The 262,500-nt window shown below is 27.6% G+C and overlaps 16 protein-coding genes across 44 annotated transcripts; 12 read left to right on the top strand and 4 right to left on the bottom strand.

Moving 5' to 3' along the window:
- Window positions 1–8,621: 8,621 nt before the first annotated feature.
- Window positions 8,622–11,178, bottom strand: LOC105247983 (antichymotrypsin-2-like). Of its 2 annotated transcripts, XM_011252479.3 has the most exons (9): window positions 10,919–11,178; window positions 10,533–10,839; window positions 10,242–10,381; window positions 9,977–10,156; window positions 9,686–9,896; window positions 9,385–9,599; window positions 9,139–9,318; window positions 8,928–9,063; window positions 8,622–8,829 (listed from the first exon to the last, which is right to left on the bottom strand). In XM_011252479.3, exons 2-9 carry the CDS (start codon window positions 10,546–10,548, stop codon window positions 8,675–8,677), a joined length of 1,233 nt encoding a protein of 410 aa, XP_011250781.2. In that variant the 5' UTR covers window positions 10,549–10,839; window positions 10,919–11,178; the 3' UTR covers window positions 8,622–8,674. The 2 variants fall into 2 exon arrangements, with proteins under 2 accessions (XP_011250781.2, XP_025269069.1); XM_025413284.1 differs by lacking the exon at window positions 10,533–10,839 and having other exon boundaries at window positions 10,919–11,177.
- A 4,425-nt stretch (window positions 11,179–15,603) lies between these two features.
- On the top strand, window positions 15,604–21,775 carry LOC105247980 (TPPP family protein CG45057). Of its 3 annotated transcripts, XM_011252476.3 has the most exons (5): window positions 15,604–15,775; window positions 17,716–17,838; window positions 20,165–20,486; window positions 20,645–20,780; window positions 21,260–21,775. In XM_011252476.3, exons 3-5 carry the CDS (start codon window positions 20,173–20,175, stop codon window positions 21,437–21,439), a joined length of 630 nt encoding a protein of 209 aa, XP_011250778.1. In that variant the 5' UTR covers window positions 15,604–15,775; window positions 17,716–17,838; window positions 20,165–20,172; the 3' UTR covers window positions 21,440–21,775. The 3 variants fall into 3 exon arrangements, with proteins under 3 accessions (XP_011250778.1, XP_011250777.1, XP_025269046.1); XM_011252475.3 differs by lacking the exon at window positions 17,716–17,838; XM_025413261.1 differs by lacking the exon at window positions 15,604–15,775 and having other exon boundaries at window positions 17,528–17,838.
- Window positions 21,776–27,722: 5,947 nt separating this feature from the next.
- LOC105247979 (protein TANC2) lies at window positions 27,723–70,832 on the bottom strand. Of its 5 annotated transcripts, none has more exons than XM_011252468.3 (17): window positions 70,551–70,832; window positions 62,806–62,958; window positions 38,004–38,383; window positions 36,634–36,754; window positions 36,404–36,547; window positions 36,129–36,269; window positions 33,906–34,502; window positions 32,653–32,987; window positions 32,295–32,573; window positions 31,737–32,180; window positions 31,401–31,607; window positions 30,776–31,042; window positions 29,841–30,136; window positions 29,326–29,777; window positions 28,920–29,221; window positions 28,420–28,839; window positions 27,808–28,110 (listed from the first exon to the last, which is right to left on the bottom strand). In XM_011252468.3, exons 2-17 carry the CDS (start codon window positions 62,900–62,902, stop codon window positions 27,808–27,810), a joined length of 4,785 nt encoding a protein of 1,594 aa, XP_011250770.1. In that variant the 5' UTR covers window positions 62,903–62,958; window positions 70,551–70,832. The 5 variants fall into 5 exon arrangements, with proteins under 5 accessions (XP_025269044.1, XP_011250770.1, XP_019882014.1 ...); XM_020026455.2 differs by having other exon boundaries at window positions 36,634–36,751; XM_025413259.1 differs by lacking the exon at window positions 70,551–70,832 and having other exon boundaries at window positions 27,723–28,110; window positions 62,806–62,902.
- A 10,366-nt stretch (window positions 70,833–81,198) lies between these two features.
- On the bottom strand, window positions 81,199–83,734 carry LOC105247978 (DDRGK domain-containing protein 1). 2 transcript variants are annotated; one of them, XM_025413285.1, is made up of 3 exons: window positions 83,669–83,734; window positions 82,333–82,735; window positions 81,199–82,036 (listed from the first exon to the last, which is right to left on the bottom strand). In XM_025413285.1, exons 2-3 carry the CDS (start codon window positions 82,418–82,420, stop codon window positions 81,246–81,248), a joined length of 879 nt encoding a protein of 292 aa, XP_025269070.1. In that variant the 5' UTR covers window positions 82,421–82,735; window positions 83,669–83,734; the 3' UTR covers window positions 81,199–81,245. The 2 variants fall into 2 exon arrangements, with proteins under 2 accessions (XP_025269070.1, XP_011250769.1); XM_011252467.3 differs by lacking the exon at window positions 83,669–83,734 and having other exon boundaries at window positions 82,333–82,737.
- A 1,347-nt stretch (window positions 83,735–85,081) lies between these two features.
- LOC105247977 (transmembrane emp24 domain-containing protein eca) lies at window positions 85,082–87,115 on the top strand. The gene is made up of 4 exons (XM_011252466.3): window positions 85,082–85,329; window positions 86,141–86,355; window positions 86,483–86,629; window positions 86,741–87,115. Exons 1-4 carry the CDS (start codon window positions 85,197–85,199, stop codon window positions 86,888–86,890), a joined length of 645 nt encoding a protein of 214 aa, XP_011250768.1. The 5' UTR covers window positions 85,082–85,196; the 3' UTR covers window positions 86,891–87,115.
- A 1,511-nt stretch (window positions 87,116–88,626) lies between these two features.
- On the top strand, window positions 88,627–94,922 carry LOC105247976 (TATA box-binding protein-associated factor RNA polymerase I subunit B). The gene is made up of 10 exons (XM_011252465.3): window positions 88,627–88,997; window positions 89,134–89,224; window positions 89,337–89,541; window positions 89,737–89,878; window positions 89,950–90,092; window positions 90,182–90,397; window positions 90,764–90,993; window positions 91,065–91,254; window positions 93,143–93,586; window positions 93,723–94,922. Exons 1-10 carry the CDS (start codon window positions 88,911–88,913, stop codon window positions 94,825–94,827), a joined length of 2,853 nt encoding a protein of 950 aa, XP_011250767.2. The 5' UTR covers window positions 88,627–88,910; the 3' UTR covers window positions 94,828–94,922.
- A 4,929-nt stretch (window positions 94,923–99,851) lies between these two features.
- On the top strand, window positions 99,852–143,356 carry LOC105247975 (protein phosphatase PP2A 55 kDa regulatory subunit). Of its 4 annotated transcripts, XM_011252461.3 has the most exons (10): window positions 99,852–100,192; window positions 121,129–121,425; window positions 138,796–138,861; window positions 139,117–139,214; window positions 139,833–140,111; window positions 140,460–140,637; window positions 140,743–141,077; window positions 141,153–141,368; window positions 141,440–141,607; window positions 142,748–143,356. In XM_011252461.3, the coding sequence occupies exons 2-9, from the start codon at window positions 121,341–121,343 to the stop codon at window positions 141,590–141,592; spliced, it is 1,410 nt and encodes a 469-aa protein (XP_011250763.1). In that variant the 5' UTR covers window positions 99,852–100,192; window positions 121,129–121,340; the 3' UTR covers window positions 141,593–141,607; window positions 142,748–143,356. The 4 variants fall into 4 exon arrangements, with proteins under 4 accessions (XP_011250763.1, XP_011250762.1, XP_025269055.1 ...); XM_011252460.2 differs by lacking the exons at window positions 99,852–100,192; window positions 121,129–121,425 and adding an exon at window positions 127,443–127,691; XM_025413270.1 differs by lacking the exons at window positions 99,852–100,192; window positions 121,129–121,425 and adding an exon at window positions 136,446–136,959.
- Window positions 143,357–147,378: 4,022 nt separating this feature from the next.
- LOC105247974 (protein TRC8 homolog) lies at window positions 147,379–151,633 on the top strand. Its single transcript, XM_011252459.3, has 4 exons — window positions 147,379–147,600; window positions 148,796–149,190; window positions 149,726–150,093; window positions 150,210–151,633. The coding sequence occupies exons 2-4, from the start codon at window positions 148,905–148,907 to the stop codon at window positions 151,509–151,511; spliced, it is 1,956 nt and encodes a 651-aa protein (XP_011250761.1). The 5' UTR covers window positions 147,379–147,600; window positions 148,796–148,904; the 3' UTR covers window positions 151,512–151,633.
- A 2,618-nt stretch (window positions 151,634–154,251) lies between these two features.
- Window positions 154,252–158,568, top strand: LOC112639430. Its single transcript, XM_025413279.1, has 2 exons — window positions 154,252–154,453; window positions 156,418–158,568. Exon 2 carries the CDS (start codon window positions 156,480–156,482, stop codon window positions 157,599–157,601), a length of 1,122 nt encoding a protein of 373 aa, XP_025269064.1. The 5' UTR covers window positions 154,252–154,453; window positions 156,418–156,479; the 3' UTR covers window positions 157,602–158,568.
- Window positions 158,569–161,087: 2,519 nt separating this feature from the next.
- Window positions 161,088–179,378, top strand: LOC105249356 (homeodomain-only protein-like). Of its 2 annotated transcripts, XM_025413274.1 has the most exons (4): window positions 161,142–161,223; window positions 177,389–177,584; window positions 178,784–178,968; window positions 179,111–179,378. In XM_025413274.1, exons 3-4 carry the CDS (start codon window positions 178,789–178,791, stop codon window positions 179,180–179,182), a joined length of 252 nt encoding a protein of 83 aa, XP_025269059.1. In that variant the 5' UTR covers window positions 161,142–161,223; window positions 177,389–177,584; window positions 178,784–178,788; the 3' UTR covers window positions 179,183–179,378. The 2 variants fall into 2 exon arrangements, with proteins under 2 accessions (XP_011253061.1, XP_025269059.1); XM_011254759.3 differs by lacking the exon at window positions 177,389–177,584 and having other exon boundaries at window positions 161,088–161,223; window positions 179,111–179,376.
- On the top strand, window positions 166,556–176,228 carry LOC105249363 (cilia- and flagella-associated protein 61). The gene is made up of 19 exons (XM_025413276.1): window positions 166,556–166,745; window positions 166,840–166,974; window positions 167,102–167,298; window positions 168,318–168,743; window positions 169,548–169,783; window positions 169,888–170,151; window positions 171,816–172,078; window positions 172,208–172,402; window positions 172,638–172,748; window positions 172,925–173,041; window positions 173,087–173,258; window positions 174,416–174,641; window positions 174,712–174,881; window positions 174,979–175,167; window positions 175,290–175,394; window positions 175,497–175,574; window positions 175,674–175,790; window positions 175,864–175,929; window positions 176,040–176,228. Exons 1-19 carry the CDS (start codon window positions 166,564–166,566, stop codon window positions 176,226–176,228), a joined length of 3,438 nt encoding a protein of 1,145 aa, XP_025269061.1. The 5' UTR covers window positions 166,556–166,563.
- Window positions 179,379–179,770: 392 nt separating the features above from the next.
- LOC105249364 (synaptic functional regulator FMR1) lies at window positions 179,771–201,879 on the bottom strand. Of its 7 annotated transcripts, none has more exons than XM_025413268.1 (16): window positions 201,837–201,879; window positions 193,430–193,641; window positions 192,922–192,974; window positions 191,154–191,304; window positions 190,740–190,903; window positions 190,403–190,568; window positions 190,184–190,254; window positions 188,641–188,712; window positions 187,054–187,201; window positions 186,773–186,910; window positions 185,952–185,990; window positions 184,671–184,814; window positions 184,352–184,562; window positions 183,259–183,474; window positions 182,845–182,946; window positions 179,771–181,485 (listed from the first exon to the last, which is right to left on the bottom strand). In XM_025413268.1, exons 2-16 carry the CDS (start codon window positions 193,523–193,525, stop codon window positions 181,454–181,456), a joined length of 1,803 nt encoding a protein of 600 aa, XP_025269053.1. In that variant the 5' UTR covers window positions 193,526–193,641; window positions 201,837–201,879; the 3' UTR covers window positions 179,771–181,453. The 7 variants fall into 7 exon arrangements, with proteins under 7 accessions (XP_025269053.1, XP_025269048.1, XP_025269054.1 ...); XM_025413263.1 differs by having other exon boundaries at window positions 179,771–181,489; window positions 201,837–201,851; XM_025413269.1 differs by lacking the exon at window positions 182,845–182,946 and having other exon boundaries at window positions 201,837–201,876.
- LOC105249357 (ejaculatory bulb-specific protein 3) lies at window positions 198,010–199,297 on the top strand. The gene is made up of 2 exons (XM_011254761.3): window positions 198,010–198,252; window positions 198,927–199,297. The coding sequence occupies exons 1-2, from the start codon at window positions 198,060–198,062 to the stop codon at window positions 199,091–199,093; spliced, it is 360 nt and encodes a 119-aa protein (XP_011253063.2). The 5' UTR covers window positions 198,010–198,059; the 3' UTR covers window positions 199,094–199,297.
- Window positions 201,880–208,511: 6,632 nt separating the features above from the next.
- Window positions 208,512–230,977, top strand: LOC105249359 (G protein-activated inward rectifier potassium channel 3). 2 transcript variants are annotated; one of them, XM_025413293.1, is made up of 11 exons: window positions 208,512–208,559; window positions 209,574–209,888; window positions 217,403–217,517; window positions 217,890–218,122; window positions 218,972–219,245; window positions 219,355–219,547; window positions 219,635–219,862; window positions 220,637–220,872; window positions 221,147–221,385; window positions 221,490–221,664; window positions 230,801–230,977. In XM_025413293.1, the coding sequence occupies exons 2-10, from the start codon at window positions 209,662–209,664 to the stop codon at window positions 221,662–221,664; spliced, it is 1,920 nt and encodes a 639-aa protein (XP_025269078.1). In that variant the 5' UTR covers window positions 208,512–208,559; window positions 209,574–209,661; the 3' UTR covers window positions 230,801–230,977. The 2 variants fall into 2 exon arrangements, with proteins under 2 accessions (XP_025269078.1, XP_025269079.1); XM_025413294.1 differs by lacking the exon at window positions 230,801–230,977 and adding an exon at window positions 223,493–223,510.
- Window positions 230,978–231,096: 119 nt separating this feature from the next.
- On the top strand, window positions 231,097–248,464 carry LOC105249358. Of its 5 annotated transcripts, none has more exons than XM_020026960.2 (6): window positions 234,195–234,362; window positions 235,066–235,266; window positions 236,111–236,268; window positions 242,081–242,534; window positions 242,621–243,224; window positions 246,508–248,464. In XM_020026960.2, exons 3-6 carry the CDS (start codon window positions 236,120–236,122, stop codon window positions 248,400–248,402), a joined length of 3,102 nt encoding a protein of 1,033 aa, XP_019882519.1. In that variant the 5' UTR covers window positions 234,195–234,362; window positions 235,066–235,266; window positions 236,111–236,119; the 3' UTR covers window positions 248,403–248,464. The 5 variants fall into 5 exon arrangements, with proteins under 5 accessions (XP_011253065.1, XP_011253068.1, XP_019882519.1 ...); XM_025413291.1 differs by having other exon boundaries at window positions 234,361–234,376; XM_011254766.3 differs by lacking the exons at window positions 234,195–234,362; window positions 235,066–235,266 and adding an exon at window positions 231,185–231,365.
- Window positions 248,465–251,326: 2,862 nt separating this feature from the next.
- On the top strand, window positions 251,327–254,247 carry LOC105249360 (flavin-containing monooxygenase FMO GS-OX-like 2). 6 transcript variants are annotated; one of them, XM_011254771.3, is made up of 7 exons: window positions 251,327–251,349; window positions 251,764–252,045; window positions 252,394–252,535; window positions 252,609–252,745; window positions 252,828–253,031; window positions 253,159–253,447; window positions 253,883–254,247. In XM_011254771.3, the coding sequence occupies exons 2-7, from the start codon at window positions 251,834–251,836 to the stop codon at window positions 254,180–254,182; spliced, it is 1,284 nt and encodes a 427-aa protein (XP_011253073.1). In that variant the 5' UTR covers window positions 251,327–251,349; window positions 251,764–251,833; the 3' UTR covers window positions 254,183–254,247. The 6 variants fall into 6 exon arrangements, with proteins under 6 accessions (XP_011253073.1, XP_025269072.1, XP_025269071.1 ...); XM_025413287.1 differs by having other exon boundaries at window positions 251,328–251,349; window positions 251,823–252,045; XM_025413286.1 differs by lacking the exon at window positions 251,327–251,349 and adding an exon at window positions 251,489–251,634 and having other exon boundaries at window positions 251,823–252,045.
- The last annotated feature ends 8,253 nt before the right edge of the window (window positions 254,248–262,500 follow it).

Genomic DNA, 262,500 nt, shown 5'->3' with positions numbered 1-262,500 from the left:
TTGCGAACATATGCGATCTTTTGAATTAATTCTGTTGCTCGGAAATTAAAATAAAAATGCGAGATTTATCGATATTAATTTATTCCCACGCGTTTTCCTCACATTGCATATTAAGAAAATTACTTGAAAGAATATATATAGGCACGTAATATCCGATCGCAGTTCTCTAGGATCGCATTCTTTTTTACTTGCGTTTACTTAGCGGAATATACAGTAGTCGGCGATCTGCTCTGGTGGAATTCTGTTTCCAGATAACTTATGTCCGGAAATGATATCCGAACAAAAACTACACAGCGAATAATATCACTCCAACGAACGATGCGAAATCTCACGATAGATTTCCCATCAAACCCATTCGCGGCGAAGAAAGGTGCCTCGATCGAAATTGAGACGCAGAATCCATAGCGTAGAAAAGCCGCGTGTTTCCTGCCGATGATGCTCGGCAAGAAGAAGAGGTGAATATAAACGAGCGAAGTGCCTGGTGAACGGGCAATCCCCACGCGGATGATGATATATCCCTTCTCGTCGTTTCCTGCGGGCAATCGTTGAAGATCATAAGTTAACACGAAACGATGTAATCGTCTTCCGCTCTTTAGTTCAGGCGCAAATTTATCGACACTTTCTAGTAAAGCGCACGTTCCACCATCACAGGTGCAAATTCCCTTGAAGGGGCCTATTGACACCCTAAGATTCGAACAATTCTCGATTCATAGTAGGGAGAGCGTAATGTAAGAGTCAAGGGCGCATAAAAACAAGAACTAAGGAAAGTTAAAGGAATGATTATCTATCTCGCGTGTGGGAAAAAATTATGGCAAGAGTCTCGTATGAATGAAAATCCCGAAATTTTATATGTTAAGATCTTATGTTTGAGAATATATTCCCGCGCATGTCTAAAGTTGCACTGACACAGTTGCATAGAAATTTCATGTACTCAATATTTTTGCATTTTTATTAAAAAAAAAAAATTAATTCCGCGCCTCTCTATACTGTCTCAAAAATCTCCGCTCGAGTTCTGTCGCCGAATTCTTCATTTTACTCTCATTATTGGTATTTTGTAACATGGCCTTGCGCGGTGACTAAACTCGCACCTTCAGATCGCGGATCAAGTCTTGACGGATTCTGCGTTCTTTTCTTTCACACGCGCCCGCAATCGCAGCCTCGGGTGGCCTCGGACCTTTTTTACGTTACACTTTTGCCACGCCCTGATCGAACGGCTAAGCTCATCGCGAAAGTGAAACGCAATAATGAGGCCGAGATGAGAGTTTCGACAGTCGAGCGAAAAGAAAGAAAAAGAGAAAGAAAAAAGTAGATGAGTTTAAAAAAAAGAAAAAAAGACAGAGAAAGGGAGAGGAGAAAGAAAGAAAGAGAAATGTAAAATCCTATCGATCGGAGAACTGGAAGTCATTTTCTTCGCCACAGAGATGATCTCGCGCAGAGAGAGAGAGAGAGAGAGAGAGAGAGAGAGAGAGAGAGAGATATATGTTCTTAATCTTAATTTTCTTTTCGATTAGATGCATGTTTAATCGACAATACATCGTCATCTTTTCTTTCCATAAAGCGAATCTCTTTAGTTTCATTAATTCTCTTATTCTCTCTACATTTAATTATAGTACAAATATATATATATATATATATATATATATATATATATATTTATCGAAAATATTTATACATTTATGAATTTCTGGAAAATATTATTGTTAATTTTTTAATTTAATAACGAATTAGTTTGACATTAAGAAACGGAGTGTATGTATTTTAATAACGAAGTCCAGGTCAATCTTCTGATGTTTTCGAACTAAATTTTCCCAAATAAATTCTTGTTAAAAAAAATCTCCCTCAGAATGCTCTGCTTAGCATACGCGAGTCCTATGTTACCTTTCGATCGCGAATTATATATTCTGATAATATATATAAATATATATTTTATAACAACGAAACGATAAACAGATAATAAGAATAGCACTGTGCCTATAATATTTGTCGTGTATATATGAACGTATAATTGTTAGTATTCTTGTGCGAGGCTCAATTTTAGTTAAGCAAAGACAAGTAAAAGTAATGCAATCCAAGTGTTTTCGAGTGTCTTGAAATTTCTTGTACAAGATTACACACATATTATTTTGCACCACGTAATCGCGCATACTCTCATATACTGCCGACATCAAGCGCAATCACTCGTGTCGCAGAGATTCATTTATTTCGATTCGAATGTTTCGACAGATATTATTTGGATGAAAGTATACGGTACATAGTTTTATTTAAAGAATCACATTTTTAAACAGATTTTATGATAATTTTATGACAATTTAGAATAAAGGGAGACAAAGAGAACAAATTTCGCGATTTCGTGAACCAACATCAAATAATCACAATTGCATGCCATTTCGAGGAGATGTAACATGTTATATCGTTTAGTTTAAGTTCGATGTAGATTCTTATTCTATAGCTGCGTGTGATTCGAAAATTTGACTTACATGTCGTAATGTCACACTTTAAGCCTTATATTGCGATCTCGATCTTCGTCGAATTTTAATGGGACCGTCGATCCAATTTTATTCAAGTGTTCGTATCCCATTCTCTCCTATAATTATATAGTCAACGCGCACGCGAATGCGTATTAAAGAGAAATTTGTATAAAGAGAATTCTTTAATTTTTATATCAGATATAAATAGAAAGCACGCATGTATATATATATATATATATATATATATATATATATATATATATGTATGTATATGTATATATATATATATACATATATATATATATATACACACATAAATAATATATACAAATATAAATATGTGAATCATAGTACCATGATTGTGATTTGACCGAGGTTACCGTGTTATACGTATATACGAGAAAGCCGTAAAGCATTCGTTACCTTTAGAACTAGTAGTCTTTAAGAGATATATACAATTTTACACACATACATACATACATTACACGTCGGTTTTTACAAAAGCTCAGTTCAATCCCACAGATTCTTTTTATATTTATAGTTAAATATTAAAGAAAGCGAGTGGAAAAAAGCGCCAAGCGCCTCAAAAATCCGAACGAACAATTATAGTATTGTTTGTTATTGTTAAAGAAGAAGAAAAAAACACGTTTTACTTTAATAAGTATATTTTTCAGTGAGTCATTTAAAAATTTCTCATTTTGTGAAAAGCTCAGTTTAGTTTCAAAGTCCTTTAAAACGAACTTAATTATAAACATACACCACATTTCAATTATTCGCATTTTAATTAATATTTTAAGATTTAACGAAAAGTCTTTATAGGAGAAAAAAATTAAGACATTATTTGAATAATAATAGATCAAATATCTCTCTTTAACAGAGAAGTTTAAATTATGTGCATAATTCGAACTATATTCGCATCCTTTTCTCTGATTGCTTTTTGAAATAATTCATTGAATTGTTTGCCATGTCCGAGGACATGATTGGCTCATCGAATGGGACAATCGAGTAAAAATGATGATGTCCATGAACAATTCTATAATTGTTCGTCACTCCTATTCTCCATATGACATTTATAGCTACGTAGTCACGTCTTTGTAGCACGATGATGACTGTATATATGTCAATATGTAATATTTGATGCAAGAAAATATACATATATATGTAATAATGCGATACAATGTCTCCTTTGGTTGGTTTTACTCCACTAAATTTCCTTTCCGCAATTAAAGTTTTCGATGCAGGAATCTTAGATATAACTGTATTTGTCGATCAGACAGATAGTATTATTAACGTAGAGAATACGAGTAATTTGTATGTGAAGAGATTTGTATGTGCGAATGCCACAGCTAATCAATTGTATAATAAATTTACTTTTTTATAATAAATTCACTTTTTATATTTTTTTAGATAGATTACATATTTGTTTTTTCTAAAAGATCGATAATGTATTACTTATCAACTTTTAATATAAAAATCTGTACACAATTTTTTCTTCAATAATATTTCCTCTCCTAATTTCTATTAATTGCGATATATCTCCAGCATTATATATTGCACTTGAGCATAAACATAAAATCAGGATTTAATACAGTTTTTCTTTTATCGAATGTTTAACTGTTCTGCACGAATCGTCTTTTTATTCTTTTCATATGCGGAAAAAGGTCAATGGTGGTGTCAAAGACAATTCTGTTTTCAGAATATTAAGTTGTCTCTTTGCCATAGTAGATAAAGGATCGCAATTAATGTGAGAAAGCAGTGGAAAATGATGATCATAGGTATGTGAGAACCGAAACATTTAAATTACCGATGAATTTGTTAGTTTGATGGACATGACTCGAAGACAAATTCCAAAAATGATGAGACAGATCTGAAATAATGTCTATTTATTCAACTCAATAAACGGAGCTAAAGGTTGTGTTATAATTCGCGACATATCATAACAATAAATTATACAGAATGTCTGGAATTAAGGGGGTATTTCTAGTCTAGAAGCCGAATTTTTATGCTATTTTTGTAAATTAAAAAAAAACTAAAAAAAAATAAGTTATTTTGGAACAAGGATTTCTCTTATATATATATATATATATATATATATATATATATATATATATATATCCATATTTAAAATATGTTTAAAAATTTTTTTATTAAAAAATAATTATTAATAAGCGCGGTATACAAAATTTAATAAAATCATGAAAAAAAGTTGGTCCACGGCTTGCACGATTCCGGTTGTTCTGCTTATCTGAAACAAAAAATCAAAGAGATTCTTAATTAATATGTGTTTAGCTATCGTCAAAATGAAAAAAATATTAAAAATTAAAAAAATGACGTTATTTAGAAAATTAAGTTTCGTTTTTTTCCATTTTTTCATCATTGAAGGGCTGTAAAAATTAAAAAAAACAATATTTCGATTTGATTTTGGTAGAGACTATAGCCACATATATTCTGAAGATGTTTGCATAAGCTTGGCTCAATTGATCAACTGATTTTTGAGATATCATGTGAGCCAATTTGAAAAACATGGTTTCGAGGAAAACGCGTTTAAAGTTTCTTATACTGATAGAGATAATTTTATTTATGATCAATCAGCTAGTCCAGAGCCATATAATGGATCTTCCTCTTGCTCGTAAAAGTTCTGCTGAGCTATTCTCTCTTTCCTGTTTTTATCAACGTCGTTTAACTTTAATCTTAGCTTAACTCACTCTTCGTCTCCTTTTAACTGTTCTTTTTAAAAAAAGACAAAGAATGAGTTAAAGATTAAAGTTAAGCGACGTTGATAGAAACGGCCATTATGCTTTTGTCTCTGGAAAAGTTTTGTGTCTGGGAAAGTTAGTTTAAGACTGTTTCGAATGGATATGAGCTTTGTTCCAAAAATTTATGTACATTTCCGCTTGCTGGCCAATATTCCTTCCCATTACGTTTATAACTTTTAAAATTGCCATAAATCTTTCATTGAAGATAATAATTGTCAAAAGAGTTGCTATTTTAACAACCTTTGTTCTAGAATAAAAATGTTTTGAAGCAAAAGTCCAAATCAATGAATTCAAAAAAATTTTCATCGTTATTTTGTTTCTACTCCTAAATAATGTTCCAGCAATTCACTAACCGAATCTAATCGAAGTATAAATGCCGACACAATGCTATTGTGTGTAATATCGCTCCCTACAAGATGTTATAACCTTGTCAATTTTATGAATGAGGCTAAATCTTCTTACAAATATATTTTCTATATGAAATACTTGCAAAATATGCAAAGAAAAAAATCGATTTTTCCGACTCTCTAGACTAGACTATTCCCTTAATAGCTTTTTCATTAAGCAAATTATAATTAGCTATTTCCAATCCATTTTTAAATCATAATTTCAATTTGTAGCAATCAGTTGTAATCAATTCAATGTGTCAATTAGATGGAAAGAAAGAAATACAGTTTTGGTATCAACATGCATTTAGACAACTAATCTTAAATAAATAATATATGCAAACAGATAAATAATATCAAATATAGATTAGCTGTTTATCAAATAATATCAGATATATTATGGCAAATTATATATATATAATTTTATATAATTTTAACATTTTATACAATTATATACAATTTTGACATTTAAATTATATATATTATATTTTTACATGCACATATAAATATTGGGAATTAAAAAAAAACAATGTTAATTATAAAATAAATTGGAAGTGGAAATTGGGCTACGTTTGTCTACAAATCGTTTGTCAATAACGTCGACATTCCGTTTGCTGACATTCCGTTTGCACACAAAAATTATTGCCAACAGATTGATTACCTATGAGCTCTATTAGCGCACAATAAAAAAATTAAGGGATAAACGCACGTTTGCATACATAATATTATTGCCTACAGTTCAATAGCCTATAAATAAGTTCTACTGTGCACAATAGAAAAAAATTAAGAGACGAACGCACATTTGCACATATAATATTATTGTCAACAGATCGGATTGAACAAAAGAAGGCTGCTCTTCTGAAAATGATCATGCTCCGATTTGATTTAAATTTTGTAAATAGGTTCCACATGGGTTTGCATGGTATTTAAAAAGATTAGATTTAATTCGTGAAAGTTTCTTTTGTTTATAACTTTTTAATTAAGAACGAGCGACGACTAAAATCTTTTGAAGATTATTCAAAGTCGTAACATATGTCTTTAGAAGTTAACATCAAGATCAACTGAAAATCATTTCGAACAGACTGTCTAAAGATAATATTCACTTTTATGAAAAAATACTTAAAATGTGTCTTAATTTTTGAATCGTCAAAAATCCTTTTCGTACTTCTTTTTTATCTAACATGAACTTATTTACAAAATTTGACTTAAATCGGAGCACGGTAATTTTTCGGAAAAATAGCCTTTTTGTGCGCAATAAAACTGGTCGATCTGTAAGCAATATTAATCTAAAAACAATCGATCTGTAAACAATATTATGTGTGTAATGTTATGTGTGCGCAAAGTTGTCGTACGTGCAAACGTACATCTATTTCTTCATTTCTTATTTATACGCAATAAAATTTGTAGACAATCGATGTAGGTAATAATATTATGTGCAAATGTACGTTTATTTCTTAATTTTTTTATTAAAGTTGATAGGCAATCGATCTGTTGGCAATAATTTTTGTGCGCAAACGATGTCGAGAAACGACGCTATTGCCAAATGATTTGCAAAAACAAATGATAAAAATGAGGTCTTTCTAAATAAATTTAGCATTTTCTATACATATTGTGCAAAAAATGTGATTGTTGATTTTTTATATAATATCCTGGTAATGCGATTATCTTCGTTGATGAAAAAGGAATCATTCGTTTTCGAGAACGACATGCGAATCTATAAATAAAACTTTATTCATCTGCGGACCAAACTTAGCCTGGAGACGATCAGATCCAAAGGCATGGACAGAATAGTGCGCCTTCGGATTAAATGTCTTCTTAGACTCGCCAAGGACGTGACTTTGACCCAGATATGAGCGAACTGTGCTAAGTAGTCTGCAGATGCTCATTCATATCGTCTGGATAAAAATTATACCAAAAGAACCTGACAAAAATTAATCTTTTTACTTTCCATTGTGCATCACTCGATTCTACTGATAATAATTAATCTTAATGATAATAAATCTAATAAATGTCCTTTTTTAATTAATTGTATTTAATAAGTTATCCCAAAATTGTGTGCATATTAGATAACTGTTCTTGTGATTATCGTATATAATTATATAGTACACACACGCGCGCGCGCGTACATACGAATATTTGTTTATATGATTCTAAGTTATAAGCGAGCAGATTTTTTTCTCTGCTCGGGAGTGCTTGTAAAATTAATGTGAAAATAAATAACATGATTGCTTTTATTTTTTAAAAACGTAAAACTTCTACAGAATAAAAAAATTAGTAGGAAAAATTAGTAGGAAAAGGTCCATATAATAAAACAATCAAATATAATAATAGAAAAGTCTGAGCGCCATAAAGTTGGGCGTTATTGATATAAAATAAAGTTTAATTATTATTGATTACATAAAATCGCATGGACGTTGGATAATCTACGATATCAATTTAATATTAAATCAATTTGACAAACGTTTCTAAATAATAATACTTATTTAAGAACAAATATTTAAAGATTTGTGGAAATTTTATTTAGTTGAATAATTTTATAATAAAAAAAAAATTATATATATTTCTCGAATTAAAAAATTTCTCTTTTTATATTATTATTATAATATATATTATTATATTATTATATATTATATATTATTTATTTTAAAATAAATGTTTATGTTAAATTATCTAAACATTCTACATCTTTTTCTAAGGAAAAATTAAGAATAAAAAAAAATAAAAATAAAGAAAAATTCGCCTACAAATGTGAATTTATTCAAATGTTGTATGAAATATGAATAATGAAGTGTACTAAGCAACTTGGCATTTTTGTATAATTTTTGAATAATAAGCAAATTGATCAATATTATTCAAGCATATTCTCGAAAAATATAAATTATTTATTAACATAGTTAAACTTTATATATAGAGAAAAAGAATTTAAATTTTTTGAAACTTTATATATTATATATATATATATATATATATATATATATATATATATAATATAGTCTCAAAAAATTTAAATTTTATATATGTATAGTATGATATATATAAATTGTTAACTTAAAAACATAATAGTTTATAATTCATCTTTCACTAAAGAGTCCAATTTTCGCACGCTTCCTAAAAATAGCGGCAGTTTGGTTGGTTTATGTTCAATTGCGAACATAAATGGACGATCTACAATAAACTCCATTGGAGAAATTGCCATTCTTTTTGTCTTCATTTTGGCAGCTGCAATTAATAATTTTTTATATTTAATAGTTTTCTATATTTATTAATATTCGCATAGAGTTTTATTATTCATGAGCAAAACTCAATAGCAAAATTACCTGTTACAATAGCAGCTTCTGTACCTTGTTCATTAACCTCTATAAAAATTTTTTGTAACACATTGCTTACTTTTAGAGGAAATTTTGAGATATGTCTGAAATCACAATCATCCTTGAACATCATATTCAAGCCAATCTGCAAGTAAGAATTTTAGTTTCTATAATTTATGTAAATTTTCCCTTTCGTATCAGTTTAAAACATATTGCTTACCTTTTTTAAAATATCTTTTAAATTAATGGTAATTTCAAATTTAAATTTCGGTAGATATAATTCGAAATCGTCGAAAAATCTGTGTCTATTCACCAATGTTTGCCAATTAAATTTTTTTTCCAGAAACTGCAGTTCCATCTCTCTATCCGGCAATAATATTACCATTACAATGTCTTCATTCTATAATATTGTGTTTTTATTTAATTTTATTCTTGAACATATTCTTTATAAGTAATAATTATTTACCAAGTATGGTATTTCGATGAATTGTGTATTCCAAAGTGGAATTTCACCATAAAAATATGTTGCTTTTGTAAACATTGTTGGAACAAAATATGTTTCTGTTCTTGAAACATAAAATTTACGTTGCTGTGTATTTTCTTCATTAAATGATTTTAGCCATCTACTTTTAAAATGAACAGCATTTAGCAACACAAATTTTGTATCTACACTGATATCATCTATTCACATAAAATATTTGATTATTGAAAATGCTTCATAAAAGCTATCAATTTTTAATAGTTAATCATATACGCGAACAATATACCTGGAGATATTATATTGGATATTTTATTATGTGTCGCTACTTGAACCCATGTATTAATAGTTTCTGCAGCATGTATCTTATCTTCGAAATCTATTTTTGAAATTAAAGATTGAAAAATATTCATGCATGTAGATAAAAAATCTCCCGTTAAATCAACTTCTTTTTGAATATATGCTGCATTTGCTACATGCAATGTGACATTTCTCATATCCTAAAATATATTTCAATATATCATTTCCTAGAAGAATGATGTATTATAATATTTATCATATATAATGTTTTTCACCTTACATTTAACAAAATAATCAGAGCTTTAAATTCATCGTTCAAAAATTCTTTATCACTATAACCAAGAGTAGATCTCAACTCATCCAGTGTAGATCCGCCAGCACCATTAGAAAGTAAGGATAACAACACATGTAAACTCAAAGGAGAAATTATTATATTCTTGTCAGTGTATGCTGATAAAGGCTATAACACAAAATATAAATTATAAATTAGAATTTTCAAAGTATAAACTTGATTGGCATGGAATAAAAAGACATTGATTACATACCATGTATAGTGAATTCGTAAAATCATTACATGCTGTAGATATCTTGTCAAAGGTATTTGACTCATTACTTGATGATGTATTTTCAAAAGACATTGCTAACATATGAAGGACAGCACTATCAATGATAAGCACAAAAAATACTGCAAAGAATATTTTATGAGAAAATAAACAGAGGAAGATATTTCAGATAATGCTAATAATTTATGGCAAAGTAGAACAAATAACTATATATAAAACTATACATAATTGCCATGTTATGAAAACACGTTTTAAGTATTAACATATTATTACCTGTTCTCTTATACATTGTGACAATTGCGATTGTATATATATACGAGTGTAGAAAATAAGAATATTTCAAATAAAATTAAAAAATCATTTATTCAACTTATTATGTACTTGTATAAAGCTCTCTGTGAGCCTTCCTTTATTTTCGGTCGAGTGTTAATGATCAATTATTAAATGACTAGTTATAATATTTCGAGAGAGCTTAACAGTCAAAAAATTGTAAATTAGTATATATATTACTTTAATTAAATTTTAAACCCGAAAATTCTCTTCTTTTAAATTTAGGTTAGATTAGTGCTACTCGCGCCAGCTGTTGAGAGAAAAGACTTTAAAAAAAAAGCACAGAAAGAAATGTATGATTTTAAATTTGAAATTCAAACGATTCTCACGTGATTTTAAAGATAGTTCGAAGATTTGTTTTCAGCAACACATCGGTTTCTAAGTATCTGCAAAAATTTTCAATATATTTCCAGGATTTTCCAAGTGATATTTTGGAATCTTGACATCACCCAACAGCACATTGGATAAATTTGCATAAACACCAGGCTGCGTTCCATTTAATGATCGCGACACTCGTAAACTTAGCGAACAACAAGGATAAGATAATTCTGGGAGCTTTAAGTGGAACGCAGCCAAATGGGCCCGGTGGGCCCGAAGATAATAGAAAAAATGATATTATCGACGGTTAATTATATTGAAGACAATTACAGGAGTTATTCAAATCGTGCGAGTATTTCAGATCATCCAGCTATCGTTTTATCATCGAAAATGTATTAATTTATATACCTGTTTCCAAAAATAACAAAATGAAATTTATTGTATCATATTACTATTTTATTAGAATCGACAATGCAAAGATTTTATTACCTACAGTAGTACACAGCAAGTTTTTTAACAGGTCATATATCACAAGACCGATGGTCTTATGGGACTTAGCGTGATCAGAAAAAAACAAAATGCTACTGTAGGTAACAAAATCTTTACATTGTCGATAATAAAATAACGATTTTATATATAATTTTATATATAATTTATATATAATTTATGTATAATACATAATTTATATATAATATATATTATATATAATTTATATATAATTTATATGTAATTTATATATCATTTATATATAATTTATATATCATTTGTTATTTTTTAAACAGATATATAAAAGATTTATACATTTTCGATAATAAAACAATAGTTGAATGATCTAAAATACTTGTATGATTTAAACAACTCTTATAATTGTCTTCAATATAATCAAAACGGCCGATAATATCATCAATTTTCGATTATCTCCGGGCCCACTGGGCCCACTTGGTGATCATGAAAATTTATTCAGGGCTGTCGATCTTAATCTCATAAGATCATCAATCTTTCACACGGTAGCGTCGCAACGCCAAATACATTAAAAACCTGATTTAAAAAACTGGATCCGAGCATTGAGAATCACTGTTATTGATGCGGCGCTACCAAGTAGCTCTTATCCGGAATTTTACGTCAAATAAACTTTCGATTAAAATATTTCAGAAACTAAAATTGTAATCAAAAATCTAACAGCACTTTTATGATATAATGTGAATACAAGCTTTCGATTGCGACCAATTTGAATAAAATCGGTGCAGTCAATCCCGAGAAATAATAATCGCATGTCAGAATTGTAACATTTTTTTTTTTTCATTTTTCTCCATAATAAAGTTCAGATTCACGTACGTATCTTCGCACGCATACATTCAAAGCGATTTTGTCCCTCAAACGGCGTTCACATTGCATCATATATGATTATCGTTTTGGTGTACGAAAATATTTTAATAGCCAAAATCATTTTTGTACATCCTCACAGCAAGTCGTCTAAAGGCCATCACACATAAAATTCCATAAGGAGTAAGGAAATCGACCAATTGGAAGGGCCAATACTCGACGGTGATTGGTCGATTTCCTTATGCTTACATCTTACACGCTTATGGAATTTTATGTGTAATAGCTATATGATGGCCTTAAAGCCCAACTCACTTTAAGGGTCGACTGGAGATCTCTCACGGAGAGCCGGGAACTATAAATTCGTAAACCCATTATTTTGGCCAAAATATAGAGAATCATATTAAAATTATGATATTCGTAATCAGGAGGATTGTCAAGGATCTGCAAGGTGCCATAGAACGATTTTTTGGATAAAATATCAAAATAAAATTGCTATAAATGTGAGAAATGCGCACCTAGTAGTAGTAGGTGCAGCTAGATACGAGTTCGCGTATTTTATTTATTATAAATTTTTAAGAGCCAAAATTTGGCTCTGTCGCACCAAACATAATTTTATAAGAAATAGAATAAGAATTAGAAAAAAAATTTGTGGAAAAATATCATTTCTTCGAGGAGAAATAATGGGTTCACGAATATTAAATTCGAGAGACGCGCGTCTAATAGCGGGTCAGGTGTAACTAGATACGAGTCTCGCGAATTTTATAAATTTTTAAGAGCCAAAATGCAAAATCTGGATCTGTCGCACCATATATAATTCTATAAGAAATATATTTAAAAAAATTCATGGAAAATATCATTTCTTCCAGGAGAAATAATAGATTTACGAATATTACTAGATTTATATCGAACATACGTCTGGGGAAATTTCCGTGATAACATACTGGCGGTTTGACAAGGAGAGATTATTGCTCTGTCTTTGTCTCTCTCTTGCATTTCATATGTATGTAGTGTCTGTGTTGGTACAAACACTAATATACTGCGTACATAGATAACTATTATTGAAGGATAATGCCAGACAAGAATTGGCTATTATCCTTGTTCCTGCTAGCAACCATAATGATAGTTTTACAAACCAATAATGATATTTTTTTAATTATATCGATATAAACATATACATATATGTATATACTGACACATAAATATTAGTAATATAAAATCATAAATAAGTAACTGTAATGGCATAATGTTCAGTCTATCACCCTATAAACTCAAGTTGAGTCCGTGCACGTCAACAAGTTTTAGTTATATATTTTATTTTAAAAATACATTTTTTTATTATAAATTTAAAAATAATTTTGAAAAATATTGAAAATATTTTTACTTATTTAACATTACATATATATATATATATATATATATATATATATATATATAAGATATAAATAAGACATATATATAAAATATAAATAATAATTATATAATTTTAAATAACAGTTTAATCAGCATATAATTATTTTTAATAATAATATATTTGAATATATAAAATATATAAAAAATATATAAAATATATTAAAAAGTATTCTCTCTGGACAAACCATAAATTTAAAAAGAATATTTAAATTTAAAAATAATATTAATCTTTTTCTTTTTATAGTTGCTATCAATTTATTAAAAAGATACATTAATGTAATTCAAAAAATAAAAAATTTTATCTTTTTTAGATCTTATAGATTTCATGTTACAAATCAAATTATGCATATGCATTTTATGTATTTCGAATGTTTCCGTATAGTTTCCGCTAAGCATTTATAGGTAAAATGAGACATAAATATAAAGCATCTACATAAATATAAAACATCACTAGTAAAAATATTTCATATAAAGAATATTTCTCCTTAGATATAAATAATAAAAAAGTTGTGTTTTTTACATCTATTATATACCTATTTTCTTATTTTTCCTTATTATTTTCCTATATATATATTTTACATTATAACAAGAAAAGAATATTTTTATTTGAAGGTTCAATTTAATTTAACAAAAAATGTTTTACAAAAAGAATATTATATAATTTATTAATAAATACTTAAAAATTAAAAAATTAAAATCAATTTTGAAAAAGATATGTAAATGAGTTTTACATCCCGTAAATGTAAAAAATTTCTTTTTCAAATAAAGATTGTTGTAAAGATAATGATAAAGAGTATATAATTTTAGCTTAAAATTAAGAATATATTATAATATAAAATAAAAGAACTAATCACATAAGATATCAAAAATCACTGTGAGAATTATTATTGTTTTAGTGAATTATTATTGAATTAGAAACATATAAGACTTTGTCTATGCGAATAAAACAGGAATATCCATGCCTTTTTACACAATTTATCTTTATATTAACACATGTTTATTTTTTTTAATTTCTGCTAGAAGAATTAGTTCTAAAAAAAATGCAAATGCAAGAGAAAGTTATCATCAAAAGCTATCTTGTTAAATCTTTTATTGTTCATGAAGAAAGATTATCATTATTTAAATAGGACAGTTTCGTGAAAAATTACAAACAAAAATAATCAAAATTAATCTTAAATAAGTTCCTTATAACTAAATTCTTCATTTAATATTTCAAACGTAAGTTCTTCATTTAATATTTCAAACAATATATTATAGATAATATTAATATTTTGTAAATAAATATTCTTAATTCTCTTCTAGAAATTTAGAATTTCCACTATTAAAATACTTCTCTTAATAAATATTATAAAATATTTATTTCAATAAATATTATAAAATAAAACACAGAAGATGTAGAAATGGTAAAGAATTAAATATATTTAATAAATCGAGTAATTTTCGATAATTATTATTACTAAATAATGACAAATTTACAAGAATTTACGAAATTCAACATTTTTGAAAAATATCTCTTCTATAGGAATGTATATATTACAATTTTTTAGTCTACATTTTGCGCAGCAGCAATTATTTCTCTATTCTTATCACTTTATCACTTATCACTATTCTTATCACTTATCACTATTCTTATTCTTATCACTAAAAAGTAAGAAGAATTTTGAAATTTTTATAAAATAATGAAAAATTGTTAAGTATAATAAATTTTAATTTTTTTCAAGTATTTCAGAGATTACTAACGAGATCTCTTAAAATACATTATGTTTTTAATTTAACAAAGAAATTATAAATAATTATAAAAATTTGCATAAAAATTGAAAATTCGAAGCAATTCTGATGGTGGCAAAATGGTATAAATAGTAATATTTTGGAGCTCTCTTCAAATACTCTGCATGATGAAAAGCTTGAAAGATATATGTATACATATTTGTTATGAGTGGGGGTACCATTCGCAGCAGCGGGCAGTAACGATTCAGTCGTGTTCGCAGTCTTACTCCGGCCAGTTCTAACTGGAGTTACAGAAATGAGAGGAGTTTACGTCGACCGATAAAAGTTTATCACTTAATAAACGCTTAATAAACGCTCCATTTACGAGCAAAGAAAAAAGTGTAAATCTCAACAGGACAATTGAACAGGTAAACAGCTTTAACCAATATTGAATATTCGAGCTCATAGAATTAAAAATTTCTGTCGATTTGTTTCATTATATTTATAAATTTGTAAGTTTTAAATTTTCATTAAAAATTACAAAAGTCGTGATAATATTTTTTAATTTAATTTTTTTAATATTATTCGAAACGTATTTAACAGAAATATAAATAAATATAAATAAGTTCTGGTACTTTGATGAGAATATAAATAGCTGACGTAAAAACAATTGTGTATTTACTCAATCAAAAATCAAAGATAAGAACGACAAATGTAGGAGCAAAATGATATTGAATGACATATTTATAGTGTTGTGTTTATAACGTCATGTTTATATACGAAAGCTATTTTAACGTCCACACACAAGGGCTTTTCTCATAATAACAAATCTTCCATCGTGACACCAAAGTAGAATGACGTCATATACATTATATGTTTGAGAAGAAATTTGAAACGCGGTTACGCCAACGCAATAGTGAATTTTGGAACTCTAGGTATGCAACTTGATTTGAAATCCTTATGCTTAGAGATACAACTTTATTTAAAAGTTGTGTGCAACATCAAGGCTCCATAAATGCGTGTCAACCTACCTAACAATTCAATGCCAACGATAAGTGGCAAAACGTGTAAACGATTTATTTCAATTCATGACGTTATGTACTATGCATCGCGCGTGCATTTAAAGCAGATTTTGCGCTTGTTGATATTTAAGAGCCTAAAAAAACTATTCTAGCAGTATACAAAATTAATAGTTACTTAAAAAAATTTTTTGAAGACTATTATTTTAAGACTATTAGAAATTGAACTTTTTTTTTATATTTAAGATATGTTTTTATTAATGTTTAAATAATATGTATGTGTTGTGTTATTTTTAAATTATATTTTAAATTATATTATATTTTTAAATCTTGGATATTTATTTTTTAATTATATTTTATATCTTGAATATTTACTTTTTTTGTTGAAAACAAACATTTATCATGTATTTAAAAATGCATAGTTTGATTATGTGACATACTGCTTCTCATGTAATTATTTGAAATAAATAAACTCGCTTTTATTAACCAAAATTAAAAAATATAAAATAACAATAATAATAATAAAATAATGTTATTTCAAAATTAGATACTTCAATTTTGATAAAATTTATTTATTTATTCAGAACATTAGAAAAATATTAATTAAAAATATAAATTATTAAGTTTTTAAATTCTATTTAGGTACAATATCTCCAGAAAAAGTTGTTTTTTATTTAAAAAAAAATTAAAGTTATTCTACTAGTCTTATTTTCGAAATAACTATTACATCAACTTTGAAAAAAACGCATTTATAATCCATCATTCCATTCAAAATCTTATAATTCCGTCAATTTTACGACTTTTTTAATAAAATTTGAAAGACAAAAATATTACTTTCACAAAAACTGTGAGAAAAACTTTTAGAAAATACCAAAAAGAAATCGATTTCTTGACTCTAAAGTGAATTGAATTTTCATCGACTTTTTACCTTTGCTTCAAATATAGGGTATCGTTTTTTATTTTTTATAGTAAATAAAAGTTTAGTTCATTTCATTCGTACACCTATATCGGAGGACGTTTAATTCTTCAACTTTGAATCAGCTGGACAATTTTAGATGTGTGCACTTTTCTTTCTGAGTTTCGATAGGAGACAGCTGTCCAGTGATAGAACGCAGTCTCAAAGATGCGGGAGGGTGACTGCGTGCTTCCTGGGGCGAAAAGATCGATAGAATACATGCGCGTCTGGTCGCGTCGCGACGCGCACGAGTTGTCCGAAACGCAATGCAACGCAATCTGCGTTTGCTCTCGAATTTGTGCGCGTAAAAAGGAAGCAAAATCGCTTTCGAAATACATTTTTACGACGAGTGGATGAGATCGCACGAGACGCGTTAATCTTCTTCTTCTTCAAGCTCGACGATATTCCAAAACGTCATAGTCGTCTCTGCGACGGAATTAATATCAACGCGCATACTGACCTAGAATCGCTAAACGGATCGTCATCGTTGCTTCTCCCTCAATAGTCAACAAGCGCGGTGAGTCTTTCTTTCGGTCGAACTGCGGAAATAATATATAGATAGTGATTTGTAATTCAATAATAATCACAAATATATAAAGAAAAAAATATACTCGTCGAACAATGCTATTATGGTGGACGACATTTTCGAGTTTGACTGTGATTCGATTGTGCTGATATTACTTAATCACTATTCCACTTTGACTGACCGATGACGCTAATTACGTTAACACACGATGCTCGTAATACCTATTTATAGGCGTGAAACAACGTTATCCCCACATAATGTTTTCCTGCGCACCGCGATCTGACATTTGACAGACGCTCACGCTTGCATTTACTATATATTTACATCATAAATTTAATAAATTTAATACATCATAAATTTAATAAATTTAATACATAATAAACTTATATTTTATTAATTTATATTTTTTATACTATTAGTAAATTTATTTTTTATTTTAAAACTATATATAAAATAAATTATGAGAGATTAATGAGATATCTGCACAAAGAGAAACATATTGCGAAATTATTATCAAGTATAATTTAAACAAATATCTTAAGGGGAATTTTATTGCATAAATATGCATTTTAATGTTAGATATTTATTATGCGGTAACAGTCTCGCCGTGCATATTTATAACATGCAACCACATGTTAGCCCTGAATTTGTCTATAGTACTCATCTATAGTACTTGTCTATAGTAATGCTATTCTTCTTTCTAATAGTCTGTAGCTATATTTAGGCAGATAAAAGCCAAGCAAATGTTTTATTTTATGAAATCTCGTGTAATACAGATATTCATAAATAAGAATGAATTTACAACAAGCTACATATTTTTTTTTTAATAACTGTATTTTTTTACATCAGTTCCTCTCATTATTTTGTGCATAAAATTATTTAGGCAAAGTAATTAAAAAATAAATATTTTATGAGATATTTCATAGTTTATGTAAAATTATGTCAAAAATTAAAGTGTATAAAATAGTGTACAAAATATTTCGTAAACTATTCATCCTATCCTTATAACTTTTTACGCCAATTATTGCGAGGAATTAATTTCTATAAAAAGTGCGGTTTCATTTAAAAAAACTAAATTGATTTTCATATAACCTTGAAAAATGATCTTAAAAATCAAGATTATATCAACGTTTTCTTTCAAAATCTTATAAATTTTATGTAGAGATCGTTTATTTGTACAACATCAAGTTTCAGAAAAAGCAACTTGCAGCACTTTATAGGAAACATTCCATATATATAACTTTTATAATAAGCGTGAAGCAACATTAATCAATCTTGCAAAGAGATATTCAGATAAATAGCTTCGCTGATGACATTGATAAAATAAATAAATTTATCGTACGCTTAAGATTTTATCATAAAGACTTTTTTGCAAGAAATACAATAAAAATTACTATTAAGACTATTGCTTGATGAAACGAAAGTAACTTTTCTTATAATGTAATGTCGATTAGTAATACGCCAGTAGTAACCCTAGGAAAAAATATGTATAATGAATGAAGACACACAACAGATGAATAAACTCATTTATCGGTTATTCCATATATATAAATCGATTATCTAGCAACAAACGAAAGAAATAGCATATACATTCTTTTAGTAAAAACTAGTTCATCAAGGAAAGTAAAACTATAATTTATAAAAAATCATGAGTAATAAAATATAATTTCAGTTTTATTTTTAATCTTTCTTTTGATTTTATTTTTAATATTTTTCTACAATTTATGTTATTATATAATCGATATTTCTAAGACATCAATTTTAGAGAAAACTTTATCGCACTTTATATAAAACATCCTCTATATATATATATATATATATATATATATATATATATATTTTTTTTTTTTTTTTTTTTTTTTTTAATCAATCTTAATCATACATGGAAGATAATCAACTTCGTTGATGACATTGATAAAGTAAATAAATTGTGTATGTGTTATTTGCCAATTCTTTTTAATTAATAACTGTTACAAAATGGTAATGGACTTTTTTCTTCAATTTTCTGTTCTCTATTCGCTTACGAGTGTTCCAATTTCTAACGAGATTAAACGAGATCAAATCCTGTATTTATATATAAATTATTACTAATCAAGACTATTGTTCGTCGAAATAAAATTATGATTTTTCTTACAATTATCGATTAGTATACCAATAGTAACCCTGAAAAAGAATATGTATAATAAATGTAGAAAATGTATAATGAAAGAATATGTACAATGAATGCAAAATTGCAATCACGATATAAATATTATCTTTGAGCTGTGACAGTTATTGCATATTCGACTAAATGGACGACAAACAACTTTTGTTTTAGCCATCACAATGCAATCGGAGAAGAATGATATCGACACTGAAAAAAATGAGGCTGTCAACAATGAGGTCACGACTTCTGTCGCAAATGAAGTTACGAATTTGAAGATCGAAGACGGTTCAACAAATTCAACGCCAAGTAGTCCCGGTACCGAATCAGGTAGCTTTTTAGCGAACTTCAAAGCATTTTCCAAGTTCGGCGATCCAAAAAGCGATGGTAAATTAATTACATTAAGTCAAAGTGACAAATGGATGAAGCAAGCAAAAGTGATTGATGGAAAAAAAATCACTACTACGGATACGGGAATTTATTTCAAAAAACACAAGTATGTCTTTTAAAAAATTGATGTCATTATGTTTATTATATTTTCATTATATTAGTTAGTTTTATGATTATCTATTGTTCTAAAGTTGTGATTACTATAGCTTAAAATAATGCTTTGCTTATATCATTATACTTTTAATATTTTTGTCATATCAATAGATCCACAAAGCTCGGTATTGAACAGTATAAAACATTTCTGGACGAACTAGCCAAAAATAAGAAAGTGGAATTAACGGAAATAAAAAAAAAGATGGCCAATTGTGGATCACCCGGAGTTACAACTGGCTCCAATTCAGTATGTAAATTTATTTATCTGAAATTAAAATAAAAATGGATAAATAATAACAATAATTTAAAAAGTTAAAAATTAATAGTAAAAAGGTAAAAAAAGGCGCCAAGTTCATGCGAGCAAGTGAAAAACTAAACTATTATAATCTTCACATTTGTTTTAATATATCCTATAAAAATTAATGATATCAAAAAATTGCGCCAACTGAAAATAAAATCTTATATATTATTTTATTGCAAAAATAATATTAAAAAATTGCGTCAACTAAAAATAAAAATCTACAACAATATTTTAACCAGAAAAAGTTATATAAAATAATTGTTTTAATTTTTTATAAAAATAATAATTTTAAAAAGTTGTACTAACTAAATAAAAATTTATATTATAAAATTTATTTTTTTGTTTGCAATATTAAAAGAAAAAATATGTATATCTAATAAATAGCAATATAATATTTATTATAATATATTTAACGTGATTTATAGGCTAGAAAAGCAGCATCGACGGTCGACAGACTAACCGATGTTAGTAAATATACTGGCTCCCATAAGCAACGTTTCGACGAAACCGGGAAAGGTAAAGGCATAGCAGGTCGCAAAGATATATCAGACACATCTGGATATGTTCAAGGCTACCAAAATAAAGATACGTACAAGGCCCACTAGTACTCTTTCGATAATAGATATCTTTAAAGACACACTATTGTTGGTGATTTGGCATATCTCAAAAATTCAGTTGAAATTGAAATATATTAACAATAAGACTATTGCACGGCTTTTGCCAAATCGCTGACAATATGTTTGCAGTAATCGTACTCTTACGATACTTCCACTCTTGATATTTATGTTGCATTTTTTGCGATCGAAATTTTTTGACACATATAACAGGTTTCGATGAGAATATTATTTTTTTTTTAATATAAATGACTTTTTGTTCGATTAACTAAATCTACTTATTCTTTACAATTCATCTATTATTTCAAGATATTTCTTGATTTTTTAGATATTCTGTCTATTCAACTTTGTTGATTACTAAATACGAATAATATTCGTATCTATTTAATATTCGTATATATATTATTTTGTTTGTTTTGAATTTTTTTATTTTTATTTATTTTGTTTGTGGGGTTTTTTTTGGGAGAATCTAGAATATATATAGCTTAATATATATAAAACTACTAATAAGTATTTAGTTTACTTATAAAGTAATACGTAATATATATAATACATTTATAAAATTGTGTCACCTAATTTTGTTTCACAATTAATTAAGAATAAATTCTTTGGAATTTTTGCACAATTTAATAAAGCAAACAAATACAATTAATTTCGATACAAAAATATATTTGCCGTTACAACTATACAACATATATGTATAAGACAAAATTATATGGTATTTATTATATATAAATCTTGCACAAACTTAAATTTTTGTGTTAAGATAATATATATATATGCAATTATGCTATTGTATATAAAAAATATATACATAAATCTCTTTAATTGGAGAACTAGTCATACTTAATTTTCTTAATTATACCTATATATTGATTATCGATTTTATTTATATAAAGAATAATATACTTGTCTTTCGATGAATGTAATAAATATAAGCACGAAAATCGTCTGTTATATAAGATAATATTGATCAAAAATGTTTAAATATATACGCATACATGTAAATGAGGGTAAAACAATATTTAATGTATAATTAGACAAATTATTTTCTACCATATATATGTAAAAAATAATATTTTTCTGCATATTAAATATTAATTAAATGTATTGAAACATCTGTATTGAAGCATCTCGTTTGCTAACGATACATCCACTATACTTATACATATACGAAATGTACGCTGTTAAGTTTGTAGCTCTCCGTTTTAAATAATTCACACACATTAAATGTAATGTCTACATATAACTAAATGAAGTGTACTTACTGTATCTTGAATTACTAATGCATTTGCGCTTATGACACTTACACACATTTGAGACCAAATTTTGTAATCTAAAGGTTTTATACAATTAGATGTTGAAGCATTTAATTGTAGCATGATTGAACTTTGTTTCGCTTATGATTTTCGCATACGAATTACATATATGTATGTAAAAATTACAGTCACAATTTCTTCTCTTTTTTTATCCTTTCTTTATTATAATATTTCCTTTATCCCAATTCATTTGTGTTTTTCTAAACTAGTCTTTCCTGATGCAGCAAACTGCAGGATATTTGCCACATTACACTACTACATGAGAATAAAAAAAATAAAAGATATCATATATTAATACCACAGACAAATATATGTTAAATTACAAATATTAAAAAATTATAAAAATTTTTTTACTTTTGAAATAATAAATAAAAAGGTATTATACCTATATGTTCTTTATTTATTTTACTTTTTTTATTACTTATTATTATATATTTATTATATTGCATATTATTGCATTATATATTATTATTGTACTATATATTTTTATTAATAACAATGTTAATAATAATGTATTATTAATAATGTCTGTAATAAAATAAAAAATAAAAAAACAAATTTTTGATAATTTTGTTTTTTTATTTATATATTATAATATTTATAAGAAAAATTTTTTTTATTTAAGTATATTACTTTACTTTTATCTTTATATAGTTAAGTCCAAAAAGAAGAAGTTAATATTTATTAAGATGATTTTGAGTAATCTTTAAGATGAATTTTGAGTAACCTTTTTTACAAAAAATTTGTCATTGTTCGTCATTGTTTATTAAAAAATTATTAATAAATAAAAATTCACGAAAAACGAAAATTGAAAATGTGAATTAAAAAGTATAATTTTAGATACAATTTATATAGATATTATTATTTAATAATGAATCCCTGGAAAGTCTGTGATATCTAATTTAATGTATTTATTGCATATTATTGCATTATATTATTATTATATATTTATTACATTGCAATAATGTCTATGTAATGAAATAAAAAATAAAAAAACATAAATTTTTGATAATTTTGTTTAATATATATTTATCTTCAAAAAATTAGAAAAATTTTGAAACAATTTAAATTTAAATTTAAACATGTGCCGTTGTTATTAATATTTTCTGTAGCTTATTTAAAGAAAAAATTCCTAAATAGTTTATTTTTATCAATCCTTATAAGAAGATTTGCATTCGCAAAAATTGATGTTAGACATAAAAAGTTATAACCTTTTGAAAAATTTTAAAGGAAAACTCTTTTATGAAATTTTTGCTTTAAATAAAAATTAAAAAATATATATTTTATTAAGTGTTGCTAAAAAAACTTATTTATTTTAGAAGTATTTATTAAAACGAAATTGCGTTATACATGTATTATGAAAATACCACACAGATTTTTGTAATGAAACAGTATTTTTATATAATAATTTATATCTTACTTTAAAATATCTATTAATGAACTTAAAATTATTAATATTCTTTTTTTTTATAAAAAGAACTCGAATCTTTTGACGCAAAATAAGGTCATATTTTATTTTTTGTTCTTAGATTTCCGTCTATTAGACGAAATTTTGTATTATATCAATTTACAATAGCTAGATTGCATCAATTCCACTGTAAAATATTAAAAGATGTTCTTATTTTACCTAATCTTTGTTATTAACTTATCGATATATATAAGTATTAACTATCGATATATATAAGTATTTAATCAATTAATCGAACGATTGCATTCGGCTTCGCTTTTCGTTCGGTATATATAAATATTTAACGAATTAATCGAACGATTGCATTCGGCTTGCCATTTTACTCGCCGCGTTACAGTGAATATCGCGCGAGAGAGGCATGCAACATGCGCGGCGTCGTGCACGATTTCGACCGTCCGCGCGCAGACGAAAAACGGCCAATTTATATCTCGACTTCCGGAGGCGATAGCGATTTCGTTCTTTTTGCATAAAATTCTACACCATTTCGCGGCACTACCGTTTAAATCTCGTCCCGATTGCCCGAGGAGCGGCTGACTTATAGTGAATATCCGAAATGTGCTTCTTGGACAGGGTGTCCGTCAATTATCGACCTTAACGAAATAAAGAAGTAGATTGGCTCAAATTAAGAAGGAATGACTTGTATTGTTTTGGGATTGTCGCAATAATTAATGAAATATTAAATAAAGAAGATCGGTCGATCTGCGTGAGTAGAAGCGCGCGGCGACGAGAGTCGTCTCACTGTAATCCGATACTACGAGCGCGGCGAAGCGGTCGGTGGGTCGCTCCAAGACATGATGGTGGTTTGCGATATATCGCAATACCGCACCGAAAAATGATCCGTCCTTTTAGTGGCGAGAAAATGATGCGCTATCATTTCCACACCACCTTGTAGTAGATAGCATGGTGCGCTTTTTTTATAGTGGTTTCCCCCATAGGCCTATTCCACTCTCAATTTGAAAATTATTCAAAATGCCATTACTATACGCTAAATATATCGTAAATGTAAAAAATTAATGATGACAGTACCTTTACAAAAATTGATCCATGATTTAAAATCCCTCGATAAAATATATTGCACACGTTGATAACTTTCTCTCTCTCTCTCTCTCTCTCTCTCTCTCTCTCTCTCTCTCTCTCTCTCTCTCTCTCTCTCTCTCTCTCTCTCCCCCTCTCCCTCCCCCCCCCCGCTTTTTCGTTCTCTCTTTCTGACAAGACAATTTAATTTTCAATTCTAATATATAAAAGGTCAAAACTTAAAAATTGTATACATTATATATATTTTTTACATATTTAAATTAGTTTATACTGAATGCATATTATTTAGCGACATATAATAAGTCGCGCGATGCAAGCGGCCTTTTATCCTTATTATTCACTGGATATTGAAAAAAAGAAAAAAAAACAAAATGACGTTTGTATCAACTTGTATCATTAAATAAAAATAAGTAATAAGTACCTATTATATTACTCTCTACGTTTTTATTTTATTTTTTCATAAATATATTTTTTATAAATATGTTTATGAAGAGAATCATTTTCAAACATTCTCTGTCATGTAGGTATTTAACCAATAACTTAGATATTTACTATAATATTTAAAATTTCTATATTACTAGTTGTTTCGTCAGGATATGTCAATATAAAAGTAGAAGTATCATTGCAATAGAAAGTTAATTTATTTGACACCATTGTTCATCATAACGGAGTCAATAACATTCGATATAGTTGTTTTTCAAATTAGTCAAGAAACTCGACTTCTGCGACACTCTATGTACGCTAGGGCAAGATGTAAATATTATAAATATTGCTGCGAGGTTAATAATATCATATTTTTCTCATATCCATAGTGAAGATGTCTATGACTACTTTATATCTGAAAAATGTAAAAGTATATATAATTTATAATTATGTAAATATACGTTTCACGTTTAATTCATTAACGAGATGTTGCATTATATATATATATATATATATATATATATATATATATATATTTTATAATTATTATATAAAATACTGATATCAAAAAACAAATTAAATAATTCATTTCAATCAGAATGACACTCTATTAGAATAATTATTTAGTGTATTACTAATATAATACACACATGATTATATACATAAAACCTCGTATGGAGAACGTGATATTTCTAAAACGTGTGAAATTACACTTTATACGATAATTCTTAAATTTTAATTTAAATTCTTAAATTTGTGAAAAATTTTTTGTATTTCTTTTATAATAAACAACGTGTATTTTCAAATTTTATACAAACTATAAACATTGCATAATGTAAGACGTAGCGCGGAATATATGCCTCGCATTATACGAAGGTCTACCGTATATATTTTTATTCGATTTATACAATCGAATAAATATCATGCAATATTTACTTCACAAATCATACAATATATGTATGTCATACAATATTTAAGCTCGTATAATAATAGAACGTGTCGGATGTCTTTCGTATGTTTACAATTAATATTCAAATAAACATTTTAATCAATGTTTTGGCAGCTATATAAATACCAAATATCCTGCGTGATAATAATAATTGACAATAACGTCGATATGTATATCATCGATTGGTATATTACAATTTGTTTCTAATAAATGATTATAATGATAATTTAATCGACGAATTTTGTGCCGGACAATACTACTAAATCGACACGCTTTTACAGCAATTTTCATAAGCTCTAAAAATACTTTTACTTGGCAAGATCCGTAGATACTTTATTAGCGACAAATCGACAAATTACTTTGGAAAAAAGATAGAATGAATTTTTTTGTCCTAAATATAAAAATATGAAAAAACAAATATAACTTATAAAATAACACACCATTTATAATAACATATAACTCAATCGTCTGTCAGAATCTTCATTCAAAACTAGCTTTTAAAATACAATTATATTTTGTGTATTAAATATAATATAAATATATGCATTAAAAGATTGTAAAACATTGATAAAAGCAAGTTGAGAATGATTTAAATCCGCATGCGAATCGTTTAACACATATCTTTGATTATATATTTTCGATAAAAAAAAGAAGTTTTCTTTCTCTCTTTTTTTAACACAGAACATAAATATGATTGAATCAAACTTTCGTGTTGAATTTTCTGAGCAACGCTAAGGATTAAATATCTATATAATAAGTTATTCGAATGTATGTAGTAAAAGTATGTAAAAACCGCGCGTCAAGAGCGCCATCACATCAGAAATGTATTTATGATACAGAGATATTTCAATATTAAAAATATAGTTCCTCTCTTTTCACGATAAGTTGTTGCTACCATTTGATAAGCACAGATGCAGAGTGAAAAACCTCATGTTTAGGTTTTAGGAAAATTTAAATTTAAATAAAGCTTGAGACTGTTTTTTTTTAAATACGATCGTAAATTGCATTATGGATTATAATAAGCGTAAATTATTATTATTATTATTATTATTATTATTATTATTATTATTATTATTATTATTATTATTATTATTATTATTGCGCTTATGAATCAAATCGATTTGTATAGACTTAATTTATTCGAGCATCTTAATCAAGTAACATATTATAATTCTGTAAGAGTATCCACTGACGCTCGAAGGCGAGATCTAGCGATATAATCTTCATGCCCTTTATTAGTTCCAATACCATCGATCCGAGAAAGAATTTCATCTTTCAAGGCTGCAAGTACCTTACGATCTTGTCTATTGTGAGCAGGCACATTTTGAAGAGCTTCCTGAACATCGGACAGGGCATCTTCTAATAAGCCTAAATCCACACGAGCCTTAGCTCTGGCATAGAATGCTTCGTAAGAAATGGAACGGACGCCAAGAGCTTCATCAGCGAGTTCGATAGCTTCGACGCATTCCTGTGAAAAAGAAATGCATTACATCGATGTAAAACTAAGAATAAATTTGAAATTTGAATTCATACAGCACAGCACATTTCAATTACGCTGCAGTAATGTTACAAGTTGCTCTAAGATTGTGTAAATATTGTGTAGGGATTGTGAAAACGTATAACTCAACAACATTTCAAGAAGAAAAAGCAACTTATACAGCATAGAACATTGCAGCAAGATGATAATATTATTGCAATATTGCTGCAATGTTGTTATAATGTTCCATGCTGTGTAGGTAAATCCAAGCAATGTCAAGAAATCTTGTATTATACTAACATTCATCTTGCGTTTACATCGGCTGAGATTTAGAAGAAAATTCAATCGAAGCTGTGTAAAAGTTTGCAGCTGCAGCATCATATGACTTTGCTCTTGTCCTTGGCAATCTTCTTCCGGCGAGGCTGGAAATTTTCTAAGAGCATATGCGTAACGATGCGACGCTTCCTTTAATCTATTCTTCCGATACAAAACGTTGCCGTCTTCTAAAAGCTTATTTAGCAGGATTATTAAAACGTCCGACTTTCCCGCCGCCATAGCCCATGTGGCAGGACCCAGTTTAGCGCCACGACGCAGAAAACATTGGACCACCGGTATATTACGACATCCAATAGCACGGTCCAAAGGTCGCATGCCGTGAAGATCGACGTGTTCTACCGCGGCTCCCTTTTCGAGTAACAACTGTACCAATTTTGGATTACCCTGTATATAATTTTGTGAATATTAGAGATCGCGATACACGTGATAATGATATATTTGCATATAAATAAAATAGACTCTACCTGAAATGCGGCCAAATCCAAAGGAGTCCTACCAGTATTGTCATTCGTACTAACATTGGCGCCACGATCAAGCAACATCTGTACGATGATTACGCGTCCTCTAAGGCAAGCCCAACCGAGAGCAGTAAGTCCTTCCTTGTCTTTTGTTTCTAAAATCGATCCTTTATCGAGGAACAATTCGATAAGATTGGTGTGACCTTCGGAAGCAGCCAGCATTAACGCGGTGCGACCATCAGGATCGCGTTGTTCCAGAAGCGATATAGCTTCGTCCAATATTGCGTCCGTGCTAATGGATAGATCTCCTGAAGAATAATAATTTAACAATTATAAAGCCAATCTCTTTCGGATAGTAAGTACGTTGAATAATTTCAATCACAAGTTATACTATAAAAAGAAAAAAGCAAACCTTGTAAAAGTCGTTCAGCAGTACCCCAATGTCCTTCCTTGGCGGCGAGCATGAGAGGGGAAAGGCCTTTCGCATTTACAGCAGTAGGATTAGCACCGCGGGCCAAAAGTGCGGAAACTGTTGCAGTCGAGCCATTCGCAGCGGCGATCGTTAAAGCGGTTTCACCTATCAATGTATCGGGACGATCTACAATCACTTCAGCCATGTCTAAAAGATATTCCACAACAGCTTCGTGGCCTTGCGAAGCAGCTGCAACAACGGCTTGTTGGGCAGCTTCTTCTCTGCCTATTTCTGACGCCCCGCTTTCCGATTTATTCTCACCGGCTGGTAAGATCCAATCGCAAGCAAGAAGATACCCAACCACGGACAATCTTCCGTGCCTCGCCGCGTGTACTAGAGGACATTGGCCAGCCATATCCGCGTGTCCTAACAAGGCTCCAGCGGCAGCCAATCTATCAAGTACATTACAATAAGCAATTGCACTGCATTGTTCTGAAGACTTATAAAAACTTTACCTTCTCACAACGTCACAGTGTCCTCGGGCAGCTGCCAGCGATAACGCGGTACAGCCTTGACTATTAGTCAGTTCGACATCGGCACCAAATTCGAGAAGAAGGGATACCATCTCGACAAAACCCTCGTGCGCGTACATACATAAAACCGGTGCGTTACCCAAATACTCAGTTATATGATTCGGCGATGCACCTGCCAGCAGGAGCAACCGCGACACCTTCACATTTGGACTGTAGATATTCCGAAGCGTGCATAACGCTGAAGAGATGCATTCGGTCGACAAAGTCAGCCAGATAGCCTGAAGATAGATGAATGGGGCTTGGTTAAGTTTTTACACAGTAAAAAATTTTGTGTTAAATTTCACATGTCCCAATTTATCCACTCTAATTTTAATGTCAATTTAACAGAAGGCAAGTATGTAAATAAATAACACAAGTAATATGTTTAAAAATTAACACAAAGGTATAACTTAAACTTTATCTGGAAATAAAGTTTATGTTAAATTAACATATTTATAATGTTAAATTTAATTAAAAGAAAATGTTATTTTTATATTTTTATGATAAATAACAGAAGAGATATGTCGATTTAACATATGGAAACTTTTATAGAGAGAAAAATAACACAATTTATCTGTTCATTTTAACATATAACATATTTCATCAAAAATTCGTGCATTTACATATTAATTGTGTTGTTTTAACTCTTAGAAACGGTGAATATTAACTCAACGCAGAAATGTCAAAATAACACAACGATAATATGTTACGTTAACATAAGAGTATGTGTAAAATTTAAACACAAAAATTTTTACACGAAAAAATTTTAACAGAAATACAAAATGTTTTTTTACCGTATAGGTACGTTACATCATGTTAATTATATGCCTACTTGTATATATACATATCTACCTGCTTATACATACTTGTATACCTACTTGTAAATCGCGCGAAGGCCAACATGGAGCTACACCTCTATAAACGTGCGCTTTTAATACGTGATGACCTAATTCCAAGGTTTTATCACCATCTAATGGCGCTTGAAGGCGGGATAGTCTGAACGCTATCGCCGCGTGGCCGAGTCTATAGTCACACAGGAACTTTGTCGATTCCCCTTCATCCCTTCTCATCAACCATTCCCTGAACGACGGATGGAAGAACATGTAGGTATCATCTAGACGTTTCACGAGAAAACCAGAGAGCATCTGATAAAAAAAAATATTATTACATTAAATAAGCGGGCGAATACATGTTGCGACTTGCATAAAATTTACATTACTCTATACAATTTAAAAGTATAAATAACTGTTAAACGAATCAACAAGTAATCGTAGAAGAACGTTTTGCAACTGAACAAAATAATTATTTTTTTTATTTATTTCATATATATATATTTAATGATCGATTTTTAAATATTTTTTATTATTAGATTACTGTAAAACCTATATGATTTACATGACATCATTGGAAAAAGACAGAGAGAAAATAGACTTAAATCATATTGATTAAAAAAAAATAAAGTGTATAAATATTATATAATGTATTTAAAATATAAACACTTGCCTTGAATCTCTGTAAAAAGTCTTCCCATGAGATAAAATGATCTATATTTAAAGAATTTACGGAATAGAAAATTTCAAGTAAGGTCAGTGGATACAGAGCTGCCAAACAGACAGCCAGAAGAGGTTGCACTTTATCGAACGAAGCTACCGTAGGAAATCTCAGATTAAAATGCAACTGAAAGATCTGCGCGAGAGAGACCGGTAGTACCTAAGGGATAAAATAGCGTTATTCGTCATTTTTTTTGCTACCTTTTCATGATATAATCAAGAAACAAAACAATTGATATAATTTACGATTATATTCTGATTATAATTAAAAATATCCTCGTATGTTTACCTTATAACTTGCAGATTTAGCGACTAAATGGCCGCTCTCGATAAGATCGAGCGACAGTTTGGCGAAGAGGAAGCTGCCTTTAGCTAGAGCAAGCAGATGCGAAGCAAATCTCGTTTGATTCGCGCTGCACGATGATTCCGTCTTGCCATTCACTGACGCAGTCACGTTCGCCTGTATGGAGGGACTCTGTGCGAGTCTGTAACCGACATAATCGGACAAATCTTTTGCGATACTATTACCAATCGCATCATTCGCAGTCTTATCTAACGAAATTCTCGTGTATGGCAGTTGCTTCGCACAATCCAACAACTGCGTCCTGACTGTGCAAACAATCTTCAACCAACTGGGAATGTTAGGTGCATGTCTCGTCAGAAAAGAAGCTATAGTATCGCCTCTATCTGGCCTGTGGTATTCCGCTTCACAAACGGCGTCAATTAATATTACCTAAAAATAAGATGTATCGATGTTTACGATATAATAAAATGTTTTACTAAGTAATTATCAACGAAGAAACAATTTCAATTTCAAAATGATATGTTGATTCGGCTTTTTACCTACCATATTCGAGACTGGTAGTCTATTGGTTTTCTTCAAGGTGGAAAGCGGTTCGATAATACCCCTCGAGAGTGCGAGATCCGGATCAACGGTACATTCCCTTTGCGATAACGAGCCTTGAAGGTGAGGCTCGGACAATAGATATTCTCTATACGAGATCAATTGAGGAGCCTGGCAAAGTTGCGCCGCTAGTGAATGAATTAAATCCGGCACTAGACAGGTACTATTGTTATCGGCTTGACAAAAATGATATGCCACAACGTGTGAAGCTAATTCGCGAACCTGCAATACGTTGTGATCAATTTGTGCTTTTCTTATAAAGATACAAAATTAAAGAAAACGCCCGTAAAATGCTCCTTACTTTTTCGTTGGTATGTCGAATATTAGCTTGAAGAGTTGTGTTACTACTTTGTCTCTCCTTCTCGTCGCATTCCTCACTCATCTCCGAAGATCTATCCAACTGTTCCCTCCTTCTCCCAAAACAACTGTGTTCCACTAGTTGCAGTACAAGCGCAGTCTTTCCTGTGCCCGGCGATCCAGAGATCAGAATGCCGGGACTAGAGCCATTGATCACAGATTCCAATTCGTGTAACAACCATTGCCGTCCGGCGAAGAGCGGATCCTCCTCTAGTAACGGCACTTCGAAGAACAACGGCTTCAGGGTCAATTGCGCTGCATGATGTTGAATGAAACGTACTAGAATTTTAACGCATACGGATCTTTATTACTTGCCGTTCAAGTATTTACATATAAGGAAAAACGATATAGTACATCCTACATTTGTTTAAATCAATATAAAATTTATGATAAACGGATTTTATTAATTTTTGATTAATTGAAGTATTCTAATTGAGATCAAATTTTGGAAAATATTGAAGAAGAAAAACATTTTCTTTCGGATTTCAGTGAAAAAAATTATATAATAACTATAATTAGCAAAAATATAATTTTCTTTTTAATTATGAAATTCAATAAAACAAAAATTTTAACTCAATAAAAATATTGATCAAATATTTAGGATCTTTCTCTATTTTCAAAAAAAGTATATATTCCAAAAAAAACATTAACACTCATTTGCAGCACCCTGATTTTTATCAAACATTATTTCTAACAATGCTTCTTTATTCTATTCCATCTTTGTAATTTTTCTTTTACACGTTTTGTTAGTCTGCTAGAAAAATAATTTAAAAAATGTTACAATAGAGCTTAAAAGGCATATTATATTCCCATGTGGAACATTTTTACATTTTTAAATGAATACATCCTCATATGTATCAAATAGAAAAAACGATTTTGTTATATTTGATACATTTATACCTTCAAAAATACAGCAAGAACATAATAAATATAATGACAATTACTTTTTTATGAAATAAAAAATAATTTTAAAATATTTAATAAATTTTACAACTCTTTTCATTAAAAATTATTGATTTTGTAATTTTTTTATATGTAAAATCATATTTAGAGCAGTTCTATGCGATTTCTTAATTGATTGTATATTGTCATATATCGATTCCCATTTCAATGATTATTCGTAAGTTCATTATATTTAAGTAGAATATTTGTCGGGACATATTATACTATTATATCCTATAAAGAGTGGTTTATTACATTTAGCATCCGCTGAAGCCTTAATGTTGCTAGCTCTCGCTGATCTCCGAGTGCAAGATCGTCTGTTCCTCAACTGACCAAGCTCATCGGCTTGACCTGTCTGCGCGGCATTGGCAGAGTGCCTTCTAGATGCGAGAGGACTCGAACCACTACCATTTGACAGACCAGAAACAGACACCGACATGGACATAGACATCGATGTGGACGCGGATAATGACGTGGAAATGGATGCCAGGCTACCGGCGCTGTCACAGTCTCTGGACTTGGCCTTTCCCTTGGTTTTGGCCTTTGGTTTGACGGGGCATCGCAGCGCTGCTGCGGCTTCTGCTTCACTTGATGTACCCGTTAATGTTGAGACCGGACTCGTGTTCGTTGAGGCCAGTGTCTGCGTTTCGAAGCTAGTCAGACTACTGAATGAAGCTGCCGAGCTGTCGTGTCCTGGGACTGCCGGAGTTCGCGAGGAGGGACATGCGTTTGATTCTGAACTCACATTCGCACGACCGGATCCTAGCAGCAGACCCAATCTCATGTACAGATCCGACTGCGACGATTTCCTGGTTTTCGAAGATAGCGGTTTCACGCAACCGCCCTCGTCATCTACAAGACAGAAAAGCTAGTTATGACTATTATCAGTATAAAAGACGATTCAATCCAGTTCAGGCAGTGTTGATCTAAATGTTTCAAAAATCAATAGGCAAAACCAAAATCACACTCTACCATTCAAGCACATTCAGGCGAACGCTCGGTTATCGCTCGAAGTTCATTTCGAATTGACGTGAACTACAGTTGTGACTATTGTATGTAAAGTTGCACGGCAATTACATTCGTAAACATTTCGCTATATTGATCCATTTTTATTTTTTGCATCTGCCTAAATATATTATTATGTTTTAATATAATGAGCACGCTGCAAAATCTAAAAAGAACAAATGCTACATCCAAGGATTTCAAATAATACGATAATAACAAAAAAACAAATGCTACATCCAAGGATTTCAAATAATGCGATAATACAAATATTTAGTGCTTTAAATATATTACGCATTCTGTCGAATTATTCAGCAATCTTCAATTTTTTATTCTTTTTGGTTAAGGAAAAATTATATAATTTAACATTTTATACATAATTTAACAAGATGATAGAACTTTGGCAAATTGGGATTTCAAATCAGAGTAAATACGAAAATTTAATTTATGACTTAAAAATTACATTATATGATATTATTGAAAATGTGAAGATACATTTATAAAAGATATTATTATCATCTAGTTCGACAAAAGAACCAAGAATTATATGAATTGGAACAAATCTGACAAAAACAATTATAATTTAAAAAAATACAAAATGTGCATATATCATGCTGCTAAAGTGAGGCACTACAAGAGATGTTATCGCGAAAGAGACATATTCGTGCGAGCGAACACTTGTAAAAAATTCGCGCATAATGATTTTTAAGGGTCCATCTATTCTAATAGTATGAAAAATTGATGATTTTTACTAATCCTTAAAAAAAATCTGAAATTAATCTTTTTGACATTTTACATCTGATATTATATTTTAAATCTTGAATATTCAATTTGTTTTAATTAAATACAGGCTCTATCCGTAGCGTGTGAGAAAATGTACAATTCGACAATGTAAAATGCTGCTTCTCATATAATTATATAAAATAAAAAAAATTGATTTAGATTTACTGCGTAGAATATTTATAATATAATATTGAATCTAATTTTAATATAGTGTCATCTTAAAATTAGATATTTCAATTTTGCTGAAAATTATTTATTTCTTGAATGTCATAAAAATATTAATTATTAATTTTCTAAATTCTAATTAAGTTCAGTATTCTCAAAAAAGTGTTCTCTTATTAAGAAAAAAATTGAAATTATTTAGTCGTATAATTCAGTCTATAAAGTTCTTTCAAGACATTTGCCATATCAATTTTGAAAACAGTATTTTAAGAAAAACGCGTTTCAAGTTTTGCAAACTTCAAGATCCTGCACGCCATCCTATTCAGTCTTAACTCTATTAATTTTGTGAATTTTTCAATAAAGTTTGAAAGACAACACTACTCTTAGAAAATATAAAAAAATCAATTTTTTTGATTTTCTAAATTAGATTGGACCCTTAATGTTTCTTTGCATTATTATAATTCACAAACTACAAGCATCTCGAATATGTTTCAACAGCAATACACATGGAATTTGAAAGGATCTCCCTGCCTGCGACTTTGTCTGACGAGCTGATAAGCTGATTTAGCCCGTCGCTAGCTGTGCCTTGACTGCTACTCCACAGAGACTTGATTTTTCCCAGGACAACGCCGGGCCATCTCGCTTTTCCTTCCAAGGACGAAGTCATCCAAGCTGCATGCGCGCGTGTGGGTTTTTATATGAGATTTATAAAGATATACCACGCGACTTCAATCGTTAAATTTTTCCTTCGAGCAAGTATGACATGGAAATTTATATTTTATTAAAAAAAAAAGAAATAAACATACCTGATAACGCGGAAGGGTTGTCATTCGTGATCGGTTCGGGCGAGGATGTTGTACGTCTAGAGGATCTCTGGGCGGCGAAGGAGCTTCTGAGCACTTTCGGGTTAAGAAAGAATCTTTTTCGTTGATTTGGCGGCGTAGGACAACCTACAACATCGATTTTATGTTCTTAATAATAAATATTTCGGATATATAGACATAAAATAGAATTTAGATTATACATCTCAACGTACTTTGTGTCATTTCAAGTTTTTGTTGACCTTGAAAGATAGAAGAATCTGGAAGCTGTGAAACCTTGCTTCTCAAGTTCTTCCCCATCGCTGCCAACGAGACATTTTCTACTCCAGCTCGCTGCTGAAAAATAATAAAGTAATAAATAATTAACAAGATTGATAATTTATTATTGGCAATTTGATGTAGCATGATCAGCAAAAAAATAATTAAATTCATTTATTCTTTTATAGCATCGCTTCTTTCTAGTCATGAATATTATACAATATTAAACGATATCTTTTTTCAATTATGTGCAAATTAACTAACAAAATATATATGACAAATTTTATATTAAAAATATACGAGATATATTAAAAATAAATTTAGTTTGTCTGATTTAAATATCTGTTTAAAATTTGAGCGAGATTTTTTCTGATTGGTTTAAAGTTTATATAATTTTTATATTTATTTCAATTTTTACAAAAAATAATACATTGCAGTAGCTGTCAATCAATTTGACAAAAAAATATTAAAAGATAGATCAAATTTTTATGTATTTTTATATTATTATATTAAGTATTATATTAAGTATTTTAATGTTATATTATATATTAAGAAATATATTAACATACACATACACGCACGCACGCGCATACGCATACGCACGTACACTTATACACACATTTTTATTTTTTACAAGAAATATTCACATTCAATTCTTCCGTCATTAATTAAAAATTATTAATTACAAACATTTTTTCATATGTGATACTTTGCAATTGAAAATTTTAATCGAAAATATACATTAATTAATAATTATAATTTAAAGAATCCCATCGGTTGATTAGCGAAGTGCGTTCTCGAATTACTAGAATACGAACATCGTAAAGGGGTGCACGTTCCCGATGCACTGTCGCGAATGTACGAAACTATCGACGAAATATACATTGCGAAATATACATTGTTGCAATTATCAGAGATACATGATTCACGTATTCGAGATATCGGCATCGCGTAAACCTCGGTTGGAAAATCGAGAACAAAGCTGTATTTTCGAAAGCCCAAATCGTATCACAAGTTGTCGACGATTTCGAACATTGGATTATATTTTAATTTTAATATTTTTTTGTTATACATTTCATAAATGCTGAAAAGTTATCATAAATATTTAAAATGTATACTTTTGTACGAGCTTTGAAAAAAATAAAAGCATAATTCCATTTGGTCGAAAAAATTATAATATTTACAAATATTACATTTTCTTGAAATAATATTTTAGGAAGCAGAAAAAAATTTTTTAAATATCTTTAATTTATTTTTTAATATAGCAGGTCAAACGGAAGGGAAAATCTATCATGTTATTTTTCCTTATCGTTGATAATAGACTTACGTGCATAATCCGCGACGGCAGATTAGCCCTCGTGGTGATTTTGGTGCGTGGTAGCCTGGGGCTGCCGCAGAGAGAATTCACCGTCGATGACTCATCGAGCCAACCGTCTGTGGGCGCGAAAACAGACAGCGGAGTCGCGGAAACAGTGAACTCGTCCCTGAAAGTTGGTTCCTCCAGTCTATCATCGTTGTTGAGATCGTAGCCGTGCAAGCAAAGCGGACAGGCCTCGTTCCGAAACAGGCAGGAGTAGCAACGCTCGTGACCGCAGGAGTCGATCAGACGACGTTTCTTGCCCTTGTCGAACGGCATCTCGCAAGATGGACACGTGGATCCGCCCAGCATCCCCGTTGACTCGACCAATGCTCGTATCTGCGCCAGGTCTACAAAGGATAATTTCACATTTTCTCATTATTAACTTTTTATTATTAATTCAAAGATTGTACACGATTTAATGTGAATAATTTATCGAAATTTCTTATAAATTTAGTGAAGGAGATAGAAAATAATTTGAGGCCTAGAGAAAAATGAAACACCTATGGATAATTCAAAATTTTATTTATACAAGCTTACGTGTCAATATAGTCAATATTTCCTTTCTCGGTTTTTCTTACAGCTCTTAATTTGAAATAGGATCTTAACAAATTCTGAAATAAATTAGAGTCGACTTCCATATCGTTTCTTGAATTAAGCATGAAAATATTTTAGATTCTGAAAGACAATCAAGATTCCCATGTTTCAAGAAAGAAATGATAACAAATATTCTCGAGCAACTTTGCTTGCACATTTCCAAGAAGTATTAAAAAATGAAATTCGACATTAAAAAAAATTGATTTCAGAATTTGTTACGACTTGAACGTGGAAAACCTACTGATTGTTGTACACATAAATTTATGTTAAATAAAATATACGGTCGAAGAAATATTAGATTTTTACGTGTTGCATTTTTCTTTAGACTTCTAAAATGATTATTTTCCATTCCGTATGAAGAAGTAAGTGCAAGAAAGTTATATGAGAGAAACAAGAATATCCTCTTCCGCGAATCAAATCGAATCGAGTCAGTGTGCCACTTTATGAGACCGCTGGTCTTTTGACAGTAGGCCTATCTGTCATGATGAACAACCCGTTCGCAGCTCGATATCTCGGAGAGACACGGTTCGACCAACGACAATGCTCGTTCATCACGAATGCGCAGATAAATTGAATAGAACGCGAATTGGAGAAGCCATATGAAGCGTTCTAGAAAGTAAGGTCAAGAGGGGATTTCTGTGCGCTCGATCGTGTTTATATAGTTTAGTAAGTTCAATGCATATTCTTCTGGATATCCTTCCGGATTTTTTTTTCGTAATCGCTTTGGCTGGCAGAAATGCACATTTTTGCAAAATTTTTTCCAATTTTTTAACATAAATATACATAACGTATAAACATAAATATTTAAGAATCTCATCTGTGCCTCTCTCCGCGAACACACAAAGATCGCGGATAAAGTGCGGCAAATAGGGAAACGGGAAGAGAAAAGGAAGTCGCACGACCCCTTCAAGCCGGTAACTCCGCGTGAGACAGGTGCAACTACGCAACCCGGGTTACCGTAAGCTGGGTCAACGCACTTGAGTCTGGTGCAGAGACCCCGCTTCCACTTGTAAACTCGCGCATCGGTGTCGTTTTCTCCGGACTGGTGAGCTTCACTGACTCATACATACTCCTCGTTTCCAGTCGTATTTCGTGTTTAGTCCAGTCGTGCGTTGATAGACACCAATTGATATCTATTGGATACGATATCATTGAGTGTTATCTGATCTACTCCGTTTAATCTGGGAAAACATGAGAAACTTGGAACTTTCAGGAATTTTTTTATAAAAAAATCAAGGAATTCTCATGGGATTTTATTGAAATTCAGGAAATGTTTTAAAAAATTTTCTTTTCGATTATTTCGCTCTTATATTGTAAACAGACTACTAATCTACTAATAAGTCAAATTGTAAGAATTGTGCTTTTTAGATATATGTATATAAATGAACAGATCCATATTAAACTGGCCCCCACCAACGCCAAATAAAGTTTCATTTATTAAATAATTTAGTGCTAATTATGTGTTAATTTATTGCCATAGTCCAGATTTTGTTGCTTAAAGCGTTTAGCAGAAAATTACGTATGAAGTGAAGGAGGGACATTAGCATAATGAAAAAAATATATAAAATACTCCAATTAAAAAATCAATTACACTAGAAATTGTTGCTTCAAAATCATGTAAAAACATTTTGGGAAAATTGTGTTATTGAATTAAAATCAACATTCCATAAGTATCGCCGAGCGATGCTATTCATTTGTACAAGAGAAAAGTAACTAAAAGAATTTGTTGCTCGCATGTTTTTGGTGTCAAAACAATCTGTAGACATTATACTATCAAAATATGTAAGAGACTGAATTTGTTGCTCGATTTAAACTATTAAAAATCAACACTTTATTGCCACGAGCTCTATATGGCGCGCATTAATATAACATAAATTAACTAAAAGATGGCATACACAATTTTTCCAAAATGTTTTTACATGATTTTGAAGCAACAAAATAACAATAAATTCTAGTGTAATTGGAGCAATTTATATATTTTTTTTATTATGGGGACTAGCTTAATGTCAAGCTGGCCCTCCCCCACTTCAAACGTAATTTTCTGCTAAACGGTTTGAGCAACAAAATTTGGATTACAACAATAAATTATCACATAATTAGCACTAAATTATTTAATAAATAAGACTTTATTTGGCGTTGGTGGGAGTGGGGGGACAGCTTAATATGGGTACTGAACAAAGTTAAGTCAAAAATTAATAAATCTAATACATTTCGAAATTTATAAATTTGACTGCATTAAACAAAGCATTTTAGTCTTTTAAAATATACGATTAATAATTAATTTATGAGTGAACTGAAGATTTGCCATGTAGAATTAAAATTTTTATTTTCATGAATTTTTGTGTATACTGTTACTATAAAATTTTCGTAGAATATTCATTATAAAAAAATTTTTATTTTCATGAATTTTTGTGTATACTGTTGCTATAAAATTTTCGTAGAATATTCATTATAAAAAAATTAGTACAACATTAAATCCAATATTTACGATTTTGAGAATTGTATTCTACACGGCAAATCTTTACTTTAACTCACACAAATTAAATATAAATTTTATATTTTAAAATGTTACAAGCATTTTGCGCAATATCAAATTCATAAATTTTAAAATATATGAAATTTATTAATTTTTGTCGTATCTAATTCGTTTAAAGTTGCTAATTTAATCTTTAACCTTTTTACACAAAAAATACAGAAACATAATAAAAATTGAAAACAAAAATAAAATTGATTTAAATTTAAATATATAATAATTTAAATCGGTTAAGCGACATACAACACAAATTTTGAGATACATCTTTTTATGAATGAACAATATCTGTTTTCGCGACACTATCATAATTTTTTTGGACATAGACTCGAGGGGAAAAAAATCTATTTAATTGCACGAGATTTTGGCGATTAAATTTTCTATTATTCCTTATTAATTGTTATTAACTTTACTTTTTTAATTGCGCTAATGAATCGATGAGATTAAATCTAGATTAAAAAGTAACAAAGCATCGCATTAAATCTCATTCTTGGAAAAGTCATCTAAAGAAGTGATCTTAAATCGTGTATAGAGAAAGTCGCTTCCTTTCGACATCAGTCATTGTTAAAGTGAATCGATTCTTTATGCTGGCGCCGGTGAAACAAGATATCATGACATCGACGATTTTGTAACGATAATTCCGTGCAAATATTTAGCACAAGCAGAACTCTTTGTGCGAAAAATTTTTTGGAGTAATATTTTGTAAAAAAAAAATGAAAATAAAAAACTATATAAAAACCATATTAGATACATTCGAATTTGTTCGTTCGATTCACTCGTGACGACCGATGATATACGATGTGTCCAGTCGACCGACATCGACTGAAGCGAGAACGGGGGCGATTAAAGCCTGTTCGCCAAGTGAGAGAATCGAGCAGAACGACATCCACACCGTGGCCACCTGCTGGTCGACCAACTTCCCCGTCTCCATTTCCATCCTCCGAGCTCTCCCTTTCTCTCCTCCCTCCCTCCCTCCCTCCCTTCCTCTCTTGTTCTCTCTCTCACTCTCTCTCACATCGTTAAGAAATGAAGTCTGAGAACCTATGTCCTCGTAAATTGGATCCCACAGACGATCTGACCCGAATCAGTGCCCAGATTCACTGCCGGAAGCCACTGTTTCTTTCTCATTTTGCCAACAGAAACGATTATTGGCAATTTCAACGTAACTTGAAATTCGTGTCACGTTTTCCTCTCCGTTCATCTCTGACAATTTAATAAATATTATGACTTTTAAATCATTGATGTATTATATTGTAGGTTTTTTTCACACTTATCATGTTTTCGTTCAATAATGCTTTTAAATCAAAAACACACATGTATATATTTTTTGACGTTTAGTAGAAATAAATAATACAATCAAGGTACATGTTGAGAAATCCAAACACCTTCGATAGATTTTGTACAATGGTAAATAAAAACAATAGGGACGCGAATCGAACGTTATTCGCCTGTCGTTTCGGTTTCAGCAAGTCACAAGTCACGTGTATTAATCGTTATTCGGTGCGTTCAGAAGAGTAAGAGAAAGTTACTCCATCGAAGTACTCGCCTACAGTCCTGTCGTATTTAAAATCGATGTCTTCGATATACCGGGAGGCTACGAAATTTCATACTCGGTCACGACATCATAACATATTTCAAAAATCATAAGTGAACACTATAACACTATAATATATTTAAAAAAAAAAAAAAAGAAAAAAAAAATATATATATATATATGTAGAATGTGTAGAATAAATACAGGGTGGCTTATTTTAATCAACCCACTCCAATATCTCAAAATTTAAGTTTTAAGTTTTAGAAGAAAACTTTTTAAATAAAAGTTGCTTGGCTCGAAGGAGCGGAAAATAGAGAATAATATTAGTTTGATTTGTTGGATGTAGATGCCAATGTTATGTAAATGTTAACCTAGCTTTTGTAAATAGAATTATTTTAATTTTTTTATAGAAACCGATTTTTCGCAATATTTAGCATAAAAATTATAAGAGTGAAAAAATGTGAGTGATCAGAAATTATGTGTGAGTGTGAATATAGTTTACGAAATATTTTATATTTTAATTTGACAAAATTTTGTATAAACCATGAAATATCTCCTAAAATATTTATTTTTACGACACACACACATACAGAGTATTTTAGTAAAGGTAAACAATCTTTCATGAGTATGTGAATATGTGTATATATGTCGAATAAATAAAAGTAATTTCATAAATTCTTATCAATTTTTTTCTATAATACACTTCCACCAATATATTTGTCTTTAAAATTAAATTTTGCGAAAACATTTTTTTTAAATAACTTTTGTATCACATTGTAATAATTTATAAATGATTGATTAAAGGATTGTAATAATTTATAATAATAATTTTTATGTTCAAACATAAAATCTTTCCTAAAATAATTTTAAAATAATGATAGATTTTTTAATATAAAATCGGAGAGTCGACGACCTACAAGTTTTCTAATTTGCAAAACTTGGTAAATTTCTTTTATTTTTAAATATGTTTCGAAATTTTTTCCACATTTTTTCTAAAAAGAGTTCTACTTATTTCATTTCAAAATTATTGAGAAAAATCCATATAATCAATAGAAAATAAACAATGATGATAATAAAATGATAATAAAATGCGTTGTAGAAAAAAATTTAGGAAATCTATAAGATTATTCTTATCTGCTTTACATGCCTACGAGAGATTGCTCATATTTATAAAAAATATATATATATATATTATAAAATGATAAGTCATTTTCTCTTTACACAAATTTTAATCTTATTTTAATATCAATCGAATTAGAATATATTTACAAGTTTCCACGAAATAACGAAGCTAATCGCCAGTGACGCCATCGCTGATAAAGCATATTAGATAACTCAAAAATCCCGTGGATCTCACGCGTCTCATGATTAAACAGTAGGAAAACTCATGCTTATCGCTCAACTACGTTCTTTTACGATCCAAAATGTGGTGCAACGTGTGTGACACTTTGTCCTTACAGTTACTAGTATATTCCACGTGTGTGGAAATTTTTTTACCTGCATTCGCGTGCAAGACTGTAATTATTGTTACATTCGCATGATATAAATTTATTTCCAATAGAATGAGCAGTATCCAGAATTTCGATCTTGTCTGCTGTTTCTACATATGTATGCGTGTAACGTTTACACGTTGCCTTCAAAAGCCCTCCGAGTTATACATTCACACTGCATGTATTCATTTAGATAATACTGTTATGTTATACGAACCTGTTACACATGAAAGCAATGCAATTTCTAGATAAATGCATTTCATAACCAATACAAGAGACTACAAAAAGACCTGTAAATTACAGATTGAAGGAAGTCGTTGTCATAACAATTGCTTTTGATTGGAAAGGAGAGAGAAATATTATATCTTTATTATATTCCGCAAATTTGTTTTTATCAATTTTCTATTCCATAGGATTGATACATATGTACGTGTTGCTATATATTTAAAGTTTAATTTTAAATTCTTCCAATAATAATTATGTGTTTTATTTTATAATATATTTTTTCATATATGTTCATCTGTAAATCAGTAATAAATATTTGACCAATTATAACTACGTGGATCTTTAAGAAGACATTTAATTAATCCATTACAGATAATTAATTTAATCGGTGTTGAAAAATCCTAATTGTCCTTGTGATTTAATATTATTCTCCAAAAACAGAGAAAAAGATTTCAAAATAGATTTCGCACATATGTGTGAAATTATCTTCCTTTAATAGGTGATCATCTATTAAAATCGTTATAGATAATCGTTATTTATTTTGGATTTTTTATCGAATATTTTTTGATTGATTGATCGTTGACAACTATAAGATGACTTTACTGACTTGTAAGATCTTGCTTTATCTCTTTTTTATTCCCAACTGCTGCCAACCTACGGTTGGCAAAAGACGGAGGGAGTATTCGTTTCCTCTATTCAATCATGTTTTTTAGAGCAACAGATTTTTATTCAGATCATTATGAATGAAATGATTTCGAAGCTTTCGCTGTGCGGCGTAACCACAGCAAACATTTCCCGTTTGCGAGCAGGTTGAACATGTTTAACGATTTACATAAAGGTGCGGTTAGCAAACCAGACGATTTCCGATTTTATGACACTATCACGGATTTGTTTTTCGAAAGCGACGATGCTTATCATTTGCTAAATCCTAGCTTGATAATATCATCTTGATAAAGAGCCGACGGCGTCAACTCTATCTGAGTCACTTCAACTGAATAAATAATACTTTTATTTTAATTTATAAATATGACCGCATGCACAATACAGGATGGTTATTACTCTCGTCGCACAAATCAAAAAATATCATTGTGCAGCCGTATCTAATCGTGGCCCACTTTCTCCTTGACTCCTTCATACGGTTTCTGTCAAATGCATGTAAGAGCCAGTCTATTTTAGGTCATACAAATCAATCTATTTTTTATATTTTCTGGAAGTATGGTATCTGAAGAATATTTTTTATATTTCATCGAAAATTTTGCAAAATTGACGATGTTGGACTTTGAATACGATAGCGTGTAGATCATAAAATGAATCTTCAAAACTTTAAAAACGCAGTTTTTTTCAAAAATCTGTCTTCAAAATTGTGACAGATATTTTGAAAAAATTAATAGATAGAATAATTCAATTCTTTTTTAGAGAATACAATTTTTGGGGGGATATTGAACCTTAATGAATTAGAATTTAGAAAATTAATAGTTAATATTTCTCTGACTTTGAAGAAATGAATAAATTTTAGTAAAATTGAAATATATTTAATTTTAAAACGACACTATATTTTATTATTTTTTTAATTTTCCCTAAATTTAATTAGGTTCAGTTCTTTTAGACGTAAGGAGTAATATGTCACATCATCGAACTAAGCATTGTTGAACATGCACAGAAATTCGTATTAAAGGAAAAAACTGAATATGCAAAATTTAAAAACATTGATGTATACTGTTTAAATATCAATAAAAATACAAAATTAATTTCTAATATTCTTTTTAAAAAATCATAAAAATTATCAACTTTTTACACTGCTAAAGTAAATTAAATCTTTAAATAAGAAAGAGTAATAAATATTTCGTGACTAATTTATATAATAATAATTTTTTGTTTCTGTTAATATTAAAGTATAATAAGAAAAAAGTTGCTATGAATATATTGATTATCAAAATTCTTGAACGTGTCAGGGAAATTAGTCATCGCTCTATTTCGCAAAAAATTATGCAAAAATTGATAAAACTCTTTGACAATGAGTAACTTTATGTTAGAAATTATTATTTTTAAATAAATCACACATATTATTCAAATAAATGCCTAAGAATTCAAATTCATGCCTAAGAAGTTTTAAATACTTTGAGGAAGATTTAAAGAGAATGATCGACAGATGATAAATGAAGATTGATAAAAAAAAAGAATTTATTATAGATATATTTTTGAAGAAGGAGAAAAATAATTCATTGAATGCCTTTAAGTATTACGATATAGCTGAAAAGAAATGCACAATAATTGAGTATAGTTTCTTCTAGTGAAAATTTTATCTCTACTTTTCACACATAATTTACTATTTACATACTTATTGCACTTAAATAGCTTGATTTGCAAAAATATTCACGCTATATAAATGATGTAAGAAATGTATGAAAAGAGAAAACACTTTTCTCATCAATGTATAGCTCAAAAAAATAAAATTTTCGATGACGACAAAGTGAGTCATATAGCTAACGTCGCATGAGATCACCGTATGTGTACTTTCTTCAATGCCTATTTCATGTTTGTAAACTCGGGATGCATTAATGAAAAGAAAAATAGAAAAAGAGGAAAAAAGTGGCATCAACCACAAAAAAATATTTCTTACAATTTCTTTGAATATCTTTGTACGACCGAATTTTTTTACGTTTTGTACTGGCACCCGTAATGATAGATTGCAAGACATCATCCATCCTTTTTATTCTTTATTTTTATCCTGCCACACAATACGACTCACGTAAACAAGTGTACTCGCACATTTCGCACACAGAGATGCGTTTGGGTGCACAATTATAAATGGTATAGTTATATTGAGAATGTTAGAGTGAATTCGGATCTCTTTTTTTCGCAGCCGTTTCTTTTCACGAGACCCACCTCTCGAAAGAACCACTTCAATTGACCCACTTATTGACGCCATATTATATTAAAATAAAAAATATACTTCTGAGAAATAGATATACATATATAGTGCTGATCAAAAGTGTTACATCCCTTATAAAAATGGGGAAATTATTATCTATTTCTAATGAACACACAAAAATATATATAAATATTAAAATAAATTATATTTTATTACTATTATCTTATACTTAATATAGTATAATTTTATGAACATAAATAAAATAGGGAAAAAAATAAAAAACTTAAGTCATTTATTTGCGTTTTCTGTTTTCGAAGATAATACATAATGTAATTTTTATCGATACTATTTATATATAAAATAAATAAATATTTTTATGGTACTATTTATATATAAAATAGTAGCGGTCACAAAAATATTGCATTATCTCCAAAACAATACAGAAACGCAAGTAAATGATTAAATTTTTTATTCTCTTCTTTAGCTGTTTTGTTCATAAAATTATTAAAGGATAAAATAACGGTATAAAATATAATTTGGTAATATTTATATATGTTTTTATTTATTCATCTAAGTGATAGTGTGTGTGTATAATTACATGTAAAATTCAAAAACACATTCAATGAGAGATAGATGAACGCATTTTAGGTGCAGACGACAGGGAAAGTTAGACACTGTATCGAGGGCAAGGTGCGTGGTACAGGTGTACACATTTCGCAACGATGCATTACACGTTGTCATGAAATATTAGCGGATATAACCTCCTGCGGTCTTTCATACTCATAATATATTGTATGTTGAATTGCGTGAGAAAAACTTTTTCACATTTTCATAAAAATATATTTATTTTATATACATGATTAATAATTTAATTATAATCTAAGATTTTTCCAGCTTTTGTTATATTTTCATTCATTTTATTATTTATTTACGTATTATTTATAATGTATTTAATGCTGAAATATTATTGATATAATTCTTTGCACTCTAGCTAATTTTGTCATGTGGCCTATCAACAATTTTAAGGCATTTTTGTGATACCTATGGGAAATATAAAAAAATGTTATTATATCGAATAAAAAAAATTCTACTTCATTATCGTCACTGCTGCTCTCGGCATCATAAATAATTTCATTATAAAATGTATGTTGTCGTAACGGCGCCTATGAACTGCAAAGAGTTAATAAAATATTAATATATTTTTTTCAAGCATTAGAAAAGAGTTATTTTAATTATATTTCATTCTTTTTAAGTCGCACAAATGCAGATAATTATATCACAATTATTCAAACAGCAAAAATAATATAATTGACTTATATAATCACTTCTTTTTACAATATTTATATTTGTAATAAGTAATAAGTAATAAGAAATAAAAACTCAATATATTCACATTTGTTTCATTTCATAAATAATATCAAATGTTCATATATATTTGCAATATATAATTATCTACAATATAAGCTGACATTTTCCTGCTTCTTTTATTTGATCATTCTTTAAAAAATTGTTTTATCATTCTTTAAAAAATTGTTTAAATTATATGTAAAGAAAATAAATGTAAAGAAAATAAATAAACATTTATTTGAAAGAAGAATATTGATGATAGACTGAGAGCTTGTTAAATCTCAAAAGGCTTTTCTTGGTTTCGTTTTATAGTTAATTCTGTCTTCTGATAGCGATGATGTCTTATCTATTACTCGACCATCCCGATATATAATTCAATATAACTAACTATAAAATAGATATATCGAGATTAATGCGTTTTTCTTTTCCACAAATCGATTTTTTTCGTTTAATTGCATATTAAACTTGATAAAGCGTAGAATTTATGATACACAATCAATCGCAATGTTTCCAATGTTTAATTACGTATGTGAATAATTTTTTTCACTCTTTGAGTTAGAGTATTGTGTGTTTACCAGAATTTTTTTTATGAAGATATTTTATTTCATACAACATTGATTTTTGGATCCATAATTTCCTAAGTCCCATTAATAATGGATTTTTGATGTAATAACAGATGTTTCTCTTATTTTTAAATTGCATATCTAATTTTGCACATTCTTTGATAGAATCCTTCATTCACCTTTTTCGAAATCAAGCCAAAATATCGATTCGACTGATTCTCATCAATCGCGGTTGCAATAAAGTTCAAATTTTCTTCATCCAACATATGGTCGGTAAATTATGCATTTTCCATGGGAACCAGTTCAGTCATCGCAAATCTACACATGTATGCGTGCAGTTTAACGGAAGTTCGTCGTTCCACTCTGTGGCGTCAACTGCTCAGACAGTGTCTTTAACAAAATAGTATAGCACAACGCTCATCAAGTTCCCACCTTTGATTCACACTTATGCTAACACCGGCGAATCTCTGTGTCGTTCAGTCTAAAGCTGAAGAGTACTGTTATTTCGCTAGAAGACCAACGATGCTGAACTAACGCCGGCAACTGATCATTAGAATGTATGAGACTCGACATTTCCGTATGCACAGTTCTTATCTAAGAAAAAAAAAGGAAAAATAAATATATTCCTTGAAGAGTTTTAAAGGAATAAAAAATTATCAAATTTAAATTAATAACTTAATGTTATCAACATTTTATATTTGTTTGATTAAAGGTATGTCACTATCTAAACAAAGATATTATAACATACTTGTAATATTATCAAACTTTTTCTCAAAGCAAGAAAATGCTATTAATTATATATATATATATATATATATATATATATATATTAATTTTATATATTAAAAATATATATATATAAATTATGAATTATATATATTAAAGTTTTTGATGTGTTTTTTTATATAAAAAGATATTATTTATATTCGATATCTTCTCTTATAATATCGAGCGTGACGCGCTTGAGAAGGCTTCACATAAAATTTAATCACGTCTCTGATAACAAGCGACAACACGCGATTTAAGCGCCAGGCAATCGATGCGCGATTACATTCTCAGTGCGAGTAGATCATAAGCTCGCTCTTTCTCTCTTTTTTACAATTAGCATATTGAGGATGCGCCGCATCTCATTAATTAATTTTAAAATCGCACATCCTAGCAGTTTTTATTTTATCGAAATTATCGCAAAATGCAAAAGGACATACTATGGAAGATTTAAAATAGGAATTCAAAATGCGATTTGAAATTAGAATAGAAGACTCATTGCATGATTCCTCATGGTTTTTAAATAAATCAAATCTGAGTTCGCGCGAATTTAATGCAAGTGATTTTTGAAGTGATGTTGAAGAAACACAAATTGCGTGTAAATCTTGTGAAGAAGAGATAAGAAACGAGCAATCTTTCAATTATAAACTCACCGAGTACGGAGAGACTGAGGCCGGAGCCAGGGCGAGGCGGTCTGTTGGGGGGCGCCATGTCGTTCTTCTCTTTCTCTTATGAGTGCTTTCTCTTTCTCTCTTCTTTTCTATTTCACACTCTTATGTGTGAAAACTTTTTCCTATTCTCCTTCAAATGTAGATACGTATTGTACGTATTGTCCGATAAGATAGAGAGATCCTACATCGCACACTCGGCAATACACTCGGATCCGCATCATACATATTCACACGCGAGCAGAGCGAGTAGAACGAGAACTGCGAGATAAACCGTATATGTACCGTCACTTATTATTTCACCTGTTGATGGCTGAGTAGATTAGATCAACCCCTTTCCCCTGATCAGCGTGAGTCATTTAAATTCGTGGAAGAAGAAGGTTTCGCCGAGACTCTCGACGTATCGTAATTTTTCTCTTTCTTTTTTTTACTATTTTTTTATTATTAATAAAATAATAAAATACGCATAAGCACGCGACGGAGGTTCGCGGCGAACTGACTGACTGACTTGCGACTAAGCCATCGTCGAACCAAGCATGGTTGCCTGATTGGCCGGCAGGTCGGCCGACTGGTTGACTGTTGGCTTGGCTAGCTGGTGGCCGCTCCGACAACTTTGCCGATCCTCACGGTCGTTCTTTTACGACTGGTACTCTTTCTATCTCCGTCTACATCAAAGAGGAAGCTTAATCTCTCTCTTTTTTCCTCGATCTCTCTCCCTCATCGCGTCCTCTTCGTCCTCCGCCGCGCTAAAGCGGCGCATGCGTATCTGCAAGTTGTTCGGGATTGCCGCGAGTCTTCTGTTCTCGCGCCTTATGTATTCAAGTCTATCTAGAACTGCAATATTTTCTAAAGGTGCCATTTTGCCAATCAATATCGTCCAGCTTCATAAATATATATGGAATTTCTTATGCAAAGGATTCTAGAAAAGTAACAAGTGTAAAAGATTGGAGAACTCAAATTCAAGCAGAAAATACTTAACAAATTATTCGCGAGAATTACTCTTTTTCTCGATTCTTCTCGATAATGAAGAATAGTAAGATAAATCACAATCAGCAATGAAAAAGTGGTGCATCATAAAATAAATTATTAAGAATTTTTATATGGTAAATAAGTGCGTGCAATGATAGAAAAGATATTTGATTAGCCATTCACCGTAACAGATGTATCTGTTTCGCGTTTAGCGTTTGTCGATTCGCGAATCATTACTTTCTACTTTCACATCCCAACTTAATATCTGTCTGATCTTCATGTGCGCACTAACGTGCGTTTTTTCCTCCATTGCATCGGAAGGTCATCAAGGAGTCCGTAGGAATCCTAAGATGAACGGTTCCGATGATCGTGGTGAGGAAGAGAAAGAGTACATCAAGAAATGTGCATTCACTGTATAGCTAACTTTGGTCTAGGCGATTCTAAACGGTAATTTCCCACGCGATTTCATGTTGCTTCCAGATCAATCGTCTTTTTTTGCGAATTATTATGCGAAAGCCAATTTTTTATAAACTCCTCTAATTATTACAATTCCTAATACGAAGCTTCATACGAATTAAACAAATCAGTTAAACACATTACTAATTGCTCTTAAATCCTTTACTTCCTATTCATTTATTTTTATCCATTTTTATCAGTTCTATTATTATATAATAGTTCGCAAAACCACGAGTAATTTTTATCTTATTTACGAGACAGCTTCTAGCTTATGCATAAGTCTGATTTTCAATGCTTAATGAAAGAAAGCAAATATATTAAAGTTCACGTTTTAAAGACAAAATAGAAAATTTATAAAATAGATGAAATATGGAAAATTTATAAAATTCATAGATGATTCATTGTAAAATATTTTTCGAGACAAATTTTTGTTTTCAAAAGCCTGTATCAATGGAAAATAGCCGATCAATAACTTAGTGGCGGAATATTTATTACGATCATATGAATAATTTAAATCCAATATTACGTGAATCTTGACAAAACTTGGATCCGTATTAATATTTAAATATTTAAATAGTAACTTTATTTATCACATAAAAGAAAAGTAAAAAATGAAATCTTTCGCTACATTTTATAGAATAAAATTTTCACGATAAAATTTAAGAAAGAACTGAATGGAGCTACGTTAAAAATTAATAATTTAATACATTTCAAGATTTATGAATTTGACACTATGCAAAGTTCTTTTAATGCGTATTAACAGTCAGTGTCTCACGAAAAGATAAGAGTTGGAAAATGCACGGCTAAACTTTTCGTTGCTATGTGATACTCGCCGCTGACATACCTAGAGCATACAGCTATGCAAAATGTGCGCTCATTTGCCAGTCCTTATTAATTAATATTTATTGCGAAAATTGCAAGCAAAATGGTAAAGAACTTTTCTATTCAATTTTCGCTCACGAATCCAATCTTTATTCATTATTAATCCAATTTTTATCGAACACCCTGTGTGTGCATGTGTGTGTGTGTGTGTATGTGTGTGTATCGAGATTAAATTATATTCTAAAGATAAATTTTCACTTTAACTTACACGCAAATTAATTATTTATTTTGTATTTTATAAGATTAAAAATATTTTGTATAATGTTAATTTCATAACTCTCGAAATATGTTAAATTTATTAATTTTTCATGTAGCTGATCCGTTCAAGGAATGATAATTTGCTCTATCATTTCATATAACATAGAAAAGAAAGAGAGAGAAATGCTGAACATATGATATTATTTTTCTTAATATTCGTAAGATACGAATGAAGTTTTATAAAAATTTAATTATAAGGAAGGGTGCAGCTGCGAATTAGCGAATTGGTAGTTAGTCTTCGGTTTATCGACGTACTAAAGTATATATATTTGTATGTACGTACATCGTTGCACCTTTCTACGTGGGCTAGTGCAGCGGATGCGGGTGGGCGGACCGGGATCGGGTCCATGGTGGTGCGACCCAGGCAGGGCCCACATTGAAACGAGCATCGGTAATTAAACGAGCACTTCACTCGACGGACTCGTCATTAAAAACAACGACGACAACTCGACGTCACGCTCTGCTGGTTTTGCTTCTGCTCCAAGACGTGTAGAGATGTTATTGCAATAATATTCCAATATATAAATAGATACATGTTAGTCGAATATTTAGTAAAACTTAAGTAATGTAAATTTAAAAATGATTTGAGACTGAAAATTTTTACAACAGACGCAAGAGCAGGTTGATTAGAACTTTGTTTTTTTGGAATTTCGTTCCTCGATATAGATCAGATTGTCTCAATATCCATCTTTTTCTTTGAATATGTGAATTTCAAATAAAAACTTTTCAACAAATCATTACAACAAATAATAATAATAAAGTTATATACAAAGAGGAAAAGGATTCAGTCAGCTTCAAGACGAACCTTATACGGGCTCTGCCACAGGATTCAGTCTTGAGCAAAAAGAACCGTTGTATATGACACGCATTTCAATAGATCTTATTGACAATCATTGAATCGAAATACATTCGATATTTGACTTAATTCTTGCCTAGCGGATTCTAATTTCATTTTCAATCTTACAAACTCTCTAAATAAATTTAAAGATATCTAATAGATATTTAACATTTGTAATATTTATGCAATGGAAAATACTACTCTGTATTTATGTTTTATATTCTAAATTAATATTTTATATTAATATTTTATATTCTAAATTAATTATTTATAATATTTTTGGTTTAAAAAATATATTGCAAGGCAGAAATATAATTATCAACTTGAGTTATTTCAATTTTCTCAATTTTTTAGATAAATTTCTATTATATAATAAATTTATATAATATATTTATATAATATTTCTATTATATAATAAATTTAAAATTAATATTGAAATATATATAATGCTTTAACATTAAAAATATTATATTATAAAAATGTTATATTCTAATATTAAAATTATTATATTTAATAAAATAATATATAATTGCATATTTTATTTCAATATACATGTATCTTAATATAATTGTAGAACTTATAAGAAATATATAATCTTTATATAAGAAAAATATAATATCAATAAAAATATAACTAATTAAAAATCAAAAGAATTTAATATGAAAATACTTGATGTTGTTCAGAAATAATACACTCACACGCAAAGAAATGAAACACTAAACTTTAGCACAATTTTTTAACATCTTTCAACTGCGATAAATCAGCAATAAAATCATCGTATTGATATAAAATATAGTTTAAATTATAGCTTGAATATTCTTCTTAAAAACCAAATTTGAGTTATCAAAAATGTTTTACAAAATAGCGAATGTTGAAAATAGATTTTGAGAAGTGGGAAACAAATTTTTTTTAAACTGTTGTATTGCTCAGGAGAATCAGAGAATTTTCTTCAAAACAGTATAACTTTATCAAGAAAAATTCATAGAAAATTGATTAAAATATAGATTCGTTAGGAAATAAATAAGCTTAAAAATTCATACATTTTTATATGAAGAAGTCGATGGTGCGTGTGTGCGTGTATGTATTATATTAAAATATAAAGACTCAAAGTGCAAAATTATATTGTACTTCATTAGATACAGCAATTTTTATATTAAAGTATGCTAATAAAATAATTATATTTTATTCCGAAGAATCCGCGGAAATTTCTTTTTTTTCTTTATCAAATGGAATGTAGTACCACTGTAGGACCGAAAATTATTAGTGTTAGTTGAAGCTCCACCGACGTATTAGGTACAATTGGATGCGTGGGCAATGTTAAACGTTAAATCGTTCCGCTAATCGTCACGATAGGATTCGATGCGACAAGATTGTTACTCGCCTACGACCGAATTTCCTGTAAGCCTGATGAAAAGAATACGGTCTTTTGGGTTAAACAATAAATCACGGCATGATTAAATAGTGCGATACGATAAATTTGTCACAAATTACAACAAGTCCTTGGCAATAATTTGTAAGTGTTTTTTGATTATAGATGCTGACAAATTTGTATGTCAATTAAACTTTGGTGTAAACAAACTATTAGTAAGTATCACGGATTATATTACAAATGTGTAAAAATTTTAAGAGAAAGATGTGTCTCGCTCTATGGAAGAAAAAGAAGAAGAAATATAGCTATTTATTTTCACCATAAAAACTTATAAATTGCGGCAATCCAGAAATGAATAGGTACGTTAAATCGGTGTCGCATGTTTATAGCTTACTAATAAACGTCTTAGCTGCAACCACGAGATTTCTCTCTTAAAGAATATCGTCATATTTTTACCGCGATATTTATGTTAATAAATATAAAAATCGAACGCCGTGAATAACCACGGAAAAACCATTATTCGAAAACAAAAGACGATCCTCAATATCCCCTTGTGTCATTTCGCTATCGCATTTTAATCATAATTTGTAATATATATTTCGCGGTTTCGTAATATTAGATACCAAAATATGTTTGTATTGTTCTGATCTATTATGACCAACTTAACTGAAGCAATTGAACACCATATTTGTATTGAAATAACATTTTTACGTTGTTATATGTTTTGTCAAAGCATTTATTCACGCATCTTTTACCACATAGAATTTATTTTGAATTTATTACAGTCTAGATATTATATTATACAGAATGTATCGTAACTAATGATACAACCGGGAATGTAATGTTCTACGATAAAATAAGTTGAAAGTGTAAAATAAATAGTTTTTATATAATTTTATTTATATAACTTTTTATATAACTTTGTTTCCAAGAAAATTTATATATCTATAAATTTGTAATGTGATTTTTTCTATGAAAATTATAGATTGTTCCAATCAATAAGAATTTTATATGCTAGTTTCATGTTTGAGATATTATTATATCAGAAATATTATCAGAGATATTATCTATTATTATCACAAATCAGAATAAATAATATGATAATAATGTTATAAAAATGTTTTAAATTATTAGGATAAAATACAAAAATAATTAATTTACTACAAAAAAATAAATTACTTTGTACATATGTATCTTTTGATTTGGCTATCTAGAAAATACGTCGAATTCTTCGCATTCCCGACCAGTGGTCTCAGATACAATTTCTCTCTCTATCTAAGGGTTAATCACATAAAAGAGGAACGAAAAAATTCCTCGGGTCCTTAGACGTCTCGTAGACTCTCGAAAGTCGTCTTAGAGTTGCTTCCTTATGTTAACCAACCGAATTCATCGAATCCATTCTATGAGCTTAGGATCAGCAGAGATTCGGATTTGTAGAAAAGAAGAGATTGAAGAAAATCATCTCTTAGAGAATTAAAGAAAAAATGCTCGTAAACCTCTGTATTTTTTTGCGAACGAAAATTTAGCATTTTTAAAATCGATACTGAACTTGAGGTTTCAGAATTGTTACATTAACTGATTTGCGAAATTGAAAATCAAAGAACTCCGTGATAAATTCCTGCTCGTGTTTTGCGTCATAAGGTCTCCCGTATATCGATTTAGTTCATTGGTGTGGCGCGAGACAGCTTGAGGACCTTCTGAAACACATACCGCGGAATCGACGGACCAATAACGCGGGGGATACCTAGTCCGCCCACGCGCGAACGTAATTTTACGCGCAAGTGTGCGCGTACAATAAAAATCAAGTGAGCAGCGGGGGGCTCGCACCGGTTCTCCATCAGGTTGCTACATTCATACCGGCCGACCGTGCATGCGAATTAAGCGACCGTCGTCGTCAGAGTGCATCTCCTCCACTCTACACGAGTATTGTCAATAGTCGCTCACGTAGGTGTAGTCGTGCGAATGCCGGTGCGTCGTGCAGAGATCATCGTCATATGTCTAACTGTAGTCTCTATGAATTGAAAAATGAAATTTTAAAATTTTGTATGCAGTTACACAAATACGTACGACAAATGATGAAAGGTCCTAAAATGTAAAGGTTTCCAAAAGATAAAGCCATCTTCACAAACTGATAATAATATAATCGTAAGATGACAATAAACAGCACAGAATATTGCAGTAATATTATTAATATTGTTGTAACATTGCAATATTGCCGCAATATTACTGCAATGTTCTGTGCTGTATGGGTAAGATGACAAAGAAAGATGATAATAAAATAATCATAAGATTATTTTCAAAAAATAAAATTATAAGATTGTCTTTGTAACCACCAGATGCTTGATATTTTGACACATAAAACATTTTGATCAGTTTTAGTTTTCACGGATGATACGCATATCGTTTACGTCCGCCTTAACGAAACTACGCTTCATTTACAACACAATATATGCGGAAGTAGGTACGAGTGCATTTGGTTTTGAATAGACGACCAGTACCGGGCGTCTCAAAAATTGTTCGATCCGACACTGTTAGCTGTTATTCGCATGTATCGTCTTAAAATAATTTGAAAATATTATTGTGCGCTCCTTTCAATAAATAAAAGTCTTTAAATCTCTGAGAGAAGAAAGAAGGCAATTCCCCTTTACGTTATTCTAGAAGCAACACAAATACACGCACAGTCGCCCACGCGCCCACGCGACACTCGCCTGTTCATTCATTCGCTCTCTCATATCCCTCTTTCATTCAAAACCCGATACATGTACTTCGATCGCCCGTATTCGTCGGGCTTCTCTCGTAGATAGTCGTGCGTGCACGTACACGTGCGCGTTATCACGGTACAGAAATACACGCATGATGCGTACATCGAGCATCAGCTCGACGACGTCTTACATTTTAAGATTGCAGTATCTTAAGAGGAGTGTCATCATGTTCTATCTACGCTCTTCTCCCGCTCCCGGCAATTGTTGGCTTATCCGTTGATTTCCTGCCTCGTTTAAATACTCAGCGATCGACGACACATTAAATTCTCAAAGACTACTCGTGAGAATCCAGCAACGTTGGCACAATGTTATTAGAAAATGATAATACAAGAAGAGACGCTGAAATTTTTAAATATTTTAAAGATTTATAACGGGAAACACGATGATCTTATGAAAAATACACTGTAAAAGAATTAAATTAATTTTAATTTTAGGAATTATTTTATCTTGTCGATGGGTAATTATATTTTACTTAATTTTCTTTTCCGTCTGCACATTACAGTAGATTTGAGATGTAAGAGAATAAGCAATTATTTACGAGAAAGAAATTATGCATACTTTATTGAAAAATAATGAAAAATATGAAAAATGTGGAAAATATGAAAGATATAAAAAATAATTTCATCACATTCTGCAATTTCTCTTAAATGAATATTTAATATCCTATCTTGAATTTTATTTCTTATATATAAAACATCGTTGACTCAATCATTCGCATATTTCCATGAAAATATTATAGTGCGAAGAAAGGATTCGAGCTGATGAATGTAGTATTTTGCTTCAGGCTAAATTGACGCATTCACGGAAGATATATTATACATGATATTTCATGCGTATGTTTCGGTAATCAAGGAGTTGAAAGTTTATGATCGAAAAACGGAAAATGCAGAATCATATGTAATTTATTTTTCCCGCCTACATGATTTCTACCTAAAAAAAATCTTGATACGAATGTTCTAACTGAACTATAGGAATGTATATATAGTTACACAATTTACAGCATAAGTCAAATTAAAATTAATATGCTAGTTGAGTCAGTATTGATATAATTAAAGTTTATATTTTATTATAAATAATGATGTATTTGAATAATTTTTACTAGTCTCAGAAATATACATAAACAAGTAAAACGATCTTAAAATTCCTATTCTCACTATTAAATTGTGATATCAGACACAAGAAATTATATGAATTTTATTCTTGCGAAATACATCAAAATAAATCAAGTTTTTTGAATGCGACTAATATAAATTAAAATAAGTCAAAAATTTCGTTTTTTTGTTATCCTACATTAAAAAATGATGATGTGCCTCTACATTTGTTATACATTCTGTGACATTGTCAATGAAAATAGAGCTTATGATTATTAAGAAAGCTATTTATTAACTTACGAATTAAAAAGACATATTTTGACATATTTTACTAATGCAATTTGACATATTTTACTAATCCATATCATTATTTTATTAATTCGTAACTTATGTATTAAAAAAAATACTTATTTATCTGGATATATTTTGAAGGAAAAAAAACTTATATTGACTTTTCTTGCTTCTAACATCATAATTCAGTGTATCTATAAAGGATCACAGAAGCCTTAATCTATTTATTAACATAAAAATATATCTCTTTTTTATCATATATATTTTAAATATATAAATTAAAAAAGAGAAAGAAAATATATTTTAATGGAATATATTTCTAATAAAAATTTTGTAAATTGCCGTGATAAGAAAATAATACCTAAACAAGAGTTTGAGAATACGATATGTAGTTAATTAAATATTTTAATTTAAAAAATCTAAAATTTTTTTATTTACTGCTATATATTTTTTATTTACTTTTATATATACATATATATATATATATATATATATATATATATATTCCAAGAAATATATTTCTCTATTATCTTTGAATAATCCTTCTAAAGTGAACATTTAATAATAGATTAATAGATGTATTTGACAGACAAAAGTATATCAGTACGTGAGTGGACAAATGAGGAATATAATCTCAATATGATAATGTTAAAAAAATTTGAAAAGTGACGTTTCATCAGATTTCTATCAAGGGATTGTAATTGTGTGGTACTTGAAACATCCTGTATACCGATGATCTTTTCTTCACTGAGAGATTATACGTGCCCAGGATCTTATGAGGAAAGATATAACTTCGCCGTTTTATATGCGTGCACTTGGCATGCGTCCGCTACGTGTCCTGCATAAGATCGAAACGCGGAGATTGTCACGAGACGATTCTCTCTCTTCGAAAGCAGCATCTGATGATTAACACCATTAATGTAATACGCGTGATTATATTGAGTTCAGTTACAGTAGAACAGAAGAAAACATTTCATAAATCGGTCAATTCTAAACTCAAAAAAACCGATTAAACATTCATGTTCGAACCCAAGAGTGTTGACCCAGTAAATACTATTTGTTACAGTATAACATGGAAGTAACAAATAAAGCAAGTTATACCTATATGATATAAAACTGTATAATACATCAATCGTATTATTTTGCAATATTATAACAGTAATATAATAAAATATCATTATAATATTGCTGTATATGTAATTTTTCACTTATTGCTATCCATCAAAATCAAACTTATTTCTAACTCATATTCAATTCTTCACCATGAATTTCAATGTAAAGCCTACAAAGGAAAAATATTAACATAAAAAAAATATATCTCTTTTTGTTAGTTTAATTTTTAATACAATTCAAAACAGAGAATTCAAAATAACAGATTATTAAATTGATATAAATGAGAATTTATTTACTCTATTTAAAACAAAAAATCGAAATTTCTATACATATAAATTAAATACCAAACTTTATAAATTAAATAATAATAATATAATTATATAAATAAATTAAATATTAATAATATAGATTTTTTATTTCTTTAATTATCAATTCTATGATCGATTCTATATGAACTAATTCTATATAGAATTATGATGTAACGATATAATATATGTATTATATTATATATTACACATTTATGAATAGAAAATTACAATTAATTTATCTTACCAGTTATATTTACTTATGTATATTACTTGTAACGTTTCATGTTACTACTTTTATAAAATATTAATATTAACATTTGAGAGATTATATTTATTATAATTAAGTTTATTTGCGATATTTGTATCTGCCGGAGAGCAGATATAAATCGACAACAACATATAATATTCACATTGAATGATCGAATAAATATAAAAAATGATAAAATCAGATATAGACCAGTACGCATTGACCTGTACGCATTACGTTTCCAAAAATGGACTCGGACATGACGACGAACTCCGTTCAGAGTTACGTGTATGTCTTACACCCACGTGCATGTTGTACCTACGTGCATTGCGATCTTTTCACGTTCAAATTCGGAAGTTGCGTAGGTGCATCTCAGGTGTGATTCACAGTTTCTCAATTTCCAATCGTATCTTACTTGACTTGGTCAGTAATATTCATATTCGTAAGACAAATCTATCACATTTATGATCGATTCATTGCACCATTCATTCATCAATTAATTGCTTCTTTCTATCGGATTAATACATCAGTTGATTTTCGCAAAGTATATTTTATATCACGAAATTATATCAATGGCAATAATTATGGCAATGTTTGCTTTTTTCAAAGCTACGCGCGAAATAGAAGCTCTGACGGTAATTTAAAGCATCTTACCATTCATCGGTATGCTTGCATCGATGAACAATATAGTTTATATAGTAGATAGGAAATTATGGGACAATGGCAACCAGGATTATGTATAAATTTCAAAATTGTGTTTATGTATTGTCTACATCATATTTATATAGTCCTTTTTCATGTAAACATGTAAACTACGCATTTATATTTGAAAATGCGTAGTTCGACAGTGTGAAATACTGTTTCTCATGTATGTAATATAAAGTATGTAATTATATGTATCTCATGTATGAAATGTAATTATATATTATTTATATCATAATTTAAACGTCAGAATGAAAAAGCAATAATTATAAAATAAAGTAATTATAGAAAAGTGTTAATATAATATAATATAAATATAAATATATATATATATATATATATATATATATATATAATATTATATTATATTAACACTTTTCTATAATTACTTTATTTTATAATTATTGCTTTTTCATTCTGATGTTTAAATTATGATAATATATAAATAATAAATAATTACATACATATACAAATAAAATTTATATTGATAAAACAAACAGAATAAATATTATATATTATTATATAAATAAATATATATATATATATAAATATATATATATATATATATTTATATAATCATATATAATATTTATTCTGTTTGTTTTATCAATATAAATTTTAGTTTGTTGAATCCTCTGTTGATTTTTCGAGGATTTTTTTTAAAATATTAAAATTATATCGTTATATTTAAGTCTCATGTATATGCAATATAAATAAAACATTTTTAATAAGCTATATTTCAGATTACTAATTGCTGTCAGATCATAGATGACATACATAAATAGTTAAATATAGTTTACATTGTTTATATATAGATGTAGACAAATATAATTTATGAGTAATTGCCCCGTTGGCAACTCTCATTGAAAATCTTCCATTTGAATCTAAGACTCACCATTTTTGTAAACTTCCACATTGACCAATGTCTCCTCGTCATCAGTATCAGGTCCGAGGGACACCGGCGTGTATACGATAGAATCTCTCGATCTCATTTCTTGTTTTTTCACGTCAATTGGATGATGCTTGTATTTCGCAGTACATTCGGCAACTGTAAAATGCAAAATAAAATTATATAAGTTTTATTTCTTTTTTAATATATTCTAAATGTAAAGAATTCTAAAAAATTTCCCAATAAGAATTCAAATCTAAAAAATAAAAAAAGCGCTCTAATAATAAGTAATACATATATTGAAATGAAGGAATTTGCTAGTGCAATAAAATTTTGCATTCGGGTATAGAGTGGACAATATAGTAAGTAGTACAATAGAGCTCGCATAACTCTATCAGATGACTCGAAACCCGTTGCCAAATATAGCAACTGTAGAAATTTGCGCTTGAGATTTTTCTCTGAACTTTATGTTTCGCGTGCTTTATAAATATCAAACATGAGCTTGTTTTCATGATTGCATTTTTCCTAAATTTAGAAGCCTGCTTGTTTAACTTTGCCAATCATTCGACTATTTACAATTCATATTTTAATGAATCTGAATGCTCGACAGGTCTTGTAAAGTGAAATTTAAATTAACCATGACATACGTACATGCAATATTCATATGTGCGTATGTGTAACTTCAACTTAAATTACACAAAGTATAAATAGAACAAGTATAAAGAGCAAGCGAACTTGACGATGTCGTTATACGATATGATATCGATATTTTAATCGTCTGGTTTTCACCGTTAATAACCTAGTTTTCAAGGTAATATACTGCGGAATGTTAATCTATATGATTTTATTGCAAACTAAATGCCTAAGGATTAGACAAAAATATCTCAGACGCTAATAGTCTGTTCGGTTTACTTTTATAAATTTGCATTTTTTCATGAAGCATAGATTATATACTCTCTCTCAGAGACCCATTTTGTTACATAAAACAAAATTATTTGGTTAAACTATTTTGTATTTTCGCATGAAGTTCTTTGTTGTATTAATTAAAAGATTTGTTTGTTCAAACAAATTCATATTCAGACAAGAGATTAGTTGATTCAACCAAATTTTATTTTATTCAACAAAATTGGAGCTATCAATGTATGATATACATTTGTTTTATTTGTCCTTGTATTTGAAATGTGTATTTTAGGCAGAATAATTTTAATTTTCTCTCTCGAATATTCATGTTTGTCTACGACTCTTTCACATTCGTCTATTGATTAGATAGAAGATAAAAATTTCGACAACGCGTTCACAAAAGAATTTTAAGTTGGATTGGTATGTCTATTTTATGACTATTAATTGATTCTAGAGAAAGAGATTTGATATATTCTTTTCTGATTTATCCTTACTGTTAAAAAGAATATTTGCATTGATAGAGATAACAATAATTAAGTGATCGGACAAATATACTTATTGTTAGAAGTATTTAAATATTAGCTGACCGCTGCATTTTCTCTTTGATAGCTCCCATCGAAATTTACTACTAATACACAAGACAAAAAAATAATAGTTCTTTTTAAAAAAAAGTGATTATTTCGTATAATTTTTTTATACACTTTTGAAATATTCCAATAATTCAAATAATCGTGTCAAAATTTTAAAAACTTTAAGGTTAAAATTCTAAAAAGAAGACTTTAATAATTTTAATAACATAATAATAGCATATGTTAATAACATATTTTGTCATGTTATCATTATATTTTGCGACAAATTAGAAAAATTTTATTCTATTAAAAATTGAAATTATTAAAACTTTTACTCTTTAAAAAAAAATGTTGTAAAAATTAAGATTTCTGAGGTTTTGGTGATTAAATATTAAATTTATAAAAAAAATGACAGTTTTTAAGCTATTAAAAATAATTTATTAGACATTTTTCAATTGTTTATTAAAACTTAAATTTTTGAAATAGTACTAATTATTTATTTAATATTAATTATTTATAAATTTTTAAGTTTCTGAAATTGAATTAGTGATAACACAATTAATAAGTTCAGAATAATGAAATAAAAAATTAATATGTTATATCAAATTTTAAAAATTTTTAATTTTCTTTTTAAATTTATTATATTTATATAAATATTTTTCTGAGATTATTGAAATTAATACTATTTGATTATTGAAAATCTTGAATACCGAGAATCCAAAATATTAAAATTAATCAATAAAAATAATAAATAAAAGTTTCAATATAGCAACTATACAATAACTAAATAATTAAACATTTTCTTTTAGCTAATAAATCCAATATTTAATCACAAATATTTTATACTTTATTTTATTAACTTTAACTTTACAATAAATTTCTTTTAAGCATTATAAGTTTTACGCTGTGCTTGATTTTAAATAAAATAAAACTTTTGTAGAGAGAGAAAGAGAGAGAGGGAGAGGGAGAGAAAGAGAGAGAGAGAGAGAGAGAGAGAGAGAGAGAGAGAAAGAGACAGAGACAGAGAAAATACATCAACTATGATACTTTTTTGTAATCTACATTTTATATTTCTGAAACCTATAATGTGATAGAGTTCTAAAATCAAAATCACATATTTTGAGTTTGAAAAAAAGCTGCAAGGAATTAAAAAATTCCTTTTCTCAAGTTTTTGTCAAAATTATATTGATATAATATATTGCGAGAAATTCGCATAATACAAGTCGATGTATCGATATAAATTATTTATTTTTTTTATTTTTGATCCCATAGCAACCGGTTCCTCGTGGCTGCGTACGCGTGGTTCCTCCTCAAGTTCTGAACGCGGGAGTTATTTCGGGAGGCGCGACTGCTACCGTCTCGACGTACCGGTAGACGTCGTCATTCTTCTGGGATTTGATCACTGGAGGAAAGATAGTCTCTGGGAATGCATCGTGAGAATGTATACCGTCGGTCGATATTCTCGTTTTAAGCATTTTGTACAAATATCGCACACTTTTTTGAAATAAATATTTAAATAAAAATACATATTTATATCCTTACAAGGAAAAACTTATTTTTGTATTTTATTTTTGAAGAATATTATGTGCAGAATATATTTAAAAATCTAGATTGATCTTTACATGATCTTGAAAAATAAATTAAAATTCAAAAGTATCAACTGTTTTTTGCCTCAAAACTCTATAAATTTTAAAATATTTTCTAAAGTATTTTTGTATAACGTCAAATTTTAGGATAAATATTTTATATGAAACACTCTGTGAAATAAATTATAAATGAGATATAAACGAGATATTTAATTAATAAGAAATAAAGATTAATTAATATTTGTTATATGCAAGTAATCTACATCTGTCTACATACTTTGTCTACATTTCTATCATACAGCGGCGGATGTAAAGTTTCATCCCGGATGACTGTTACGGCCACGCCTTTATGTTTGCAGGGGGTCCCAGATATACTTGGAACAAAGAAGAGCAAAAAGAGATCTTTCGGTAGTCGTTGCTTAAAACATTTCCAAAGAAATGCTGCTGAAGAAAGTTGTTGCCGTATTTTCTCTAGATCACTGTTTGTGAAAGTAAATTTACATTCCCGTATGCATGTGGGAAAACAAGACAACACTATCAGATAAACTGTGTGTCTTAATATAATTATTTATGTAAATTTATGAATATCTAATTATAATTTCTATCTTAAATATTTCGAGATATATTATTTGTTTAAAAGAAAAATAATTTTATTTGCTCAAGAACCTTAAAAATAATATATCTTCATTAACTTTAACGAAAAACTAAACTCGAAAAATTTGACAGCGAAATTTGACAATAATAATATCTCATTAGTAAGTTCAAAAAAATCGGGTTTCTCTAACAATTATATCCGGCGGAAGAACAAAAAAAATTGTTCTATTCTTAGAATACTCTATCTCTCTTTCTTTCGCGACAGTCTCTCTCTCCCTCCCTCTCTCTATCACATTTCTTTCTCCTTTCCACTATTCTCTCTCTTTTCCTTTCTTTTTATCTTATAACAGATCTATCTATTGTACTCTTACGACAAAGCTATTCTAAATCTTTTCAATTTTCAGCGTCAAGTCTTATAGATTTTCATTTTTTTGGATTAAAATTTCATTTCTATCGATTAATATCATGCAAATGAAGTAATTTTAAAAAGTTGTGTTATAAAGCGAATTAAGTAATTGAGTCACGGAACAAAATAATTTGTATGATTACACAGAAACGCTAAAAGTGAGAAGAATAACGTGGGATAGACGGCAGGATATATGTTGGCATCCGTTTTACTCCAAATCCTGCCAATGGCTTCTCACATGTTATATAAAAAATTTATAAATAAAAAGAATAAGCAGTTTCGATATATCAAAGATTTAATAAACTAATTATGCGTGTATCTAATTATGAAAAATTGAATTCTAAAAGGCATATGTAAATTAGATAAGACTTTTAATGTTTCTCTGTAATAGATTAAATCCACATTCAAATGGTGAGATTGTTTCTCGATTTTTTGAATTATTTAAAAGAAAATTATTTAATAAAAAATAAAAAATAAATAAAAGTTCACGTAAAGGAAAAATGGTAGATATATAAAAATGATTGTGTGTGCAATATATAAATATAATGATTGTGTAATATAAAGATAAAATTATTTATATTTATTTTTGCGTAATAAAGCATTAAAATATGACGCCATTGATCATATTCGTTTAATTCTCTCTCGAAAAGTGATCATAAAAATTTATTATGACATGTTTGTAATCATACGAACAATTATCGCGCGAATTTAAACTCTTAGTTTCCATAAATTGATTTTATTTTACTTTCGTGTCACCACACCTATGGGGAGGTTAACGACCTCGCAACTTGCGATACATCTTGTCTCTTAGATACCCTGGATCCGGATTTTTCGGGGAAGTTGTACCTTGACGTACCGTATGTCCCAAGTTGAATGAACTTGACTTTCCCTAATCGGAGACGCTTCCTTCCGATTCTCTTAGCACACGCACGTGCCACCTTACTGCCGATATGAACACAGGGGGATCTTATATAGAGACTAGACCCTATTTACCACGTAGTTTATGCGCCCGATGATCCCAAGAGATGACGTACCTAAATCGTTGCCGAGATTATCCCTTAACTATATTTGGCTTCGAACGAACAACTAAACATTGGCGCCATTGATTTATATTTTTCTGGCTGTAATCTGATTTCTATTGAAATATATGAGTCTTAACATAATTAAAGAATTGTATTGATATCGTATTATTCTGAAATTAAAATCAATTAGCGTTTCTTTCTTGTAATTTTTAAATTAAAATGAAAAATTAACATTCTTGAGTTTAAAAACTTTTTATCTATTCACTTTAGATTAAATTCTCTATCCATCCCTTTCCCTTATTTTTAAATCTGTTCTAATTATTATGTTGCGATAAAAAGTGCAAGACATGATGACGTACTGGTATAATGAAAAAATCAATGTTAGATAATATAAAATTACTATAGATTTAGGACTTGGAGATGTAAATAGAAAAAAAATTAAATGTTTTTTTATAAAATACGTTTTGTATGAAAAAATCTGGTTTTTTCAAACAAAACGTATTTTATAAAAAAACATTTAATTTTTTTTCTATTTACATCTCCAAGTCCTAAATCTATAGTAATTTTATATTATCTAACATTGATTTTTTCAAAATTTTATTTTATTTTATATATATATATATATATATATATATATATATTTTTTTTTTTTTTTTAACATTTTTACTATCGTTAAAGTTTAAGTCTTTTATAATTATTTTATAAGTCTTTTATAATTGGTTTCTTTCATCCATTCACAATTCACGAATATAAATATTTTATAAATTGAAAACGAATTCTTTTATTTCTTATTTTATGTTTGAAAACATATATTTTTAAAACATTTTAATGGATTAATGAAAATTTTATGATTAAAAAGATACCAAACACAATATAATTCAGAGATAATTTTCAATTAGACTCATGATAAAATTTTTTATTATGCATCCTAACTGAAAATTATTTGCATAATATCGTGTTTAATATAATTTACTGCAAAAATCTCCTATGTTAATCTATTAAAATTACTTTTTTAAATTGCTTTTGAAAAAAAATTAATTAAAACACAAAAACTTTAGTCTTATATTATATTAATAGAAAATATAAAAAAATTACTTTAGAAGGAAATAATGAAAGAAGAACAAATTTGTTTTCATTTAAAAAAAGAGATATTTTTACATCTCTTTTAGGATCATTTGATTAAAGATATCATTAATTATAATTTAATACTAAAGCAAGATTTTTTAAATAACAAACGAGGGGACTTGTTATAGATGGCCTTGTATATATAAATTACATAAAAGCTATATACAATGTTGTAACAAGAATGGCCTCTGGAGAATAGCTCTGAAGAACGATCGGGAGGATCGAATAGTATTTGTGCGAGGGTATAAAAGCCGAAAATGAAGTGGCAGCACGCGCGCATAGCTTTTCGGCTGCACGCGAGAGGGTAGCTACACGTCTCGTCTTGATGGGTGACTGTTGAATGCTGACAAAAATAGCGGCGCGACGGCGTTACACACCTATGGATACAACGAACGGCATCAATTAAACGGAAGGACGAGTTCCCGGTCAGAGGAAGCTCTATTTCCGGCCTAAATCCTTCCTTCTCTTTTCCCTTTTTTCTCTCTAAGTACAATCGAAGATTTATCTCCTCTCACACAAATTATTAAGGAATATGACCTGTCACGCTAAATCCCTTGTAATTATATTAAAAATTTCCTTGGAATCCCTTGGAATTCTATTAGAAATTAAACTGACAAAAAGAGATATACTTTGAATTTTATGGTAAGATCTTTGTAGACTTTATATTCAATTTCACGATGAAAAATTGAATATGAATTAAAGTTAAGGCTGATTTCGCCGCAGTGGTAAAGAAGAAATATGTATATAAATAATATATAATCTCATATTGCAATAATATGTTCATGTGTGTTCTTTTATGTTGTAGTGTTGTAAAAAATAATACGTAATATATTACATTTTTATATCATATAATTAACTTGTTATATTATTGCATAAATAGTTTGTTGGAAATATATGCTTAATTATTTATTCACAATGATTTATTATTTACATTAGATTGAACGATTTGTTCTTTTATACAAATATAATTGTACATTTGATTTTTAAACAAATTTGATCTCTTTAAGAATGTAATTTCCTGTGAACTTTGATCCTCCGAGTCACGCCCTAGCATAAATAATTGCGACTTCGAAAGATTGATCGATCGTTCAATATGTCTTAATATACATACATCAACGCATTTTTAACGTTTTCTAATATATTATTTTCTAATTATACAATGCGCCACATATCTTGCACTTTCTTTTATTTATAATGACTTCGACTGATTGTGAATTAAAATCAAGATACTTTATTGCATTCGATTTTCTTTTTCACAACTTTGTCAAAATTACATTTACACTGAAATATAATTAAAACCTTTTACTTATATCTCTTTTCTTCCTTTAAAATTGTGAAAATAAGGATTAAATAATAAAAAATTGTTTCCACTTGAACATTTCTACGTGTATGTGGATGTATGTATTTATAAAAATCAATATATATTTATAAAATTAAAATAAATTTAGAAATAAAATAAACTTATAAACATTCAAAATTAAAAATTTTTTGATTTTTCAATGAAATACACAATTGACTACTAGACATTCTCGCGCCTAACGTGTCTCACCGGTGTGTCTCAGCCTGGAAATAGCAGCGTCGTCGGGCCGTCGACTCCTCTCAAGATTCTCGCGTTCTGCGCGTGCACGATGACACTTTCTTTTCTTTCTTTCCCTTGGATTTCTTTGTCGCGGATGAATATCGTTCAAACAGGACCAAAATTTTCTCGTCGTCTCTCGAATATAAAACGAACGAACAGGACGAATGCACGAAATTCGGAGAGAAAATTTCCCAACTGCTTGTAAATACGTTTCGCGAAAAGATAGGTTTTATTTTTATCTTTTAATGATATAAATAAATAAATAAATATAAATAAAAAATGTCTAGAAAAAAATAAATAAATCGTCCGGTTAGATGCGCGATTAAATTCTGCGAGTAACTTGCTAAGCCCTTTGTTTTCTTCAGGACTTCCGAACGAATCAGCGCGCAGCGACCGACTGCCCCAACTCGCCCCGAGATGTGAGAAAAAGCTCGCTCGGTGCCAGCTTCCCTCGTACTCGTAGCCTCCCGTCGTACTTCACCCCGCTAGATGTTAACTGTCTGCCACTTTACTTTAGAACTGGTTGCAATCATGCCGCTTTATATCGTTTCTTCTAATGCATTATGTGCTGTAAAATAAATAATTCAAATGGCTTAACATTTTTTTAATGCAAGTATGAATATTTTATTACATCAATTAATTTCTGTCTCACTATTATGTATGTAAAAGCATTAATCTAAAATAAAATATTTTTAAAAATATAAGATACTTTATCAGATATAACATGTTTTATGTTATATATACAATATAATTATTAAAATAAATTATGAAAAATATTATTTGTAAATTATTAATTTTTGAAATAATTTAGTCTTAAACTTTTTATGAGCACAGAATGATTAACAAAATTTGTATATATAAGAGAAATCATACCCTATATTATTTTGTTTCAAATTTCTCTTTCTTTTCAAATCGAAAGTGACTTCATACTGAAAACAAAGTTGTGTACTAATTATATAATATCTTTTATTAAATTCTACAGCACTCTTATTAAGACAACTTTTCTGATATCTTTTAAATATTTTTATTTAACTTGTACAAGTTTTCTTCCTTGTACTTCTATTTATCTTGTACAAATTTTTATTCTTAGTTGGCGCAATTTTTTTATATCACTATTTTTGTGGACAGTTGGATACAATTAGTGCATGAACTTGACGCCCCTTTTTTTACTTTTTTTTAAAAAGGTAAGTTTTTGAAGATTATATAATTTACGTAAAAGATAAATAATAACAGATATGTGCGTTGCAACTTATAAATTTATTTACTTGATACTTTATCAGTTTTTTAGATACAGTTTAGATCAATTCAAGTTTTTTCCGATAGAAAATTAATTCGAAATTATGCTGTTAATCAAATGAGAAATAATACCACGAGATTATAATGCTAAATGATATTTTATATTGAATATCGAAAATTCCATCATATAAGGATATAATACCGAAATCGCAGCTTGAGGAGAACAAAAAAAAAAACGTTTTAGAATTCAAATTTTATAAAAATGCAATTTTCACTTGTTTTAGATAATAAGAAATATGAATTATTATAAAAATATTAATGTCTCATTTAATATCTTATTTTTTTTAAATGTATAATATCTTAATATCTTTTAATTAATGTAATTAATTAATATATTATTTTTCAAAAAGAGACATCTTTCTATTATAAAATTCTTGATATTATCATAAGTATTCGAATTGTTTTTACTTCAAATACTTTCGCGGGAAATATTTGAAATAAAAGGAATTCGAATGCTCGTTTCACCAGATTAACACGTGAATTCATGACATCGTATATGAAAGATATATTCTGTTGAAAGATTAACATATATGCATATCGACAATATGTCATTAACATATATGTTAACACATTAACATATATGCATATCGACGAAGTTGTCCTTGTTTTTAAAAATTGGGCCCCATGAACCATATTTGTCATTCTTTTTTGATGTTTGTTGCTGTTGTTGTTGCTGTTCTGCCGACGATGTATGCTTTTCCTTATCTTTCCTATAATGAATAATAATACTGGATAAATATTTTTTTACACAGCCAAAAGACTTCCAGTCGATATCATAGACACATATCGTCGAGACTCGGATTAATTTATAAATCTACAATCATTGCTTATAAAAATAAATAATTATTAATAAATAAAATATTATTAATAAATAAATTTATTAATAACTAAAGAGTGAAAAATTTCACACGCCATGTATTTATTTTTCCTTTCACATTTAGAACTGAAAGCATAATGATGTGAGGTAAATCTGGTTTCTTCCCGAAAAGTTGAAAATTCAATTGACGTATCTTTTTTGCCTATACATTTATTTTTTCTTTTCTAACATTTTTCAACAATACTCTATATAAATAAATAGATATTTATATGAGCACTTATATAAATTGTGTCCAATATTAAATTTTTTCATTAATCTACGTTCAAATCTTGTTTCGCACGAATTTTTACTTATTAATAACTTTCTAATATAAACAATGAACTAAAACCTTTTAAAAATTACTCAAGGTTATAATCTTGACAATATATAAATGTTAATTGGAAGTTTTTAAACCTGATATATAAGGTAAATATTATTTACTTTTAATATATATTGCTATTCAGTGTTCTCATATTTATAAAATTTTTTCAATATTATATAGTAAAAATATATTTTCACAAAATTAATACAAATTAATATAAATTAATACAAATTAATACAAATTAATACAATTAAAATTTTTAATGTTTTTAATTAATAAGTGTGAATATGATACATACTTGATTTCTTGATAAGGTCCTTTAATGGCGGATCCGCTTATGTTCGTGTACACCATTTTTTGTTTTTTACAAATTTTAGCTAATGAACAATTTTATTTTTTAGTTAAAACAACTAAAATTGATATTAAAAGCAGTTTGCACTGACGATAAGCGATTGCTTAGAAGTAGTTTGTTGAGCTTATTCTCGAGTATCACTCGAAAATTCAATTAAAGATTGTTATCGATCGTTATAAAAACTGAAAAAAAAACATTATTTTAAACTTTTATATTTTAAATTTGTCTTTTTATAAAAATATATTTGCAATTATTACATACTCTACGGCACGTGATGTAAATGAACTAGAACTAATAATTCAAGTCGATTTCCAGCGTTGCCTCGTCGACTTCCTTTGCGTGTTCCAAGATTTTTTGCCAATCTGCGAAAAAAATGTAAAAATTATGGAGTAGAAACAATTATTTTTAAAACCACATCATATTTATTAGAGCTATAGAGAGAGATTTTCAAAATATGATAGCAAAATATATAATACAATATGATAAAATATAATTGATGCACAATCGATATATTTTGCTAGATATGGATGCATAATTAAAATGTCTGGTTTTTATATAAGATCGCAGAAATTAAAATCTGCGATATAAACTATTTATCATTAATGATTATTCAGATTTATGCAAGAGGGAAAAGAAAAAATGGGGATACCTGATGACGCAACATTGTTATTGCAATACTTTTCCTCTAAAAAAGAATCTTAGAATCTTAGAATCTTAGATTAATTCTTTAGCTCTTGTCGCATTATACATTTTTTTTAAATTTGCATTTTTTTAGTTTCTGTTATATATTTAAAAAATATATTAACAAATAATATTTGTCAATTGGATGCCTGAACAATGATCATATTAAAATAAGAGCGTGAACATCTTACAATCTCGATTTCTTATGGTGAACAAAAAAAGCAAGCATAAAATAGAAGTTAAAAATTATTAACTATATATTATTGAATAATTAGGAAAAAGATTTGCGCTTTCAGGATAATCTTATCTAATCGATGAACAGGCAAGTAAGAAAATATGCTTTCTTCTAAAAAAACATAAATAAATTAGCCGACTAATCGCTACTGTACAAATCTTGCTTCTTATGATTTTCCACTCACCTGACACTAGGTAGAAATGTTGGGGAATTGCCTTGACAATCTAAGATATTGCACCTCATGGACACATAAGTGTTCACGATCGCTGCGGAATTTATTAGTCTTGATAACGTACAATCGAAACTCCACAATATTTAGTGCTTACACAGGTTAGGTAGATCGACTAAAGAACAATCGGATTTTTATCCGAATCTTAAAATTTAAAAACGAACGTTATAATCTCCAAAAGACTGAGGAAGACTGCTGGTTCTCCATCGATCCTGCTGCTTTTACATAGCTCTATCATATCCCCTTCCTCGCTTATCGGTCGCAATAAAGTGGGGATATTGGATGAACATAACTGTGGACACTCGTGGTTACATTCGTTTATTAAATTCGCTTTGTTGTTCATAAGTACACAAGCTAAAAGTAAACAATAAATTATTGATTTTTCTCGGTATATATGTATATATATTTTCGTGCATTATTTCATTTTCAAGAACATATTAATTGATATATATTTGCAAAAGAATGAATCGATATTAAACGTTTAATATCAATTAACGTTCTTTTTGCTGTATTACAAATAGATGTGAATGAAAAATGTTTCTAATTTTTTTCCAGGAACAATGTCTTCTATTGTGTCATTTTATTAGTTGAGAATTAGACTTTTTCCATCGATTCTCTTCGAGTTCTTTAGAGTTGTTTACATTATGACGCACAGAGGTAGCCTCATTTACATTAATGAGACATTTTATATTTCATTAATAATTCATAAAACATTAAATGATCTTATAATACTTTTAATCGTAATCGTTTAGTTTGTAAACACTTAATCTGCTTGTTTTCTAAATACAATTGCATATTATGATATTAAATTTATATGGATTTTCTATGAAGTTATATGATCGTATAAAATAATTATATTTGTGTGTGTGTGTATATTTTACATATATACACACACACATATATATATATATTTATATTTTTGTTAAAATTTTAATGACAATGATGAGAAAGAAAGAAAATAATTTAGTCTTATTAAAAACTAATTATTGCATATAAATGTAATTAATAAAATTTAAACTAAACTGTGTCATATAAAGAAAAAATGATTTAACTTTTTTCCAAAAAAATCAGTTTTTTAACTATAAGATATACCCAGATATAGATGATACAATTGAACAAATTTTATTTTAAATGATGAATTTTATTATAAATAATAAATAAAACTAGAAAATTTATTTATACACACAAATTTTTATTCAGTGAAAATATTTGTTAGCAAACAAATCTTTGATTTTATTTATATCAAAATTTTCTTAAATAAAATTTCATTTTTTATTTGTTAGAATAGTAAATTTTAAATATTAAAAAATAACCCTTAAAAACGTATTGTTATTTGTAAGCAGCTTCAAGTATAAGGGGGGTCATTTTTGTCTAACGTATTTTACAAGGAATAAAAATGTTAAAAATATATCTTAAAAATTCATGTGCCTTTTTTATTCTTCTAAATCTATACCAGAATAATAAATTTGCAAAATAATTTGCTTCAATACACAACATAAGTAACTGGCTCTTCGTTTTTTATTTCCTCGACTTTACAATTTTTTTAGCGATGAGAACGACAATTTTAGTATCGTTAATTATTGATTAATCAATACCGTTAGAAATGATGGAAAAGGAGGTTATTAAAAATAATCAATATATGGTTTAAATTTTGACTTAAAAAAAAATTACTTCTTAGAAAATCAATTGTCTGAATGTCATATATGGCACAGGTAAAAAATATTTCCTTTTTTTTCGATTTATTAATAATTCATTTAAACAATATTTTTTTGCATAACAAAAATTATTATTGTTATTCATGAAAATTATTTATTTCATTTAAAGTTAAAAATTTTTGTTTCTTAATTAATAAAAATTTGAATATAATTCCCCGCCGACACAAATATAATACTTCTTTAGACACAAATGTAATACTGCGACACCCTGTATATCGACCTTATTCATGATGTAATTCAATTATGAAAAAAATATGTTTCTGCGATACAAAATTGCCATTTTTATTTGCATCTGAGTACTAAATTTTATTTGCAATAATTACAATTCACAAAAACAAATAAATTGTTAACTAAATTATTTGAGCTAAATCAATTGATCATTTTTCACCATTTCTAACAAAATTATTAGAATAAAAAATTATATCCAAAACAAATTTACAAAATTTAACAAATAAATAACAAAATTTAACAAATAAATAATAATGTAATTATACAGCGTATTTAAAAAAACATTCATAGTAATTAATACATATAAATAATTTTTAAATTACTACTATGACTAAGTTACGATTAGTGGCTTTTATGTCACACTTGAAGATTTATTTCGATATTTACAAATTACTTTCTGAATGTCGTCACTTAATTTCCATACATATTTTAATAAGATTCCATTGGCAGTCGTTCAATTGTCATTATACTACTAATGATTGTAAATCTATTTGGTGATTACACAATTATGTAATATCATACTGAAAATGATACAATAATATATTACTCTAATTAAGAAATGGCAGATATGTATTTTATGATTGTGTTAATGGAAATGTTTCAGCAATATAATATAAAATTGTTTATATTGCTGAAGCAATAAAATTTTTGGTCTATGTTTATTAATGTAAGACTTTTTTTACTCACAAGGAATAGAAATATCTCCCTCTGATTTTGATCAACTTTGGACATGTTGTAGTTCAAATCAAAATAAGAGATAGTATAATACGATTTTTTACGTATATATATTTTAGTTTTAAATCAGAAATAGGTTTAGATTAGGTTCCACGCATGTACATTTTTACACCTTGATTCTTAAAACGTACATGATGTCTAAAACTTGCACATAATTCGTAAAACTTTTTTTGTTAATAATTGTTTAATAAGTGACGAGCGATGGCTAAAATCTTTTGAATGTAACTTAGGACAGCGACCTTAACAACATATGTCAACGTCAAAGTCATTAAGACTGGATTCCCTATTCAGCACATTTATTAAAAAAATATATTAATTCATAATTTTTTAATCACGTGATGTCTTTTGACATTGAAAATAAATGTCGAGCAATCCATGAATTTGTGCCTTAAAAGTTTTAATGTATTTTAATATAATAGTGCAATTTTTTTTAAATGTCATATTTTTCGAAATTTCTTCCCGCACCTCCAATTTTATTTTAATCTAGACTACAATATATCCAAAGATCAAAATCGAAGAAGAACATTTTCATATTTTGCCTTGTCAGTACTATATGTACTACCATATAAATATGCTGTATGTATTTTTTAACACCCTGTATAAAATTAAAAATGTAGAAATTGTTAGAAATTATCTTTTAATTCCTTTCCAATTTAAAAATTATTTAATATTCATAAAAAATACTCTTTTTTTCTCTCGATTTATTTATAAATTTAAAAAAAATGCTATTCGACTAGAAAAAATTATTTAAATAAATTTTTATTTGAACAAAAGATTTATTATAATTTATTATTGTATTATATTTTTTAGTTTATTATATTTGTGTCAGAAATATTTATTTTATTTATAATTATAATAATCATTAAATTTTTATTTTCCAATAAAAAATTATTTAATAATTAAAGATTTGGCTCAAGTAATCAAAAAATCAAAAAGAAAATGATATAAGAACCAACGCGCGGTAGTTAGAGCGCAGAGAAGCAACACCACTTCTTTCTTTTTTCAATATCAGTTTATTAAAAAACACATTATAATAACAAAAAATTATTTAAACATATAATGCTTTCCCCTTTCAACTTTACATGAATACATGGACATAAAAATTGCTTGTTCCGCGGAAAAAAATATCAATGGACACGTATTCCTAAAAAATCTTCAACATTCTTTTGCCATAAAGTCGCGATTGGTAGTGATAAAAACAAGAGGCAGTATTCACAGTCAATGATATAAAAACATGGGTGGGCCCACGTGAGTAAGAGACTCACGGCGTTAAAAATACATTTCAATACTCGCAGTCCAACGAAACGACACATTCGCTTCCGTCACTTTTGCAAGAACGATTCATATATCGCACCAATTCTCTTAGAAAATATATTTTCTCTTTTATTCTTTTTCCATCTTCTCTTTTGTAACTCTACGAAATATTTCCAGCATAAAGATTTTTTATCCTATTGAACATATACGTTTGTTTTCAATATTTAAAATAAAAGAAGAAGATTCTTTTTATGTTAAATATGATAATAACCATAAATTTTGATTAAATGAAAAATTAAATGAAAAATAATTTGATTCTATCATATCAAAAATCTTCCGGAATTAATTTCTTTAAATCTAGACAAAATATTTGATTTATATTAATACAGAGAATAGTGAGAAAAGTATTATCATTATTCCAAAAACCAGTTATATCTTTTAAGGAAAGATCGATTTTATAGAAGAGTTATGACAACTTAAAGTATAAAAAATTTTGTAAAATATTCAATCTTTTTGTTTATGCTATTCTATAACTTCCCAGCAATACGTATAATACGTCATTAAGACATTTTTACACGTCATCATGTTTGCTAGATTGTTACATGAAATATTGTGAATAATCGATTTATATAATAAATTAAAATAGTTCTATTAAAAAGAAACTAGATTGATCTTCATGGCTTTAGCACTTACATCCAAACTTAAATAAACTATATTCCCATCTTTTTTCTCTCTCCAAATTCTACAACTTTCAATTTAAAACATTTTTTTCTAAAATGGCATATTTTCAAGATATTTGCCTAAGATGATTAAAATGAAATACCCTGTATATTATATTACCTCTCTGTATGTGTGTGATTAAAACAGAAAAATATTTATTCCTATTCATATAATTTTGTCACTTGGTCATTCTCTCACTTATATCTAATAAATATCTCTCTTGATCTTTCAATTAAATCATGAATCGCAATTATGGATGTTTTTTAGCGGAAGACAGTATACGATATCGAAACACGCTAAAACTGGAAATCTTTATTGCAAAATTCAACGGTTCTCTGCATGTGTAATATATTTTTTATTTTACAAAGTAATCGGTGTGTTAGCGTCGTGCCCACTGAACAGAATCAATTAAATCAAAATAAAAATCAACTTTCATAGCTTAAGGTAAACTAGAATCTGATGCAACATTGATTTCTTGTGTCATCAGGACGCAGATCGCATAACAAAATTTCTCCCTGTATTAGATGTAATGATATAAATAGAAAAAAATTGTTTCGTTTTTTTCAAAATTTTATTTTTTTTCAAATATTTAATTTAATTTTTATGTTTTGACTGTTGAAAGTTGATTTTACATTTTTTTATTTTTGATATTTTACATGATAGATTTGAATTAATCATCATTTAAATGATTGCATTCCATTTGATTATATAGTTTAATAGTTATTATTTATAATTAGATAAATTCTTCAAAAATTAAACAAGACGGAACTTAAATTAAAATTATATTTATTATACAAAAACAGTTTGTAATTTTTAAAAATGTGTGTTTTAGTCACTATTGTGATATAATAAAAAAACTAAAGTTGTCAACATTTAATATAGATATATAATATATAAAAATATATAATATATAAAAATTTTTGTTAAATTTTTCTAATTAAACATTATTCGGATCACATTATCGTATTTAATATAACTTTCAAAACAAGATAAATTAAAAATATAAAAATTTTAAAAATTATTTTTATCATATTTACAAGAAAAATATGAAAAGAAAAATAATATATTAAAAAAGCAATGAAAAAAAATTAAATTTTTTAAAAAAATTTATAATTAGTTTATAATTAATTTTTGAAAAAAAAATTTTATTTTAACATTTGTTTTCTATTAGAAAAAAAAACAGTTTTTTTATATTTTCAATTAGAAATGTGAGAACATTTAACAGAAGAGAGATACGAACATCGAATCTGAAGCATATATTTATTATATTTTTCTTTAACATAACATTTTTTTCTCCTTATATTTTTTATTAATATAAAAAAAACTAATTCTGAAATTTTTATATTTTTAATTTAAACCTTTTTTTGAAAGTTATTTTAATGAATTATTGGGTGTTCAGTAGAATAATAATTGAGTTGTCAACATTGATTTGTTGATTCTAGAAGTAAGAGCCAAACATGTTTGATTGCTACGGATTTATCCTGCTGAATGCCTAATGAGACTGAGAGTATAGTCTGCACAAGACTTAATTCACTGCAGATAGCAAAAAATTAGGCAAAATATTTAAAAATAAAACAAAATAATATATATATAGCTTTTTTTATTTAAAAAATCCTATCCTTTATCATTTTATTTAAATATAAATTTCTTGATCAAAACTTTATTTGCTATAATTAAAAATTGACAAATATATAGTTCAATTTTTTATACTTTAAAATCTTATAATTTAATTTCCTATAAAATTTCTTATGGAAAGATGTTAAAGAACTACTATTAAAATTATAAAGTGACATAGTGTAATATTAATAAATGGAAATATTGTATAAGTAAGATAAAATCCACATAAAAAATAACTTTACTCACAATATTAAAAATTTTATATAAATATAACTCGAGATGGATATATATATATATATATATATATATATATATATATATATATATCTATCATATCTTTTAAAATATATTGTATTCATTTAATAATATAATTTACACTATATAATACAATACTATATAATAAGAGACCTTAGCATAAGATTTATCTAACTAGCTGAAACACTACAACTTTTTACAGGAGCCAAATTAATCAAATTATTCGAATTTTCAGCTAATTCTGTGATACTAATTCTACCACGTTGTCGTACAAACTTGGCAATAGATTGAAGTTCACCCTCCGAAATATAAATAAACTTCCCTCTATCGTCAATTACTCCAGTCAAATTACCATTTGCTTGCAATTCTTGAATTCTTTCTACAACACTAGCTGTTTTTAAACCAAAATGTGCAGCTAGATCTTCTAGGACCAGTACTTTATTCTGTTTTATATATACTAAGAATTCTTGCAATAAATTTTCTTCACACTCTTTGTTTTCCTGTTCGTAACCTTCCTCTTCAATATTAAAAGCTTCTTTCATCTTTAAATATTCTTCATATTCTTTCTTCTCTTTCTCCTCTCTAGCTTTTTTCTCTGCTTCCTCTACTCGCAATTCCTCTGCACGTTCCTTCTCAATCTGTTTGTCTCTTTCTTCTTGTAAAAGATGCTCTCGCTTTTTACGCTCTTCTCTCTCTCGTTCAACCGCCTCTCTCTGAAGCTTTTTTTCAGCTTTAGCTGCTAGCTTTGCTCGTTTTTTCGTCCCTATCTTATGATCTGGTAATTCTATTTTATCATCTGGACCATCATTATCTTCATCAACTTGTCTGTTTTCTTCTTCAAACGATTGATAATTAGTATGTCCTTGCATACGATGCCTGACATTTCTCACACCAGCTGCTCTTCTTATCGGCCGACCTTGTATTACAGCATCTTGAGCATTAACATGTGTTTCTTGGATACCTGAAGGATAAAACTGGTTTATTTGTTGGTAAGATATGGTTGACATATATATAATTAATTTTTCTTTAATAAATAAAAAATTAAATTCTCTTCAAGTTGGTGACTTAAGTTAATTTGATTCGATATAATTTTTTATGAACATAAATCATTTTGACTTGATATATAAATTGACAATCACTTGACAACAATATTGACAAAAAAAAATTGTTCCAAAATCGATATAAAAAAGTTATATGATTGAAGTATATATATCACAAGAATTTTTTTTTTTTAAAGAAAATTAAATGAAAATGTACCTTCAGATCTACGTTGTAGAAAAATAATACATATAATAATTAATATAACGATCGTCGATGCGATAAATATCAACAGATTTACATCCATTTCGATAGATTACAACTTCAATTACAATTCAATTACAATTCAATTACGATTGGAGATTGAAATGTGATCAATCGAAAAAAGGGAATCTAGATGCTTCTTATTTTGATTAAACAAATTCCAATTCAATTTTTTCGATGCGTAATCGTAATCTCTCCAAACCCTCCAAACGAACTTGACAGAGTGCCAGCTGACTGTCGGAAGTGTCGAATTGAAGTTTAAGAAGGTGGCGCCACCATCGACGTCCACTAATGTTCGCCTGCATTGCATTTACTTTCTGACCAAAGGATATACAGTTGTCGGCATCTTTGATGTTAGCTGTAAAAATAAACTAAATTATGATATAAATTAATAGTGACAATGAAATATATATTACATATATTACATATATATTATATATATTACATATGTCAATAAATAATATAAAATCGTTCAAAATTTATAATAAATAATTATTAACATTGGAGTTAATCTTAAATTAAATATTAAATTTATTAACGAAAAAAAAATAACTAAGATTATTGATATAATTAAAAATATTAACAATTCTTTTGTAGGGCTATTCTTTAACTTTTAACGCATTCGTTATGATATGCTTGTCTTTTTTTTTACTTATTAAGAAAGAAAAAGATAGCCATATTGTAACGCATGCGTTAAAAGTTACAGAATAGTCCTGCTGGGAGTGTCTCGTTTGATCATGTTGCGATTGACCACAATTATATTGACCTGTGCCTAGGGTAACCAGCAACGATTGACCAATCAGAAAGATTGGATTTCAACCAGTTGATCCTAGTTACTTCTGCTTACGGCCAACTTTAGCATCATTTCTATCGTCTTCTAGGATACATAAAGGTGCAATTTCATTGACGCTAGAAACCAGCGGCAAATTAAAATCACTAGACTTTCTCTAGATATGGCGTCAATAAAATAAAGTTCAAACAGTTTCAACTTTTTCAGTGTGTAAAGCGGCCTTTTCATTGACGCTACTTTTTAGCGTCAATGAAATTGCACCTTAACAATTGGCAGCCCTACGAGATAGGCTGTGCAGCACTGCGCGTATATAAAATAAATTTGAAATCGCTTCTAGCCTAACCATCTTCACGCGATCGACTTTATTTGAATTGCACGGCATCGCATCGAATTATGATGCGGTGCCGATTTATTCGAACGTAATTCGGGACATCGCGATGCTGTATAAGCGTCGAATGAGCACGAATTGTCACGCAAATATGATAAATCACATCTACTCACCGTTCACCGGCTGTTCCACAGGCCGCTCCACTCGCTCGCCTCGGGACGTCCCATTCCGATCTTGATGCACACAATATCATCAACGCGAACGCGCGACACTTTATTCGGCACTCCCGATATTTGCTCGCATCCGATAATCATCATCAAGGGCGCAAATAACGCGACGCGACTTCGCTCCATCTTCGCGATCACGCTATCACTGAACTGTGAAAAATAGCTGTCGCGCACTTTCACCGACATATTATGAAAGTCGCGCGATCATCCTTGGACACTTTCGACGCTCTTTCACTCGCGATATTCGTTTAAAAACGGTTAAAAGACGCGAAAATGCGGACGTACGACGATCCGTGTAACTGCGTATGACTCCGATTCACGTATGACGCGTATGACGTAGCAGTGACGCGTATGACGTAGCAGTCACGCGCTAACATGGCAGCCGAACCAGTGCGCAGAAACGAATGCGCACTGGTTCGGCCGCCATGTTAACGCGTGACTGCTACGTCATACGCGTCATACGTGAATCGGAGTCATACGCAGTTACACGGATCGTCGTACGTCCGCATTTTCGCGTCTTTTAACCGTTTTTAAACGAATATCGCGAGTGAAAGAGCATCGAAAGTGTCCAAGGATGATCGCGCGACTTTCATAATATGTCGGTGAAAGTGCGCGACAGCTATTTTTCACAGTTCAGTGATAGCGCGATCGCGAAGATGGAGCGAAGTCGCGTCGCGTTATTTGCGCCCTTGATGATGATTATCGGATGCGAGCGAATATCGGGAGTGCCGAATAAAGTGTCGCGCGTTCGCGTTGATGATATTGTGTGCATCAAGATCGGAATGGGACGTCCCGAGGCGAGCGAGTGGAGCGGCCTGTGGAACAGCCGGTGAACGGTGAGTAGATGTGATTTATCATATTTGCGTGACAATTCGTGTTCATTCGACGCTTATACAGCATCGCGATGTCCCGAATTACGTTCGAACAAATCGGCGCTGCATCATAATTCGATGCGATGCCGTGCAATTCAAATAAAGTCGATCGCGTGTAGATGGTTAGGCTAGAAGCGATTTCAAATTTATTTTATATACGCGCAGTGCTGCACAGCCTATCTCGTAGGGCTGCCAACTGTTAAGGTGCAATTTCATTGACGCTAAAAAGTAGCGTCAATGAAAAGGCCGCTTAAAGCTAAAGCAATATTCTGATTGGTTCTTCAGCTTACGTTTATCTTTTATGTTTATGGTTATGGCAATTCATGTACGAAAGCCTTTAAATTATCTATTGCAGATCGGGACTAATAGTTTAAAAAGAGAAAGAAAGAGAGAGCAAGCGAGACGGAAAGTCACTGCCGTGATTGGTTAGTTACCGCGCATGTGCAGTTCATTTTGACCCATGCTGAAATTGCCAGAGTTGCACTACTGTATATACTGTGCCAAAGGTGACGTGTATATTCCGTCTGGCATGGATACGACTGTTTATTCGTGATTCGATATTTTGTCGTTCTATTATCTGTATTGTACCTATTGTACGAAATATGTTAAAACACGGGAGTATCTTCGTTATTTTTTTGTGCGTCCTTAAATTTGGGACCGGTTTGTATTTCCACATTGGCGAGACAGAACGAAAATGTTTCATCGAGGAGATTCCCGATGATACTACAGTCATAGGTAAAGTTCAGTGCTAAAATATTTAGCTATATATTTCAATTTAGGGCCGCCAGAAAATTATACTTTGCTATAATATTTGTTATATTTCAAGATTAATTTTTCTGACATTTATATTTAAGAATAAAATTTGAATAGGTATAGTTTGATATTGGTTATGGTTTTTATTCACTTCAGTTTAAGATTAATTTATGAATTTTAGATTAATATTCATAGTTATTCAATTGAATAAAAATAAATGTAGAGATAATTATGTTAAAAAATTGTTAATATTTTTAGTTATATCAATAATCTTAGTTTTTTTTTCGTTAATAAATTTAATATTTTATTTAATATTTAATTTAAGATTAACTCCAATGTTAATAATTATTTATTATAAATTTTGAACAATTTTATTATTTATTGACATATGTAATATATATTTTATTGTCACTATTAATTTATATCATAATTTACTTAAATCCATCATTTGATTTAAATGTATTAAGCCCATTTGCACCAACGTTATTTTAGCTTTAAGCGAGACTTAAATATATGTCTATCTTTATTTTTCTTTCTAAATAAATAAATAAAGACAGATATATTTAAGTTTTGCTTAAAGCTAAAATAATGTTGGTGCAACCAGGCCTTAGTAATAAAGTAAAGTGCCATAGATTCCTTTGACGAGACTCCCATTTCATCTTGTTATCACATAGATATAAATATATGTGAATTGTATTGTATAAAATGTAGTTTCTTTTAATTTCTTAATCATTTTTATCTAAATATCGAAAGATGTTAAAAATTTTATTTTGTTTTATTTTATTTTTTGTAGTCAATTATAAAGTGGAACTTTATGATCCAAAAAGTGGAGGTTTCATGACAAGTGGTATTGGTATGCACGTTGAAGTCAAAGATCCTGACGACAAGCCTATTCTCTCGAGAGTTTACAGTTCTGAAGGTCGAATTTCCTTTACTTCACACACACCGGGAGAACATGTTATCTGTTTATATTCAAATAGTACCGCATGGTTCAGTGGTACTCAATTGGTAAAGCATATACATACTGTATAATTGATTATTATATTGAATTGACATAAAAGAATATGGAAAAATAAGATAAATAAGATAAAAAATAAATCACAAATTAGATGATGTAATTAAACTATTTTTACAGAGAGTACATTTGGATATTCAAGTAGGAGAACACGCAATTGATTATGCCAATGTTGCACAAAAGGAGAAATTATCAGAACTTCAGTTAAGAATACGCCAATTATTAGATCAAGTCGGACAAATAACCAAAGAACAAAATTACCAGAGGGTATGAGACAAATTGCCAACTTACTATATAAAGCAAAGTCTTATGTAATATAAAAGAAAGTAATTAGAATTATCATAAATACATTTATATGCGTTTATATATATTTTCTAGTACCGGGAGGAGCGCTTTAGGCAAACATCAGAAAGCACTCATCGTCGTGTATTTTGGTGGTCTTTGACTCAAACTGTTGTTGTTCTAATTATGGGTGCATGGCAAATGAAGCATTTGAAGAGCTTTTTTGAAGCAAAGAAATTAGTTTAATTGTTGCAGTAAAATATTAATCTTAGACAACAATATCTGTTTAATTATTTGTAGCTTCAGACAATTTTCATCAACATTTTTTCAATGCATCAGTTGCTGACATTACATTTATATGAAATTGTTAATTATCCTATAACTAATAATTGTGTAATATGTAATGTAACAATTATTCGTAAGAAAAATGATTGTAGTATATATAGGAACATTTTAAATAATATATAATTCTATATAACTATAATACTTAAATAACATTTATCATTGCATTGTTTTTTTTTCTAATAATTATTTACATCAAGGGATACTTTGATCATCGCTTACGTTGTAACGATGAGATTGCCGATTAATTTCATTTTACTTTATTTGACGGTTTCGTGTAGTTTTTGATACATTTAACGAAAAGGGTTTACTAAATAATTTTCTGATATTTAATAGAGAATATTATATAAATATCTATTTAATAAACATATTTCGAGTGTCCATATCAGGATTGGTAAAAAATTTGTTTTTTTTATTTTAAACAAAAAAAATTGTTTTTTTGTTTAGAATAATATTTTTGTTTTGTGTTTCTAAGTAAAACAAAAAAAAACATGTTTTAAACAAGCAAAAAATACTTAATAGCTTTGATCTGTGTAAATATTTAAATTTTTCGCTAGCGTTAAACTGTAAATAACGTTGCCAAAATTGACAACGCTATTGAAAATATGAATAATAAAATAAAAATGATAAGATGAATATTATTTTAGCAGAATATTTATTTTTGGATATAAAATAACAATCAATACAATAAAGATTATTTAGAAGATATTGACTGACTTTACATTTTAGCATTTTAAATTAATAGTACATAACTCATAGCAGGTCAGTAGTTCTAGAAAAAAGTTCTAGTTAATAATATTTAATATATAATACTTTGATTCCTTTTCTATTTTTATTAAGTAATCTCATGCTTAACTCTCAACATAAATTGTAAATAAAAGAAAAAACCTCAATTCTTTTTTTTAAAAGAACTTTTTTTAGAACTACTGACCTGCTATGAGTTATGTACTATTATATAATTTAAAATGCTAAAATGTTAAGTCAGTCAATATCTTCTAAGTAATCTTTATTGTATTAATTGTTATTTAATATCCAAAAATAAATATTCTGCTAAAATAATACCCATCTTATCTTTTATTTCATTATTTATATTTTTATATGTTACATAAATATAGATAAAAAACTAAAAACACTAAAAAACAAAAACTTTTTTGCAACATACACATCTATAAGTTTTTGTTTGTTTTTTTTTTTTTTTTTTTACAATTTTGTTTCCAAATAATCATATATTTTATTTGCGATATTTTAAACGATTCTAAACAGTAGTTTAAAACAGTTTAAAACAAAAATGTTTAAAACAGTGTCCGCTGTTTTAAACAAGTTTTAATTAAACAGTTTTAAACACATTGTTTAAAACATGCCAACCCTGATCCATATTAAAACATGCCAACCCTGATCCATATTATTCAATAAGATCATTTAGTTTATAGTCATTTGTAATATGTCACTCATGTATTTGTGACACTTTTTTATATTTTATAAATTAATATATTCGTGACTCGCAAATAATTCCTCATCAATTGACCCATGATTCAATCGCTCCAGGGTAGTTTACTAGACGTTATTGACCAATCACAGTCATTCTTCTGAAAAATATATGGTTACATTCTTCAAAAGAATGGTGATTGGTCAATAATGTCTAGTAAACTACCCCGAAGCAACAATCGAATGTGATTGGTGAATTCAAACATAGGAACCAATCACATTCAATTGCTACTTACCGCTCAGTCAGTGGTTGTGCTTCTGAATGCACCCATTGTTTTCAGTCTAAAATTTCAAATTGTTTGATGATAACCATAACCCTAATTTTGATGGTCAATCGCACATTCTGACGATTCTCCAAAGTAGAGTGTTGATCAAATAAAAACCTGAAGAAAAAAAAAAGAGTTATTTATTCGGATGTGTTTTCAATAAATTTTCGAAGATGCCCCAGTGCGAAGTTTGCGGTTGCACCGATTTTTATAAAGCATCCGGTTACTCTTTTTGCTCGACATGTCAAACGCAGAATCAGGTAAGCGAAAGAAATGTATTTAGAAAAAAAGAAATGTATTTAGAAAAAAAAGAAATGTATTTAGGAAAAAAAAGAAATATATTTAGAAAAAAAAGGAAATGTATTTAGAAAAAAAATTAATATAGAAAATTTCTAGGATGTTGGAGAGGAGCTAGAACTAGAATTGCCCATGGAAAATAATGTGAAGTTGCGAAAAACAAAAATTCGTCGTATAAGAAGTGACAAAGGTTTGCTTTTCTCATTCTAAATGAATAATTCACTAATATACTATAATATACAAAATTAAGCAAATTTTGATTATATATATCATCAATGAAAATCTGATATTTTTGTATGCAGATGAGGAAGTTGGATGGACATCATGGGAATTGTATAATTTTGTCTTAATTGGTTTGACAAATGAGCTTATTGAGCTCGGTGTATCAGCTGATATAAAAATAACAGTGTTACAACTATGGGCACGATATCTAGGGAAACTGGAAATAGCTTTTATATCTAAAAATAAGAAACTGCTACCTAAATTAGCCAGGAGATATAAGAGAAGGTTATTTTAAAATTTATTCTATTTATATAAGTTATTTTTTTTTTAGATTAACATAAAAGAATTTATTGGAATTTTTATGTTATTCTATGTATATTTTGTGTTTAAACACATTTAAGATTTCTAGAAAAAGATAATTTCAAGAGTTTGCAAATTTTATATTCATTCAGAATAATGCATTATATGATTTTTTTACAGAGATGCTGAAATTATATATGGCAAGATCTTGTCACAAAAAAAAAGTAAGAAACGAAGAAAAGTTGAAAGTAATGCAACAGATTCTGCAATTTCTATTCCTTTAAGTGAAGAGACTTCTTTAAGAGAATTAAATAGGAATAAAGTATGATTTGACAAATATATTTGATTTGTGAAATGTAAGAATAAGTTGTAAATATAATATATTTTTTACAGCAACTTATGATTACTGCAGATTATGATAAATTTATGGAGTCACAAATGAATTCAGAAGGAGATACATTGAGTACATTTAATCAAAGTGTACATAGCATGCAGTCTAGTACATACACGCAACACGCAAAACAACCTTTTGAAAGGTAAAAAGAAATCCAAATAGCCTATATACCTAACAATTGAAATATACAATATTGCACTCTGCTATTTTTTATGTTTCCGTTTATTACAGAATATGTTTTAATTCTTTTGCTAAGGAGGAAACAAGAAAGATAAAAGAAATGGCAAAGAAAATACCAAGATACAAACGCACAAAATACAAACAAAATCATATAACAACTCAGTACAAAACAGGACCGGAATTAATTACACCCATGAAATTGTGGGCAATCTTGTATTTGGCTTTAAGAATTCATAATCAAGATATACATTTAAGTGATATGCTAAGGTACAGTTTGTATTTTATTTGTACTCGAACACTTTCTAAAATAATATGTACAATGTTGCATTTACATTGTAGTAAAAGAAAATATTTTTTTATAATAATATGTATTATTTTATAGGTATTTTATAATGTGTTTTTATATTAAAATTAAACATTTTTCTATATTAATATTATGATCTTTAGATTTTAGCTTATATATATATATATATATATATATATATATATATATATATATATAATAGGATATATATAAGCTAAAATCTAAAGATCATAATATTAATATAGAAAAATATATATATATATATATATATATATATACGTGCTTGTTATTATTTTCTATATTTTTCATATTAACGCATTTTTTTGTAGATATGGGAGAGAAGGGCATTTATCTTATTACAAATTGGATCGGTTGATACCTCCTGAAGTGGCTTTAACAAGAAATGATATAAATTTCTTATCACGAGCTATGGATATAACGCATAAGGGAATGAGAAGAATAATTGGAAGAATGGCGAAATTTCTTGGCGTTACGAAAATAATTTGTCCCGATTTTTTACCGCTTATCAACCGATATTGCAGTGAATTGAATTTACCAAGTATGTATGAATCAAATTATCTTAATTTGATGTACATATAGAAAATACAAAAGAAAAAAAACTATTTTTAGGAGGGATATTATTATACACAGAAAGATTTGTAGCTTTATCTCCACCAAAAATGAAGTTTGATAAAAAGTCCTGTATTCCCAATTATGAAGGTCGTGCTATGGCATTTATTATTGTAGTATTGAAAACGTTATTGAGTTTGGATGGCATTACAGAATATGAAATCAGTAATGTTGCTGATAAAATTAATAGGTATGTATCAAATAGAATTTCACAATGATGACATTTGAGACACATAATTTAAATATATATTATTCTTCAATAAATTTATAATAATTTATATGAAATTGCTATGATAGCAGTTGATTTTAACCTTTAGAGAGTTGTGATATCTTAGTAAAATCTTGTAAATTTCACACTAGAAAGTTATATATATGCATTATACAAAGTTATTGTGCAGATTTGAACCATTATGATTTCCAGCCCTCTAAAGCTTAAGAAATAGTCTAAATGGAGAAAATATTTTCAGGTTTTTTATATTATATAATACAATATAATATTATAATTAAGATTATTGTAATATTTTTATTCTAATATTATTTAATGCATTAAAATATGCATAAAAATTGTCATTATATATACAAATAAATGATGCATATATATATATATAGAAGATATATTTATAGAATGGATAAGAGGGGATGAATGATTATAACAATTGAATATATGTACATGCATTCAATTTAGTTGATCATAATTATTTTGTGAAATATGTTTAATTTTTAAAAATCTCATGTAGACTTAAAAATCATTTTATGGACATGTCTATCTATGAAATATTCTGACAATTCTTTTAAATTTAAAATAATAATGCAGTATCAGTGTAAAGATTTTAATCCTCCATGTATACTAGTACATGGTGGTATTATAAATTTTGATGATGGGTTAATTATTGAAAAAATAACAAGTTGTAAAAAAGCAGCATTCACGGGTTATCAAAGTCTATTAAATGGTGCAAATTCTATAGAGGCTGTAGAGAGTACGTTGTGGTGGTTAGAATGTGACGAATTCTTCAATTGTGGTTACGGATCAGTTTTAAATAATATAGGTATAGAAATGTAAATGATTGTGTCTAATATAATCAAATTATGACATGTTATATTATACTAAATGCTTGTTAGGAAATATACAAATGGATGCATGCATAGTAGATGGTTCTAAGTTGGAATGTGGATCTGTGGCAGCAGTGTCAGATATAGAGCATCCGATATCACTGGCTAGATATGTTCTTGATAATTTTCCCAACTCTATTGTAGTAGGGGAAGGTGCAAAAAAATTAGCAGAAAATGCAAAATTAAATTTGTTATCTAAGGGAAATATGATCGCACCTGTAGCATATTTAGCTCATATTAATAAAAAAACAGGCAATTGCAATATTAATCGGGATATTGGAGATAATTATACGAATAGAGAAAGTAAAATGCGCATGCGATATCTGGAGAAAAAAATTGTTTTGATAAGAAACTAATCTGATAAAATTTTTTTCACACACACACACACACACAGATTATGGAAGCTCCGTTGGCTGCATAGCTTACGATGGATGTACTATTGCTGCAGGAATTACAAGCGGTGGTTCTAATGCAAAATTAATGGGCAGTGTAGGCGATTCTATGCTAGGTTGCAGTATATATGCTAACAGAAATGTAGGATGTTTATTAACAGGTCATGGAGAATCTATTGCAAAACTTGGTTTATCAAGAATCATTGCAAACGATATTGAAAAAGGATATTCTTCATGGAAAGCTTTGAAAAGAAATCTCGATTATATATTAAATAAATATAATTATATTGTCGGTGGTATCGTATTTGAAAAATCTGCTGAATTGAGCGTATACTTTACCTCTCATAGAATGCCCTATGCTGTAATTATGAACGATTGCATGACATTTGGTTCGACTTTAGATGACAAGAAGGTGGAAAGATATACCGAGATATACCAGAGACACTTTCCGTGCGATTGTAGATTGCCTTTTGTAAATAATTTGACATCGCAATATATCATACTCTTTTTCCTAAAATCTGCTATGTCATCTTCTATTTTGATCTAATGTTCTAATCATAATTTTTTTTATTTCAGTGCAATTAACAATGAAGGTATAAGTGATACAAAACTATTTAGTTTTCGAGAATGGCAGAAGTACATTGAATGTAGAAAAGCTGTTTTAGCTAATGCACACTATCCCACCAAGTTAAAATACAATTCGCACATACCAGACGTAAATAGCTTGTATGTCAAATTTTTGGAGGCCATTGATTCCAAAGTGGACAGAGAAGAAGAGCCTGAAATAATTGCAAACAAGCATCTAATATCGCGTAAACTTGTTCACGCAATGAAGCAGTGTATTACTAATATAAGTTACATGGATTTACCGATAAATGAGACGAACGAGTTCTTTCCTTCATTAACAGCACATCACTCGTATCTTCAACAATTATTGGAACACCCATTATATGATCTTCCAAATGTGCTTCGAAATGGCTTTTTTCCTACAAAAATTGGATATATGACAAAACCAGAATTGTAAGTATTACTATACTAAAAGTTATAGCCTCTTAGTTATAGCCTCTTAGTTATAAATAAATTAATATATAATATATTTATAATATATAATATATTTATTTTATTATATATTAATTTATATATTAATTTATTTTAGCCTCTACAAATTGGCCTCACATTACAATATGCAAATACGTTTCATTGATTCAAATTTGCATTTTGTTGAAAAGACTGTAAGACCTTTTGAGCAAACAAAAATGGCTAGTATAAAAGATTTGAAGGATAATATAGCAATACAGGATTCTTTGAAGGAAGAAATCGAGAGAAAAGAAGATTTCATGGAATATTTACATAGCAAAATGTTTTGTTGTCTTAAAATTGATATAAAGAAAAGACAGTATTATGACAATATTTGTAATCCAATTATAAAGGTCCTTCCATTAGCATCGTCAGATGAATTTATATTCAATGAGATTTTGCCAAATGGTAAATTGTCCATCCCAACGTCAGGCAACGCCAACGACGATGAAAATGATTATGATGATGAAAATGATACATGTTTAAAAGATATTGTTTCCAAAGAAACGGCATTATCGTTATCCAAATTTTGTAAAGAATACGATATGGATCTTTCAAGTACAGAAAAAAGAGCTATATTTAAAAATTTAAATCAAATAAAGAAACAAAAGCGCAAAATTTTTAGAAATGCACGCGGTAAATTCATAAAGCAAAATAATATCGAAAACCTAGAAAAAGATGAATCTTATACAGAAGACTCTGAAATTATTTCAAGAGAAAGTTTTGAAATTAAAAATATATTACCAAACATTTCCGATATTTTGAATTTAAGTACTAATGCATCTATTTTTGATGACTTCATGAAAAATGAAATTGAATATGATCAGTTGGAAAATAGTAAAGAACCAGTAATTAATGATACTGCTTTTATATTAGACGAAAATTTGGATGACCACACTCTCAAATTGCTCAGACCTTTTAAAGATTATTGGATGTATCATTGCAATTTTAGTCGTGTGAAGACCAAAAATTTTGAATTATTCGAGAAAATGTTGCCAAGGAGTTTTCGATGGTTACTAAATGAATGCGCGGGTATCATTGAAATGTCAACGGAAGATCTTTATGAAGAAGTATGTCTCATTGAAGCTTATTATGCTTATTTTTCGGAGCAATCCACTGCATCAAATTCAAGTACCGAAAATAGCAATAAAGCGTATATTAATGCAATTTTGAGGAAATGGTAAAGTAAAACGAAAAATACTATCGATTCAACTAATACAAGTCCAAATCTGTGATATTGTAATTATATTTTAATAAGTGAAGAATTGATAATATTTTTCGAAATACTTATAAGGTAATTAAAAATACAAATTTTGAGAATGAATTTTATATCAGAAAATTAACAAAAAAGATTATATATGAGAATCCTTAAAGACTTTGTTACAAAATATAGGTCTTCAAAGGCCCATTAGAGAACAATTCCTACTCTTATTATATTTAAATTCACTAAATTTTTACATGATGTCGCCTAAAACAATTAGTTTATTCATGCCCATTAATAATATAATCTGCAATAACGACAGTTGCGAATTTTAATATATAATATCTCTGATACCTTTTTTCATGTATGAGAAAGATAATTAATCCGTAGATATGAATAAAAACTTGTGTTAATTCAAGATCATTTTGAAAATTTTATTTAAAATATGTAGTTATTATTATGTTTGAGTTAATAATAAAAAAATTTGCCATTTTTAAATGATTGTTATCTTTTAATAAAGCCCCATCATATAATTTTTCTTTTATTGTTCCAAAGTAGAAATACTCTTAAAGTATGTAATCTTAAAGTATTATATCTAAGTATTATGTAGAAATACTTTTAAAGTTTATATAGATTCTTCACTTACACCCTTACATATATATGTACAATTTTATATTAATATAATTATATATATTAAAATTATATGATGATTGAAAACTGAAAAAATATTCTTGTCTCAAAAATAAAAAGAATGATAATTTAAAATAATTTTATGAATTTATAATCTTGTATATCTTTTTTATATATTCGATATGAACAATGATCGTCAATCATTTTTTTAATATATAAATTTTGTTTTAAAATAATGGAAGAATTTCATTACATGATGACTTTAAAAAAAGAGAGATATTTATTATATATATTTATTCTCTAAATAACGAGATTAATATGTTGATGGAAATAAATATTAATCTATACACGCACAAGCATATATATATATATATATATATATATATATATATATATATATGTATATATATACCGCTACAAGATAAGCTTCTGTACTTTTATATGTCACAGTGTATTGTGACGATCCTATCGACGTAACTATACGAACGCTTGAGATTGGCGAATTGCCGTGCTTAAAGCGCCTTTTATGCGAATTTTTAAATATTTATAACTAAAAAAGGAAGTCTCTATTGAAATTTTCTTACTCTTGATTTTCATATTATTTTATCATGAAGAATCACCCCTTAAATTTTGACCCCCCTTTTGCCGAACATCCTGTATATATAGGGTGATCCATTATTATTTAAGTAAGACTACTTAAATATATCTCTTCGAATTATGATGATGCAAAAAATATTTTTTTAAATGTGTTTATAATGCGAATGGTAACAAAGGACCAATATCCGGCAAGAATATATTTTTTTCAAAGTCATTTTTTTAAGAGTTTTCAAGATCATTGATGTTTTTTGCATATCTATATAATTTTTTTATTTTTTACATCGTGTAGCTGATGAAAAAATACGTTCAGACATGTATATTTTGAATCTTATATTAGTACCAATCTTTTATATCTATTTCATGATGAAAAATTGAGTATGAGTGTTAGTTAAGTTTATTAGTGTTGCCGCTTAACGGCAAGCGAAAAAACATGAATATTGTAGTAAAATAATGTCTTTGCAATATCTTTATTATATTACACTGCAATATGCAATGTTGTTGCTTCTGTGCTATATGGATGCATACATATACAGGGTATAACTCTAAAAGGCTCCCACTAAGCAAATATTGTTATTCCTGATTAAAAATCGAGTCGAAAAGTCCTAAATCGTTTTTTTCTATAAAGGTGCAATTTCATTGACGCTAAAAAGTAGCGTCAATCATTGGTTGAACAAAGAAGTAAGTAGTTGCTTCATTGTTTAACCAATGGTTGACGCTACTTTTTAGCGTCAATGAAATTGCACTTTAATGCTTAATAAAGCAATAATTATTAGTAATTATTGAATAAAGTCGCGCCAATCAGCATCGATCTTTCGCACGTCAGTGAACCCGGCTAAAAATTAGTTCGATTTTTAATCAATAACACTTTGCCTATTGAGAGCTTTTTAAGTTACATTTAAAAAAATGTAATTTGCATTATATATATAATTACATCTTTTTTCTTTAAAACAACTATGCATTTTTTGTATATTAATAATTGAATCTCATTATTTTGTGCATAATAATAGTATTGAGCTAAGATAATCGAGAAATAAATATTTTATGAAATATTTTATGGTTTTTGTAAAATTTTGTCAATTTAAAGTATAAAAAATATCTCGTAAACTATTTAATTTTTAGCTATCTTACTTTTATATCTTTTTACGTGAAATATTGTGAGAAATCGATTTATATAGATAAATTAGAGGGTATTAGTTTCATCACAGCACTGTAATATTATAGTAACATTTTTCTGCAAGATTGTAGAAACATAGCGAAATATGTTGCTTCAAAATTGCTGTAATATTGCTCCAACAATAAAATGTCCGCTTACGGAAATATAATTTTTTTATGTTATCTTTTCCGATAAAACGAAAAAATGTCTCTATTGACATCTTTTCACTTTGTCGAAAAAGATAACATAAAAAAGATAATAATATGTGGCACGCGTTTCTCTGCTTGCTGCACTCCTAACTCGTATTCGATATCTATCATGAAATATACATAAAGAATATTAACATAAAATCTAAAGTATATTTTTTTCCTTCAAATAATCTACTTAATATTCTGAATTCCAACAAGTATAATATATATATTTATTTATTTATTATATTGCATATTAGTATTATTATATATTAGTATTATTATATAGACAAAAATTACTGGTTAAAAATATATATAAAAAAATCATTAATCAACTTTTTATTAATATTTTTTTTAAAGTAAATTATTTAAAAAATGTTAAATTATATATATATATATATAATTTATATTTTTTATTGAAAATGATTTTAAAATATATTTATTTAAATAAATAATAATTTCCTCAATAATTTAATTTCATTTTTCTAAGTTTACATTAATATATAAATCTTAATTTGCAGATTAATTTTTTTTTAATATCACCTCAAATGTATAAATTTTATTTTGTGAAATAATATTTTTTATAATCAAATGCGAAAAATTAATTTAAAGTACACGGCATATGTAATTTTCATTATAATCTTTAATTTATTGTTATTGAATTTTTTTTGCACAGACAAGATCAGTATTCGTTATAAGTATCTATATGTATATGTATCTATTTTAATCTAACACAGACTATTGTCAAAGATTTGTCCTTTTTAGTTGAATCTTTTTGTATTTCTTTTTCTTTTTTCAAAAAATAAAATTAAATATATATCTATCTTATTCTACTCCAATATTTAGTTCACTTAAAAAGAACAAATCTAAAGAGAACATAAGTACCTCGGGCGAATGCAATCAACTTCTATTTAATTAACTATGCTAACTTGAAAAAGGGAAAGAAGATCTAATTTGACTAGCAACAGGTGAAAATGGGTATGAAAAAGATTAAGTGAAAAAAATAAAAGATTATCAGAAAAGTTTTCTTAAGAAGAGAAAATAAAAAAAAATAGAATTCTTATAAAGAACACGAGCATAGATACTTTCGAACATAGGCTTTCGGATAGTAACAAACTTATACAATTGTCAACGATTGTTTAACTGCGTTTCACTTCATCTTGTTCTTCTATATTTAATTGACTTACGTTGACTCAAAAAAAGATCCAATTTGGTTGGCTATCAACAGGTGAAAATTATTGAGTAAAAACAAAAAAAAGGACTATCTTCAAAGAATGCTCTTAAAAAGAGAAGAAAATTTAGAAAAATAATAAGATATATAAAAATATATATTTGAACATTTGTGAACACATCCGATCTTGTGCATGGGTGGCACAAACTCGCAATTGTTCAACTACATCTTGCTTCGTCATATAAATATGCAGGGTGTCCTATTTTAATCGATCACCCCGAATAACTTTTTTAATTTTGATTGTAGAAAAAAATGTTTCAGACAAAAGTTGTATGGCTTGAAGGGGGACATAAGATGGTGTCATTAGTTTGACATTGAAGAGTCACCAGAAGATTACGTGAAGATCACATCCAACTTTTTAAATGGGACACCTTATATGCTTTTGCATATTCTTATAGTTCATCTCGAGAGCTTTCTAAAACACTATAATTAAGTTAGTTTTCATTAAGTACTTTCTGAGTTATGAGGCTTGAAATCATTTCTTAATTTTACATAAACCATAAAGTATCTAGTAAAATATTCATTTTTCGATTATCTTATCTTAATACTTTTACGTACAAAATAATAAGAGGAATCAAATGGTGTAAAGAAAACATACAGTTGTTGAAGAAAAAATATGGAATTGTTAATTGTAAATTACATATTTTTTCTTCGGAACAATTATATGTTTTCTTTACACCAATTGATTCTCTTATTATTTTGTACACAAAAGTATTAAAATAAGATAAACAAAAAATGAATATTTTACTAGATATTTTACGATTTATGTAAAATTAAGAAATGATTTCAAGCCTCATAACTCGAAAAATTACTTAATGAAAACTAACTTAATTATAGTATTTCGGAAAGCTCTCGAGATGAACTAAAAGAATATGCAAAAGCATATAGGGTGTCCCATTTAAAAAGTTGGATGTGATCTTCACGTAACCTTCAGGTAACTCTTTAATGTCAAACCAATGACACCACCTTATGTCTTCCTTCAAGCCATGCAACTTTTGTCTGAAACATTTTTCTCCACAATCAAAATTAAAAAAGTTATTCGGAGTGATCGATTAAAAATAAGACACCCTGTATTATAAATTCGTAAGGGCGACGCTATCAGATGTGACGCAACTGGACTCGGCTGGGCTCGGCTTATCTCGGCTTGTCTCGGCGTCAGTGCTGTCAGTAGGTATTCGGCTTCGGCTCGTGTCAGTGGTGGTCAGTAGTAAACACCACTTCGTACGAGACGAATGATCGGTGTACGGTACTCGCGTCCTGCACCGCTAAAGGAGCACTGTCGCGCGCGTGTTGCGTGCGTGCATGCGTGCGTGTGTCGCACGCATCGAAAAGCGCACACCTGCGACCAGTGCGGATCGGTACTATCGGTAGTATAGTGGCACGCACTGCGTGCGACTAGGGGACGGTTGGATCCTCGTGCTATCTCGACACGTTTCGGCGAGTCCTCGTCGACGACGCTACGTCAAATTGTGCATCCTGAAAAAGAGGAGGACTCATCGGTGCTACGACGACGACGACGACGACGTAGCTGCCCTCACGATTCTCACGGGTAAGTCTCCTCTGTCTTTCCCTGAGTTCTTCGCAAGTTATCGTACGACGACCTCGTTTAAGTCACATTTTAGTGCTCCTTTTTTTTCCTCCTATCTTAGTCATCTATGCCGGGAAGGAGCGCGTTTTTTCCCGCCAGTTCGTATCTATTGTACAAACATACAAATAGTTTGTAGAGCTTTGAGTCTACGAAATGTCGTTCCCCTCCAGGGAATACTTGTCAAATTTAATATATAAGCCGCAGGTTTTATGTGTTACCGAGTTTGTGAGATTCTCGATAAGTAATCATTATGAATATTCTTTGTATATTCCGAAAATATACCAAGGAAAGAAGAATCATAATTATCGTGAATAACTTTGGCGCGAAAACATTCAGGCGGCATGGATCTAGCTCCCTTTTGCTCCCCTTCCGGTGTAAGTCTTTTCTTTTGCACCTGCTGCGAGCTCGGGACAAAAACGTGAAACGAGACAAGTATAATTAGATAAGTATATTATTAGTATATAATTAGACAAGTATATTAGATAAGCCTAGTTAGTAGTATAAGATAAATATGGTATTTTTTTTTAAATTTTATTTTAAAATTTTGTGTACCATTAATTTTTCATATTGTCTCATTTATGTTATAATTTTTACAATTTATCAATGATTTTCTTTTTAAGAACGAGTATTTTTTGAAGAATTAAATTTTTACAAAAGCCAAGAAAAGTATTTATTTAACGAAAACAAGCATAATTATTTAAAAAAAGAACAAACATAGCTTTTATTAAAAATTAATTGAATGATATGATGTTTCTTAGAACAATCAGTTACATAGAGACTAACTTCATTCTACGCGTTCACACTTTGACACTGATCTTTTCCTCTTCTCACTGATTGGCTAAAACATATCTTCTTTATTTTCTTTTTTTTATTAGATTGCGAATAAGAGAAAGGAAATGCCTATCAATAAGTTTATTTTTCTGCACTTGTTTTTCTTCCGGTTTCTATTGATTTCGTATGTTGATTGAGAGATTTCTTTGATCAATTCTGAAGTCATTAAATTGACTCTATTTTTAGAAAGCTTCAAATTTTAGAAGGGAAATGAAAGAAAAACATGAAAAAAGTCAATATCGATTAAAGTTACAAATTTATGTACATGTTGTATTTTGAAAAACACCTTCGAACGTACATGTACGTTTGCTCAAAGGGTTAAAAAATAGAAAAGGAGAGCATAGCATATGTGTTTTTTTATTATAAATTAAAACGCATATAATGACATCTCTTTGGAAGAAATATATTTTTAACATGAGACAAGGAGTTTTATTTTGTAAAGTGCTACATCTGTGTTTGACGCAAATCTAATCCGATGAAATGCAATGCGATGACAGATTCTACGGACCTATTTGATAGCCAAAACCATGTTCGATGTATCCCTCGTTACATGACAGCTGAAATCAAATGCCCGCGACAAATAATATGCAATCGGAACAAAAGAGGACAAAGAAAAATCGTTTTGCAATAATAAATTGTTCAATAATATTTAAAAGAAATATTTATTCTATTTGAACTAAAATCGTGTATCCCGATAACTTAGGAAAAGATAAAAAGTCGGACTGCTTATTTTCTAAAAAAAAATATTCTAAAAAATTCTAAAAAATTATATTCTTTTGTATCTGAAAGACAAGAGAATTCTTATGGAATTTTATTGAAATTTAGAAAATTAAAAAAAAATTCTCTCTTTAATGATTTTGCTGTTATATTGTAAATAGCAATCCGCCGAAAAACCAAATTGGGAATTATATGTTATATGTATTTGTACACATACACACACACACACACATATTTGTAAAATATATTATAAATATATATTTATTTTTATTTATATATTCAATGTGTGTGTGTGTGTGTGTGTGTGTCTTAAATAGTGATAAACAATGAAAATTGTATGCAAATGAAAAATATTTATGTTGAAGCTTTAGCTATGTAAAAACTTTAGTTTATTTTTTCAGTATATTAACAAATCTAACATTTGAAATTTAAGTAGATCTTTAAATGATCTTTTTTTCTTTATACAAGTGTAAAGTGAAAACGCATTTAAAAAATTTACTTTAGTAAATTACACCAAAAAGTCACCAAAAAATATTTTCTTTAACTTTTAATTTTTAATAAAAATAGCTGAAAATTATATAATTTTCAAGGAATTTTTTTGCACAATTTGAGTAGATACTCTCTAAAATATGTACCAAATTAAAATTGCACGTATATTGGTATTTTGAATAATTGATGTGAATAAATGCTCTAATAAAGAAGCTGAAGAAAAGAAAATGTTAGGAGACATAAAAAAAGGAAGTACAAAAATGTTATAAAATACTTATATGTGTTTATTAATTTATATATGTAATAAAATCGAAAACATATACAGAGTGTTCCAGTTATCTTCCGTCATCTTTCAAAGACAGATTCCTGGGATCATCTGAAGACGATTTTTCCTCAACGAAAATGTCGAGGCACTAATAATTTTCGAATTATTAGTGATTGGAAATAAGGGGTTTTTCGTAAACTAAGTTTTGTAGAAATAAAATATTAACAAAACCACATTCTTTGATTAATTTTAAATAGAGTTTACTTTAGTTGAGTTTTAATTTAAGACTTAATTGCAAAGATATAAGATGATAAAAATCGGAAACATGCAAAAAATGATGGCCTTCATTGACATTTCCGCTGAGGAAAAATCGTCTTCAAATGATCCCAGGAATCTGCCTTTGAAAGATGACGGATGATAACTGGGACACCCTGTATATGCATTTATATTGTATAATATAAATTTTAATCGAGTAGTTTGATTCGGGATTGTATTAAAAAGTATATTGCTCGCTGTATCAAGTATGATGAATGCAATTGTCGAAAGGATAGTTAATTACTGAGGGTTAGCATGACGCAAGCACCTATTGCCGCTTCGTAAATAATCCCTTCCGGTTACGTCTTCATCATTTGCTTGTCGAAGACATCTTCGCGAGATAGAAACGATATTGCTTTGAATACACGTATCTAATGATCGTAACACGAGCTATACAGGCGAAACTGCGTATATTTGACATTTGATTATTATTAAGTAAAGAGCAAAAATTACTGTAGATTCATTGATTCATTGATTTGGGCAAAAATAACTTTTTCTCTCTCTCTTTCTTTCGCCTCTCTTTCTCTCTCTCTCTCTCTCTCTCTCTCTCTCTCTCTCTCTCTCTCTCTCTCTCTCTCTCTCTCTCTCTCTCTCTCTCTCTCTCTCTCTCGTATACATTATGGTATCGTTTGACTTGATCTATTTAAGAGTCATTAACTTAAATTTTTATTGCGGATTATAATTTTTGAGACAATTTTTGAGATGATGCTAAATTTACAAGGGTGCAATTTACATGATAATTAAAGTAAAAATATGTATTTATATCAAAGAACATAAATCTTGTTATGATAGATATTCACAGGTTTTATTAACGCTTAATACAAAGGCAAGTTATGTTTTCATTGTCAGGCTTCATCGATATTAAATCAAAATGAATCGAAAGACAAAATGTGTCGCAATCATATCAATGTTTAATTAATTAATTCTAATTTAAAAAGTCGATTCTGCTATCATGCCATGTATTGGTGAAATTTGAATTAAAATTTACCATTACAATTTCACGTGGAATTGTAATGGCAAATTATATTATTCAGACGATTGTTATATAAAGAAGTATTGCTGTTTAATATATATTTCATATGTCTAAAGAAATCATTATACAAATAGATATGTCTAAAAAATTTTTGTACAAATAGATTGATTTTATAAAACAAACATTAATGCAACACTTTTTTCTTATACATATTGTCTTCTATTTGTATGTATAATATATATTAAAGGACAATAATTCTTTATAATAACATGTAATTATTATATTATTTCTGAAATTTATATATATATATATATATATATATATATATATACGTATAATCATAAATTTTCTAAAATTGATGAATTCGCTTTTTGTATTATTTGTTTAATTTTACAGTTGATAATAATGACTTTTTATTGACTGTATGATATTTTAGTACTATCTTGTAACTAGGGCAAGATGCTAGAGAATTGATTTGAGAGTAATTTTAAACTTTCGCGAATCCGAGCCCAGCGTCAGTTACATAAAAATAGGTACTCAAATTTTCCGCTAAAAGTATCGAATCAAATAAGATGCGATTATCTTTACATAATTTGAGATGATTAAGAAATAAAATTTAATATTATGAGATGCATGGATGCTATGAATGAGAATCTTAACAGAATTTCTAAAAAATTAAACCTCTTTGAATTATATCATAGTAATATAACAATTATAATGTGTCATATAAAATCCTGAAACTTTTGTATTTAACATTTTTTTTCTATCTTGCATATTTTCAGAATTATTCAGGAGTTCCGACCTTTTTTCCGCATCCTGTATATACTTTATACTTACACATACTATATAAAGAAAAATTTTGAAATTTTAAATTTTACTTAAAGATTTATTTGCATTTTTACATTTTTATTCCTGTTCTGTAATCATGAATTCTCATCATTAATTTAGTTTAGATAGCTTGATATACATTTACCTTGACATTTACTTTATGATTAAGAGTGAAAAATTATAATTTTTTTTCGAAATATATATCAAAATAAATTAGTTTTTTTTCGTGCGCTTTCACTCGTACATTTGATAATATGAACTGATAAAATATACCAAAGAAACTCATTTCAATATTCAGATAGATAATAAATAATTGTATCATTAGGTCTAATTTTGTACTGTAAAGAAATATAAAAAATTATAAATACATATTATAAGAAAATGTACGCAATTATACATGCATTATTAATGTATAATAAAAAAAGGAGGATTTTCGATAGGTTTATTTTATTTATTTATATTATCGAATGCGAGTAATGATATGAGAAAAAATTAATTAATTTTAATGTACATATTTTGTAAAAAAAATTTACGTGATGTTTTTACATAATGCTTTTAACGTAAATATTATAATGAATAAGAATTTAGAAGAACTCAAAATTTCTCTTAAAAATATCTTCCAAAGTTTTCAAAATTCTTTTAACTTTACGTCCCATCGTGTTCATGAACAAAAAAAATATGTATGTCAGATGTTTCTGAGACTTTTTGCCTTGAAACAATATCGACCGAAATAAATGTATATCTTATATTTTAATACAATTTCTGTCAGCATTAGTTTGTGTTTAAAAAATATAAATAAATGAATGGATGAAAATCAATAAAAGAAATAAATCAAATAAATAAATAGAATAATTGATTTTACACAATAATCTTACAAAATACTTTTTGTAAATTATAAAATATTCTTTATACATTCTACACAAAATAAATAGAATAATTGAGTCTACGTTCTGTTTTAATAATTAAATAATTCACTTGTCGATAATTGTGCGAATTCACAGAAAACCGCGAATTAAATTGCTAACACGAAACAAATTGCAAATAGTGGGATGTAGGCGAATATCACCACTGCAATCTACGGTCGTGTAAAATTAAAATGTCACTATTTTGAAAGCTGTATCTAATGCATTTTCTTTTCATGTGCATTAGTGATAGATTTATTTACAGACATGCATGGAGGAACCGGCGAAAACAGTAATCATAGAGAAAAATTATTACTTTTATATATCATTTATCATATATTATCAATATTCGTAAATTATACATGATATCATGTTTTCCATTTGTAGAAATGTGTGATTTCATTTTTCGCAAATTTTCAAATGCTTGAATAAATATTTTTTTCCAAATGTTTCCATATTTTCTATGTATGCAACATTTTAATATTTGGAATAAAAGAAAACTATAATAATAATAAATTAATAAACAAACTATAATAAATTAAATCAAAATTATCCGAATCATATTATGTTTGTCATTTGCCGCAAAAGACATTAATTCATTAAAATTACTTTCGAAAAAAATAAATTTAAAATATAAGATCTTTAATTTTTTATATTAACAAAAAGAAAAAGTAATCTTATATTATATTATATTATAAAAAAAATAATGGAAAAAAAAATTATAAATATTATATCATAAAACTGAAGGTTTAAAATTGCTTAACGCGTGTATATTTCTTTACATAATGTAGTAGTGCTTTTTAATTTCTCTTAAACAAAACTTAGCTCTTCTTGAGCTAACTATTTTATCAATGGAGATTTTGTGAAAATATTATGTCAATTCTATGGCATAGAATCATATCACGTACTAATGACGTAGCGTCAGTGTAATCATAGAAAATTATACATGCTAACCTTAAATCTCTCCTATTGCATATTTTCCCGCATGTACGTGGTTACGTTACATTAAAGATCACACCTGTTTTCGATTTCGAACTTTAATAATCTAAACACGACATATCCTTCTTGTTTATATTGCGCACATGTTTGATGATTGCGCAACGAGGGTATAAACGGTTGTCGTTCAATCAGCAGCCTATATCGTGAATATTGTGATGGATTAACAATCATGTGAATATTATTTTGTGCTGAAAAGAAAATTATTAAAACATTTCTGCATCGCCACAATATAATATCGTAGAGGAATTTTTCAAGAGAAACATTAAAACCATATGTTTTTCTTTATTTCCCATTAGAGAAAAAATCTATTTCAAATAGAAAACAAATATTTAAAATATTTATTCTTTACTGCAAAAAAAAGAAACAAGTTTGATTCTTTTTCATTACCTTTTTATATATTATTAATTAATATTATTTTTCTTTATATTTTTTGTTAATATAAAATATAAAGAGTTTAAAGTTTTTATTTCTATTTCACTAAAGTTTTTATTTCTCTTCTTTCAAAAGTAATTTTAACAAAACTTATTACATCAACACGACATATTACAGCAAACATGGCATCATGCGGGTAATTTTCAGTTACAATTCGATGCGTAACAAAAATTTTTATTATCTTTTATTATCTTTTTATTATACAAAAATTTTTATCGGATTGAAAATTATCTAAATTATGTCATGTTTGGTGTTATTATAACCACAAAAAAACTCATTAATCCATTAAAAATACTTTTAAATTAAAATTATCCTCCATTAAAATTACTTTAAAAAAATAAATTAAATTAATAAATAAATTAAAAATAAACTAAAAAAATAAATTAAAAATATATCAAATACATGAGCTTTAATTTTTTTTATTATATTACCATGTGTGACTAAAGTACATTCTTAAAAATTATAAATTATGTTTTTGTATAATAAAAACAATTCATCCAAGTTTAATTTTCATATGTTTTTGGAGAATATACTAATTAAAAATAATAATTACATAATATATACTACATAGCCAATTGGAATGCGATCTACATTTTTAAAAAATTATGATGATCAATTCAAAATATCTGTCATCTAGAAAATTAAAAATAATGAAACATCAACTTGCACTCAAAATATGAAGATATAAAAAACAAAATTTTGAAAAAAAGGGTTTGTTGTTTTACTTTCACAAAAAACCATATATTATAGAAGAGAGAAATTTGTTTTTTTTTTACATATCTACCTTTTCTACTTCTCATATATACATGTTTTATCGATCGCTCTGAATTTAAGGAATTAACCAATGCGGGAATTAACGAGGTTAACGCACGTTTTATTTATTAATTATAGCGTCTCAAGGTTGATCGATGCCGTTATTATTGCTCCGAATTTCGTACACAGCATGATGTTCGAGCAAAGATAAAAGCGAAAGTATGACGCAAGTATGCGTATCTGACATTGAGACATACGCTGATGATCTTGCATAACATCGAATGTATCTTGGGGTATATCCTTGGAGTTTAAAACATTATTGCGAACACGCCCTTTTCTTGATGATTAATCATTATCTGCTTATTAATCGCGAGCAAAGTAACTCGTCCTAGGCACTCACATGTCGCGGCAATATAGCACTTATGTGAATTGAATTTCGAACCGGTATTCACCTTGGCCCACTCGTTCTCCAGCTTTTGACCAGTAATAAATATAAGCATGTAAAAGTATTCGCTTCGACGACAATTTATATCACTATGTAAGTATAGTACACTATACATTATAACGTGGATAACTTATTTCGACGTCAAATTTGATTTCTCTGAGCTTGGAAACATAATACATATGCGTGATATGAATGGTATATAATGGTATAACTAGTAAGTATATTACTAGTTGATTTTTATGTATTCATAAGCTCGAAAATTTTGTCAGATTTTTACCATTTGATTTGAAAAAAAATTATAATCTCTGTGTTGCTATTAGTGATCGTAAAGATTTATTATACAAGTATGTAATCGTCATATAAAGTTATCTGTAGGTATCTTTATAGGATTAACTGAGAAAAAGGATGTGCTATGGATGTACAGTGTATTTTAAATTAATTTTCAGCATTTGATTATAAAAGAAATATTATTTCACGAAAAAGAAGAAAATTGTACATATAAGAATTATGATATTAAAAAAAAATTGACATTGTAAAATTACACGTTAATTAATATCTGTATAGTGGACCTCGAGAAATGATTAAATAATTGACGAAATAATCATTCATAATATCAATTATAATATCATTTAAAGAAGTAATAAAATATGTTTGCAAATTTTTTTAAATGATACAAATTATAATTTTATACATTTTTTAGACAGTTTAGATAGTTTAAGAAAAATCTAATTGACGACTAATGAAAAATTATTCATTTCTTTGCATATCTTTTTAAATTAATAATTTTTGTTCAATAATGTGTATATATATATATATATATATATATATATATATATATACAGGGTGGCTGAAAACTTTTCGCATCCGAAGTGTGAAGGTATATTGGCTCAAATTAAAAAGGAAGAGCCTCTCCTATTTTGCGATATTTGCAATAATTAACGAAAAATTAATTAAAGAAGATCGGCCAATGCGCGTGGCTAGAAATGTATTTCTAATTTTTTCTTTAATTAATTTTTCGTTAATTATTGCAAATATCGCAAAACAAGAGAGGACCTTCCTTCTTAATTTGAGCCAATATATATATATATATATATATATATATATATATATTAAACATGTTAAAATTATAAAAATATAAAATAATTAATTATATATAATATAATATATATAATTATAATATAATTATAATAATTTCAACAAATTTAAATTAATAAAAACTTGTTTGCTATACTGTGTTTGCTACACAGAGTATAATTAGTAATAATAAAGATAATTATTATATTCTATACTTATGTTAGCACTACTACGTGTCTTGATAATACAGTTTTACAAAAAAATAGCTTTTCTTTAAATATAAATATAAATCGCTTTCTATAATTTTTCTTAGGTGAATTAGTTTTGTTTCGGCGTGTTTTTTTGAACTGTCAACTATTAGAGTCAACTAATCAACAATTAAAGAAGGTAATATAGGACTCTTAGAGACCAATAATTTTTTATATCATTGTCAAAAATTTTTATATCATTGTTACGTGGTTTTTGTTTTGGAATCCTTTTGGCATTTACGCTCTGTCTAATGTAATGTAATTAGTATTCTTTTCTAGTAAACTCTTATAGTCTGCGGTTTCCTTTCACTAGTTGCAATATACGTATAGAATACGTGATAATTTTTCCCACAGAGCTTGATCGCGAATTTCCCTACAAGTTAAACAGATATGATATTTATTTTGTGTTGCTTCAGAATTTTTAGAGAATAATGCATATAAATTTTAATATCTTAGCAAATCATTATTTTCGCGCATCAAATAAATATTTTAAATTAAACATGTAGGCGGCCTTCAAACACTATTATTGGAATTGTTTTGCATATTTGAGCGCTTAGTTGAATCTCTTATCAAGTCATAAAATCTAGTGTACTTCAAACATTTGCAGCTTTCATAAATACGTATAGCTTACGTTTGGATCTGGGAGAAATGATTAAATTATTGGGGAAATTATTATTTATTTAAATGTTAATATATATTTGAAATTTTTTTTTAATAACAAAAATTATATTTTTACATATCTTTTAGATAGTTTAATTAAAAAACTAGTACTAGTAATAAATGATTGATTTTTCTGGATATCTTTTTAAATGATAATTTTTACATATATTTTTTTATATATTTCATATAACAATGCTTATATATATATATATATATATATATATATATATATATATATATATAAGCTTAGAGCACACATCTCTTTTATAATATTTTAGTAATTAATATTTGTATTATTTTATATTATTTAATATTTTAGTAATTATTGCAAAAATTAATCAAAACCTGTAATCAAGACCTGTATATTACAATTTATATATGCGTGTGTGTGTGTGTGTGTGTGTGTGTGTGTGTGTGTGTGTGTGTGTGTGTGTGTGTGTGTGTAAGTGCAATTAATATTTTAATATGATTAAGTTGCAAGAATCAAGAGACATAGTATCGTCTCGCGCCAAGTTAATGAAACACAAAAGTAGCGCATTTTAAGAGCGATAAATTTATAGAACAACGAAATTTTTAATTATTTAATCGAGAAAATCTTTTGCAATTGCTATTTTTACCGGTGATAAATTACTTAATGAAAGTCAATACATACGCATACGCGCACATACACATACATATACATCTTGTTCAATTTGCATTCGGGTAACGCGCAATTGCGGGGAATAATTGCGCTATTCGTCCAACCATCCAATTCGTTATTAATTTGCCCTGCGTATCTACCTTACAATTAGAGGAAAACCTTGCTAATCTGCCAATTTTGATTTTAATGAATTTTCATACATGTAGAGCGAATAAATAAATTAATTGAAAAATTCTCAATTAATATTAGAAATCTCGATTTTAAAGGATGAAATTATCTCTCATATGTAAAATAGTTATAATAGGATTTTTCTCGATATATCTCAAAAATTATTTGAAATATCAAAATATTCGTATGTTTTATACAAAATTTATGATATTTTATGATAAAAATATTTCTATTTAAATCACGCCAGTAACATTAAAAAAGATTATTTTTAAAAATTCTCTTTTTGTTTTTTTCCTTATATTAAAGAATATTTATTGCATTAAATATTATAAAATAAAGATAATTTTTTTATTTTGAGTACTTTGAAATTTATATAAAATCGTAATAATTTTTAGGAATAAAAGTATTATTATGTGTATCTATGTGTATGTATGCGCGCGCGCACGGAAAGTACATGTATGCATCAATTTTACGGCTAACACCTCCATAATATAAGTTAACACATTGTATATTTTGCATTCTCTGTATGTATTGGCATATTTATTACAAACATTAATAATAAATATGTTTATTACAATTATCTAATAATATATTATTAATGTACTAATATAATTTTTATTGTTACACTATGATATTCTTAAAATAAAAGTTTGTATAAAAATATTTTTCTCATCAGAAATAATATATTATAAAGTCACATAATATATCAAAAATAAGGTGGCATTTCTTATACATCTTCAAAAAAAGTTTATAATTTTCTTTTTTTTATTTTCGAACTATGGGGATAGCCGTATTTCATAGCAATATATTCATTCTTCAATACTAAATATATTTAAAAAGATTATAAAATCGAGGAATAGTATGCTGTATATAAAAATTGTATATATTCTCAATTAAATTATTAAATTATAAATTGATATAATTTAATGATATAACACCATATCAGGGGGTGAATGTTTTCATAAAGTTTTTGTATATTCTAAATAGAATCAAAATATTTATATAAAAATTGAAAATATTGAGTAGTCAATTTATTTGTATTTGATGCAAACTGTACAAATATTTGTTTATAAAATCTAAAGTTATTCTTCTACAAATCGAATTCATAATGTCCAACTTTCCAATAAGATAAAATATCTTGTATATCTTAAAAAATTTATTGCATGCAATTTAATTTTATATCTGTATTTGTTGAACGTTTATAAATTTCGTTATTTTTGTTGTCACAGTCCTAATGTCTTCTAGTACAATTTTTCATATTTTCTTTCACAATATTTATGTTCAAACGAAAGAAAATAATTGAGGCGCAAAACTTATTCTTTTAATTATATATAGATTCATATATATTAAAAACTTTCCTATAAAACACTTTCAAATATCTTGAATAGATTTTAAGACATATATTGAGAGAAATATCGAAAGCCATTCATTTTTTTCCAGGAAAATTTCTAAAATCTATTTATTGCAACAAAAATTATTTTCTACTTTTTTCGCACTTTACAATATTTGGAAAACTAGTCGGAAAATCAACGATATAACTAAAATTAAGACAACTTTTTATTAATAAAAAATTATTTGTTAAATATTATCGAAGAAATCGTCACTATTTCTCTAAATATTTATCAAGCTTATCGATTATAAAAAATGAAATATATGTATACAGCGCTCAGTTCTCGAGTGCTATTCTTTATTCTATTATACACTGAGGAAAAAATTATCTTGAAATAAAAAAATTTTAGTTAACTCAAAAAAGCTATTTATTTGGTGGTACTAACTACGTATTTACTTATATCCAAAAACGTCTGTTTGCTTAAGTTAAGTATTTATTTACATATGTTAAAAAAAATATATATGCTTAAAAAAATATAATATAATTTTTAATTAAATATTTTTATTTTAATTTTACAAAATATTTATTAAAATGCATTTTTTATTCCCAAAAATTTTAAATTTTTTAATTTTAAAAAATAATCTATTTAATTTAATAAATTATAATATATATTTTACGAAAATAGTATTTAAATATAAAAAATGTATAAATGAAAATAATGTACTTAATATAACATGCATATTTAATTAAAATTAAATGCTTTTGCTTAAATGAAATAAACAATTCCTTGCATTTAAAGCAAAAGTTTCAAGAAAACAAATTTATTTGATTTAAAAAAATTTTTCCCTCAGTGTACCACTCTGCCTTTTGTATAAAAAGCTAATCACAGAGTTAATAACACAAGATAGCACAAGAATTCGAACAATTTCTCATTATCATCTTTGTCACAATTTCCATAATGAACCTTGAAGATTGACCACGATTGTTTACTTATCTGAATAGGACGACATACCGATTCAAAATGCAATCGACGTATAAGATTCCGGGTCTCCAACACCACTATGTTTCTTTAGTGGTTTTCCAAGTCAATAAAGCCACGACCTATTGATCCGGATGTCCTCTCTGTCTCTTTTTATTTCACTTTTTCTTTCTCCAGCTCTTTCTTTCTCTTGAGGTGTCTTATCGCTTCTCGTCGAAGGCGTACGGGTATGTGCTACAAAAGATAGGTAGATAAAAAATTGACAGACGCACCTTTCGAGGATGACGTTGATGTTAAAACATGAATTAAAGTATAAATAATAGCTATTATATGGCTATTATTTATATTTTAATTATATAGTTTTTATCAATACCTCCGATCGCATATACCTATAATAGTGCAATGTTTATATTTATATCTCTCCATTGTGATATATTGATCATGAAGGATTTATTGAACAATATGGAAGATATGATCTTTTTATACTATTCAATAAAATATAGAATATAGAATTTCTAAATTCCTCGGAAAAAAGCGGAACTCCAATTAGAATTACAGAATTTTGAAGTTATCATTTTGTAAAATAAGAATGTGCAAAAAATATACAGAAAATAATTTAATATAAAAATTATTTTTCCCAATTTGAAATTTAAATGAGTAATAAAAATATATGTATTTGAATAACGAGCAAAAAAAACGAAAAGGGTGAATCATAATGGAAAATACTTATACGATTTGTTTTATTGTTGAGAAATTTTTTTTTGTAATATAAAACGGAAGCGTCTTTCAAAGCTAGCGAACAAGAAATAGTTCGCACTATTTAAGGCCACGATCGATTTAATAACGGAATTAGAGATACAGTTGCGTATGCATATATAATCTAGAATTTTTGTACAATTTCGTATTATGTAGTTTCGTGACATTTTACAATTCAGTTATTATTCACTTGCATGCGTCCATCGGATTATCTAGGCCAGCTGCAAAGTAATTGCCAAGCGACGTAATACTGTTACAATTAGCTAGTTGGTAGCGTTGAAACGCATCTTCTCCAAACTGAAATCTTTTCCAGTTGGCTTTATGCAACAAGTTTTTTTTTGTCTCATTTTTTATGCCTTTTTATAAATTGTTGATACACAAGTATACATCTCTAGAGAAAATGCGAATTTTGAATAAGCAATTCGCCATAGCAGGGTCAACCGAAACAGTGCACTGAGAAAAATCGTTTGATTGTGTCAACAAGACGTATATGATTGAAGGCATTTTGATTAAATCAAACAAGAATTTCTAGTTATCATGATGAAACTTGATTTTTTATAACTAGAACGTTTAGTAGATTTTACTATAAGGATTTGGTTAGTATTTTTTGGTTGGACCTATAAAATTTCTTGTTACATTAATTTCTTTGCTTGCCGGCGAGCCACTCTTTACTTAATTCGTATTCAATATTTGCCATGAAATGTATATAAAGAACTAGTATTAACGTTAAATCCAAAGTATATTTTTTTTCTCTTACGAGCAGTAATGCCAGAAAGAGGACACTAGCTCTCTGATTGTGTGTTTGAGCTGCATCTTCTTTTTGCATCACTGTTTATCAGTTTAATTTCTATCAAACTGAATTTAAAATAATTTATTCAATAATCTGGATTGAATTTATTCAATAATTTTGTTGGAATTCAGAATATTAAATAAACTTTTGAGATTAGATGGAAAAAATTTTAGACGACTTGGTGCTGGCAAGTTTAGTATTATTAACCAGAAAATTTGGTAAATTTAACAGGAAGAAATTAATCAGATTCACCTGATGATTCCTACAAGAATTCTTATTCGTCCATTTTTCAACAGACATATTGGTTGAATCTACCAGAATTCTAATTAACGCAATCAGATTTTTTTCTCAGTGTGCCAATCTAAATATCCATTACCTAAACTATCTGGATCAGCAATATTGCGTAAAGCGTTTGTATTAGTTTGCTGACAGCATTGATATGCGTGCCTATGTCTACCAGAGTGGTAGCATCATGCATAACGTAACATCAGCAACGAGAAAAAAAAAGACATTTGCGAGGAAAAGGGAATTTGCAAAGGACGTTTCGTGACAATTAGGGTTGCACGAGATACCAAGATTAGTCTTGATATTGTCTTGTCTTGTCTTGAATTTCAAGACAAGATCAAGACAAGATTTTTAATTAGTTATCAAGACAATACCAAGACTAAGACTGTCAAGATTATTAGCCTTGTCAAGATTATTGGTTCTCAAAAAAACTAAAATATTTATATTTGTAAATGAAAAAAATTACTATATATGAATTTTAAAAAATTTTATCCAATAAAAACATTTATATTAATAAATTTAAAAACATTTAATATTAATACAATATAACATTTTTATAAATTGGAAATCAAACTCGCAAATTTTAGACATTAAAGAGCATTTCACCCAGGATTTGATGCACATTAGTGCTTTTAAAAATTTACTTTGTAATCTGGTTCTATTTTTTGACATAGTCAGAGTTCCTATTGAGAAAAGTCTTTCTACTGGCACGGGGTAGTTGAACTTAAAATGTCTCGAACCATTTTTGACAATGTGGGATAAATATGAACCTGATTTTTTTACTATTCCAAAATCTTTATATCTGCACATTCCCTTGGAGCCTTAAATAATTATTAATTTCTGTTTCCCATGAAAAAATAAATGTTTTTTTATGTAAATAGACGGCATTTATATCGATTACGTAGTAATAATTATAATTAAAATATAATATAATAGTAATAATTATTTCAAATTATATTACAAAATTATGTTAAATATTATTTAAATAATTTTTTAATATTAGATTAATTAGAAAAATTGTTAATAAAATCGAGACAAGACAATACAAGACGAGATTTTTGCTACCAATATTCATTTAAGACCAAGACAAGATTTAAATTTTTGAAAATTTTCAATACCGATACAATATTTTTATGAATATTGTCTTGTTTTGAGTCTTGTACAACCCTAATGACAATTTCATTCTTTTCGTTAATTGTATCTTTTTCGAAACAAAGTGGCAAATTTATGTGCAAAAAGTTCAGGATCGTCGGCAGAACCTTGATATAACTGGAATAGGCTATTTACGTTGGCATCCTATACTTTCTGATGGGCGTCGCCTATTAATGACCCCGTGAGGTACATTTTTAATAGGCTATTAACGTTAGCGTTGATATATTTTCTAAACGGCTCATCGATGAGACTTTGCTCGATGACACGTGTAATGAGTTCGATCATATTTTTCAGAGTGAGACTTTCTATTTATGCATAATAGATTGCATTGGAATTTTTTTATTTTTGACTATAGTTTTATTTTTTTTATGATTTGCAGAAAAATTTCTATTTTGAATCTTGAATTTTATTTCACTTAAAATATCATTAAATCTACAAAATGATGATGTTGAAAGTATCATATACGCGTTACATTATCCATAAATCATCCTTTTTGCATTGCTGGTGAAGTAATAAATCATCCAATAACGATAAAAAGGAAGACTATCGATAAATGATAAAATTTGAATTATTTATGAGATTAAAAAAGAATGCTGTTTTTTCTTGGAAAGATTATAAAAAAGTTCGAAGTCTTATAAAAGCATAGGCAACTATATAGGGATTCATGAGGATCTAATACCCTCTTTTAATTTCTCTTTCTTTCTCCTGAATATTGAGTTTACTATTTCTAATACATGTATTCAGTTTTACAACAATTAAACTACAATACTTTTATTTTTTTTCGTATTAACTTTATTTTGTTCAAAAATTTATCATTAAAATCTACATCTTGCTATGATTCTTTATATAATTTATAATATATTATAATATAATTTATAATATAATTTATAATTTATAATATAATATATTTATAATATATTTATAATATATAAATTATGTATAATTTTTCTGTATAATTATAATGAAATAGAAGATATAATTATAGCAATTAATTGCTACGTCAATATTAATTATTTAGTCAGTGAAAAGTAATTTCATAATAGACTTTCATAAAATTAATAATAGCACAAATACAAAGATAACTTAATGTTAATGACAGTACAAGGATGAACATTAGGAATGTGATGTGGAATGTGTGGCTTCAGTTTAATAAATGAAAATTGCTGGCAAGCCGTGAATACGAACTGTATAATGAGAATCTTGAGAAAAGATTATGTTTAAAAATTGCTTTTCTCGTTTTATAATCTGTTGTTTTTTATCTGTTTTTTTCTATGTTTTCCTTCGTACTAGTGCTCTCGATGAGATAAATGTAAACATGTATTTTCAAGATAAACAAATATTAAAAGTTGAAAAATTAATAATTATATATTAAGTCACATTTTTTAAGTCTAATATTTTTCTATGCCGTTTCGATAAGTTTTGCTTATAACCAATATGTCTTCAACGACGAAAATTCAGTAAAGTTTCAACCGATGAAAACAACGAAAGTATCCAAAAATCTATCAAGACCAAAATAGAATTATTCACATAAAATTCTAAATCCGTGTTTCTCTGTTATTAATGGTATATATACCGAGAGGAAATTCTCTCTTAATATCCAACTATATGATTTATCGTTAGCATGTGCAAATACGTTCTCATTCGTAGAGATGAAGCGGTGGAAGAGACCATAGTGTACCGTAGGAATTGTTAGACAAATTCAATTATATCTCAATGGATATGTTATATCTCCTTAAGCTTTAATTAATGTTAAATATGTAAAAAGATTTATTTATTTCAATACTCGATCCCATGTACTTTATTATCGATAATATAATTCGTTCAAATTGCAAGTTTCATCGGTAATGCCACTAACAATGAATCGCAACGTCTCACTGCATATTTTTATAATACAATAAAAATAATATTTTTATATTACAATAAAAATAAAATATTCTCATTGAATACTTTTATAATACGATAAAAATAATATTTTTATATTACCATAAAAATAAAATATTCTCAATATAACTATGGTCTCTTTTAAAAATAATAGAAACCTCTAAAAATAGAAATTGATTGTTGAATAATATAATTTAACGTATTGTTCAATTTTTTCTTTTCTATCTGGAAAAATTAGGGAATAAAATTTCATTGAAACTCAGAGAATTAAAAAAAAATCTTTTTGATAATTTTATTCTCATATTGTAAACAGTCGGCAAGCCAAGTGAATTATGTGTTGAAAATTATAAATATCTATCTCTTTGTTCAATATTTTAACAAGATATTGAATATACATAATTTTACTGTACTTTTTAGTGAAAAAATAAAAATTTTATGCAAATGAAAAATGTTTTTTATCTTACAAAAATTATTTTTTTTCAGTACATTTGTAAGCCTGGTACTTATAGCTTTGTTTTTTTATAGGAATGAAAATATTTAAAAAATGCATATAATAAAAAACTTATTTTAAAAAGTTCCAACCATCAAAAAGTCTTTAAAATATTATCTTTACCTGGTAAAAGACATCTTGGAAGATCAGAAAATTTTTTTACAAAATTTAAATAGACATCTTAAATAAGCACTATAATATCTGCTCGTATCTTTTATCAAAATGGAGAACGACAATGAAGCATAAGTATGATCCGTTTGCAAATTAGTTCATATAGTGACCTTGCCACTTAAACCACGAGAGCCGGTAGCAGAGATTAGTATTAAATATCTGGACTATTCTCTTCTCTAGCAACTAGCGTTTTACTCTTATGTAAAATATTATTTCTCTCTTTCTCTCTCTCTCTCTTTAGAAGAAAATATATTCAAGTATCTTATCTTTATTATTAATTGTCATACATTGTTACATCGCAATTGATTAGTCTAATTGTTGTAATAAACTCCAATCGATCACAAATGTCATACATACTTATCGTATGGACTTAAATAAATATAATGAATGGTCCATAATATGTATCAATCCTTCAATGTATAAGTCAATCAATGTACAACCATATCACTTATTGCCATATGCAACGACAGATTATAGGTATCAAGACGTGTCATTATATTAGAAATCATAACTACATCGTAAAGTGCTTCACTTACAAGCTGACTACGATTTATGTTCGCATAATGCGATTAAAAAGGGGAAATAAAATATTTCGATTAACAGGAAGAAATAAAAATCTTATCAATTTTTTAATATTATTAAATTCAATTATCGAGACTTATTAATTAATAATTAATATATATAATTATCGAGATATTTAATATAACGATATACGTGTATACGAATCGTACATCTTCATAAGAATTAATAAACGAAGCTATGCGTTAGATGTTGTTGAATATCGCGATTAAACAAACATTTGCAAGTGTGCATTACACTTGATAATTCTTCAGCCAAAGTTTATTACGCTTTATCCTGTGCATCTGTATCTGATTAATCGATAACGCCTATTCTATTTTTTGAAAGAATTACGTCTTATTGTGTAATATTCATTTAAGAATATTTTATGTATATAGATTTTTATATAATTATATAATATATATGACATTTTATCAAATACATATATAAAATATTGAATACAAATACAAATACATGTATGGAAAAATTTGGAAAATGATAAGTTTAGAAAAAAATGAGCGCACACAAATGGAAAATTTATTTATAAAATTTATAAGTATTTCGTTTTATAAATTAATAAATTAAAATGTTTATGATATAATAGATCGAGCAGACTTTAGAACTAAAAACAGATAATAATAGATATAATTGAAAAAGATGTATCATGCGAGCTGCAGAAATACTTAATCAATTACAAAGTTTAAAAAAACTTTTGAAAATTAGGAAAAAGGAAATCTTTATTTTAGTTAGGAAAAGAAGAATTATCGTTTTAGTCTTTTAAATATATTAAATTTTAATATTGAAAATTTTTATGATATTTTAATGTATCTAACATGTTACCAAGCATGTTACAGTCATGGCATATGACATGTTAAAAAAATTTATTTGTTTCAAAATCAAATATATTGATAAAACCTTTTGTTTAAACTTAAGAAAGTATTTGTATTGTGAAGATTATATATATATATATATATATATATATATATATATATAAAACTAAAATTGATACAATTTTTATCAGATTAAATATTGAGTTTATTGTAGAAAAATTAATTAATAATTTAAATTGTTGGAGAGAATAAAGTTTTTTTTGATTGTTTATTGAAGTTTAAGGATTTTGCAAATTGCTGAATATAATGCTTATAGAAATTTGATGTTAAAATTGATAAAATGGAAAAATCAATATGTGACAGATGCTAAAATATAACAATTTCAAATTAAAATATAACAATTTTGTAAAACTCTCTATATTTTGCACGCATATACATATGATATTTTATCAATATATATGTATGCATGTATGTATGTATTTAAGTATAAAGTTTTTAAATCACGAATTCAATATTAAAAGTAATAAAAAATATCTATCCCATATCTAAAAAATATAGCAGTTATAAAATAAATTAATTACTGCAGTATAATAGATTCAATATTTAATCATGAAAAAATATTTCTTAACTTTTATCTTTAAAACAAATTCCTTTGAAAGTGGAAAGTTTTGAACAAAACATTGAATTTTGAAGAAAGTAAATTTTTCTGGCATATCAATATAACTATGACATAATAATAATTTGCATTAAAAATAACTCTGTTAATTTTCGAACTTAAATTTTTCTCAAAATCATAATGCGATAACAAAATCTTTTTGATGTTAAATTCACATTGAACATAAAACATTACAAGGAACATTTTTTTTTCCTAAATTGCATTATTCCAATGATAGCACTTGAAGAAAAAAAATAAAAAAAAAAATTCTCATTTTCTAGCGACGACAAGGTGACGAAAGTGGAAGTTGAAACGGCTACGAGGATAAAGGCTGGCAGGAAGCTAAGATTAGCAAGGTGTCACCACGCGTCACGCCGGTGTGGTGGGTCTATGGGGGGCACCGCCTCAGCGGTCCCCCGGCTCAGGTCCAAACGGCAGTGCCATTTTGGCACGAGTCAAGACTGCCCCGATTCCGGTACCACCGGCCAAACGGATGAAGAGCCCCTCCAACATCATGAGGCAGTCCAGCCTCACAAAACTTGGTTCCATGATCAATACAGCTGTCAACAAACGTGTCGGTGAGTCTGCCACATCTTATCTCTGTCTTGAAATATTTTTCAGATACGCAAAACTTTAACAAATTAGAAGACTAACAAGATTCTAATGTCAAATTCAAATCTCGCGGATAATAAGAGCAGATGCCGGATTGTTATGCGTCAGTTTTATGGAAAATTAAAATTTTTCTAGGAAACTGATTAGTGTGAATTTTTCTTATTCATATATTAAGTATGCATAAATTTTAATTTTTTTTTTTTTATATTTAATTTTAATAAATTCTTACTCCTCTGAAGAATAAGTTGCACAGAAAAATTAATTTTCTGTGAAAGATGACCATCTTGCATATGCCTCTTATTAGCTTGTGAGATTTAAATTTGCAAATTTTAATTTTTTTTAAATTTATATAATGTAAAATAACTTTATTTTTTTTTTATTAAAACTGAGACTTATATTCGAATTGATACATACTTATACATTATTTCACAATCACTATATAACAATACTTTAATATTCTGAAAGTGAAATAGAAACATTTTTTGAAATTAAACACTTTTATATGAAAATGTCAAAGTCATAATAGTTTTTGAATTATAAGCAATCAAAATTGCAGCCAATGATATCACGTAGAATTCGCGCGCTCAGGCCCGTAACTACATTTATGTATTATCTATTTTATTGATTTTCACTAATCAAATGATATTTATTTTTACTACATAGCGGAATTTAAATAATTAAGTTTATCGTTTCTTATGTGTAGGTATTATGTACATTGCGAACATCGATTGATATTAATAAGTTGTTTTACAAATAGCTTTAACTTCATCTTATTAAATTTAATAAGTTAAATAGTTAAATTAATCAATTTCTTAAATTGTCACATATTGAAAAATTAAATAAAATTCAAAAATATTGAAAATATTTGAAAATAACATTATTTTTTCAAAGGAATTTTCAAATAAAAATTACTGAGTTTTATAGGAGTGTAAGAATAATCTTCATTTGATTTTGGCGGATAATATTAAGATCTAACATAAGTTGAATTTTTCAAAAATTCTTAATTTCTTTATTATATATTTTTATAGCAAAGAGATCTTTTTAAAACAATAATTATAAGTATTTTTATGATCATTTATTTTAAGATGTATATTTCTCATCTAAAAAATTTTTTAAAGGCACAAGCTTATTCAGAAAATTGTTATTTTAAAAAAATAATTATTTCTGTTTGTTGTATTTTTAAAATATACAACAAAATGTTACTTACATTTATTTTCATTATCGTGCTATCATCTTCGTAAAAAGTCTAAAAAATTTTTCTCCTTCCATTGACTATAAATGTACAACAGCGAACTTTAGAAAACTTTTTACACATTTATATTTGTTTTTGGATTTTACGTAGTTTTAAGAGTTTAAATTAGATAATATGTATGTTTTATATATAAACTATAGATAAATTTTTTTCATGAGTTAGAGAGACGATCGAATATTTCTTTAGAAAATAAAGCTATCGCTTTTGAAAAATGTCTTTAATGAGTATTTAAAATAGAACATTCTTCATATAAGCAGAGTGTATATACAAGATGAAAAAGAGATTCATTATTTGTTTCTATTTAGATAATACTTATGCTTAAGTAAAAAATATTTAGTGGACATCGGAGATTTAACCTTAAGTTAATTCTATTTGTTTTCCATGCATATTATGTAAATAGAAACAACGAAATTATTTGATTTCTCAAAATAAAAAATTATATATTTTATTATAATCGTCTCTAATTTTGTCAAGGTTAATTTTTAGCCTTAATTTTAATTCATTAAGCATTTTTTGTAACATAATGTAGTGAATACATCTATAGGATCCTCTAAACCTTGAATTCTTTTTTTTAACACTCTCTCTCTCTCTCTCTCTCTCTCTCTATATATATATATATATATATATATATATATATATAAAATAAATGCATATATATCCTATCTGTTTTTCATTAAAATGATTTCAAATCTGCAATAATAATGAAAAAAATAGAGTTTCCACTGTGCATAAAACATTTATTGCCAAATTAAGAGAGAAATATTTCCCAAAATTTTAAGTAATTCATTATTTGTAGGAAATTAAAAATATGTTAATAAAAATATTTTTGTTATGCAAAATATAAATGTATTTGGCTAGACTACAGCAAAAAACAATTGGCAAACATTTACAAACAAATTGTGTTTCTTCACGGTTCTAAAATAGGATGTGAGTTTTTAGCAGTTGAAACATTAATATTGTGAAAATTATCGATTTATTCATTTCCTGAGGATGAAATCTCATCAATAAATATTACATGAGAACTATGAAATTTTTAACTATTTATTGAGCAGTTAAAAAGTACTTTACTTGAATATTTAAATAATACAAATGTTTTGAATACTTTAAATATGATAAGAATTAATAATAATTTATCATTGAAAATATTTTCTACATAGTATGATGATTACACTATATCTTCTTACAAAGTGAACGTCTTTTACAAGATGTTCTAGGATTATATGCGATTTTTTAAATAGAAAATTCTTTCTTCTAAATCAAAAACACTAATAAATTGTGATCTATCATAGTTAAATAAATTGGTCTTACATTTTTTCAAAGTTAACATTGATGAAGTTTAGATAACATTTTCCTGTTGTCGGCCGTTCAGATAAGCTTCTTGATACAAGCGTGTTGTTTATGCAACAATGTCATTCGTTTTCCTATATATGAAATGTACATTTGTTATTTCACAATTTGTATAAATATTAGCTATTTCTCAGATAACGCATATACAAGATTAATACTTTATCATTTTTGCAAGAATGACAGTAAAAATAAATGATAATCGAAAATGAAAGCTAAAAAATAAATGAAAACTACATTATTTATATTGTTATTTCATGTAGAAAATTTTATGATTTGTAACTTATTTATACTAATTTTATGTACAAGAATTTTATGACTTCGAAATAGTTTTTAGACCAAAATTAATTTGTTTATTTATTTTAATAAGATAGTCTCTTAAAATTTAGTACACTTTTCATAAAGACGCTATATATTTATGTGCGCATGTATTTGAACAAATTTTTTTAAAAAATTTATTTCATTTTATTTTAATTCTTTTATTAATTTTTTTAAAAATTTATTTTTTTGAAATTTGGAGAACTTTTTGTGCAATTTAATTAGTTGAGACTTTAAAAGTTTCAGACAAATAATTATACAATATTTTTTCAAAAATGTAATTATTAATTTAATGTAGTTAATAATTTTCATCGATGTCACACATTATTAAACATATTTAAAAAAAAAAAGAAAGGCATCGAAATTACGTGCCTGTTTAATATAAAAATGTTCTAATTTTTACCTAAAATGAATCAAAGTATCTGAAAAGCTAGACAATTCTTATAAGAAACTTTTTTATAAAATTTGAATAGATACTTTGAAGCAACACGTATATTTGCATATGACGCTTAGGCCGGTGTATTCATAGTCTATTCTTATTTCCAGATCATCTTAAGCAATGAGTTAAGATGCTAATACGTTCTGCGATTGATTTATAACATCTCAAGTCTGTACTTAAGATGATCTTAAATATAAGAACGTACTACCGGCCGTAGATTAGACTTTTCTTACGCTTATTTACATGTAAATACATACGTTGTTTCGAGACAAGTCCTGCTTCAGGTGCATTGTCTCACGCCAAATAAGTAAGAATCAAATATTTATCATAGAATATAATAAATAGAATCACTTTTTAGATTTAAAAGTTAATCTTATGATTAGTTTAATATGAAAAACTGGCTTTCTATTATAAATTTAATTTTAAATAATTATAATTTGGGAGGATATTAATTTTATAATATTTATTGTAAAAAAATTTCGATAATTATGCACTTTACAGACGTCCTTACTGATTTCAATAATCTTGAGATCATTGAAATTGGACTTCTGTAAAGTGCATAATTGCCAAAATTTTTAATAAATTTTAACAATTAAATGGGATTATTTTTTCTGAAAGATATATCATTCTTAAAATTTACGTCGCATTACAACGATATTTTGCGATTTTATTTCAAAATTTAAATTATTATTTTAATGATCACAGCTCAAAGTAGTACTTTGATAAATATTCAAGTAATTACGTGAGTTAATGGATATAAAATATTTGCATTTGCTTTTTGCATATGTGAAGCTTATGTTAACAATTAACATTAACGCTTAATCATGCTAATAAAAACTTACAGTAATTACATTATATTATTAATATTTTATTATTAATTATTTACATTATATAATATATTGGTAAAATAATTTTTTACATTATACATTTGCTTAATTACTTACATTATATGATTGGAATTATATTTCATTCATTTATTGGTTCTCTCAGAGAAACTACTATATTTTAAATAATGAATTTAATTGCATTTAGTTAATTTTAATTGATGAATTTAGTAGGAGTTTATTTATTTTGTTAAATTAATTTTAATTTTAGGCAAATCTATGTTATTTTTTTATGATTATCATTATATATTAATGAATTAATAGATTTGTGTGCTCAATATATTAGATTCTCTTAAATAATAATAGCAGAATTATATTAGATTTCTTATTTGCATATAAATTTTTAAATAGAAACATTGTTTTGATATAGTTTTCTTTTGAAGTTTTCTATATTTTATATAACTACTATAAAACTCTTAAGAAAAACATCTTTTTTTTCACAAGCAATTATACTTTATATTAAAAATGTAAATCGTTTATATATATTGTGACAGATATTTATAGTAATTTAATAGATTATTTCATTCAAATGTTGACTAATATAGCTTTCAATAATATTAATTATTTTTTCATTATTCTTTGTTTGCTTGTGTTATTTAGTTTTTAATTTTTAAATCACCTACTATACAAAGTGATACTATACAAGATTCGTAAAACATAATATAATAAAACAGAAAATAATTTTCTATATAAAAATAAATCGAAAATAGAATATATAAAATTTTTTCGTGCAAAACTTTGTTTCCAAAAAAATTTTGAAAATTGGAAAATTTACATGTTAATATGTAAAATAGACTTCAGAATTAGAAAAAAAGATGGAAATAATATTTTCGCGCTTTTCAGTTTGATTTTTAGTCATTTTGTCATATATCGAATTTATTTTGACAACAGCTTAAATTTAAATATATATTTAAAAATGCAATATTTGGTTTAATGAAAAAATAAAATTTATCTTAATACATATTCTTTATGCTTATAGAGTTCTTATAACTTATTTTAAATTATTTTAAAAATGTTGTATTTATATATATACACGTGTATTAGTAATCACATTGTCAAAATAAAATCGATAATAATATTATAATACAAGCTTATTAAAGTTCATTCAAATTTAAAAAAAAACAAATATATACAATAATTTGTTCCGTCTTTTTAATTTATTTTTGTACATTTTGACAAACACTTTTATTTGAATTTTCTTTTAATCACACTATATTTGTCGATCTATCTTGTATTATACAGGGTGGCGCCGAACGTTCCAGCCAGACTTTGAGATCTTATAGGAAATTTAATGAACGATAAAAATAAAAAATAAAAATCTTTTTCTTTTATGAAAATAAAATATTTTTTTCTTTTAACTAACTTTTATTTTATTTTTATAAAAGAAAAAGATTTTTATTTTTTATTTTTATTAGTTTTTTTAGGTTTTTTATTAGTTATTATTTTTATTAGTTTTTTTCAAGAAATTTATTTAGTTTCATTTTCTTTTTATTTCATTTTCTTTTCACCTTTTGCTCTTTCTTCATCAGAGGTTTTTGAGCGATAACTTCTTAAGGAAGCATTTTTCGACCTATGTTTATAAGAAAATTTTTTGTTCAGAATTAAATTTCCTATAAGATCTCAAAGTCTGGCTGGAACGTTCGGGGCCACCCTATACAATAGTACATCATATCAGGGAAAATCTTTCTCTCCTTCCTATTAAGAACGTAAATAAATAAAGTTTGTGTATCCGACAGTCGAGTCGGAGAACCTTTGTATTTGGCAGCCGATTAGTAAACCTCTTCGAGATCGGCATTGCACTGCGAAAGCTTGTCAAGATTGAAAGAAGATTAAATTGTAATTTGTGAAATAAAATTGTCAGCAGGAGGATGTATACGTCAGCTCGTATACGTGTTAAGAAAAAAGGCGTTGTCGATTTAAACCAAAATAGAGTTCATGGCATAGCACCCAAACAGAAGAATGAAAAGGACAGTTGCACTGGCCGCTATTATTTTCGTGAGTACTAATAAGACGGAAGGTTGCCAGAGACTTTCAAAAAAATAGAACGCATGTTAAGCGTGATGCGTATATTTATTCTACAAACGTCTTGATATAAAGTGTGATTTACTTTCACAATCAGTTGCAACATTTGTTTTGACATTATTTGAATCGTATATAAGGGGACAAAACTTTCTCTTCAAATATAACTCTTTTTCTTGACTGGTGTATATTGACGAAATTAGATTTAAATTTAATTAAATTCTCTTAAATAATAGAATTTTATTACATCTTTTATTTGTATATAAATTTTTCTATACGTAAATGTCATTAATTGGACATTGATAATCGAACAACAGTTACTCGACAACAGTTTTGTATTTGTATGTATGTGTGTAAATTGCTTCTACATACACACAACACACAAGATATCGCAAAACCATCGAATATCTTTTCAACCGACTTTTGTGCTAATTTTTCCTCAACAAGTATGAGTATGTATATACAAGGTGTCTCATAAAAATTGTGCCAACGCTCAATATAAGGGGCTGAGCGCAGTAAATTGAACAGAAAAGTCTCTTACCATTTTGCAATCTTCGAACGAAATGTGCGGTCATTCGCCAATTTTTTTAAATGAATATTTCAATAATTTTTACGAAATTTGTAAAATAATAAAGGATTTTTCTGTTTACTGCGTTCTACCTCACGAGTGTTGGCACAATCTTTATGAGACACTATATATATAAATAACTATATATATAAATAAATATATATAAATATACATAAATATATATATATATATATATATATATATATAACTATATATATAAATATACATATATACACATACACACACATATGTACGTAATATTATATATTCGATCTGTCAGGTACGGAAAAAAATTATACGTATTATTTATTACAAAATTTACTTATTACTTTATTATTATTTCGAATTATAATTCACATTTACAAATATAATTTACATTTACAAATGTAAAAAAAGATAAGCAAACCGCTTTTTTCTCTAATAAAAAACAAATTTGATTTTTTTAAATATTAATAATATTAATAATATTTTTAAATATATTACTTTTCTTCACAATTGTTTGTTAATATAATTAAAAAATTTCTAAAGTTTTTACATTATTAATTTATTCTTTTTTCGACAGTAATTTTAACGAATTATGACTTTACACGGTGAATCACACATCAAACATGACATGATTCGAATTTCATAATTTTCAGATTTTAAATTCATTTTAAATTTTCAAAAGTATTTTTTGCTCCAATTATTAAAAAATTACGATGGACAGATAGCTTAAAATTAAACTATTGTAAAAATAACATATGCAAAGATCAAAGCAAAAAAATTAATAATACTCAAATTATTTGACTATTTTTTTACTACTTTTAATTTCTAAAAATATTTTTTGCTCAAACTTCTAAAAAGATATCAAAATACGAAATACAATACTCAAGAGTGATTTAAAGAAATTAATTTCATAATTATAGTATCAGAATTGAATAGAATGTTTCTTGAATTATTTGCTTTCAAGAACAGGTTACGATTTTTTGCTCGCGTAATAGTTTATGAAATGACTACAAACGATCCACGCAACCAAAGCTACAAGAGCAAACGTTTCAAAGAAATTGCTTGCACGATTATGGCATCAGAATGTTGTCTGAATTATGTGCTTTAAGAATATCCAGGTCTCGATTTTTTGTTCACAAAATAAGTTTAAGGATGTATTGGACAAAAGTTAATCGAGTAATAAAGTATCAAAAAATTAAAGTTGGGCAGAATACAAATTCTAATTCAAAAATTCATCAAAAATTTTTTAAAAATCACGAAATCATACTTCAAAGTATTTTTTAATATAAATAGGTCTTAATTTCCAAGAAAATGTTGCCACGTTTTATCATCAATATTGCGTCAACTGATAATCACAGTTATTTTTTAATAATAATTTCAAAACGAGTAAGTAAATCGTTTTAAAACTTTGTGGGAATATTTTTACATGTATGAAGAATATAATATTAGAAAATGAAATTTTTATCATTGTTTTTTTATAGTTTGTGAATAATTTATTACCTGTCTCTTGAACGTTTATATAAGATCCTATGTTAAAATCGCAAAATTCAAAAATTAATAACTTTTAAAGGAGCAAGTAAAAAAATTTAAAATAATTCATGACGATTTAGAATGTTATTAAGAATGTTAAATTAAAAATTCACGGCGATCTCATTGATTGTAATATATCTCAACACAACTACTTAAATTATATAATATTAACAGAGATCTATTGTGTCATTATTGCTTTTTCTACATATTAAATTTAGTTTTTTAAATCTTGACTTTAACTTTAATGTTCTTAATATTTGCTCCTGTTAAGCCCGTTTATTTATTATTTATATATCTCCAATACATTCTTAAAAAACGAATAAAAACATCTGTGTTCTTATGACGTGAAATATTCTTATTTTTTTTGAATTACATTGTTCCGAATGTGTGAAGTATTATCGATACATGCATGTCGAATCCTAGTGGAAATAATCTAAATCTTGTTAGTGCAAAGTTATTAACAGAGCGCCTCTAATGTGCTCTGCAAAGAGCAAGCTTCGTGTCTCATACGAGCTCATGGCACTTCGTACAAGACTTCGTACCATTCAGAGACAGTCTCGTATGGCATTTTACTCGTGAAAAATCAATTGCGGAGCGCTGCAAGTCGTTACAATTGATTAATCGATAAACTGCTTAAGTTTTGTGGATGAAACTATAAACGGTAATCGGCCTTTCAGATTTTTTGCATTGAGAATGGATCGATCGGAGATGCGTGTTTCCAAGACATTTACGCATTTGCGAAGAAATACGCCGTTGTTTTCTTCCCTCGAAGAGTTGCACGACAAATTAACGGAACTTTTAGGTAAATGCTTTAATATTATTCGCGAAAGCTCTTCACGATGACAAACTCGGTATCACGTGTCTCTTTTCATAGTCGAGATCTCTCTTGAAGAATTGTATTAATATTTGTGTATATTAATAAATACATGTATCAATGACTAAAACATGACTAAAAACATATATTTATAGTGTGTACACATTAATTGATATTAGGCAAACAGCTTGTGTTTTGCAAAACAATCTTTATCTCGATATATGTCGTTTTGTTATTATATACAAATAGATTTATTGTTCAGAGTATCTGCTTTCTGAAAAAAGATGGAAAAATTGGAATTCTCAATTTCTTTTGTATCTGAAAAAATTTTATTAAAATTTGGGAAATTTTTAAAAAAATTTTAATTTTGCTCTTATACTATAAAAACAATCGGCAAGCCAAATGAAGATTAGATGTTAAAAACATAACTATATATATCTATCTATGTTTATAAATTCAATGTCTAGCTATATATGCAGTATCCATTTATTATAATTTTTAATAATGAAAAATATGCAAGTAAATAATTTTTATTTTACGAATACTATTCAGTTTTTTGTTTCAAAACTTACAGATATTTTTATTTATTTAATTTCTCGAAAATTTTCCTGATATAGTATTTTGATTTGCGAATTTTAAAATACCTTGTATATATATTTGCAAATCTAGTATTTGAAACTTAAGTGACTCTGTAATTTTTTCATACGAGTGAAAAAGATTAGAAAATGCATATATAGTAGAGACTAAAAAATCTTTAAAATATTTCTTTTATCTGGAATTTTCAATAAAAATAAATGAGGAAAAGATCAGGGAATATTTTTTAACAAGATTAGATTAGATTTAGATTTTTTTAACAAAACTTTAGTAGATATATTGGATATATCAGAGTCATATCTGGAGACTTACCCTTAATCGATTATATCATGGAAAATAATGAATAATTGAATAAAATGAATAAAATATTTTGCAAGTCTCTCCTCCGAAGATAATCTTAATACTTAACATGTATAAAATAAATGAATAATGCATAATCTCTTTGTCATTGTGCTGTGTTGTAATTATTAAGTCTTTGTGCGATTTAGTTATAAAAGAATATCTTGAAATATACACATATATTATCTTCTCTTTCGTCTCTCTCTTCTCTCTCTCTCTTTTTTTCTCGTTCTCTGTCTCTTTCTCTCTCTTTCAATGATAAACGAGATACATATTTAAGAGATATAATTTTTTTCTTAGAATTTCTTTTATAAGATCTTTTACAAAATTATTGATAACGTAAAAGCTTTGAAAGATTAAAGATGTAAAAATTTGAAAATATTATATTGAGAATAATTTCTATTACTCGCGTGGATTTTAAAGTAGCGACAAGAAATATGAGAAAAACCGCAGATACATTATCTCGAGTAAATGTATGACGGGTCATTATTCGAAGATGCATTTTGCTGAATGCGAGAAGACTCTTAAAATGCACTCCGTGACAAAAGAAAGAAAATATGCACATCTTACGTCGTACTAAGTTATTTGCGTCGGTTACTATTTTTTATGGAAACATTATTTCAAAACACTTTGCATACTTTATATTCAAATGTCTCTCCAGTTTTTAATTCTCTTTATTTTATAATCTTGTTAAACAAAAAAAAATACAAATGTTAAAATATATTACAAATATAAAAATTAATAATATACAAGTAATATACAAAATATTCCAAACTTTACAAATCAAAATACTATAACAGGAAAATTTTCGAGAAATTATAAAGTAATAGTTACTTGCGACTTTTTATTGCAAGCAATAGTTTTTGTAATATAAAGATTTAAAACTTTGTGGCCAATCATAGGATACGTAAACAATTGTTTATTAATAAGTCGCGTATCCACTAACATTAGCGATGTACAATTCACAAATAAGCAACTTTTTAAACGTATCTTATATGATATTGTAACGAATTGTTTTAAACTTTTATATAAATTTCTCAAAAATTATTCTACTTGGAATAAAAATTTATAGATATTTTTATTTTTATTTTAATTTTTCGAAAATTTTCCTACAGTTACAGTATTTTGATTTACGAATTTCTTATATATGAAAAAAAAATATATATACATATATATGTGTATATTTTATGCCATATTATACGCTATAATTTAAAATGTTAATATTAAAAATATAACTTGTATGATATTTTTTTTTGCGAATGAATGCTATATATATTATTTTAATCTAAATATATATTTATGAGAGACATTTTAATTTCATATATTAAACGCAGAGAAAATATCGATAATAATTAGCTTAAAAAGATTACACTTTCATGTAGTACATAATGAAACCAGCTCCTCTTTTTAAATATTTTTAATGTATTCTTGCAATAAAATTTTCTATTTAATATGATATGTCAACATGATATGAATAATTTTATTTATCGCAAAAAACTTCTCTAATAACACTGTTAAATATGAAAAATGTTTCTGTCTGTAAAATAATAAATTCTTATTAATTTTAATGTAAGAAAAAAGAATATGATATTTAAAATTTCAAATTTGCTCTTATTCTTATGATATAGCTTTTCTTAGAATTTAGAAAGATATTCAATCACAATTTTTGTTAAGAATTTTGAATTCTATTAAAATGTGATAAAAGTGCTTCAAAAATAAAATATAAATGAAAAATAAAACATAAACTTAAGTAAATGGATAAAAATTTTTCTATATACTGATCTTGATGAAAAAACACAACTTTTTACAACTTACTTTACTTTATTTATAATAACTTATTTATATATTATTTAATCAAAACGCAATAAAAAGGAAGATTAAAAAGTCCCCAAATTTGTAAATTAGTCATTAAGTCGTAGAATTAAAATTGAGCCTGGTCAAAAATTTGTAAAAATTTTTTTGGGAGTCTCTCTAAATTGATCCTCAGGAGAGCGGGCAGAAACAAATTGATTCCTTTAATCGATGAACGAGGTGGAAGCCTGTGTAAGCACAAAAAAGAGCAATACATATCAAGAATAAAGAAACTCATGCCAAGCAAAAGTAATAAATAACTAGTAATTCAAAATCCTAAAAATCCGTTAACAAAAATGCCAGGATAATATAAAGCGAAATCGAGAGTCTAAATTTAATACTTACGAAGATGGAAAACAGAGAATCGAGATAAAACCATACCTAACGGTGAAGAATTGCGATCGTGAAAAGACTGAACAATAACTAACGAAAGGAGAAGTAGGTATAGGAAGGGGGGAGGAAAAGAGCGGGAAGTAAAGACGAGGGGAAGGGGAAAAAGGGAACTTAGGAAGTGGGAGGCAAAGGAGCGGAATTTTTAAAAAAGCAAGGCATTTTTTAATAGGGAGGTAAGAGTCATCCAATAATGAGATATCATTTTATAGGGTCAACCCATTTTTTTGCTAGCTGATATGTAGCATCAGAAACAAGTCTTTTTCTATAAAAAGGTTTTTCAACAAGGATTATTGTGTCCTTCCAATTAAAATCGTGATTCAGGAGTCTATGAGATGAAATGACTATATGGGAGTCAGAAGAATAATTAACAATAGACTTATGTTCTTTTAATTAAATCGTTAAACGTCTGCTCTACGTAAGGTGCGTCCCAATCCTTGTATAAAATCTTATAAATAATATTTTTATGATTCATTTTAGGTAAAGATCTTTATGTAATTTAATGAGGCTGTTCAATTTATTATTCACTGAGAACGCTAATTTACCACCACTATCGTGAATCAATGAGTAGAATCTTTTTAGAATGCCTTTAATATAAGGAATAACAAAAAAGTTTGATCTAGGAAAAGAACTTGAGAGGACTTGTAAGGTGGGCTGAATAAAAAATCAAATAATTCTATGAATAAACTGGAGGGGATAGGAGTTTTTGAAGAGGATGTTGATGACGAAGGAAAGATTTTGTTCATGGAATTTTGGGTGGGAAAGATGATATATTTTTTTTCAATATAATAATCATAAATAAATAAAAAGATTTTGTATTATATTAAATTCTCCTGTAAAAGACTAAATTAAGTATTTATTAATAGAGTTGAATATATATGTATATATATATCTTGAAAACCTCCTAGAGATTTAATAAAATTGTTGCGGTGGCATATTCTTTTTTCCCATTTTTTCCATTCCTAGTGAAAATTAATTTTATAAAAAAAGAATTTTTTTATTTTTTATTTTGTTATTTATAGATAAAAATATTCTGTTTACTTATAACACCATATTCATAATTGTATTAATCAACATAATGAACATTCAAGGTTTATCTATCTGATGTTTTCCAATTTCTTTAATTCTTCATTTTTTGTAATTATTTAATGAGTGTTTATTGTGCTTGTTTTTATTATGCATTTTTCGTTCTCTTAACATATTGCATGCGTTTGTTAACATATCAGAATAAAGATATCAGAATAAAGATTTTTTGCAATATTTGGCCTCTTGAAAATGTATCACTGCTCGCATTTCTTTCTCAATATAATTGGAGCGCTTGTTTTAAATCGACACCAAATTATAATGAAAGAGAGCAACAAACACAACAAGCTGTCGCTCTAAATACATAAATAAATATACTTGGGATGTTTTGTATCTATTTTCAAAATATTGAAAATTTAACGAAAATTGTACAGAATGTCCTTACATATGTTTGGAATCTTCAGTACAATTTTTAAATCGATTTACTAAAGCGTTCACAAGTTACAAGGATTTTAATTTGCACCGAATTAACATGTGTTCTTATGGGAAACGTATAATCACGATTCAAATGACAAAAACACGTGGAAATAATATTCAAAATTTGTTTAAAATTTGCGAAAGTTTAGATACAGAGGAAATATTTGGTCAAATAATATTATACAAGTACTAACTGGGTAAAAAGATATTAAATATAATTCAATCAAGTTAGCCATGTATCTGTCACAAGGCGAAATTCTCTGTCAAAAGTTAATCATTTCGATTAAGAAAATTCGGAATATTTCAATAAAAATGCAATAAATATTAAAAAAATACATCTCTGCATTGTAGCTAAAATCAAATTGTAATATTCCATACAATTCCTCATATTCAAAATATATCAAAAATAGATATTCGTCAATATTGATTTTCAGCTACTTTTTGCTGGGATTGTACATACAAAACATCCTTAAAATTGTGGATATAAACTTGCAGAAATGGTTTGCTACGATTAGCGAAAATTCGTGAGAATTTTGAAAGTATGATATAAGCGATTATATTCGACGAGAAGTAATTTTTTCATACGAAGACGTGAGGGAGAGTAAATGATTATTTCTTGACTCTGAATAGGATTTCAATTTTTTTTTACGTTCCTAGAGAAATTATCAGTTGAAAAGAAACAACTTTTCAAGCAAAGAGACCAGTAGATATAAACGTCTAAAATTTAGTGTTTTCTCTTAGTACAACAAGAATATCGTAACGAATATAAGTGGAATATTTTACACATTACTTACTCAATTTCAAATTATCTGTTCATTAGAAATTAACTGATAAAAAAAGATAGAACTCAATTGATATTGAATATTAATTTTCAGCTACTTTTTGCTAGGATTACATAAAAAAAAAAAAAAAAAAAAAAAAAAAAAAAAAAAAAAAAAAAAAAAAAAAAAAATATTGAATATTAATTTTCAGCTACTTTTTGCTAGGATTACATACAAAGCATCCTTCAAAATTATCTGTTCCGGAAAAAAAATGCGTCTCTTTGCTTTTTGAATTTGCCGCGTCGCTGACTGGCCGTTCGCGCCTCCTCGGCTATCCTCGGCCGTCTCCGGCCCGCAGACTCTCGCGCAAACTCCGTACGTTCAACGTAAGATGGTGGTTACCGCCGAAGACACCGAGCGACCTGATCCGCGCAGTGACGTCACGCCGCGTAGTCGTCGCGTTGCGTGCGGGTTATACGTGCGCCTATGAACTTCCGCCATTGAAAGAAAGAAAGAGAGAGAGACCTCTCCGAGAGTTACTCCGAGAGAAAGAAAGAGCCGCGCTTTTACACTCGCGAAACCGTCGAGAACCGGGAGAATAATGTGACCCGGGAGAGACGAGAGGTGATCCCCCCGGTATTCTCTCCCTCGTGTGTGTATGTGTGCGTGCGTGCGTGCATGCGCGCGCGTCAAACAAGAAACCACCACCCACACGTCAGCGCCGCGTACCGCGTGCGCGCTTACATGCCTTTCCGTTCTCTCGTCGGCTAGCGAGCGACTCCGCTCCCGCGAATCAACTCGGAATCGGAAGCAAACTCGAGAACCGGGAGACTCCCCCCGCGATCCGCGTGTGTCGTGTCGTCGAGACGTTGTCCCCCTTCCCGTTGTGTGCGCGCGTGCGAGAGATGGCCGGTAAGTAGCCGCTCTCACATCAGCCTCTCCTCATTATTTTCCAAGGAAAGAGAGAAAGAAACCGGCAGCGTGATATATACGTCGACGAGACCTCCTCGCGAACCTTGACCCAGATTAGAAGGAAAGAGGGACCTCCTCGCGATCCTCTCTCCTCGAATAATAAAGCGCGTCCTTCGCGCACACACACATACATATATACACACACACACACTCCCGGGATTCTCCTCGTGTGCGCGTGGGGGGAGGGGGTGGCGGATACTCGGCTACGTCGCCGGCGACGGCGACGACGGCAGCGGCGACGGCGACAGCGACGGCCTAGAAAACGCACGCGATGGATTACGCCGAAACTTCAAGTAGGCCTCACACACTTTCACCTCCCCCCGCTCCCCCCTTGCCCGCCCGCCCGCCCGCTGCATCTGGCCCTGTGTTTTTTGCACATACACACACGTAACTCTTTCCTCTCTGTCCTGTGTGCATCGTGTATTATCGCGGATCTTCTCGCAGGAGGAGGACAACTCCGTCGTGCGTTGCCAGCCATCTTCGTTTCTCGCGTCTTCCCCCTCGCTCTCTTCCCGCCCGCTTTACCACTTCGCAATAATCTTCCTGCTGTCTCTTGCGGCGTGTCTCTTCGAGCCGAAAGTGGTCGGGAGACACTCGTGTTATTTTCTCGTTTTTTTTTTTTCATTTTTCTTTTCCTCGTCGTTCTTGTTTCACTTACGCTTTACTTTACGGACGCCTTACTTTTGCTCCTCGCTCCTCTGATAACGCTAACGCTTTATAATTTCGCAGTTTTTCTCCTTCCTCTTTGCGCCACAGGTGCCCTGAACGCACCGGGACGACGATTTTGCTTTTTATTCTCCTTCGTTAAAAATGTGTTTTACCAGATTTCTCTCTTAATTTTTACGTGTTAATCCTCTTTCTCCTTCTTTTTTCCTTTTTCCTTTATTTCGTGGTGTAATTTTAAAATTATTCATGAAAATTATAAATAATTCTTTTTATTTTATAATGATTGTAATATAGTGTGAAAATAAAAATCGTAATACATAATAATTATTTTATAATTTACAATACAATAGTTTGTAATTTTAGTGATCCACCATGTGAAGAGTTCTTCGCAAATCTTTTTCTCCAAATATTGCATTACTTTTTGTATCTTATAAATGAAAACTTGATATATGATTAAAATAGAGCTCTTGCAAGACATTGAGTAAATTAAATTATTTTGGCCATGTGTAGAGTGTGTATAAATTGATGGATTAAATATTCTATATATATAGCTTATTATTTTGAAAATAATTGACTTAAAAATTCTTCATAAAAGCTGTAGATTACAAGATAAAAAATTATTGCTTTATTAAAATAAAGAAAAAAGGCATCAAATCTATATGCCTATTTAAAAAATGGCTAAAAATATGTTTAATATATATTTTATTCAAAAACTCATAGATAAAGAAAAGTGTGCAATTTTTATATTTATTTTAATATATATATTTTATTTTGTCCAAAAAATTACGCTGTTTTCATATATATTTGATTGTAAAGTAACGAAATAGAAATAGTATAAGTATTGTATAAATCCTTCATTTCCTGCTCTTGCATTTTCTTTGTTTTCTTCGTTTCCTTTGTTTGCTTGTCATAACATATTGCAAGCTTTATAAGCTACTAGTGGCAAAAGAACTGAAATGCACTGAGATCCTCTGATTAAGATATTTATAAAATGTTAATTGACTATTGTAAAAAATATTTTCTATAAACATCCAATAATATGTTAATATCTGAAACGAGTGTGAAGAGAAAGGAAAGGATATTTTAAAATTTCTTTATATTTTATTACAGGCAATGGTGACATACAGTGGTGTTTCTCACAAGTCAAAGGAACTTTAGAAGAGGATGTTACAGAAGGCAAGTTTGACCTGTGTTTGCTTAGCTCAAGAAACAGACTGTCTTTTATCTTATCAGTTTACACATATCAAAATAAAAAGAACTAGTCGCGGATCATATATAGCTTTGCATATGTATTAAGATTCAAAATTTTTATCTTGATTTCATTTATTTCATAATTTTATTCTCTGTACTATTTATTAATGATAATAATTTATTTAATTGCACAAAATTTTATTGCATTCTGTACAAAAATTGCTTTTATTTTTATTACAGCTGATATAATTTCGTGCGTTGAATTTAACCACGATGGCGATCTCCTTGCAACAGGAGATAAGGGTGGACGTGTCGTCATTTTTCAGAGAGATCCTATTGTAAGTGCAATTTATTATAAATTTGATAAATAGATGCAATTTGCACATAGATACATTTTCTACTTTATTCATTATTTTTTATTGTATTTACTATAATTCAAATAATGAATTAATACATTATTGTTATATATTGATATTGATTAATTTAATGTATCTCTTATTCATGATATAAGATTTTATCGCAAGAAAAAATACTACTCATATATTTATATCAAGATCTTGTATTATTATTTTTAATTTTTCTAAATCAATATACGAGAGTATTTGTACTATCCCTACAAAGCTTATGTAACATTTAGTAATTTGGTATTTCTCCTATCTTCTATTGAATCAAAATAGCTCTTCAGTAAACCTATTAAAGGTACACACTATCGTTTGAGCTTGTAAGATGACGTTGATAAAGTGGTTAAATGGATATGTTGAAAGATATTAGATGGTTGTAAACCTTCTTAAGCCTGATATTTGAATTATTCTAGATCAGTGTTACAAAATTAGACAACCATAAATATCCCAGTATAATATTTGAATATTTCAATATGATATTTGATATGTAATTGAATTTCTATATTGGATAAAATATACCTATTGTTGAAATAATAAACAAAATTATTTGTACAGAGTAAAAACAGTATACCACGAAGAGGCGAATACAATGTGTATAGCACTTTCCAGAGCCATGAGCCTGAATTTGATTACCTAAAATCATTAGAGATAGAAGAAAAAATTAATAAAATTAGATGGCTAAAAAGGAAAAACCCTGCCCACTTTTTACTCTCCACGAACGATAAAACAATCAAGTTGTGGAAAGTTAGTGAGAGAGATAAAAGAGTGGAAGGGTATAATACTAAGGAAGAAAGTGGCGCGATCCGTGATCCTGCCTGCATCACTGCCTTGAGGGTAAATATATTTCGATTTGATTTTGATATTTATTATTTATGTGTGCATGTTGCAAACAGACAAATAAGAGTAATTTTTAATATTTATAATTTATATATATATATATATATATATATATATACACACACACACACACACACATTTAATATATATAAAAGTAATTTTTGTAGAAATTTTATTCTCTCTTAAAATGATATAATCTCAAATGATATTAATTATATTCAAGATTTCTCATATGTGTGTGTGTGTGTGTGTATGTATGTATGTATGTATGTATGTATGTATGTATGTATGTATGTATGTATGTATGTATGTATGTATGTATGTATGTACATTATTGCATTATAGGTGCCAACCATAAAACCAATGGAGTTAATGGTGGAGGCATCACCAAGGAGAATATTTGCCAATGCGCACACCTATCACATAAACAGTATAAGTGTCAACAGTGATCAAGAGACATACCTCAGTGCTGATGATCTTAGAATTAATCTTTGGCACCTTGAGATAACTGACCAGAGTTTTAGTATCCTTTTTTTAAACACATGTATACATATGTTTATGTGCATGTATTTATAGTATTTCAATATAATGGAATACAAGATATAATTTTCTTAACTCTTATATACAGATATAGTAGACATTAAACCAACTAATATGGAAGAATTAACGGAGGTTATAACTGCAGCGGAATTTCATCCTGCGGAATGCAATGTATTGGTATACAGTAGTAGTAAGGGAACTATTAGACTTTGCGATATGAGATCCGCTGCTCTGTGCGATCAGCATAGTAAGCTCTTTGAGGAGCCAGAGGATCCAACCAATAGAAGTTTTTTCTCAGAAATTATTTCAAGCATAAGTGATGTGAAGCTCAGTAATTCTGGCAGATACATGATTAGTAGAGACTACCTCAGTGTAAAAGTGTGGGATTTGCAAATGGAAACGAAACCAATCGAATGCTATCCCGTAAGTTTGTGATCCTTTGTAAAGAAAGCAATATTTTTTATATGTACATTCACTAATATAATTTTGTTACAATAGGTACATGAATATTTAAGATCAAAATTATGTTCATTATACGAAAATGACTGCATTTTCGACAAATTTGAATGTTGTTGGAGTGGTAATGACTCGGCTATCATGACGGGCTCGTATAATAATTTCTTTAGAGTATTCGATCGTACGACCAAACGCGATCTCACTTTAGAGGCAGCGCGCGACATTGCCAAACCAAAAACACTCCTGAAGCCAAGAAAGGTTAGTACATTTATAAGATCTTGTTTTATTCATGAAGATTTTTATACTCAATCGAAGATTTACATGTATAGGTATGCACGGGTGGTAAGCGCAAGAAAGATGAGATTAGCGTTGACTGTCTGGACTTCAATAAGAAGATACTTCACACTGCATGGCATCCATCTGAAAATGTGGTGGCTGTCGCTGCTACGAACAATCTCTTCCTATTCCAAGACAAACTCTAGCACATCTGTATGCAAGTATGTCGAGAATTTGAATATTAACAATGATATTTTAGGATGTCTACTCCCCTCAATCTTGTAAAAAAATTTCTTGATTTTTTTTCAAATATTTTTGTTTAAAATTTCAGATAAAAAAATATTTAAAAAATACTTTAGTGCAACCTTTTTTTTAATGTATGTATGTTTTAATATTTTGTATTCGTATGAAGGAAAAACAGAACACTTCAGTTTCAAATGCTAGATTTTTATAAATATACTGGAAAAAATTTTGATCAGTTTCATAAAATAAACATATTTTACTTCGATAACACGTTTTCATTTTTTTAACATTAAAAATTACAATAAAGAATATATATTGTACATTGAATATAATATATAGTGTATATGTTTTAAATATATTTATAAATAAAAATAAAAATAGGTTTAAAATAATAATTACAATTAAGTAATAAAACATGGCAAATAAAAGCCAAGATGCGATATCAATTTCCTTAAAAAATATTACAAGTATGAAAATATTACTTAATATCTAATTTTTAACAAAATGAAATTGAATATTTTGTAATATATTAATAAAAAAGAAAAAAACACCTTTTCTTTTTCTAATACTATAATATCTTGGTTTTTATTTGCCATTTTTTATTACTTAATTGTTATTATTTTAAACCTATTTTTATTTATACGTTAAATAAAAAAGGAAAGATGAAAGACAATTTTTTTTATTTATTTTTTTATTTTTCTAATTACCATGATTTTTACTTGCCATTTTCTGTCAATTAATAAATATATTTATAATATATTTTAAACATACACAATTTTCACAATTTGGTTTATTGGCGGATCATTAATTGCTTATGATATAAGAGCAAACTTGTCAGTCTTTTTTAAACTTGTAAACTGTCGGGAAAGCCACTTTTGTGACTCTGAACAAATCTCGAAGTTCTGCATTATGTATGTTATTTATATAGAAAAATTTTTAGGAAAAAAACCAATATTTTAACGAAAAAATGTCGGCAGTTCTAAAAATTAATAAAATACTTTTCCTTTATTTTTTTCACATTTTCTAGAGAGTAGACATCCCGAATTATTTTCTCGGATTATTTTCAAAATATCGCTATATTCTGATTTGACTCTCTGTAATCATCCATCTCCTTGTAGATTATACAACGGTACATATTAACGTGAGCTAGGCACGTTGAACTGATGAGAGCTCCCAATGCAACCACCGGGTGTCCGAGTAATACTGACGATAGTCGACTGCTAGTCTGTCAGTGGTTGACTGACCGAGGAGTGGTGTACGTAGCGCCGTCCACGCAGCTCACATTCATACATGCTATATACACATACATAGAGACATACAGGATTGCACCTCATACTTTGTCGCGCACATATTTTGTGCATATTGAAAAGAGATGCAAACACGAGATTATACTCGCATAACTCTCCAGGCTATCGAGTTCGCTAGCTCAAATATATTTGCAAATGAAAAGAGACATACGCATTTGGCAGAATATGTGATTCATCTAATTCGCAGACTCGTGTTGGCAGTTAATATGATTTATAAATAACTAATAATTAGTAATTTTTTGTGCTTGTATTATAGAAATTGTGCCATTGTACGGTGCAGTCTATTCGTGATCACTGTAGACCACAGGGTGTTTGATTATCGCATTGGTGAAGTGGACAGCGATGTGAGTAGAATTACGAGTTGCTTGTTAGCTCGTTTTTACGTACGATCAATACGAATACGTGGTATAAAGTATTAAGTTTTTCTTAATTAAATGCCTAACTAGCGCGAGAAAAACGAAATCAGTCGTGCCAACGAAATTAATCTGTAATTATTGTAATATCCTAATTTTATATTGTTACACGCACGATATTTCCCAGTCAACTATAAACGTAAAAAATATGCAACAACCGTGTTGAAGCAAGTTTCCCTTCGCTTTGCAATTAATAATCAACCCGAGCGTGACCTTAAAATTACGAGAATACAGAATAAATAATATTTATCAATAGTTTTGCTTACGAAATCGAGATAATGATCATCGCCAATACAGTTACCATTATCAGCAAGATTGATTTTATTAAACTAATTTCTCTAAATTACACACACACACACACACACACACACACACACATATATATATATATAATATATATATATATATATATATATATATATATATGTATACACACAATTTAATATCACCACATGTTAAAAACATGATAGGCCTATATTTTGGTTAGTTATTTTTACAGATCAGTTATTTGTCTTAGTCGCCAATACGAGTCAAAAATAATGGAAAGTAATCGATTTTTTCTTCCATTATGTCTAAAAAAACTAAATGTTGCTGCATTAAATGTATCGAGCAATAAGTGTGTGGCGCCGATTTAAACCAATGTATATCAATTGTCATTTTCTAAAATTGCCCGATCGGGAGTAAATGGAAATCTGATAGATATGGAATACATTTTTTCTAATCTTATTAATAATTTATTGACACTCTTATACTCTCCTACAGATATAAGGCAGCAATTTCATACATGGATAAAATAAACCTAAAAGTGCATTTGACGATGGTAAGCTGGGCTTGCAGAGTTTATATAAATAAAATATATATTTGCTGAATAATATACACACCAGCATAATGTAACTTTGATAAATATTCAAAAACATAAAACTAGACCGTTTATATTGAAAACTCACACGTTGAATTTTTTAATCGTTTAATTTTTTTAGTCAATTATACGACGCTTATTTATTATATATTATAAAATTTTATTAAGCAACAATAAATATAAAAATATTGAAATAATATATACAAAATATAATATTAAAATCCTCTACAAAATATGATACTAGTATGATATTGATGCAAAATGTGTAATCTACACAAACAATCTACACAAATTGACAAATTTTATACAATAAATAACGCTAATGATAAAATAATAGAAATACTCATAAAAAATTAATCGATAAATATGTGTAAATTATTTAAATTTTTAATATCAGTCATTTAATAATTGCGAGTCATTAAACAATTTAATACACGCGTTTTAAAAGATGCTATACGTTAAATTATATTTTGTACATATATACATATATATAATCGATATTATAATTTCCTAGTATTATTTTTTATATAATATATAGAAACTATACAGAAAATTTAAAAAACAAATTTTATTTTTTTGGAAACATTTTTTTACAAAGGTAAAGTATTGTATTATGTATAACCAAAAATATTTGCGTGTGAGTTTTAAATATGAAAGTTGTGATAGCATAAATCTATTTCTAAAATAAATTATATAGTATGAAAAAACAGCTTCGTGATAATGTAAGAATAAAGTTACAGATTTATATAGGGACAAAATTGAAATATAATGAAAAAATATATATGCACACAAAATGTAATTTTCTATGTTAAAAATAATGCAAAGCTTCTTCATTAAAAAAACTTGCTTTGAAGATCACCAAAATTATAAAAATGATCAAAGTTTAAAATATTAATAAGTTTGATATATGTGTATGTACAAATAATTCTCAACATTGAACAAATTTCCAGGATCTCTTAATTTTTTATAAGAACGAATATAGATAGTTCTTTAAAGAGAGAATACGCATTAGCAGAATTATACCTAAAATTGATTCAATTAAATTTATAAGATCACGATTGATATTGTTAATAATTTGTCGAAATTTGCATAATATTAGTGATTTAAACATTAATGAAAATTTTCATTTTAAATAATACATTCTAATTATATATGTGACACTTTTTATATTTATGCTATTATTTAAACGATTTCATATAAGTACCAGTAAGTTATAATCAAAGATGCTTCGGACATCCTGTGCGCTGAGAGCCAATAAATTGCGTATTATTACGTTTTTTTATAATATAGTGTTTTAATTCCTTGAAATGAATGAACAGAAATACACAAGTATGATATGAATCCATTGAAAATATATATAAGACATTCACGACATACAAAATTGTACAATCTATAAGATATTGCAGAGAGTAAGATGTAAGATATACAGTAAAATCAATTTTATTTTTTTTTATATATTATAATAATTTGCTGCTATATCGATACATTATTATAAATTATTACAAGTGTGTTACAGACATTTATCTTTTTATTTCACTAAATGCTACATATAGCTTTACAAAAAAAATGTAATGATCTGATCGACTCAACAAGATAGATAGGGCGATGCCTGTGATGCTTGACTATATATATAAACTATTGAATTTATTAGGCGATTAAAATACACATAATATTGCGACAAGCAGTCTTGAAGATAAAGCATTGCGAAAAGAAGGGCCACCTATACATAAAATCTACTTATGATCAAATATAAATATATATAATTATATATAGAGAAAAATCCTCTATATATGTTTTTCTTTCTCTTATTTAATCTCTGTACATTAGAATAATTAGAAAAATTTTTGCATTTTTTTCTTTTTATGAAAAATATAAATTTAAAAAAGCTTTTTAAGAAAAACAAAATGCAAAAATTTTTTTTAAATTATTTTTCAATTCTATTTTTTTCATATAGAGATTATACAAAGGCAAGAAAAACATACATGAACATGTTTTATATATAATTATAAATGCTTACATTTGATTTCGTGCCTATACTTTTCTCCTGACTCCTCCACACAAAATTTATAGTTTATTAACGAAAAGTAAAATAATATAAGAAAATAAAAATTTTTTTTTATAAAAAATTTGTCGAAAGAAATTATTTTTTTGAGAAAATTGCAAAATTATAAAAATGCCCTATTATTATTGCATTCGTATACGAGACAATTTCAACGTTGATGCTGAACATGATAGAATCTTGGCACAAGATCTGTTTTTTCGATGTGATGTTAAAAGCTATTGTATTACATATTAATAACAGAAGAGATTGAAGCTCTATTTAACACGATTATGCAGTAATCCGGATGTAAGATTTCTTATAACGAACATAATCGAGTCTCTTCACAACGAGTGAACTTTTTCATGTGCATATATCCAAAAAGAAATACAATCGTTGATCATATGTAAAAAAAAAGAAAAAGAAAAAAAAAGGAAACCTGGACGGTGAATATAGACATTGACGTCAACTATAAAGAAAAAAAATTATGTATGTATATATATACATAATTTTTTTTATACATTATATATATATATACATATATATCACATCAGAGAGAAACAACTTTTATTATACAAATTACAGGGTTGTGCCATAAATTTTAAAATTATGTTTACACGATTTTATGTATTATCTACATCATATTTACATGGAATGTTTTCATACAAACTACTATGTATATATTATTATAAATTATCAATTCAAACAAACAGTAATTATAAAATAGTATTAATGTATAATATTAATATATATATTCTTATATTTTCTTTTTTTTTGTCAGTATGAAATCCAATTTATTAAATCCTTTATTGAGATTTTTTATGGCATAAAGTATAAAAATTAAATTTCGTTTAAACTATGTAATACAACATAACGAAACATACATAGACTGTTATAGTTTACCAATAAATGCTCAACCCTGACAAATTATATTTTTATTTTACGTATATAATTTCCCTAACATAGGTGTCGTGATTGACAAAAACATGAAAAATTTTCGTATAATAAGTGAAGAATAATCATGTTATATTGTTTTGTCGTATCTTTTTTTTCATCTTTTGTTAAAAGTAGTTCCAAAAAATACCGCTCTTTCAGAGAGTCGCGACTTCTGACAGCTGTGATCAGAGTCCCTAGAATATAAAAGAATGAAACGAGTTACGACCAGACGATGGCGTCGTGAACCGTCATAAGAAAACGAGATGTGGTGAACGAATATGCGTGCCTCGCGTTTCGATTCGCGATTCGAGTTATTCAAAGTCATCCATAAATGTTCGTCAAGTCATTGCGGTCAAGTGCACCATTACGAAATGTAACCTGTGAATCGACTTCCTTTCTCGGTGGTTTTCGCCGCTCGGTGAGTTTTCCTCAGCAATTTTTGCGGATAAGATTTTTCATCGTTTGATTTTCGCGAGGAAAAAAATCAGTTTATGTTAATTTTGTGGAAGAAAAAAATATTCCTTATTCTTTCTCACGAGCACGTATTAAATTTGAAAAACTCATATATCATTGTATTGAGAATGGATTTTAAAAGATCCTATTTTGAGGTTATAATTACCGTTAGAATTATTATTTACATTTACCCTTTCTTACGCTTGCCTTTCTTTTCACTGTTACTTTTTTTATGTGATTATATAATATTGTACGTATAATAATATTGTACGTATTGTACGTATAAAGAGAGAAGTGAAACGATTTTTTTCTTTTATTTTCAAAAACATAGTGCCGTTATATTTCGCTTTAATTATTAAAAAATTTAAGCGTGTCTTTGTTATATAACCAAAAGGAATGATTGCTTTTTTATATTAAAGCTGTGTCAATATTATACTTTTAATCCTTAGCAATATTTATTGGTTCTACACTGGATTAAAAATGTAATAAATATTTGACATATAATTTTGAAAGTGGAATAAAGTTATTTTTATTTTTAAATTATACATTATTAAAATATTTTAAAATTATATATAGTTAAATATTTTAATTATGTTTGTTCTGTATACACATACAAGACATATATATATATATATATATATATATATATATATATATATGTATATATATGCGTGTGATTTCTATTTAAAAAACAATCAATAATATAAAAAATATGTGTAATGAAATTAATTTTGTAAATTAATCAAATTATATAAACTAATCAGAAATATTATACATGAGGTTTTTATTTTTATACATGCATATGTATGATGCAATAGATATATGTATGTAGTATACATTTTGACAGGTAACCTTATGCAAAGAAAAAAGAAAGTGTCAAAAATTTTAATTGATGTGGAGTTGAATTTTTCTTAGACAAATCTTACGTATGCATGCATAAAATATTAACTTGAAAATCGGTAAAAAATAATTTTTTTTTAAAGTTTTTTATTTATAATATAATAATATATATTATATATAATATTAAAAAATATATAATATTAAGTATAAATTCTTAATATAATAATATAAATATTCAATATTAAATTAAATATTGAGTATATTTTTTTGTAGACTTATGTATTGTGTAAAAAATAAAATTAATTTTTATGTTGTATTAGGTGAAGCTTTTGAAGTATTTGAATTCCGGAATGCTGCTTCCATATACAATACTAAGCTGTGCATGAAAAACGTGTCTTCCTCGACGTTTTTTAGAACAATATTAACAGAATGGAGACTTCAATGAGAGAAAGGATCCTCAGCTTTGCTGATGTTATAATGAGAGTGCCACCTCTATTTATAATCGATGAGTTACTCAGAATTAGTCTTGGATTACCTAACGACAATATTGTGCTGGAGAGTACTGAAAATAGTTTCAAAACTATCAATGTAGGAATTGTTAATTCTATTTCTGCAGTTACAACAGATTCGTTCCTGATGGAGCAGTTTGACTTCACTCGTTTCGCTTATAAAACTTATTTGATAATCGTATTCAAATTTTTATCCTGTTGTTTGGGTGAGTAAAATTTCTCTATTTGTAATTTTTATAAATTATATATATATATCTTTTTTCCCTTTAATAAAAATCAAGGTTGCAGTCAGTAAATTTACAAAATTGTTTTATGTATGATGGTAAGCACTTTTATTTATATATAAACAAAATTTTTCAAAACATGAGATATTATTTTATATCTCTTTATGTATCTCTATATAATTTTATATCTATTTTGATGAAATGTTTAATAGAAATCTCTGATTCATCCTTGTATTTTATTTATATAAATCTCTATAGAGATTTTTAGATAATTATTGCTATTTTGTACAAATAAAATTTTTCATACTAAGCATGTGAATTTCTGATTGCAGCTTAAACTGTTGAGAAACAAGGAAAAAAGAAAAATTATACATATATATAGATTCAGAAAATATATATTCCTTCACATTTAAAAATTACAAATCGAAATAACATCTATTGTTAAATTTCTCTAAAATTTTCACAAAATTTATATTAAAAATTAATTGTATCTCATAGTTTTATTATATTTTTTCAGGATGCCTTGTAGCTTTATATACATTTATGTTATGTACTAGACATTTAATAATTGTATACTTATACTTAATATCCGTTGGGGTGATATTTGTATCATATTGGTCAAATGTTAGTACAATGAAAGCAATTATAGCTTATATAAATTCTCATGAATCTGCAACCAGCATACTTGACAACATATTATCCCTGAATTTATCAGACGTTCTGTATAATGGTCCAGGCTTACTGATTATTCAAAATTATATACTACAATGTTTGTTGGCCAGCATCTTTTGTTACATTCATCTTGCCCCAAAAAATCCTATAGTACAAAAACTGCTTGTATTGAGTTTTATGTCACCATCTATTTTGGGTATTCATCCCTTACCGGTAAGTTCCGCTTCCCTTTTTTAATGAAATCATAATGTCGATGAAAAAAATAATTTGGAAGAAAAAATATTGTAGGTTTGTTAATAAAATATCAAATGTATATATTTTTTTTCTAGGTACAATATTTATATCATGCGCCAGTATGTGCGACGTTAATTCCATTAGCTGTGTGCAAATTTATCATCTGGTATAATGGCATCTCTATGTTAAAAACACTCTACATGGGCTATCGACATGCGCGCAACTTTATAATCAACTACGGTTTATCTGCTCTCGCGGAAACAGAATGGATGCGTCTAAACGTACCATGCGTACTTCGAACATTCTGGATATTACGAGTGGGAGAACAGGTCATTCAAATTTTGGGAAATCATTATGGCGAAGAAACATTTAATTATTACGTCATGATTAGGACGCTATTGGTAAATGGTTGCGAAACTTTAACAGCTGTTCTCGGTATGACCAGCATAATCTCCTTCATTTGCCATTATATTGGCTGTTTCTTCCAATGGGTACTGTTAACAGAAGATGAGGATGAGAAGAGTATTGGCACAGTGTCCGCTATATTGTTCTACATTCTTGCTTTGCAGACCGGACTGACAAGTCTTGATAGAGAAAAGCGTCTAGTACGATTGTATCGTAATTTCTGCCTATTGTTCACGGCAATTTTACATTTTGTGCACAATATAGTGAATCCGCTTTTAATGTCGCTCAGTGCTTCCCATAATCCAGCTCTACACAGGCATTTGCGAGCTTTGGCAGTTTGTGCCTTTCTTATATTTTTTCCGATATCATTACTTATATTCCTCTGGTCTCACTTTACTGTCAGCACGTGGTTATTGGCCGTATCGGTTTTCAGCATCGAAGTGATAGTCAAAGTAGTGGTCTCGCTTGCAATTTATTCGCTCTTTCTGATTGACGCGTATAGAAGCGCGTTCTGGGAACAATTCGATGATTGTGTATACATTATACGATCATTCGGCAACACTGTAGAATTTGCATTTGGCATTATACTGTTTTTCAATGGTTTCTGGATACTAGTCTTTGAGTCTGGTGGAGCTATTCGTGCCATCATGATGTGTATACATGCTTATTTCAACATTTGGTGCGAAGCAAAGGCCGGATGGAGCGTATTTATGAAGCGACGTACAGCTGTGAACAAGATCAACTCTTTACCAGAAGCAAAAGCCGAGCAGCTTGAAAAACTAGATGATGTTTGCGCAATTTGCTATCAGGAAATGCAGAGTGCCAAGATCACCCAATGTAATCATTATTTTCACGGTGTATGCTTGCGAAAATGGCTATATGTTCAAGATCGATGTCCTCTTTGTCATGATATATTATATAAAGTTGAAAACGTGCAAAGTAGAGACAATGGTATTCTTGAGGAAGACAGAAGAAATCTTATTGAAATGTAAAAGTCACGTTTCGGGTTTATATTATTCTTCAATGATTTCTGGAGACTAAATTTCGAATTTGGTCGTGCCATTATGTACATACATATTTATTTCAACATCTCGTGCAATATATATATATATATATATATATATATATATTTATATATTTATATATGTATATAAAATAAGAAGATATGCGAAATAGATGGCGCTCTTTATCGCAGTTGAAGGAAAAAGAAATAATATTGAAAATAATGTATTTTTGTGCATGCTAAACAAAATTCAAATGTTCAAATTTATCAGAATAATCAAAGACTACTGACTGGATTCAATAGATATACGGCATGTAAATTGATATATAAATATATATTCACAATTTTTAAATAACAAAGCACCGAAAGCCTAGAAAATTTCACTCTTCATAAATCGCTCAGACTTTATTATCACGAAGCGTCGTAAATTTTAAGTAATTGTGTAAGAACTCTCGAGTCTTTCGTCCAATTTTATGTAAAATCTTGTAAATAAACTAGTGCAATTAGGAGAAAAAAACCTATTATTTTGTAAGAAAATACTTGGCACATAATCTTAAATCTTTAGCTCTTTGTCGATTCAATGAGTGTTCACATCGCTAAATGTATTTTTGGATCGATGTTATGTCATGATCATTGTACGCACACATGTGCAAGTATGTGTATATAGTGTGACACTGATATAAGCTTCCCTGTACATGACGTGCTTCCATTTTTCTTAATTATAAGGTCTTCATTTTGCTCGCACTCTAGAATTTTTTGCATTTAAAACAGCTTACATATATATATTCGGGTGTTAAAGAAAGAAAAAACGAAGAATCTGTAAAAAGTGCAAGCAAAACGAACAAACTTATAATGACATACAATTTTCTACTGAATTAAAAGAGATACGTAAGATTTTAAGATTTTATTCTATAAGAGATTTAAATTAAAGACAAAAAGTGTGAATAAAACTTTAATTTTATTACAACAAATCTTTAATTATAATTATTATTATAACTAATCTCCTTCATTTAAGTTATAATTAGGATAAAATAATAGTTTGTTTAAGTAATTTGATATTAAGTGTATGATACAATATTAATGCTTCAAATTTTATGTGATTTTGCTCTTGTGATGATATAATTTAATATATTAATTAATATACTAATTTAATAACTACAATGAAGAAATAGGAATCTCAAAATGAATCAAACTATAAGAGAAGATTGAGATTGCACAATTAATCAACATAAAGAATTTTATTCTTTTTACTTTGATTAGTCAAATTCTATACAATATCAATTTTCTATATTCTGATATTTCTAATCACGCAAGTATAAGAATATATATATGAGATATAAAATAACAAAAAATTATTTAAAAATCTTAAATTAGTATTGTTTAAAATAGATTTAGATTATAAAATGACGTAAAATATTGTAAAGTAATATAATTTTTAACATTTTTATTTATAAGAATATACTTGTATAATATTTTTCTGTTAATTGATGATAGAAAATATTTATAGATAAGAATACTTAAAAGGTGCAAAAATGATTTGATTTCTTGTAATGTTTTTTTATCCATCAAATTTGTTAATAATTGTTCTGATACATTATTTTTTATAAGAATCAATTATATAATCAAACATAAAAATTAAATAATTTTAAAATAAAGAATTGTATTTTCAAATTTTGAACGGATATTCAAAAGAAACAAAATTATCTATTAAATTTTTACAATTTTTTTCTAGTGCTTGAATATATGTCATATATATATCCTTAATTAAAGAGAAAACTGGAGCGAATTATTTTCTTTCGAATTCTCTCGAGTGAGTGATTGTTTCTGCTTCTCTAAACTCGATGGATGATAATATTTTTAAATAAAATTTTTACCCATCCTTCTGTTTTATTCGGAATATTTTTCTTATTTTATTTATAAAATAAGAATGATTTATCAACTTTTTATTTGATTGACAAGTTTCTTAAGACATATATAGGATATATGTTTAAATTTTAAATGTGCTTTAAAAGTTAAGAGATTATTTGTGCCTGTCTCAGTATGAGCTATTAAGTACATATAAAAAAAACTCAATTTTAATTAATTAAAATTAATATTTATTTAAAAATGTTCCTCAAATAGTCTCTAAAGGTGCCTTTACATAGGAGCGTCTGAGCATCGAGCGTTAAAGCGTCAAAAAGTGTGACAAGCGCAGTGTGCCTATGCCAATGTTTCATGCATTCGTGATTAAAAATATTGTTTTTATTGATTTTCAACGTGCACACGTTATATCTTATACAAAGAATACATTGATATGAATAAATAATCCTCCATGACGAACCGGCGCGAGAAAATGTGGAGAAGTGCTCCCCACTTCTCCGGCATTGAAAAGAGAAAGAAACTCATCTTACATCTTTTGTCTTTCTTTTCGTATGCTTAACGCTTATACAATAGATGCTCGGTCTATACTTACTATGTCTATGCTTGACGCTAAACGCTTCCATCTAAAGACGCCTTGATAAAACCAAACTAAAGCCTGCGGCACACCGTACGATTTTTCGTACTAGATCGCATGTGAGCGTCTTAATTGACCAATCGTAATTACGATATTAAAGAATTGTCAAATCATCGTAATGCTCGCATGCAATCCAGCACGAAAACAAGCATCGTGTGCCGCTAGCTTAAGTCCTTTTTAGTTATAAACAAGTGCGTCCATATGCACTTCTATCTATTTTGTAATTAATGACTGAAAAATATATAAGGAAGGCCTCTCTACTCTTCCTTTTTCGCCGTGAATCTTTGAAACAGATACACGTGTTTTCTTGAATGTGAAATTCCTCATTTCCATCAAAAAGTAATAAAAGTTTTCCATAAACAAAAGTAATAAAAGTAATAAAAGTTCTCCATAAACATGATATATCTCAAGAAATATAAATATTCTTAAACACACAGGTAAGCTTTTCTCTGTTTTATATTTATTATTATTAATTATTTATTATATAATTAAATAAACTTCAGACATAATTATTATGCCTATGCACACAAATGTATAAATTTCTACATAGCCATAACTATGAGCACGTGGGAGTTTATTTAATTATAAAAGTTTATATAGTTTGTATATATGTATCTGAGTTTATATATAATTATATATATGTATCTGTATATATATAATTATATAACTATATATATATATATATATATATATATATATATATATACCCAGGTAGAAAGCACACGTCATTTTGACGTCCCAAACTGATCATCCCCAACTGATCATTTTTGGTCATATGTCGTCAAAATGTCTGATTTGTTACATGACTTTATATTGGCGTCTTGATATAACATTATTTTGACGTCATTTTTGAGTGATGATTATTTTATTATTAATGTCATTAGTTAGTATATCGATCTCATAAAAAAATCTTTTAAAATTTTTTATATAACATGACTATCGCGATCAGACTTTAACAATTGTTAAAGTAAAATTCACTGTAAAACCAGTAAATTTCACTATAAAATTTATAATTGCTAGTTCGTTTACCGCTATGATCGCTATCTCTCTCGTATTTAGTTTTAGTCATAAGAATTATATAAAGTTTGCAAAGAATGACAGATAAAATTAGAAATATTATTTCGATTTAATTTTTGATACAATCTCAATAGAAAGGCTTCAGATATTGAATCGATCTTATAAGTCGGCAAATAAATGTCTGGCTACTTAATGAAAATTATTCGTTCGTTATCTATTTAAAATAACAAACCAATATATACGTATAATGAAATATAAATGAAATAAAATTTTTAATATAATAAATATTTAGTAAATATACATAAAATTTTTAATTTTATATATATTTATTTACATTTATATATATATTTATTTTTATATTTATTATATTTATATTTATATTTATATTTATTATATTTATATTATATTTATGAAATAGATAGAGAGATGAATTGTAGTTTAATATTACTGACAATAACGAAAGAAATATTATTGATATTGAGAAGTATTACTGAGATATTACTGATTGAAATAGTCAAAATTATTAACTGATTCTTTCAATAAAATATCACTGATTTACAGTGCTGTATTATAACTGCTGTAATTAGTGACTATTTACTGTTTTTCAGTGATAATACACTGGTTCACTTTTAGAGAGTGCTTTATTCGACAACACTATTAAATATATTATTATGCTAAGAAAAAGACTCAAAAAATGGTACATTTTATGACGTTAAAATGCGGTACATGTTATGACGTCAAGAATCTGTGACATTAGACCGTCACTTTTATGTCATAAAAACGCCAATTCGTGAAGAATAAACAGTGAATGACCAATTTGAAAAGTCAAAATGACGTCTGCTTGCTACCTGGGTATACATTATATATATATATATATATATATATATATATATATATATATCCTAACAACACACATGTCTAGAAGATGTCCATAGAATATCTAAAGGACAGCCAAAGAATATTTTATGTCCTCTGGATGTTCTCTCGATGACCTCTGGACATCTTTTGGACATATATAGGGTATATTATTTCAAATATTTTAAAATGAATAGGTACAGACAAAAATTACATCTAACACAAAATTGAATCTTAAATTATTTTCTCTGTTTTTTTCTTTTTATAATGTAGTATCCCTTTCTTGGGCATACAATGCTCCAAATTCAATCAAAATAAATCCTACACCAGAACCGTGGCCATCTGTGTCCGCTTTAAGCTTTTGTTTTGGCGACAGAGTTTGTAAAATATAATCTGTCACAAACTGTCGGCAGAAACCGAGCAAGATCTGCGCATGCAATCTGATGGCAAATTGACAGTAGAACAAGATTTACGTTTACTTTTATTAATGTTATATGATATTTAAATGCAACAAAATTGATTATTACAGGTGCTAAATAAGAATATTATCAGCAAGTTAATTAAAACGCACATCTGCTCGTGGGAACAAAAATGAATTCTACAAATCAACCAATTCTACAAAACAATCAATCCGATTTCAACAAAGTCCTCCAAAGCGTTTCTTTAGGAAGCGAACGACTAGAGGAATTCAACTCAAGAACGGACTCGACCGAAAACTCTCCTAAAGTCCGAGTTAGATACAGCGGAGCAGCCAGGCGACGCTACAAAAAAGAAAAATTTCAGAGGGAGAAGGAGTCTGCCAAAGCCCAAATTTGTCCTATTGAAGTTGTGCCAAATTCTGAAACTGGAGAAGGTGAGGTTCCAGCTGTAACATCTAAACGTGCTTGGCCGGAGCTCAGTACCCCCAGCCCCACTAACATTCAGGACAAACGACCCAAGATCTCATATCAAGAATCCTATGCGCCTAAAGATTCTGTCAAGCTAGATCTCCCTTTAGAGCGCTATCCTGACAAAAGTGAGGCTCCAGCTGTAACATCTAAACGTGCTTGGTCGGAGCTCAGTACTCCCAGCCCCACTGACATTCAGGGCAAACGACCCAAGATCTCCGATCAAGAATCCTATGCGCCTAAAGGTTTTGTCACGCTAGCTCTCACTTTAGAGGGCTATCCTGACAAAAGACTAGGAGTTGGAGAATGTAGCATAATCAGGAAACTAATCAGGGAGCGTATCCTCGAGCTTTCCGAAGATACAAAAGCCCCCACATTCTCCGGCTCCTGGGAGAGAGATGGTGCTTTAGTGTTTACTTGCGTCGATGAGCAATCTGGGGACTGGCTCAAAAACCTTTCCTCCGACTTAAAATTGGGAGAAAATTCCCTATGTGTGCTGTCAGTTGATGAGCTGCCAAAGCGTCATCGAGTGATGGTGCATGTGGAAGAATCAGACGTGTCTGCTGAGGAGGCCTTGAAGCTCCTCGGCAAACAAAATACGGGTCTGGCGACCAATGATTGGATCGTCATCAAGGAGAGCGAAAGTAGGGATGCTACGAACACCCACTTCGCCTGTCTGATTAGGGATCCATCATTGGAAACCCTGAAGGCCTGCAATTTTAAACCTTTCTGCGGTCTTGGACAGGCAACCGTAAGATTGCTGGAAAAAGAGCGCAAAAAGGATTTTCAATCTATTAAGGTGACTATTAAGGAGGAGGTTATCTAATTATGGCAGTCTCTGTAATCCCTTTTATTTAAATTTACTTACATCACAGCAAAGACGCCTCGACTATTCTTGCCAGGAGCATCCCTGCGTTGCACACGCATTGCTATTATTCAGAAACCATGGCTGTTAAATAATGGTTAAAGGTTCGAGCGGCTGTGGAATCATTTTCAAAGTCTGTTCAAACTGCAAACTGAAAACTTTCATTGCGGTTACAGGTTTTAATGCTATTTTCCCAGCTCAATTATGAGGATGGAACTATTCATAGGATTGACTTACATACCCTATGATTCCTGCGATCTATCATCTCAGGGGAAGGAAATTAAAAATCTGATCGAACTTACGTTGAAGAAAAAAGGTTCAACTTCTCTTGCGACGTAAACTCCCATCATATTGATTGGGGGAACTCAGATATCTGTCCGAGAGGAGAAAGCCTGACATGACTTCATCTTGGGATTTATCATCCTCAACAGAAACACGGAACTTTCCTAGACGCTAGAAGACATTACGATTTGTACTAAGGACGTGTTTAACCTGATTGGAGGGTCTTAGATGAACCTTCAGCATCTGATCATAGGCAGATACGTCTTACTCTCCTTATCAACCCTGTTCATGTGAAGGCGAAACCCCAAGAAGATGGATTGGGATAGATTGGATTTGAAGACCAGATTAGCCGTTGTCTCGACCAAATTCCATACCAGGGATTCCATGCCAAAATGGATACATTGACAACCGGCAACTGTGAGCGGAGGAGGTAACAGACATGTGAGTGTAAGCGTATGTGCTTAGCGCTTCATTCGTATAATGTTAGCCGACGATTAACTCAATTTTTAAAAAATAAAATATGAAATCGTTCGTATTTAATTTATAGATTATTGTATTACAATCATTTTTGTTTATTAGTTTATAATTAATTTTTAATCAATTATTTAATTATAAACCATGAAACTAGCCGACATATATTATAAAATAACTTTTTCTTTTTTTAATTAATTGTATTTTGTTTATAGAGTTTTGTGATAAAGCTAAAAAGTTTTGTAGTTTCTTTAAATTGTTTATAATTAATAAATATGTTTATTAAATTATGTATCTAATCGACAAGTTTTGTAGTTTCTTTAAATTGTTTATAATTATTAAATATGTTTATTAAATTCTGTATCTAATCGACAATTAATCAACGATAACTGCTTTTCTGATTGTCGAGGGAAGAATCCGTTAGTCCATATTGTCAATTGGTCAATTAAACACTAGAATCTCGTGATTGATCAATCGTGTTACACTAAGCATTGATTGTTTATTAAGCATGTAATTTATTAGTGGATGTGTATTTTAAAATATTTACAAGTTTATTTGCAATATTTATATAAATTATATAATTATATATTAATTATATATTATATATAATTTGCAATTAACAATTACATATTTTTTCTTAAAAACAACTATGTGTTTTCTTTACACCAATTGATTCCTCACATTATTTTAAGTATAAAAATATCAAGATAAAATAACCGAAAAATAAATATTTTCTTAGATATTTTATGGTTTACATGAAATTAAGAAATTATTTCAAGCATAACTCATAACTCGAAAAGTATTTTAAAAAAATTATAGTCTTTTGGAAAGTTCTTGAGATAAGCTATAAGAATATGCAATGAAAAATAAAGATTCATTTAAAAAAACAAAGTTGAACTCCATATGATCTTGACTTCTCCATTCAAGATCAAACAAATATAACGATTTAATAGAACTTTAAAAACCTTACAACTTTTATTTGAAACATTTTTCCTAAAATACTTTTCTGAAGAGATATTCCAGTGAAAACTTTAAAATAGGACAGCCTATATATATAGATCTGCATTCCCATATTTTTACTATAGCAACGAGTGACGTCAGATGTTGGCAGTTTGAGATTGAAAGGTAACAGGCAACAAGAAATAGTATCTATTCTCTGCTTCTATTGGCGAATATTTTCTATTCCGCGTATTTATTGGTGAATAGTTTCTATTTCCTATTTCTATTACTTGTTATCTAACATTGTGCAAGGGGCTTAATTGAAGAGTAGGATCCAGCCAAGACAGTATATAAAGCGGCGTCTACAAGATTTTAAGGCGTAAGACTTAAGAAATTGACCAATCACAATCGAGAATTCTCTTTATTCTTGACATACAGCATAGAATATTGCAGTAATATTATTAATATTGTTGTAACATTGCAGCAACATTGCAATGTTGCCGCAATATTACTGTAATGTTCTGTGCTGTATGAGAAATTAAATCTTGATTCTTTTATAACTTAAATATATATAATTTATTTTATTTGTTTAATTAACACTATATATGATCAATTAAAAAAATATTATAATAATATAACTAATTTTATATAGAGTATAACTACTATTTTATAACAATATAACATCTTTTAAATTATATGTTACATTTATGAGTGAGAAATTACAATTAACTATAGTAAGTTGTCGGTAACACACTAATGTATATTGCTTGTATATTGCGTTTTATTGCTTTTACATAATATTAATATAATAGTTTTTACTAGGATATTGATTATGTAGGCGGAAACTTAGAATTAATCAATAACTTGCCGGATATATATATATTTATTACGTATAATCTTTTTATTGCTTTTATATTATATTAGTATGACAGTATTTACAGAAAAATATATGTTATCCTTCACTCAACAAAATAATTTTTCTAAAATATCATATGTGAAAGAAATATATTCTTTTTTTTATACGAGAGAAATTAATACAGTAAGGTGCTTCTTCATATGATGTGCGTAGAAAATTATCGTACTTTCGCGCGATTAAAGTAATTCAGTCGACAGTGTGCATATGTGTGTTTATACATGTGAAACTAGCGGGTCAAGGATGGATTATCACGCGGACCCATTAGCCACGTGTCCAAGCCTAGATTTATTAAGAATTTGCGGTATGCGAATGCGTATTTTTGCATTTTCTTGAAAATTATAAAATATATTATACATGTTGTGCAATACACACATATAAAATCGCAATCTTCTTTTGCAATATCTTTTTAAATAGTTTATCTAACCAACATATTTCTTATTACGTAATGTGACATATAAATCATAATATAAATAAACGTATGTGATATATAAATTGACGTCAATAATAATTAATTAAATCTAATTTGATTTGCTTGTTATTGAAACTTGTATATAAAAGTTTAAAACTCGGAATATATTACAGAGGAATAAAAAAATGTGTTCTTTGCCTTGAAATTTTAGATTATAAATGTATTTCTGAAAGAAAAAATATATTTATAAATTTATGACAAATTTAAATAAATTTTAACTTATAACAAATTTATTTCGCTATATTTTGAATCGTAAATTTCGATGGAGAATCACTAATTATTTATATTAATTTAATATCATGCATTTAAATTTACAGTGCCAATATTTTAAAACAGCTGCATATATATGTATGTATATACAAAACAGTTTCATCCCCACTCTGCTTTGTATTTTACAATACGGTAGTTTAGCTCGATCCCAGAAAGTCTCGTCAGTTGCGTGCGTACCGTTGGCGAGTGTGAATCTATTACGTCCTTGTGCGATCATCTACTTCACGAAACAATAAGTAAGCCAACTTTTCTTAAAACCTCTTATTTTAACTCCTAATGTCTTAAAAAATCATCATAAAAAATTTAACGTTTTCTATTTTAAAACATCATATTAGATGGAGAATAAAAATTGAAAAGAAATTATACATGATTGTGATATATTGCAACTTTTTAATTTAATATAACACTTTATTTTTTGCGAAGATCAAGAAAGTTTAAAATTTAAAATAATTAAGAGCAAAGAGAGTTTTATTTTCGAAAATAAAATCAAATTTTATTTACGTAAGACGTCTTTGAATACTTGAGAAGTTTCGTATTGAAAAGTTACTACTATGCGTATACTATGTATATTATGCATATTTAAATCGTATAATAAATGCAATGCTGTACTTATTATTTTGATCGCACATAGTGTATAAGATTCGATATTATTCGAAAAAATATTGCGGATTTTATATTAGTGACAAATGACAAATGACGAACTACGCACATTGCACAAGCGATTCAATATGTCTGCACATTTAAGAAAATAATTAATAGAGGAAATTTTTAAGCAAAGCTTGCTTGAGATTTGATTATGTAAGTGTGTAAGTTGTTTTTTGTTTTTGATAATTATTTAATTACAAAGACTATGCCAATAAGATATATGACACAATATGTCTTATAACATTATAATGCAATGAGAAATATATATATATGTATATGTGTGTGTGTGTGTGTGTGTGTGTGTGTGTGTGTGTAAATATAATACACACACAGACAGATATATATAGGTATATTGTTTTCGCGCGAGATAATTTAACTTAAAAATTGGAAAATAATAACACATTATATTACATTTCAAAAATACATAATATATAATATTATTAATTTTTTTAAAATAATTAAATAATATTTGATTTGTAAATTAATAAAATTGTTTTACATTTTTAATTAAATAAAATTAAATAAAATTTGAATTAAATTGTTTAACATTTTTTACTTTAACTATACTTTATTTCTATCTGAATAATGCTGCTCTACATACACTATCGCTATATCGATGATGAGGATAGCGGGACAACTGTGGAAGCATTTCTTACTAGTGGGCACACGAGAAGAGAATCTTTTTTCATAGTGTATGCAAGAACGATACTAGAAAATGAAGCATTAATTCATGAAGCGATTTTCGCATTGCTAATTATAATCTGCATATCAATTCGACATAATCTATTATTAAAAGGAATTCTATTCACAGATTTACATCTATAGTGTAGGAGATGCTAATAGAACAATTAATTGTTGCATATGACATATATTTTTTTGCATTTTTAGTAATTTTATTTAATTGTTTTATAAAAAGATGATACTTTGCGGTAAGAGATTTGTTCTATCTTTTTTTTCTCTTCAAGAGTCTACAATTTATTACTCAATTCTAATATATATAAACAACATTTGAATTAAGCATGTATTAGTGTGTACGTTTAGAAATCCAATTGAAAATATTGGATCAAGATCAAGTTCGAAATAATTCAAGATCAAGTTCTTGAATTATAAGTTACGAATTGTATGTACAATTATATGAATTTAAGAGGATCTACGATTTTTAAAATTATTTAAAAAATAGAATTTTGAATTTTTTTTAAGAAGCTGTGTGTATATAAATTTATATATATATCAATTTATTTTTTGATTAATAAAAATTGTGCATTTGTTAGCTACTAACATAAATTCAATAATGTATAATAGACCATTATAGATATCAAGAAAAAATAATGTATAAAAAAATGTATATATATTATCAAGTTTCCAATTTTTCCAAAATCATTTTGCTTAATCGCAACTTTATGTCAACAAGTTTTTATATTATTGTATTGCTTTTATATTCTTGTGTTTTTATATTATTGTATTGTTTTTATATTATTATGTTTTTATATTATTATAAGTTTTTATGTTTTGTATTATTTTTATATTATTTTATATTTTGAAATTTCGTTTTTACGTTTTTGAGAAATTATTTAATCTTTTGAATAATATCATGATACATATTTTCCAATAAAATATATTTCGTATATATATATATATATATATATATATATATATATATATATGTACATACGGTAATTATGCACTTTACGGACGATCTCTCCGATTTAAATTATCTTGACATATGTTGTCGAGTGACAAGTTTGATACTCACTCTCCTGAGTAAGTATCAATGGTTTTAAGTTGTTCACTATTTATTAAAAAGTTATTCGGTCGTCCGTAAAGTGCATAATTACCATACACACACACATACACACACACACACACACATAGATTTATACATTCACATTCACACGTACACACACATGTGTTTTTTTCACAGTGAGATTATCGTACAGCTTATAATCATGGGATCTTTATCGAATTAATTAGAAGCAAGGAACAAAAAGTTTCTTGATTAAAACTAATGTTGTGAAGGCGACTGGTCTTAATTCTAGACTTTCTCGTTAATGAAATCTAGTGAGTGTTATCGTCATTATTTGTAAACGTTGGCAGTACATTATATCTATACGTAATGATTTTCCTCAGTAAAATCTATTTTTAATGAATTTTAATTTAACATTCTACACATACACACACACACACCACACATATCCTTTCTTTTCTCTTTTCTTTCTGACATATATACATATATATATATGTCAGAAAGAAAAGAGAAAAGAAAGGAAAAATGGAGAAAAGAAGAAGGAAGTAAAGCGTGGAGAAAAAAAATAGGAGGGGGAAGTGAGAGGAGAGAGAGAGGGAGAGAGAGAGAGAGAGAGAAAGTATGAATATAAAAATCTGTATTTTTTGAAAATTTATTCTTATATTGAGTAACACGTCGAAAATTTCTTGTATTGCACATCATAATTCCACACGTTGCATGACGAAAGTCATTATTTTAATAGCTCGGAAATTTGCCATGAGTTGAAGAGATAGTTAAGGATCAACCATGATTTGGTAATTTTCTCAGCAACGGATAAGAAAAGCAGAAGGAAAAAGAAAATATATTTCAAATAATTGAGAGAATATATATACATATATATAAGGAACTTGCGGAGCGATTTGAGTAGATTTGAGTAACCCAGTTTGAAGAAAAAAAATATTAAAAATGCAAAATGTCGTCTGTTATTGCCAATTTTTGCATGTTATGTTTGCACTTACAGTACTGTGCTTACGATATTACATATATGCAAATATATATTTAATGCGTTATGAATAGTTTCCGCGCAAAAAAATTTACACCGTTGTTGCGGGAATCCCTATTCTGTACATTAATTTTTCAAGTCAGTACAATCAGTAGCAATCTTGAAACTTGATCACACTCATTAATTTGAGTACTGCTCCACATATATTTTCATTACGTACTAATATCACAGGTCTTCTATGCATAGTGACAAGATCACATGGTGGCACGCGCAGAAAACAGTGTCGTGCGTATTAAGTTTAAGTAGCTTGTGCTGTAGAAAGAGTATCAGTTAATTTTTATTTTCTGAAAATTTTTCTTCTAGAGGGGGACTGAAGTTAATTATACTCGGTCAATATAATATATTTATGTAATTGCAATCGCATTCGCTGGATATTAGATAAATTAGGAAAATTAAAAAAAGGTCAAAATTGTCAATTTGACTCCGCGAGTAATATGGATATCTTAGAAAGCAGAAACGAAAGAAGTGAATCGGATTTTGTGGAACAAGAATTATTGATTCAAATTTTCGAACGGTATATTTGACTCTAATTTATTGGCAATTGTGAGAGCTCCTTATCAGGAGTCACTTGTTAGATGAAAAAGAGCTGCACGTAGAGTAAGAGGAGATTGCGGGAGCAAGAAAGCGAAGCAATTACTCTTCGCCTCTCCGCTTAGATTGTTCAAGTAGTTTTATTATTACTCTTTTTGCGGACATAAAAGTCGGTCGCCTTGTCGGACCCGTTGCACGGTCCGACGAACTTTTCCCACGATCAATTGACATTCAATAATTTCATTTGATCTTTTTCCTCGTAACTGTTTATCTCAAATGGTTAATTGGCGATTATCAATGCCAGATTCGTGCTGCTGCAAGTATCTAATATCGTCAGAAGAAAAAAGATCTGAAATATAAAGATAAGAAATATCTTTATAAAAAAAATTAAATTAAAATTAAAAAGAAGGTTAAAATATAAGATTAAAGATAATTTTTATAATTATATTAATAAACATGAAGAATATTTCTATCTTTAAAATAGTTAATTCTTATTAACTTTGATATAAGAAAAAATGCATTTTATTTTTAAAATGTCGTGTAAATGTATTGACAATTTTTGTTTTGTGTATGGATTTTCATTTCAGAAATGTCTAATTTCCTTAATCAAGACAGCATATCACTATTTGATAGAAAATGATTAGTGAATTCTGCACTACATCGCACTAAAAGCAGTACTAAAAGCTGACATGTATGAAATTATTTAAATAAAAGAGGAAACAATTTAAGTAATAAAACAAATTAAACAATTTAAGTAATAAAATTCATTCATAATGTATATTGTCACTTTTTTAACAGAATATACATTATTTCTTCATCAAAGTTTACATATTGTTATTATATTTAAATATTTTTCATATATAGCTATCTTTAATAGGTACTGGTGCAGTAATGTGAGTGATTGAATTTGTATTGCTGTAAAAGAATGTGTCCTGAGCATATATTTTCTAATTCATATGCAGTAAATCTCCGATTGAGAAATAAAATATTTCTAATCAATTCCTGTCGCCATTAGTATAATATGACAAGAGTTTAAAGATCATGTAAGTGAATGTTATTTTTCCTTTCACTATAAAATATTGAAAAAAATGGATTATGACTATAAATATTTTATCAGTTGACATGACCAATATGCAGAATGATATGAAGATTTGCGTAATCTTATTCCATTAGAATTTTATTCTAGACTTTAATAAAAACGAAAATTGATCGAGAAACGTTGTTTAAATTGTTTAAATTTTAATATTAAATTTTAATAAATTTTCCCACAAAATTTATTAAATTAAGTACTTTAATTAAAAATTGAATATATTATATTTCAAAATTTAAAGCTAATAAAAATAAAACATTGTCATATTCTTTTTTCTCGTCTTATTTTTAATAAGAATTGATTAATTATAAAAAAAAAGGAAAAAAAATTTTGATTTTCTGTATGTATCAATTATTTATATTATATAAGATTTAATTTAATTAAAATTTAATTTAAAATTAAATTTTAATTTAATTAAAATGTTTAAGAAAGATTCGCGATAAGAATCGATTGCAAATGAAAATCGCATACGACATACGAGATATTGTATTCGCATAAGTTTCTGCCAAGCAGAGATTTTCAAGATGTCGACGGTCACTTTGATTAAGGAATCGAAAAACAGAAGTTCACAGAGTTATGCTGACGATTCCCCTAGCAAAATCTCAGGATATCGTGGCATTGAACACTCGGATTTACCATACTTGGAACATCTGATACGTCCGATAACTTACGAAATTTTCGGAGACGTAGAATTGGAACGACTCTAGTATTTATAGCGAATTATGTCGAGGCTTGCTCTTTCTTATATGTTGGCAAAATATAAATCGCACTTTCGAAGTACCATTATATAAAATTTGTAGCGAAACTTCTTGTCTCTCGATAATCCAATACAACGATAGACATGATATCGTTTCGGGGATATGCCTTTGCAATTATCCCAATATTCCATCTGTACCACCATGCGATTGGTTGACTTGGTTAAAAACGATTTATGGGTAATCTTTTTTCCATCTTCAACACTTTATTAGAAAATAACGAAAACCTTTTAATAAAATAATGTCGATTGATTGATTTCCTAAATATCAAACGAACTTTATTCAACTGGCATTCTTTTTCGAAAAGAATTCCTGCTGCCACAGAAAGAAACACGATGTTCGTACATTTGTTGGTGTGGGATGAACGTTATTCAAATGGGTTTTTGAAGGAACTATTGGCCACGATTTTTGACATTACCACCTATTGCCAATATGTAATCCTCATAGTACCTCCTCGGGTTATACTAAGTAATTCTTTTTATCGATTTATATTCCTCAAGTCAAGTTTTTGACGCGTTAATAAATTATGCTCGAATAGTTTATTAATTCAAAATTTGTATCATCACATTTTTTAGCGGATATATTTGAGCGAGAGATGACAAGAGTGCTGGCTAAACACGCGCGACACACCGACTCGTTGCAATTTTTATATTTGAACGATCGACAACGATTACGTCCCAAATTAAAGATACGGAGGGTTGTGTGAGTAAATTTTGGTAGATGAAAAAATAAAAGAATTCCCCAGCTTACTGCGATTTTCATTTACAACTTATGCACAAATAGGATTTATTATATTAAAATAGAAGCTAAAATGACTATTTTTTAATATAGCCAAGAAGATTGATGCACTTATCCTATCTTGGCAGGAGTTTGAAGATTCACTTTCAGTAAAAATCAGGCTTTTGATGTATATTTTTGAACAACATTTTACTTATTTAACTGACATCTTTTTCCAAAAAGAATTCCTGCTGCCACGGAAAGAAACACAATGTTTGTACACTTGTTGGTGTGGAATGAATTATTCAAATGATTTCCCGAATTTGTACTGTTACATCAAGTAGATAATTCGAGAAAAAAAGGCTTAATCTTTTTCTTGTGAATTTTTCTTACAATAATGCCAAATCTTATTCTGCTCATCAAACTCAGGAATTTTTGTAATTATTTGACTGGAACATTATGAAACATCCTCTTTACTCGGATCTAGTTCTTTCCGATTTGTTTGAACTGCTGAAGAAACATTTTTAGAGAAAGACGATTTTACAGCGGCATAGAATATTGTTCAAAAATAGTTAAACATCAAAAGCTCGGATTTTGATCAAGAATCTTAAATTCGTGATTGGGATAATTGCATCAATCTTCTCGTAGACTATGGATCATTAGTTTCCATTTTAATATAATAATTAAAATTATTTCATTTATGCATCAATAGTAAATAAAATGTGTAATAAAATAGGGAGTTTTTTGATCCATCTTAATAAAATTCGCTATTTTTTGCGAAAGCCAACATATATTTATGACATAACAATGTAGCGAGGAGGATAACGATGATGTAATATCGATTATCGGCGGTGAAGATATACATCTGAGAGAACTTTATGGGGAGTATTACATCAGCGAAATAATTCGTTATCCGGATAATTGTCGTCAATTGATCATCGGAGAAGACGCCGATGGCTCGGTAGCAGGTGTTATGTGTCTCAATTCCACAATTGACGTTGATCTGTTGAATGAGAATTTTGAATTGACTCCGTATAACAATTTAAGAAAGTTACATGAAAATGGTAAAACATCAATTGATTTCGCCGTGATCATTCATGCGAATTTCTTCAAGCTTTTATATTTGTTAGAATCGCAAGAATATGGGCAGCAACGATTCAATCGGAGTTTGAATGATGATACATCAGGAATAATCAAAGCAACTCGAGATGAAAGAAATTTCGAAAAGAGAGGTTAATGTTTTATCAATAATCAAATTTGATACTTAATATATGATAAACTTTATATACGATATTGAAAGCTTTTAATAATTTAAGAAAGCTATAACTTCGAAGGATCGAATAGAAGAGATGGAAATGAAATTTCTCTCGTAGGTAAAAATGATTAAGCAAACTTCCTATTCTTAATACTTCCTTTCATTCCCTTTTCTATTCCAATTATCAATTCAAGAGGAGAAATATTTAAATACAATATTAATTATCGATATAGACAATAAAGGTAGACTCTTGATTTTTAAGAGAAATGACAAACGACTGATTTCTGCTTCGGTTAGATTCAATTATATTTAATTTACATATATTTGAGCTTGTATAAGAGAGTAGCATGTTCCAATATATTGAACGTTATTTAACCATTTCGAAGTCAGTATATTGTCGCTCTTATTACTATTATCATTTTCCCTTCGTAAACGGCGCCATATTTCATATGTCTCTGATTCTAATACCATATGTGCAAAATGAAATATGTTTTCATCATGTGCATATAAATATTTCATTCTACATATATGTAACTAATTGTGTAAATGGCAATCGTGACATAGGAAAAAACTACGCAAGAAAAACTTTGCAAAGAATTATAGATTCATAATTTAACTGCAATTCTGTTTATCATGATTCTCTTTAGGATTTATGAAAGATATAAAAACGGGGGAGCGGGGGAGTATGAAATGAGAAGTTATGATAACTATTTCAATGTTAATAATTATATAACGCATGATAGCTTCTTTGCAAGAAAGATAAATATTCTATTTGTTAAAGATAATAAGATGATGCAAACGCAACTCATTCATGATGATGTTCTGCTAATACGTCCGACATATCACGGTGAAATAAACGCTTTCGTTTTGGAAATTTTTGCTACACGTGATGAGATGAGGCCTCATTGGTCATATGATTTCTTGGAAGCTGCTTTTGACTGTTTTCCACATTTAGAGTACTGCGCGATTTCTCTCCCTTTTTCGCATCCAAACTATCAGTTTCTTCAACATTTTACGGTATTTGTCATAACAATCATTTTGACTATTAAATATGTTATAACAAAGAAGAAAAAAATAGTATATTATGTTTTCAATCGAAAACAATCTCATATACAATATAGCGTGTACCATTGAAATATGACAAAGATTTCCCGATGACGTTATATATTGTACATCGAGCGCTTCTTCGCAAAAAGATAAAGTGTCGTCGCGCTCAAATACGAGATCGAAAGTGTGTACAGGAACTTTTATTCACTATACCGAAATACAACGAAGTTTTGACCGACTTTGATTTTGCGATGAATCCTTTGCAGCTCGATCTAGATTGTTTCGTTTTCGAATGTAACGATACAATGATCGGACTCGCTATATTACGGTTATTATGTGTATACCAATATAGTTTTTTTTAATATTAATGTGAATACAAATATTTTTTTCATCTTATTGTAGGGCCGAAAAGCAGATTAATTTCATTAAAAAACATTACCATATAGAAGATTACGTGTCTATGCGGAGTATTCCTCAAGATAATTACGGACGCCTCTTGCATTTTGTTCTCATGCCGATTTTCTCCGCTTACCATCGTTTCTTTTTCCGCGAGATCACTCGTTTAAGCGAGTTAACGGTAATCTTCTATCGACTTCATCACGAAGATGAGAGTGCATTGGTGAGGTTTATGATAATATTCGAATCATGATTCAGAAAATTCAATCTAGCAATATAAAAAATTGATTAAACTTTTCGGAATTTCTTTTGAAGAATATTAGAAATTAATTTTTTGGACAGTTTTATATGTTATTAATATTTAGATCAGTATATATGTATGTCAGTATTTTTAAATCTTAAATATTTTTTGATTAATGCAAATCTCTGCGAGAATAGCAGAGACTTTCGAAAAATTAATTCATAATTCGGTATAATTGTCTGAAATGAATATAAAGGCTTATTCTATATAATATTTATATGATATTGAACGTAATTTAATTAGAGAAAATTGAAAAATAACAAAAGTAATATTATTTTTAAATTTGATATTTTAATTTGAAAAGTAATGTCATTTTAAAATTAAATATTTCATTCAATTTTGCTGAAATTTATTTATTTCTCAAAGATTAGAAAAATATTAAGTATTAATTCTATTTTATTAAGTTCAGTAAAGTAATTCAAAAACGTATTCTCTTTCATTTAAAAAATAATTTATCTATTAATTTTCAAAATATCCGCCACATCAACTTTAAAAATAGTATTTTGAGAAAAACGCGTTTGCAAGTGCATTTAAAGATCTGTGTATTATCCTATTCAAAGTGTTATAATTTCATCAACTTTGTAATTTTTCAAAATTTGAAAAATATATTTTTCAGAAAATTATTATATTTTTAGAAAATGTAAAAAAATCCTTTTTTGATCTTTAAAGCAAATTGGGTCTTTAAGCAAAAGTGTTTTTAATCATTCTAGTTTATTACAACATGGAAGTTTATATTATTTGATTAAAAAAAGTCACATACACACACACATAATATTAAAAAATAATATTAAATCATAAAAATTAAATTATAATATTAAATCATAAAAATTATAAATATAAAAGGATAACTGATAAAATGTTAAGATAGCGTTATTTGCAGACACGAATGCATCCTTTGGTGTCTTGTTTGGACGATATGATTCCAGTTAATCCTCGTAAACAAGCTGAATATAAATTTCCAATTATTTCGGAAAATCTTGATAGCTGCAAAAATGACGTAAGAAATGAAGATAATGATAACAATAAATTCTCTTTATTTGTAACGTCGCCAAGATTGGCAATGATGCCACGTGTAATTATTGATATGAAGATCGTCATTGTTGGCGCATCGGAATGTGGAATTGCTTTTGCGGAATATCTTGCTTTACTATTTTTTATTAATATTTTTTTTTTTTCTTATAATATTTTTAATATATAATACATTATGATTAAAAAATCAATAACAAAATAAAAAAAAAATAAATCATAAAAAAAAAAAAAAAAAAAAAAAAAAAAATAATATAAAATTTAAGATACGTATTGCAGACACGAATGCATCCTTTGGTGTCTTGTTTGGACGATATGATTCCAGTTAATCCTCGAAACAAGCTGAATAAATTTCAATATTCGGAAAATCTTGATAGCTGCAAAAATGACGTAAGAAATGAAGATAATGATAACAATAAATTCTCTTTATTTGTAACGTCGCCAAGATTGGCAATGATGCCACGTGTAATTATTGATATGAAGATCGTCATTGTTGGCGCATCGGAATGTGGAATTGCTTTTGCGGAATATCTTGCTTTACGGTAAAGTTTTCTTAGCTATAACATATGTATCATTATACATATTTAATATACATATATAATAATTTTTTATTTAATATACATATATAATAATTTTCTCTTAATCATTCGTAATATTGAATTACGTGATAGATCAATGCAACATTATATACAATTCACAAATCTTACATTAATATCGCCACATGGTATACCCTTTGATAATAAACCAAGTCGTGCAGAGATACGTCTACTTCCATTTAAAGGAAAATTTTGCTTAGAATATCGTTGTTGTATGACTGCGAGTGCTTGGATCAATATTGTTTATGGGACTATGATAGAGATTAACAGGTGATAGTAAAGCTGTTTTAATTATATATTATATGTATTTTTTTAACATGAATAGTGATAATAATTCAAAAAATTATTCCCCCATTTTCTCTCCAAATTCTCATTATGAAGTTGCTCAGTTTTATGCATAATTATCGTTTTTTTTTATATATATTCTTATTTTCTCTTTTTCTTATAATTGATCGCTTTAATATAAATCACATGTATACATAAAATACATATGTATTCGCTCTAGGAAAGAAAAATATGTGAATGTGCTGAATCAAGGAAATATTACATACGACTATTTGGTTTTAACATGCGGCTTACAATATCAAAGATCAATGTTACAAGAAACATCAAAAATGTGAGAACGAGAATAAATATGTCCACATTAATATAAAATAAATGTGACTTGTAACATAGTATTATTATATTACAGTATTATACAATATTTTATATAAATTTTTTTTATATAAATTTTTTTATATAAATTTTATATTTTATAAAAATTTATTATATATTATATATAATTTGTCTAAGGATGAATACAGAAGAGCTAATACCATGGAATTGTCTTACTGTAAATGATGATACGGAAGCTTCTATATGCTTGAGAAAAATTCGGCTATTAACAAACAATCTTACAGAAAGAAGTAAGTGCAACGCAATTTAATCAAGTTGCTATTTTGCAATATTCTGATAATGCCTGATTCCATTAGAAGCAATACTTTTTTACGGTTGTAATATTGATTGTTACTGCGCACTTGGTGGTTTGATCAAGTTCGGTGTAAAGCCTTCGTGGATCACGTTAATCAAGCCGATCCTGAACTCTCACAACACGCATGACAAAATCTTTTTTGGCAATTGCGAAGTATGATTAAAAGGATATAATGTCACGTGTAGTTTGATACTTATCTAATTATATTTCTTTAAAAATATACTGAAAAAAATTATATTCAGAATGTCTCACAATATGAAATCCATTTCAGGAATGTGATTTAACATTTGAAAACAAGTGTATATAAACATGTGTCTTTTAACTTTTCTTATTGTTTTTAAATATTGTATTAAATTCATTCTTGAAGTGGGTCCCACATATTATGGAATATCCTTTTTATCAATCTGATAAATAGTTCACTATATTTTTCTTGAAAGGCTAGGCTAGAAATAAGAGAAGACATCCATTATCAAAATTATAAACCAATAAAAAGAAATACTATGATGACTTTAAGTAAATAAAACTTTGAATATCCACATTCCTTGGTTTCTCAAAATTTTTATTTTTAAATAGGAAGGAATGCTTTTGAATCACTTCGATACAATATTCAACAAGCTTAATAACTTTTGTATCAGAGTATCTTTTCGAAAAGTCAACCGTTGTCGAAATTTATAAAATTAGAAGTTAGAATAAAAATTTAGAACAGATTTTTTTATTATAGTGTTTTATTAAGTGTCCGTTGTAAATTATTAACATATCAAAAGTGTCTTCATTAGAATATAACATTTTTAAAAAATTGAATTATTAAATATTGGAAATGCAAAAGGAATGTTTGTTTGCAGCATGATTTGTGTAGTTGTCGATTATACAATTACAACTCAAATGTGAATATCAAAACGCCTTAGTTTTCAAACTACAAAGGAAGAATTCAATGTTTCCGAACAAATAAGTCAATAGAGATGGTCCTACATTATCCTTATAAAATCACTCGGTGAATTTTCATCTTGATTTCTAATTTTGCAAATATCTCGATTGATTTTTCGAAAAAATATTCTGATATAAAAGTTATTAAACTCATTGATAAATAACTCATAAGCATCCTTTCCTATTTAAAAAAAGAAAATTTTAGTTGATACTGGAGAAGAAGGACTCAAAGTCACAGTGTATCCCTTTACTTGTGTTTTATTTGTTGCATCTAATTTAGATAATAAATGTTTCCTATATATTTAACTGTTTTTAAGAAAAATGTGATGAAGTTTTTATCAGACTCACTCAGTATATAGAACTAATATCATCGTAAGAAAACACGATAATATTATGCTCGTAAGGTGGACAAAGCAGTGACAAACGCTATTTTACGAGACGAGATTCAAATTTTATCCGAATGGAACATGATCGATTGGATTCTGACAAAAGATAACGATGGAAAACTGATGATCGAAAGTATCGCGATCGAAAAAGAGGGCAAAGTAAGAAAGTTGGTTTGCGATGCTCTCTTTAATTTTTATGAGAAAACGATTGATTTAAATGCATTTTCAGGTAATATTCACTATTGACAAGTTTAAAGCTGCGTTTTATCGTGATTTTTTATAAGATTTTACGGTTTCAGCATTTAGTCATGCCGGCCTCGTTTTCGATGGTTTGCTAGTAATAGATTCCGAGTGTCGTACCAATGATCCGTTTATTTTCGCCGCAGGTACCATGACGAAATATTCCAGAAAGTTTTATGCCGAATCGTGGCAGCACAAGTATTACAATAGTGTAGAAATTGGAGAGAGGGTTAGTATAAAATAATGTTCTATTTTTTTTTAGAAAGTGCAATATTGTCGATTATTTCTACATTCGCATATTTTCCATATTTGTTTTATATCGAAAGCTCGCCCAAATTTTATTAAGAGTGATCGATATTCATCAACGAGACAAACAGAAGGAAGAAAGAGAATATTTGACATTCTCAGTATTTCGTAAACCTATCGTGATTGCATGCATGTTGCCGGGCGATTATTATTATTTGCACGTACACAAACCAGGAGAGAAAACTTGGGACGAAATAACAAATAAAGATGTGAGTCTTAGAGCTGAATTAGTTGGAACGCAAATAAAAATGTTACAATGTCAGTATTTATGAATTTTGGTTGAAAATATCCGTATAAATAATTGCATTAACATAGTCTTTTCATCATGCAGAGCGAAATGTTTGTAACTGGTTCTTGCGCATCTGAAATTGGGTACTTCCGTATTGGATTAAACGAGTATAACTCGGTGGAAACTGTAACGTGTATTAATAGAAAGGTGGTCTTACTTTAATTTATTTATTACTTTTATTAATTTATATACTTTTTTACTTGCCATTTGAAAAGTGTAGATGTTTTTCATCTCATAATTATTTTTTAGATATTTCAAGTACAGAATATGATCGCTTTGTATGGGAAACACGAGAGTATGTTGAACGAATTAAAATTCCGTTTTCGAGTAAGAATAATTAATAATAATTTAAAAAGCAATTTGTTAAATTACATGCTTTATATTTATAAATTTCTCATAATAATTATATTATTTTCGCCTGATTAGAGTTTATATATCTCGGACTTTTACGCGTACTTTCGCGAACCTTGGGCTGCAGCAATTTTTCATGATAAATTTGAGTGCCTGCGAGTTGAAAATCGGGCAACTTTGCTATCACAGATGGTAATATGTCCTTTTCGATATATCCTTTGTACATCGATATTTATGTCGTACTTATTTTTTGGCTCTGGCATAGAATTTTTACGGTGATTCCTTGATTGATGAATGCATGCGCGCTTTAATTAAATCTAACTGGAAAGCGGTGAGTGATTTTAACTACAGGTTTCTATTATCAAAAACATGCGTATTCTCTTCTGTTATAAGGACTAGCAATGTCATAAAATTGAAAAAAAAATCGATATTTGAATGTAGATATCCGAAAAAGATCGACGTTACATCGAATACAAGTATACTGGTTCGATTTATCATCGAGAACTCGAAGACAATCTTATGAATTTTTTGGAATTTTGCGAAGATGATTTATCGATGTATTGTACACCGCATAGACAACGCGAAATGTATATGGACATCAAGGAGAGTCCCTTATATTTCGATCAATAGAATATTTTTATGAACTTTCAGAAAAGAATTTGAAAATAAATAGAAATGGAACAATATCTATACTATTTTTAATTATGAAAATGAGAGGATAATTTCCTTCGATAACTTTGGTGACATATTAAAAATATTTTTCGAAGATATTTCGAATGCTGAGATTGATAATAAATACAAAAAAAATTTTGGCGATTATTTCTTTTCGAATTATAAAAATAGTAAACAATATAGTATATATAAATATAAAACAAAAAAATAAAATAAAAAAATTAAATCAATTTGACATTATTTTGTGTCCACATATCTATTATCAAAAACATGCGTATTCTCTTCTGTTATAAGGGCTAGCAATTAATGCCATAAAATTGAAAAAAAATCAATATTTGAATGTAGATATCGGAAAAAGATCGACGTTACATCGAATACAAGTATACTGGCTCGATTTATCATCGAGAACTCGAAGACAATTTTATATAATTAACAAAATTATTTAATAAATATAAAACCGTAATTTAATAAATATTAAATTGTATGAGTTAAACTGGAGTTTTTAGAATGATATTTTTTGGAAACGCGAAAATGAAGAAAGCTTTGATCTTTTCTCGTCCATCATTTTCAGAAACGCGTTCGATTGAGATTAAATATAGGACTCTACAATTTTTAATTTCTTTATATTTTTAATAGACTTATTAATTTCAAATAAAGGGAAAAAATAAATTATATATATTATTTAAATGAAATTGCAAGTAAATTTAAAATTATTAATTTCTAAAAAAATACTTACATTTTATATTTACTTTCTTTCACAATAACACATAATTAACTTTCAATTTTGTAATTTTAAACAAATATAAGTAAGTGATAAATATTTGTATATAGAAATTTTTAATTCTCTATTTAGATTTCTAAGTTTATTGCAATAAAAAAAATCGATTATAGTAACACTATGTGCTCGATATCTAAACAAGTCGCTGTATGCATATGCGAAGGTTGCATCAACTATCGACAAGCGATGATGATAGATTATAGAAGGTGGTCACGCCTCATTTCTGCACGTAAACATTTCATTTGAATCAAGATAAGAGCGGCTTATGCGATCGTAAAAGTCATCCTCTCGATAAACGCGTCTATGTCTACTTACTTAGTATGCGATTCGATCTGTGTAGGTCAAGTTTATTATTCCGCCAAGTTGTTCCGTAACTAGCGCGGCGTCTCTCAAGGCATTTGTAATGTCACATCACTACGCATTACCTTACACTACACGCCGCAAGAGGTTTTAGGAAGGTCATTATAGAAACACAGGCATGGGTCCAAGAAAGTCGCGATGTAGACATTTTAATATCTTAATATATTAATCAAGGGGTAAGTTTATATATTTTATAAACTAAATTAAGTTAAAGTTAATGGGTTAAAAAATTAATTTAGTTATGTTAAAAGTTATACAAATAAAAAATTAACTCAATAAAAGTTACGTTAAGATTAAATTAACGTTAGTTAAGATAAAAGTTAAAATTTTGAAAAGCATTATTTCACTTTATATTAAATTAGATTGTAATTTTAAAATTAGATTACTCTAAATAATAATAATATAAATCATCAAATAAATTTGGGAGGAAAGTTAATAAGTTTAAGTTTATGTGTTTTAAAAATAATTAGTTAAAGTTAAAAGTTAACTCTTTTTAAAATAATTAAGTTGAGTTAAAAATTATTAACTTTTTAACTTTTTTTTAACTTTTAACTAATCAACTAGTTATTACCCAATCCTGATATTAATACATTAATCCCTTTGTTTTTGCTCTGTGTCAAGCAGACGAAAAGGGAAAATATTTGGAATAAGAATGCTTCATGTGCGTTCAAGTTTTTCAATTTTGATGTCGTTCACACTTTGTGGAATCTTAATTTATTTAAAGAAAAGGCACTCGTTTTTTATGTTTACTGTTTCTGTTTGCAATTTTAATTTGTTTACATGCCTTTTCCTTGAATTTATTACGAATTTCATCAGTCTTTTTATGTCTCTTTCGTAAGTATGTCGCCACGTTTTTGAAACATATCCAAAATCTCGTAGACCATGAGATGTTGGGTCAATGTCGTGCTATTCTTATTACTGGCTTGTTTATCATAAGTTTCTAGCGTGGTTGCTAGACATTTTCTGCAGCTTACCACAAAATGAATTTTTCTTGCTTATATATAAATACTAAATCCTTGACTATTACTAAAATGTTAGACTGAATAGTTTAATATAAAGAGAAAATCAAATCTATACATTAAAACATATTCGCAATTTCTGGAATACATAAACATGTAAACTTATGTATTATGTATTATATTATATAGATGTCAGTTTTGATATATACTGAATAGAGAAGTCATATGTAAGAATTAAGAGCTGATCTGACAGTACATTTTGTAACAGGATAGCATGTTTGTAACTTTATTCCTCTCATTATTTCATATAGAGATCAACTCTATCATATATTACGTTATAACGTAACGTTTATTTTCTCGATTGTTTCCTTTTTTGTCAATTTAAATAATTTTGAATAAATTTTTTTTATACAAAGGAAACATGCTGAAGTCTTATCCCACACGACTTCCTATTAGCGGAGCTGGTACTCGAGTGATTCGCTTGACAGTGGACCAGGAAGCAGTTCTTCAAGAACAGTTTAACAGATGGCCAAGAGCGCCTCATACCGCGGATATTGTCCTACTGGCGGCTGAAACGGGTCTTTCCGAGGCTGATGTTGAAGTAAGTAAACATTATAAGCTTATATAATAAATACAATATATATGTGTACATAAAGATCTATATATTAATCGATATTATTGATATTAATCGATGAACTGAATGGAGGAAATAAAGTATGATAAAAATGAATTATGTTTCACAGGGCTGGTACGCTATCAGATTAGCTCAATGGCGGAAAGAACAGGGTCTCGGTGGGAATCTTGGATTTCACTAATTGTTATCATCGAAGCCCATCAATGTTACTTCACTTTTGTACCTGATGTTCTGATTTATATGCGTGCAGGCAACATAATCTTGTTTTCGATAAAATCGATTACTTAAAAGTTTCAAGTTTTTACAACCTCAGGTATATCGAGTTTTAGTTATTAAATTTATAGAAAATGTAATACACAGAAAAGATTTTTTTATTTAAATATATATAAAATAGTTAAACAACTAGAGAAACTCATAATTATATCAAACTTGTTACTTTAAAATATATGTGTATATATTTTAATAAATAAATAAATAAATAAATATATATATATATATACATATATATATACATATATTTAAATATATTGTTTACCATTATCATAAAAAAATCAATAATGAATTTATACTTGAAGAAAAGAAAAGATAAAATGTATCACATAATTTTGACGAAAATATTTAACCAGTTTCTAATAGAAGAAGTTCAGGGTTCATTATATCAATGGCCAGTCTATGTACAGAAATGTTTTATTCTTAAATTATGCACAAATTGCAATCAATACAAATGTATCTGAAACAAGCAAGTTGGGGGATATCTCAGTTTTTTTGGCTGCCACAAGAATATTCAGATAAAATGGCAGCTGTTTTGTTAGGTGTCAATACATTGCATCAACCACCATGTGTGTGTTTTTGCAAAATTCATGAGACACGTCCGATTAGTTGTTGTCATATCCGGAAGAAGAGAGACAACTGTTTTAAATTGATATAACTGATTTTTAATAATATTGTGTGATAATCAATTTAAAACAATTGATCATATCTATTTTATAGCTTAGTATAGTAAAGCTAGTTTATTTGTTCAGACATCCACATTTCGACTAAGTAGTATTATAGTAATAAAGGTATGCGCTAAGTCTGCACTTTAGCTAGATATCATAAAACATGTATCATTCCTTCTCTGGCACATCATACATTGGTATTACTAAGTATACGTTTACTTTCTTTTTAAATCATGAGAAACAATGCAGAAACGAACTTGATATCAAATCCTAAAGTTTGATATAGTATGCTTAGACTGTAGTAAAAGTAGAAAAAAAAGAGAAAAAGAAAGAGACTAAATTACGTGAAAAGTGTATTCAGAAATAAAAACCGACTCCTTGTGCACATCTGATCGTGTTATATTCGAATAAGTCATTTTTCGCAATCATCATGATATTATTAATCAACACTCAGCATTGAAACATAAAAATCTAGTGTTGTTAAATATAACTCTACTAATATAATCATAAATGAAAAACTCAATTTCTTCAAGTAAATAGAAAGGAACATCATTGGGAATACCTTTGAACCAGAATTTTTTTTTACAGCTGCCGCCTACCATTGTTACAAATAACAACGGAAATTCATTTTCCTTGCACATCGAGTTGCATCTTAGCTATGTCGCATTCGTTTCAATTTCCGCAGAATTATATTTGATAGAGCTTGAAGAGTTGTCAATTAAGTAATTAAAGCATTTGGCTTTAATATATAATATTCATGTATGAAAAATACGCTGAATTTATTAATCGAATACTATTGAAGGTAAACCAAATATAAATTCGAAATTACATTGTAAGTACTAAGCGCGACATATCTAGATGAAACCTACCCAGAGCGATTTAATTGACGTACGAGCCGCGATTATCCAGCCTAATATCGGATCATTAAACGTTAATAAGTGACTAAGGTGTACTATAAAGTACATCCGAAGCACTGCCACATAAGTTAGGAGCTCGGTATAAAAATGAGGCACAGTTTCACAATCAGGGAATCCTTCTTACCAAATGCTATCCTCTATCTCCCAATGAATGTATCCATATATCAAACATGACAGTGTAATTACCATCATTAAACTAAACCATGCATGGATATTAATATGTGTCCTTAAATGTGTTTAAGGAGAATGACGATTTCTTAAACTGTCGTATTCTTATATCGGTAGCAAACAGTCTTAACAACGAGCGTAGACTAATCATGTCGTGTTCCATAATCGTGTAATCCTTGTGTCGGTATGCGTCATGTTACGTGCTGGGAGTTAATAGCTCTCATCAGGTGTAACGTGTAGCAATGTTGGTAGCAATTGTCAACAACCCAATGGTTGTTTAGCCACTGGTACCGTTAACCAAAGCTTCCTTAGGCTTATTGCTCTGTTGCATACGAGGAGGACGAGACCGATGTTCTCTTTGGCCTTTAGGTCCTTGGGAACTGTTGTTAGACATAGAAACGTCGTTCGCAGGTGTTCCTTCTTTGCTATTCATTGTTGATTGGTCGCACGGGCCGGCATTACTGCCTAAACAAATGCATAGATTAACTCTGAATGTTTTCATATGTACAAATATGTATGTGTGTCCAGGGTGTCTACTCAAATCTAAAATTTAAAAAATTTCCTAATATTTTTATTCAAAATTTCAGATAATATAAAAAATTTAATATAAAGAAAATATTTTAAAGATTTTTTATATATGAGTTTTCTAATCCTTTCATTCATATAAGAACAATACAGAATCATTTAAGTTTACAAATGTATTGAAAAAAATTGAATAGCTTTCACAGATAAACATTTTCATTTTTTACCATTAGAAATTATGATAAAGAATATATTGCATATTTAATATTTTGTTAAAACATTGAATAAACAAAAATAAATATAAAGATATAAGAAATTTCGGTAAAGATAGGCAATCTCTTGTCAGACACGGTAGGTAAAAATAATCCTGCAAGTTCCTATTAAATATTTTCTCGAAAATAGTTTTGATGAAATAAAACAAGAATATTCTTTCCTCAGAAAAAGATATAAAAAAAATCAAAAATACATTTAAAAATTAAAAATACATTTAAAGATAAAAGAAACCTACCAACTTTAAAATTTTTTAATTAGAAGACTTCTAGATATGCTCTGATATCAAGAAATCTGTCATGCTATATTTTAAAGATCTTTACTTAACATGAAAAATAATTATTATAAATTATTAAAATCTACCGAATAATATAAAAGTTATTTGAAGAGAAATGTTTCTTACAAATTTAATTTTAAAAACAAATACTTTGATCAAGATACGTGGTAGAAAAAAATTTTTTTATGAATTTATAGTCATTTTTACTTATTCTACTGTTTACCCATCTTTATCGAAATATGTTATATTATAGAATATATTTGGTAAATGTCTATTTTAACTGACATAGCACGGATATTTTTCTTTTGATATATATATATATATATATATATATATATATATATATATATTGAATTTTGTGGCACTCTTTTTTGGAAAATTAAAATAAACATTTACCATATATTTACCATGCATTTACCATATATTTTAAACACATAATTCATAATTTGACTTATTAGGATACCGAATACTTGTAATATAAGAGCAAAATTATCAGAGAATTTTTTAAAAAACTCCCATCGAATCCCAATTGAATTCCGTGAGAGTTTCCTGATTTTTTTCAGATATAAAAAAATCTCTGAGAATTTCAGAGAACTTTTCCATTTTTAGCAAATAGACATTCTGATATGTGTATGTGCGTGTCAACCTATATAAAATACGTGACAAAATATTTATTATTGTGCGCTTCTTTTAATATAACCGATCGTCCTAAAGAATCATAACCAAACTTGCTGACTAAATATAAGATTACCTGTTTGATTATTACTTGTGGGTGTTGAACTTCTTTGTCGCGAACGCCGAAGTCGTCTCCGTCTTATTCCTTTAGATCCTCCTTCCACACTTGATACAGATTCTATACATACACAAACCATTGTGACCATCTATTTGGCATGTGCAATAGAGACTAATATTTAAAAAGTAAAAGTAGCCAAAGATAATTGTTGAAGTTGCACATACGTTAGTGGCATGCATTTGAGTTAAAACTCGACGATAATATTAGTGTTAGATGGTCACAAAAGTTTGCTTAATATTTCATGCTAATCTTAAAGCATTATAACACGCTATATCTTTAGGACGAAATGGTTATGATTGTGATCACAAATTTACACACTCACACACACACACGCGCACATATATATATATATTAACTGATAAATATTATTACCTCTATCAATACTCGAAACGTCTTGGCTGTCTAAAACAGTATCTTCGTCATCAGTAGTACGACGACGTTCATCTCTACGATCTCTACGTTGGGTTGGAGGACGACCTTGCCTGCCACTCATGTACCCCGAATTACCAGCGCCTCCCTGATGGCCACCTCTTGGTGGTAAATCTCGAACACGATCTTCATTGCTATCTAAAGCATCTCTACGTAATCCTAAAAGTCGTGCGATTAATTAGATTTTTGATAAATGCAAACTACTTGATAGATATTTTAACTTGTGTTCTTTTTATATTGGCCGTTATCACATAAGCTCAAAAAGTTATTGCGATAGATCAGAAGAAATAAAATATCATGAAATGTTTTTACAAAAAATCTTTATACTTTAAATTTATATTTTAAAATTGCTAAATTTAATATATATAGGATGTTTTATATAAAGTGTTACAAGTGTATTCTTCGAAAGTAAAGAAAAAAGAAAACAGAAAAAAAGAAAAAGAAAAAAAGTATATTTTGTTTTGAGGGAGAAAAAGATTGATTTTAAATTTTAATTGAAATCATTTTTAAGATTATATAAAAATCAATTTAATTTTTTTTTAACGAGAACCATCCTAATTTTTTATATAAATCTATTTCTCAAAATATTTTATAAAAATAACTAAAAATTGTGAAAAATTGAATATTTTACGAAATATTTCATAGTTTATATTAAAGTAAAATTAAAGTCTATCTAATTATTCGAGATAAAATTATTCAGTATTTTAAAATATCTAATTATTCAATAAAACTATTCAATTCTTGCTGACCTATTCTTATAATATTTTTTAGTACTAGATTTATATAAAAAAATTAGAAGCTCTGTAGAAAGGAGGAAAAAAAAAAAGAGAAAAAAATCTGATCTCGATTAAATTCAAAATTAACAATTTTTTCTCCTTCAAATTTAAGCCAATTTTATCTGAAATATTTCTTTGTACAATGTCAAGTATCAGAGAAAACATTTCATAATACTTTATGTGAAACATAACACTCTTGCATATTAATATAGTATAGCGATACTATTCTTTTAATTTGATGTATCGAATAATAATATTACCGGCATTATGTCTCGTGGGGGCTCTACCTCGAGAACCACGTCCTCGAGACTGGCCACCACGACCACCACGACCGCTGACACCTTCTTCCGGTCCCGCGACCATTCCTCGTCTTGTGGGTGGAAAACTAGGCATCGGTCCTGTAGTCGACCCATGCATGCTTCGTAGTTGTTGATCAATTTCCAATTTTTCTTGTCGAAGTTGCTCTACTTCCTACCAATACGACGAATCATAGGATAATCTCTCGATATTTAAATTTATTTTATTGAAATAGCTTGATTTTATATCAAATATATTGGAAATTTTTACGTTTTGTTATACCTTTAAATGTGCCAAATGGTATTCCAACAAAACTTTAGCATTGGCGATGCTTTCAACAGTCCCGACAAAGACAAAAGGGACCTGACCCTCCTCCCGTGGAATCGTTGGTTGAGGTTCGTTGTCTCCTTCTATTTTTACTCTTACCTGAAATTTGTAGTTATTAAAATTATGTTTTTTTAACGCGTTTACAAGTACGAGTTACCAATATGAGACATTTAGAATCGTATTTCATATCCATACCATCAGTTTTCAGTCACTGGCGTATGTCATTTCCATCAATAGACTTGTTGACTAGTCTGTGAAAATTTGCTTAAATATTCTTTATATTTTAAAAAAATTTTTGTTTCTTGAAAGTTATTTGTCGATACTTTTACCTTTTCTTACATAAATTTTTTTTTGGGTAATATATGTATTGCAATTGTATAATTTTACATTAAACAGATAGCAAGATTGTATCATATTTTAATGGTCATCTTTCTTTTAGAGATACATGAAAAGGAATAAATTGAGAAATTTTATTTATATTTTTTTCTTTTTTTTTTATCTAATCAAATATAATAATGTTAATTACTGCAAAGATAATTTTTTCTCTTATATCATCAATCTCACATAAAACTGATTCTTTTTTTATAGAAAATTGATAATTTTTGAATAAAAAAATTACCCATGTGTAAGTTTATTGAATCTGAGAAATTTCTTGAATATACATATACATATATACATATGTATATATATATGTATATGTATTTCATATACATACATACATATATATATTTCTACTATTTATGTGACAGGAATAAATACCATGTCATATATCTCTTCAATTGTAAATTTTCAACAAATTATAAGACAGTATACTTTTAAACAATATTCGTTTTAAAACATAATAATTGATGACGAAAAACAAATGCATGGACATGGAACAACTTATGCATTAAGTATTGTTTATAACGTACATTAAGGTCCGTATACACAATGCACATTTAGCGTCAAATGCGGCCATTTGACTATTAAGTCCATGATAAAGCTGAATGTAAAATTCTGATACTAAGAATAAATAGCATTCAGAATGAGATAATCACATTTAGTGCTAAATGTGAAATATGAATAGAGGCCTGATTTTGTATAAATAAAAGTTTTTTTTTTTATACAATTTAAAAGAACTGGCCCGAGTGGTTCACGTAATATTTGCGAGTGCTTCCAGACATTGATAGATATGAATGACTGATTAAATGAACTGAATGGAATAAAATCACAAACAATAGAAAATGACATACTTACTTTATCAATATGTATATTCCCACTCGAGCCAGTTGTTATCTACCGAGAACAGACAAGGTATATCATATATCACCTAACATCTCGTGAATCAAAAAGAAAGAAACTTCCATTTTCAATTGAATGTTACGTCAATTTAGAGCTGCAGAATTTTTAAATATAACCCGTCGTTAACAATATGAGAATTTATGTATATTGTAATATATATAGAACTACAATATCGCGTTATACTTAAAACGCAACGTTAGAAATTTCGGATAATTGTTACATACCCTGAGAGATAAACATATATCAGTAGACGTAGAGGATCTGTAAAGTATTACATGTAATCTATGTATTAAATTTAACAGTTTTAATAAAAAAATTATATTGTATCAACTGAAAATGAAAATTGATATACTTGTATATTTTCGATTACTTTCTCAGACACTCCTAATTCAGATACGAGAAACCCTACCTGATATTAATTCTGAAAGTATATTAATTTTATACATACATCCATACATATATACAAACATATATACACACAAATATGTGTATTATACATATACATACATACATACACACACATATATATATATATATATATATATATATATATATATTTGTGATATTAAAATAATTTATTCTGTAAAATCATCTATATATATATATATATATATATATATATATATATATATATATGATTTTGTAAAGTCATATATATATATGTGTGTGTGTGTGTGTGTGTGTGTGTGTGTGTGTGTGTGTGTGTGTCTGTCTGTGTGTATATATGTAAACTTATCATGTAATGATATCAATTAATCATAAAAATATATACTTACAACACCACTTTTGTCGACAATTTCTTGGATAATACGACCATTTTTCCCGATTACTTTTCCTACTAAAACCCGTGGGACTTGTATAGATTCCTCACTGTATTCCAGCATAGATCGAGCTTTTTTAACAGCTTCATGCGTCTACAATTAAGAAAGCTATCTGTAGATAAGCTCCATATGTATATCAGTCAAATATATATTTTTCAGATATAAATGCCAGAATATCAAATTTTATAAAATAAATTATCTTAATATTACAAATAAAATAAAACTTTTATTATTACCTCTCCATATATCTTAAATGTGCATGAATTTTCTTCTAATTCTATATTTGTAATGCCATCAACTTTTCGTGCTTGTTGAATATTTGCACCATGAGCACCGATAGCTAGCCCCATAAGGTCTTCTCGGACATTAAATTCATCAGTATATCTGTAAAAGAAGATATAAAATAAAATTATATTTTTTAAATAAATTTATTTGAGAAATTTTTAATTAAGAAATATTGTATAACGTTTAAAAATATTTTAAAAATATTTTATATTTTAAAACATTTTAAAATTTATCACAAAATTAATACATCCAATATATAACTTTTTTCCTGTCTTTCTTAATTTCTTGCTTATAGCTTGTAAAAATTATAATAAGTTCTTTATAATCAATATAATTATTTACTTTATAATATAATTAATTGTGTACACATGCTATATAAATATATAGATTAATATTGTGGAGAAAGCAAACCAATGTGGCATATTTTCCTATAACAGTATCCTTGTCAATGGCTTGCATTTTGGCAGATACAAATTAATTATTTCTATTGAAGCTGTAAAAATGATAGTTTTGCATTGTATCTGATGTATTTTAAAATAGCCATGCAACATATGTAAATGTATACAGTTAGAAGCAAGAAACGATTTGAAATGTTTTTTTAAATGCCTTCATAATATAAATAAAATTTTCTGATTAAAAAAATATCAGATATAATGTTAAACTATATATTACATGCATTCATTAATTAATTAATTAAATAAAGTGTATATTCTAATACATTTAATCTTTTTAATATAATAATATAGAAATATGCGCTTTGATTATATTCAGTCATTTTAATAAAAGAAACGAAATAATAAAGTAATCTGATATTACAATTTATTTATAATATTTGCTTTATATTATTATATCCATAAAAAGATAGTATCAATTTTTATTGTCTCAAAGAAGGAAGCTACTCTGCATCAGATTTGCAATTAAAACAATATAACATTATTTAACAAATACATCATTTAGTTAAAATGTATTAAACTATCTCGAGAGACATTAATATTGCTTATAACTAAAACGTATATATTCTTAAAAGTAAAAAAGCTGTTTCAATTAATACTTTCTCACAATATTTTCAACGTGTATCTTGTATACATTTCTCTAAAAACACATGGGATAGAGCCACCATTTGCATTAAATATAAGTGCAAAAGATATGGGATATATCAGTGTTTCTCAAACATTGGCAGGCCAAATTTCCGGCGTTCTTGATACAAGATATAAATAATAGAATCTACTTAATATATAAATAACAGAAAATATGGAATCGGGAACTGATCACAGCTACACGTATAATATATCTGTCGGCTACCTTCTCAATCACGCAAGATTTTACTACACAGCACATAATAAATGTAGAAAGATATAAATAATTGTCTTATATAGTCGGTATATTTGAAGCACATGGATTTCAGTGAGTATACTACACAACGCTGAAGCATGCACGTTTATAAAGTGTAGATTTATTTTCCGTTTGAAAAAAATGTAAGTGTATCTTGTCATACAGTAAGCTAAACTTAATTCTAAACCACGCTGCTGTGATCTCACCTTGAATTTGTTTTCACTCCTGCCTCAAAGTCTGAGACACGCTGATATATAAAGTTTGAAGATCTAAATTTGCTGAAATGAGAATGGTGTAACTCAGTGAAAACTCATTATTAAGATGGCCCTATCCTATGTCCCTGCCATTCTGTCTGTTTGTTCTTGATTAATGCATGTAGACACTACTGTGGAAACTTCAAACTTATTTTCAAAATTATTTATAAGCAAAATTTGTCATTCTTTGTGTGTGTGTGCGTGTATATATATATTTACATTTGCATTTTATAACATTTATTACAATTTTGGAAGAAAATAATATATATACTTTTTATTGAAATAATGATTTGAAATTTCATATCTGAATAAAATAGTATAATATTTTAATGAATACATTTACATTATTATTTATCCAAATGTGTATATATATATATATATATATATATATATATATATATATATATAAAACAAAATCATTTTTCAAATAAATACTAATATAGATATAATCATTAAAATATATTATCCTATTAAAATATAAAGTTTCAAATTATTATTTTAATAAAAAGTATGTTATTTTTTTCCGAAATTGTAATAAATATTATGAAATGTAAATGTAATATATATAATATAAAATGTCTTATCTGCCATGCATTATATTTCCATACATTGCAGATTCTTTAGCAAATTACTCTAAAACTCACATCTCTAAAATATTTTTTATAAATTTTATTATCTTTTATAATATTGTTATATTTCAAAGATATATTTAATCTTTTTATTTGCCAATAAATTTTTCTCAAAGGTGCATGTCTATTATAGACAGTTTTTTTTTCTATTGTATTCTATCAATACAGCATTGTAAGTAACAAGTCAAAGGCAGTATAAATTCAAGGAGTGATCAAAATATTTATACAAATAATTCTGTAATAATATAATAGAATTTGATTAAAATAATTCATTAGTTAGTATAATGTAAAATATTTAATTAACATACTTAAAGTAGCATTCTTTCTTAAAAAAAAAAAAAAAAAAAGATAAAAGTTTGATAAAATAATAATGATTGTATCTGCAATGCATATGATCATGCTTATGATCTAATATTGTTTTAGCGGAAGGTATCTGCCATAACGCAAGGGAAAATGAATTATAGTGCACATAAAATTTCTTACTTGCACTTGTTTTGTTTAACAGAAGAAAATTCGAATACAGTTATATATATGCGAGCTTCAAAAATGTTAAATTTGTTGTGATATTCTACCTATAATCGTATAATAAAATTGTGATAGAAGAGATGAAAGAAAAAGAAACAAGATGTATGTATAATAAACACTATTTATGATGTGCCTATAGAATCACATTCATGAAGTTACGTGATATTAAAGCGAAACATATCAATTAATAATTAGAAATCTTGTGATCTGATTTTTCTGCCAGTAAATGCAAACCACAGACAGGATGGTAACCAGGACAGTACATGGACAAGGGCAGGTAAAACAATCTCACAAGATTTTGTTTTGTTATTTACAAATATCAAAATATATTAATAACTTACCCTCCTATTGTTTGAAGTTTAGTAGATTCGAGCTGACGGGCTGCTTCTTCTGTTCTCTTTAATAGCAAAACCTGTAAAATATACATAAAAGAAAAATAATAAAACTCTTTCCTTAAGACTTTAAAAGATATTATCTCTTAGATACTATAAAATTAGATAAAGATGTACAAACACAATTTGCTAAGAATTTTTTTTATTAATAATGCAAAAATTATTTACCTTTTGCGATAAGTTTCTAAAATGCATTTCTTGGAGCATGCTACTGTGACGATGTATATTTTCATGACGGGAGATGGCCAGCAGTACTCCTCGTTCAGGCACATATCGGCACACTGCCGCCCCTATCGCCTTTTGAAATTCCTTATGTGCATTGTCCATCTTTGCACTGTAATGTATATATTACTTGATTTAATTATCGTTTATATGTTATAATGTAGAAATGTATTATAATGTATTATAATATAGAAATACCAGAATCACTCTAAGTTATTATCAAAAATTATAAATCAAGATAATGATGCGCAAAAAATTATTTTCTCTTTCTTAAACTACTTACAATTCTCGGAGCTCTTCAGGTACTTCAATTTCGATCTTGTGAAATGTATTCTTGTCAATAGGGGAATTTGGATTTTTGGCTCTCAGTCGCTCACTAGCTACAATTTCAGTATATGTATATTCCCATCCCAAGTATTCAACTACTTGAAAGCCTCCTTTACTCATCTAAAAAAAATCATATATATTTAATACATTTCACATTTAATAATGCCAATTTATTCTTTTAATAATAATATGAGATGATTTAAAATATTCACAATATTAATTTATAATATTTTTTACAACATGTATAACAATATATATATATATATATATATATATATATATATATATATGCATATATTATCAGATATATGTATAAGCATGTATCTGCAATCAACATTTATATCATTATATCAACATTTGCTTTGCATACCTTAATAAGTGCTTTCCACCATCCCCATGCTTCCTGATCATTAGATCTAGAGAATACTTCAATCTCCTGGTTCTCCTGAAATTCCGTTTTGGAACTATCTTTTGGAGGTAGACGGACTTGAGCAAATGGGAATTTCGATTCAGGTTGCCAACTAGAATGAGTGTTACAAATTTGATTAGAATATGAATTATAGAATTATTTTATTTTACATTATTTTATTGCGCATAATATTTATATACTACAAAGCAGTGCTTTTTTTTATATGAAAATTTATTAAAAGAGTTTTAATCTTTCACAATGAATAAAAATTCTTTAATAAGCATAATTATGGAAAAATACATTTATTTCTTAAATTTCCTTTATTGTATATATCTATAATATATCTTTTAATTTAGTACAACCTATAACAATTACAAGAAATTTTAATCATATATAAATATAGATTTTAGTCTATTTTTTGAATTTCCTGTATATTCAAATATAGTATTTGTGATCGTAACATTTTATTTTATTCTTACGAGAAAGTTTCTTTTATTTATTTTGATTTCATTAATATTTTTTTGTTGTGTGCTATCATTTAACATATAAGAGGAGATGCATAATGTTTGCAAATTTTTGTAAATCATATGATTATAAATATTAGATATTTTTTAAAAAGGAAAAAAAGTAAGGTTTCAACAATAATATGTTTATAGGAATATAGGATGCCTATATATTATTATACACCTATATTATATAAAACTATAAATAGATATTGTGTGCTGATTCTTTAAAAATTTTATAAAACAAGAGACACAAGGAAGTTCAATGAAAAATTCTTTTCTAGCATATAGTACACGACTGGCAGCCTGCAAAGTCCAAGCTTGATTCATGGAAAAAATAATCCCCCCCCCTCTTCCCAAAAAAAGGTATTCAATTTTCTCTCACTTCTACATGATGATACAAAACTCGTGGATGATACAAAAAAAGCATAAATATAAGTTTTAAATTTGGCTACAACTCATGATGTAATCTTAAATTTTACATTTGGCCTGCCAGAAAATCTAATTGCATTTCCTTGCCATAAAGCAAAGTTTAACAGCTTCCATAAATACAATATATTTTTGTTAGCACAAAAGAGATCTCATTGATACGTGTATATATATATATATATATATATATATATATATATATATATATATATACATACTCTCATGAAATCTGGTCGAGTCACGAGGACTAACTTATATTAAATAAAAATATAAATAATTTTTGATAATTATCGTGTACATTTTAAGAATTTTAAAGCAAGACGTAAACAAGCCATTGATAAACAATTGTTTTGATATATAAAAGCAAAGATACTTAATAGCTTTCAGAAATATAAATTTTTATTAGCACAAGATATCTCGTATTGAATAAATAAATAAATATATATATATATATATATATATATATATATATATATATATAAAGAAGTGCAAATTCTCTCATCAAATTCAGTTGAATCGAAAAGAAAAACTTTCTTGCCTATATTAAATAAAATATAAATGGATCTTTAAAATAAATCATTATCGTGTGCATTTTACAAACTTTATATAGCAAAATACACACAAGCTATCGGTAAAAGATTATTTTATCAATATATAGCATAAGAGAAATTAAAGATATTTAACAGCTTCCATAAACGTTATAAATTTCCATGAATGCAAAAGAGATCTTTTATCGATATATAAAGAAATACGAACATTCTTGTCAAATCCAGTTGAGTCGAGAGAGAGATACTTACTCATTCTCGAAAGTTACCAAAACTTCGTCGTCAAAGACATCAGTGACAAAGGCCTGGAAAAAAAAAAGCGAAAACGAGAATGTAGCGAGTTGCCTTTACAAGAATCAGATGCGTAAAACTAGTTGAAAAATAAATTCACGAAATTCCGAAGGTGAGGAGGAGGAGGAGGGGGGAGCGCACGGAGGGCCACGATACTATCGCGATATCGTTTTTCTTTTTTCCCAGGCACCGCCGACGAGAAGATTCCCGGGAATCCGCGGGGCCAGCACGGACCACCGATGGAAGGCGCGAGGTCGAGGAGAAAAATCACACGCCCTGTCAAACAAGACGAGACATGGCGTCGGAGGAAGCCGCGTTACCCTCTCGCCAAGCATTTCCCGAGGACCATGCATTCGCGAAGTACGAGCCCCCGTTCGGTGTGATTACAATCGTATCGCGGCACGTGACACGACCTATCCGTCAACCAGGTTCTTGGCACGCTCCCACGTATACTTTTCACAGAACGAACCTTATAATACGCTCCGTTTTCGCCGCATACTTCGACTGTGAGATCCTCCATCTTGCTTTTGTGTGACGGTTCGTGTGCCTCCTTTGCGGCAGGCATGCTCTGGAAGAGCGGGCGCTTGCACGAGTTTCAGGGGCCGTGCGAATTTTCCTGCCCGCCAATCGCGCGACTTCTCTCCACGACGCTGAGATAGTATTGGGCGGTCCCGATCAGTGCTGCCAAAAGTTAAATTTGATTACTCTATGCAGGAAAAATTGAAGATCGACGATTACAATGGTCCATATTCTGAATCCTCTTTATCGATAGAAGTGCCTCTAAAGTGGCTTATAAGCCTTCTGATTGGTCCATATTTTGAATCCTCTTTTATCGATAAAAATGCCTCTAAAAGTTGCTTATAAGCCAATTAGAAGGCTTATAAGTCACTTTTACAGACACTTTTATCGGTAAAAGAGGATTTAGAATATGGATCAAAGAAGATTGGAATTTGACTAATCAGAATGAAAGAAACGAAAATTTTGTTCTTCTGATTAAGCCGGGTCTGCAATAGGTAATTTGAACTCTAAGGCTGGTATTCATAGTCCGATCTTATATTTAAGATCGTCTTAAGTCTGCTTGGAGGTTGACTTAAGACCTCATTCAACCAATCAAATAGCTGCGTAGCATTTCAAGCTCGAACTTAAGACGATCTCAAATATAAGATCGGACTATGAATACCGGCCTAAGCCTAATTACGAGTATTCTTTTTATACTTGACTGTGATTAATTAATTTCTTAAGGCTTCGGGCTTAAATTACCTATTGTAGATCCGGCCTTAGTTAAATTTCAATCTTTAATTCTTCAATTTAATCTAAATTTTCAATCATGATGGAATATTAAAGATTAGAAAAAAAGATTCAAAATTAAAGGAAAAATGAAGATTGAAAATTAAAAAAGAAGTGAAAAAATTAAAGATTAAAGAAGAAACAAGGATTGAAAGAAAGAAATAAAAAAAAATAAAGATTAAAGATTGAAAATTAAGGACCACACGATCAAATTTTAATCAAAATAATCGACGATAAACTTTTAGTTTTATCAATAATATTTTTGTCGATATAATCTTTCTCTTTTTCTCTATTTAATATAAAATGCGTTTGATCTATTATGGCAATTCTATTGGCGGAATTAATACTTGTCGGGTTCAATCACTCTAGGATAGTTTACTAGACGTTATTGACCAATCACAGCCATTCTTTTGAAAAATGTAATCATATATTCATCAGAAAAATGACTGATTGATCAATAACGTCTAGTAAACTGAGAGTTCAGCATGAACAAAAGCATTGAAATTCCAATATTGAACTTTACCAGTTCCGGCATAAGTTAACAGTTACGGCCTCTATAAACCAGCCTTAAGGCCGGGTCTACAATAGGTAATTTAAGCTCTAAAGACTTTCGCACATGAATTGCCATAAACGTAAAACGTAAACATAAGCTGAAGAACCAATCAGAATATTGCTTTAGCTTTATGTGTCCTAGAAGACGATAGAAATGATGATAACATTGGCCGTAAGCAGAAGTAACTAGGATTTCAACCGGTTTACGTTTTACGTTTATGGTTATGGCAATTCATGTGCGAAAACCTTTAGCTTTAAGAAATTGACCAATCACTTAAGGTTTAAGGCTTAAATTATCTATTGTAAACCCGGCCTAAAGCTAGCGCCAGACTATGCGCGATTCGTAATTTGCGATTCGTGATTCATAGAGATTAGTTGGACATTTAAGGAAATTCATTAAATAGAAGAGAAAGAGAATATTGTCATCTTCGAATGACGAAAATATAAAATAAAAATTAAATAAAAGGAAAAGAGAATTTATAAACAACATTAAAAATAATTATTAATTATAATCAACGTTGTTTAAATTCTCTTTCTCTTCTATTTAATAATAATTCAATTAAATAATAATAATTCAATTAAAATATAATTATTAATTATATTTTAATTAAATTTTTTTTCGCTCCTTTTTAAATTAATTAATATTTTAATATTTTCTATTAATATTTTCTATTTTCTATATTTTCTTTTTTCCATTAATATTTTCTTCAAAGCTCAAGAATGGCAACAAACTCAAAAATAACAAATTCAAAGATTATATGACAAGACACAATACCACTAGAGCCAACATTAGACTAATCAATGTATGAGTTTTAGTAAGTAGATCCCTGAAAGTGATACTTCTTCTATGGACATTGAAAATGTGGACATGAACTACAAAGCCAATATCCATAAATGTTCTCAGAGGGTAATATGGATAGGGTAATGTGCACAATTTCTGGTTTTGTTCTATGCTATGTGCACGAAATGCCGTTAGCATCAGTGCTGTATAACAAAATACTTATTTATGTAAATTGATAGTATATAATTGATAATAAATTATTCAATCGCGAAAAATACTGTAATATTCAAAGATGAAATAAATATTTTTCTATATTCATTGTCATATTTATATCTTTTTATTTACAAAACACAAAATGCCTGTTGTGAGATAAAAACATTTTTATTTCTATAAATCTTAATTAGTAGTAAACTGATCTTTGATATTTATTATTCATTTTTTAATTATTTAAAAATTTAATTATTAATACATGTAATAGAATTTGTCAAATTAATCATTGATTCTTCTGAAGTTTTTATAATTAAAACTCGAAAAATATAGATGTTGCAAAATATTTTAAGTTTCTTCCTTTATATAAAATATAAAGAATTCATATGGTCCATTCTAATATAGCTAACATTATTTATATATTTTTATTATAATTTTCATAACAGCATAATATTTTTATGCTTAATACTTTACAATGATAAATTATAAAATTTAATATAATTATAAAATAGTATTACTATTAATAAATAGGTTGTATGCATAGTGTCTTTTAATTTCTAATCATTTCCAATCACTATGCATTTCTATCTAATATATTCTCTTCTTCGAGTTTTTGGATTATTATGGTTTATTGTATTCCATTGTGTTAACATCATAAAAATTACCATCACTTGTCATGCTTATTCCTTCCTAATACTTCAATACACGCAATAAATGGACTACTTCTCCAATTTATCCGCCTAATTTCTAATAATCCATTTAATATTCTGAATTCGATTACTGATTGAAATAGTCAAAATTATTAACTGATTCTTTCAATATCACTGATTTACAGTGCTGTACTTATAACTGCTACTATCAATGATTATTTAATCTAATCAATGATTATTTACCGTTTTTCAGTGATAATACACTGATTCCCTTTTAAAGAGTAAGTTCATGATAGATATCGTGTTGATATAAACAATATTAATAAATATAATATATAATATATTATAATATATTATTTGATCTATATTTAATAAAATAATCTATAATTCTCTCTCTCTGAGTCAAGAAAAACAAATCAATTTTGTTACATCATATATCTATATATATATAACTTATGTAATCCATATAGCTATAATCTGTTTAACTTATATCCAATGTATATCTAATTAAGAAATTATAACTTGGACTTTCATCGTCTCGCAATAAGATATTAAATTATTATTTTTTAATATTCTATATCTTTATTTACTGCAATGCAAAATATATTATAGAATTAAAATTTCAATCGCGATCAAGACGAATAATCATAATATATTTTTCTATCATATTATCACAATCTATTTTTCTGAATTAATTTAATAGTATTTATCGGATTATAAAACAAATATAGATAAAAATGATAGTAATGTGTAACATGATTAATAGTCTAAAAATCCAGAGAAATATTTTTAGTAGTACATATATATATATATATATATATATATATATATATATAATATCTTTAATTAGATTCATATTTTACTCGAAATTGCAAAAAGTCAGATACAGATCCAGATTTTTAAACTGTTTGAACTGGAGATGTTCGAGTTTTAGATTTGTACAATTCTTAGTTTGAATGAAGTCGGCATTCAATTGAATTATTTGAGCGATTACCAATTGTTTTGAATGTACCAATGTACTAAAATTTAAACGAAAATATAAAGAAATATAAATATCAATTTTAAGAATATCTATTTTCGATATTATACAATTTTTATTGTTCACAGAAAAAGTCTACTAAAATTATAAAAATAAAAATAAAAAATAATTAAGATATTATTATTTATTTATAAATTTAACATTAAATTAAAAGCATTTTATTTTTAATAATTTATAAGAATTATTGATTGTCTCTATTTGCGTAAAAATTTTAACCGATTATACGGAAACAATCTGCAAATATGTAATACATAATATTAGTAAATTATAATGCAGATATAGAAAAAACGTGTTTGTTTCATTCAGTTTCCTTAATTAACCTATCATTTTAATGGAAATTGATATATCACTTATCTGTTTAAAAAGTAGTAATTATACCTACTAAGTTTTTTTAAATATTGATGTTACAAACAAGTAATCATTAAATTGATTTATTCATGCACTATTATCTTGCACATACATAATGAAACAACTTTTTATTTCTATCAAAATATATATAAACGGACTATGCATTCGATTCGATTATTCTTTCCTCGAGAGTGAAGTATCTTCAGCATCTTTTTCACAGTTAATAGAAACGAAAATGGCTCGGTTAAATTATATCATAATACTTATTAGTATTGCGTCGTGTGTTCTTGCAGAAGAACTTTATAGCGATCAGTACGATCATATCGATGTAAATAATATTCTCAATAACGACAAACTACGGGACCAATATTTTAATTGTTATATGGAAACTGAACCATGTCTAACAGCAGATGCAAAATTTTTCAAAGGTATATATTTTTATTTATATACAAAATATTTTCATGTGTTTCTTCTTCTTACAATAAATTCTTTGGTCAATTTGTAGAAACAATTTTTCTTTAATGAATATATAATATCTTTATAATGTATTTTAATAATAGTCACAAGTGCGTATAAAGTTTCTGATAAATATAAGGAAAGAATATTGACAAAATCATGTTTTCCTTTCTCTCTCTCTCTCTCTCTCTCTCTCTCTCTCTCTCTCTCTCTCTCTCTCTCTTATTTACAATTAATCTTAAATATATAAATTTTCTTTCGTTAAATTTTAATTTCTTCCTTAATTATAAAGGTATATTAAAAATAAGAAAATTCTAATATTGCAATAATAAAATGTTACAAATTTTCTTAAAAAGAGAATTTTATAATTAATTTATTCAAAAAATCTATAATTAAAAAAAATAGTACAAATAGGAAATATAAAATATTCTGTATAGATATGTGTATATGTGTGTGGAAATATTGCATACTATATATATCTGTCAATTAAATATATTAAATTATATATACTAAATATATTTTCTACAACCATATTATAATTTTCATAAGTTCCGTTCATAATTATTAATCGAAAACAAGTTATAAATTTTGTATTTATTATAATATTAAAATAAATTTTATACATTTTTCCTTATTTTGGCTTCAGATATTAGTAGTGAAGCTATTCAAACAAAATGCAAAAGATGTACTGAAAAGCAAAAGGAAATAATAGATGCAGTAGCTGATTGGTATACACAAAATAAACCTGACAGATGGCAGAAGGTCATTGCAAAAAGTTTAGAGGATATGAAAAAGAAGAATGCTGATCAATAATTGCTGACAAATGCTGCAAAAGATGCCAAGAATAACGACAGAATACAAAATAATAATAATCTATAAAATTATCAAATTATTAAATCCCTAGTATTTAGAGACCTTTCTAAAGTAAAGAAAACTTCATAATGTTATAATTTATTGTTATAACATATTGTTGTTATATAACCATTCAATGATTGTATTGTAGTATTTGTAATATTAGTAGTACTAATTTGTTTTGTAGTATTATATTATAGACATAAAGTGCAAAATAATTATAAATTTATATATATTTTATTACAACCCTCTCATTTTTCTAATATAAATTGTATTTTCTATTTTCTCGATTATCTGTTAATTTTTTTATTTATATATTTTTCTTATTTGTAATATTTTTATTTTAAAAGCGTGCGCGCACAGGCCAAAGTAAAAATCAATTTTGTAAGATATTTCCAAATATTTCTTCCTTTATAAATATAAAAATTTGATAAATGTTCCACTTTAACATATTAAACTATTTTACATTATTTTATTACAATTTTTAAAACGGTATGATATTTTGATGCTTAAAATCTGTGCGCTCTATGTAACGTAATATATTAAATTATATAAAGTATAACATATATAATTACAAAATAAATATAAAATATAAAATAAATATAAATATAAAATTATTAAAATAAGTATTAAAATTATTAGCAGATTTTGTACAACTGTGAACTGTTTTCTTGTTCTCAATTATTACTCCTATTCAATATTCTCTTCTTTCTCTTTCTTTTCTTGGATTGTTATAATTTAGTTGTTATAGTCATGTTTTCTAGTAGAATAATTTATAATTTACATTCCTCTTTCTCTCTCTCTCTCTCTCACACACACACACACACACACACGCACACACACACACGCGCGCGCGCGCGCGCGCGCGCACACACACACACACACACACACAGAAACGAAATGTTTTGCATTATTATTTCACTGCTCGTGTGTTACAATAATAATAAGTTGTGTTACATAAACAATAGCATGCTTTCCTCGAGCGCTTGTTTATACTGTCAAGACCATACCATGTTATTAAATTCTACGGATAATATTTTACGTATTCTATAACGTACATGTATGTACACGGAATATTAAATTGTAAAAGTATTTTAAGTTAAAATAATTATTTATTAAACAATGATGGGGAATTTTTTGTTATGCTAATTATTCGAATCTTCATTTCAATGCATTCCATATTTTAATCATCAAAAAATAGATTATTTCATTACGATCTACATGAACAATAATTATTTCTTTAATAATACAAATGTAGTCAAATATATTTCGTGATAAAACATCTATTATTTTAGATTCATATAATGATTTTTAGAAAGAGAAAGAGAGACTTCAATAGACAAATTACGCAAAATCTATCGCATTATATATAGTTACATATTATTTATAAAAATTAATCATTAATTATATGTTGAAAACGTGACGATATATCAATCGGGTAACCATAATTTTGTTAATTTCACGATTACATTTTTTTTTTAATTAAAGGATATTATGAATGATAAATAAAAAATTTATATAAATCACTTACCGCGCAATTTCGTTACTCCATATGTTGCCTGATGCTTTCCCCAATCTCCTTTATTTCCCTTGTTCGTCCTTTGCTTTCTTCATATCATTCACACTCACTTACGAAAATACGACTAATAATAATTAGTCATATATAGAACAATTGCGAGACACTTTGCACGGCATTCTCGATCGCGAAATAATTATACAAGAAACGTACTTTATTGTATTGTAGGGATAGAGAACAGGGATACAATTTGCTCGACATTTATGAGGTTAAATTCAATATTATTCGTTATAAATTCTAACTTTATTGTTGGCATATGTATATAACATGAATTATAAAATCAAATTATAAAATCGAATTATAAAATCGAAAAATTAATGTGATTGAAAATCATGATATAATAATCATTTAATTAATTATTAATTCGACATATGCATAATATTTCGCACCACTACTTTATTGCTCAAGTGTCGTCATACGAATAATAGGTATTAAGGCCGTGGTATGTAAACATTAGCGTGCTATTGTTTATGTACGCCGCCAAGGCCAAACATTATTATTGTCTAATTCGTCATCGAAATATATTATATAACAAATATGTACGCGAAATTTTAATTTATATAGATTTTAATTAATGTATTACAAAGCTATTTATTATACGAAATATTAAAATCCATGACTTGATTGTCTTATTACTACGCGTTTTCAATCCAAATTATATTTAAATGTGGTCGAAAAATAAAATGATAAAGCAGCTGAATTATATAACTCGAAATATCATTTAGAAAATAATATTTTTGATCGTAAAAATTGATTTTTATATAAAAAAACGATAATTTATTATTTTGGATATTTTAACAAATAATATTACGCGGAATATTAAAGTAAAAAAGTATTGTTTAGATTGTGTAAATTAATTATTACGATTATTTATTAAAGAATTAATGTATTACATGCAGCTTTTCATTTTAATTTAATCATGTTAATTAATTAAATTTATTCGATTCGATTGTTTTACTGCGCGCTCGCAATCTGAATGTATATTTAAATGATCAAAAAATAGAACGATAAAGCATCGCAGACGAATTATATATGTATATTCAACTCCATAAATTAAAGAAATAATTTCTGCTTGTAAAAATCAATTTCATATCGAAATAATAATTTATTATTTTAGATTTCTGTTACTTATGATTCTTAGTTGGCACCGATGCGGAACAGCGGAGTTGTAGTTATCGAAGTTACGTTGTCTGTAACATACAAATATAAAATTCATTTATAATAATGTTCACAAAATGCAATCAATATTTCAAAAAATTTTTATCGTTCGGAATTTTATATCCGATGTGTAAAATAATAAGCAGAGATAAACACGTGTGGAAAAATTTTATAAATTTTTGAAACTATTTTTTAAATAGAAAGTTTTATATGACTTTTATAAAAATCTTTTTCTCTAATTTTTTCTTTAATTCGTTTAAATAATAATAAGACCGAATTATTATGCGTACAATTAATTTGCGTTTATATTAATTGATATACAAATAATAAATATTCACCATCAGGTTGCTCCGCCGATGCAAAATGCCTCTCACAGGCCTCCGCCTCTTCTCATGTTGTTGACGCGCGAAACTTTTAACGACACTCCCGCACTCACGAGCGATATTTTTATATTGCTATTTCCGCTATTTTACACGCACGATATTAAACGGCACTCCCGCACTAATTCGGTACAATTAAAAATTTGGTCGCGCGATGTATATATTTAATATATATATACTTTGTACGACACTTTCGGTTTCAGAAAACGCGACTACGCGAGAATATTACAACGCGAAAACGCGGTAACGAAGCGCTTGCCATCCGCGGCACGTTGACGGCGTCGACGACGCGAAAGGGTACTTAGCTTCCTATTCAGGCACCTTAAGATTTAACATAAATTAAAAAATTTAAAATAAACCTCAAGACATCATCCAAGTACTAAGCCCTCCCACCGCGACAAGGTGTACCCCATGGGAGGGTTATATTATATATAATTTTATATATAATATAATCTATCATTAATTTTGTATTATACTATATAAATTTTATAACTTATAAAAATATTAATTATTTACATTTTATTGATCCATTCATTTCCAAAACCTTCTTTTTTTCTTTTGTTTTACTTTGTCCTCGTGGCACTCCAATTCTGGTTCAGTCATTTGAATTCCACGTTGCACTTGTACTCATTTATGAAAAGTTTCTCATTGCACTTGCAATTGTAGTTAGAGAAAGAATTTGATAATATAATGGAACGTCTCACATCACTACCTCACTGCTCGAGAGCTATTGACCGAATGATCGTAAGTCAGAAACATTACAACTCACAGTACTGTTTATATCGTCAAAGTTATGTGAAGAAGAAATTTGATAATATGTGAAACATCTCTCTCGTCACTCAAGGTTACTGTGCGAATGATAATAAAGCTGTGTCACATATTAACAATAGCGCGATACTGTTTATCAAGGTCGAACACGGTGTTACTGATAAGTCTTTCGTTGCTGAAATATTTTCTGTAATATAAAATATTTGTGCGCGGAATATTAAATTATAGAAGTATTTTAATTTATTGATTAAGATTAATTGATTATTTATTAAATTCATCTTGAAGTTTTTCGTTATGCTAATTATTTGCATCTATAATTCGATTGTTTTCTCACTTCGTCTTCTCTCACAATTCAAATTATATTGAGATTGTCAAATAGAATGATAAAGTAACACGGATGAAACATATTTGTGCCTCTATGTATTAAAATAATAATGTGATTATTTAATATGTTGGATTCCTATCACATTAAATCGATTCTCAATTAAATTGTATATTGTTTAATTAACCAGGATTGAGAAAATTTAAAGCATTGGTCAAAATATATTTAATTCTAATATTGTTAAAGAAATATTATAAGCATATAATAAATATTGATGATCAAAAGATCATAATATATTCAATTCTCTTATCTCCTTTCATATATCCCTTGTTACAATTTTTATTCGCAGTAATGAATGATTACGATTCGATAAATATTTATCGTTGCAATACAGTTTCATGTCGTTTATCAAAAGTTAATTAATTTTTAATTATTAATATTTATGGCAAATTATGTTTTGATACTAATTGTAATCGTGTTTAGTACAAAAATTACAATATACGAAACGTTTCTCATCAGAGTCGTGCGAATGTTGACAAAACCATAATAGCGCTCTACTGTTTATATTTTATCGAATTTTATCGAATAATAGATGCAAATAATTAACGTAACGACTGCTCCGTGAGAAATTATTTAATTAATAATCGATAAATTAAAGTATTTCTGTTATTTAATATTACGCGTTAGTGTATATTTTATAATATATAAAATTATATTTAAAAAATTATATTTCAACGAATTGCCGATAACACGGTGTTCGACTTTGGCAATATAAAATATAAACAGTAGCACACTATACGGCTTTGTCATCATTCGCACGATGACTCTCGAATAATAAAGTAGTGATGAGACATTTTTCTGACATTACTGTTTATCAGTTTAATTCCTGACAAATTGAATTTAAAATAATTTATTTAATAATCTGGATTCCTTGTTGGAATATAGAAATAAAAATGTTTTTATCTCACAACAGGCATTTTGTGTTTTGTAAATAAAAAGATGTAAATATGACAATAAATATAGAAAAATATTTATTTCATCTTTGAATATTACAGTATCTTTCATGATTGAATAATTTATTTACTATCAATTTACATACATAAGTATTTTGTTATACAGCACTGGTGCTACCGGCATTTCATGCACATAGTACGGAACAAAACCAGAAATTGTGCACATTATATTATCCTCTGAGAACTTTCGTGAACATTGGCTTTGTAGTCCACATTTTTTTAGGTCCACAGAGGGCGTATCGCTTTCAGGGATCACCTAAAAGCGAGCCACGACACCTCTCAGTCTTCTCTCTGTTATGACATATAAATTATAAGTTATAGTTTAGCTAAACGTTTATACTATAATGTTAGTAGAAAACAATCAGCTTTAAATCTTAATTTTAACGAAAGTTTCTCTAAATTGGAGATTAAGGCGAAGATGGTAGAAACGGGCATAAGAAAATCAACAAATCGGAATTATCTTACATATCATCTACAATGGCAGTAGGATTAATGGATTAAAGCTGTAACTTAAGGAATTAACCAATCACAGTCAAGCATTAAGAGAATACTCGACTGTGATTGGTCAATTTCTTGAGTTACAGCTTTAATTCATTAATCCTACTGCCATTGTAGACTTTGCTTATGGAATTTTATGTGTGATGGCCATAAAGGCCTTTGCACATACAAAAATTTTAGTCGTAACCGTAAGGTCGTAAGAAAACTGACAAATCATAGTCGAGTATTCTTTCTGCGATAAAAGAATAATCAACTGTGATTGGTCAGTTTTCTTACGACTTTACGGTTACGATTAAAATTTTTGTACGTGCAAAAGCATTAAGATATTTCATATGTAGCAACCTTTATCTACCAGTGGAGTGTGTAGCGTGTAGTAGGGATGCGTGCCTAGTGTTGCACTCTTATTGTTGCGAACATACAGGTTAGAGAGATATATGACTTTTCTTTCCATTTTTACTTAAATAATACTACATAGTAAAAAAAAATTATATAAAATTGTTTTACATTAGAGCATATTCTTTTCTTTTTTATTAATCTAACTAATAGAAACATCAAGGTATTTCGCACTGCGTATAGCATGCGTTTTGCTCCAAATCTAAAACAGATGAATCCTATATCACGATCGAGTCCATTCATTGCTAAGGGTCTATTCTGCAATATTCAACGGAATTTGTCGATACAAAAAGATGGCAAAGATCAGACTGATGTAAAGGAAATTCCAATTGATGATTTGACGGAACCGACTAATTGCTGCATGTCGGGATGTGCGAATTGCGTATGGATTCAATATGCAGAGCAATTGAGTAATGCAATAGAGGCATCTAATGTGGATTTACAGAAGATCATCTTGGAGAAAGTACAGGATCCTAACATGAGGGCGTTTCTTACAATGGAACTGAAATGTCGAAAGCTGATAAAGTAGCGTCAGGAAATTATTATGGATCATAATAGTATAAGAAAGGAATAAATTGAAAATATTTATCTCTACACTTAAACTTAATTCTATTGATCAAAGAATTTAAGTAAATTACAATTGAGATCGAAATATTCATGTAAGATTCTAACATTATTAATGAATGATAAAAATGTTTTTAATTGTATGTAAATGTAATCTATCATAATATAATTGTGATAGATGCGATATTATTATATTAGTATATCAATATGTATATAATCAATATGTATATGTATATAACATGTAATATATATATGTAAATATCACATGTATTTTAAGATAATTAAATAAATTAATGAAAAAATGAAATATGAAAACAAAATAAAAGTGAAATAATTCAAATAAATTAATGATTATATATAAAATAAATTCAAATTAATTAAGATATATTATAATAAGAAATAATATGCAATCGAAATATATTAATCGAAATATATTAATTAATATAAAAGAATATTCTTATATTATAGCGAGAAATTTTATAAATTAATGGTAAATCAATAGGAAATAATTATATATATATATATATATATATATATATATATAAACATATATATAAAGAATATATTCATTTATGTGTTCTCTTTCTGTTATATATTCTTATATTCTTTATATTTATAAATAGAATAAGAAAATGATCAAAAAATAATTAGAATAATTTCTATATTTAAAAAAATAAAAAGTTTGCAATTAGATTATAGATATATTACTAGGGAAAAAGTCTATTTTTGTATATTTGTACATTTATTTTAGTACATTTATAGTAATATGTTTTACAATTGTAATACATTTGTTGTACATTTTATATTGATTTTTAAATAATTTATAATTGTATTTATTTTTGTAGAGTTTTTAAATTATTTTTGTATACATAATGTAATTTTTTATTACACACACACACGCACACATATATAAAATTTATAATTTCTATATAATACACTCAGATAGCACAAAAAAGTCAAAAAAACATTTAAAGGACGGTATTATTTTTTAAACGTTTTTTTCAGAGGTATATTTGTCTGAATAAAATTACATAATATATAATTTATCATTTAAATTATAACTTAATTATTTTGTAGATTATTTTATTATATACTTTATACAAGAAACTCTTTATTCAATTTTGAATACTTTCCAAGCGAGATCGAAATAGATTCTTACGAGAATAGCCGCAGTTTGCTTGCTCTTCTTTTTTTACCATTTTAATCCCTTAGACTATTTAATCACATCTGTCCTTTATGATTATATCTTTATAACATCGGCGCAAAATTTAAGGAAAATGTCAAAAAAATATAAATTAGATATAAAATAAGGATGAACAGAATAAAAAAAGATTGAAGCAATAAATATTACGCATCGATATATTATGTTTATTAATACAGATTAATAAATAGATATTTATACCCATTATATTAACTTATCAACACAAATACAGGATAAATTATGTAAATTATTAGAAACTTCTTTATATAAATTATATTAGAAATAGAGAGAAAATAGCAAATCGCATTCGGTCATTTGCACTACATTGTATTAATGCACATTAAAGGCTGCTATACATGAAATTATTAAATGAAAGAAAATAATATAACATAGACATTTTAAATAATTAAATTTTATTCATAATATATTGTTATTTTTTGAGCAAAACATACGTTATTATTTCATTATCAAAGTGTTTATATATTATGTTTTTGTATTTAAATATTTCATATATAGCAGCCTTTAATGTGCTTTAGTGTGGTGTAAATGCCGATGATCGAAATTCGCTAAAAATTTTTTTTAAATATTTTACAATTCTTTCTAAAACAAATAAGTTAATTAGTCAAATTCCAGATAACAGAAAAACAAGTATATTTTTTAAATATTTAATTGCATGTTAATTTCTAAATCTTAATTGCTCTAACTTTTTAATCTTTCGAATCACTAATTGCTAATTGCTGCGATTACGTTTTCAATATCTTGAACTTCTAATTGCGCGCGCGCTAATTTTCAATTATTATTATTATTATTATATGCAACCAATAACAAAGCAACAAAAAGTATATCAATGAAGAGATTGTTGTGTTTCTTATAAAACAACATGCTTTTTTGTTAGTTTGAATTTTCTTACAAAAATTGTGTATCAATTTATATTTGTTGTTTTAAGTGCGTTTATAAAATCGAAATTGATAAAACCGCGTCGCAACCTTATCTGCTTTGCGCACACGTACGGCCACACGTCACATCACGTCCTTCTTTCGCGATGACGTGCATATCTTGGTCGTGTACATGCTCACGCTCACGCTCGCCCACGCGCACTCTTACGATTTATTTTCGCTTGGCGATCATACTTTGCCGCAATCTCGGCAGAGTCTCGATCGAGCGCGCAAAATGACGGCTGTCGATTCTGAACAAACTATCAATAGTTCTCGTGGATCCTCGATAAAATTCGCGAATTTACACGTGTACTTTTATATTATATATTGGAAGTGTTAAAAAAAAGGATCTGATTATAATTAAATATGACATTCCAATATTATCATTTCCGCAGCATGTTGAATGAGTTTGTGTTTTGAGTGATGAAACCAATCGTGAAATATATAGTGATAAGATCGGATTGATAAAATACTCATTCGACACATTATAAAGGATTGATCAATTATTACATAAATATAATATATAATATATAAATATTTATATATGATATAAAAAAATTACATTGTTGACTAAATTAAACTACTGGAAAATAAGTTTTAATTAAAAAATATAAACAAGGTAAATAAATTTATAATTATAAATAAATAAATATATATATATATATGTATATGTATGTATATATATATATATATATATATATACATATATACATACATATTGTCTAATAAATTATGAATATTTAAATATTTAGATATAATAAAATCTTTAAAGTCAATAAAAGAAAACTATAATGGAAAATAGAGGATTGTGATATATATATATATATATATATATATATATATATATATATATATCCGAACAGGTGTTTCTAATTAAAATGTTAAATTATGATATTCAATTATGATTAAAAATACCTTATAAAGTATTATAAGATATTTAAGATATTTAAGATATTTATAAAATATCATAAATCCTAGAATTTGTTTACCGAAATTTCGCAGGATGATAAAATAAATCCGTCATTCATTTCTCGATAAATCAAATAATTTTTAACATCAAAAATATCTTATTTATAAACTTCATATGTATTTAAATACCTTTTAGATAAATTGCATTTTTGGAAAGATGTTTATTTGGAAATATGCAATATTATATGGAAATTAAATATAGAAAGAAAAATATACACAATGTCAATTTAAAAGATATTTAATATATTAAAATACATATGTCTCAATGAAATTTAAAATACAATTATATTTCTAATTACATAATTTAAGATATTAAAATTCTATAAATATAAAAAGTAATTTTAAATGTATTACAATTTTTTTAAAGTACAATATAAAATTTTACATTTTATTATATCAACGTAGTTTTATTTCCAATCATAGTTATTTTCCTTAAATTAATATTACAATTATTAAATAGAAAACAAATTTGTAAATCTTTGTTTTTAATTTAAAAAAGAAATCATGAAATAGAACGAAGGAATATATTCCTAGTTTATTAAAAAAAATAATAATAAATCGATTTTTTAAAAATTAACTTTAACTAATTTTAAAAACATGTATTTAAAAAATAATTCTAAACAAATTATCAAGTTTTTATAATTTTATTATAATTTTATGACAGTTAATTATCAATTATCTTATCAATTGATATACTAAAAATTGGAACACTGATTGTAAATGAATTAAAAGAAGATTGAAAAAAGTGGTCTATGAGGACAAATCTTCGATTACCATCTCGCAACTGTATCCTTGAAAAAATTATTAGTGCATACGCGTCGATGCCGGCAGCCACAGTCGCAGTAAATTTATGCGGTGAAGATTCCGCTGAAGAGACAGGTGAAACCGTCAATCAGAAGAGACGGGATATTTTAAGCGCGTTTAAAAGGAGAGCCTGCAATAGGATTAGCTTTAAGGGTGAATCGGGTCCTTTGCTAAGGTGAGAGATTCCACAATTTAAGATTGAATCTATAATGATAGAATTCATTTTATTCTCTTCTCTGATTCTCATTAATTTATGATGATGTCATTAGAAATTTCAACAATTCTCATTTTATAAAATATTTTTATCATGGATATATGATGTTAAAGCAATATAATTTTTTATTTTATAAATGTTATTTTTATTTTATAAATGTAATTTGACCAATATTGATTGACGATCATAATGTTAAGAATTATAATATATAATAAAAAACATAGTATAATAGTGAAGCAATATACCAATGACTCGCTATTGTAATTTGAATTCATTTTCGCTTATCGCAAAAATTTTCCGAACGAAAAGTTACAACGTAGTCAGTAGGTTGATTATTGGTGTACCGTTTAGAACTTAAAATACGTCATTAAACAGTCACAGATTAATTAATAATAAGCGATAATGTCTCGTTTTTATTGTCTCATTTTGGCGACATTTTGGTAAGTAAATGGCAATAAAATTTTTTTTACAAAAAAATTACTTATATTACTTAAGAAATTACATATGTAAATAAATAAATTATTTGTTATTTACATAAGTCAAATTACTTGTCTTTTGTTTCTTTTATTAATATAATTTATATATATATATATATATATATATATATATATATATATATATCAATTGTTTTGTTATTAAATATCAATATTTTATTATTATTAAAATTTTTTTATTATTATTAATGAAATAAAATCATATATAGTCATCATAGAAACTTTAGTATATCTATAATTATTGTGTACAGAAAAGAGAAAAAGAGAAAAGAGATGAAAAGAAGAAGAAAGAAAAAGAGATAGAAAAAAAAGAAAGAAGAAAGGGAAAGAAATTAAATAATTACATTGTATAGATTTAATCAATTGGTAGTTAATTTCTAGCTTATTTTTTTAGCATATTTTATAGTTTATGTTTTATGTTTACATTATATTACAGATTTTTAAGCATTTGATGCTACAAAGCCAATTTATAATATTATTAAAACGTGCAACTTGAACATTATAATATAAATTAAAAGCAGTCTTGTGTTTTATCTGTCAATATCTAGTGATATTTTAACTTCGAGAATTGTTTGATGTGATTCTTTCTTATTTGTGTTCTTATTCTTTTCCACTTACTCTTATTTCTATCTTTTATCTTAATAAATTGTTAGCAAGATTTATGGAACAGTTTTTAAAAAATAAGTCTTATTCCAATATACTATTTCCAATATAATATACGACATTCTGTCAAAACTATTTCATTTAAATAGAAAATAGTCACAATTGCGAGCATTTTATTGTAAATAAGGCAATATTGCATTTTAATTTTTTAGTTTTAACATAGAAACTCTTTTCTGTTGTTTTTTTCTTTTACAAAATAACTATTAAGAATTAATAACATTAATATCAAAGAATTAATATTATTTATAATATTATGAGATATAAGATTTAATGTTAATTTTTATTTATTCAATGTTATAGTATTTTTATTTAACATTAATATCTATATATATTTTTTTTTCTCCTATCTTTTTTACAATATATGAAAATGAAAATAATGATATCTTATATATTACAACTTATATTATAATTTTAATAATTTTTTATGCATATTATTTTATTCAAATATCTCATAATTTTAATATACATAAACAAGAAGTACTTAATATAATATATTTCTTATAAAATATAATATTACAAAGTATAAAAATTTTACTTATAAATATTTGTTGAACTAACATGTATAATTTAGCTTCATAAGGTTAACATAAATGACTTTTTATAAATTTCAATGTTAATATTGTGTTTTCACAGTAATAGTTATAGCCTTGTACAAATATGCATACATTGCATAAGCTAATGCCGATAGGAAAAAGCTTATCGTTTCCGCGTGTGTTAATGTTGTGAGAATGTCGTCGCACCGATCATTTAAACTGCATTTGCCTTAGACAATTTTGTTTACAATAAAGAGTAATATATGACATTTTGTCAAAAAAGCATATACTAGATAAAATAGTTATCAAGAAACTTATAAAGTTTAAAATATCAGAAAAAATTATGTTAATATCTAATGAATTAAAATCAAACAATTTTATATAACGGCACGTTTAAGTTGCACGTTTTAATAATTTTGAGTGCTTGTTAAACACATTACGCGCTCAACGTATTTAACAGCCTTAAAATAGGTACGACGATGTAAAATTTGAATCACAATACGCGCTTTTATGAGACTCCAAAAATAACAACGCATCAGATGCTACTTCACCGCCAATGATTACCGAAAATCTTTTTTTTTTCTCGAAAATAGAAATCTTGTTCCGGTAATAAATTTGTATTTTAAGAGAAAAAAACATCTTTTTCTAAGAAAAGAAAAATCTTTGAAAATATTTTTTTCATTTGTAAGACATATTATTTATAAGCAATAAATATCCTGAAAAATATTGAAAGACACGTGAATCTTGTATATGTTCTTGGTAAATAAAAATTAAAAATAAAGTTTTAGTATTACACAGAGCTGCGAGGATCAATTACGAAAAGCAGAGTAGGTGAGTCTGATAGATTTGTTTAATATTAAAAACGAATCTGGTCGCAGAATTTCCCAACATGTCAGGTTTCGAGTAATTCATAGTTAAATAGTCCGAAAATGGCAATTTTGACAAATTTCATGAATTTATATGAGAATCTAATTTTTTGAAATATTTTTGTCAATAGTATCGTATAGTACTAGTTTTCACCTTTCAAATTCATTTTTGATTGCTGCTGCATGATTTTTTTTTGCTGAAATATACAAGTATAAAGTTATAAGAAAATTTACATCAAAGAAAATTTACATAGGCATTAATATGGCAGATCCGCTATTTTGAAATTTGAAAAGGCTTACATCTATCAGGTTCGGTTATCAAAAAAAGTCCTGTAAAATATATCTAATACAAAAATATATCTAATATCTAATACAGTTGTTTTGATAAATTTTATATTTTATTTGATTCTGTTCGCCATTTTCAAAAAATGACAGGAGGCGTTCAAAAATTCATGTTTTTACTCGAATTTTGATTCGTGGTAAGACAGAGAGGTAACACACTTGACTTGGAATGGCATTATGCATGACCAATCTTAACTTGTATGTCTGAGCGAAAAAAAGTCGTGGGAGGGCAATTGAAAGTGGATTAGAAAGGTGAAGACTAATACGATACAATGCCATTAGCAGAAATATTTTACAAAATTAGATTCTCTCATAATAAATTCATGAAATTGATTGAAATAGATATTTTTGGACTTTTTAACTACAAATTGGTCAAAAACCTGACGTTCTCTAGAAATTTTGCGGTCTGATTCGTTTTTAAAAAATCGTTAAAAAATCTATCAGATTTACCTATTCTGCTTTCTGTTACTAAGCAAACGCAGAAAGATTATATATATTTATATATGTATATTTATATATATTATAGAATCTATTCAACTTTATTATTAAGTTAGGAGTATATTGTTGTATCGTTAAAATAGTTATTACAAGTTAGTTTATATTATTAGTTTATATTATTTTTATTGTAAATAAATATATAAATTTTTTCATATGTAAATCATCAAAATAATATTTTTTTTTAGAAATATTATATATTAGAAAGTTTAACGTTATTAATAGCTCCTTTCTTTGTGACAACTCAACGAATTTAGAGGATTGTTGTGTACCAAGAAAGAAAAATCGTCCGCGAAGAGCCGACGTTGCATTTATAATGTTTAACCAACCTTGGTTCTTTAATGATTACATTCTAATTAATCTGTGTCCACTTACGCTGATTAATTTAGTTTAATATAAAGTTGGGAGAGGAAATAAAAACTCAATTAAATCGAAAATATAGATTTTTCGTATACATATATCGTTGTTGTATAAAATGTAATCAAAGATGTATTTGTACTATAATACATACATACATACATACATATATAGATTATCTACATCATCTTATAATTTTAATTCCTTAATGTAGATTTTCTAAATAATTTGGAATTGACCCTCAACGAGACTATTAATAAAAAAAAGTTATCATTTTATAAATTCAAATTAAAATTGTTTTAAAATGTTTAAAAAAAAAATAAAAATAAAAATTTTCTTAAAATTTCCATAAAAGTAATTTCACAAAAGGATTTTATTATTTACTCGTCTTTTCTAAAATTTAATTAATACAAAATTGTTTTGTATTTACTTTTATTCTATTTTTGTTAAAAGAATTGATGCTTCGATATTTTTGATGAACAAAATTTTAAAAGTTCAAAAAACTAAATTATAATAATATTGTGTGTTGTGAGATGAACATTATTATTGAATGCGATAAAATAATAAAATATATTTAAATATATTATAAAAATATATAAAAATATATTATAAAAATATATTATAAAAATATATTTAAATTTTTTAATAAATTATATTATATATTTTTTATATAGTTTTTTATATATTTTTTATATAGTTTTTTATATATTTTTTATATAGTTATATATATTTTTATATAAATTATAAATAAATTTTTATTTTATCTTTAATTTATTTTATTTTTATTTTATTTTTAATAAAATTCGAATATGAATGAGTCATTATTTATTTTTACAATATGCTAAAAGCTTGTCTGTGATCTTAAATAATTTCAAATAAATATTAAATGACTGTGCTGATTGCGAAAAATAGAAATAACAAAATTAGGACGACGCGCATTGAATGTTAAAGGAATTCATCATTTTGGCGAAAAGAGCAAACTATCATAATTATCACGATGTCGCAAGTGTCAATAATGATCATCAAAGCAACGACTTCCGGTGACGCAGCCTGACGCGAGGAACTGTCAAATAATCTTCCTTTTACTTTTTCTTTGTATTTTACACTCTAGATTATACGACATATTTCGGTTTTATTTATACAGTTTTATTTATATTATTTCATTATTTTCGAATATTGTTTATTCCTAAATTTTTTAAAACTTAATATAAAAAAATTTCTAAGCATCATGTCTTTGAATATAAATTTTTAATATTATGCCATTGTGTGCATATATGAAATGCCGTATCGAAAATTTTATAGAAAAACGCTCTCATAAAGTAAATTTTAATACAATGTGTGTATGTGACATATACATACCTAGTATAACTAGGTACTTAGTGTACCTAGTATCTTAGTCAACCGTCCTTTATATGTATGTGCATATGTGTATGTATTGTAGTTTTATATATATATATAAAATCTTAAATAAATAAATATATATATATATATATATATATATATATATAATCACAAGATAATATTAGATTATCGTGTATATAAAACGTTTTTATGTACTTTTGTAAACAGATAAAATGTTACATATATATATATATATATATATATATATATATATATGTATGTATGTATGTATGTATGTATATGTATAACATTTTATCTGTTTATAAAAGTATAGAAAAATATTTTATATACGCGACAATCTAATATTATCTTGGTGGTTTTAGTCGAATAAGTAGATTTCATAAACACAGTCTACATTTTATTATGGAAATACTTCATTGCGTGTGAGAAATATTTCTTGTTTCGAAATAACTGCCTACGTATCATTGAGACGAGAAAGTGTCCGCGATTATGGTAACTAACGGCAATAAACTTAATAGCTTAAGCGCGGAAACTACATATTTTCACTGGAAGATCACATCAGGCAAATTTAATTCAACTTTTTATATTTTCGATTACAAATTTCTTTTACTTTTAGTATGTTTATTTTTTAAGAGGGATTATATATAACATATAAACGCAATTTTTAACATTATTGTTAAAAATTTTTTTTATTTCAAATTTTTAGTTTTATTCAAAAATAAATTAAATTTTTATTTATATTACACACACACACATAAAATTCTTTTTACAAAATTAATAGAATAATTTATTTAATTAGTTATAACATATATATATATATATATATATATATATATATTAGATATAAATATATTAGATATAAATAAAATAAAAAATATAAAATTGATTATACATTTGTTTCATTTTTATGATGCGACATAATATTATATTTGTATTTTACATCTCTTATATAGAAAATTATTGGAGAGATGTAGTCATCTCTAGTTTGTTCATATCATCCTTGATGAAATTAAATCTTGAATTAATCGACCGTCGTCTAGGTTCGAATCAAACAACATCGTCTGGCAAACGACGTTCTAAATTTGCGTGATTTCACACAGCTCTCAACCCTGACATATTGACCTGTGACGCAAATAGATCGACGACTACTTTACACTACGCGCTTTTTGGCGTTTGAAAATGTTACTGATACATATTTGTTAATGTTTATTTCCATTTTATTCTACAGGAAACAGTCATTTTTACAATCTGCGATTTTAATTTATCTATCAGATATTTATCTGCTCATGTGTTTTAAATTATTTTTTTATTACATATATTTTTTACATTATTTATTTATATATTATATATATTGAAAATATATATATTAAATATATATTGAAAATTTGTTATTTTTTAGTACATACAAGTTATATTATTTATAACCAATAGATAATAATAAATATAGATTAAATAAAGAATAAATATTTACCTTTACACAGCCAGTCCCAAATGACTTGAACTTGACATATACATATTTTCACTGCCCTAAGTAACATCCAAAAGGTTTTAGGCATCGCTTGTTGTTTATTAAAAAGTTATAAACAAAAGAAGTTTTATAAGGCTCACAAAATTTTTGGACATCATATACATACAATAATAGATTTTTCGTATTGAAAATTATAAAGGAATAAACATATTAAAGAACATCTTAATTTCTTTGACCTTTGCATATATATTGATTATAATTGAGGATCTCGTTCTGTGTGAAAAGTTGCAAACCCATGTGGAAACGTATAATAATAGACCTCGCTTCGCACTGACTCAGAGATGGTATGGGATGGACCTCGCTTCATATGGAAAGTTGCAAATCTATGTGGAAGCATACAATAATAGACCTCGCTTCGCACTAACTCAGGGTTGGTGTGGGGTGGATCTCGCTTCATGTGGAAAGTTGCAAACTTATGTGAAATCATACAATAATAGATCCCTATTGTACGGTTACACATAGATTTGATTTCACATAGTCCCCAACCCTGAGTCAGTGCGAAACGAGGTCTATTATTGTACGTTTGCAACTTTCCACACAAAACGAAACCACTTCATACCACTTCTGAATTTATTAAATATTTCTTATTAAAAATAAAAAATAAATAAATAACCGCGTATATGTAAAAAAAACATTCCGTTAAGTGCACAAAATGTTTAAAGATTATGTGAAATTCGTGAAACTTTTTAACAAACAACGAGCGACGCCTGAAACTTTTTGAATGTTACTCAGGGCAGTAATCTTGATAATATATGTCAAGTCATTTGAGGCTGACTGTGTAAAGGTAAATATTCACCAAAAAAATTAATCTGAATCTTAATTTCTTTTTTTTAAGGTATCGCCATGCTAGATTTAGTTCCAGAAGAGTTCGAAAAAGAGTTGTTTTTAAACACGGCGACTGTAATGTTGTACAAGGAAATGTTGCCAAACGACGTCGGCGATATCTTCAGGTGAATTTCTTTTATAATACATTAGATTGTTGAAACATAAAAAATAGATATGAAGAACATACAGAAATATATATGTGTTAATTTCCTTAAATTTATTATTTTACAATGTATGTATGTAGCGATGAGTGTGCTGGCGCGCGGCGAAAGCTTCTCCCCTCCTCAATCACCGCTTCGTCGCACGCCGCCATATTGCTGTTTATATCTTTTTAATAAATAATGACCGCTGACTAAAATTTTCATAACATTACTCAGAGTGATGATCTTGATAACATATATGAGAATTATTGAAATGGGGCGGTGGTCCGTATAAGTAAATAATTACATAAAATTATTATAATAAAATTTATATAGTAAAATATTTCTCTCTTTCAGGATATTTTTACAACGTTGGTAGATGCGCAATGGCGATGGACGCTCTTAGTATTTTCCATGAATTTCTTGTTATCCTGGCTGGGATTTGCGCTTATATGGTGGTTAATCGCATACAGTCATGGTGATCTTGATTTCGACAACTATAATAATCACACTTTCATTCCCTGTGTCAAGGATATACGCAGTTTCACAAGTTGCTTCCTATTCTCTGTTGAAACACAGCATACAATAGGGTAAGTTATATTATACACATTCATATAAAACATATACATACATTATGATATACTAATATTATTATAATAATTTTTTATTATTATTGCATTATTATAATTATATTATGTTAATAACTATTATACCACTAGTTTTCTTCTAAATTTTTCTTTTTTTATTTCGTCGTAATTATTATTTCAATTTTTTATTTTTTTTCTTCTTTTTTTAAATTAAATTATCACTTTTTAAATTTAGAAACGCTAAGAAATATTTTATGTTAAGTATATATAAAAGTATCCACATTTGTGTATGTAAAAAAAGTTTGAAAAATAAAACGTTGTTAAACATTATTAAAAAATTAGCTATTCACGAAAGAGATATGAAATCAATGCAATTAGTTAAATAATTTTGATTATAATATAAAATGAAAATGATTAAGATTAAAGTATAGTATAAAAAGTATAATATAAAAAGTTGAAAAAATTATAAAATATTACGTTATATAAATTTGTTTGATATATTTGTCATAGCTATTAATGTAGTTATTAATGTAATTGAAAAGATTCATCTCATTATTTGAAAGAAAATAAAAAAAAAATAAATAACTAGAAGAAAAGAATTTGTAGAACTTTTTCGTATAATTTAATTGAAATTTATCGGTGTAAAGTATTAAAGTGAATTAATTATAATTATTATAATTGTATAATTATATATCAATATTCTTATGTTTCTGTTATTATTACTATTTCTTTCTTTTTTCGATTTTCTTTTTCTATTTTCTTTTTTACTTTTTATGATAATAATTATAATATGTTATTTTAATATTATGTAAATATAAGTTTTTAATAAAAGTATGAATGACATATATATAGATACGGATCGAAACATACGACGGACGAATGCCCCGAAGCAATTTTCACCCTATGCATCCAATCAATGACTGGGGTGATTCTTCAGGCATTTATGGTTGGGATCGTGTTCGCCAAGCTGTCGCGACCTAAAAAGCGCACACAAACATTGCTCTTTTCGCGCAATGCTGTCATCTGTCAGCGAGATGGCCAGCCCTGTCTGATGTTTCGTGTCGGTGATATGCGTAAGAGTCACATCATTGAGGCTCACGTTCGCGCTCAAATGATCAAGAGAAAGGTGGAACTATGATTGTGTACTACCCTTATATCTTTACAAAATGTAGTAAAGAAATTAATTGTATATTAATTGTATAACGCTTGTCAATGTATGTACACGTACGTTTCAGATTACGAAGGAAGGTGAATTATTGCCGTTCTTCCAGACGGAATTGAAGGTGGGCGGCGACGGGGAGGAGGATAAGATTTTTTTTATATGGCCGACCACGATTGTTCACAAAATCGATCGATATTCGCCACTCTATAGAATATCAGCCAGTGATATGCTGCAAGAGCGGTTCGAGATTGTCGTCATATTGGAAGGTAACAATGTCATATTTTATTGATATATATTGTAGTAGTGATCGAAATATTTAATAATGTGATAATAATGATTAATAATATCGATAGGTGTGATCGAATCTACTGGTATGACAACGCAAGCAAGAAGTTCATATCTACCATCAGAGATACTATGGGGTCATCGGTTCCAATCCATCATTTCCTTCCGCAAAGAAACCGGCGAATACGAGGTCAATTATAGTCTTTTTAATAATACTTATGAAGTGGATACTCCACTCTGCTCGGCTGCTGATCTCGATCGTATTCGAGCAATACATCGCAGCGATACAAAAGCTGGTAAAAATTTATTATTCTTTTTATTTAAAGGATCGTTGGAAATAATATAATCGACCAAAACTAGCCAGAAATTTTTTGTTGTTTATTGATTACGTTGACGTTTCGACCATATGATTGTAGTTCTTTTCAAGTAAATAAAATCAAACGACAGATATAAATCATAGTGTTGTAAAATGCACACGTCACGTTTGCACGATCAATTACATCTTAATAAATTTAAAAGCGAAAGATAAAAACGATGTGTCGGTGTGAGACTTTGTCAACGAACGGCAGTTAATTATATTGCTATAGTTTGTTAAATATTAATTTTAATTCTCTATAATTAAAATAAATGCATTTTATTTTATTTATTAACATTAAAATAAAATAAAATATTTTCAAATATTTTATTTTTTATTTTTTATTGTAATTATTATTAATAATTCTTATTGATTACAGATTTGTCGCTTATCGATTATTTGAATTTATTTAGTTTTTTAAATCAGAAATAAAATATTAACAATAAAATATAAAAACATTAATAATAAAAAACAATAAAAAAATGATAACTTGCTTCAGTAAATGATAAAAAAATATAAAAGGAAATAGAATAACTTTTTATTTATTTTATTTTTTATTTATTTTATATTTATCCGCATTTTTTATTTTTCTGCTTTTCTATTTTATTTACAATTAAATAAAATATAGAAAGAAAAGTTATATTTGTTTTTATTCGATATATTATCTCTTTTTATATTAATTTTTCTGAATTAATCTTGATAATTACATTTATAGGACATCCTAATTCAAGTCTATTTCCGGAATATCGCGATACCTCCAGCAGCAGTTCATTAACTATGACTTCTGGGTCGAGTTTGGGATCTTCAACTGGTGGTTTGCACATGCAAGTATCAGAGCCAATAACACCTGCGAATCCGATTCCTGTGCTAATCACCGCACCAGATGGTTCTTGTAGACGAGAGAGTATCAATACACATTCCGATATATCATGTTTTTACGCGCAGAATGAGGTAAATAAAAAATAAAATAAAATCATTAATAATAAATAATTACATATGTACAGAATATTTTACTATTTTTATTATATGCCATTTAGAGAAAATTTAAAAATATATATCTGCTTTCTTTCTTATTTTTGTATTTTAAGATTTGTTGGGATACTTCGAATGTGATATCGCGCAAGTTTACTGTTCAAATAAAATAATTTATGTTATAACAAATTTTTAATTGGAGAATGTATGATAATTTGCAAATTGTAATTAATTTCTTTTTTTTAATATTCAGATAACAAAAGAGGAACACGATAACTCAAAGGATGAAAATTATGATTGTGTCCTACAAAATATTAATGCATCTTTACAGAAAAGCAAAGAACAAAATGGGAAAGAAAACATAACGCAACAGAGTGAATCAAAGTCAACATTAGATTCAAAAAAGAATGAAAAAGCAAGTTCTACATCGATCACAGAGGAAGATGAAGAAAGCGACTTGAAGAAGATACCTAGAAGCAATCCAGATATTAGGTGAATCAAAAGCACGATATTTTCTAGAAATCTATTGTATTTAGAATTCGTTCTTGAGATTCTATTATAATAATAATTTAATTCATTTGAATTTCTTAAAACAGACAGAGAAATCTTGCGGACTCTACAGAGATGCAGTATCCTACATTTAGAAGATCTAGCTTGTGCGATGATTATATAGGCAAAAATGCTTCCAAGAAAATAAGCTTCATTTTTGAGGAGAAAACGCTCACGAATCGTACCCACTCCCAAAACACAAATCCAACTGAACAAACATAGGTAAGTGTTATAAAATTTATTATTTTTCTATAGTAGAAACTACAACATTATATTTCTCAAGGAATGCAGATTAAAATGTAACTTAAATAAAGATTAAATATATACATATATTATGTATAATAATTATGTAGTTTTATTTTTAATCTCTGTTTTGGATACATAGAGTAAACTAGAACTAAAGTCACTAGAAATTGCTTTTTAAGATATCTTCATAATTAAATTTTGGAAGTGCTTTGGTCTTAAATTTTTTTGGGCGCCAAAAAGTTTTTTATTTTTATTTTTTTAAATAAAACCATTTTAATTTGTTTAAATCAATTTCTCGCAATACTCAATGTAAAAAGTTATAAGAGTAGAGTGATTAAAAATTGAATATGTATATACAGGGTGTACCACTCGTACACCCCTTTTAAAATGAAAATAAATTGCTTTTATAAAAAATCGCGAACAATTTTTAAGTAAGTCGAGTACGCTCTATCAAATAGTAATGGAAATAATGAACTTCAAATGTTCCTGTGGCGCAACTAATGACAAGGATGTGTGTGTGCTTGAATATACGATATCTTATAAACGTTCACACACACGTTTTTGAATGAGTGAGGTGTATGTTTAAACAAAATATTTGAAGTTCATTATTTCATCACAGTTACTTTCAAGATCAATTTTAAGATTGACAAAAGCACTTTTAGAAAAAACGTTTGATACAAAAGTTTCTTATTTTTTTACGTACAATTCGAATCTGTAATAAAAAGTACCATGTTCCCCTAAAAAAATTCAACTTCCGATCCGAATGGCGTATTTCCGGTCGGAATCAAAAGTTGAAAATATCACCATTTGATAGGATGTACCCAATTTATTTAAAAATTGTTCATTTTTTATAAAAGCTATTTATTTTCATTTTAAAAGAAGTGTACGGGTGATTTAGGACACCCTGTGTGTGTGTGTGCGTGTGTGTGTATGTGTGTGTGTGTGTGTATGTATGTATATGTATATATATATATATATATATATATATATATATATATAATGCAATACTCTGTTGAGATAAAATAATAGTGATGTGATATTATGCATTATTGAAATTACAATTGCAATATAATATAATTATATTACAAGTGCATTCTATTGTGTGTGTGAAAAATTTCAATTGATTTATATAAAATAGAACTGGATAAACTTTTAATTTTATCTTGTGGAAAGATAAATATATAAAAAATACAAGAAATAAAATTACTTGTTTAATCGGAGATATATCCTTAATTACATGCAAAAAATTAATTAGCAAAAATTATCCTTATTTTATATATGATATTGGATCCCGAGAATTTAACTATCGTACGCGTATATAATATGTGATGACGAACATTTTAAACGCGCGACGGGAGATTAAAAGATTGACTAGTGTGATAATGAGGGCACTTCCCGGCACTAAACTCATTCCACTTATCTTCTGTGACCCTCGGGATATACAATCAATCCTTTTTTGCAATCTATTCTTCAACCAACTCCCTGAAAAATTATTTAGAAGACAAATCTAGCTTAAATTCGTATTTTTGAATATTGGATTTTTTTCTAAATTTATAATTTACTATAATTTAAATTCTCAAATCCTGACAATTTAAATAATTTTTGTATAAAATTTTTTTATGCTTATTATTATGTAGTTTGCGTTTTACCACTTTCGTTATTTGAATGATTGCAGAAACGATTATAAAAATATATTTATTATTTTTAATTTTCAATAACTAGATTTTTATATTCAATAACTAGATAGATAGATTTTATTTTTTTAATCAAAATTAATTTGTTACACTTTAAATATTACTTTCAGATCTAGAAGCTGTTTAAAAAAATTTCTTTTATAGATAATTTTCTTATATAGATTACAATAATTATAGATAAAATATTTATTATCACAATTATATTTTAAAAACTTATATATATAATTTTAACGTTATAATATATGTACGTTGGTATATATTGTAAATATTTATACGAAGATAAATTGTAATATTACGACGATATATTGTAATATTTATACGAAGTTCTAGAATGAATTGAAAAGATTGTAAACATATAAATATTTTGCAAAAATTGCAAATAAATCATACGCATGAAAAAAGATTTCTTTAATTTGTTGATTTTTCTAAAATATGTCTTTTTCGCCAAACTGTTTTTGATAATTTATTGTTTTAATTTTGTTTGAATTATTTAAATAGAACGAGATAAAAACACATTATTATTTCATAGATCAGGAAACATTACATCGACATACAATAGCACTATGAGAGCTATCGCTTAACCAGACTCTTTAATCATTAAGGCCCGGATATGGCGTAGTTAGAGGAACTTAAGTTGCACTTATGCATTACATGATATCTTTGTGCTCCAGTTAGGACAATTTAGATAATGTTCGTTGCTAAATTCGGCTTGTTTTAGGACATCCTTGAACATGAAAACGCGAGCTATAGATTTGCGAATTCTATAAAATTTATAGAATGATTACATTAACAAACATACACATAATCTTGATCAATTAAATGTTTATATATTTATTCAATGCATATAGGATAATTCAGGTTTATATCTAATTTTATATATATATATATATATATATATATATATGTATATATATATATATATATATGATTATATTATAATAATTATTGATATAATAATAGATTGAAGATAAATTCACATATATTTACATATAATTATATAGGGTGATTTATTTTAAACTTAACAGGTAAATATTTTGAAAAATATGTGAGATACAAACAAATGTTTCAGACAAAAGTTGCATGGTTTCAAGGGGGACATAAGATGGTGATAATGATTTGACCTTGGATAGTCATTTTGAAGATCACGCGAAAGTTACCTTTAATTTCTCAAATGGAATCTCTTATTTTTTATTATACATTCTTGAAGCTTATTTCGAGAGCTTTCCAAAACACTATAATTAAATGTTTTTTCGTTAAGTACTTTTCGAGTTATGAGGTCACCTTATGTCTCCTATGAAACCATACAATTTTTGTCTAAAACATTTTTTCGTTCTTGCATATTTTTAAAAATATTTACCTGTTAAGATTAAAACGTATCAGCTTGTATACATACATATGTGTGTATATATTTGTCATTTTTTAATAATGTAATATAGAATTCTCAAAATATATATGCATATTTTATAAAATTAAATTTCCTTGAATTAATTTTTTATATGCATTATATGTATATCAATATTTAGAAATGTGTACAAGTTATAGCAGTATTCAAATTTGAAATGAAATTAAGTTGTTCGTAATGTTTACAATATATAATTCTTTATTATTTCATTTGTAAGATTCGCAGAATGTTTTCACGGACTGTAAGTAAATTCGCGGCCACATAAATCGCGATTCACGGCGCGATAGCACTGAACAAATCTGCATATCAGACCGAGGACAGACAGACGGAGCGTTTGTAATTTGCGTTTGTAGTTGCAAGGTGATACGCTTTTTTTATTCTTAACGCGATGACATCCTAGATGATGGCCATTGTCACCGAGATGTCTTCAAACCGGACTTTACACACATTGCAATTTCACTTCAATTACAAATTATATGACGACAAAATTTATAGACATTTCCTTTTTTTGATTAATCCGATATAATAGACATATTTTATTATTAAATTAATTGTTTTCAACCAAATCTAGAAAGAGCTTTATTATTATCATAGAAAATAAAGAATTAATGAATTTTCTTCATGTATAGCATATAATAGTGATAGTAAAAGTCTTTATAGTATATAATTGTGTTTTAAACTATATAATTCTATAGAAATAATATAATATTGAAATAATAAATAACATATTTTATTAAATAATAAGTGAGCGTTTTGTGATATAATGTTAATACATCAATATACGTATATAAAAATATCTACGAAAAAATAAAGCGCTCTCTTCACATCAATGCAATATAAAATATATACATAATTAAAAAATGTACTAAAGTGCGTATATGTAATTATAAAATATATAATAAATATATTTTAATTACAATAATACATTTGATAATACATTTCATAACGTCTAAAATTAATTACAGCAAATACTTTTTGTCATGCTGAGAATAAGAAAAAACCGCGTTTGTCGTGGCAAGTCAATTAATGCCGATATAATAATTGCAATTACCTCGACATGGACGTATGCGCGCATAATTTGATTCACAACCGTCGTAGATATATAATAATAGCTTAAAAGAATTAACAAGTTAAATCTGTTGTCTCATCACGGAGATCACTTATTTTAACTTATGTATTTTTTAAGAAAAGAATTAGTAAACAGTGACAGATTTTATTTATCTTATTTAAGAGGATGCTTTTGAAGAACAAAGAAAATTGTGATTTCTCTTAGTATTTATAATAACATGATAAGTGTAGAGCATGAATATGTTGTTGTTGCGGAAATTTTGTATTTTGACAGTCCGAGTGCTCATAAGCTTAGCAATGACTATATATCTATATATTGACTTTATCTGTATAAGTTTTCTTTTTCAAATATGAAAAAAATTAGCATGATTGTTTTAATATAATTCTGTCGATTAAATAATATATTTTAGATTTTATTAAATAATAAATAGTATTATAATATTCTAGTATATTAAAATTTGTGTAAGTATTGCATTCAATTTGTATTCAAAATCATTATTACATTTAAATTAATTAAGATAAAATATATTTTTGATTCTCTCAGTGATTTCAATTTAAAAAAATATTGAAGAGAATTACAAAAATATGCAAAAGATGCATATATGTATATCTAATACAGCTGTTAGATTCCATGAAAACTTCGAATAAACTCATGGACTCGACCGTGAAGACACGGAACTTTCGCGATCTCTGGCTCTCGATCTCATGAGTAGGAGGTAATAGAAGGTTATTGAGAGATAGAAAAAGAAAAGAATAGGATAAAATGAGAAAGAAAAAGAGAGGGGGAGATGGTGAATGAAACGTAGAAGAGGTCTGACGTCATCGAAAAAGCCCGTTGATGCGAGTCTTCTCGTCAATACAAACTAACTCGCAGTTTCGCGAAGTTTGCTTTGCCGTCGCGGAACATCGCACGTATTTTCTTGTTGTGGAATATGATAACTTAAGTTTTTGCAATGATGTGTAACGAAAGAAAATTTACGGATTTATACAAAAAATCCTAAAAGAATTAAAAAAGTTTTTGATGATTCCATTTGAAAATGAATCATCAAATGAACATGCGCAAAATTCGTGAAGGTGTGTAAATCAAAATATAAATATTTTAAAATAAAATGCGCTTTCCGTGGTTTCAGAAATATACATTATCATACCGATTAGGGAAAATATACGAAGATTTTTTATTCTTATTGATAAATTCTTCACAAACTTTCAAAATTTTAATAACGGATTATATGAAATTTTAATAAGGGATTATCTGATTTTGAGTCCAGCAGGATTGAAAAATTGCGTGGATATTAATTTAAATCTTTTTCTTTTAAATGATATGTAAAATGAAATTTAAAACTTTAATCAAATTTAATATCTGCCTAAAAATTTAAAATTTTTTTACAAATTTTAATATCTACTGAAAATAAAAAAATTGTGTGCAAACAATTTTATTTTTCATTATTATTGATTATATAATTTTAAAATTAAAGTTTCAAATGTGAAGTATTTTTTGTATATTAAAAAATTGAAAGTTTTTTTGTCATCATTTTGAAGATCGATGGAAAATTAGTTTTTTTTTGAAATTTCAAAAAGTAACAGAGAAAATAATCTCTAATAATCTAATAATTCGAGAAAATATCGAATAATTTGAGAAAAATTTATTGTATATATTGATAAGGTATTTGTTGTTAGAAAATAACGAAGTAAAATATTTAAAATTCTCTCACATTCGGTTAGATACACTATGTAGAGAATCTATATAGATCCGCAAATCTATATAGGGTTAATAGAGACTTTCATGTGTCCTCGCGTGCCGTTGAGATCTGTTTCCGGCATGGGAGGAAACATGCGGAAAGCGGAGCGATGCATTATATTGCATTAGATATGATATTAAGAAAAATATCATTTTATACATGTAATAATTTGGTTTCGTATATTATATTTAAAATTTTATACTTATTTTTATAAATGATAATATATATATATATATATATATATATATATATATATATGTGTATATACATATTTATGTATATAGAGAGTATATATAATAATTGAAAATTTTGATTAGATGACTAGATCATCCTTTTTAAAGAATCTTTTCATTAAAAATAAATCACTTCTCCTAATATATCTATTTAAAATATCTCTTTCTTTCACTTATACATAAAAAATTAACTAAAATACACATTTTCACATTTCTTAATATTTATATTTTAATGTTAAATAAATAAATAAAATAAAAAGAATAAAATAAAAAGTCAGAATGAAAATTTATTTTTTTCTTAATATACAATTAAGCTGGAGCATGATATAAGATAAATAAATTATTAAATAAAGGCAATAGTGTTTTGAGAATTGAATTGAAAATGATTATTGGAAGATTAGTGTTTACAAGATTATAAACAATTGTTTTTAAATATAAAAATTGTAAGCTGAAATTAAAGGGAACAAACTATTATTACTTATTATTAACTTAATTGTTAAAATAATTTTTGGAATTTACAGAAATTTTTAAATTTGTTCAAAACTTATACAAACAATCATTTATGCTATTATTATTGCCAATAGGAAAATAACATTCCTCTGTTATTTTTCTATACCAAAAATATCTATCCGAAAAATAGAATATTTTTTCACTGATATTATCAATGTTTCTATTTGTATATAAAAATAATTATATAAAATTTGTAGAATTATCTACAAACCTATGTAATCTTAAATGAATATTTGAGAAAATAAATAATTTAACAAAAAGAAATTTGTTTCTTTTAAAAGTAGACCATTTATTCCTATCAAAATTTGTTTAATTATCTTATTTTTACAAATAGATGGATTGTTTCAAAACTTTATAAATATTGCTATTTGGATTGATCAAACAATGTAATAAAAAAGGATTATTTAATGTTGAAAATTAATAAATTTATTGGCAGCTTAAAAACCATTAATTAGATGAACTAAATATAATTGAAACATCAAATGTATAAACAACATGTGTCAATATGTTTTCATATCTTAAATATTCAAGTAATAGTCCATCTCAACAACCGAATGATCTAATTTATATTTACATATATATATATATATATATATATATATATAATAAATAATATTTATATAACTTAATTATATAGATACATAGATAACGTAATACATATATTAAATGAATATTTTAATAATCATATTGTAAATAACATAATGTCTATAATGAGGATAATATAATATAATAATATTTAATATATATGTACTTGAGAAAAGCAGAGCTGAAATCTGCTTCTCTTTAGAAATAGACAATATTTTTTTAAAACTTTAATCTCAAAATACAAATTTACAAAAATATCTTCTATAACTTATTTTAGATGTCCTGAAGATTATATATATAATTTTATTTAATTTATTTAAATATCTCTGCTTAATATTGTGTCTTGTAAATAAAAAGTATAAAATATTATGTAATAATTCGACGAAAATACTTTTTTTAGATTTTCTATAATTTGACATAATCTATCCATAATTTTATGTACGGCTATAAGTATTGTAAAAATGTTTGTAGATGTAAGATAATTTTACTTACAAGTATATGAACCCTCTTTTTACATTAGATCATTTGAAATAGGCTTTATACGTGTGTGATTAAGGCGTACGTATTATCCCCGCCTGCGCGCTGTAAAGAGGTAAACGCCATGACGAGATCTCATGTGAATCGAGCGGATGAACGCGAGCGAATCTGAAACAGTTGTGAATGTGACGTGCGTACGTATGCTCGATCTGAACTGAAAAAGCGCGGAAAAATCGTCGTTTTAAAAGGTACGCCGTTTTCTTTATAAAAATTCTTTATAAAAAGCGCATATATATATATATATATATATATATATATATATGTGTGTATATATATATATATATGTGTATCTATCTATATATATATATATATATATATATATATATATATATATGAGGATTATATTTATTTAATAATTTGATTAATTACTGCCTAATAAATGTATTTGTTTTTTTTTTCATCAATACCATTTATAATTAATTTCTTAATTGCGACTACATAATATTATTAATAAATTAAATAGAAAAGATATTCAAATTTTTTTAAAATTCTGTTCTATAAAGAAATAAATTTTAACTTTTTTCGAATATGTAATAATTTTCGATATAGAAACGTTAACAAGATATCAAATAATTACTTTAATAATTATTTTTATACATTACACACACACACACATTATACATACACACATTTATACATACATATATATATATATATATATGTGTGTGTGTGTGTGTGTGTGTGTATGTGTGTGTAAATGTAATGAATAAAAATTACAGAGTTTATTGACCGCTAAATATTTTATTATTAAATGAAAATTATGTTTATATCTTATAAATAATCAAATAATATATTTCAAGTAATAGACTAAAATGAGAGACACATTGTACAATAGATGACTATATAAGAGGAAAACTTTTGAGACAAAAATATAAATAATCTTTATTCTTTGCTAATATAAATTTACGATGTTTTAAAAATGATTGTTCAATTACCTCTTGTTTTACATTTTTACAAAATGTCTTGATAAAATTTATGCATACATAGTAAAATAATCAGCTCAATTATGCGCACATTTCGTGTCATTTTGCTAATGCGTCATTAATATTATAATTATTGCTAATTGCTGATTGCTATATAGTTATTAATTATTCTAATTGAAAATGTTTAATCATAAGATATATTGAAATGTCAGTTACTATTTATTACCAGATTTATTGATAATAATATGTGCAATTTTATAATACTATGAAATTTTTTCTCTTTTGCTTATTCGAAAATATTGTGCAATACTTGAATATAACAAGCTGCTTTTTTGTATCATATGTAAATATATTTATTTAAAAAGATATTTAAAGAGTAAAAAATATATATTTGTTAAATGCAATTTTTTATTTTTCACAGTGTCGATGAGAGGTCGGAGCTTAAGATCGTCTAATGATGCTGGATAATCCATCTTTTATTTTGCGGATCAACTCAAAATTATCGCGTCTCAACTCAATGAAATAAAACAAAAATATAAATAACATGTACTAAAATAAATAAAATAAGCACAATTGATCTAAATAAATTCAAATCAAAGAGATGATGATCGAGAGGATTGGGATGAAACTGTTTGCATAAAGATAGATCTCAACAAATTTAAGAAAAGAGAAAAACAAACATAAGAAAAAAGGGCAAAAGAACATATCGCCAGAATGAAAACGGAACGATTTTTTTCTTGAGAAGAAAGAAGGAGGATGGATGATCTACCGAAACTTTTTCGACTTCCGGGAACAATTGAGGAAGAAGAGGAAAGGGAATTGGAGAGTCACAAGCCAAGAGAGTTGCTGGAGAAAGCGGAATCTCCTCTTTTGGGTCAAAAGGGTGCCTTGACTATTTCCACTTTACCGAGAAACGTTACCCTCATTAGAGTTAGCACTCAAAGCAGCAGCATCGCTGGTGGTATCGGTCGGCAGGATTCTACCAGGTGAGAGAAAATTTTAAGTTGTGTATTTTTATCGATTTAAAATATTCTTATTCGTTAAATAATGAAGATTCTATTGCATTAAGGAATATGCTAAAAATCACGAGTGTGTCAGATTGCTCGAAGCGTCATTTATTGAAAGCAGACACGTCATTGTAGCAGACACGTCATTGTAGCAGTCACGTATTTGTCAGAGTGATTATTGGCGCCTCTGCTTGACAGGTGTTCTTCACGGTTTTTAAATAGATTAGACAAAAAAACAAAGAAAAAGAACAACGTATAAAGAGAACGTTAAATTTAAATAGGTGCCATTATCATGATAACGAATTGCAAAGGAAGAGGAAAGATTGTAAAAACTTAAATTTTCAGAATTCATTTCATGTGCAACGAGTTAGTATGAAAAGATTACAAGGCAATAACGTCACTTTATATACTTTATATACTGAGTGTGTAATATATCGGTATAATATTGCGATAATAATGTCGCGCGTCGCAGATACGATAAATAACGACTCATTAGGAATAACGGGTAAAGGGTAAATACACATGGTAACCTCGTTTATGCACGCATATGTAACACGCAACACGGACGAAATGTTGATTACGCATGGACACGTTAATTGCATCTAATGATGTCAGACTTGTTGGCGTATTTTGCAAAATATATTGAACTATTTAGTTTTATTATTGGCAGATTTATTTTTATCATTGTTAGATTGTTATATAAAGAAAAAAATTAATAAATTAAAAATAATTTCGCATCAAACCATTGTTATACATACTATTTTATTTGATATAAAAATAAAAATAAAAATAAACATTGTTGTTATTATTCTTGTTATTATTATTACTCGTACGTAAATTGTTTTTGCTTACAAGAATGAGAATTTGTTATTGAAACAAATTTAATTTATTATTAATTTGTGATAATATAATATGTGTTGTATTCACAAATCTTTTCTCTTTTTGTAGATTGTGTATTTTGATTATTTTTATTATTTTGATGATTATACAGCGATAATAGAAATTTATTTATCAAGTATTTATTATCAATTATTTATTTTTATAATAAGTATTTACTATTATAAAGAACTTTAATTGATAGAAATAACATTTAATAGTTATTTTTGTTATATATATATATATATATATATATATATATGGCATTGTAACAATTCGCGATTTTTGCAAATATTTTTTATATATATATACAAAGTATCTCATAACTCAATCGAAAATTTAATGATATATTTTCTGGCAAATTTGGAAACGATTTTTTTAGCGAAATATTGAGTTATCAATCATTTTCAAGCTATTTAAGAACAAGAGTTTTTTGCAATCAGGAGTTTGTAAATTAAAGAGTTAATAAAATTTTTTAGTTAATTTTAGTTAGAGTTTATTTTAATAAAATCATGTTCTTTCATTTATGCAATGAAGAAATGAATTATTATATGTAGATATGTTTATAAAAAAATGAAAAGAAAGGCAATTACAAAATTTTTTTATAGAAAAGTGATTAGATCTTTATACATTTTTAAAGTTTTTTCTTAATAATTTGAATATTTTTTACTAGATGCATTTTTAACAATAATATATATTGACAATTACACAAAGATTTTCGCAAAGAAGCATAAATATGCGTCATTTTAATATAATAATATTAAAATAAGAAGATTTATTAATTATGAAGAAATCAATAATTTACGAGATGTTTTATAATTAATTTTGATATGTTGTAACAAAATATTTCAAAAAATATTTTCACTTTTTAATTACTTTTTCTTCATACTGTTATATAGAATATAAGATAAATAATAAAATAAATATAAGAAAAAATTTACACCTGTATAAAATTATAAATTTCTAACAAAAATTTTTTGAATGGGATTATATAGTATATGTGTATAGATTTCTTACAAAATTTATATATGATCTGTTAAAGTTAAAATTAGCTAATTAGAAATTTCAATCGATCCTATGATCGTAAAAATAAACGGATCATAATCGCGTAGTCCCCGTTGTAGATCGAGCCGCTTGTTAATTTAATTGTATAGTTCGTTATCACCATATGATAGCGGTCAGTTAGATCTAGCTCGACTGTGAAAGATATCAAAGAACCAAGTCAATAAGATTTTCGTCGCGCATGGTAATTTATTTCGGAAATTGTATCGATTATGGATCGTGAGAAATTAAGTTTTTCGAGAAAAAGATCTATCCGTGTGAGGTCCAAACAAAACAGCTGGTTGGTGTAATCGCTTCACATTATTTTGTGTTTTTCGCTTCACTTTATTTTGATGCTGGACTAATTAGCAAACTTGCGATTTATGAGATGATTGAAATTATTATTAGACAAAATATTTCTTTCATCTTCTTTTTGGTTCTAGTTTTCTTCTAAAGATATTTGTTTATTTTTTGTAATACAGTATCATATTATTATTCTTTTCTGTTTTTTTTAAGTTTATTGTTTACAATGTAGAACTTCAAACTAAAACTAGACAGAAGCCTTATGTATATGTTGTGACAAACAATAATATTAATTTTAGATCTTTAATAAAAGTTACCATCAGTCTGTAATTTAATTGAAACCTTTTACTTTATATAAAGTATTCATTAATATATGAAATTGAAATGAAATACCCCGAGTATTATGGAATACTCCACATATGTACATACATACATATATAAATTTTATATCACAGTTTAATAAAATTAATTTTTTCGAGAAATAAGAGATAGTCTTTTGTCTTGACACGTTTTGCATACATCAGCACAACTTCAGTAACCAGTCAGATTCTGATAACGAGATGCCAAGACGCTGATAAAAAGTATGCGACGTCAGTCAGTCAGTCAACGAGAATCGGGCATGGATCGCGAAGTCGTTCTCGTCGTTTTTTTTTTAATTGTGCTTACCCATTTTAAGTCTAAAATTCTAATGATTATAAAACGATTGTGATATTTTCCTGAAATTTCGATTAACAAATAGTATTAAATTAATTTCTGGTAAATAATGAATTGTATGTGTGAAAATCTCAAATTAATTATTTAAATTATTTTTAAATTATTTTATTTAAGCGCCACGTAAATAAAAAAAAATTATAAGTTTTTTCTGATATTTATATTTATAATTTTTCTTTATTTGTTCTATACATTGCAGCTTCTATATTTTGTAGCTATACTCTCTGTTTGTATACAGAAAAAATAATAAGAAAAATTGAAAAAAATAAAAGAGTAAAAAATTTTTTTGCACCGCTTTTTCAGGAAAAATTAAATTTGAAAAAATAAAAAAAATTGCCCGCATATATAATCATATATAAATATAAATATATATTTATATTTTATTATTATATATTTATATATTTATATATTATATATATATATATATATATTATATATATTTATATATTATATACATACAAATATATTTATATTATTATATATTTATATATTTTATTAATGTATATTTTTTATATTAATTATTTTTCCTGCATATAGAACAGAAGTTATGCAAAATAAAGAAAACATATACAGAGATATTTTAGGTTTATATTTATATGAACGTTAGTTTCTCAGGAAATTATCAGGGATTATTCTCCAAAAATGTTAGAAATTCTTATAAAAATCATGAAAATTATTGAGAAATATGATATTTCATACGCAATTTCTAATACATGTGCTATTTTTGCTCGTCTGTGACATATTACAGAATAAATGACTGCTATCTGTATCATGTGACTATTATATCGTGACTTTGTTTTATTATCGAGAGCGTGGATTTGCCGAAAGTAGAAACGATCATCTGTTTATCGCGCGCGAGTGACGCAACAGACGCGTGTGATCACCTTTTCTGCGCGAGAACAGGAAGAACAAACGGCATTTGTTAGCGAGTGATAAACGGCGTCTGATGGTCAGTATGCGTATATAAGACATCGTAGTGCCTGTTTGACCAACTGCTTATAATAGCTATCTTGCAGCAGTATATCTGCAGTATATCCTGCACCATCATCCGTCTTTGTTAATCATCACGCATCATTTAGCTGATCGAATCGTTTTAAACGATCCATTTATTAACGAATACATCGACGATTAAAAGACTAATTAAAAACGTAGAATTTATAATTGAGGAATTACATTTAAAACATAAAGATTGCAAGTGTAAAAGTGGATCTTTTAAAGGAAACTTAAAAAAAAAAAAGATTTATGAATCAAAAAAGTCTATAAAAAAATATTGAAGATTTAATTTCAAGTTTTCAGTCTATTTTTCAATAAAAGTGATTAAAAAAGAAAGAAAAGAATTTCTCAATCCCATGATTGAACTCATCATTGCTTATTGGGAGTGAAAAAGATCCTTCACAAAATCCTAAATCTTTTTGTGAAAAGAAAGGAAATATATAAAACAGGATAAAAACTTGACAATTGAGAAAAGTAAATCTTTAGTGGATCATCTTAATAATTACTTTTGCAGAAACAAAGACATTTAGAAAAGAACATCTATTAAAACACCTATTTTAATAAATTTTAAATGATTATAAAATTTATTGGAAAAAAAGAATAACGTTGAAAGTGAAGATTTAATATTGAAAAATATTCACAAAAACAAAGAAGATATAAAAGTATAAATGTATGTTATTGACACGTTATTTTATATACAAATTCTTTAAGAGAGAGAGAGAGTGGACTCCGTTATTAAAAATTCCGTTATTAAAAATTTGATTAGTATTCAGAATAGCATTGTGCATTACAATATATAGTGAATCAAGATGAACGGAATGAATGGCAATGTGTTGAAGACAGACAACAAATCCCCATCGCCGGATTGCGGAGAAGAACAAAAGTTGATATCACCAACCACACCGACGACGCCAATGATCGTGCGAATAACGAATCCGTATTCTTCTCTGAAATACAGGTAAAAGGAATTTCGACTAAATGATATTTCCAGGTTAAAGCAATCATTAAAGTTGCTACGCAGTTTTTTTGCCTTGAGAAATATATGATACGATAAATTAACAAATATTCTGAAAACGTTCTTCAAACATATTAGTATGCGAAATTATATTTGAGCATCTTAAAAATGAGAAATTAAGGTTTGCTGAAATTTATTTTTAGAATTAAAAAATTATTAAATTTCGCTTATCTTTCAATATTATCGTAATAAAACTGTTTCTAGAGGAAACATAAAAACTATTCTTATTAATTAAATAATATTTCTTTCATTCATTTCTATGACAAGATGTTCAAAAGTTGTATAAAAAGAGATAATATGAAACCGTACTATGTGTGTGTGTGTGTAATAATTGATTAATAAACTTATGAATATATCATCTTTCTTGTATTTCTTACTTTTCTTATAAGTATCTTATATTTTATATGCAAATATGTATTAAATTTATGCACGAAATAATTAGAAAATGCAGATTTTATGTATAAAATCATTCTTAATCATTATTATATGACATGTCTGAAAAATGTGCGAAGATTATTGTATTCCTGATATCAATTTATCATATTCTATAAATATTAGTTTATGATATGATGAATCATGAAAAAAATCTTAATGATTTATTTTAATAACAAAAAAATAATTATTGAAATCTAATTGACCATTATTTAATAAAGTAATTATTAATTAAAAGTAATTATTAATTATAATAATTTATATTTTATATGTTATATGTTTACCAATAAATTTAATTATTTTTTATTTATTATATGTTTACTGATAAATTTAAAATAAAGAAAAGAAATGATATTATTGCATTAGATTGATTTAATATTATAAATATAATATGTAAAAAATACGTCCAATTATTTATACACAATATATTATAATATTAATATTACAACAATATTAGATTTTTTTTACAAATCTTATTAATATTATTTGTGCATGAATTTTACACATGCATGCACGTACGCGTGCGTGTATATATATATATATATATATATATATATATATATATATAATAGATTTATATAACATTTACAGTAATATTTTATTGTTTATTCATATTATATAACGTTAGTTTTGCCGACAAAAGATTTTAAAGTCTGCGCAAATGACATTCTAGAAATTATTTGTTTATTCTACAACTCTTCTTATCAATGTCTCATGATAATTGAGATAAGCGGCTCTTAGAGATCAGTCTTAATGACGGATCGTTCAAGGTTGCGTGCTAAATCGTAAAAGAATTTTAAGATAAATTTCACGTGTTTATCACAAAGTTGGCAGTAAAGATGGATAACTTCACGTGAAAATGAGTTATTTTTTCTACTTTGATAACAATTCTTAATAAATAAATGTTTTGTACGAATAGAAAATTTTAGAATGTAGAAGAAAGATTCTTTTTTGGTAAATAATAATAATAATTTTGAGAAATAAATATTTTTTGTTTAAAATTATATAAATATGTATAAAAAAATATTTTATTTTTAAATTATTCTATGCATATGCATAAGAATTTTATATATATACATTTTGTAATTATATTATAATATTTATCTTTATAGAATAGAGGAAATATAAAATAGAGAGAAAATATATATAATTTAAATTAATATATTATTGTTTTTTATAACTTCAGAATTATATAAAGTACGCAAAACAATTACAAATTTTATTTTTATTTTAAGCTTCAATGATTTAAAAGTGAAAGACTAAATATTGAAACAATGTGTGGAATGTTATTTACTTTTATATTGCCAGACCAATTTTAAATTAATTCAACGTAAAGGAATCATTTTCTTTAAGTAATAACGATGTAAGTCAGATCTATTCCAAAATTCGATAATTTCGAAAGAATTTGAGAAAAAAATTTAAGAATATGTTAAAATATAGATTTATTAGTATATACATAAGGTAATACTAGTTCAAAAAACACAGCAACGCTGTTTCAAAATAGATTAAAATTATTTAAAAATTATTTTGTTAGAAAATTTCTATTAATTATTAATTAATAATATAAATAAAATTATTATTCCTTCCTTTAAAAACTAGCAGTCATAATACGCAAATATTTAAAAGCGAATGTTGCACGCCAAATATGTTCTGATAATCATATAAGTACATGTGTTAAGATTGATTCTGTGTGTATACATAAATTTGCATACATATTGAGGCACATATGGCATGCGCGTTTCATCTTTTAATATTTGCTTGTGATGACTGGTATTTATTCGGGAAATAATAATTATAGCAGAATAAAAAAATTTAACAAATCATTATTTTATTATTGTTAATTTTGAATATTAATTGTTATAATTATTAGTATTAATATATGAAATTATTATTAATTACCTTTTCGAATAATTTCGAATAATTAACAAACATGTGATGTGTGGGCATTTAGGGAATCACATGTCCTAAATTTATCTCGATACGCGTTCAAATTTTTGTGTAAGGTATTACTGACCTCATGCGTACAATCAGCTGATCGGGTATCATCGACCTAGAGAAGGCGGTGGAAATATAGAGGATGCCGTCACTGACTCGGCGACTGATTAACGCGTGGTAATAAATAAATTGGTGGATAACAGCTGCTCGGTTATCATTCAAACTTAAAATGGCGGCTTCCTTTTTGTACCAACAAGAGGGGACAAGGGTCGCGGGAGTCTTCTCGGCACTATCGAATCGTTGACAGTGATATCTCGAACGAGTAGCGATTCTTCGGCTGTAGATTTTTTGTTACATTAAAACTAATATATATATAATTAATTCATAAAAATCAAAATACAAAATTTTTATATATCAATATTAAATATACAAAATTCTTGTTATATGGAAATTATATACGGTAAAATTGTTACATATTACTACGTATATTAATGCGATTTTTTAGATGTTTCAACATTGTTAATTCATAAAAGTAATTTTCGTATTCCTTTTGTGTGAAGATAATACAAAATATATGTTCGCACATTGAAATATTAATATATAATTTTAATGTGGAAATATATTACTGCGTGAGTATGTGTGTGTGTGTGTGTGTGTGTGTGATAATATATGTTGAAATATAATTGGTGCAATTAATATATAAGTTGTGATTGTTGGGCAAAATACATTGACAAATAACAAGTGACTTTACAATACGATAACAAAGTGATATCGAGACTCCTTTGTTCTATAATATTTTAAGACGTTTTAGATTTAGTCATGTCAAAGAGAATAATGATGAACAATGCGCAGAGATCCATGGTGAGTGTGTTAAGATTAAAATAAACATAAGTTCCTATTAAATAAATCATATTAAAATATAAATTGTTGTATATAATGAGTAAGAATCTCTCGTAAACAGAGTGAATAGATTTTAATTTTATGATTATATATTTTTGATAATTTTTTTATACTCTGTAGAAATTAAACAATGTTTATTCAATAATATATTTACTACGAATTTAGTTTTTTGAAATTTTATAATAGCTATTTAATGATTTATGTTTTCGAAATTGTAGAAATTATATAAATTGTTTTCAAAATTGTTTTATGTTAATGTACATATATAAATGTGATAATGTACATACAATATATACAAGTAAATGGCGATATAATAGAGTATATACATATAATATACACAAGGTATTTTTTTTCCTTTTTCCACACTTCCCTGTGTGTTTTAAATAATTTAACAAAATATTTCAGAAATTAAACGATATTGACGAAAATATTTCGAACAAAAATTTATAATTTTAGCGTAATAGCGGAAACAACAAATTGTTTATAACATGCGTTTTTTAATGAAATATTGATATCACGATATTTTTTTAAAGCTTAGTAACTTTATACATATGATACATATTTTTTTTAAAAGCTCAGCTTTAACCTGATACTTATGATTTATACACAAACTTTTTACGTAAATTAATTCTTCTAGTCTGTATATAATAACATTTAAATATAATAACAAAAGTATATAATAACAAACAAAAGATATAATTTTTAGAATATTTTTATAATTCATTGAGAAAAACCTTGCATATACGTTATGGAAAACGTTGGTGAATTTCATTTAAATTTAAGCATATTGTACATTTGTATGTATGTATGTATGTATGTATATATATATATATATATATATATATATATATATATATATATTAATATATACATATATTACATATAATTTATTATTTTTTTATGTTAATGTTTAATAATTTATCAATTGTTATTTTTTAAATCCAACAAAGCTTATGACTTATGTCTTTGAGATTTATCATTCAAATCAAATTTTCTTATTGTATTACACATTAGCGTAACAGTGATCTATATATCCAAACTACCTTGGCGATAATTGCGCATTGATTTTGCATTTCAAAACTTGATTTATTAATACGTGTTACGAAATATTATGTCACAAACATACTTTAATATGCAATCAAATTCCGATTTTATGTTAAGTTATGTTATCAAAGTATTATATATCTTTTCATAAATTTTATTTAAAAATTTTTAACTACTAAAAAAATTTTAAACTTTCACAAAAAGCATGAAATGAATATTTTATAGTCAATATTTTTCCAATTATGCAAAAATAATTTCGTCATTTTTTTTTCTTTCGCCCTGTAAAATTTGCAAAATATAAAAATATAAAAAAATTAATCAAAATTAAAAAATTTATAAAAGAACAATTTTAAGCGTATTATATATACATTAGCATATATCAGTATGCTTAAAATTATTTTTTTATAAATTTTTTAATTTTAGTAATTTTTTTATAAGATTGTAAAAGAGCACATTAATGAGCATAGCAAAAATTTATTAAAAGTTAATATTTTTTTAAATAAAAAATTCGAAATATATTAAAAAGGATTATTTCGGAAAAGGATTAATTTTATAAGTTGATTTTCATTTTATTTTATGATGTTGAGTCCTCTCTGCAATGAACCTTTTTATGAAAATAAACTATATCTTATATTTAGTCGATATTTGTCAACACTTGATGTCGAAAATCATTCACTGTTATTTTCTTTTACTCAATTTTATATCGGCTTATTTTTTACTTTGAACAAATATTTAAGAACATTCATAAAATATCTTTTGGAAAAATATCAACTATTTTATTTGTTAACAACGGCCAACTCTAAGCAATATATATAACGATAAAGTATAATGTATAAAGTAAGGTAATATTATATTTAGCATAATTCAAAAATTTTCAATATAGATTATACTCTGAAACCTTACATAATAGCATGCATTTCGAAATATAGTGTGCAAAATTTCTTTCATACGTGCTAGACACATGAAAGAGAGAAGATTATATTTAAATATAAATTAATTAAATTAGATAAATTATATTAAATAAATTAGATTAAAATATTTCTTTAATTGTTGCAAAAACTAGAACAATACAAAATGCGCGTTTTGCGTGTGCCATTTATTCTTTTCCATTATATATTTTTAATGATATATATAACTTTATTTTATTTTACACAAATGGTTAAAATTGATAGCTGATTTGACAGCCGCAAATAACATGAGTAAGCAAGTTGAATAAACCAATTAGTATCGCGGAAAAGAAGCAACAATATATTTTGAGACTTCAAATATCAACACACATGTCTTTTTTAGAAAGGGAATTTTATGGATTATTAAACGGAAGTAAAGAAAGAAGGAGAAAAAAGCGAATAAAAAGAAGATAGAGAGAGGAAGGGGAAGAGAAAGAGAGGAGATAGAATACAATATCCTGTTTAAATACAAATTATGTGACAAATCTATATTTCAGGAGCCGATACCGGCCTGGACCGACGCGGAAATTACGCCGTCGTGCCGTCCTGAAGAATGGCGATTGCAACGTGCTGCAGTCGCGCATCTCCCGACGATCGCTGCGCTTTTTACAAGATATCTTCACTACCTTAGTAGATACGCAATGGCGTTGGACTCTGCTGTGCTTCATCTTGAGTTTCCTTCTATCCTGGCTAGGTTTCGCGGTGATTTGGTGGCTAATCGCTTTTACCCACGGTGACTTCGAAGAGCGCCATTTGCCACCTTTTCAGGTGGAGAACAACTGGACACCGTGCGTCTACAATATCTTCAGTTTCACCAGTTGTTTCCTCTTCAGTATCGAGACCCAGCACACCATTGGATACGGCAGCCGTTCTACTACTGAAGAGTGTCCTGAGGCTATATTCGTGATGTGCATACAAAGTATCTCTGGCGTCATGATCCAAGCTTTTATGGTAAGTGTTTTCGAAGAATACTAGATGCGTATGAAAAAAGTACGAATTCAAAAAGTTATAATTTTATACAATTTGAATGATTGCAGGTAGGCATCGTATTCGCTAAGATGACAAGACCAAAGCAGCGTACTCAAACTCTATTATTCTCCCGAAATGCTGTAATTTGTCAACGGGATAGCGAACTTTGTCTTATGTTTCGAGTGGGCGATATGCGAAAAAGTCACATAATCGGCGCGAATGTTCGCGCTCAGATGATTCGTAGTAAAACGACGAAAGAAGGTGAAGTTTTATCTCAACACCAGCAAGAACTAGTCGTAGGCACTGATGGTGAAAACGGCGATCTATTCTTCATCTGGCCAACCACCATAATCCATCGGATTAATGAGTCCTCGCCCTTCTACAACATGTCTGCTGAGGATATGTTAACAGAACGATTCGAGATCGTTTTGATTTTAGAAGGTACTATTGAATCTACTGGACAAACCACCCAGGCCAGATCAAGTTATCTTCCACAAGAAATTCTGTGGGGTCATCGTTTTGACCCCATGGTGAGTTATTCGAAGGAACGACAAGGTTACGAAGTGGACTATTCGCTATTTAATAGCACTACTCAAGTTGATACTCCACTTTGTTCCGGTAGAGAACTCGCAGAATTCTATAAAGTGCAGGATGACTTTCGTCACGGAACTGGTAAGCGATGATTGCTTTTTCAGCTACCCATAGATGCTTGTTGTGGTTTACTAACTCAGCAACAAAATATGTCCAGAATAGTGCTGATGTCAAATTCTTGTCTCATTAATATTAAAACAATTTATGTTGCTTGCAATTATAACTATTAAGCTATCTAAAAATCTTAATGTTACAAGTACTCGTATAAAATTGTAATATTTTTCTACTGTAAATAGAGAGTTAAAAATGATAAGGATATGATCTAAGAGGAAATGTAAATATAATTGAAAAATTTGATATCGCGCGCGACGAAATTTAGAATTGTTTTCACGCGAAAAGTCACGTCAATACAGATCTGATTTATGATAATTACTGAGAGAGGAGTGTCGAATTATTAACACATCAAAACAAATATTATCTATGTTACTTATCTACATTAATCACAATTTATGATTTTCAGTCAATATGTTTGGTTAATATGAGATAAATTTTATGTGTGTTTGATAATTAGTCTAGCATTATAATGTCTATTATATGTCGATGTAGCATATGTTTACTTAATTATCTTTAGAATTAACATTGATGCAAACTTATTGAAACACTTGAAAGTTTATAACTTAATGGAAAAAATTAACACTTTCATATAAGTATGCTAATTGCCAACCATCGTCTCATATAATATTTAGCTTGAAAGCTTAGTATAGATAGTATCTGATAGATACTAGATAGATAGTATTAGAAGCTTAGATAGTATCCCAAGCAAGGTTGATCCTTAGCTTGCTAATTCAAACGCTTCAGTTTTGCACATAATTCATTGTCTGACTGTCTGGTACCGGCTATATCACAGATGGAAGTTTGAAGAAAGTGCCTAGCGAGCCGAAGAGCGCTCCCGTCGTACTCAACACGTTCCTTCAAGCCGATAGCACAGACTTCCCCATCCATCAAGGTCACTCTTCTCAAAGGCCGTCTAAATTGCATATTGACATTCCATCTATTGATGATTATCCTGAAGTATGATGACTCGATTCCTCTCTAAAGAAAGGGCGATGAAAAAAGTTAAAATAAGTAAAAACAAAGAAAAAGAAAGATAGGAATAAAGCAGAAAGAAAAAAAGAAGTGATGAAGAGACGACATCTTTTGCTCCACAAATAGATGAATAATTCATTCTTTTTGATATTTTGTAAAAATTTTACAAAAATAAGCTGTATTTCGAGCAAGCAATTAAAGGAAATTTAGTGATAAGTAGATGAATTTGACAATTTTGATGGCATGTTTGAAAAATTTAAATTCTTATAATAAGAATCTGGTGGAAAAAGTAACATATGCTCCAATTATATATTTAATAATTGAAAAATAGCCATTTCGATACATTTAACGATTAAGATTTTATTTTCAGATTAGAAAAATAAATAAATAATTTATATTTTTTAGAATTTCTGCTTGGTTTAGCTTGGTTGTGATTGTCTATAAATCTTTACGCATTAAAAATTGAGGTTAAGGCAAGCGAAAAATTAAAATCACACATTTAAAATTGAAATTTGACTGAGTTTTATTATATTAAAAAGTTATAATAAAAATAAATTATAATATAAGTTATAAACATGTGAAAAGACACCCAATAGTATTACTAATAATATGTAATAATATAAAAATATAATAGTGAATTTTTGATGCACTGGTACGTATTAAAAATGCTGTTTATACAAAATTATAATAGCATAACAGTAATAAAAATAGAAAGAATTACTTATGTTATTGTAAATTTGTATATGACAGATTTTTTGATGTGCATGAAGGCTAGTCGGAAGCCAGCATGCAGTGCACGCGAATATCTCCACCGGCACTTATTTGGTCAGCGAGCGACCTTTTCAAGGATCCTCCATGCCAATCGGCATTGCATCCATCGAGTAAGATACTAACATCGCTCTGGAATCGCATATCACTGTGTTAAAAAGCAGCATTAGATGTAAGGACTGGATAGCTCAGTGGTCTAGAACAGTTACCCGGAAAGCGAAAGATTCGGATTTGCTTGCACCTCACATATTTTTCTAGTCCACGAATGTTGTTTTCTAACAATTATTCGTTGGGCTGAAAGATGTGTGAATGCTCTCTCCACAGGATATGCGTCTATATCGTTGCCACGGATGGATTCTGTTGCTCGTTGACCGAATGGGCATAGACACATCTGACCTCCTCCCACATCCCTATCTTTTCTGGATCTGCAGGTTACCTGTCTAAATTGGCAGTATTTATCTAATTTATATTTATTTTAGCTATGCTTTTATTATACAACTATTTATATAGCTTAGTTTTTATCTATAGTGGAAATTATGAATTATGAATTTTGAAAAGTGAATTTTGAAGTGTATCATATAAAAGTCAATTTACAAAAAAATTCATTGAAAAGATTGATTTAGGAAGATTAGTTTGAGAAGATTACTAAGCTAAAAAAAGTGTGAGAGAAATTCGTACAAATTAAATCTCTCAATAATGGCAAGTTTGTATTAGAAAGGAAAGAGGCATTTTAAAATAAAAATTGCAATGAATATTTTTTTTTGTTTTAGTGTAACGTAATAATAATAAACGTATTTCAGACTTTTATTATTTTATATATATAATATTTTTTTCTTTTTTTTTTCTTGCAAAACGTTTCGAAAAAGTTTGATGGTTTATGTATATAAGCATGAAACTATCATTTGATAAATATGGATGAAAACGAAAAATAAACATGAATGCCTCCTTTATTTGAGACGTTTTTATAAATTTCTATATTATATTGTTAAACTGTTATAAATAGAAGTTGAAGAAAACATTGTAAAACATGCAAAATGCCATGAAATGTAATCTTAAATACACATGATTACAAATGTTGGTCGCATAATACAATTATATAACTTTTTAAATAGTACAATTTTAATCTCAATCTTTAATGAACGTAGACCATGTGCAAGTATAAAGGGAATAGAAACCTTAAATCACTTTATCCTGGTGTTTTGGTCCTTCAAGCTCTTTGGGTATGTGGAAAACTTTCGTTTAATTATATACTATGAATGTAAAAAGTATAAAATAGGACAAATGTAACAAAAAGTTTATCTGTTTTAGCTTTTGTTTTTTTTAAAGTTGTCGAATTTTAAAAGCTTTTCAATTTTTTTCGACAGCTTTTCTAATTATGTGAACGATTTTTTTTTACACGGGGAATACTTTTCCTTCAGCATGATGAAAATAAATTGGGAAACGACATTAACTGATTATAAATTGATTCTTAATAAAATTTGAAGTCTCTAAATCGCAGAATGCCTTGCAGATGTCCTTATTGATGAAGATCGTTTCGGAGAACAATATTGCTGCAATTGTCGCTTGATCAATCAGCAGCATTCACTACCTCTCACACCTTTGGATTGCTTGAACAGTTATACTAACAATAAGATGGAAAACGATTATCCTTGGAGATATGGCTGTAAATATTCAAATTGCGCTATACACAATTCTCAAAGAGAAGTCATCGATCAAGCTAAAGTATTCGATTTCAACCCTGATGCCATTCAGATCATAGAAGATGTAGAACTTCAACAATTGCCAGAACCAGTAAACAGAGAGATCATGAAGAACAGTCATGAAATTATCTTTGAAGAAAAAGAAGAAAATTTAGAGAAGAATCTAATTAAATTAGGCGGAAAAAATAAAAATCATATCCAGGAAATTGTTTCTGAGGAAGAGAAAGAAGTTTTAATGCCAAGAGCTGTGAAAAAGAATATCATTAATAGAGAAAAAGAAAAAATTTTGACGAACAGTCAAGAAATTATTTTTGAAGAAGAGGAAGAAGGCATTCGGATGCAAACAGGATTAATCAAATTAAATAAAAACGCAGATAAGATCTTGAAGAGAAACTTATCTTTGAAGAAGATAGATTTTGAAGAGAAAAAGGAAGAATTTTTAGAGAAAAATATTGGAATGAATAAAGAAAAAGTAGGTAGGCTGAAGAATAATCAAGAAATTAACTTTAAAGAGAGAGGAGATTTTTTAGAAACCACCCTAACTGGATTGAATGTAAAAAATGCTAATATTCTGAAAAATAGTCAAAAAACCGAAGAGACAGAAGAAGTCTTTGAAGAGAAATTAGACGAAGGAAAGGTTGACATCCTTAAAAATATTGATGAAATTTATGAGAAAGAAGTGCTTGCTTGTACAAAAATAAAAGAAAACCGCAAAAATAACAGTCATCAGATTAATTATACTTTGTATAAACCTCAAAGAATACACAATAAAAAATATCAGCTAATCTCATTGTTAGATCGTGATCAACAAAAACTTAAAACAAATTATTCTTTTTACGAGGAACAAAAATCTCAAAAAGAGTTTGATAGAAGTTTGATTGATGATTCTTTCATAATAAATGATAGAAGATCTATTAGGGAACCTCGAGAAAATACAATCAACAACACGAAGAATGTTACGATGGAAGAAGATCAAAAAGTTTTGAACAAAATTAAGAAATATCCTATAGTATCGTTAGATCATTCAAAAGATAGCCTAATTTTTCGTCAGAGATCGAATTACAATTTACATAAACAAGAAAGTAATAATATCAGTATTGAAAACGAAAAGATTATGAGATCATCATCGCATCGTCCTGCTAAAATAGCGATACAACATAAACTTGATCCCAGTGATATTTGTTCGCCGATTTCTCCAGCCTCCAATTTCTCATGCGAATCAGGTTTTTGTGAAGGAAGTCTTGATAATAGTTGTAGAGAATCTTGCTTGTTTACAATAAACATGAAGAAAATTGATAAAATTATGGAGAGAGAAAGTAGCAATTCGTCACAAAGTAGTCTGATGCAAAAAAGTGTAATTAATGATGTAGATAATTTTAAAAAATATGCTAAAGATCAGAATGTTCAAAAAATTACTTTAGATAATAATATTCAGGATGTTGATAATAAGGATGGAGCTTTTTCATATAGTGACACATCTTATATAAATCATACTTTTAATGAAAATAATTCAGTAAAATGTGCTAACGCTTCAACCGTTAAAGAACAAATTATATATATAGACTATGAAGTGCAAGACGATCATGAAATGAAAAAGAAATGTAAATGCTCAAATACATTATTGAGAAAATTGGTTAGCAATACTGACCCAAAAGAATCTTCTACAATTGAAAAACAATTTGCAAAAAGAACATCAGAATGTTGATTTAAAATGTTGACGAGGTTAAAAAGCATTTTTTTAAATTCCAATACATCTTATAAATAATTAATAAATATTTCAATGAATTTGAAATTTCCATAAATATTTAATGATATTATTGTTTTTGAGAAGCAAATTTTTCATAGCGTCAAGATGAAGACCGAGGGAAAAACTATAAAGATTTTTTGAATGATATTATATTAATGAAAAGTTAGTTAATGAAAAATTAATTAATATTGTCACTCTTAATCATTCGAAATAATATGACAATATTGCTGAAGAACAAGTTATTTGTAAAAACATGAAAGGTATAGATTTGGAATTCTAAACGGTAATAGTATATCATGTTAAAATTTATTTAATGATGTATATAATTATGCGAGACAGTGTGATAATGATTGTTACTGAAAATGAATTATTTGTAACAAGAATATATATATATATATATATATATATATATATATATATATATATATATAGGTGGGTTGTTTGATAAGTTAGTGACTTTGAAGTAAAAGAATTTTTTTCCTTACCAAAATTTTCGATTTATTTTTCAATGTAATCTCTTTTTATCTCAATACATTTTACCCAACGGTTTTCCAACTTCTTTAGACCTTCCAAAAAATACGGTTCCTCAAATTCTGCAAACAGGCGTTTGCAGAGTTTGAGAAACCGTATTTTTTGGTCTCAGCGATGATCTCCTCGTTCGATGCAAATCTTTTTTTACCGAGCCATTTCTTTATGTTTAGAAAGAAAAAGAAGTCGCAAGGGTCCAAATCTGGAGAATAGGGTGGAAGAGGGAGCAGTTCGTGTCGCAATTCGACAATTTTGGCCATTAGCACACGGAATTCACTTTTTTACATTTTAGCAAAAGAATACAAACTTAACCGCTTCATAACGTTGTCAAAACATTTCTATTTGACAGATCTATTTGAAACTTTGTGTGTATATTTTAAAAAGATAGCAAATATCAGAAATAAAATTAAATTGCGATTTGAATGCCCTCTCTGGTAAAAGTCACTGACTTATCAAACAACCCACGTGTGTGTGTGTGTGTGTGTGTGTGTGTATACACACACACACACACACACACAATAATAGATAAGATAAAAGTATGATGTGCGTGTAGGAGTTCAGATAATAAAATATTTTGCGAAAATTAAATTAATAATTTTATAAATCAAGAAAAAATACTAAGATATTTATTAATATTGAGAGAATTATTAAGAAATCCATTTATGTGTGGTAAAATGCGAATGAGTTTATGAAATGACGACTTTATTTTCCGAAATAAGTGATGCTTTAAACTGCTGGTCGGTTGATTATTACTGTACAATATATTGAATCCCTTCGAGAAAGAAGTTTCTTTGAAGAAAAAATTATAACAAAGCAATTAACGTTACATATCGATTGTTATTTAATTAACGATTGTTATTTAATTAACAATCAATATGTAGAATCAAATCTATGATAAAATGTTATTTATTGCTTAAATAAAAATATTGTATATTTTAAATTAACATGTATATATGACAATTCTCCTATAATTAATTAAATTGATAAATGTCTTGTAAGTCCCGAATTACTTTCACTTAAATCTTAACAAAAATAAAAAGAAATTATTTTCAATATTTAAAACTATATAAAACAATATAAATTATAAATAAAAATATAAAATGTATATAATATTAAATTCTCTTAATTACTTTATAATTTATTTGTGATATTTGGCACATTTGATAAGTGAAGAGAATTGTTGTAATTGTGATATATTATTATTGTTATTATTGTCATATATATTATGAGATACATTATAATTTATTAATAACATATACGTAATATTGATTATGTATTATGTTACAAATAAAACGATATAAAAAAATATTTGAATATTTGGAGATATTTAGTATGCCATTTGAATATTTTAATATAATACAATGTGTCGCATATAACATCTTTCATAATAAAAACGAAAAGACTCCATTTCCATAATAAAACTTTTTTGTGTTTTGTTTAAATTAGTTATCCTATATTATATATATATATATATATATATATATATATATATGTATATATAATTAAATGGCTAAATAACTAAATATTTGTATTATTAAGTATAAAAGAAAAGTAACAATTCTTTCTAATTTGTTTAGTTACAGACTATCATTTTTTATAATTTGATTTTAATAACTCTTGAAGATTATTTGATACATAGTATAATGAAGAAATTCCACGAAATCGATTGAAAAAATCTGAATAACTAAATTATATTTTATTCCAATATCATATATGTCATGGGAAAAAAATGTTATTTGAAATATATTGAAAAAATACTTGTTGTTACTAAATTTGTTGTTGCTTATTATAATGTAATTATAATGTATATTTTAAACATATATAATATGTTTAATAACTATATGTTTAATAAATTATTATATATGTTATAATAACATATATAATATGTTATTATAATATGTTACATTGTAATTTCTAAATATTGAAACAATAATTTTTTTCTTTCTTTGGTTTTTAGAAATATAAGATAATAAATTTGATGAAAAAATTATTTTTCAATAAAAGTTCAATAGTTTTCTATTAAAAATATAAAAGTTAATTTTAACAAATTGTTGAATAATAAATTTTTAGTGCATGATTTCGCTTGACCTCGCAAACATGTGGTTGCGATAAAAAATTCTTATCGTAAGGAAATCAAAGTATCATAACAATCTCATAGTATTTGAACTTCTATTTATCGCGTTATCGAACCGCGATAGTAGACAAGTAATATCGTTATAAAATTCTGAAGCAACCACAGACGTTGATGTTTTTTTTATCTTTTGTGGCTTTTAATTTTCCGTTTTGTGGGACTTTTCGTAAAATATAAAAGAATAGACTTTATAAAAAGACATAGTTTATTATGAATCTTTGGTACTTTAAAACTAATTAATCATTAGTAAGATACAAATTTAAGTATTAATTTTGTGAAATTGTGCATTATTTTACACATAAAGTATTTTTACATATACATAAAATAACATATATATAATATACATAAAATAATATACATAAAATTATTTATATAAAGTAAACAAAAATATTTTAATATTCACATTCTCTGTTTTACCTGTTGACACAATCTCTTCAATGAATGTATTATATAACGCATCGTAAATGTAGATTTTCAGTATCGTTTACTAGCTGGAAACGTACGCTGCATAACCGACGAATCGTGCGTGCGGTGCGTGTGTGAGAAAAAAGTACATTAAAAATATATTAAATTAAAAAATTAATTTTATATCTTTTATATTAACCCAATATCTTCAAGATTTAAAAAAAATATCTGTCGAATATTTTGTCCTGACTGTAGAAAAACAAGATTCAATATTTTCCTAGTCATCTCAAGAGAATAAACATATTCACAATCAGATTGTGTACAAATGGCGGATCAAGAAGAAAAAATCAAGGTATGTGTGATTGGTGCTGGTGCAGCTGGTTTGTGCGCAATCAGACATTTGGCGGCAAATGCGAAATTCGAGACAACAGTTTACGAGCAAACGAATGAAATAGGAGGTATATGGGTTTACAAGGAACAAGCCGACTTTGATGAAAATGCCTTATCGATCCACTCCAGCATGTATCAAAATCTAAGGTTTACTTTTACTCTATAAAAAAATCTGATTTCTTTTCAAATATATTGTATAATTTAAAGTTGTTAGGAGAATTCCTTTATATCAATAATTACTAAATATTATAATAAATATATATATATATATATATATATATATATATTATAATAAATATAATAATACTAAATATTTTAATAAATATAAACTAAAATATTTTGCTTCTAAATAATTCAATACAAGCAGTAAAATAGAAATAAAAAAATATATTTTTTTTAACTTTAATGAAAGCTAGATATCTGTTTTTTCTATATTCTAAAATAACTTTTTCGATAAATATAGAATTAAGTATGGTATTTCTGTTATCTTTTCAGAACTAATTTACCTGCAAAGATAATGAATTTCCCAGATTATATTACAATGGAAGCGCAAGAACCCTGCTGCGTGAGTCATCAGGAGATTTTAAAGTATTTGGAAAATTACACTCAACACTTTGATTTATGTCGACATATTCAAGTAATTATATTTTAATATTAAAAATAATAGAAAATAATTGATTTTACTCATATTAATAATTATTTTTTTGTAGTTTAATACAAAAGTCGAACACGTTCGACTTGAATTATCCGAACATTGTAATAAAGAAAAATGGTCTGTCCAAGTGAAAAAGTTAAAGACAAACGAAATAAAAATGCAGTATTTTGATGCAATTATGATTTGTAATGGGTAAATCAAGTTACATATTAATGCATATTTTATTAAATATGATTTTATGATATTATGTAAATATTCTCTCAATTTTTTTCAGACATTATTTCGATCCTTATGTACCGATTATACCTGGCATCGACAGTTTTCCAGGTTTAATATTGCACAGTCACGTATATAGAAAGCCGGATGAGTTTTTCGGGAAAAAAGTGTTGGTATTAGGTGCAGCTTCATCTGGTATTGACATAGGAATCGATTTATCCAATTATGCTGCTTGCGTATACTTAAGCCACAATCACGATAGGTAACTTAATTAATACTAAAAATATTACTCAAAAACAACTAAGATTTTTTTCATATGATTAAATCTTTAGGTATAGAATTAGAAAAGAGATAGTTTAAAATTGATTTGATTAATTTTTTTCTTGCAGATTAACAAGTCCTTTACCATTGAATATGATACAAGTAGCTGGTATCGAAAATATACACGAAACTACATTCCGCCTCAGAGATGGAACTACTATTGATGGTATAAACGTTTTACTTTTCTGTACTGGATACAAATACAGCTTTCCCTTTTTGAATGAGAATTGTGATATACGGATTGACAATAATTATGTGACACCGCTTTACAAACATCTCATTAACATCAAACACCCTTCGATGTGCATTATCGGTATACCTATGGCCGTTGTGCCGTTTCCTATGTTTCATATGCAGGTATAACAATTTATTTACATAAATTTAACATAATACGATGACTTAAACATTAATACGATGACTTTAACGTAATACGATAATTTTGGACAAAATTTTGAGATAATATAGTCACTCATAATGTTGCGATTAATATGTTTAAGTTGGAGATAATGTATATAATAATTTTATATTAAATTTAACACAAATTCTTGATATTTTACATATAATTATTTATATAAATATATTATTTTAATTATATTATTTATTTATTTCTTTTAATAACTGTGTATGTTTCCTTACAAATTTAAAATTATTATCTAATTTTAGCTCTAAGTTATAATCATACACTTAAAATTATAAAAATAAGATTATTTGCAAAAATGCGATTTATTTTATTAATTATGTTAAAATTATTTATTCGTATTGTGCGATGTTTTCCAAATTTTTATTTTTCAGGTGCAATATTTCCTGGCTTTATTAGAGGGCCGAGTGGCTTTACCTACAAAATCTGTTATGTTGGAAGATTCGATTTTAAAAACACCAAAGAAAAGACACGCGCATAAGCTAATGGATCGCCAATGGGATTACAACGATTCATTAGCGACTGTTGGTGGATTTAATCGGTTACCACTCTTTTATAAAATCGGTTATAGAGCATGGTCAGTTCAAAGATCTGCGAATCTTTTACGTTATAAAGATTCCAAATTTGTCTTTTCTGAAGATGGACAAAGCGTCGAGTTAATTATACCGGAATAAAGTCCTGTAAAATTCTATTATATTAAACGTTTCCTGATAATTATAACCAATTTTTTGATAACAATATTTTAATTGATAACATAATATTATTTGATAACATAATATTTTAATATTTAAATAATGGTATAATTATATTTTACAATATAATTTATATTTGTATATATATATATTTTGTTTCAAAACATATACATTTATGTTAATAAATTTACGTTAATAACGTATACGAAAAACTTTAAACGTGTTTTTCTCGAAATCACATTTTTCAAACTGGCTCATGATCGAACTCGCCCATGATCGAAAACCAATTGACCAATTAAATCAGGCTTATGCACGACCCAAATCAACCGGACAACCAGAATCATGGGCGTCATGGACTAACTTTTTTGTCATGGTTTTATTTAATATTATATTTATTTAATATTATATTTATTTAATATTATATACTGAGTTTATTTATAGTCATTTTCTAATAAAAAAAATTTCTAAAGGTACTTTAAATATGTAGAAATTTGTAGGAAAAACCTTATTAAACCTTATTATTATAAAAAAATCTTATACTTTTTTTTTTTAAATTTGTAAAAATAGCATAAAAATTCGACTTCTAGATTAGAATACCCCCTTAACCCATTCCAAAAAATTTTCCTTCTGTTTCAATTCCTACAATCACTCCATACCCACACCCTTGCCAAAATCTCCCCTTACCCCACTTCCTGCAGTACAAACAACAAACTTACAAACCTTTTCACAAAAATACACTGCTTCTGCATCTCCATCCAACATCTCATCTCACATACCCAAATCCAAAATTTCTACGTTAAACTATAACTCTTAAACGCTTAAACGATAACTCAACTTACAACAATTCTTACTCTATACTTTCAAACGAAATATTAAATGAATGGATAATATATAAAAAGAATATATAAATAAACATTAAATAATATCTTCTCCATTTCTTCATTTCGATAAAAATTATTTTTTAACTTAATTTAATAAATAACGTACATTAGAGAGCGTTTTTTTAAATACATAATCTTATTTCAGTTACGTTGCTCTCATTAGTCGTTCGAAAATGTAGCATACAGAGAGTCACTCTATCTCTTCCCTAGTTTTTCTCATCGCCCACCCGGGAATTGCTGGAAGTGTTTTTGAACGCAGCCTGTGACGTTTCAATGACGTTATTTATACTATTGAAACATTTCCAAATGTTAAATCGACCGTGAAACGCTCAAAGCTCAATCCGTAACGTCTCTCCGACCCCACCTCTTGCCATAACGCCAAAATTCATATTTAAATTCATCATTAACAAATAGCACCAATTTGGCGTATAAGCGAATACACAACGGAGCCTAAAGGCTTTGCACAATGCTAGGCAACAGGCAATAGGAATAGGGAAACTATTTACCAAAAAATACGCGGAATAGAAAATATTCACCAATAGGAGCAGAGAATAGATACTATTTCTGTTGCCTGTTGCCTAGCATTGTGCAAGGGCCTTAACTATTCATAAAGAACATGAATACAGAGAGAAGATTGAGAGATATCATGGTCCTCTTTTAGATGACCTGGAAGTAATACTTTTTCTGTGGACATTAAAAACGTGGACATGAACTATTAAGCCAATGTCCACGAATGTTCTCAGAGGGTAACATATATGTCTCTCTGATAATATAAATAATATAAATAAAAATATAAATAATTTAATTAATAATAATTTATTATATAAAAATATTAATATGTTTTCTCTTTTTACGCTATTATTTATTTATTTATTTATATGTCTTTTTTTCTTCTCTCAACATTAATTATTTATTTATTTATTTAGCTCGCTCTAAGTCAGTTTTTTAAAATGCAAAATTAAATATTATAAAATTTGACTTCAGAAAAGCGCGGTAAAATAACCGAATAAATTCTTAGCATAATAAAAAATTCCGTGATACATCAATCATTTAATAATTAATTTAAAATAAAATATACCTCTATAATTTAAAATTCCGCTTATATATATGTAGTACGTAAAATATTTCGGCAGAGAATTATCAATAATATCATGTTTGGCCTTAGCAAGCGAACTATACATGTCACGGCTTTGTCATTATTCGCACGATAAAACTCGAATAATAAAGTAGTAGTGTGCGAAACGCTTCGTATATTATCAAATTCTTTTTTCAACCCGATCGTGACTAATATTGCAACATAATTCGTTATAATTATTATAACAAGTATCTTTTGATTAAATTTCTCTAAAAAGCAAGTATAAATTAATTATTAATTAAACAATAGTTATATCACGATTTTTTATTACTTTAATTTTTGATCTTACGAGATTTGTATATTTTATACATATATACTATATATACGTACATCAAAAGTACTAGTGCTATTCGCTCTGCTTATTACTGTTATATTATTAATTTTAATCTCGTATAAATGTTGTTCTTATGATATAACAAAATGCGAATTTCATATGATTATTCTGCGATCGAGAATAGCATGCAAAATGTCCCACGTACAGAAAATATTTCGGCAACGAAAGAATTATCAATAATATCGTGTTCAACCTTGATAAACAGTATAGAGCTATTGTTAATATGTTAACATGGCTTTATTATCATTTGCACAGTGATCTAGAGTAGCGACGTCAGGGACGTTTCACATATTGTCAAATTCTTTCTTTACATAGTTAATCTTGGCGATATAAACAGTACCACGTTAATGTTTCTGACTTACGATCATTCGCTCAGCGGTTCTTGAGCAGTGAAGTAGTGATGTGAGACATTTCATATGTTATTAAATTCTTTCTCTGAACACAATTGCAAGTGCACGAGGAACTTTTCGTGAATGAATGTAAGTGCAACGAGGAATTTAAATGAGTGCAAGGAGGATTGAAATGCCACAAGGAAAAAGCGAAGAATGCAAAAGAAAAAAAGGAGGTTTTGGAAATGGATGGACGAATAAGATATGATGTAAGTCATTAATATAAATTATTTATCACATTTATTATTTATTATATTATTGCGTCCCCGCGTCTCGTCCCGCTGAATGTATTCGTCACTCGTTGAATTCTTTCGAAGGAGATTGTTTCGTCAAGAATGCGCGCGTTGTCAAGATGTTGTTATAAACAACAACTGTCAGAGAGTCTAAGCTCAGCTATCGAGCTGTGCGGACACGCATCTATTTGTGATCCGTTTTATGATTATTCTGAACTCTTGTATGTTACTCGCAGTTTATTAAAATTCTTGTGCACCTTAAATCGCGTTATTAGTTACGACTGCACGAGCGTCAACCGATTGTGTCGCGCGCGTTCGATATATATCGTTTTGCGGATGCAACAATATATAAATTATTTATCATTAGTATATATTCAAAATATACATTTCACGTTTCGTTTTATTTCTTTGATAGTGATTTAATAGTGATTTTAAATTGTAATATATAATAATACATATACTTATAAAAATATTCCATTTTATTTTAAAATGATTAAAACATTTGTAAAATGTTTTATTAATATTTTCAGATACTTCTTATGTTTTATAAAATATTTCATATTGATATATTTATTTAAATATTTCTCATATAAAAATAGAAATTTTTTTATTTATCGTATTTCTAAAAGTTTATATCTAAGAAATATAAATTATTTTGTAATTACGCAATTTATAATATTAAAATATATCTATTTAAAAGTAAAAATGTAAAAATTAATTGCGTGCAATAATTAGTTTTAAAATCAATTCTTTTAAACATTGCTTTATGTAATATATTTTCCCTTATTCTTTATATTTTTATTTATCGTTTATATTTGCGAATTTAAACTTATATAGTATATTACAAAATAAATTCCATAAAATATATTATATATAAATTTATATATAATATAACCCTCCCATGGGGTACACCTTGTTGCGGTGGGAGGGCTTAGTACCTGTACGGTGCCTTAAGGTTTATCTTAAATTTTCCAATTTATGATAAATCTTAAGGTGCCTGAATGGGAAGCTAAGTACCCTTTCGCGTCGTCGGTGCCGTCAACGTGCCGCGGACGGCAAGCGCTTCGTCAACGCGTCGCGTTAGATATATACATATTAGGGAGTGCCGTTAAAGGTATATACATATTAAGTATATACATCGTGCGATCAAATATAAAATTTTTAATCGCATTTAATTGAAATAGTGCGTGAGTGCCGTTCAGTATCGCGCGTAAAATAACGAAAATAGCGATATAAAAATATCGCTCGCGAGTGCGGGAGTGTCGTTGAAAGTATCGCGTGTCAACAACATGAGAGGAGGAGGAGGCCTGGGAGAGGCATCTTGTATCGGCGGAACAACCTGATGGTGAATATTTATTATTTATATATCAATTAGTATAAATTGTATGCATAATAATTCGATCTTATTATTTAAATTAATGAATTAAAGAGAAAATTAGAGAAAAAGATTTTTATAAAAATCATATAAAACTTTCTATTTAAAAAATAGTTTCAAAAATTTATAAAATTTTTCCACACGTGTTTATCTCTGCTTATTATTTTACACATCGGATATAAAATTCCGAACGATAAAAATTTTTTGAAATATTGATTGCATTTTATGAACATTATTATAAATGAATTTTATGTTTGTATGTTACAGACAACGTAGCTTCGACAACTACAACTCCGCTGTTGCGCATCAGTACCGGTGAGTGAGAAAAACTTTTATTTAACTTTAAGGTAACGAATTCGTACAGATTGTAGATGTAGATGTAGATTGTAGATTGTAGTAAATTCGTTGCCTTAAAATGGATGAGCTAGGATAGATTAAATTAGATTAAATTAAATAACTTTTAATAAATTCTTTCGAAATACTTTGCATCTATTGCGAAAATATATTGAAGTATTAATTAAAAAAACAGTATTAAGAAAAGAAAATTTTTTTGTAAAGATTTTATCTAATTTATTAAATAAAGAGCGCGTTAATAATTTTATCAATTTTACCAATTTTGGATACTTTATTTTTATAACGCGCACTTATTTTATTCTAATTTCTTATAGTTCATCCATCGTAGAATTTGTTTGTAGATATTGTTTTTAAACTTTACTTTAACTTTATATAAAGCCAAATGATTAATTAATTAAATAATTTGTAATATGATAAAAGTTATACACACACATGAATTTTATATTTTATTAGAAAATATAATATACAAAAATTTGTAGTAATTTGGCTTTATTTGAGTTAAAATAAAATTATATTCAAATATCTAACGAACGATCGAGCGATCGTTACGATGAAGCATGAAATATTTATGCTTATTTGTCGGCTAATTAATCGGCAAAAGAAGGAGTGTTTATCTCCTTTTTCGATCTCTGATTAAAGATCGAGCGAGAAAGTGGCCAGGATAAACGAAAAGTAAGTTTAACTGGCCTGAAGAAAAACTTTACTTACGTACAATAATACGTAACGTCGGACATTTATTCACACGGTTAGGGGACGCGGTTAGAGAATGTAATTAGGGCATGTAATTAAAATATGTGTGATTAGAGATAGGCTTTCCTCGAATAATTTCACTTAATCGAGAAATAGAATTGTTAGAACTATTAGGTGATCATTAAGATTTTTGAATTTTCCTTTCAAGAAATAGAGGATTGTTAGAGCTATTATGTGATTAATTTAGGTGATTAATATATTATGTATCTTTTAAAGAATCAGGAAGTGTAAGTTTAAATATTATTAGGGAAAATAGAATAATAAATATTTCCATAATTATATTATTAATATTAAGAATTTTTAAGAGGTCAATATTTTTTGAGTGTTTTTTTATAAGTATTTTATTTATACATATAAGGATGAAAATTAAATTATTAACACTCAATAATTTTTATAATACGAATTTTTTGCGAAATTTTATGTACTTATGTAATACGAAATTTACGTATACTTTTATGTAATACGAAATTTTATATATGTAAGAGCCCAACACTACCCCGATTAAATAGGTGTGCATAAGGAGCATTTTCCCCACGAAAAAAAGGATTGTTAGGGTTATTAGGTGATCATTAAAATTTTTTAAATATTCCTTTAATGCTAAGAAAGATATATTAAAATTCCAATAATCTTAGAGATTAATCATAACTAATATTGTCTGAACTATGTAAAAACTTTTAATATATTATAAAATATTATAGATATATTTTGGACATTTTCGGGTAATAAATTATTCCATATTATAAATTATTTTGTATTAAATTTCAAATTATGTTACATTTTACATTAACTTTTGTATTAAATTCTGTATTGAAAGAAATAGGTTTGAATACTCTAATGAACCTGAGAGCTATGTCGGCGGTAACATATGCTAATATCCATAGATTTTTCTTATATTTAAGATAATTTTAAGTATAATTTTAAATATAAAAGTAAATTATGAATATCGACCGTAGTTACTGATCACAAATGCCGAACAGGTTGAAGAGGAAGACTAAGAGAGATACGAAGATTATATAAATATTTGTTATATTAATTATATTAATATTTTTAAATAAAATGAAAGAAAAAGAGACAGTAATCGAGAAAATAGAAAAAGGCAACTATAGTGATTTGAATCTATATCTGAGAACAAATGTCTATAGAAAGTATTCCGATGGCACATTTTGTATTACAAAAATCTTAATAACTCAAAAACTAATCATTTCCGTATTATGTTGATTAACTTTTTTTTTCTCGTATGAGGAATCCATTCTTGAAATTTTGCCCACCACTTATGAAACACCCTGTATAATACATTAAACTGCGAAGTCCTTATATATTAGTCGTATATTCGTGTTCCGAATGGAGGGTATCCGATCGACACATCGTCAATTGGAAAGCGTCCCGTTTGACCACAGCCAATTATATCGACCTATGCCTAGGGTAACCAGCAATGATTAACCAATCAGAGAGTCTTATTTTGAATTGGCCAATTGGCGACGTGGTCAATCGGGTGCCACCCGTCAATTGGCCAATTCAAAATAGAATTCTCTGATTGGTTAATCGTTGCTGGTTACCCTAGGCACAGGTCGATATAGACTGTGTTCCAAAATTCCCTGTAACTACTGAAAATCTATAGTTTAAGTCACGTAAACTATAGATTTTCAGTACTGGCAGTGAATTTTGGAATACAGCCATAATTGACTGTGGTCAATCGCAACGTGATCAAACGGAATATTTCTGTGAAAACCCACCCTTATGTCCACGATAAGGAAGAAGAAAAAGATCAAAGTTAACCGCGTTGTATCACCTTGGAGGAAACGGATATAAATGTCAAGAAAAATGGTAATTAAATAGTTAATATAATATAATTTTATTTTAAAATATTAAATATATAGTATGAAATCCAGTTTGTAAATAAAACATATTTGATAAGCTATATTTCACAAATTTCATGGTTAAATGTGCATATTTTTATGCATAGATATTATTTAAGGGTAAAAAAATAACTAAATCTTGTTCTAAACTTTATATATATATATATATATATATATATATATATATACATATTTAAAAAATTAAATTTAAAAACATTTTTTAATTTTTCAAATTATTATATATAACTTTGTTTCAATTTAAATTATCGTAACCAAAGAAAATAATTATTATACCTTCAAATAATTAATTTATATTCTTTGCGATAGAAGTATATTTGAAATATAATTATTTTTTGTATTTTTGTCAATTATTATTTTGTATTTTTTAGTAGCTATAATAAATTAAAAAACCATTATTTGTATTGTATGTGAGAGATATAAAATTTATGCCTTCAATTTAACAAATATATAGAAATAGGAAATAGAGAAAAATTCCAGAAATGATGAAGTGTTAGAATTAAAGTAATAACAATCAATCTTTCTTCCAGAATTTACTTGTGAGAAATTCTTGAAATTTTTCATCGTAATGATCCGACCTGCTGATGATGAGAAACTAGCATTAATAGAAGCCAGATTTATGCAATAATTTTATACAAATTAAATGGAATAAAATGATATAAAGTTTCTCAAAACTGATAAATGCATGAATGGACTTTCTATTGACTTTGCATCGAGGAAATGAAAGCAGATGATATAGATTAACGAATAACATAATGTGGTTCAGATTGAGACGACCTCGTCGTCTGTCAATGATCGTCTTCTCGATCGCTATATTTTTAAGCATATTTCTGATTTGGTCTAGAAGCCAAGGCAAAAGCATCAATCAGCAAGATGGCTTCATTTCATTGAGGTATAAATTTTTTTAGTTAATTGTATTATTGAAACTGATTTAAGAATGCTTTTAAATTTGGAATGATTTAAATTATCATAGGT

The sequence above is a fragment of the Camponotus floridanus genome, unplaced genomic scaffold (assembly GCF_003227725.1).
Source record: "Camponotus floridanus strain SB8 unplaced genomic scaffold, Cflo_v7.5 scaffold64, whole genome shotgun sequence".
NCBI classification, from domain to species: Eukaryota; Metazoa; Arthropoda; class Insecta; order Hymenoptera; family Formicidae; genus Camponotus; species Camponotus floridanus.
Note: the sequence above shows the minus strand (reverse complement) of the source record. Positions and strands in the feature narration are given on the sequence as shown.

Excerpts from the sequence above, each read along its gene's own strand:
- LOC105247979 (XM_011252468.3), bottom strand. The coding sequence starts at position 62,902 with ATGAGATCGAGAGATTCTATCGTATACACGCCGGTGTCCCTCGGACCT. Across the intron at positions 30,137-30,775 it reads GGCCTTCGCGCGATTTACAA|GCTATCTGGCTGACTTTGTC; the intron begins GTAGGTATACAA and ends ATCTATCTTCAG. Across the intron at positions 29,778-29,840 it reads CACTGTGACGTTGTGAGAAG|ATTGGCTGCCGCTGGAGCCT; the intron begins GTAAAGTTTTTA and ends TGTACTTGATAG.
- LOC105249359 (XM_025413293.1), top strand. The coding sequence starts at position 209,662 with ATGAGGACAAATCTTCGATTACCATCTCGCAACTGTATCCTTGAAAAA. Across the intron at positions 217,518-217,889 it reads GACGTCGGCGATATCTTCAG|GATATTTTTACAACGTTGGT; the intron begins GTGAATTTCTTT and ends TCTCTCTTTCAG. Across the intron at positions 221,386-221,489 it reads AGAAGCAATCCAGATATTAG|ACAGAGAAATCTTGCGGACT; the intron begins GTGAATCAAAAG and ends TTCTTAAAACAG.
- LOC105249364 (XM_025413263.1), bottom strand. The coding sequence starts at position 193,525 with ATGCCTGCCGCAAAGGAGGCACACGAACCGTCACACAAAAGCAAGATG. Across the intron at positions 192,975-193,429 it reads AAAACGGAGCGTATTATAAG|GCCTTTGTCACTGATGTCTT; the intron begins GTTCGTTCTGTG and ends TTTTTTTTCCAG. Across the intron at positions 185,991-186,772 it reads TTGTCGACAAAAGTGGTGTT|ATAACAACTGGCTCGAGTGG; the intron begins GTAAGTATATAT and ends TGTTCTCGGTAG.
- LOC105247978 (XM_025413285.1), bottom strand. The coding sequence starts at position 82,420 with ATGGATGTAAATCTGTTGATATTTATCGCATCGACGATCGTTATATTA. Across the intron at positions 82,037-82,332 it reads TCTACAACGTAGATCTGAAG|GTATCCAAGAAACACATGTT; the intron begins GTACATTTTCAT and ends TTTATCCTTCAG.
- LOC105249357 (XM_011254761.3), top strand. The coding sequence starts at position 198,060 with ATGGCTCGGTTAAATTATATCATAATACTTATTAGTATTGCGTCGTGT. Across the intron at positions 198,253-198,926 it reads AGATGCAAAATTTTTCAAAG|ATATTAGTAGTGAAGCTATT; the intron begins GTATATATTTTT and ends TTTTGGCTTCAG.
- LOC105247975 (XM_011252460.2), top strand. The coding sequence starts at position 127,565 with ATGTATACGTCAGCTCGTATACGTGTTAAGAAAAAAGGCGTTGTCGAT. Across the intron at positions 139,215-139,832 it reads TTTTTCAGAGAGATCCTATT|AGTAAAAACAGTATACCACG; the intron begins GTAAGTGCAATT and ends TTATTTGTACAG. Across the intron at positions 140,638-140,742 it reads GATAACTGACCAGAGTTTTA|ATATAGTAGACATTAAACCA; the intron begins GTATCCTTTTTT and ends TCTTATATACAG.
- LOC105247976 (XM_011252465.3), top strand. The coding sequence starts at position 88,911 with ATGCCCCAGTGCGAAGTTTGCGGTTGCACCGATTTTTATAAAGCATCC. Across the intron at positions 88,998-89,133 it reads CATGTCAAACGCAGAATCAG|GATGTTGGAGAGGAGCTAGA; the intron begins GTAAGCGAAAGA and ends GAAAATTTCTAG. Across the intron at positions 93,587-93,722 it reads TATATGACAAAACCAGAATT|CCTCTACAAATTGGCCTCAC; the intron begins GTAAGTATTACT and ends AATTTATTTTAG.
- LOC105249358 (XM_011254763.3), top strand. The coding sequence starts at position 231,136 with ATGGATGATCTACCGAAACTTTTTCGACTTCCGGGAACAATTGAGGAA. Across the intron at positions 231,366-242,080 it reads GGTCGGCAGGATTCTACCAG|GAGCCGATACCGGCCTGGAC; the intron begins GTGAGAGAAAAT and ends TCTATATTTCAG. Across the intron at positions 243,225-246,507 it reads TGACTTTCGTCACGGAACTG|ATGTCCTTATTGATGAAGAT; the intron begins GTAAGCGATGAT and ends AATGCCTTGCAG.
- LOC105247980 (XM_011252475.3), top strand. The coding sequence starts at position 20,173 with ATGCAATCGGAGAAGAATGATATCGACACTGAAAAAAATGAGGCTGTC. Across the intron at positions 20,487-20,644 it reads ATTTATTTCAAAAAACACAA|ATCCACAAAGCTCGGTATTG; the intron begins GTATGTCTTTTA and ends TCATATCAATAG. Across the intron at positions 20,781-21,259 it reads TTACAACTGGCTCCAATTCA|GCTAGAAAAGCAGCATCGAC; the intron begins GTATGTAAATTT and ends CGTGATTTATAG.
- LOC112639430 (XM_025413279.1), top strand. The coding sequence starts at position 156,480 with ATGAATTCTACAAATCAACCAATTCTACAAAACAATCAATCCGATTTC.
- LOC105249360 (XM_011254771.3), top strand. The coding sequence starts at position 251,834 with ATGGCGGATCAAGAAGAAAAAATCAAGGTATGTGTGATTGGTGCTGGT. Across the intron at positions 252,746-252,827 it reads GCAATTATGATTTGTAATGG|ACATTATTTCGATCCTTATG; the intron begins GTAAATCAAGTT and ends AATTTTTTTCAG. Across the intron at positions 253,448-253,882 it reads TTCCTATGTTTCATATGCAG|GTGCAATATTTCCTGGCTTT; the intron begins GTATAACAATTT and ends TTTATTTTTCAG.
- LOC105247974 (XM_011252459.3), top strand. The coding sequence starts at position 148,905 with ATGGAGACTTCAATGAGAGAAAGGATCCTCAGCTTTGCTGATGTTATA. Across the intron at positions 149,191-149,725 it reads ATTTTTATCCTGTTGTTTGG|GATGCCTTGTAGCTTTATAT; the intron begins GTGAGTAAAATT and ends ATATTTTTTCAG. Across the intron at positions 150,094-150,209 it reads TGGGTATTCATCCCTTACCG|GTACAATATTTATATCATGC; the intron begins GTAAGTTCCGCT and ends TTTTTTTTCTAG.
- LOC105249363 (XM_025413276.1), top strand. The coding sequence starts at position 166,564 with ATGTCGACGGTCACTTTGATTAAGGAATCGAAAAACAGAAGTTCACAG. Across the intron at positions 173,042-173,086 it reads AATCTTACAGAAAGAAGTAA|ATGCCTGATTCCATTAGAAG; the intron begins GTGCAACGCAAT and ends AATATTCTGATA. Across the intron at positions 174,642-174,711 it reads TGATTTAAATGCATTTTCAG|CATTTAGTCATGCCGGCCTC; the intron begins GTAATATTCACT and ends TTACGGTTTCAG.
- LOC105247977 (XM_011252466.3), top strand. The coding sequence starts at position 85,197 with ATGTTAAAACACGGGAGTATCTTCGTTATTTTTTTGTGCGTCCTTAAA. Across the intron at positions 85,330-86,140 it reads CGATGATACTACAGTCATAG|TCAATTATAAAGTGGAACTT; the intron begins GTAAAGTTCAGT and ends TATTTTTTGTAG. Across the intron at positions 86,630-86,740 it reads AAGAACAAAATTACCAGAGG|TACCGGGAGGAGCGCTTTAG; the intron begins GTATGAGACAAA and ends TATATTTTCTAG.
- LOC105247983 (XM_011252479.3), bottom strand. Across the intron at positions 10,157-10,241 it reads TTACGAATTCACTATACATG|CCTTTATCAGCATACACTGA; the intron begins GTATGTAATCAA and ends TTTGTGTTATAG. Across the intron at positions 8,830-8,927 it reads AGAAGCTGCTATTGTAACAG|CTGCCAAAATGAAGACAAAA; the intron begins GTAATTTTGCTA and ends TATTAATTGCAG.
- LOC105249356 (XM_025413274.1), top strand. The coding sequence starts at position 178,789 with ATGCTGAAGTCTTATCCCACACGACTTCCTATTAGCGGAGCTGGTACT. Across the intron at positions 178,969-179,110 it reads TTTCCGAGGCTGATGTTGAA|GGCTGGTACGCTATCAGATT; the intron begins GTAAGTAAACAT and ends TATGTTTCACAG.